The 288358-nt window shown below is 43.7% G+C and overlaps 4 protein-coding genes across 5 annotated transcripts in view; 1 reads left to right on the top strand and 3 right to left on the bottom strand.

Moving 5' to 3' along the window:
- The window catches only part of ppp1r2 (protein phosphatase 1, regulatory (inhibitor) subunit 2), a 32853-nt gene extending 10328 nt beyond the window's left edge, over positions 1-22525 (bottom strand). The window contains exons 1-3 of one of the 2 annotated variants that reach the window (XM_039000764.1): positions 22146-22525; positions 13150-13257; positions 12389-12469 (exon numbers count right to left, since the gene is read on the bottom strand). In XM_039000764.1, the coding sequence (XP_038856692.1) occupies positions 12389-12469; positions 13150-13257; positions 22146-22282 (326 nt within the window). In that variant the 5' untranslated portion in view covers positions 22283-22525. The remainder of the gene's footprint in view (positions 1-12388; positions 12470-13149; positions 13258-22145) is intronic. The other variant, XM_039000765.1, reaches the window with a different exon arrangement.
- A 108191-nt stretch (positions 22526-130716) lies between these two features.
- Positions 130717-146995, bottom strand: LOC120053618 (protein ANKUB1-like). Its single transcript, XM_039000760.1, has 6 exons — positions 146734-146995; positions 143055-143198; positions 135779-135989; positions 135380-135494; positions 133898-134839; positions 130717-132564 (listed from the first exon to the last, which is right to left on the bottom strand). Exons 1-6 carry the CDS (start codon positions 146962-146964, stop codon positions 132483-132485), a joined length of 1725 nt encoding a protein of 574 aa, XP_038856688.1. The 5' UTR covers positions 146965-146995; the 3' UTR covers positions 130717-132482.
- A 9009-nt stretch (positions 146996-156004) lies between these two features.
- LOC120053616 (E3 ubiquitin-protein ligase RNF13-like) lies at positions 156005-245285 on the top strand. Its single transcript, XM_039000758.1, has 10 exons — positions 156005-156186; positions 163240-163444; positions 163570-163650; positions 177296-177421; positions 212824-212911; positions 216908-216998; positions 217923-218028; positions 218558-218651; positions 224659-224739; positions 243280-245285. The coding sequence occupies exons 2-10, from the start codon at positions 163331-163333 to the stop codon at positions 243639-243641; spliced, it is 1143 nt and encodes a 380-aa protein (XP_038856686.1). The 5' UTR covers positions 156005-156186; positions 163240-163330; the 3' UTR covers positions 243642-245285.
- A 1548-nt stretch (positions 245286-246833) lies between these two features.
- Positions 246834-253644, bottom strand: LOC120053617 (profilin-2-like). The gene is made up of 3 exons (XM_039000759.1): positions 253335-253644; positions 250581-250773; positions 246834-248732 (listed from the first exon to the last, which is right to left on the bottom strand). Exons 1-3 carry the CDS (start codon positions 253461-253463, stop codon positions 248635-248637), a joined length of 420 nt encoding a protein of 139 aa, XP_038856687.1. The 5' UTR covers positions 253464-253644; the 3' UTR covers positions 246834-248634.
- Between the last annotated feature and the right edge of the window lie 34714 nt (positions 253645-288358).

The raw sequence follows: 288358 nt of genomic DNA, 5'->3' as shown, positions 1-288358 counted from the left end.
GTGAGTGTGTAGGCTTAGGGTATGTCATTCATTTCAATGTAGAAATAAATTACCACAAGATAAATGAGCTGATTGTGGACTACAGGAAACGGAGGGCCAAGCACATCGACAGGGCTGTAGTGGAGCGGGTCGACAGCGTGTTCACATTACTAAGGAATTAACATGGTCCACACACACCAACACCTCTCCCTCAGGAGGTTGAAAAGATTTTGCATGGGCCCCTCAGATCCTCAAAAAGTTTTACAGCTGCACCATTTGTCCGCATCTTGACTGCGTCAACGCTTGGTATGGCAACTGCTTGGCATCTGACCGCATGGCGCTACAGTGGGTAGCTTCCTGCAATCCCGGACCACTATACCAGACAGTGTCAGATGAAGGACCTAAAACAAAATTGTCCAGCCACCCAAGTCAGACTGTTCTCTCCGCTAGCGCACGGGAAGCAGTAACCACGCCTGGAACCAACAGAACCCCAAAACAGCTTCTACCCCTAAGCCATAACACTACTAAATAGTTACCCAAATAGCTACTATGACTATCTGCATTGATCTTCTTTGCACTTACACTTTCGACTCGTCACATACCCTAAATCAACTGTTAATCCTGTTGCCTAGTTACCCCTAGTCACTTTACTCCTACATAACTTGGCTATACACGCAGGGTACCAGTACCGAGTCGATGTGAAGGGGTAGTAGGTAATTGTAGTAGATATGCACATATACAGTGCCTTCAGAAAGTATTCACACCTGGACTTAACCCACATTTTGTTGTTAGACAATAAAAAATGTTTTCAATTGAGATTGCCGTCACTGGCCTACACACAATACCCGATGAGGTAAAAGTTTCAGTGCATTCAGACCCCTTGATTTTGTTACGTTACAGCCTTATCCCCCCCCCTCAATCTACACACACACTACCCAATAATGACAATGCAAAAAAACTAGTTTATATCACATTTACGTAAGTATTCAGACCCTTTACTCAGTACTTTGTTGAATCACCTTGGTATCGATGACAGCTTCGAGTCTTCTTGGGTATGACGCTACAAGCTTGGCACACCTGTATTAGGGGAGTTTCTCCCATTCTTCTCTGCAGATCCTCTCAAGCTCTGTCAGGTTAGATGGAGAGCGTCACTGCACAGCTATTTTCAAGTCTCTCCAGCGATGTTCAAGTCCGGGCTCTGTCTGGGCCACTCAAGGACATTCAGAGACTTGTTCCAAAGCCACTGCTGCGTTGTCTTGGCTGTGTGCTTAGTGTTGTTGTCCTGTTGGAAGGTGAACCTTCGCCCCCGTCTGAGGTCCTGAGAGCAGGTTTTCAGCAAGGATCTCTGTACTTTGCTCCATTCATTTTTCCCCTCGATCCTGACTAGTCTCCCAGTCCCTGTCACTGAAAAACATCCCCACAGCAAGATGTTGTCACCACTATGCTTCACCATAGGGATGGTGCCAGGTTTCCTCCAGACGTGACGCTTGGCATTGAGGCCAAAGAGTTCAATCTTTCATCAGACCAGAGAATCATGTTTCTCATGGTCTGAGCGTCCTTTAGGTACCTCTTCGCAAACTTCAAGTGGGTTGTCATGTGCAAGTTACTGGAGGAGTGGCTTCTGTCTGGCCACTCTACCACAAAGGCCTGATTGGTGGAGTGCTGCAGAGATGGGTGTCCTTCTGGAAGGTTCTCCCATCTCCACAGAGGAACTCTGGAGCTCTGTCAGAGTGACCATCGGGTTCTTGGTCATCTCCCTGACCAAGGCCCTTCTCCCCCGATTGCTCAGTTTGGCCGGGCGGCCAGCTCTAGGAAGAGTCTTGGTGGTTCCGAACTTCTTCCATTTAAGAATGGAAGCAACTGTGTTCTTGGGGACCTTCAATGCTGCAGAAATATCTTGGTACCCTTCCCCAGATCTGTTCTTCGACACAATCCTGTCTCGGAGCTCTGCGGACAATTCCTTCGACGTCATGGCTTTGTTTTTGCTCTGACATGCACTGTCAACTGTGGGACCTTATATAGACAGGTGTGTGCCATTCCAAATCATATCCAATCAATTGAATTTGTCACAGGTGGACTCCAATGAAGTTGTAGAAACATCTCAAGGATGATCAATGGAAACAGGATGCACCCGAGTCTCATAGCAAAAGGTCTGAATACTTATGTAAATGAGGTATCCTTTTTTTGTTTTTAATACAATGGCATACTTTATTATGGGGTATTGTGTAAATTGAAGAGGATGTTTTTTTATTTCATCCATTTTAGAATAAGGCTGTAACGTAACAAAATCTGGAAAAAAGTCAAGGGATCTGAATACTATCCAAATGCACTGTTTTACACATGTTTTACTAATTAATAAAAATTAAAAGCTGAAATGTCTTGAATCAAGTATCAACCCCTCAGTTATGGCAAGCCTAAAGATCAGGAGTAAAAATTTGCTCAACAAGTCATAAGTTGCATGGACTCAGTGTGCTATAACGTTTACCATGATTTTTGAATGACTACCTCATCTCTGTACCCCACACATACAATTATCTGTAAGGTCCCTCAGTCAAGTAGTCAATTTCAAACACAGATTCAATCACAAAGGTTTGCCAATGCCTCACAAAAAAGGGCACTTATTTGTAGTTAGCAGACTTTGAATATATATCCCTGAGCATGGTGAAGTTGTGTTACATTTTGGATGGTGTATCTATACACCCAGTCACTACAAAGACACATGCCTCCTTCCTAACTTAGTTGCCGGAGAGGAAGGAAACCGCTCGGGGATTTCACCATGAGGCAGTTAGAGTTTAATGGCTGTGATAGGAGAAAACTGCAGATGGATCAACAACATTGTAGTTACTACACAATACTAACCTAATAGACAGAGAAATACTGCAAAGCATGTGGCAAAGCAATTCATTTTTTGTAATGAATACTAAAATATTATGTATAGGGAAAATCCAAAACAACACATTACAGAGTACCACTCTCCATCTTTTCAAACAGTGGTGGCTGCATCATTTTATGGATATGCTTGTAATCGTTAAGGACCGGGGAGTTTTTAGGGATAAAAAAAATGAAACAGAACTAAGCACAGGCAAAATCCTAGAGGAAAACCTAGTTCAGTCAGCTTTCCACCAGACACAGGGAGATGAATTCACCTTTAAGCAGAAAAATTACCTAAAACACAAGGCCAAATCTACACTGGAGTTGCTTACCGTAACGACAGTGAACGTTCCGGAGTGACCAAGTTAGTTTTGACATAAATCTACAGCAAGAACCGAAATGGCTGACTAGCAATGATCAACAACCAATTTGACAGAGCTTGAATTCAGGCTGTAATACAACAAAATGTGGAATAACTCAAGGGGTATGCATGCTATCAGAAGGCACTGTATATGTACATATCTACTTCAATTACCTCCGACCCCTGCACATCGACTCAGTACTGGTACCCTGTGTATATAGCCAATTTATCGTTACTCATTGTGTATTTATTCCTTGAATTATATTTTCAATATTTTCCCTCTCTGCATAGTTGGAAAGGACCCGTAAGTAAGCATTTTACTGTTAGTCCACACCTTTTGTTTACGAAGCATGTGACAAATACAGTTTGATTTGAAAATGTCGAAGAGGCATAACACAAGATAAGGCTGCGTGTAAGTTTGTTATTAATTTCCATTTCACAGGTTTAAACCAAGTGTACAGATGGAGTCAACGCTGCAGGAAGTAAACTGATCTTAGGCCGTAATCACCTCCCGTTACATTGTCCTCATTCCCCTGGATTTATGGTTGATGGGATCTAGTGAGTGGCATTTATTGATCCAAGCTGTTTTCACTGCAATGAATTACTGGGCGCAGATCCATCGAAACACCATTACGTGATGTTTAGCCAATACGCTCCACTGGGGGGGAGATTAGGACGAGAGGTAATATCAGTGAGGTAATATCAGTGAGGTTAGAGATAGTTGTGTGCCTTGAGCATCAGTGACCTAGTAGTCAACACCGGGATGAAAATGTTGACAGAGAGAACAGATACCAGTGAAGAGACAAAAAGGGCTTACTCACTCTCTCTAACCCACATGCTTTAATCACGCTGTCTGAAACGCAAAGAAAACACTCAAGAGTATCAGTAGTGTGATCACATTGAGCGATAAAGGTAACACTGAGATTCATGCATTCGTCCAAGGCAGAGTCGATTTAGAGGGAATATAAACACTTATTGAGTGGACACAGCGCTTGCAATGCCAGGGTTGTGGGTTCAATTCCCGCATGGGACACATACTAAAAATGTATGCACGCACTAGATAAAAGAAAATGCTATAATGGCATGTTACTTACACACACACAAAGGGTTGACCTCCCTGCCTGTTAAGTGGGTATAAAAATGTGTGGTAACAGTACATGTGACAAACCTTTGCCTCAGTGGAGTTTGGCCTTGAGGCTGTGACGGAGCATCTGCTCCACTCTATGATGAGGGCTAATGCTAAAGCAGTAGACTAGCTCCTACTACGTCGCTAGTGAAAATCTACAGTGTTACCATAGCCATGCCCCTCTCTCGCCGTGTTAGGGGATATACAGTACCAGTTACAGATACACAATTGAGAGCATCCTGTCGGGATGCATCACCGCCTGGTACGGCAACTGCACCGCCTGGTACGGCAACTGCACCGCCTGGTACGGCAACTGCACCACCCGCAACCGCAGGGTTTCCCCAGAGGGTGGTGCTGTCTGCCCAACGCATCACCGGGGGGCATAATACCTGCCCTCCAGGAAACCTACAACACCCGATGTCACAGGAAGGCCAAACAGATCATCAAGGACATCAACCACCCGAGCCACGGCCTGTTCACCCCGTTATCATCCAGAAGCCGAGGTCAGTACAGGTGCATCAAAGCTGGGACCGAGAGACTGAAAGGCAGCATCTATCACTAGCCGGATTCCACCTGGTTACACAACCCTGCACCTTGGAGGCTGCTGCCCTACGTACATAGACCTGGAATCACTAGTCACTTTAAAAAATGTTTGCATACTGCTTTACTCATCTCATATGTATATACTGTATTCTATTCTACTGTATGTTAGTCAATGCCACTCCGACATTTCTCAATCTAATATTTATACAGTAGCAGTCAAAAGTTTGGACACACCTACTCATTCAAGGGTTTCTTTTGTTTAGATTTTCTACAGTGTAGAATAATAGTGAAGACATCAAAACCATAAAATAACACAAATGGAATCATGTAGTAACCAAAAAAGGGTTAAATCAATATAGATGTTATATTTGAGATTATTCAAAGTAGCCACTCTTTACCTTGATGACTGCTTTGCACATTCTTGGCATTCTCTTAACCAGCTTCATGAGGTAGTCACTTGGAATGCATTTCAATTAACAGGTGTGCCTTGTTAAAAGTTCACTTGTGGAATTTCTTTCCTTCTTAATGCATTTGAGCCAATCAGTTGTGTTGTGACAAGGTAGGGATGGTATACAGAAGATAGGGCTATTTGGTAAACTACCATATTATGGCAAGAACAGCTCAAACAAGCAAAGAGAAACGACAGTTCATCATTAGTTTAAGACATGAAGGTCAGTCAATCTGTAAAATTTCCAGAACTTTGAACGTTTCTTCAAGTGCAGTCGCAAAAAACATCAAGCGCTATGCTGAAACTTGCTCTCATGAGGACCGCCACAGGAAAGGAAATTACAGCCCAGATAAATGCTTCACAGAGTTCAAGTAAAAGACGCATCAACTGTTCAGAGGAGACTGCGTAAATGAGTCCTTCATGGGTCAAATTGCTGCAAAGAAACCACTACTAAAGGACACCAATAAGAAGAAGAGACTTGCTTGGGCAAAGAAAAACACAAGCAATGGACATTAGACCAGTGGAAATCTGTCCTTGGTCTGGTGAGTCCAAATCACAGATTTTTGGTTCCAACCGACGTATCTTTGTGAGACGCAGAGTAGGTGAACGGATGATCGCCGCATTTGTGGTTCCCACCGAGAAGCATGGAGGTGGTGTGATGGTACTTCGCTGGTGACACTGTCCGTGATTAATTTAGAATTCAAGGCACACTTGCAACCACAGCATTCTGCAGTGATACGCCATCCCATCTGGTTTGCGCTTAATGGGACTATCATTTGTTTTTCAACAGGACAATAACCCAAAACCCACCTCCAGGCTGGGTAAGGGATATTTGACCAAAGGTGATGGAGTGCAGCATCAGATGATCTGTCCTCCACAATCACCCGACCTCAACCCAATTGAGATGGTTTGGGATGAGTTGCATCGCAGAGTGAAGGAAAAGCAGCCAGCAAGTGCTCAGCATGTGGGGGAACTCCTTCAAGACTGTTGGAAAAGCATTCCAGGTGAAGCTGGTTGAGAGAAAGCCAAGAGTGTACAAAGCTGTCAAGGCAAAGGGTGGCTACTTGGAAGAATCTAAAATATATTTTGATTTGTTTAACACTTTTTTGCTTACTACATGATTCCATGTGTTATTTCTAGGGATGCACGATATAGTCGGTGAACATATCGTAATCGGACGATATTAGCTAAAAATGCCAACATCGGCCCGATGTCTAGTTTAACGCTGATATGCAAAATCGATAAAGCTTACGTGCATAACTATATAACACGGATAAGAGCATCTTCGTATATAATTTAGTTACATGACGTAAATACGCCATGTAAAATGTTGCGCTACGCTAGCATTCCTAACCTAGCCCACAATGTCTGCTGTGTGGATTGAGCAGTCAAAGTCGAGCAGTCATTTGAAAGAGTAAGAACATTTCAACGAGACAACCCAAAAGGCAAAATCCATTAACGCCAAGATAATGGATTTCATTTCCCTTGACAATCAACCGTTCTCTGTCGTGGGTGATGTTGGCTTTAGCCGACTGGTCGAGCACCCTATTTTGGGGAGGGGGGGTACTATTTTTCAGATGTTGCCCTACCGGAGTTACACAGTAATAGCGTGCGTCTCTGCCATTAGCTTCACGACTGACATTTGGACCAGCGATATCAGCCCCATGAGCATGCAGAGTCTGATAGCACAGTGGGTCGTCGAGGATTTCATACTGAGGAAAGTCGTATTGCATGCTCATGAATATGCTGGTTGTCATACCGCTGCTGCCATTTCAATGGCATTTGAGAACATGTTTTAAACATGAACACACTACCTAGCTCCATTCGAACTACTGACTGGAGAAATAAGCTCATCAACTGAGCCTGCAGCAGACGCAATTCCCTCTGTCATGGAATTGAAACGCCTGCTCAACAAAACTGACAGGGATGTAAACAAAATGTGCCCAACATTTGAGATAAGCTTTTTGTGCGTATGGAACATTTCTGGGATTTGTTTATTTCAGCTCATGAAACCAACACTTTACCTGTTGCGTTTATATTTTTTATTCAGTGTAGAATTCCTAATTCTAACGCCGCCGATTCTGTCACGTCAGTGGAGTGCACATGCCGATTCTGACTTCGTCAATACTAAGATAACCAGTTAGCTAGCAGCTAAAGTGTAACGTTAGATAGCCCCTTTTCCCGATGAGGCGGATGTTTTTACTGGCCCACATTGTCGAATTAAACAGTTGCCCTTGACAACGGTTTGCCCTGGCAACAAAACTGCCCACACAGGCTATGAAAAAGCAATTCGGTGGCATTCTCTCTTTACTGTGTCGCCACCATGCTATGTACAAGGACCGCTACTTCGATGCAGACAAGAAACAGGGTTTACCTGAAATGTTACATACACAGCTGGACAAGATGGAAACGGACACAGTGACAGTGTGCACCAAGGAAGAGGCCACGGACAGAGAGCTGAAACTTCACTGCTTGACATGTATGATGCAATCCTGGTTGAATGAAACGACTGAACAATGAAACAGCACAGTAAGTAAGTGAAAGAAATAGGTTTTGATGATGTTTTACTGGTAATGGGGACATACATAAATGCCAACAAAATACATTTTTGGTCAGTGTGTGTAACCTTTATTTAACTAGGCAAATCAGTTAAGAACAAATTCTTACTTACAATGGACGGCCAAACCCGGATGACGCTGGGCCAATTGTGTGCTGCCCTATGGGACTCCCAATCACAGCCAGATGTGATACAGCCTGCATTCTAACCAAGGGACTGTAGTGACGCCTCTTGCACTGAGACGCAGTGCCATAGACCGATGCATCCATGCGTGTGTTAACTATTTAACTGTACTAGAAGGCTTAAAAGGCCGCTAAAATTTTAGATAAATCGGCATCGTTTTTTTCGGCTTTGAAAATATCGGATATCGGTATCGGCGTTTCACTAGTTATTTCATAGTTTAATGTCTTCACTATTGTTCTACAATAGAAAAACCCTTGAAGTAGGTGTCCAAACTTTTTGACTGGTTCTGTAGGTCAATAAACACGGTATCAGTTACTGAAAAAGTGCACCACACACACGTTTGACTTTGGAGAGATGCTTATCTTATCACACATCCCGAGTGGCGCAGCGGTCTAAGGCACTGCATTGCAGTGCTAGAGGCGTCACTACAGACCCTGGTTCGTTCCCAGGCTGTGTCACAACCAGCCGTGATCTGGAGTCCCATAGGGCGGTGCACATTTGGCCCAGTGTCGTCTGGGTTAGGGGAGGCCGTCATTGTAAATAATAATTTATTATTAACTGACTGACTTGTCTAGTTAAATAAAGGTTACATTTAAAAAATCAATTTAAAAAAATTCTTTGACTGTAGGCTAATTGAGAGTATCACTGGATACTTGGGGAAAATGACTTCTCCTTTAGTCAAATGGAGATGATTGGGTAAGGGTGTTTGATGGCAGAGTTCAAAAGGATTACATTTCAGTCATTTAGATGACAATCTTTTCCAGTGTAGCTTACAGTTACTGCATTCTTCTTAAGATAGCTAGGTGGGACAACCACATCTCAGTCATAGTAAGTACATTTTTCCTCAATAAAATAGCTATCAGCAAAGTCAGTGCTAGTCGGGGAAAGAAATATGCTAGTTTATGTTCACGAAAGGCAAGGGTGTTAATTTTAGATTTTTTTTTATGGGGGGGGGGGGGGATTTCCCATGCGCAGTTTTACCTCTACTGTTAACTCAACTGGTGAGACGGTCTTCTGATGGCTCCAAAAGTATTTAGCTGATCATTCAATTTACCCAAGAGCGAAATTCACTCTATACTCAATGTTATTTGGGGGGGGGGGGGGGGGGCATCAAATGCCCTTGACGTCAAATACTGAGTAGTACCCAGCTGTGCGTAACCAGTAGGCTTTTGTTGGCCTGGTGTATCGCGTGAGTCAGTGGCTTTATTCCAGGGCGTCGCTGTGCTACGCCCATACCAGTCGGCACACTAACGCTGGTCCAGGGCGTTACGATAACCAATGATGCTTGAACAGCTAGCTAGCACAAACTCTCTCTAGCACAAACTCTCTAGCACACACTAGCTAGCACAAACTCTCTCTAGCACGCACTAGCTAGCACACACTAGCTAGTACCCATCTTCTAATTCTAAACGTAATTTCACCACCTGTGCTGTTGGTGGCGGTTACGCACCATCTTCTCTGGCACCATTCAACATCCTGTCTGAGTTCGTATGTCTCATAGCATCTGTGGAGTGAGAAGGCATCTGCTGCAGCCAGACCCTATTGCAAATAGTTGAAATCCAGATGAGTACATTCTGTTATTACAGCATGTTCAAGCCGTAACCAGACGGAGTTCCCCCCCACCTTCAGTCTCATAAGACCGAGACGTATCAAGATAATATGTTTGAGTTGCATCACTACCCTTCTCATACAGCCTTAATAAAGTGTTTTAACATTCCAAACCTTTGAGTCCAATAACTTAACTTTAGCCCTCCTTCCTCCTCCCAGACCTATCCAGTCAGTGATGACCCTCCTTCCCCCTCCCAGACCTATCCAGTCAGTGATGATGACCCTCCTTCTAGAGGTCGACCGATTAGGATTTTTCAAGCCGATACCGATTATTGGAGGACCAAAAAAAGCTGATACCGATTAAAATCGCCCGATTTTTAATTTTTATTTGTAATAATAACAATTACAACAATACTGAACAAACACTTATTTTAACTGAATATAATACATCAATAAAATACATTTAGCCTCAAATAAATAATGAAACATGTTCAATTTGGTTTAAATAATGCAAAAACGAAGTGTTGGAGAAGAAAGTAAAAGTGCAATATGTGCCATGTAAGAAAGCTAACGTTTAAGTTCCTTGCTCAGAACATGAGAACATATGAAAGCTGGTGGTTCCTTTTAACATGCGTCTTCAATATTCCCAGGTAAGAAGTTTTAGGTCGTAGTTATTATAGGAATTATAGGACTATTTCTCTCTATATGATTTGTATTTCATATACCTTTGACTATTGGATGTTCTTATAGGCACTTTAGTATTGCAAGTGTAACAGTATAGCTTCCATCCCTCTCCTCGCTCCTACCTGGGCTCGAACGAGGAACACATCGACAACAGCCACCCTCGAAGCAGCGTTACCCATGCAGAGCAAGGGGAACAACTACTCCAAGTCTCAGAGCGAGTGACGTTTGAAACGCTATTAGCGCGCACCCCGCTAACTAGCTTGCCATTTCACATCGGTTACACCAGCCTTATCTCGGGAGTTGATAGGCTTGAAGTCATAAACAGCGCAATGCTTGAAGCATTGCGAAGAGCTGCTGGCAAAACGCACGAAAGTGCTGTTTGAATGAATGCTTACGAGCCTGCTGGTGCCTACCATCGCTCAGTCAGACTGCTCTATCAAATCATAGACTTAATTATAACATAATAACACACAGAAATACGAGCCTTAGGTCATTAATATGGTCGAATCCAGAAACTATCATCTCGAAAACAAAACGTTTATTCTTTCAGTGAAATACGGAACCGTTCCATATTTTATCTAACGGGTGGCATCCATACGTCTAAATATTCCTGTTACATTGCACAACCTTCAATGTTATGTCATAATTACGTAAAATTCTGGCAAATTAGTTCGCAACGAGCCAGGCGGCCCAAACTGTTGCATATACTCTGACTCTGCGTGCAATGAACGCAAGAGAAGTGACACAATTTCACCTGGTTAATATTACCTGCTAACCTGGATTTCTTTTAGCTAAATATGCAGGTTTAAAAATATTTTTAAAAATACTTCTGTGTGTTGATTTTAAGAAAGGCATTGATGTTTATGGTTAGGTACACGTTGGAGCAACGAGTCCTTTTTCACGAATGGGCACCGCATCGATTATATGCAACGCAGGACACGCTAGATAAACTAGTAATATCATCAACCATGTGTAGTTATAACTAGTGATTATGATTGATTGATTGTTTTTTATAAGATAAGTTTAATGCTAGCTAGCAACTTACCTTGGCTTCTTACTGCATTCGCGTAACAGGCGGGCTCCTCGTGAGGCAGGTGGTTAGACGTTGGACTAGTTAAGTCGTTGGACTAGTTAAGCGTAAGGTTGCAAGATTGAATCCCTGAGCTGACAAGGTAAAAATCTGTCGTTCTGCCCCTGAACAAGGCAGTTAACCCACCGTTCCTAGACCATCATTGAAAATATGAATATGTTCTTAAGTGACTTGCCTAGTTAAATAAAGGTGTGAAAAAATAAATAAATAATAATATTCGGCAAAATCGGCATCCAAAATTACCGATTGTTATGAAAACTTGAAATCGGCCCTAATTAGTCAGCCATTCCGATTAATCGGTCGACCTCTACCTTCTTCCCCCTCCCAGGCCTCTCCAGTCAGTGATGACCCTCCTTCCCCCTCCCAGACCTATCCAGTCAGTGATGATGACCCTCCTTCCCCCTCCCAGACCTATCCAGTCAGTGATGATGACCCTTCTTCCCCCTCCCAGACCTATCCAGTCAGTGATGATGACCCTTCTTCCCCCTCCCAGACCTATCCAGTCAGTGATGACCCTCCTTCCCCCTCCCAGACCTATCCAGTCAGTGATGATGACCCTTCTTCCCCCTCCCAGACCTATCCAGTCAGTGATGATGACCCTTCTTCCCCCTCCCAGACCTATCCAGTCAGTGATGACCCTCCTTCCCCCTCCCAGGCCTCTCCAGTCAGTGATGATCCTTCTTCCCCCTCCCAGACCTATCCAGTCAGTGATGATGACCCTCCTTCCCCCTCCCAGACCTATCCAATCAGTGATGATGACCCTCCTTCCTCCTCCCAGACCTATCCAGTCAGTGATGACCCTCCTTCCCCCTCCCAGACCTGTCCAGTCAGTGATGACCCTCCTTCCCCCTCCCAGACCTGTCCAGTCAGTGATGACCCTCCTTCCTCCTCCCAGACCTATCCAGTCAGTGATGACCCTCCTTCCCCCTCCCAGACCTGTCCAGTCAGTGATGACCCTCCTTTCCCCTCCCAGACCTCTCCAGTCAGAAATAACTTACTTGGAGGCCAGGTCACCCACAGTGGGCACGTTGACCTCTGAGTCACTGTGCGCCCCTTCATCCTCCTCGTCCCCCACCATCCTGAGGAAGAGAGAAGGAGAGAACACCGTGTCACAACGGTGACCTTCTATGCAACGGCCTTGGAGATTGGGTTACGTGCCAGTTTAGATGGCCCACCCCACCCACACTGTATGCCGACTGGGCAGAAACTCATCCACACGCACGTACACACACAACCTGCACTGCAAGAATTGAGGTGCCCTGTGAGAGCAGGCCAATCTGCTATCGAAATTGTATCTAATCCGGGGTGAACATATTCTCTACAAAAATGATCAAATTATAGTCTCTTTTCTACGTCACATTAGTCTGGGATCTAGGGACTGTTCACACACATTAAAGCAGGATGACGCCAAACAGAGCAGAGCAGAGTTTCTTCTCAGGCCAAGTCAATCACAAATCTCTGCTGTCAACAAATGTGAATATTTGACTCCAGAAAAGTAGTTTTTTGGTTTGCCCAGAACTAAGATTATGTAGTGTGAAGAGTCCAACTGTCATTTTCAACATGTAATATGTAATAGGCCTAACTAATTGAATAAATTAATACGATTATGAGGTATTCGTAAACAAAAAAGTAAAAAACTGGAAATACTGGATAACATTGTATATGGGAAGCCATTTTGACATTCGTTGGGTAACTATGTCATTACCTGTTCATGAGAATGAATTGCATCGTGCTTTACACATTGAATGGGGCAACTCACCTGTTGTAGGGCGTGCTGGGCTCGTCGATCTTCATCAACCCATAGTCCTTGTCTGCCGGGTGGTACGTGGCCAGGATGTTCATCTCGTCCCATTTCTGTGACTTCTTCCTGAAAGAATGGGTCCAGAGATGAGCTCAGGGTGGTACTCAAAACCAACCAGATATTACACTAGAGACCTGGCAGATTTAATCTAGGACTACACAGTGACCCAGTTCACTCCCGTAGTATATTTCGGGAACACAAACAAGGCAGCAATTAAATTTAAAAAAGGGTATTATGTACAATTAAATGATTCATTGTTTGGAAAATGACAGTGTACAGAGGTTGGTCACTTCACCTTCAGCATGATGCTGATCGAGCGAGTGGGAAGAAATGCTTCACAAATGTACTTTCCCCAGGTACAAATTGTAGGCTCTCTCGGCTTCTGGCTGGAGTTGGCACCTTCAATAACACCGCTGTCTGGACTTGGAGACAGTGCCAAATACAGCCGTTAAACTGTCTCTACTGGCGCGCCCCTCTCTCCCTTTGTCAAAGTAGCCAGCCTCCCGGACGTGTTTATGGAGGCTGAGGCCTGCATCATGGTAGAGAGGGGCGGGGGGAATAAATCTGCTCCCTGCTGCAGTAATCCTGCAGAGCCATCGCTAGCTGCTCACACACACTCAATAAGTCAGGCACACAGCAGGCAGTTTGACTGTCGATGGCACTGGGCTAAATCAATGGGAGACATGCCCTGTACAGCTGTGTCTCACACTAAAATGGCACATCATGGGATGAGGCACATATCAATACTGCTCAGTCAGGCTTGCTGAGGTAGGCCGGCTCTTAACCACTGTTTCATAACATATATAACCCATGGGATACACGTAAGAAACCAATGTAAGCTAGTGAAGACAAAACATAAAACGATATCATTACATGAAACTGTCAGAGACATACAGTGAGCTCCAAAAGTATTGGGACAGTCACACATTTGTTGTTGTTTTGGCTCTGTACTTCAGAAATTATATAAATGACCGAGATTAAAGGGCACACGGTCAGCTTTAACTTGAAGGGATTAACAGTTTAGAACAGTTTGGAAATTACAGCACTTTTTGTACATTGGTACCCTATCATGGGGGGGGGACTAAGGTATTGGGACAAATGCACTTAAACTCAGCAAAAAAAGGACCCTGCCTTTCAAAGATAATTCGTAAAAACTCATACAATCCCAAATAACTTCACAGATCTTCATTGTAAAGGGTTTAAACACTGTTTCCCATGCTTGTTCAATGACCCATAAACAATTAATGAACATGCACCTGTGGAACGGTCGTTAAGACACTAACAGCTTACAGACAGTAGACAATTAAGGTCACAGTTATGAAAACTTAGGACACTAAAGAGGCCTTTCTACTGACTCTGAAAAACACCAAAAGAAAGATGCCCAGGGTCCCTGCTCATCTGCGTGAACGTGTCTTAGGCATGCTGCAAGGAGGCATGAGGACTGGAGATGTGGCCAGGGCAATAAATTACAATGTCCGTACTGTGAGACGCCTAACACTGCGCTACAGGGAGACAGGACGGACAGCTGATTGTTCTCGCAGTGGCAGACCACGTGTAACACCGGCACAGGATCGATAGATCCGAACATCACACCTGCGGGACAGGTACAGGATGGCAACAACAACTGCCCGAGTTACACCAGGAACGCACAATCCCCCATCAGTGCTCAGACTGTCCGCAATAGGCTGAGAGAGGCTGGACTAAGGGCTTGTAGGCCTGTTGTAAGGCAGGTCCTCACCAGACATCACCGTCAACAACGTCGCCTATGGGCACAAACCCACCGTCACTGGACCAGGCAGGACTGGCAAAAAGTGCTCTTCACTGACGAGTCGTGGTTTTGTCTGCAAGACAGGAATGTTAGTGTTCTGCCATGGCCATCGAAGAGCCCGGATCTCAATCCCATTGAGCACGTCTGGGACCTGTTGGATCGGAGGGTGAGGGCTAGGGCCATTCCCCCCAGACATTTCCGGGAACTTGCAGGTGCCTTGGTGGAAGAGTGGGGTAACATCTCACAGCAAGAACTGGCAAATCTGGTGCAGTCCATGAGGAGGAGATGCACTGCAGTACTTAGTATCTGGTGTGCCCACCAGCTGCATTGACTGTTACTTTTGATTTTGACCCCCCCTCCTTTGTTCAGGGACACATTCAATTTCTGTTAGTCACATGTCTGTTGAACTTGTTCAGTTTATGTCTCAGTTGTTGAATCTTATGCTCATACAAATATTTACACATGTTAAGTTTGCCGAAAATAAATGCAGTAAACAGTGAGGACAATTCGTTTTTTTGCTGAGTTTATATGCGTCTTAAAGTAGTCAAAAGTTTAGTATTTGGTCCTATATTTCTAGCATGCAACATTTACATCAAGCTTGTGACTCTACAAACTTTGGGGATGCATTTGCAGTTTGTTTTGGTTGTGTTTCAGATGATTTTGTGCCCAATAGAAAGAATGTATTGTAATTAAGAATAGAATGTTTCTAAACCCTTCAACATGAATGTTGATGCTACCATAATTATGGATTATCCTGAATGAATCATAATAATGATGAATGATAAAGTCAGAGGCATAATTATCATACCCAAAAAAACACTTCCCTGTTATTGTGATGGTGAGAGGTTAGCATGTCTTGGGGGGTATGATATTTGTGCGTGTGTATTTTTCTCATTCATCATTATTCATTCAGGATTATACGTAATCATGGTAGCATCCACATTAATGTAGAAGTGTTTAGAAACATTCTATTCTTATTTCCAATAAAAGTGACTCTAAAATGACAAAATACATTACTTACAATGAATTTCTATTGGGCACAAAATCATCTGATCACAAGCTTGATGTAATCATTGCGTGCTATGAATATGAGACCAAATACTAAACTTTTGACTACTTGAGTACACAAGTGAATGTCCCAATACTTTGTCCCCTAAAATGGGCTATGTACAAAAAGTGCTGTAATTTCTAACCGGTTTACCCAATATGGATAAAAATACCTTCAAATTAAAGCTGACAGTCTGCACTTTAACCTCATAATCATTGTATTATTTCAAATCCAAAGTGTTGGGAGTACAGAGTCAAAACAATAACAGAAATCTGTCACTGTCCAAATAGGGTTGGAGCTCACTGTATTCATGGAAATTACAAGTTAACAGTTACTTTTTAAACTTCCCCAACCCTAGTTTGATGCGTCTACATTCACCAGACTTTGAACCCTACCTTTATGGACAATTTCTAAATCATTTAAAACAGAAGCCAAACCAGTGTGACTGCATCTGGGCCAGGGAAGATAGGGAGTTTTGTCTGTATGTGAGGAGTGTTGAAAAGCCAGTAGAGGAGAGGAGCCAGTTTCACTGCTCTAAAATGTCTGTACGTCAGTCTGTGTATTTCTGCGTCTGTCTTTATCCTTCTGTATGTGTGAGGGGGTTGGTTATACAACACATCCCAGACACTGCCAGCCAGCCTGGCCTGATTTACAGTACACAGCACCCGTGCAAATCCACTCAAGACCTGACGCAGCCAGTCAGAAGAAAATGTTTATAAAAAAATACATAATGGAATGACAACAACCACCTCTTTTGGTAAAAAAAAAACCCAGCCCTATTACTACTTCTGTTATTCTTATTCGTATTTATTACTATTTTTCAACTGCATTGTTGGTTAGGGGCTCGTAAGTAAGCATTTCACTGTAAGGTCTACTACACCTGTTGTATTCGGCGCATGATGTGACCAATAACATTTGATTTGAGAAAGGACGCTATTTGACACTCCCATTCAGTGTGTGTGCAGTGAGCATCTCTTGGAGAGGCCAACAGCTGGGTACATCCCTCTAAAAAATAAAGTGGAGAGGTGAACTACACTATCAGAGAGCATACTCTAAGACAAGCAGTGTGTTAAAGAGCGCTCTGGTCTATGCTTTCCAGCCGTGGTCCCGTGTGGCTCAGTTGGTAGAGCATGGGGCTTACAAAAACGCCAAGATCGTGGGTTCGATTCCCACAGGGTACAAAAACATATGCACTCTACTGTAAGTCGCTCTGGATAAGAGCGTCTGTTAAATTACTCAAATGTAAAAATGTGTTTGTACAAATCTGAGCACACTAAAGTCAATATAGAGAGTATTAGGGACTTGGAGAGGTGGGGAAAGCCTAGAAATCCACTCATGTTGAGGTAAATATGTTGTAAAATAAAAAATAAAATGTTTTTGCTTGAACCCAGTGAAGCCCATTGTCAAGGGACTGCAGTGCCCATTTGATCTACTATACTGGAGCAGGAAGTAGGCTACTATACAGGTTGCTCCTATGGTATTTTCTCCCCACTGTATCAAAAGTCATGATAGTCGATGCATGTCCCTCAACCCACTCATGAAATGGTCAGATTGGGCATCTAAGACAGTGGAGGAGAGATAGAGTTTCATGGAACCATGGCTGTGACTCAGTTAAAAGTCATTGACTATAATGAATAATGAATGACTGAGCTTGGGGTCCATGCATCAATGTTGACTGATTAGTGACTGCAATGAAATGGCTTACATTGAAATTGAGAAGATGCTTGACTATTGTTTACGGGGCACCAATAGTCATTACCCATGACACTTTCTAGAACTCCATGGCAGGAAGTTGTGATTGTTTGGACTCTGGACAGGTGCAGAGTGGACAAATGCTTTGTGACAGCAATACGGATATTTGGAAAGCTGGGTCAGGATATCCCCTTGGGGCTGTATAATGAATTGAAAGCTCCAGTCTTTTCTGTCCCCTTTGGGAAACACAAGAGATGGCAACACAGCCTAGCGGTTAAGAGCGTTGGGCCAGTAATAGAAAGGCCGCTGGTTCGAATCCCCAAGCCGAAGAAAAATCTGCCCTTGACCAATGCAGTTAACCCCCAACAACAACTGCTCCCCGGGCGCCAATGACATGGATTAAGGCAGTCGTCATCGTCCCCCGCCTCACCTCTCTGATTCAGAGGGGTTGGGTTCAATGCAGAAGACATATTTCAGTTGAATGCATTCACTTGGACAACTGACTAGGTACCCCTTACCCTTTCCACTCTTACCAGTGTTCCATCCAACCGTTTCACACGAATAAAGTACATGTCGGATTTTAAACAAAATGTTACGACAGGCCTGATGGAAAAAGCTAATTTAAAATCGGTACATTTTCCATATATTCTAGGCAAGGTAGGATCCTTTTGTGTTGGTCAAATGAATCATGCGAGAAAAGGCAGTGGAAACCGCAAATATTGATATAACAAGCAGTAAACTTCCATGATATGTTGCGTGGTCCTCCCATTACAACTCAGTAAAGCATGCAGTTTATTAGGCACACTGTTTTAGTTGCAACAAGTCAATTTGATGGAAAAGTACCTCATGCGGAAAAATGTGCATATTGTTTTTATGCAGGTTTTATTATATCTGCATGAAAATCTGCCACCAACTGGAGGAAAACCTAGCAACAGATAGGAACACGTTTCCCCAAACAATACATGATTTAAAGAATGAGAAACTGTCAGTCTCTACGGGGGTGACACAGGGTTCAATTCTCGGGCCGACTCTTTTCTCTGTATAGATCAATGTCGCTCTTGCTGCTGGTGATTCTCTGATCCACCTCTACGCAGACGACACCATTCTGTATACTTCAGGCCCTTCTTTGGACACTGTTAACTAACCTCCAGACGAGCTTCAATGTCATACAACTCTCCTTCCGTGGCCTCCAACTGCTCTTAAACGCTAGTAAATCTAAATGCATGCTTTTCAACCGATCGCTGCCCGCACCCGCCCGCCCGACTACTATGGACAGCTCTGACTTAGAATATGTGGACAACTACAAATATCTAGGTGTCTGGTTAGACCGTAAACTCTCCTTCCAGACTCACATTAAGCATCTCCAATCCAAAATTAAATCTATAATCGGCTTCCTATTTCGCAACAAAGCATCCTTCACTCATGCTGCCAAACATACCCTCGTAAAAATGACTATCCTACCGATCCTTGACTTCGGCGATGTCTTTTATAAAATAGCCACCAAAACTCTATTCAGCAAATTGGATCCAGTCTATCACAGTGCCATCCGTTTTGTCACCAAAGCCCCATATACTACCCACCACTGCGACCTGTATGCTCTCGTTGGCTGGCCCTCACTTCATATTCGTCGCCAAACCCACTGGCTCCAGGTCATCTATAAGTCTTTGCTAGGTAAAGCCTCGCCTTATCTCAGCTAACTGGTCACCATAGCAGCACCCACCGTAGCACGCGCTCCAGCAGGTATATCTCACTGGTCACCCCCAAAGCCAATTCCTCCTTTGGCCGCCTTTCCTTCCAGTTCTCTGCTGCTAATGACTGGAACGAACCGCAAAAATCACTGAAGCTGGAGACTCATATCTCCATCACTAGCTTTAAGCACCAGCTGTCAGAGCAGCTCACAGATCACTGCACCTGTACACAGCCCATCTGTAAATAGCCCATCCAACAACCTCATCCCCCATACTGTTATTTATTTTGCTCCTTTGCACCCCAGTATCTTTACTTGCACACTCATCTTCTGCACATTTATCACTCCAGTGTTTAATTGCTATATTGTTATTATTTTGCCACTATGGCCTATTTATTGCCTTACCTCCCTGATCTTACTACATTTGCACACATTGTATACAGACTTTTTCTATTGTATTATTGACTGCATGTTCGTTTACTCCATGTGTAACTCTGTGTTGTTGTTTGTGTTGCACTGCTTTGCTTTATCTTGGCCAGGTCGCAGGTGTAAATGAGAACTTGTTCTCAACTAGCCTACCTAGTTAAAAAAAGGTGAAATAAAATAAAAATATATATCTAGAAAAGCATGGGAAAATTCCACTGCTGTGGCAATGAGACTAACATAGATACAATTCCGATAGCTTTAGTTGATTCATTGTTCCTTCAGCACAGCAAACTGAATGTAGTAATCTAACCTTGAGACGGTATAGCCAAATAGTGTTGGTGTTTAAGGACAAAGTACTTAATATGTGGCTAGTTTCACCATAACAATAGCATGGAATCATGTGGTAAGCAAAAAAAAGTGCTAAATAAATATATTTTATATTTGAGATTCTTCAAAGTGAAAAGCTGTCTTGGTATTCTCTCAACCAGTTGTCATCCAGGGTGACATTTATTTTCCAAGCTATGGCACACAATATTTTACATACAGCAGGTTTTTAAAGGACCAAAGAGTTGTAATCTGCTTTGTGGTTTTATTTTTGCCATGGGAAAAAACGTTGCGACAATGGTATCTTCCCGGCTCTACTGCTCATCCATCAAATTTAAATCTGATTTTGACTGAAAGTAGTATCCTAATACGGACAGATGGCTTAAGCAAAAATTTGGGAAAGAGCTTAAAAAGAGTCATGATGAGAAAATAAGCCATGTGTGTGGTTTTGGTTTGTGAGGACTGTTAGAGAGACGGGATACAAACAACACCCTATGAGTTCTGGTGCTGAAGGGGTGTGTGCATGCAGCTGTCTGCGCGTGTTCTTGTTTGTTTGCTACAGACATAGCTTGAACTGAAGGAGTAGGCTACAGTGCAGCCAGTCGTGCTGGTCTCATCCCACTACATTTGAAGAAAGAGAATTGTTCAGGAAATCTTTTTACCCATTTCCTACAGAGAGACTATTTTGGTATCAACACAGAACTGGCTGGGAATGGAATTCACTGATAAATAGGCCATACAAGGACGGCAGTTTCACATGGACGGGAAGTTATGAGTCTCATAGTAGGTTATATGAAGGCTAGCCACCTAACACCATAAATGGACTATATAAATCACAAGCAATGAATTATTTAAACTCAAACAACCTCCATCTCTATCCACCTGTGCATCTTCACATGGACCACCAGATCTTCATTAAAAAGACAAGCTGGAATTGAGAAAACAACACTCATGTTGCAATTAGCCACGGTGTATTTCCTAGTGGTATCATTTGAGCAACTGAACAGCTCAAAAGGACTAGCTCACTGACAGTTTAATGTGCAAAGTGAATTAGATCAATGCCTGACTTCAGGCATAAACTCACCACAGTTCTGACAAACCCAGAGGGCCAATGTGTAAATATAACATTACAGCTTGGGATGTGGAAGTCAGTGCCTTGACAGCAGATACTCTCACTGATGGCACTCTAGGCACTAAGGGTGGAGTGTACAGTAAGCTACCATCCAGCTTCCACATTTACCCACAGTCTTAGAAACTAAACTGTATAGGACAGTCTGTGCCCACCACACAATGGTAAATGAGTCTATAATTTACAGGTCTGAATCCTTCAGCTACTGCTGTACATCATGTGTGTGATGGATGGTAGGAATGGGTAACTTGCTGGCTAACATACCTGATGCCAACATAATATTTCTTAAATCTTAACTAATTACTAAAATCGTCTCTGGGTTTAAACATATCTGTAGGAAAAAAAACACTTCCAAATTGTTTGTTTGCGCTGGTAAAAATGTCTGTGGCTAGACTATTATTTGGCTAGCTAGCCAGTCAACCCATTCATCACCCACCTTTAAAAACAGCTAACATCAGTGAGTTGGCTGATGAAATGTACGCGTGATTACAGGTGTGAAACCGGATAAAATATCAACTGACATCGACAAGTAGATATTTGGGACGTTGCTAACGTTAGCTAGGTAACATAGCTAGCCAATGTTACCTTCTCGGGCAAACTAGCTAGCAAATTGGCTAGCCAACATTAACTGGTAAGTTTACAGTCCTAGTGAGAACAATATGAGTGAATTGGAAAGCAAGCATGACAACTGACTTGCTAACGTTAGCTAGGTAGTTAGCATTATGTACTACCTGGCACATTGCTGACGAGTTCACGTTAGCTAGCAAGTCCATAAAGTTTTCAGCCAGGGCAGCACCCAACGCAGAGCAAGCTAAGCTAACGTTACCTAGACTGTCGGTGTCAACAAGAAACTAAGCTAGCTAACTGACTGTCTACTCACTGTTGGTCATCTTCCAGAAGTCCAGGATCCACTTGTTCTGGAGTCTCTACTGGCACTTCTTCGGCTGGGCCCACTTTGATGCCCGTCCCGCTGTTCTTGTTCTTCAGAATACCTTTTATCGGCCGGGGAGCTGCCATTTCCACAAGCGCTAGGTCACTCACTGGAGAGTGGTTGTCAATTATCAAAACTAGCTAGTACGCGATGCACCTTAATTTTGTGCCCTTTGCTTTTATAATTCAAAAGACAAACCCCGATTAGGCTACAACTGTTCCTGCACTCCAAACTCCCGGTTGTCTCATAAACACGATCAACTTCACCGCTGAAAGTATTTGGCATGCCCCCGACGCCGCACGCTGTTTTGTCTGTGGCGACCACTGAAGTATAGGTAGCGACTAGCGGCAAAAAGCAGCAGTCGCCGACAGTCGTCACTAGTTACCACAAGCACAAAGTCATAAACCCCGCCCGTTTCTACAATTCCTCTTCTTAAAATCTGATTTTAATCTAACCCTAATCCCTTAACCCTAACTATAGCCACACTGCCAACCTTATGCCTAACCTTACATTAGGATCAAAAAGCTTTCATTTTCATGAATTTTTACGATATAAACCATTTTGATTTTATGGCTGTGGTAACTAGTGACAACCGTCGCCGACACCCCCTTATTTTTTATCATCGCGAGAATATAGAGTTGCTATAACAACGCTTTCTTCACAGTGACCTGCAAAGGTAGCCATACTTATTGTGGCACTCAGGGTTATAATTCAGGGGTGGGCAACTTTTTCTCCATCCCTAGCAAACACAGCGGATTAATCCAATTGCATTTTAAAATGAAGATCATGATTAGGTGATTATTGGACTCAGGTGTGTTAGCTGGGGCTGGGCAAAACTGTGACAACAATCAGGTCCTTGAGGACTGGAAATGCCCACCCCTGGGTTATACGCATACTCCAGTTTAATAAACTATATATGCCTAACGGCTCAAAATAATGGCTGGAATGACGCAAATGCAATGGCATCAAACACATAGAAACCATGTGTTTGATACCATTCCACCTTTTCCGCTCCAGCCATTACTACGAGCCCGTCCTCTCCAATTAAGATGCCACCAACCTCTGTGATTTGTATACACAGACATACAGCGCATTCGGAAAGTATTCTTCGGTAATACTTTTTCCATATTTTGTTACGTTACAGCCTTTTTATAAAATTGATTAAATAAACATTTTCCCTCATCAATCTACATACAATATCCCATAACGACAAAGCGAAAACAGGTTTATAGACATTTTTGCAAAAGTATTAAAAATGAACAACAGAAATACCTTATTTACATAAGTATACAGACCCTTTGCTATGAGACTCGAAATTGAGTTCAGGTGCATCCTGTTTCCATTGATCATCCTTGAGATGTTTCTACAACTTGATTGGAGTCCACCTGTGGTAAATTCAATTGATTGGACATGATTTGGAAAGGCACACACCTGTCTATATAAGGTCCCACAGTTGACAATGAATGTCAGAGCAAAAACCAAGCCATGAGGTCGAAGGAATTGTCCGTAGAGCTCTGAGACAGGATTGTGTCGAAGTACAGATCTGGGGATGGGTACCAAAAAATGTCTACAGCATTGAAGGTCCCCAAGAACACAGTGGCCTCCATCATTCTTAATGACAGAGCTCCAGAGTTCCTCTGTGGAGATGGGAGAACATTCCAGAAGGACAACATCTCTGCCCCACTCCACCAATCAGGCCTTTATGTTTGAGTGGCCAGACAGAAGCCACTCCCCAGTAAAAGGCACAACAGGCCGCTTGGAGTTTGCCAAGAGGTCCCTAAAGGACTCTGACCATGAGGAACAAGATTCTCTGGTCGATGAAAACAAGCTTGAACTCTTTGGCCTGAATGCCAAGCGTCACGTCTGGAGGAAACCTGGCACCATTCATATGGTGACGCGTGGTTGTGGCAGCATCATGCTGTGGGGATTTTTTTCAGGGACTGGGAGACGAGTCAGCATCGAGGGAATGATTAACGGAGCAAAGTACAGAGAGATCTATGATGACAACCTGCTCCAGAACGCTCAGGAGGTTCATGTGACCAATACGATTTGATTTGATTGCTGTCCTGCCTGAGCATTCAAAATACACTTTTGGTGGTCTATCAGGGGAAATGTATGGGATTCAAAAGTATCCCATACATTGAAGTAAATTTGAAGTTGTCAAATATAAATAGTAAAGTACAGATAGCCAAAAAATGTACATAAATACCACTGCCAGATCACAACAAACTGAACAGAAACTGGAGATAAATTATGGTTAGGGACAAATCAACCTTACGACCACTAGGTGTCATTGTATACCCATAGATCAAATTGATTTCATATTTTTGTAAGATATATATATATATATTTGCAAAACATACAAACGACAGCATACAGACACCCACAAACATCAACGACATCACACCTGCCCAGACCCACCTGATCACACCCCCATCTCCATCATACTCCTCTGTAAACTGGTCATCTCTGTATACCCGTCGCAAGACCCACTTAGTTCTCACTCCCCCCTATTTGAGATATCTACTGCAGCCCTCATCCTCCACATACAACACCCGTTCTGTCAGTCACATTCTGTTTAAGGCCCCCAAAGCACACACATCTCTGGGTCGCTCGTCTTTTCAGTTCGATGCAGCTAGCAACTGGAACGATCTGCAACAAACACTCAAACTGGACAGTTTAATCTCCATCTCTTCATTCAAAGACTCAATCATGGACACGCCTCTACTGATAGTTGTGCTTGCTTTGCATGAAGTATTGTTGTCTCTACCTTCTTGTCCTTTGGGCTGTTGTCAGTGCCCAATAATGTTTATACCATGTTTTGTGCTGCTACCATGTTGTTATGTTGTGTTGCTACCGTGCTGTGTTGTCATGTGTTGCTTCCTTGCTATGTTGTTGTCTTAGATCTCTCTTGTCGTGATGTGTGTGTTGTCCTATATTTATATTTGATTCATTTCTTAATTTTTTATCCCAGCCTCCGTCCCCGCAGGAGGCCGTTTGCCTTTTGGTACGCCGTCATTATAAATAAGAATTTGTTCTTAACTGACTTGCCTAGTTAAATAAATAAATAAACATCAACGACATCTCACCTGCCCAGACCTACCTGCTCACAACCCCATCTCCAGCGCCAGCATTACTCTCCGCCACATGGCCTCAAACTGCACAATTATGTATGTCTCTGTTGCCCAACGCACTTTCAACATTTAGATAACAAAGCATTTTACCTTTCCATTGTGTTTAACTATGGCGGATTTGTTGATTTCCAGTTTTTGTATACTTTCTTTTCAAGACGATTGACGAGAAAAGTATCGTCCAACCATTCAGGTATATCACTGCACCCTCATATGCCATGTCTTGAATTATGCAGACAGATGGATTAAAAGTTAATTTACATTGTAATACCACTGACAGACAACTTTTTAACTTAATTTTACACTAAAGACATGACTGCCATTGTGCAGTAGAATTAGGGAATTTTGGCTCTAGTATAATAAATGATATACACTAGTTTATACTGGATTAAGTGTACATTTTTGTTAACTGAAATTTAGTTTAAAAAATATGTTCCAACATTCCCTCCATCTTGTGTCAATATCAGTTATTTTTAAGTCTTGGTTTCAATCGTTTATATTTTCTTCTAAGAGATTGTCAGTTGGATAGGCTCTCTGCAAGGTTTTGTATATCTTACTTATTATATGACTATCCTTTTCTGACACAAATAGAATTCTCCTCAAGATTCCTCTGGTGTCCAATAGGATCAAATCAAGTTTATTTTATATAGCCCTTCGTACATCAGCTAATATCTCGAAGTGCTGTACAGAAACCCAGCCTAAAACCCCAAACAGCAAGCAATGCAGGTGTAGAAGCAGGTGTAGAAGCACCAGGATTCCCCTCAAGATTGCTCTGGTGTCCAATAGGATTCCCCTCAAGATTGCTCTGGTGTCCAATAGGATTCCCCTCAAGATTCCTCTGGTGTCCAATAGAATTCCCCTCAAGATTCCTCTGGTGTCCAACAGGATTCCCCTCAAGATTGCTCTGGTGTCCAATAGGATTCCCCTCAAGATTCATCTGGTGTCCAATAGGATTCCCCTCAAGATTGCTCTGGTGTCCAAAAGATTTCAAATAGAAATCTCATGATCTAAAACTTTTAAATTGCATGTATTTGAAAATATCTATATTGGTCAGTCTAAAATTGTCATGAAAATGCATGTATTTCCTGTTACCAAGTAATTTAGGGTTAATGTTCTTAGCTTTATCCTTTGAAAATAAACACTTAAAAAGATGATGTGGATGAGCATGCTCATCTTCAATATGTACCCATTGTTCCTCTTTAGTGCATTTAACTATATGTCGCAAGTGTGACGACCCTCCCACTCTGTCTGCCGTATTCTCTCTTTGTTCTTGTTTCCTTATTAGGATGCCGGTGGGCGGAGTTGGAAGGGTCGTCAGCTACATGGTGTCTCCCAGGATAAATACACCACTTCCCCATTCATGGAGGAGACTCTCTCCATGCAGACACGTCATAGATTTTGTTGTGGCTTTTTGTGGCTTTTTGGTTGTTTGCTTTAGCACCTTTCAACACACCGCATTATCACATTTATGGAAGCAAAACACTCACTTACATTACTGATTACTTCCTTATCTCCACGTTGTCTCCCTTTTGTTACGGGCTTTGAGCCAGTTCGTGACACAAGTACAGTAAAAGCCTTGGGTGGTGAGTTAGAAAGTTAAAATCTCCCTCAAACCTACGAAGATGTAAAACTTTACTTTTTATTCTATGATTTATTTGCCCATATAAAGTCTGTAATGACCTAGTATACTTTTTTAAAGGAATGTCTTCGGATGGGGTGATTGGTATTACAGAGAATAAATATAAAAACTTTGGGAGCCATGCCATTCTGAAGAGGTTTATTCTACCTGTAAGATTTAATGGAAGATTGTTCCATTTAATTAGATCTATTTATATAATATCTTGTTGAGTAATGGGATAAAGTTATCTTTATATATTTGTTCAGGGGTGAAACTTTCACTGGGGAAGGGGATGGGAGACGGGGACATGTCCCCCTCACTTTCTGAAATTGCATTTTTGTCCCCCCCAGTTGTATCATTGGAATGTGATACAAAACAGGGCAACATTGTGCTTTAGGACCATGTGGACGCCTCCGAGCGGTTGGGTAGGCTGTTTGGAGAGTTTATCCGACTGAAAAATTGAATAATTATGTCCCCCCCACTTCTAAAACCCCCTGTATTTGTTGTTTGTTGTCACGTATTTTAAGCATCCTATTTGATATTTTTTGTGGTCCACTTAAAGGATTGCTGTAGATCATGAGTTATTATTTTATTTTTCCTATTGCCATTATTTATTTATTTTCACTTTAATTTTATATCCTGAGATTTTAGAGTATTCTGAAAATATTTTTTGGCAAATGGGGCATTGAGTTTTCAATATTGGTCAGGTATATCAGGAGATCATCTGCAAATAAGATTAGTTTATATTCCTGTTTACCAATATTTTTTATGTTTAGGTCCTGTCTAATTCATTCTGCAAGTGGTTCAATTGCCAGTGCAAACAGGAGGGGGGAGAGAGTACATCCCTGTTTTGTGCCCCTTTCTAGTAGTTTCAACCAGATAATTTATTATTTGTGTATATTTTTGCTTTAGAACATTTCTATACAATTTTTATTAAATGTATTATTTCAGCTGGAAAGTTGAAAGATTCAAAAGTTTTGAATAGAAAATGCCATTCAAGACGGTGGAAAGTATTTTCAGCATCAACAGCCATTATTGATGAATCTCTATCTTGTTTTTTTTGTATATTTTATTAAACTGAAACATGTTCTTGTATTTGTTTGTATTTGTCTCCAGATTGTCTCCAGATTTTCCTGCTTTTAATATAACTGAAATAACTGTTTGATACATGGAACGAGGAAGCACTACATTTAAATTTAGTGTGTTGTTATTTGTGTAAATAGGGGCGCTACTTTAATCCAAAATGTTGAATAGAATTATTTGGGAAAGCTGTCCATTCCTGGTGCTTTTCTCCAGAGGAATGTTTTAACTGTGTCTAATATTTATTTTTGGGTGATCTGTTTTTAGTGATTATTTTTTGTCTGTTGATAATTGCTTCAGGGTTATTGAGTCTAAGAAGGCTATAGGATCCGTACAACTGTTGTTTAATTCTGCTTTATATAGATTTTCATAGAAGCTTTTAAAATTGTCATGGATCATGTTGTTGTTTCTAATTAACGCATTTGTATACTTATCTTTTAAAATTATAACTGGTTTGGTGTGTATTCGTTTTGTGAGGGTGGCGAGATGTTTACCAGGTTTATTTGCCATTAAGTAGTATGCTTTATTTTAGTTTAACCTGTAATTGATGGCTCTCATCAAAAGTAAAAGGTCGTATTCCTGCTTAAATTCAAAAATGTTGTTTTCTTCTTTAACTTGTAAAGATTTTTATGGGCTTTTTCTAAGATAGAGATTGAAAATAAATAAATCACTAACTCAGATTACATTTTTGCCGAGTATGAGTATATTATTCCCCTAATGTGCACTTTAAAAGCATCCCAGATTATATCGGGTCTGCTTTTCTCTGTACTCTGTCTACATTGCATATGATTTGTATATTAACATATCTGGGACATTTTGGAGAACACTTACGGATCTGTTAGACATATACATTATTATTATTATTCATTCATTCATACATCTATGCATTTTCTCTGTAAACTGATTTGACAACTGATTTGCATTTCTAGGGTGAGGCGGGGCAAACTAAATGAGAAATGGCAATCCAGGAGAACTGGAAATACAGCATACCGTGTGATATCAAATACCTTCTTACACTTTAATAAGATGGGGGATGCAACCAGGCTCACATGAAACCCTTCATGAAGACAAGTGATTTGAAGCGGTAATTTGTAAATCGGGAGGTGCCAGAACAAAAAGTGAGCGCTAGAGAGGGGTGACCTGGGGGGTTCTGCAGTACCTGAACTCATGGGGAACATTTTTAGTAGCCTAGGTTCCGGGAAAATGTTGGCCTTTTAAAAACGCATTATATGCAATTCTACATCATTGTACATGACTGGAGACTTTGGCATTATAATTTTTAATACCGCACAAATAATCGAAATGGCAGGCTACTTTGGCTACTTTGACGCTGACAAACTTAGTATCTGAGATCAATAAAAACGACCTTGTCTTGAATCGATCAATAGCCTATAGGCCTAGGTTTGTGGAGAAACATATTGTAGGCTACAATATGAGGAGGAAATTATAGACCTAAAAATGCTTTCCAGTTTCACTGACTCGCCCAATGATGCGCAGCTCACTCGCTGGAGATTGTCGATGCACTCGTGTCAAAAGACTCTCTCTCTCTCTTTTGTAAAACAATATTTGGAAGTTGATCAAATATTTTGGTAGTCTACAGCATAGTCTTGTCTTTTCAGCGGGAGTCATTGCTTTCCAACCTGTGTTTTCCCTCGATTGTATTTGAAATATTGCAAAAGGCCTGTTTTGTCTGCCTGCAATTTTTTCACTGACAGATTTGCCACGCCGTTCCCGACTGTAGGCTATTCTTCGTTATTGGGCTACAATCCGCACCTAGGCTATTTTTAAAAAGAAGCTATTGGTCCTCTGTGGCTAAATTATAGGGCTTCTCATGACGTATTAGGCTATTCTGAATGATTTAATTTATTTCTGAACAGACAGCAGTAATTCCATAACTTTAGGAATAAAATTCCTCCAGAACCCTTCACGCAGCTATGATTCTAAAAGGAAACGAATGATGAAGTGCAACTCTGGAGAGATGAGGGGGCAGGAGAATTGACGAAAAGGCAACTCGAATGAACTTTGATCGCTTTCATTATAATTGTTACATAGCAAAAAGTGAAAATTATTTTTCATAGCACGAGAGGTACCGGATCCGGTCAAATAGGTTCCGGAACAAAACAGTCCAGAACGGAAAGGTGCCGGATCCTGTTCTGGCATGATCCGGCTCAAATTAAGCACTGATTTGAAGTACCTAGGCCTCTACCTGCTGAGTATAAAGATTATTCAACTAGATTCAGTGGGCTTGTCATTCACACAGTACTGATGAAAAATCAAGTACATTTGATCTAAATGTGGGTATACGAGGACATCTAGTGGTCACCGTTTTTTTTTTGTTTAATCCATGCCAGCTATGCATTAGCATGCGATGCCATATATTTGACGCAGGTATTTATTTTTCAACGTGTATAGTCATTGACTGGAACAAAATATAAGTGTATGAGCTATGCATCTGTGTACCGGCGTTGTTGTACCCCTCTACTGTCTAGCTTGGTGGGGCGATCTTATTCTGCATGCCTTCTTCACTTAGATACAATGTGTCGTCATGCATTTGTGCGTGCACGCTGTTAACGGTCATATCTGTCTTGTTAGCTAATTTAGCTAGCTCAAGAACCAGTATTTTATACGCTATTTCTGCACGATAGCACTTATTAAAGCCTTGAAACGCATAGGGACCTCACTGTCACCACTGGTCATCTAGCTAGCTCTTATTTAGCAGCAGGGTTGCATCGGTTTCCATTGGACTTGACAGTTTGTTAGGCTGGCTAATGGGTAGCTAATTCCCTAACGCGAACTTCTTATCATGTAACAGCCTATGCTGACTAGCGTCGCTAGCAACTAGCTAACATCGATAAACTTTAGTCGTGGGTCCACAAATTCAAACACATGGTACTGAACTGATGGCAAAATCACGTTTCTAAATTGTAGTAGCTATTTATGTTTTGTTTGTTTGTATTTTGCTTAATGACATTGCGAATATAATAATTTTTGTCATTTAACTACCGGTATGTATCTAATCCGGTTTCGGCATGAGAAAAATATTAATCCCAAATTCCCGCGAGAATTTGCGCACTAACGGATACTGGGCAATAGAAATCAGAGATCCGGTCACGAATGCGGAGCCACTCCCGAAAATAACAAGGTGTTTGTGACACATTCATGCGTTCCAGTTTGTCATAATTGTCTGTAGGTTCTAAATTGTCTATCAGCTTGGCTGTCCTTCAGAAAGTAGCTGATTCTTGTACTCTACAGCTGTTCCTACAGTTAATAATATTACTAGCAACAAAACAGATTTAATTCCTTAAAATGATATTGCCAGATGGAAGAAAATAATAAGGTAGGCCTAAACTGTAATATGATATACCTTAAAGACTGCTTGTGTATGATCCTGAATCCAGTTGCCCCTCTTGTACTGGGATAAAACAATAGGGAACCCATGAACCTTATGGAGGCGTGCATGTGTTTTGCAGACACACCTGAGTTCTAGACTGGCTGAGGTAAACATTTTAGGAAAGCCTGGGTTTTTACATCCCGGTGAAAGCAGATATGACAAGGTTTGTCAATGTCATGTTGCCCTCCTATTTAGAGGAAACTAGCGAAAAGCATAATTTTGCTTCTCTTAATCCACATTTTCTAGGAAAAAAACATGTTCATGCTTTAGGGCTGGTGGGCTGCATACATATTGGTCAAATGTAAAGTGTGTGTGTGTGGGGGAGGGGGGGTAGTGGATAAAATGGGGTATAGGCCTACACTGTTTTTAACCTCTAAACTCTGGATGTTTACTAACTTTGGGAAGTTGGAAACACAAGCAACTTCATATACAATAGGTTGAATTTGTACCTTTGAAACAATGTCAGATTTTCAACATTATATACACTTTCAGAAAAAAAACAATAGGCTGGGCAGCACCTCAGCCCAGGATCGAACCTCATCCAGGGTTTTAACTACACCCAGCCCTGCTTAGCTTTGATATGTCACTGACTACTACCAATATGCTATTGTGAGAATTATTATTGAGAGATCTCTTAATAACAAAATATATTCAGTGTTAATATCGAAGTCATTCCAAGGGGCAGGTTTGACAAAGCAAATGAGATGTAACCCTACTTTGTAAAAGCCTATGTTGTCACGAATCCCGCTTCCTGAGTCTGTTTTTGCCTGTGTTCTGTCCTGGAGTGTTTTTTCCGGTGTCCTGGAACGCACCCTGTCTGGTTGCCGGGCGACGTAGCTAGTTGGAAGATCTCTGAGTACCCGCACCTGTATCCCATCAGCTATCTGCACACCTGGTCCTGATCATCACCCCTCCACTTCATAAGCGCTGACCTGACATCCATTCACTGCCGGATCGTTAGCCATGAACAGTATGTTGTGCCAGCGTATCAGCATCCAGTTTGATAGAGTTTGTTTTGTTGTTTTGTACGTCTTGCTTGCCTTGAACTTACCTCCGTTTGTTCTGTCTACAGTCATTCACCCGGAACACTCACCCCATTCCTGCCTGGTCGTCGGTGGCTTCTGTTACTTCCTTGGATCTGCCTATTCACTCCCATCAACTCACCTCCACTGCCCGCTCCGCCACCTGGATCTTTCTACCGCTACGTTTAAACTTGTAAATAAATACTCACCTTCGTCCTACTCTCCTTGTCCTAGTCTGCTTCTGGGTTCAATTGTAGAAGAAGCGTGACATATGTAGCATTTGCAAAGTCATCAACAGTTATTGTTTCAATTCAACCCAGAGTTCAACTAATAGACAATGCATACAATGTCTCAAGCTTTGGTTGATTTCAAATTGAATCTTCAAGTTAATCATTAACACTTTGGATTCACGTCTCCATCTCAACCAAAAATCTAAGTTAAAGAATAGGACTAAATCAAATCAAACTTGATTTAAAGTGCATTTAAAGTTTGATTTGATTTAATTTAGTCCTGTTCTTTAACTTAGATTTTTGGTTGAGATGGAGACGTGAATCTAACATATGTGATTCATTTTTAGACAAACTGGAATTAAAGCCATACTAAGTCAGTGGCACAGAAGGAACTATCCAGGCAGAAGATACTTCTCCTTCAAATGTTGATATTTGGTTTCATTGTCAACCAAACACAATTCAATATTACTTTAGTAATACAGTAGATAGGCTGAACTTTAGGCTAACTTACAAACTAATGGAACAGTATTTATTCAACCTTAAAATGAGTAACACATTTTGACAAAGCGTGCATGTTCAAGGTAGTGACATGTGTAACTCTGTGTTGTTTTTGGTCGCACTGCTTTGCTTCATCTTGGCCAGGTCGCAGTTGTAAATGACAACTTGTTCTCAACTGGCCTACCTGGTTAAATAAAGGTGAAAAAAAGAACAAAAAAAATAGCATTCTAAGGTCGCAGATCGGTGGAGATCTTCCCAATTGCTATAATCTGCGCAGAATCTCAAACAGCATTGATCACTTGCTCTTTTAATGTAATCTCAACTACAATCCAGGTCATTTGGTTGTGCTATTAGATAAAGCACATTGATAACACATTTAGTTGTTGTATAAATACAAAATATCTGACATTTTATTCCCATTTGAACTTTGTTGTGCTTTTAAATGGTTCAAAGTGCTGTGATAACACATTTAGATGATAACTAAACCAGAAATCAGACATTGTTTTTCCATTGGAATTTGGTTGTGCTTTTAGATGGTTGAACGCATAGTGATAACACATTGTTTAATTCCCAAACTTCTCATTATCTTTTTGAGTGGATGAATAAAGGTTCAAATCTCATTGATCAACATCTCAACCAAATATTACCCAAATTTCCACGTTGAAATGACATGGTGTGCCCAGTGGGATGTGTCTACATTGCTGAGGCTTGTTTACTCATTGACTTCAAGTAGAGCATTGTTGGTGAATCTGAATAAAAGCCTAATAAAATTGTCCCACCCCCCCAGCTTGGGCAGCACTGCTACACTGCTTTTTTATAGTGACAAAGTGTTTGTGACACGTGCATGTGTTCCAATGATGTCATAATTATCTGGAGGTTCCATGTTGTCTATCAGCTTGGCTATCCTTCAGAAAGCAGCTAATATTTGTACTCCACAGATGTATTTTCATGCAGCTAATAATACCAGCAGAACTAAGGTAATTGATCAGATCCATCAACATAACCCACTGGGCACAGACGTCAGTTTAACGTCTGGTTTTGATTTAAAGTTTGGTTGTTAACTAACGTGATTTCAATGTAAAATCAACAAAACGTTTCACCATGTCACTGGATTTAGGTTAAAAGTTGGGTGAAGAAAAGACTAAATGCCTTTCAAGTTGATTACTTTTTGCAAATGCAATTAGTTTTCTACGTTGATTAAATATCATCACATAGCTTTTTGGGGGTTGAAATGATGTGGAAACAACGTTGATTCAACCAGTTTTTGCCCAGTGGGAAATGGTTCAGTTCACATAGTCACTTTGTTTCAGCTTGAGAGAGCCATGTATTAACTACTAAGTGAGTCTTTGACATGAAGACAGTGGTTAGATTCTGCCATTGGGATTGCTCTGATGTTGTTTCCATTCTCTCCTGGTTATGACCATAGAGCCTTGTCCCAGTCTCTAGACCTGCCTGTCTGTGTGGTGGATGACCTCCTGCCCTCTGAAGCTGTCAATGAGATGGTAAGTTGACCTTTTGAGTTGACCGTCATTTCATATTTCAACATTAATCCAATAAAATGTTATAGTGATGCTGTCATTGGAAATGTTGAAGTACCACAACCATCTCTGTTGTGTTGCAGTTGTTTAATTGGTCCAACGTTGCCAATGCTCCTCCACTCTTTAACAGTTAATCATTATTTCAGTATGATATTTGTTGTATATTAAGTTTGATTATTTGCAATATAATTACATTTCTACCAGGAGCAGAGCAATTCTGCCAGGAGCAGAGCAACCTCAGTGATGGAAACCACAGAAGAGGGGAAGCTCAACAGTGTGGAAGATCTGACACTTATGGACTTCCTTCAAAACCTAACTGAGAAGTATGTTCTGTTTTCTTTGGTACTATCACTCCTTCAAGGAAATAGGATCAAATTAGAAACTGATTAATTGGAAAAAAATGTTCAGTGCTAGAAAAGTTGTCACATTGCAATTTTGCCAAAACAACTGACACAAAGCAAGTATAACTTCACCGTCAGGCAAATATTTAAATAAAAACAATTCTGCCATGCATCCTGATATGACAACATTTCTAAGGCATCCTGATATGACAACATTTCTAAGGCATCCTGATATGACAACATTTCTAAGGCATCCTGATATGACAACATTTCTAAGGCATCCTGATATGACAACATTTCTAAGGCATCCTGATATGACAACATTTCTAAGGCATCTTGATATGACAACATTTCTAAGGCATCCTGATATGACAACATTTCTAAGGCATCCTGATATGACAACATTTCTAAGGCATCCTGATATGACAACATTTCTAAGGCATCCTGATATGACAACATTTCTAAGGCATCCTGATATGACAACATTTCTAAGGCATCCTGATATGACAACATTTCTAAGGCATCCTGATATGACAACATTTCTAACAATATTGTTTTCAGGCAATGGAGGGGGATTCGTGAGGGCATGTTTGACCCGGTAAGATCATGTTACTGACAATTTAATCAGATTACCATGAAAACTCTGCCTAATGTTTAACCTTGTTCATAAGCTTTTGAAAGATGCACTATGCAACATTTTAAAACACTTGTTCTGTTTCTGGAATACAGCTGACAAAACAACAGCTTGCCGGCTTGTGTCTGAGGATTGACCAGTTTTTATCGGACAAGCTGATGCAGATCATCATCCCAGGTCTTTACGAACTACTGGGCATCCAAGATGCTGCCTCCTCTCAATTGTCACAGAGATCTCTCACCGCGTCACTCACCAGCCTGTTAGACGATAAGGCTAACACCAAGTCCCGAGTGAGATTTACTGAGGCTGGTGTACCTAAGAGGCCAGGCAGTCGAAAGTCTTACAATAGCTTTCGCATCCCGACTCCCTACCCTTCCTCCAACTGTATGGAGCAAAAAGAGGAAGAAGAGCAGGAATCACAACAACTTAAGTTCAAGGAGTTTTACCTGACTAAGGAGATGGGCAGTCTGGGCAGTGGAAGCTACCTGCCCAAGGGGGCCATGAGGTATGTTCTTAAAGGGAAATTTAACAACTTCATATTCATCTCCAGCATCACCATATGTGAAAATTACACATTTCCATGCTTTGTAGTAAAAAAAGATAGAGGAACGTAAATGTTTCCAATAGTGCTGAGAGATTAGTGCTTTTTGAGGTTGATTTGGTTTCGATTCAAATATTTAAAAAATATTCACGGTTTTCGATTTCAATAATTCTTTTAGATATTGAATGCACTATGGATTATGTGGGTTGAATGCTGTAACAACACAGAATAAAAATATTAATAAAAGTCCCATTTGGGTAGTGACTGCCCATTACTGCTTATCACTTATTAACCATCATTTACTTTCTCATATAAAATATTTATTTGATGACTTTATTATTTCATTCCAAGTCATCAACTCATCTCTATAGAGCTGCTGCCTATGCTGTCTGACAAAATCACTATTTTAGTAGTTCTTCTAAGTAAATAAGGCATACTTTTATGACTGCTGAATACCAACTATCAATCACTTAGATCATGTATTTCCAGGTAGAGAAACCTCGCAAAGCAACTGCTTTTTATCACTCTCATGCATTCTCTCGTCTCTCCGTCTCAGTCAATGAGGTCTCCGTATCTGCTCCACACAGAGTGGACAAATAAGCGGGCGTGCAATGGATTATGGGAATGAATGACCATATTTTCTGTTCTAAACTATGTAGAATATTGGCCTGTTGGAAACTACAACTCCCTACTACATTGCATAGTTCGTGCTTGATCTGATTTATCTCTACAGAAACTGAGCATCGAGCTCACAGAAGAAGAAAAAAATTAAATATATGGAATTCAAATAATTGAGCCGACGTCGGTCAATTATTTGTTTAAAAAACGAAAAATAACAAAAATGTTGGTTAAATGCTCAGCTCTAGATTCTAATGACATCATCAGTGTGCATCGTGTGATTTTAACCAATTATGAGTAGGCATAGCCTACTAATTGGTTGATGATGTCATAGAAAACACTTATCTTCCTCTTTCTTTTGTACTACAAAACATAGAAATGCCAATTTTTCACATATGCTGATGTTGGGGTGGTGCTGGAGATGATGAATATGAAGTTGAAACATTTAGACATTTCCCTTTAACATTTCTTCAAACTGCCTTGTATTTACGATTGTCCTTGAAGTTATTAGAAGTTACAGTATTTGAAGTTTATAGCAATTTGGATTTTGCAGAGGATAGATATTGCCAGGATAGATAGATATCTACAGGCCAGTTTCAATACAAATTACTTTTACATAAATTACTACCTAAAACCACTGAGCTCTCAGGATCCATGCTGGAGGATAATGGCATGATCCGTTGTAGGAGTGCTCCCAGCCAAAAGACAAGAAAGTCCTCTTCTTCACGCTCCTCCATCTCTCCAACACCTACTTCAAAATCAAGGCAGTCGCAATGGCACTTTGCTTTACCCGGGACTCCCATACCCACTGAGTTTCCTGCTCAGATTGACTTTCCCATTGTAAGAAACACAATCATTGAGGACTTCATTCACACAGAGGACTTACTTCCTCTAACCTTTGTTGACAAAGTTAGGCAAGCTGCTGGGGTGGTAGTGAACATTATGGTGGAAAGTGTTGAGAACACACAGGAAAATGGACAGGGTGCTTCTCATCTTGACGACCTCCGTTCTGCTGTTAGGAAATTGAGAAAAATAATTTCCACTTGGACCATCCACATTTTCAGTCATGAATTGGTGGATAAAGTGATAGCCATTCAGGACAGCCACAGCACTCCACATGTCTTAACATTGGAAGCAGCCAAAAGTGTTTCAGACTCCATTCTTTCAAGGCTGAAATGGGGAAAGGAACAATGTGCCATATCCAAGAAGCTCTCCTCCCATCTTCTCCAGATATTTGCTGAAGAGACAGTGAAGGGCTTCCTAAAACAGTGGTCAGATGAGTATGAAAATATAAACTTTGATGTTTCAGTCCAGAACGATCCAAAGACTTCTACTTGTATGGTCATTCTTCAAATGATCACCAAAGCCACTGCTAAATGTTATTTTGAGTCTGCTACCAGCGTGGCCACCAGTGACATTGTAGATGGCGTGTTTGATTTGGCAAGGGATACCATCAGCAGTACTGGAGAGCAGGTCCTCACCTTTAACACAAAGGTATAGTACACATACATCTTTCATGAATAACACTACTGTTGACCTTTATGAGATATATGATTCTTTGGGTCATGGCATTGCACTGCTTCTTTGCAATTGATATGCTGTACTTTAAGATATCGAACATTTCCCAGTTTGTTTTACTGTGCCTTTTCCCACCAACCAGGGTTCCAAGAAAGTTAGTAAGAACCTCTGTCCTCAAGAGTCTCTGGAGTACCAGCCTCAGAACACTTCCCCTACTGTGTACTTTACAGGTAAGCCCTGCTGTTGTTTAGGCTGCTGCTCAGTCAAGACTAAGATATTATTACTTTACCGTTCAACTAATTCATTTGGAAAGACATTGTACTCTCCTCTGAGTTGTTACCTATGACATACTGTACTGCGGGCTGGGTGGTAGCCTAGTGGGTTAAGAGGTTGGGCCAGTAACCGATAGGTTGCTGGTTCAGAATCCCTGAGCTCACTATGCAAAATCTGTCAATGTGCTCTTGAGCAAGGCACGTAATCCTAATTGCTTCTGTAAGTCGCTCTGGATAAGAGTGTCTGCTAAATGACTAAAAATGTAAATTGATGACATACTGGATGGTCTTTCTTTGCAGAGTCGATGACAAATTCTCATGGCTCCTTTGCTCCAGAGGGAAATTATGATATTGTATCGTCCTTCCCACTTGAAGAGAAGAGTCGCAAACCCTCCCTTTTCACCAGATTGTGTAGAGCCATCACGAAAGGCTTTTCCAGCCCATTCAAATCTTCAAGGAAAAGCTAATTATTTCATTAAATTCCTCATTAAAACAACAACAAACAACATTTGTTCAAATCAAAATTGAATCGTATTGGTCACATACGCCGAAAACAACAGGTGTAGACTTTACTGTGAGATGCTTTATTACGAGCCCATTCCCAACAATGAAGAGTTAAAAAGTAAGAAAATATTTTCTAAATAGTAACACAATAACAAGGCTATATACAAGGAGTACCAGTACCGAGTCAATGTGCATGGGTGCAAGCTAGTTGAGGTAATACAGTATGTACATGTAGGTAAGGGTAAAAGTGACTAGGCAATCAGGATAGATAATAAACACAGTAGCAGCAGCTAGTGTGAAAGTCGGTCAGTGTCACAGTGAATGTGTGGGTAGAGTGTAGTGAGTGTGCATCGAGCCAATTCAAGAGAGTCAGTGGAAAACAATTAGAAAAATACATCAATAACAAAGGGGGTCAATGCAAATAGTGCAGGTAGCCATTTAATTAACGTTAAACAGTCTTATGGCTTGGGGGTAGAAGCTGTTAAGGAGCCTTTTGTCCCAGACTTGGTGCTCCCGTATCGCTTGCCGTGTGGTAGCAGAGTGAACAGTCTATGACTTGGGTGGTTGGAGCCTTTTGCCAATCATTTACATATCACTTACTTGATTTTTATTTTATTTGATGTCATATTGTAAAAGTATGTATCTGTTCTGCTGAAAATATGATTTTGAAAACAATGAATGTCTACAAGTGCTTCATAAAACAGTTATATTTATTTTGGGATTTTCAAAAGACAGCAAATAGCCAATCAAATATCAACATAAGTGAAATGAAAGACAGATTTAATTTTCAGTGAATAATTGTCTTGTCCAGTGAGCAACTCAATGACAGCAATTCAATGACATCATTAGATCACCTCCAAGAAGCATCTTCAACGTTCACCTGACAACCCATTGGTTAAGGCACATACACTAACCAAGTGTTTCTTACCTATCAAGAAGTTTGAGATCAGAAGCTTCTTTATTACCCCAGAAATGGAAAGGCTTTGAGACAAAGACAATCAACTGACAAGATAATGCACATACACTAACCCGGATGTTCTACTTGCCCCACTGAGTTACAGCAAAGTTATCATTTATGCATGGGTCCAGGATCCACTCATAGCTCTCACAGATATCTGACAGTTCTCAGAATACCAAGGAAGAAGTGTGTGATATTGGATTTTGTATCCTTCCCACTCCAAGTGATTGGGAGTCCCATAGGGTGCCGCATAATTGGCCCAGCGTCGTCCGTGTTTGGCCATCATTGTAAATAAGAATTTGTTCTTAACTGACTTGTCTAGTGAAATAAAGGTGAAATAAAAATAAACTATTTAAGTTGTCTGCTATGTTGCTGTGTAAATCCACACACTGCAGGGGTATGATGACACATGCTGTGCCAACACATCGTTACAGTAGTTGTCAGCTTTGTAACGTTAATAAAGAATTTGTCAAATACTCTATGTGAAATACAGTATGTATTATTTTCCCATAATGCCATTATTTCATGTCTTTTGTGGTATTTTTTTTCTCCCAAAATAGCATTTTTTCCACCCTTATGTAACAGATGTATTATTTTGACACTGCACAGACTCATTTATCCACATCTTAATCCGCATCACCGGGGGCAAACTACCTGCCCTCCAGGACACCTACACCACCCGATGTCACATGAAGGCCATAAAGATCATCAAGGACAACAACCACCCGATCACTGCCTGTTCACCCCGCTATCATCCAGAAGGCGAGGTAAGTACAGGTGCATCAAAGCAGGGACCGAGAGACTGAAAAACAGCTTCTATCTCAGGGCCATCAGACTGTTAAACAGCCACCACTAACATTGAGTGGCTGCTGCCAACATACTGACTCAACTCCAGCTCACTTTAATAATGGAAATTGATGTAAAAATGTATCACTAGCCACTTTAAACATTGCCACTTAATATAATGTTTACATACCCTACATTACTCATCTCATATGTATATGTATATACTGTACTCTATATCATCTACTGCATCTTGCCATCTTTATGTAATACATGTATCACTAGCCACTTTAAACTATGCCACTTTTATGTTTACATACCCTACATTACTCATCTCATATGTATATACTGTACTCGATACCATCTACTGCATCTTGCCTATGCCGTTCTGTACCATCACTCATTCATATATCTTTATGTACATATTCTTTATCCCTTTACACTTGTGTGTATAAGGTAGTAGTTGTGGAATTCTTAGTTTAGATTACTCGTTGGTTATTACTGCATTGTCGGAACTAGAAGCACAAGCATTTCGCTACACTCGCATTAACATCTGCTAACCATGTGTATGTGACAAATAAAATTGGATTTGAATAAAATAGTTTTAAGGCAGCAGTGTTCATACTGTGTATTTTACATTGATTTCAACCACTATAGATCTTCATCAGCAAGTGAGGATTTCTATGGACAAAAACTAGTGTTAAGTGGGGGGGTTTGGAGCCTCAATTTGACCCATGTCAAACACTTACAATCACATACAGTACAACCACATACATTCATTCAACTGAATGATTCTAGAATAAAGACTAGAATAATAATAATTCCATTCACATTTGGCTACTACAAATAGCCAGTGAAATATGATACGTTTTTGTTACTTGAGAATACGAATGACAGAATCCACTGCCTGCCGTTATAAACTGTCTACACACAAATCAAACACAGTATTGACTATATCTATAAGCCTCATCAAAAGGAACTAAATTCTTCGTCGTCTGCATTGTTTCAGGCATCATCTGTTCCAAAGATACTTCTCCTTCAAATGTTGGTATTTGGTTTCATTGTCAACCAAACACAATTCAATATTACTTTAGTAATAGAGTAGATAGGCTGAACTTTAGGCTAACTTACAAACTAATGGAACAGTATTTATTCAACCTTAAAATGAGTAACACATTTTGACAAAGCGTGCATGTTCAAGGTAGTGACATGTGTAACTGTGTTGTTGTTTTTGGTCGCACTGCTTTGCTTCGTCTTGGCCAGGTCGCAGTTGTAAATGACAACTTGTTCTCAACTGGCCTACCTGGTTAAATAAAGGTGAAAAAAAGAACAAAAAAATAGCATTCTAAGGTCGCAGATCGGTGGAGATCTTCCCAATTGCTATTATAATCTGCGCAGAATCTCAAACAGCATTGAACACTTGCACCATGCTCTTTTAATGTAATCTCAACTACAATCCAGGTCATTTGGTTGTGCTATTAGATAAAGCACATTGATAACACATTTAAGTTGTTGTATAAATATGCGTAGTGGGGTAGAGCGGTAGAGTAGAGCCACTTATAGAACATTTTTAGTAGCCTAGGGTCCGGGGAAATGTTGGCCTTTTAAAAACGCATTTCATGCAATTCTACATAATTTTACATGACTGGAGAGTTTGGCTGAATATTTTTTAATTCCGCACAAATTATTGAAATGGCAGGCTACTTTGACGCTGACAAACGTATCTGAGATCAATAAAAACGACCTTGTCTTGAATCCATCAATAGCTTCTCATGACGTAGTAGGCTATTCTGAATGATTTAATTTATTTTTGAACAGACAGTGTTAGGATTTGTGTTTATTGCACTATAACCCAATGCTATATCGCATGTGATATAATATTAGCAACTGTTAGCCTGGGTGCCTGGGTGTCTGTGTGTGTGTGCTGGAAGTAACAGTTAGCCCCAGATAAGTGTGCTGGGAAGCTGTGGTTAGCCTTGAGCGAGAACAGTGTGCTTTGTATGCAGGTGCAAATAGCTCAGACAATGTTGCAAAGCTGTCTGACCTCAGTCTCTGGGGTGAGGGAGCGTAATCTACACAGCAACAGCGCCGGGACACCAAAGAGCGCCAAGAGGCTGGGACTAGCCTGAGCGCCGGCGATAGGCTGAGCTGAGTTTAAACCACACTCAGCCTCTACTGTGATAGGCCAACAGACGGGTTGGAACTAGTCTGTCACAGTATAAGAACAGCTGTTTACTTACATCCTGCCAGTTCTCTGCTCTGCCCTGCGAGGTGATACAGAGAACTCGTATATACGAAAATTGCATTTACCATTTATCGCTTGAGTTTAATAAAAATACTTAAAGTATATTCGGTGACTCTGAATCACATTTTGTCCTGTGTAATAAATACCATTTAAAATAACACAAGCATATTGCTATTACGTTGTTATAACTAACTTCTTTCAAAACAGGGTTTTTCACAAACTCATAAGCACATATTTCATGACACAATATGTTCTGCATTTCATGAGATACTGAGACCCACACACACCCAAGGACAGAGGGCTGGCACAAACCTTTCATAAACACTGATAAAACAGGAAAGGCCTTGATCAAAAGGGTGCTTGGGTCTGCATTTCACGAGATACTGAGACACACACACCCAAGGACAGAGGGCTGGCACAAACCTTTCATAAACACTGATAAGATAGGAACATCTACGCACACACCTAATCTCCTGTTTTAGCTGAACATTTCTGAAGACAAAGAACTCTACTCAGAGCCAATGGGACAGTGATACTAGCCTGAAGGGGACCTCGCCCAACTCATCAGGACCAACCAGAAGACCAGATCTACCAGACTCAACCTACTTTATTTATCAAATATAATGTCTGCACAAAATGTTTCGGGGCTTCTTTCTGATAGTTCCATTCGAGCTTGATGAACGAGTCCGTGCACGCTATTTCAGATATCTTTACCTCTGAATAAAACTGCCTTTATTATACCATATCCACCCTGTCCAGAGTCTCTACTTCGTCTCAGTTCTCCAGTAAACTTGTGATATCAACAAATTGGTAGCAGAGGATGGTTTTCTTCTCTGAATTCGGTCCATAAAAGTTGATAGAGAAGGGAGACAAGTGAGAGACGGATCAGAAAGGACGGGTGACCAGTACGCAGGAGCAGCCGGGAATCCAGCTCGCCTCAGGAAACTGATCTAGACGGCCGTCAATACAAAGGTAGGCAGAACCTGTTAAATCAAATATCTGCATATTGTATACTAGTAAAATCTAAATTTAAGGTCAGAAGTACTGAGAGCGAGTATGGGTTACTGTTAAATTTATAATAACGCCTATTGTGACTTAAAAGGCAAAACATGTAAAGATACCTGAAAACCTGAAATTTTACTGTTGAAATGTGACTCTCTAGAGAGGAGTCTAGTTACAGTGGTCCACAAGAGAAGGACCCTTTTATTTTCTGTTGAATTGTGACTCTCTAGTGAGGAGTCTAGTTACAGAGGTTTTGGTTCACAAGAGAAGGACCCTTTTATTTTCTGTTGAATTGTGACTCTCTAGTGAGGAGTCTAGTTACATAGGTTTTGGTTCACAAGAGAAGGACCCTTTTATTTTCTGTTGAATTGTGACTCTCTAGTGAGGAGTCTAGTTACAGAGGATTTGGTTCACAAGAGAAGGACCCTTTTATTTGATCCACAAGAGAAGGATCTAGTGACTTGATAAAAAGATTCAGATAGTCGGGTTAAGTGAGAATTCCGTGAGAATCCAAGTCTAGAAAAGGTTCCCCAGACTTAACAACATTTGATTGGTTAAAACACTTGGAAGTTACCTAGGGGGAATCAACAAAATAAAAATAAAAATACAAGTTCAGATAGTCGGGCAATGGTTGACTTGGCACTTAACTAGATGCACTGTGAAGAACTTAACCTGCGATCAATGTGTTAATGTTGTTACGTAATAAAAATACAAATGTGGAAATGTTAATTTGAATGTTGTGTAAGATTGGCCTTTTCACGAGACTCACTAGTTGATAACTTTTGGGAGGACCGCTGAGTCTTCTTTTGGCCCGTGGTACAGCCGCCGAGCTGAAAACTGACTTGTATTTTTCCTCTATTGTGATGTTGGTATTTCCATAATTCCTAAAATTGAATTGATAATTATTTTAGAAGCGCTTGAGTTTGTTAATATATTGTTCCAGAAGGGCGATTCTGATACCTTCTGGGAAAATATATAACAACTCGAAAAACTGAAAAACGATAATAACTTTTGCAAAATAATTCCTAAAATTGAATTGATAATTATTTTAGAAGCGCTTGAGTTTGTTGATATATTGTTCCAGAAGGGCGATTCTGATACCTTCTGGGAAAATATATAACAACTCGAAAAACTGAAAAACGATAATAACTTTTGCAAAATAATTCCTAAAATTGAATTGATAATTATTTTAGAAGCGCTTGAGTTTGTTAATATATTGTTCCAGAAGGGCGATTCTGATACCTTTTGGGAAAATATATAACAACTCGAAAAACTGAAAAACGATAATAACTTTTGCAAAATAATTCCTAAAATTGAATTGATAATTATTTTAGAAGCGCTTGAGTTTGTTAATATATTGTTCCAGAAGGGCGATTCTGATACCTTTTGGGAAAATATATAACAACTCGAAAAACTGAAAAACGAGAATAACTTTTGCAAAATAATTCCTAAAATTGAATTGATAATTATTTTAGGAGCGCTTGAGTTTGTTAATATATTGTTCCAGAAGGGCGATTCTGATACCTTTTGGGAAGATATATAATAACTCGAAAAACTGATTAACAGTAATAACTGCTGTAAATAATTCTTTGTGTACGAGTGTGGGGCACCAGAGATAAGTCGGTGTCAGCGCCGAGGATACATTGCTGGCCTCGGCCAGTGACGGGCTAAGTGCACTAAGATAGTCAAACCTGATCCTGAAATTTACCATGGCTGCCGCTAATGCCCCAAAACTAAAGTTCAATGAATACCTAGACAAAAAAATACAAGACAGGGCAGGGGGTAAAGAACAGTATAAAACAATAAAAAAGGTGTGGGAGGGAGTCAAGCTGAAATGGACACAGGCAGGTTACCTTAGTGGAGGTGCCCCGTCAAAAGGGCAACTCACCACTATGGAGAAAGAGCTAGAGGAGGCAGTAAAGGAAGGAATAGAAAGTGAGGTGGAAAAGAATAAGTCTCACTTATTTAAGAAGGAAGGAACTAAACACAGAGAGAGAGCAGAGGCTGAGCTAAAGATAGGAATGTGGGCAATTGAGGAAACACGACGAGCACACCCATATAAAAAACCAGACATGATGTAGAACTATAAACCATAGATACCCGACATTGAATAACACAATGACTACATCCACTGTGCCCAAGCTTAAGTGTAATGAATTTTTAGACAAAAAATCATGGGTTGAGGCAGTACCAACGGCAGGGGAAGATGCTAAGTCGGTCATTAAGTGGCTACAAACAGAACTCATACCTAGGTATGGTGTCCCACGACAAATCCGATCTCAAGGTCTCGTGTAACGCGCCAATCAAACTTTGAAGGCTAAGATAGCCAAGGTATGTGCAGGTTCGAAGTTGACATGGGTTGAAGCCCTGCCTCTGGCGTTGATGGCCATGAGAGCCTCTCCAGGGGCAGGCACCCATCTCTCTCCTCATGAGATAATGACTGGAAGAGTCATACCTGGTCCACCAAGAGAGGGAGGTCATATGCCCGCTCTTGATGTAAATATGTGAAAAAACTGACGGAAACTTTCTGCAGCTCTCTCCAAACAGATTCACAAGGTCCGAGAGGGGGAGCTGACAGGAGATCCGGCACCGCTGAAGGTAAAGGTTGGTGACTGGGTGAGGGTGAAAGTCCACAAGAGAAAGTGGCTAGAACTGTAAGAAATTGTAATAGATACTGGAAACTTGTAATAACAACTTCTCAACATAAGCTATCTTTTATACAAAATACACACACCCCCGTTTTCCCTTGGACATATGCTAGTCTCATTAGACAACAACCACAGACACACACAACTCCCCTCCCCCATGACAACCACAGACACACACAACTCAAGGTTGGAGCACAAGACAAAGAACTATTTCAAGAACCAATGGAACGTTGACACCAGGCCTGATCAGGACTACCCACGACCCAGATCGACCAATCAGAAGGCCAGACTACAAGAATCAACCTACTTTGCTAGTTGCCTATATAATCTGTATGTACTGTTTAGAGCGTTCTCTTTTTCCGACGATTCCATACGAATCAGACAGAAGGGGGCCGTGCTGCACGCTTTGCCTGATATCTTTACACTTGAATAAAACGGCCTTATTATACAAATATCCACCTCGTCCTATGTCTCCACTTGATCTCCTGTCTCCAGTAACTGTTTCACTAACAGATCCCAGGTGGACTGGACCGTACGAAGTGAAGGAAGTTACTTCACACTCAGTCCAGGTCAAAGGTAAATCGGGCGCACCTTGGCACCACCTCACACATTGCACTCCAGCTCCAATTCCTTCCAGAACACTGACAGAAGTCAGAGCTGATTTGAGCGGCCTAAATTCGATTCCAAATGAAGACACTCCTGACTCAGGTGATGCGGCATCAAACTCCGCCTCCCCTGAAAAAGGAACCTCGCCCAGTTAGAGGGACATTTCTCCCTCCCTGGGCGAGGCTAGGGATATCTGGCCCCTTATTTGTGATATTCCTCCACACACTCATAACTCTTGGAATAGTCTGGGGGTGGAGAGCTATACAGAGAATGGACAGAAGATGGCAGTATTGCAGCACTCAACGGTCTCCCAGCAAACGGGGAGCCTGTTTGAATGATGGTGACAGAGAAAAAACTTAAAACCAATTCGGAGTAGAGAGAATACATTTAATAACTTATTTAGGTTAAATTTACAGACTAATGATATTATTGTTATGGATTGGCTGACATGCGATATAAATTTAGCGAAGTATATGGTAAGTTTACACTTTGGAATGGAGAAAGTTGAGAAGTTGATTTTACTTATACGATAGTTTTGCTGCTAAACTCAGTTGGAGTAACTAGATGTTTTGCCTAGAGGCATGAATAAGACAGTCATTTTTGGTATTATATTGGCTAGTTGCTGCGTTCTGAACACAGGTTGAGCGCTAGTAAACGCATATCTTTATTTGAACTATACTAATCTATTTGATAAAAGTACTAAACCTGTATATTTAACATTTGATAATTATTGGCGAATCCATATATTTAACCACAACTTTGAATTTAGCATTGGGTATCATAGGAGGAACGGGATACAATTTGTACTTTCCCCACCGGGTGTGGCCGTATTAAATTATGCTAGAGAAAATTGGTTGTGTCATTTAGAGGGAAAATGTGTACATTATAGCTTTGAGATACTTTTCAAAAGTTGCTGAAAGTTATTGGTTTTTGTTTAGGTAACACCAGAGAATTCGAACAATAAGTAAACGTATTCTAAACGTGATCTGTTTTCATTATGGGGAACAATGAACGACTCGCAACCTGGTATGGCTGGCAGGGAGTTTTTAAAGGGACAGTACACGTTTATCACAGTTGTGTTACATGAAACATCGGGGAAATTTAAAACAAATGATTTAAGGGTATTATCATAATTATTAGGTTTTGTTTTTGTGGTAAACGTTTGGGTTAAGGGGTTTTCCGTGTTCCCAGAGACAAGATATCTTAAAAGAATACACTCATATTGGAATAGGAGTTTTACTTTCTGAGTTTTATTTAGGCAAGGGACTTTGTTAAGATAAAGGGTTCTTTTGGTATGTCTAGATATGGTATGGAACACGAATGTAGGTGTAACCTTTTGACCTATTTTCATTGCATTTTCCTGTGACTTGATCACTCACGGGGGAATGTAGTGGGGATAATGAATTTGTGGTCATTTGGGATAGATAAAGTCAAAACAGTGAGACACTTAGTTAATATTGCAAAGGAACACATAGTTGTTATTGACTATTATTAGAAAAAGGCAGACAGATGGGTCTACCCCGCACTGTTGAGACTTTGAAGGTTTTTTACACTTGAATAAGTGTACACTTGAATAAAACGGCCTTATTATACAAATATCCACCTCGTCCTATGTCTCCACTTGATCTCCTGTCTCTAGTAACTGTTTCACTAACAAACTTGGTAAGCAGAGGATGGTATAGACACCTTTGAATTCGGTCCATAGAAAATTGATCAGACAGGAGACGTGTGGGAGAAAGATTCCAGAAGGAGAGGTGACCTGTCCGAAGGAGATATCGCGATTCAACTCACCCAGGAAACTGATCAAAGAGCTCGAAACTATAAGGTAAGCAGATGCCTGTTTAATCAAAATCTGTATATTGTATTATAGCCAATATCTAAATTGTGATCAGGAGTACTGGGGTGAGTGTGAATTGTTGTTAAATTTATGTGGAATTGTTTAGAATCTAAGGCATTGTGTAAAGATATCTGCGAAGTATAAAATCAAGTCGTATTAGTAATCTGGAACTAGTTGAATTGTTCTTCAACTAGGAGTATCGGGGATAAATCTAAGCTTGATGCTGTTCAAGTCGTATTAGTAATCTGGAACTAGTTGAATTGTTCTTCAACTAGGAGTATCGGGGATAAATCTAAGCTTGATGCTGTTCAAGTCGTATTAGTAATCTGGAACTAGTTGAATTGTTCTTCAACTAGGAGTATCGGGGATAAATCTAAGCTTGATGCTGTTCAAGTCGTATTAGTAATCTGGAACTAGTTGAATTGTTCTTCAACTAGGAGTATCGGGGATAAATCTAAGCTTGATGAAGTGTTGAAATGTAATGTAATCTGTTCAAGTCGTATTAGTAATCTGGGGCTAGTGGAAATGGCACCCCACTAGGAGCATCGGTGATAAATCTAAGCTTGGCGTTTCGGGATTCAAGTCGCATTAGTAATCTGGGACTAGTCGAAATATTCTTCCACTAGGAGCATCGGTGGTAAATCTAAGCTTGAACTAGGAGTAATGGTATTAAACCTGAAACTCTCCAAATTAATGTGAGTGATTGAACGTTCCACGAGACCGATTGCTACTAATTAGCCATATGCTAAGTTGAGGCTGTGTTTAAAGTGACCGCCGAGTCAGAATGTGTGAGCTGCTGTGAAGCAGCTATTTTGTGCTGATAAGTTGACTTGATTTTTTCCCTCTCGTGCTGCTGGGTTTGCCTTAAGGACTAGAAATCATTTGATAATTATTCTAGAAGCGCTAGGATACACTAATATATTGTCCCTAAAGGACACGTTTGAAATACTTTGGGAAAGTATTTAATTAATTAGTTGAATATTGTAATAATAATATTTTTTGAGAAAAATGAGTCCTAGAATTAATTAAATAATTATTTTAGAAGCGCTAGAATATACTAGTATATTGTCACAAAAGGATATTTCTGAAATGTTTTGGCAAAGTATTTAATTAATCAAAAAAGTGAAAATCAAAAATAACTTTTTGGAAATAGTTCCTAAAATCTTTATTCCAATTATTTTAGGAGTGCTTGAATATACTAATATATGGTTCCAAAAGGATATAGCTGAAATATTGTTGGAAAACGGAAAAAAATTAGAATAGATCCAGATATAGCTTAATTACAAAATGGCCACGACCACCGTCCCCAAACACAAATTCAATGAATACTTAGATCAGAGAATGAAGGACAGAGCAGGGGGGAGAATACAATATAAAGCCATTAAAAAGGTGTGGGAAGAAGTGAGGCTAAAATGGACGCAGGCAGGTTACCTTAGTGGGGCGGCCCCATCAAAAGGGCAACTCCTCACTATGGAGAAAGAATTAGAGGAAGTAGTGAAGGAAGGGATAGAAAGTGAAAGGAATAAGAACCACTTATTCACAAAGGAAGGTACAAAACATAGGGAGAAAGCAGAGGCAGAACTAAAAATAGGCATGTGGGCGATTGAAGAAATCAGGAGAGCACTCCCTTACAGGAAACCTGACATGATGGGGGTGGTCACTGGAGCCCCATCTGACACCAGAGAGGGCAGGCCCAACAATAATGACGCCCCACCTACCACCACAGCAGCCCCATCGGCCCCAACCCATCTATACCCAGAACTGCCACAGGGAGAGAAAATAACACCACCTCCCTATTTTCAAAATCCATTCACCCACCTCCCTCAAAACCCTTTTTTGACCCCTGCTGTGGTACAGGCACCGGTGTTTGTGGTGCATGAAGGACACCTAAAAGGAAGCATGACTTTGGGGATCCAAGAAGGGCAACTCGTGTGTGAAGAGAGGCCTGATCATCGAGAAAGGGAGGAAAGGGATAGAGCATACACACAGGGACGTGGGGGGGGGGTTCGAACTCCGCCTCACTACAGGGACACGGTGGGTCTCTACCAACCTACCCACAAGGACGGGGTAGTGGGTCTCAACCAGGCCCTTTGAAGAGAGAAGACAGAGAGCTGATTCAGTTTTCTTCCACTCCAAACCCAGACTGGTTCAGAAACAGAACACGGGGGGATAGTCAAATAGTCTCTGAAGGGTCATGGTCGCCACCAGGACAATGTTCCTCTGGGGCCTCATTAAGAGGGAACCACAGCAAGGACGATGAAGGTGAGAACAGAACAGGACAAGATGAAGAGGAGGTGGAGCGAGACCTCAGGGAGTCAGTGGCACTGGCCAAATCTATGATAGAAGAGGCTGAACGTGGAGAGGGCTCGTACCATATAAAAGGGGTAATGATGGGGAAGGTGACGGATTTGGTCGAACCTATTAGACAGTCCGTACGTCTCAGGGAACAGAACAGCAGGGGTGTCTCGTCCAGGGCAGACTGGGATCCCCAACATGGAGGACGAGGAGGGTCGGAGATGCAGATGCCGTTGAGGCCCACTCCGGACGGAGGGCATGAAGAATACCAACCCTGGAAAATAACAGACCTTACCACTTTGATGGAACAATTACCCAGCCTGCATGGGGGTGCCTCTGCATGGCTCCTTCAACTCCAAACACTGACGTCAGGTCTACGGCTCTGTCTAGGTGACATGAGGGCCCTTCTGGCTAGAGCAACAGACCATACCACCATGAGTGCTTTGATAAGAGATGCAGATCTTGCCACAGCCCCAGCTGCACTGGCCCAGGGAGACTTCCGAGCACAATTGTGGGCAGTGTTGAGAAGGGCATATCCCACAGAACGAAACCATGCAACCCTTTCATCATTCACCATCAATCCAGGGGAACAACCGGCAGCCTACCTCGACAGAGCAAAAACCACATGGAGAACTGTCCACGAAGAACCATATGACCACACTGCCACTACGGTCAGCATGTGGAAGGAGATGGTGGTGAGCGGAGCTCCAAACGAGGTCCGTACCAAACTCAGAGGCACTGTGGGGTTAATGGCACTTCCCCAGGCTCAGTTCAACTCCCATGTGCATCACCACATCACCCAATACAACAAGGATAAGGGAGGGGCTGAAACACAAGTCCAGTCCCTACAGGTACAACTTTTGAAACTACAACTGAAAGAGGCCCAGAAAGGGGAAAAACCCAAGAAACAGATGGTGGCTGAAGATCAACCAGACATCTCACAAATCATTGAAAAAACGGTTTCACAAATGATACAGCAACAACAACCCCCCATGTCAACCCCACAGGGACCTCCCCTACCATCACAACTCCTGGATCAGCCATTACCCATGGTCACCCCACCATACTATCAACCAACACAACAAGGTTATCCTTCAACATGGGGACAACAACCACGTTACCCATCACCCTGGGGGACAGGACAAGCACGACCAATGAACTGCTACAATTGTAAACAAACTGGACATATGGCACGTCAGTGCCCATACCCATTGACACCGACCCAACATTACTGGATGGCCAATCGGGCACTACAAACCACCCCAAGAGGACGTGGAGGAGTCAGGCCAATGATGTACCAACCACGTGCAGCCCAGCAACCTGCATACAATCACCCAAACCCAGACCCAAATCAGCAACCACCTCCTCCTTTCCAGGGCATGTCTGACGAATATGCCCCATGGCCCTGAAGCTGCCCACCACCACAGAACGAGAATGGGGGTCAACATTTTCCACTCCACACCGAACCAACTATCATGTGTGAGGTGGAGGGAGTGACCCACCAATTTTTGGTAGATACAGGATGTACGTATTCTGCCATAAGATCTCGTCAACCACTCTCTTCGGAAACAATACAGGTGGTGGGGGTATCAGGAACACCCGAAGCACAAAACAAGACCATTCCATTGCTTTTCTCATGGGGCCCTTCCAATTTGAAGCATCAGTTCCTATACTGTCCCAATTGTCCAATCAACCTCCTAGGAAGGGATCTACTGTGCAAACTAAAATGTTCAATTTACCTCACTGAGAAGGGCGTGGAGGTCTCCACTGATCCTATTCCCTCAACACCAAATCATCCCGTCAAAATACTAATGCTACCCATCATTCCAACCCCTGTGTTGTCAGCAACGCAAGAAATCTATTGGCTGAAATGCATTGAAACAGGTCCAGGGACCCCGGAGGTCCAGTTTAAGTTCAATCAACTGAAATCACAGATCTATGCATTACACCCATACAAGACCCCACAAGCTGAAATTCACTGTACACTGAATGTAACAGACAATGACGTGAACACATACACCGATGACTGGGATGAGAACATGATGCACCTAACGCCATCCATCAGGTGTTGCACCATTGTGTGTGGACAAGAGGGGGTGGCAGCACCAGTCATCCTACCACCTCATCTGAAATCCTGGTACCTACTAGGGGAGGAGTCAGCTCCCCATGTTACACTGGCAGTGGGAAACGGTTTTGAAGCAAGGAGCCTGGGCCCTATGATCAGACGAGCATCCAAACTTCAGTGGGAACCCACCCAAACACCGGGAATACACAAGGCCACCACTGAAAACATGTGGAGGTTCATGACTGTTGACACTGAAGAACACTGTCTTCCAGAACGACTTACCCTGCCAAGACACCATGGTAAGCCATACACCGACCACCCATCTACCAAAGCATTGATCTCCACCATAGATGAAAGGATATGGACTCACACCCCTTTTGATGTGGGCCAACTACAGGTGGCACCAGTCACCATCACCCTGCTAAATCCAGGTCAAATACCTATCTACCGAACTCAATACCGTTTGAAACCCGAACAGAGCATGGGGATAAAACCGACCATTGATGGGTTACTGAGAGTACAGGTTATCTATCGAACTGTATCTCCATGGAACACGCCGATCCTACCAGTGCTGAAAGCTGGAGGAGAAACATACCGGATGGTTCAAGACTTCCGAGCAGTAAATGACGTTACTGCACCTATAGACCTACCTGTCCCTGACCCTCACATCACTCTGAGCAATCTGTCTCCAAAACACCAATACTTCACGGTGGTGGATCTGGCTAATGCTTTCTTCAGCATCCCACTTGATGAAGCCTCACAGCCACTCTTTGCTTTCACGTACGAACATCAACAGTACACTTATTCGGTTCTCCCCCAGGGTTACAGGTGTTCTCCTGGAATTTTCAATCACATCCTTAAAACACACCTGGCAGAGTTGAAAATCCCAGAAGGTGTGATACTGATCCAATATGTAGACGACCTTTTGCTGGGGGCTCCCACTTCTGATCTCTGCCTACAGATGACAAAAACATTACTGGACTTCCTGGCCGTCAAAGGATACAAAGTCAAAATGAGCAAAGTCCAGTCCTGTCGCAGAACTGTCCTTTTCCTTGGCAGAGAAATCTCGGGAGAAGGAGCAGGACTCTCCAAAACCCACAGAGACTCTATACTTCATCATCCACGCCCCATCACGGTGTCGGGAATGTTGTCTTTCCTTGGTTTGACAGGGTACAGCCGAACACACATCCCAGACTACACTGCCAGAACTGAGCCACTGAGAGAAATAGTGCGAGAGGCGGGACCAAGGAACCTACACTCGTCATTGACATGGACCACTGAAGCATCAAAGGCTTTTGCACTCTTGAAAACAGATCTCTCAGTGGCAGCAGCATTGACATCACCTGACTACAAAAACAAATTCCATCTGGATGTTTCTGAAAAGGAAGGATTCACATCATCCATCCTTTTTCAGAAACAAGAGGGGGAGAGAAGAGTGTTGATGTATCACTCCTCCAAATTGGACCACATCGAAGTAGGACAAACCACATGTTCCAGGTATGTAGCTGCAGTGGCAAAAGCTATTGAAAAAAAACAGCCCATTTGGTAATGTGCCATCCATTGGAAATACACACCCACCATGGGGTTGCAGCATATCTGATGAGCAAAGAATTCACGTTCAGCGTTGAAAGAAAAACGAAAATCCAGAATAAATGCACACAATCACACATCACATTTGTCAACACTGACAAAAACATGGCAGACACACTCAATGCTGAAGAAGGACTACCCCACTCCTGTGTAGAAAGAGCTGCACAAGAACTGAAACTGAGACCTGACCTGGGGAACGAACCACTCACCAACCCGGACCTATGGTTATACACAGATGGATGCTGCTATAGAGGAGAGGAAGGGAACATAGCAGCATACGCAGTGGTGCAGCAGCTCCCGGATAGATCACATGTGACTTTGGAATCTGCCATCATCACACAACCTGCATCAGCCCAATTAGCTGAAATCATAGGTTTGACACAAGCTCTGGAAAGAGCTGAAGGAAAGACTGTAAACATCTACACCGACTCAGCGTATGCTCATGGAGCAGTCCATACTGATGGACCACAATGGGTTAGACGCAACTTCACCACCACAGGAAACCTGCCAATCAAACACAAGACACAGATGGAAAAACTGATTAAATCAGTCTCACTACCTAAGAAGGTGGCCATCATGAAGTGTAAAGGACATCAACAACTGAAAAACAGAGTCAGCGAGGGAAATGGTGCAGCTGACAAAGTAGCCAAGAAAGCTGGTGGATACACCCCGAGACAAATGATACTTCAGATCCAACCAGCTCGGACTGAGCTCACAGGGCAACACATAAAAGAACTCCAGTTTTCAGCAGGACACTATGAATACTCAGTATGGGGACAGAAAGGGGCCACCAAAGGACTTGATGAACTGTGGAGATGCCATGATGGCAGACTAGTGGCCCCTGCAAACCTCTGTCCAGAACTAATACGAGAAGCACATGGGCCCACACACGAAGGCAAACTGAAGACTTTACAAAAGGTGTCCCACATCTGGTGGCACCCCCACATGAAAGACATGACAGATTTGTTTTGTGACGAGTGTAGCATTTGTGGTAGCCACAATCCAAAGAAACCATATCAAACGCCCATGGGTTCATACCCAGTCCCAAATGCTTGTTTTCAGGACATCAGCATAGATTACACAGATATGGGGCAAGACAATGTGAAAAATTGAAAAAGGTACCTGTTAGTTATGGTAGACAGGTTCTCTAAATGGGTTGAGGCAATACCAACAGCAAGGGAGGATGCAAAATCGGTCATTAAGTGGCTCCAAACCGAACTCATACCAAGGTATGGAGTTCCAAGGCAAATCCGATCCGACAAACGGGTCCCATTTCAGTAACTAACACCTGAGACAGGTGAAGGAAAGATTGGGTATTGTGCACAAGTTTGGGTTAGTGTACAGGCCACAATCTCATAAGTCTCGTGGAACGCGCCAATCAAATGTATGTGCAGGTTTGAAGTTGATTTGGGTTGAAGTCCTGCCCTGGCGTTGCTGGCCATGAGAGCCTCTCCAGGTGCAGGCACCCACCTCTCTCCTCATGAGACAATGGCTGGAGGAGTCATGCTTGGTCCACCAAGAGAGGGAGGTCATATGCCCGCCCTTGATGTACAACAAATTGTAATGTCTGATAATTGACGGAACTTTCTGCAGCTCTCTCCACACAGATTCACAAGGTCCAACGGGGAAGCTGACGGGAGAGCCGGCACCACTGAAGGTAAAAATTGGTGACTGGGTGGGGTTAAAGTCCACAAGAGAAAGTGGCTAGAACCCAGGTGGACTGGACTGTACGAAGTGAGGGAGGTTACTTCACACTCAGTCCAGGTCAAAGGTAAATCAGGCGCACCTTGGCACCACCTCACACATTGCACTCCAGCCCCAATCCCTTCTAGAACACTAACAGAAGTCAGAGCTGAATTAAACAGCTAAATTCGATTTTAAATTAAGACATTCCTGACTCAGGGGATGCGGCATCAAACTCCGCCTCCCCTGCAAAAAGAAACCTCGCCCAGTTAGAGGGACATTTCTCCCTCCCTGGGCAAGGCTAGGGATATCTGGCCCCTTATTTGTGATATTCCTATTGATATTTGGGGTGTCCCTGGGCACTTTCACATGGTTAATAGAATAACTATAACCGGATCCCCATGGATGTATGTCACGGACACTCTAGTCTAACTAGGTAATAACAGATCAAGAAAAATCAAAAATTTGTAAAACAACAGTTAAAATAAGAAACTAATATGGCTCAAATTGAGAAGGTTGAATAAGAGTGGGTGGAGAGCTGTGCAGAGAATGGACAGAAGATGGCAGTATTGCAGCACTCAACGGTCTCCCAGCCGACGGGGAGCCTGGTTGAATGCTGGTGACATAATTTTGTTTTTGTAGTAAATGTTTAGGATAAGGGTTTCCGTGTTCCCAGAGACAAGATATCTTAAGAGAATACACTCATATTGGAATAGGAGTTTTACTTTCTGAGTTTTATTTAGGTAAGGGACTTTGAGAAGATAAAGGGTTCTTTTGGTATGTCTGGATATGGTATGGAACACGAATGTAGGTGTAACCTTTTGACCTATTTTTCTGTTTTCGTTGCATTTTCCGGTGACTTGATCACTCACGGGGAAATGTAGTGAGAATAATGAATTTGTGTCATTTGGGATACTAGTTTTGAGGTAAATTGATTATAATAGAGTTTATAACTCTTGACCATAAGGTAAGCATTTGTATTGGCCATTAGAAGATAGAGATAGGTTTATTAAGGTTATGTAAGGACTTTAGAGATTGACACTATAAGACATGTTGTTATTTTTAAATCCATGATTTCAGATAAAGTCAAAACAGTGAGACACTTAGTTAATATTGCAAAGGAACACATAGTTGTTATTGACTATTATTAGAAAAAGGCAGACAGAGGGGTCTACCCCGCACTGTTGAGACCTTGAAGGTTTGAAAGCAGAGTGAAGAGGGTGGACCAGGAAATGAGCAAGGTAGGCTGTGAAATAAGATAGGAGAGAAAGGGGTTAACATATATAAGCAGCATAGATACATTTCAAAGTAGATAAGTCACTTGACAGAGAATTGGAAAAGAATAGATATGAATGTACGCCCAAGGGAGAATTGGATATGCGGCGAATAAAAGGGACGTTCCTATAATATGATGTACTCAGTCATTATTTAGAGTAGGTAAGGTTGATACCTGGCCAGAGCCAGGTATCAAACGGGGGAGGGTACATTGTGGTCTAGGAAAGGATGGGGCCTATTGGATAATAAACTTATTTAAAATTAAAAATTTCTAGCTAAAAAAAATAGGCATAGAAGTTAAATATATAATCAGAAAAAACAAATGAGAAACTGTTTGCTAACCAAACCTGTATGTCCAAGAGTTTATGCATTGCAGGTGAATTAAGGGAGAAGGTGAATCACTCGACCTGGGGGCATATCGCACTTGGAGGGTGAGACACACTGACACTGCCGAATGATCACAGAGTTAAGGAGAAGAACCGTTGCTAATAGAGCTCGGGGATCAACTCCTTAATGAAGAATCCCTGACCCCGACCTCTCAACACTGTGTACGTTCATAGAAGTGAAAGTGTTGTTTGATCTCTGGCTGATGTGTTCTCTGGGAGAGGGTGGGGTTTTACAGGACTGCTTGTAGTCCTGAGCTGGCTGATTAGGATACGATGGGGATGTTACCATGGCGGTGCTGCCAGAACCACCACCAGTTCCAACGGACCAGGGTTCAGCCGGCCTCCTCCACCACTTCAAGACCAAGTCCCACACCACCACCTAAGCTCTCCAATCCGGTACAGATAATAAATATAAAAGACATCTCAGATAGTGAACATTTGGGGACGGAAACTGGTTATGAGGAAAGGGAGAATATGTGGTTGGCCTACAAAACACTTAATAGAAAGGACTGTGTCATATGGGGACATGCCTGACCTATTCTGGCTGCACACCCATTTGTCCTAAGTAATGGGGAAGGTTGGATGTGCATATTGGAAAGTTCAAGTCAAATTCAACTCTGTGTAAAACTCTGAGTCTTGTGTTCCCAGAAGTCCCTCCCCAGAAGGTACCGTGGGGAGTTAAGGCACATGGGGGATATAACAGCTGTATCACTGGTACAGGTAGAGGTATAGATTATGGGAGGCTCCCTACTACTACCTGCATCACCAATGCCACTATTAACTAGAGGTGTTGCTGATGTATGGTGGATGTGTGGACCTGCCAGGCGGTTGACCCCATTTTTGAAAGGAAATTGTCGTTGCACATGTGTTTTGGCCAGTCTGATACCACCATTGCCTATTATTGAGGTTATAGCTAATTAACTTCTGGGAGCTGCACATGACACAGAGGCTTGGGACCAACCCAGGAGACGGCAGAAACGTGACGCTCCTTGGTCCGAGGGTACAGATAACATTCACACCAACCTGTTGGGGTCCCAATAGGGGTCCCCCACGAATTCCAGACATTAAACAGGAACGATGGCCTGTGGCATCTGATGCCCATCATTGGCCCAGCTATTGTTGATGCTAAAACAAAAGGTCTGGATCATTTATATCTACTATAATTAATGATGATTTGTTAAACACACCCACACAGCACTTACAGGGATGGCTGAACAATTGGATGCTACCTCTAAAACCAGTAGACACAATAGACTAACACTGGACATAAGTTTGGCCAACCAGGGAGGTGTATGTAAAAAGATTGTAGAACAGTGTTGCACGTTTGTTCCTAACAATACTAGTCCGGATGGGAGCATTTCAAAAGCTCTGAGTGGGTTGGCAAGGTTATCAGTGGAGATGGAGGGTCTTGCAGGTGTGGAGGAGAGTGGACTGTTCCCCTGGCTGGGTGGTTGTTTTGGTAAGTACACTGCAATGATGATTACTGGATTTCTGACACTAGTTGTTTTTCATTTCTGTGTTGCCTGTATCATACCTTGTTTGAAGAAGTTTGTTACAGATGTGTAAGGGGCCTCTGGTATGATGCCGTTGCTTGATGCTCCAGTTGGAGAGGCTGATACGAAAACAAGCTTCCGCAGGAGAGTGGGCTGACAGAGGAGGACCCTTGGTTTGCTGTAGATGATGATGTTGAATGAATAAAAAGTGATGTTTGTCCTCCCTATTGTGAAGGTTTGAAGTTCCCGGGTGGCGACGAGCCCACCTGGTACAGGTTGTATAGAGGGATGGACCTGAGGGTTTAACATATTCTCGTTTTTTGGGTTACTGATGTGTGGTTGGCCACTCCAGATGTAGTTATTGGAGTGGTCTCCTTTTTGGTCCTTGCTCATTTACGACTCAACTTACATTGATGCTATTGGTGTCCCTAGGGGGTGCCAGATGAATATAAACTGGTGGACCAAGTGACAGCTGGGTTTGAATCTTCTGTCTGTTGGTGGTGTACAGTTAATAAAAATGTGGACAGAATTAACTATATTCATTTTAATGTCCAGAAACTGGGCAATTGGACTCAACAAGGCTTCGAGGCGGTCCATGGACAATTGGCAGCTACGTCCCTGATGGCATTTCAAAATAGAATCGCGGTTGATATGTTATTGGCTGAACGCGGGGGGGTCTGAGCAATGTTTGGTGAGCAGTGTTGTACTTTCATTCCCAATAACAGCTACGGATGGGAGTCTGACTGTAGCATTAGAGGGACTTCGTGCCCTTAATGGTAAGATGAAACAGCATTCTGGAGTGGACACTTCTATGTGGGACTCATGGATGGATGCCTTTGGTAAATATAAGACGCTGGTTTCCTCTATCCTAGTATCTATTTCCGTTTTTGCGGGCATTCTTGTACTTTGTGGATGCTGTTGCATTCCATGTGCGCGCACGCTTGCTAGTCGTGTTATAACTGCCGCCATAGACCCTAATCAGGAAAGGGCCCAAATGTTTCCATTGCTTGATGATGGGGAAGCTGGACCTGTCTATCTATTTGAGGACTAAGAAACTTTTATGTCACGTCTTCTGACAAATTTTAACTAGTTTATTCACGTCTATAAGACGTGAAGAGGGGGATTTGTAAGAAATTGTATTAGATATTGGTAACTTGTTTTAACAACTTCTCAACATTAGCTATATTTGACACAACATGCACACAACTCCTCTTTCTCTTGGACATATGCTGGTCTCATTAGACGACAACCATCGACACACACACAACTCCCCTCCCCCATGATAACCACAGACACACACAACTCAGGGTTGGAGCTCAAGACAAAGAACTATCTCAGGAACCAATGGAACGTGGACACCAGGCCTGTTCAGGACTACCCAAGACCCAGATCGACCAATCGGAAGGCCAGACGACAAGATCAACCTACTTTGCTAGTTGCCTATATAATCTGAATGTACTGTTTAGAGCGGCCTTTTCTCCGACGATTCCATAAGAATCAGACAGAAAGGGGCCGTGCACGCTTTTGCCTGATATCTTTACACTTGAATAAAACGGCCTTATTATACAAATTATACACCTTGTCATATGTCTCCTCTTGTTCTCCTGTCTCAAGTAAAACGAATTATCAACACCGGCGATAGGCTGAGCTGAGTTTAAACCACGCTCAGCCTCTACTGTGATAGGCCAACAGACGGGTTGGAACTAGTCTGTCACAGTATAAGAACAGCTGTTTACTTACATCCTGCCAGTTCTCTGCTCTGCCCTGCGAGGTGATACAGAGAACTCGTATATACGAAAATTGCATTTACCATTTATCGCTTGAGTTTAATAAAAATACTTAAAGTATATTCGGTGACTCTGAATCACATTTTGTCCTGATACCAGATTTGAATTGACGCAATCCCTTATAGACAGCAGTAATTCTATAACTTCAGAAAATTCCTCCAGAACCCTTCGCGCAGCTATGATTTTTCGTGAAAATGTTTTAATATCTTTTTTAGGCCTATCCAGAATGTCGCTAGTTCGGCATGACTGGAGTCACCGTTTTTTTGTCACAAATTTGAAGAAGAAAAAAAACAGTACTTTTTCGTGAAAATGGTTTCGAAGTCTTTTTTGGGGGCCTATCCAGAATGTCGCTAGTTCGGCATGACCGAAGTCACCGTTTTTTTGTCACGAATTTGAAAAAAAAAATATCTGCACTTTTTTGTGAAAATGTTTTTGAAATAATTTTTTAGGCCTATCCAGATTGTCACTAGTTCGGCATGACTGGAGTCACCGTTTTTTGGTAACACATTTAAAGAAAATATCTGTACTTTTTAGTGAAAATGGTTTTAAAATAATTTTTGGGGCCTATCCAGAATGTCGCTAGTTCGGCATGTCTGGAGTCACCGTTTTTGGGTCAGGAATATGAAGGGGAAAAAATCAGCACTTTTTCGTGAAAATGTTTTTAATATCTTTTTTTAGGCCTATCCAGAATGTCACTAGTTCAGCATGAACTATATATATCACCATACCATATATATATATATCACCATACTATATATATATATATCACCATACTATATATATCACCATATTATATGGTCCCGTGTAGCTCAGTTGGTAGAGCATGGCGCTTGCAACGCCAGGGTTGTGGGTTCGATTCCCACGGGGGGCCAGTACAAAAAAGTATGAATGTATGTACTTGTAAGTCGCTCTGGATAAGAGCGTCTGCTAAATGACTTAAATGTAAATGTATATGCCACCACACTATATATCACCACACTATATATCACCATACTATATATATATATCACAGTCCATAACGGAAAGGCTGCCGGATCCTGTTCTGGCATGATCCGGCTCAAATTAAGCACTGATTTGAAGTACCTAGGCCTCTACCTGCTGAGTATAAAGATTATTCAACTAGATTCAGTGGGCTTGTGTAACAGTACTCTTCTTGCGTTGTGTACAATCAATCCTCGACACGAACTCCAACGTGTAGCACCAGTCATGGAGATTTATTCTCTGGTTTGGTGCTTGTTCACTGGGCGTAGTTACCAAAATAATACAATTACAATATACAATATAATATCATTAACAATGTACCTGATAGGAACAGCACAAAATTGCACGTCATGCAATGCACGGCTCACCATCCAAACTCTGCACTCACGCACTGTACAAAATATATGACCCCCCCCACCAGACACAGTAAGTTGCTAGCTAGTACTGGCGGGAATTCTTTACAACAAAATGCACAACCAATATTCTCCAAAAAACACTGCATCTTATGTGTGATGTTCGAATAACATTTACAAACCGATTGATATAAATTGTACATTTAAATCATCACTTGGGAGTATAAAAATCACTTTTGACGTACAGTGCTTTGCAACCAACAACTTACCGCTGGTTTGGTGCTTGTTCACTGGGACGATTCTAACTGAAACATCCCCCCTCGTAAGCAAGCTACGCAAACCAGCCAATAAGATGCCATGTTGAGTAGGTGAAGGCAAGACAAAACTAAAACCAAAAACCCATTGGCTTAACAATAAAGTGGCAAGGGGAATCACCAATATAACCCTGTTACACTCCCCCCTACTGAATTCCACTTGCAAAGAAAAATAATAAAAATACAAAACGGCACTGTGCAAACATACCAGATACAGAAACACTCAACATATGTACAGAATAATCCAGATTTTTTTTTTTGATATATTTGTGTACTACCTAATAGAGAAACTAAAAGGTAAAACTGTGTATACCAAGGATGCAGACCCTGCTTTAAATCAGTCACTAAATATTCCAGTCATTTGACTATTCTCCTTGAGAATTAGAGTGAAAAGCGGTTGATCAATCCCCTTAGCCCTCATAGGTAAACATGCCTGTTACATGTTAAGTACACTCAGTGACTTTTGTTAGGGTTGCGAAGGTTCAACTGAGATAGGAACAGTAGCACACCTGAACTTGGTTAAAATAATTGTTTAATTCAAAAGTTAATAAATGGCAAATACAATTTCCGTATATACGGGTTCAATGTTTCATCACGCAGGATAAGACAGAGAACTGATTTGTTTCTGACAAAGATAGTATATTATACTCGTGACAGAGATTAGTTCCCACTTCCGAGCCGGCCTGTCAGAGTAGAGACTGGGCGTGGTTTAGACTCACCCAGCCTATCGTTGGTGTTGGCACATAAGCTGGTCCCAGCCCCTTTGCGCTTTCTGGTGTCCTGTCGCTGTTGCTGTGTAGATTACGCTCCCTCACCCCAGAGACTGGGGTCAGACAGTTTTATAACATTGTCTGAGATATCTGCACCTGTATACAATGTCCACTGTTCTCGCTCAAGGCTAACTACAGCTTCCCAGCACTCTTATCTGAGCTAACTGTTACTTCCAGCACACACACACAGACATCCAGGCGCCCAGACCAACAGTTTGTCAATATCCAATCACATTTAATACAGTTGCTAATCACGTTTGTTATAGTATTCAATCACATGTAATACAGTTGCTAATATTCAATCACGTGTGTTATAGTATTGGGTTATAGTGCATAACTCAGAACCTCACATATGTTCTTCATGTGTATAGTTTATCTGTTATTGTCTGGTCAGCAGTCTCCTGATTCACCCCCCTCCTGTGTCTCTCTAAGATTAGCACAGTCTCGGTCACACAGTACAGCGCCCACAGCGCCCTTTTTAACACACACACATTTCAGACTGCTGTTCATATCTTAGCTCAGATACATTTATTTGTTGCATACACACATATTTCACACAGTACAGCTCTCTTTTTAACACACACACATTTCAGGCTGCTATTCATGGTTAGGCCCTGAGCACTGGTAAGAGTAGAGACTAATGGAAAATGCAGGTTCACATGAGTCAGTAATTCAAACTTTAATGCATAAGAAGCCCTACTAGCTTATAGTTAGTTAAGCATGTCAAAAAACCTTATAAAACCCCACACTTTAAAACATCCAAGTAATAAAATAAACTACCATAAGAGAGTTGATCATATCCGTCACATTACCATCTTGCAACCTCTAATCATGGTCACAATGATGTAAAAGCAAAACAAATAAAAGATGGCAATACCATTGACCCTCTATTCACATATTTAACCTTCAAGAGCTAACTGTCTGCTGATTCATAATCTCAATCAGTCTTGACACTGGTTTAAATAGTCTTCCTGCCCTTGACCTAATACGACCCCGACTACCTTCAACTGCATAAGGGGTAACAGTGTTGTGTACTGTTGCAATAGTGGGTCTGTCAACACAGTCCGTCTGTAACTGATCAGGTAAGGAATGGTCCGAGTTTGGTAGGTCAGTACGGATATCGTAAGTAGACTGGTCAATTAGCTCACTCACTACACTGTTACGGTCTCGGTCAGATTCTTGAAGACTCTCTGACCGAGGCAGACCTTCCAGCTGCAGTATATCTTCCACAGAATCCAAAGGTGGAATATCCTGAGCATCCAAGGATCGCACATCACCCTCCAGGCTTGTGTCACCTGTTCCTTCAGAAGGCAATTCTGACACCCACACTCTTGTTCTGTACTCAGCATCATCATCCACTGCAGTGTCCATGTAAGCTGAGACCACAAGGCTGTCATTCATGCCCTCAGACTCTGTTAATCCAGACATGTCTGTTCCCTCATCAACGGCAGCATGGGGAAGAGGAAGAAAGTTGACTGGCATTATCAGGTTGCGATGTACCGTCTTCTCCCGTCCAGTGGAGCTGTTCTGAATCTTAAAAGTGTGACTGTCAGCATTCAATCCAGTGACAAGGTAGACAGTATCCTCCCAACGGTCAGCAAGCTTCCGCTTTCCCCGCTCCCCCTTGTTAGCCAGCAACACTCGATCCCCAATCTCCACTGGTGCTCCTCTGACTCTTCTGTCAAAGGTCAGCATGCCTCTTCAACTGCTTCGCTGCAGATGCCTGTGCTGCATTCATGGCTTCTTTCAGATCTCTCCTCAAAGATTTAACAAACTGGTCATAGTCAACAACTTCTGGGTTCTCTATGACAGAGCCAAAGACTATGTCAACAGGCAGTCTTGGCGTTGTAAGAAATTGTATTAGATATTGGTAACTTGTTTTAACAACTTCTCAACATTAGCTATAGTTGACACAACATACACACCCCCTCTTTCTCTTGGACATATGCTGGACTCATTAGAAATATACACGACACCCACAACTCCCCTCCCCCATGACAATCACACAGACACACACAACTCAGGGTTGGAGCTCAAGACAAAGAACTATCTCAGGAACCAATGGAACGTGGACACCAGGCCTGTTCAGGACTACCCAAGACCCAGATCGACCAATCGGAAGGCCAGACTCGCAGATCTACCTACTTTGCTTGTTGTCTATATAATACTGTACAACTGTTGAAACTAGCCTCTCTTCCGGACGATTTCATACAAATCAGACAGAAAGAGCCGTGCTGCACGCTTTGCCTAATATTTTTACACTTGAATAAATCTGCGTTATTATACAATTATACACCTTGTCATATGTCTCCTCTTGTTCTCCTGTCTCAAGTAAAACGAATTATCAACAGCGTCCTCCCAAACATTAGCAGGAAAGGGGCAAAGCCTGTGGTCTCGTGGATTGTACAATTGTACGCAAACGTGAGGGACTTCAGCGCCTGAGGCCATCTGTGCTTTGCTCTCGTTGGCAGGGCCCATGGCAGGGCCCTTGCTCTCGTTGGCAGGGCCCATGTTTCCCAACGTCCTATTCATCCTTTCGCAGGACCTGTTCCCCATCGGATGGTACGGCGTGGTGTGAGACTTCTGAACACCTGCAACACTCAACAGTTCAGCTATTAAAGCGCTCTCAAAGTTGGCTCCCTGGTCTGAGTGTATACGGCGAGGCATCCCGTAGACACAGAAATAGTTGTTCCACAACTGATGAGCTACTGACTTAGCAGACTGGTTCGGACACAAGAAGGCATGAGCCAATTTGGTAAAGTGGTCAGTAACAACGAGCACATCCAAGGACTTGTTTGAAGAATCTTCTGCAGACCAGAAGTCTATGCACACTAGTTCAAGAGGCTCAGTTGTTATTATGCTCTCAAGAGGAGCTCTTGCTTCCGGTTCAGGAGTCTTGCTCACGACGCATCTCCTACAGCACTTCACATATGCTTTTACCTCCCTCTCCAGGCCATGCCAGAAGAACCTCTGTCTTGTCAGGTAGACTGTTCTCTGTTGGCCCTGGTGACCAGCTTCATCATGGACACCCTTCAACACCATTGCTTTCATGGAGGCTGGAACCACATACAAATACGTTTTCCTCTTTGTAACCACATTCTTTGAAACACGATACAGTACACCCATCTTCATGGTCAACTTGTCCCAACTTCTGAGAAGACACAAAACCTCAACACTCTCATGGGCACGCTCTCTCCGGGATGGTCTTCTCCCCCTCTCCACAAAGAAGATCACTCTGCTGATCACGTTGTCATCACGCTGCTTACTCATCAGTAGGTCGTGTGGCAGAACATCGACATCGGTCTGCTCTGATGGCATAACAGCTTGTGGAAGCTGTGGCAACAGCAGTGCATGTGAGCCCACTTCACCCCCCCCAGCACCTGTGTGAATGAAGAACAGCTGCAACTTCATGTCTTGATAAAGCACCAGATGGGGGGTCAACAGTAGCCTGACAGCTAATGACCACTTCGTTGGAGTCAGAGGCTTTGTCAAAGGGGTGGCTGGACCAGCGAAACACATCTTGCACTCTGTCTGTGCGCACAGCGTCGGCTTCAGCTAGTAAGGTCTCGTACGGGACCCTTGTCAGGCGATGGAGTGCACTGGGTCGTACGAAGGGCTCTCTGCTCAAAGCATCTGCAACAACATTTCTTTTTCCAGGGATGTACTTGATGTCAAACTCGTACGGTGCCAGCTTGGCGACCCATCTCTGTTCACAAGCATCAAGCTTTGCTTTGGTCAGAATGTATGTCAAGGGATTATTATCCGTCCATACCGTGAACTGCTGTCCCCGTAGCCAGTGGTGGAACTTGTCACAGATAGCCCATTTCATGCCAAAGAACTCGAGCCTGTGCGCAGGATACCTCGACTGCGCATAACTGAGGGACTTGCTCGCGAAGGCTATAGGTCTCGCTGTAGCTCCCTGTTCCTGCACCTGGGACAGCACAGCACCTAAGCCATTGCTGGACGCATCCACCGAGAGTAGAAAGGGTTTTTCGAAGTTGGGGTGGGCCAACAAAACCTGGTCCAGTAAGGCTTGCTTTAGCTGGAATAAGGCCTGTCTGCATTCTGTTGTCCAGTCGGCAGCCGTCAACTTCCTGACAGGTGAGCGTCGCTTCTTTTTCCAGCGTGGAGCCTTGTGTCCAGTAGTCAATCCAAAGAGAGGCTTTGCAATGGTCGAGCAACCTTCAATGAACTGTTGATAATACACCACCATCCCAAGGAATGACCTCAATTTCTTCTGAGATGGAATGTCAGTGCCATCTTCCATCAGATCAGCTTCTGTTACTCCTGTAATGGCCTTCACCTTCTCAGGGTCTGTAGCTACACCATCCGCACTAATGATATGCCCCAGAAACTTCACAGACCTCTGCAGAAAGTTACACTTTTTTTGCGCCAACTTCAGGTTGTGAGCCTTGAGACGCTCAAAAACCATTTCCAGGCGCTGTATAGCCAGATCTTCAGTGGGCGCATAGACCAAGACATCGTCAAGGTAACACAGCAGGCTAAGAAAGTTCTGATCGCCAAAGATGTTTAGCATCATCCTCATAAAGGTTGCAGGACTATTACATAACCCCTGCGGCATACGATTGTATTCGTACAATCCAAATGGCGACGTAAATGCTGTGAATCTCCGGTCATCCTCATGCACTTCCACATTGTAGTAGCCAGAGGTAAGGTCCATTGTCGAGAAAAAGGCATTTCCACCTAAAGCAGCCAGCGCGTCAGCCTGGTGAGGGAGTGGGTGGGCGTCTTTGATGGTGCGAGCATTGAGCAAACGAAAATCAGTACAGAGTCTCACGTCTCCAGACTTCTTCCATACAAGGACAAGGGGAGAGGCGAACTCACTACTAGACTTCCTTATGATTTCACGTTCTTCCATCTCATTCAATGCTTGTTTGAGCTTCTCATAATGATTTGGTGAAAGGCGTCGGTAGGGCATCCGAAAGGGTTTCTCATCACTCAGTTGAATGCGGTGAAGACATCCGGAAGCTTTTCCACAATCCAACTTGTGCCTGGAAAAAATAGACTGGTACTCAGCTATGAGCTGAATGAGTTTCTTCTTACCAGCAGGAGACGCTTGACAGGAGTCGACATCAATATCAGTCAAACCTAAGTCACGTAAGACCTCAGGATCGCTTGAACTGTCAGGTCCGTCAGTATCGTGAAGTTGGCTGGAACCATCATCAGTCAGTGTCAAGTCATCTTGGCAGTCAGTGAGTATATCAGCCGTTCTCTGCACTTGCTGCTGCAAAGCTGCTGATGAATCATCATTCACACACGAACAGTCAAAGTCCTCTAGAGCCATGCAAGGAAAGACATCGGCTAGAGTGGCGTTTCGTCTCAATGTCACTGTCTTCTGAGAAGGGTTTATCACTCTAACAGGGAGCCACCCATCCCCCCGCAATAGAGCTACTGTCCTCCCTACCAGTATTGACCTTGGTGTTGACCTTGAACTGCTGGGCTCAATGAGAACAGCACTGCCCGCTGATAGATTCTGAGTGTTTCGTAGTCTGCCCCAGACTAAGTGCTCCTGCATAGGCTCTAGAGTCACAGCCCCTTTTAGTCTCACAGTTCCAACTTTGTCAGGTACTTCACTGTCTCTCCATCTCTCCACATTAGCCATCATATTGATTAGCTTGCTCTCCTCACCCCCGTCACACACAGGAGTATAAACCCTCTTCCAGAGATCTCCATCCGTCTTCAGGTGGCGAATCAAGTGCTTTAGGAGATTGCTGCCCAAGATGAGGTCATCACTCTGGCCTTCAACCACCAGTGTAGGCACGGCAACTCTACATCCGTACACCTCCATCTCCAGCTCACATACTCCCAAAGGCCTCGTCTTCAACCCACCACAACCAACCAAGACTACCTCTGTAGGACTCAATGATGGACTTTTCAACACTCCTGCACACAACAGTTCGGGTAAGACCCTAGAGCTCAAGGTACAAGCCATGGATCCACTGTCAAGCATAGCTCTCACTTCCACTTCTCCTCCTATTAACACCTTGGCATAAAATAAATCATCATGTGCGGAAAGCCTCTGTGTGTTCTGCATTATGATACTCTTCTCAGTCTCCATTTCGTCACAAACACTTTTATATACAGACTCCAAATCAACAGCTCTCACAGATGGGGACTCTACAAAAGGCCCAACACTCTCCCCTTCTACATGTAGGCCTACTAGTTTTCCGGGAGCTGAGCAGTGGTTACTGTAGGGACTCCACCAGCTGTGCTCAGAGCTGCGGCCTTGGGGCACTGAGAGCGTGCGTGGCCAGCTACATGACAAAGAAAGCAGAGGTGATTGGCCCTGCAGTGAAAGTAAGTATCATGTCCAGCATCCCCGCACACGTTACATGGCCCATTAGACTTCACTTTGCTCCTATTCCCTTTCTGGAACTTATGGTCAGACTGTTGTGGTCTCTGCTCCAGCACACGCTCCAGCATTGCAAGGATACGTTCCATCGGCTCAGCTGAGCCCTGAATTGTCTGGGCTGGGTAAGGCAACGTATTGGGTACTTCCATGTGGGGCCTCACAGCAGGCATGGTGATCGGCATGACAGCACCAACTTCCTGCTTCATTGTTGTGATGGCTGGGGTCACCTTAGATAAGTGAGAGTACCTCTGCTCCCTCCTGTATTCATCCAGCCTCTCATGAACATCTGCAGCAGTCCACTGCTGTAATGGCTTGCACTTAAAGATAAGGGACAGTTCAGGGTTAGGGCAATGTCTGATGAACATGACTGTGAGCTCACGAGATGGGTCTTCAACACTTTTTTACTGTCTCTTTAGACAATCTTCAGCAACCTCCATAGCCCTGTTCAGTCTGAGCCAATATTCAAATGGTTGTTCAGTCAGAGGTAATGTGGCATAAAAGTCAGCGAGGGGCATGCTTGAAAAAGCAGTGTCACTAAAATGTTGTTTCAGTATGTCAAAGATGGGACTCGGGCCTTTAGATAAATCAACGGAGGGATTGCTGCGTATGCCCACTTTAACAACATCGCGGGCCCTTCCCATAAGCCTACCCATAACCTCAACAGCTTGGTCCATCACAGATACATCCCTCTTACGCATGTAAACCATGACCATATCCTCCCACTCATGCACTGTGCACTTTTCAGAGCCATCCCCCCGAAAGTACACCGGTTCCCTGATATCAGACTTCAATACCAGGTTCAGGCCTGACACATCCAAACCCCTAGAGCTGCATGCATTCCCCATAACATTGTCCCCAACATGTCCAACAATTGCCTTTGACTCCAAACAGGAGGCAATGTTCTCCCCAATGGAATGACCAATCTGCTGTACTATGTCTGCTATGAAATCCGTGGAGACCTCCCCACTCCCTGTATTTGGCAAAACTCTGTCATACACATCCTTGGGCGTTTCCATGGGTACACTATCATCAAAACTCCCAAAACCCTCCAGTTTAGGCATAGGTGTAGAAGCAACTGGAATTTTGCCTGAACCCCTACCAACAGATGGTGACAGATTAAATGACAGGAAACCCCTACCTCTCCCAACACCTTCCATTTTAACAATGGGAAATCAACACACTAATAAAAATGTAACTAGCAAAAAAAATGCATATATATATATATTTCTTTCTTTAACCTCACGTCAAAATCTAACCTATATCTAGTACACTGGTAAAAAACTCACCCTACTTATATCAGATATACATTAGAATTGCAAATAAACATGTAACACAAAAGTTATATCGTTTATCTGTGAAGTGTCTCAGCCAGAGAAATCATCAATTTCGATAATAAAACGTTGGTGGCGCCCTCTTGTGGCGAATTGCGATATCGCCATAAACTGCACCAGCAACGTCTTATCTGATTCTTCAACAGCAACCACGGCGAAGTTCTGAGATGGAAATCCAGCGAAGGATGATCCGATCCAGAAGAACGGTCACGGCACCACTGTAACAGTACTCTTCTTGCGTTGTGTACAATCAATCGTCGACACGAACTCCAACGTGTAGCACCAGTCATGGAGATTTATTCTCTGGTTTGGTGCTTGTTCACTGGGCGTAGTTACCAAAATAATACAATTACAATATACAATATAATATCATTAACAATGTACCTGATAGGAACAGCACAAAATTGCACGTCATGCAATGCACGGCTCACCATCCAAACTCTGCACTCACGCACTGTACAAAATATATGAACCCCCCCCACCAGACACAGTAAGTTGCTAGCTAGTACTGGCGGGAATTCTTTACAACCAAAATGCACAACCAATATTCTCCAAAAAACACTGCATCTTATGTGTGATGTTCGAATAACATTTACAAACCGATTGATATAAATTGTACATTTTAATCATCACTTGGGAGTATAAAAATCACTTTTGACGTACAGTGCTTTGCAACCAACAACTTACCGCTGGTTTGGTGCTTGTTCACTGGGACGATTCTAACTGAAACATCCCCCCTCGTAAGCAAGCTACGCAAACCAGCCAATAAGATGCCATGTTGAGTAGGTGAAGGCAAGACAAAACTAAAACCAAAAACCCATTGGCTTAACAATAAAGTGGCAAGGGGAATCACCAATATAACCCTGTTACACTTGTCATTCACCAGTACTGATGAAAAATCAAGTACATTTGATCTAAATGTGGGTATACGAGGACATCTAGTGGTCACCGTTTTTTTTGTTTAATCCATGCCAGCTATGCACTAGCATGCGATGCCATATATTTGACGCAGGTATTTATTTTTCAACATGTATAGTCATTGACTGGAACAAAATATAATTGTATGAGCTATGCATCTGTGTACCGGCGTTGTTGTACCCCTCTACTATCTAGCTTGGTGGGGCGATCTCATCCTGCATGCCTTCTTCACTTAGATACAATGTGTCGTCATGCATTTGTGCGTGCACGCTGTTAACGGTCATATCTGTCTTGCTAACTAATTTAGCTAGCTCATCAACCAGTATTTTATACGCTATTTCTGCACGATAGCACTTATTAAAGCCTTGAAACTCATAGGGACCTCACTGTCACCACTGGTCATCTAGCTAGCCCTTATTTGCCAGCAGGGTTGCATCGGTTTCCATTGGACTTGACAGTTTGTTAGGCTGGCTAATGGGTAGCTAATTCCCTAACGCGAACTGCTTATCATGTAGCAGCCTATGCTGACTAGCGTCGCTAGCAACTAGCTAACATCGATAACCTTTAGTCGTGGGTCCACAAATTCAAACAAATGGTACTGAACTGATGGCAAAATCATGTTTCTAAATTGTAGTGGCTATTTATGTTTTGTTTATTTGTTTTTTGCTTAATGACATTGCGAATATAATCATTTTTGTAATTTAACTACCGGTATGTATCTTTCGCCATGAGAAAAATGTAATCCCCAATTCCAGCGAGAATTTACGCACAAACGGATACTGGGCAATAGAAATAAGAGATCCGGTCGCGAATGCGGAGCCACTCCCGAAAATAACATGTGACCACAAGGCGTTTGTGACACTTTCATGCGTTCCAATTTTGTCAGAATTGTCTGTAGGTTCTAAATTGTCTATCAGCTTGGCTGTCCTTCAGAAAGTAGATAATACTTGTACTCTACAGCTGTATGTTCCTACAGTTAATAATAATACTAGCAAAAAAACTTAAAATGATATTGCCAGATGGAAGAAAATAATAAGGTAGGCCTAAACTGTAATATGATATACCTTAAAGACTGCTTGTGTTTGATCCTGAATCCAGTTGCCCCTCTTGTACTGGGATAAAACAATAGGGAACCCATGAACCTTATGGAGGCCTGCATGTGTTTTGCAGACACACCTGGGTTCTAGACTGGCTGAGGTAAACATTTTAGGAAAGCCTGGGTTTTTAAATCCCGGTGAAAGCAGATATGACAATGTTTGTCAATGTCATGTTGCCCTCCTATTTAGAGGAAACTAGCGAAAAGCATAATTTTGCTTCTCTTAATCCACATTTTCTAGGAGAAAAACATGTTCATGCTTTAGGGCTGGTGGGCTGCATACATATTGGTCAAATGTAAAGTGTGTGTGGGGGAGGGGAGGGGGGGGGGGGGGTAGTGGATAAAATGGGGTATAGGCCTACACTGTTTTCAACCTCTAAACTCTGGATGTTTACTAACTTTGGGAAGTTGGAAACACAAGCATCTTAATATAAAATAGGTTGAATTTGTACCTTTGAAACAATGTCAGATTTTCAGCATTATATACACTTTCAGAAAAAAAACAATAGGCTGGGCAGCACCTCAGCCCGGGATCGAACCCCATCCAGGGTTTTAACTACACCCAGCCCTGCTTAGCTTTAATATGTCACTGACTACTACCAATATGCTATTGTGAGAATTATTATTGAGAGATCTCTTCATAACAAAATATATTCAGTGTTAATATCGAAGTCATTCCAAGGGGTAGGTTTGACAAAGCAAATGAGATGTAACCATACTTTGTAAAAGCCTATATAGCATTTGCAAAGTCATCAACAGCTATTGTTTCAATTCAACCCAGAGTTCAACTAATAGACAAGGCATACAGTATAGGCCTAGTGTCTCAAGCTTTGGTTGATTTCAAATTGAATCTTCAAGTTAATCATTAACATTTTGGATTCACGTCTCCATCTCAACCAAAAATCTAAGTTAAAGAATAGGACTAAATCAAATCAAACTTGATTTAAAGTGCATTTAAAGTTTGATTTGATTTAATTTAGTCCTGTTCTTTAACTTAGATTTTTGGTTGAGATGGAGATGTGAATCTAACATGTAAATGATTCATTTTTAGACAAACTGGAATTAAAGCCATACTAAGTCAGTGGCACAGAAGGAACTATCCAAGCAGAAGATACTTCTCCTTCAAATGTTGATATTTGGTTTCGTTGTCAACCAAACACAATTCAATATTACTTTAGTAATAGAGTAGATAGGCTGAACTTTAGGCTAACTTACAAACTAATGGAACAGTATTTATTCAACCTTAAAATGAGTAACACATTTTGACAAAGCGTGCATGTTCAAGGTAGTGACATATGTAACTCTGTGTTGTTGTTTTTGTCGCACTGCTTTGCTTCATCTTGGCCAGGTCGCAGTTGTAAATGAGAACTTGTTCTCAACTGGCCTACCTGGTTAAATAAAGGTGAAAAAAAGAACAAAAAAAATAGCATTCTAAGGTCGCAGATTGGTGGAAATCTTCCCAATTGCTATAATAATCTGCGCAGAATCTCAAACAGCATTGATCACTTGCACCATGCTCTTTTAATGTAATCTCAACTACAATCCAGGTCATTTGGTTGTGCTATTAGATAAAGCACATTGATAACACATTTAGTTGTTGTATAAATACAAAATATCTGACATTGTATTCCCATTTGAACTTTGTTGTGCTTTTAAATGGTTCAAAGCGCTGTGATAACACATTTAGATGATAACTAAACCAGAAATCAGACATTGTTTTTCCATTGGAATTTGGTTGTGCTTTTAGATGGTTGAACGCATAGTGATAACACATTGTTTAATTCCCAAACTTCTCATTATCTTTTTGAGTGGATGAATAAAGGTTCAAATCTCATTGATCAACATCTCAACCAAATATTACCCACATTTCCACGTTGAAATGACATGGTGTGCCCAGTGGGATGTGTCTACATTGCTGAGGCTTGTTTACTCATTGACTTCAAGTAGAGCATTGTTGGTGAATCTGAATAAAAGCCTAATAAAATTGTCCCACCCCCCCAGCTTGGGCAGCACTGCTACACTGCTTTTTTATAGTGACAAAGTGTTTGTGACACGTGCATGTGTTCCAATGATGTCATAATTATCTGGAGGTTCCATGTTGTCTATCAGCTTGGCTATCCTTCAGAAAGCAGCTAATATTTGTACTCCACAGATGTATTTTCATGCAGCTAATAATACCAGCAGAACTAAGGTAATTGATCGGATCCATCAACATAACCCACTGGGCACAGACGTCAGTTTAACGTCTGGTTTTGATTTAAAGTTTGGTTGTTGTTAACTAACGTGAATTCAATGTAAAATCAACAAAACGTTTCACCATGTCACTGGATTTAGGTTAAAAGTTGGGTGAAGAAAAGACTAAATGCCTTTCAAGTTGATTACTTTTTGCAAATCCAATTAGTTTTCTACGTTGATTAAATATCATCACATAGCTTTTTGGGGGTTGAAATGATGTGGAATCAACGTTGATTCAACCAGTTTTTGCCCAGTGGGAAATGGTTCAGTTCACATACAGTCACTTTGTTTCAGCTTGAGAGATCATCCCGGACTTTGCCCCCTCTGCTGTAGATAAGACGTCCCTGGAAGACATAGTCTTATTGTTCTATGATGTTTCTGACACTGAGACAGTCAGGTAAGGCCAATCACACTCTGTCCAGTTAGATTGTTGTGTGGAGATTAAGAGAGAGAGACTAATAAGAGAGAACTTGTTATGGGGCAGGTCAGGCATCATTCTTGGAGTCATTTGTAGGGTCAAGTCCCCAGCAGATCTATTTGAACCCCTCATTATTTGTGGCCATGTATTAACTACTAAGTGAGTCTTTGACATGAAGACAGTGGTTAGATTCTGCCATTGGGATTGCTCTGATGTTGTTTCCATTCTCTCCTGGTTATGACCATAGAGCCTTGTCCCAGTCTCTAGACCTGCCTGTCTGTGTGGTGGATGACCTCCTGCCCTCTGAAGCTGTCAATGAGATGGTAAGTTGACCTTTTGAGTTGACCGTCATTTCATATTTCAACATTAATTCAATAAAATGTTATAGTGATGCTATCATTGGAAATGTTGAAGTACCACAACCATCTCTGTTGTGTTGCAGTTGTTTAATTGGTCCAACATTGCCAATCCTCCTCCACTCTTTAACAGTTAATAATTATTTCAGTATGATATTTGTTGTATATTAAGTTTGATATTAAGTTTGATTATTTGCAATATAATTACATTTCTACCAGGAGCAGAGCAATTCTGCCAGGAGCAGAGCAACCTCAGTGATGGAAACCACAGAAGAGGGGAAGCTCAACAGTGTGGAAGATCTGACACTTATGGACTTCCTTCAAAACCTAACTGAGAAGTATGTTCTGTTTTCTTTGGTACTATCACTCCTTCAAGGAAATAGGATCAAATTAGAAACTGATTAATTGGAAAAAAATGTTCAGTGCTAGAAAAGTTGTCACATTGCAATTTTGCCAAAACAACTGACACAAAGCAAGTATAACTTCACCGTCAGGCAAATATTTAAATAAAAACAATTCTGCCATGCATCCTGATATGACAACATTTCTAAGGCATCCTGATATGACAACATTTCTAAGGCATCCTGATATGACAACATTTCTAAGGCATCCTGATATGACAACATTTCTAAGGCATCCTGATATGACAACATTTCTAAGGCATCCTGATATGACAACATTTCTAAGGCATCCTGATATGACAACATTTCTAAAGCATCCTGATATGACAACATTTCTAAGGCATCCTGATATGACAACATTTATAAGGCATCCTGATATGACAACATTTCTAAGGCATCCTGATATGACAACATTTCTAAGGCATCCTGATATGACAACATTTCTAAGGCATCCTGATATGACAACATTTATAAAGCATCCTGATATGACAACATTTCTAAGGCATCCTGATATGACAACATTTCTAAGGCATCCTGATATGACAACATTTCTAACAATATTGTTTTCAGGCAATGGAGGGGGATTCGTGAGGGCATGTTTGACCCGGTAAGATCATGTTACTGACAATTTAATCAGATTACCAAGAAAACTCTGCCTAATGTTTAACCTTGTTCATAAGCTTTTGAAAGATGCACTATGCAACATTTTAAAACACTTGTTCTGTTTCTGGAATAAAGCTGACAAAACAACAGCTTGCCGGCTTGTGTCTGAGGATTGACCAGTTTTTATCGGACAAGCTGATGCAGATCATCATCCCAGGTCTTTACGAACTACTGGGCACCCAAGATGCTGCCTCCTCTCAATTGTCACAGAGATCTCTCACAGCGTCACTCACCAGCCTGTTAGACGATAAGGCTAACACCAAGTCCCGTGTGAGATTTACTGAGGCTGGTGTACCTAAGAGGCCAGGCAGACGAAAGTCTTACAATAGCTTTCGCATCCCGACTCCCTACCCTTCCTCCAACTGTATGGAGCAAAAAGAGGAAGAAGAGCAGGAATCACAACAACTTAAGTTCAATGAGTTTTACCTGACTAAGGAGATGGGCAGTCTGGGCAGTGGAAGCTACCTGCCCAAGGGGGCCATGAGGTATGTTCTTAAAGGGAAATTTAACAACTTCATATTCATCTCCAGCATCACCATATGTGAAAATTACACATTTCCCTGCTTTGTAGTAAAAAAAGATAGAGGAACGTAACTGTTTCCAATAGTGCTGAGAGATTAGTGCTTTTTGAGGTTGATTTGGGTTCGATTCAAATATTTAAAAAATAATCACGGTTTTCGATTTCAATAATTTTTTTAGATATTGAATGCACTATGGATTATCTGGGTTGAATGCTGTAACAACACAGAATAAAACTATTAATAAAAGTCCCATTTGGGAAGTGACTGCCCATTACTGCTTATCACTTATTAACCATCATTTACTTTCTCATATAAAATATTTATTTGATGACTTTATTATTTCATTCCAAGTCATCAACTCATCTCTATAGAGCTGCTGCCTATGCTGTCTGACAAAATCACTATTTTAGTAGTTCTTCTAAGTAAATAAGGCATACTTTTATGACTGCTGAATACCAACTATCAATCACTTAGATCATGTATTTCCAGGTAGAGAAACCTCGCAAAGCAACTGCTTTTTATCGCTCTCATGCATTCTCTCGTCTCTCCGTCTCAGTCAATGAGGTCTCCGTATCTGCTCCACACAGAGTGGACAAATAAGCGGGCGTGCAATGGATTATGGGAATGAATGACCATATTTTCTGTTCTAAACTATGTAGAATATTGGCCTGTTGGAAACTACAACTCCCTACTACATTGCATAGTTCGTGCTTGATCTGATTTATCTCTACAGAAACTGAGCATCAAGCTCACAGAAGAAGAAAAAAATTAAATATATGGAATTCAAATAATTGAGCCGAAGTCGGTCAATTATTTGTTTAAAAAACGAAAAATAACAAAAATGTTGGTTAAATGCTCAGCTCTAGATTCTAATGACATCATCAGTGTGCATCGTGTGATTTTAACCAATTATGAGTAGGCATAGCCTACTAATTGGTTGATGATGTCATAGAAAACACTTATCTTCCTCTTTCTTTTTTACTACAAAACATAGAAATGCCAATTTTTCACATATGCTGATGTTGGGGTGGTGCTGGAGATGATGAATATGAAGTTGAAACATTTAGACATTTCCCTTTAACATTTCTTCAAACTGCCTTGTATTTACGATTGTCCTTGAAGTTATTAGAAGTTACAGTATTTGAAGTTTATAGCAATTTGGATTTTGCAGAGGATAGATATTGCCAGGATAGATAGATATCTACAGGCCAGTTTCAATACAAATTACTTTTACAAAAAAACATTTTATTGGGCTTTAGAAATTAAGCAGTTAGGCTGACATCACACTAAGGTTTTTTCTCAGAGAAACAGCAGTGTTTTCCTCATTGTTTTCAATGGTGCAGATGTATTTGACACACTGAACGTGCATCACAGCCTTACATATTATTTGTTTGACTTTGATGATGTCTGTTTTTTGTTCAAGGCCTCAAACCTCTCTGTCTGAGGTGCAGAAGAAAACAACCAACTCTGAGTCGCTACATGTCCTTTTAGGTCTCTCAGAGGACACCCTCGTCACCTGTGTGCAGGACAGCCTGCAAGGTTCTCTCTCCAAACTTGCATGCATGTCCTATTCTCCATCTGGAAGTGCAGGCTCTATGATGCTAATCCCTGCTGTAATGGCAGAGTTGGCTAAAGATGTCAAGTCGGCCGTATCACTGGTCGTTAAGAGTGCCTCCGCAAGTCAAACCTCTCTAGTGACATCTGGAAGAAGGGGAGACTCGGAGACCAAGGTGACTGAAAGCATGGTGAGAGAGCTGGCTGCTAAACTTGAAAAAGTTGACCAAGAGAGCAAGAGTCTAACAGGGCAAGTCATGACCACCATCTCTGACACAAAGGTGGCTTTTGTTGACGAGAACGAACACAGTTTGCTGGAAGTTCTGAAGGACAAGATCACGTTTTTGGCATCGCATGTTGGCTTCATTGACGATCTTGATGCCCTGATAAGGAAATACGAGAGCAGCTACAATATTGGTGAATCTGGTTCCTCCTGCACGCTCACATCTAAGAGCATCCAAAAACTCTCCAGCCGGCTGTTTCTAACATCAGCAATGCAAGCAGTGAGTGGAGTTCTTGCCAAAAAAGTCAGTAGTTTGAGCTTTCCTAGTTCAGTCGTTCAGTCTGAGTTAACAGGTGCTGTATCAGGTCAAACATTGTCTGGCATTGTAAAGACAGAGTCAATTCACCCAGTGGGCTCAGCAGCGTCAGTAGTTGTTAAGACTTTCGTGTCAGATATGAAGTCCTTGGCTGAATCTGAAGAGAGTCCGCAACAGAAGAGTGCCTGGTCTGCTGCTGCTCATATCTACCACAGCATCCAAAACAACTTGAAAGATTATTTCGGCAAGCTTCAGCAATGTGCCTTAAAGAGCATTGTCACATCTGATGACAACATCACAAATGCTGAGTTTAAGGAGACAGTTCCACTTCCTTGCTTAGACATGAAATATAGGCCCAGTAAGAGTGAGCCTCAGTTGCCAGAGTCCACTGGTGAAGTTACTTTACAAAGAGGCCTAAGTGAGAGCTCAAAACTTCTTTGGGCACAAACTGACTCAGAAGAAAGCAAGCTCCTTCTGACAACTTGCACCAAAGAAGTCATCTCAGAGCTTCTGGTCTTGTACAACACTGAGATGTCAAAGGAGGACCCCCTGTACACTGTTGGAGAAAAAGGATCAGACTTCTCTATTGAGAGAGAGAAATTTGTAGAAGGTGTTCTGGCTCAGCTTGGGGATATCTCCCATTCCAGGGCCTCATCACCAAAAGTATTTGAGTTCCTCTCTCAAATTGAGGACAGCAGAAGTAATGCCACAGCTTCTTTGACCAGTCTGTTAAATTGCATGAAAAAACTCTCAAGTGAGGAATTCAAGAGAAACGCCACTCAAGCAGTGAGTGAGTTCCTAGTTAAAAAGTCCACCAGTAGCTTAACTAGTGCAAAGCCTGCTTATTCTGTAGCATCCAGGTCTGGTTCCATTCAAAACCAGTACACATGGTCAAAGGATATTTGTGCAGATTCTGCTGCCTTTGGCATCATTGACACATTTGTGGAAGACCTGCAGAGCTTGGCGCAACCTGCAGAAGTAGAGGAGAGAGAACCTGACCTCCAGGAAAAAGCACAAAAGCTACAGAGCAGGATCTGGTCAGCTACCACTAGTTTATATAACAATATTAAGAAGACATTAAAGGACTTCACCATTCACCAGCGGAGGTCAGACATGCTGAGCAGAATGTCCAGTCATATACCCACAGAGGACTCTGAACATCTTGGGACTAAGGAGCACATTTGTTTGGCAAGCCAGGACTTGAGGCAAGCTAGTAAGAGTGTGCCTCACTTGCCCAGTTTGAACCTTGAAGTGGCTCTACACAGGGGTGTCAGCGAGAGTTCAAAACTTCTCTGGACTGAAACAGACGAGGCTCTACTGACCAATAGTACCAAAGAGGTCATTTCAACAATCTTGACCTCATGCGAGGATCAGACATCAAATGCACCTTGCTTCTCCACAGTAGGAAAGAAAATATCTGATATGTCCCTTGCGGTCAACGTGTTGGTAGGTGGTGTTCTGTCTCAGCTGAATAACATCTCCTGGTCAAGGTCCCCAACACCATGTGAAGACATGTTTGAACGTCTCCAAGATTCTCCTGAGCGAACCTCTCCAGTAAGTCTAGATTGCAGCACGGCTTCCTCCAAAGGCATTGCATCTTCCCATAGTCTTTCAACAAAGAGCCTCCAGAAACTCTCTAGTCATGAGTTCCAAACCAAAGCTGAGAAAGGAGTGAGTGAGGTCCTCTCTAGATCATTTAACATTGTGGAGGAAGGTACAACAGATAAGTACCTCCAGTCTGTATCTACATCCACCACATCTACTGATATTATACAAACCATGGTGAAAGACCACCAGGAGCTCACCCAGACCACCCATTCATCTGACATGGTATCTGGAACCTCCCTGCTCACCACTGGACATGTTTCTGAGAAAAGGATCTGGTCTGTTGCTCGTAACATCTACCACAGTCTGCAAAGTAAGATTAAGGAGATTATCAGAAAAGATCTTCAAAGATCAGACACAACTCTTGATTCAATCAAAATGTTTACATATCAAAGCAGTTCTGCATCACTGAGAGCTAATCTCGGCCATCTTGAGGTCAACCAGAGCAGTGTTACATCTGGTGGAAAAGATGCCTGTGTGGACATTCCGCATAAATTACTACCTAAAACCACTGAGCTCTCAGGATCCATGCTGGAGGATATTGGCATGATCCGTTGTAGGAGTGCTGCCAGCCAAAAGACAAGAAAGCCCTCTTCTTCACGCTCCTCCATCTCTCCAACACCTACTTCAAAATCAAGGCAGTTGCAATGGCACTTTGCTTTACCCGGGACTCCCATACCCACTGAGTTTCCTGCTCAGATTGACTTTCCCATTGTAAGAAACACAATCATTGAGGACTTCATTCACACAGAGGACTTACTTCCTCTAACCTTTGTTGACAAAGTTAGGCAAGCTGCTGGGGTGGTAGTGAACATTATGGTGGAAAGTGTTGAGAACACGCAGGAAAATGGACAGGGTGCTTCTCATCTTGACGACCTCCGTTCTGCTGTTAGGAAATTGAGAAAAATGATTTCCACTTGGACCATCCACATTTTCAGTCATGAATTGGTGGATAAAGTGATAGCCATTCAGGACAGCCACAGCACTCCACATGTCTTAACATTGGAAGCAGCCAAAAGTGTTTCAGACTCCATTCTTTCAAGGCTGAAATGGGGAAAGGAACAATGTGCCATATCCAAGAAGCTCTCCTCCCATCTTCTCCAGATATTTGCTGAAGAGACAGTGAAGGGCTTCCTAAAACAGTGGTCAGATGAGTATGAAAATATAAACTTTGATGTTTCAGTCCAGAACGATCCAAAGACTTCTACTTGTATGGTCATTCTTCAAATGATCACCAAAGCCACTGCTAAATGTTATTTTGAGTCCACTACCAGCGTGGCCACCAGTGACATTGTAGATGGCGTGTTTGATTTGGCAAGGGATACCACCAGCAGTACTGGAGAGCAGGTCCTCACCTTTAACACAAAGGTATAGTACATATACATCTTTCATGAATAACACTGCTGTTGACCTTTATGAGATATATGATTCTTTGGGTCATGGCATTGCACTGCTTCTTTGCAATTGATATGCTGTACTTTAAGATATCGAACATTTTCCAGTTTGTTTTACTGTGCCTTTTCCCACCAACCAGGGTTCCAAGAAAGTTAGTAAGAACCTCTGTCCTCAAGAGTCTCTGGAGAACCAGCCTCAGAACACTTCCCCTACTGTGTACTTTACAGGTAAGCCCTGCTGTTGTTTAGGCTGCTGCTCAGTCAAGACTAAGATATTATTACTTTAACGTTCAACTAATTCATTTGGAAAGACATTGTACTCTCCTCTGAGTTGTTACCTATGACATACTGTACTGCGGGCTGGGTGGTAGCCTAGTGGGTTAAGAGGTTGGGCCAGTAACCGATAGGTTGCTGGTTCAGAATCCCTGAGCTCACTATGCAAAATCTGTCAATGTGCTCTTGAGCAAGGCACGTAATCCTAATTGCTCCTGTAAGTCGCTCTGGATAAGAGTGTCTGCTAAATGACTAAAAATGTAAATTGATGACATACTGGATGGTCTTTCTTTGCAGAGTCGATGACAAATTCTCATGGCTTCTTTGCTCCAGAGGGAAATTATGATATTGCATCGTCCTTCCCACTTGAAGAGAAGAGTCGCAAACCCTCCCTTTTCACCAGATTGTGTAGAGCCATCACGAAAGGCTTTTCCAGCCCATTCAAATCTTCAAGGAAAAGCAAATTATTTAATTAAATTCCTCATTAAAACAACAAGAGCATTCATTTGTCCAAATCAAAATCGAATCGTATTGGTCACATACGCCGAAAACAACAGGTGTAGACTTTACTGTGAGATGCTTTATTACGAGCCCATTCCCAACAATGAAGAGTTAAAAAGTAAGAAAATATTTTCTAAATAGTAACACAATAACAAGGCTATATACAAGGAGTACCAGTACCGAGTCAATGTGCATGGGTGCAAGCTAGTTGAGGTAATACAGTATGTACATGTAGGTAAGGGTAAAAGTGACTAGGCAATCAGGATAGATAATAAACACAGTAGCAGCAGCTAGTGTGAAAGTCGGTCAGTGTCACAGTGAATGTGTGGGTAGAGTGTAGTGAGTGTGCATCGAGCCAATTCAAGAGAGTCAGTGGAAAACAATTAGAAAAATACATCAATAACAAAGGGGTTCAATGCAAATAGTGCAGGTAGCCATTTAATTAACGTTAAACAGTCTTATGGCTTGGGGGTAGAAGCTGTTAAGGAGCCTTTTGTCCCAGACTTGGGGTTCCCGTATCGCTTGCCGTGTGGTAGCAGAGTGAACAGTCTATGACTTGGGTGGTTGGAGCCTTTTGCCAATCATTTACATATCACTTACTTGATTTTTATTTTATTTGATGTCATATTGTAAAAGTATGTATCTGTTCTGCTGAAAATATGATTTTGAAAACAATGAATGTCTACAAGTGCTTCATAAAACGGTTATATTTATTTTTGTATTTTCAAAAGACAGCAAATAGCCAATCAAATATCAACATAAGTGAAATGAAAGACAGATTTAATTTTCAGTGAATAATTGTCTTGTCCAGTGAGCAACTCAATGACAGCAATTCAATGACATCATTAGATCACCTCCAAGAAGCATCTTCAACGTTCACCTGACAACCCATTGGTTAAGGCACATACACTAACCAAGTGTTTCTTACCTATCAAGAAGTTTGAGATCAGAAGCTTCTTCATTACCCCAGAAATGGAAAGGCTTTGAGACAAAGACAATCAACTGACAAGATAATGCACATACACTAACCCGGATGTTCTACTTGCCCCACTGAGTTACAGCAAAGTTATCATTTATGCATGGGTCCACGATCCACTCATAGCTCTCACAGCTATCTGACAGTTCTCAGAATACCAAGGAAGAAGTGTGTGATATTGGATTTTGTATCCTTCCCACTCCAAGTGATTGGGAGTCCCATAGGGTGCCGCATAATTGGCCCAGCGTCGTCCGTGTTTGGCCATCATTGTAAATAAGAATTTGTTCTTAACTGACTTGTCTAGTGAAATAAAGGTGAAATAAAAATAAACTATTTAAGTTGTCTGCTATGTTGCTGTGTAAATCCACACACTGCAGGGGTATGATGACACATGCTGTGCCAACACATCGTTACAGTAGTTGTCAGCTTTGTAACGTTAATAAAGAATTTGTCAAATACTCTATGTGAAATACAGTATGTATTATTTTCCCATAATGCCATTATTTCATGTCTTTTGTGGTATTTTTTTTCTCCCAAAATAGCATTTTTTCCCCCTTATGTAACAGATGTATTATTTTGACACTGCACAGACTCATTTATATAAGCAATTATAATCCACATCTTAATCTGCATCACCGGGGGCAAACTACCTGCCCTCCAGGACACCTACACCACCCGATGTCACATGAAGGCCATAAAGATCATCAAGGACAACAACCACCCGAGCCACTGCCTGTTCACCCCGCTATCATCCAGAAGGCGAGGTCAGTACAGGTGCATCAAAGCAGGGACCGAGAGACTGAAAAACAGCTTCTATCTCAAGGCCATCAGACTGTTAAACAGCCCCTAACATTGAGTGGCTGCTGCCTACATACTGACTCAACTCCAGCTCACTTTAATAATGGAAATTGATGTAAAAATGTATCACTAGCCACTTTAAACATTGCCACTTAATATAATGTTTACATACCCTACATTACTCATCTCATATGTATATGTATATACTGTACTCTATATCATCTACTGCATCTTGCCATCTTTATGTAATACATGTATCACTAGCCACTTTAAACTATGCCACTTTTATGTTTACATACCCTACATTACTCATCTCATATGTATATACTGTACTCGATACCATCTACTGCATCTTGCCTATGCCGTTCTGTACCATCACTCATTCATATATCTTTATGTACATATTCTTTATCCCTTTACACTTGTGTGTATAAGGTAGTAGTTGTGGAATTGTTAGGTTAGATTACTCGTTGGTTATTACTGCATTGTCGGAACTAGAAGCACAAGCATTTCGCTACACTCGCATTAACATCTGCTAACCATGTGTATGTGACAAATAACATTTGATTTGAATAAAAGAGTTTTAAGGCAGCAGTGTTCATACTGTGTATTTTACATTGATTTCAACCACTATAGGTCTTCATCAGCAAGTGAGGATTTCTATGGACAAAAACTAGTGTTAAGTGGGGGGGTTTGGAGCCTCAATTTGACCCATGTCAAACACTTACAATCACATACAGTACAACCACATACATTCATTCAACTGAATGATTCTAGAATAAAGACTAGAATAATAATAATTCCATTCACATTTGGCTACTACAAATAGCCAGTGAAATATGATATGCTTTTGTTACTTGAGAATAGAATGACTGAGAATCCACTGCCTGCCGTTATAAACTGTCTACACACAAATCAAACACAGTATTGACTATATCTATAAGCCTCATCAAAAGGAACTAAATTCTTCGTCGTCCGCATTGTTTCAGGCATCATCTGTTCCAAAGATACTTCTCCTTCAAATGTTGATATTTGGTTTCGTTGTAAACCAAACACAATTCAATATTACTTTAGTAATAGAGTAGATAGGCTGAACTTTAGGCTAACTTACAAACTAATGGAACAGTATTTATTCAACCTTAAAATGAGTAACACATTTTGACAAAGCGTGCATGTTCAAGGTAGTGACATGTGTAACTCTGTGTTGTTGTTTTTGGTCGCACTGCTTTGCTTCATCTTGGCCAGGTCGCAGTTGTAAATGAGAACTTGTTCTCAACTGGCCTACCTGGTTAAATAAAGGTGAAAAAAAGAACAAAAAAAAATAGCATTCTAAGGTCGCAGATCGGTGGAGATCTTCCCAATTGCTATTATAATCTGCGCAGAATCTCAAACAGCATTGATCACTTGCACCATGCTCTTTTAATGTAATCTCAACTACAATCCAGGTCATTTGGTTGTGCTATTAGATAAAGCACATTGATAACACATTTAAGTTGTTGTATAAATATGCTTAGTGGGGTAGAGCGGTAGAGTAGAGCCACTTATAGAACATTTTTAGTAGCCTAGGGTCCGGGAAAATGTTGGCCTTTTAAAAACGCATTTCATGCAATTCTACATAATTTTACATGACCGGAGAGTTTGGCTGAATATTTTTTAATACCGCACAAATTATTGAAATGGCAGGCTACTTTGACGCTGACAAACGTATCTGAGATCAATAAAAACGACCTTGTCTTGAATCCATCAATAGCTTCTCATGACGTAGTAGGCTATTCTGAATGATTTAATTTATTTCTGAACACAGTGTTAGGATTTGTGTTTATTGCACTATAACTCAATGCTATATCACATGTGATATAATATTAGCAACTGTTAGCCTGGGCGCCTGGGTGTCTGTGTGTGTGTGCTGGAAGTAACAGTTAGCCCCAGATAAGTGTGCTGGGAAGCTGTGGTTAGCCTTGAGCGAGAACAGTGTGCTTTGTATGCAGGTGCAAATAGCTCAGACAATGTTGCAAAGCTGTCTGACCTCAGTCTCTGGGGTGAGGGAGCGTAATCTACACAGCAACAGCGCCGGGACACCAAAGAGCGCCAAGAGGCTGGGACTAGCCTGAGCGCCGGTGTAAGAAATTGTATTAGATATTGGTAACTTGTTTTAACAACTTCTCAACATTAGCTATATTTGACACAACATGCACACAACTCCTCTTTCTCTTGGACATATGCTGGTCTCATTAGACGACAACCATCGACACACACACAACTCCCCTCCCCCATGATAACCACAGACACACACAACTCAGGGTTGGAGCTCAAGACAAAGAACTATCTCAGGAACCAATGGAACGTGGACACCAGGCCTGTTCAGGACTACCCAAGACCCAGATCGACCAATCGGAAGGCCAGACGACAAGATCAACCTACTTTGCTAGTTGCCTATATAATCTGAATGTACTGTTTAGAGCGGCCTTTTCTCCGACGATTCCATAAGAATCAGACAGAAAGGGGCCGTGCACGCTTTTGCCTGATATCTTTACACTTGAATAAAACGGCCTTATTATACAAATTATACACCTTGTCATATGTCTCCTCTTGTTCTCCTGTCTCAAGTAAAACGAATTATCAACAGAAACTTGGTAAGCAGAGGATGGTCAAGACATCTTTGAATTCGGCCCAATAGAAAATTGATCGGACAGGAGACGAGAGGGAGAAAGATTCCAGAGGAGAGGTGACCTTTTCGAGGAAAATTGCGATTCAACGCACCCAGGAAACTGATCAGAGAGCTCGAGACTAAAAGGTGAGCAGATGCCTGTTTAATCAAAATCTGTATATTGTATTATAGCCAATATCTAAATTATGATCAGGAGTACTTGGGTGAGTGTGAATTGTGTTAAATTTATGTGTAGAATCTAAGGCATTGTGTAAAGATATTTGCGAAGTATAAAATCAAGTCGTATTAGTAATCTGGAACTAGTTGAATTGTTCTTCAACTAGGAGTAACGGGGATAAATCTAAGCTTGATGAAGTGTTGAAATGTAATGTAGTCTGTTCAAGTCGAATTAGTAATCTGGGGTTAGTGGACATGGCACCCCACTAGGAGCATCGGTGATAAATCTAAACTTGGCGTATTGGGATTCAAGTTGCATTAGTAATCTGGGACTAGTCGAAATATTCTTCAACTAGGAGCATCGGTGATAAATCTAAGCTTGAAATAGGAGTAATGGTATTTAAACCTGAAACTCTCCAAATTAATGTGAGTGATTGAACGTTCCACGAGGCCGATTGCTACTAATTAGCCATATGCTGAGTTGAGGCTGTGTTGAAATGACCGCCGAGTTTACTGTGAAGCAGTTATTTTCTGTTGGGAAGTTGACCTGATTTTTCCCTCTCGTGCTGTTGGTAAATCCTTTAGGGTTAGAATTAATTTGACAATTATTTTAGAAGCGCTAGAATATACTAGTATATTGTCCCCAAAGGAAATTTCTGAAATGTTTTGGCAAAGTATTTAATTGATCGAAAAAGTTCAAATTAATCGAAAAAGTTAAAAGCAATAATAGCTTTCGAATAAAAGATCCTATAATTGTCATTCCAATTATATCAGGAGCGCTTGAATTCATTAGTATATTGTACCGAAAGGACAGTTCTGAAATATTTTGCCAAAGTATTTAATTAATTGAATAAGCGAAAAGCAATAATAATTTTTGAATAGTAGTACCTAAAATTGTCATTCCAATTATATCAGGAGCGCGTGAATATATTAGTATACTGTTCCAAAGGATATAGCTGAAATATTGTTGGAAAACGGAAAAATAATTTACTGAAGATACGGAAATTACATCGCTGGTTTCGATCAAGTGACGGGCTAAGCGCACCAAAATAGAATAGACCCAGACATAGCTTAACGACAAAATGACCACGACTATCGTCCCCAAACACAAATTCAATGAATACTTAGATCAGAGAATGGAAGACAGAGCAGGGGGGAGAATAGAATATAAAGCCATTAAAAAGATCTGGGAAAAAGTGAGGCTAAAATGGACGCAAGAAGGTTACCTTACTGGTACGGCCCCATCAAAAGGGCAACTCCTCACTATGGAGAAAGAATTAGGGGAAGCAGTAAAAGAAGGGATAGAAAGTGAAATTGAAAAGAATAAGAGTCACTTATTTAAGAAGGAAGGAACAAAGCATAGGGAAAAAGCGGAGGCAGAACTAAAAATAGGCATGTGGGCGATTGAAGAAATGAGGAGAGCACTCCCTTACAGGAAACCTGATACGATGGGGGTGGTCACTGGAGCACCAACTGACACCAAAGAGGGCAGGCCCAACAATAATGACGCCCCACCTACCACCACAGCAGCCCCATCGGCCCCAACCCATCTCAGGGGCACTGTGGGGTTAATGGCACTTCCCCAGGCTCAGTTCAACTCCCATGTGCATCACCACATCACCCAATACAATAAGGATAAGGGAGGGGCTGAAACACAAATCCAGTCCCTACAGGTACAACTTTTGAAACTACAATTGAAAGAGGCCCAGAAAGGAGAGAAACCCAAGAAACAGATGGTGGCTGAAGACCAACAAGAAATCTCACAAATTATTGAAAAAACTGTTTCCCGAATGATACAGCAACAACAACTACCCATCTTCACCCAGCAGGGACCATCTATACACCCACCCCAGGAGCAGCCATTCCAACTGCCGTATGCCTACCCGCTTCAGCCATACCCTTCGTCGGAACCACCTCTACAACCCTACTACCCACTACCACAATCAAACTATTCACCCACATGGGGACAGCCCCAGAGGTACTCTGGATCTTATGGAAGCTGTCATAATTGTAAACAAGCTGGGCACATGGTGCGACAGTGTCCGCACCCAATAACCCCGGCCCAAAGCCAGTTTCTGGCCAATAGGGGACGAGGATACGCCCCTAGACTAAGAGGGGGAGAGTAGAGTGTTGATGTATCACTCCTCCAAATTGGACCACATCGAAGTAGGACAAACCACATGTTCCAGGTATGTAGCTGCAGTGGCAAAAGCTATTGAAAAAACAGCCCATTTGGTAATGTGCCATCCATTGGAAATACACACCCACCATGGGGTTGCAGCATATCTGATGAGCAAAGAATTCACGTTCAGCGCTGAAAGGAAAACGAAAATCCAGAATAAATGCACACAATCACACATCACATTTGTCAACACTGACAAAAACATGGCAGACGCACTCAATGCTGAAGAAGGTCTGCCCCACTCCTGTGCAGAAAGAGCTGCACAAGAACTGAAACTGAGACCTGACCTGGGGAACGAACCACTCACCAACCCGGACCTATGGTTATACACAGATGGATGCTGCTATAGAGGAGAGGAAGGGAACATAGCAGCATACGCAGTGGTGCAGCAGCTCCCGGATAGATCACATGTGACTTTGGAATCTGCCATCATCACACACCTGCATCAGCCCAGTTAGCTGAAATCATAGGGTTGACACAAGCTCTGGAAAGAGCTGAAGGAAAGACTTTAAACATCTACACCGACTCAGAGTATGCTCATGGAGCAGTTCATACTGATGGAACACAATGGGTTAGACGCAACTTCACCATAAAGGACATCAACAACTGAAAAACAGAGTCAGCGAGGGAAATGGTGCAGCTGACAAAGTAGCCAAGAAAGCTGGTGGATACACCCCGAGACAAATGATACTTCAGATCCAACCAGCTCGGACTGAGCTCACAGGGCAACACATAAAAGAACTCCAGTTTTCAGCAGGACACTATGAATACTCAGTATGGGGACAGAAAGGGGCCACCAAAGGACTTGATGAACTGTGGAGATGCCATGATGGCAGACTAGTGGCCCCTGCAAACCTCTGTCCAGAACTAATACGAGAAGCACATGGGCCCACACACGAAGGCAAACTGAAGACTTTACAAAAGGTGTCCCACATCTGGTGGCACCCCCACATGAAAGACATGACAGATTTGTTTTGTGACGAGTGTAGCATTTGTGGTAGCCACAATCCAAAGAAACCATATCAAACGCCCATGGGTTCATACCCAGTCCCAAATGCTTGTTTTCAGGACATCAGCATAGATTACACAGATATGGGGCAAGACAATGTGAAAAATTGAAAAAGGTACCTGTTAGTTATGGTAGACAGGTTCTCTAAATGGGTTGAGGCAATACCAACAGCAAGGGAGGATGCAAAATCGGTCATTAAGTGGCTCCAAACCGAACTCATACCAAGGTATGGAGTTCCAAGGCAAATCCGATCCGACAAACGGGTCCCATTTCAGTAACTAACACCTGAGACAGGTGAAGGAAAGATTGGGTATTGTGCACAAGTTTGGGTTAGTGTACAGGCCACAATCTCATAAGTCTCGTGGAACGCGCCAATCAAATGTATGTGCAGGTTTGAAGTTGATTTGGGTTGAAGTCCTGCCCTGGCGTTGCTGGCCATGAGAGCCTCTCCAGGTGCAGGCACCCACCTCTCTCCTCATGAGACAATGGCTGGAGGAGTCATGCTTGGTCCACCAAGAGAGGGAGGTCATATGCCCGCCCTTGATGTACAACAAATTGTAATGTCTGATAATTGACGGAACTTTCTGCAGCTCTCTCCACACAGATTCACAAGGTCCAACGGGGAAGCTGACGGGAGAGCCGGCACCACTGAAGGTAAAAATTGGTGACTGGGTGGGGTTAAAGTCCACAAGAGAAAGTGGCTAGAACCCAGGTGGACTGGACTGTACGAAGTGAGGGAGGTTACTTCACACTCAGTCCAGGTCAAAGGTAAATCAGGCGCACCTTGGCACCACCTCACACATTGCACTCCAGCCCCAATCCCTTCTAGAACACTAACAGAAGTCAGAGCTGAATTAAACAGCTAAATTCGATTTTAAATTAAGACATTCCTGACTCAGGGGATGCGGCATCAAACTCCGCCTCCCCTGCAAAAAGAAACCTCGCCCAGTTAGAGGGACATTTCTCCCTCCCTGGGCAAGGCTAGGGATATCTGGCCCCTTATTTGTGATATTCCTATTGATATTTGGGGTGTCCCTGGGCACTTTCACATGGTTAATAGAATAACTATAACCGGATCCCCATGGATGTATGTCACGGACACTCTAGTCTAACTAGGTAATAACAGATCAAGAAAAATCAAAAATTTGTAAAACAACAGTTAAAATAAGAAACTAATATGGCTCAAATTGAGAAGGTTGAATAAGAGTGGGTGGAGAGCTGTGCAGAGAATGGACAGAAGATGGCAGTATTGCAGCACTCAACGGTCTCCCAGCCGACGGGGAGCCTGGTTGAATGCTGGTGACATAATTTTGTTTTTGTAGTAAATGTTTAGGATAAGGGTTTCCGTGTTCCCAGAGACAAGATATCTTAAGAGAATACACTCATATTGGAATAGGAGTTTTACTTTCTGAGTTTTATTTAGGTAAGGGACTTTGAGAAGATAAAGGGTTCTTTTGGTATGTCTGGATATGGTATGGAACACGAATGTAGGTGTAACCTTTTGACCTATTTTTCTGTTTTCGTTGCATTTTCCGGTGACTTGATCACTCACGGGGAAATGTAGTGAGAATAATGAATTTGTGTCATTTGGGATACTAGTTTTGAGGTAAATTGATTATAATAGAGTTTATAACTCTTGACCATAAGGTAAGCATTTGTATTGGCCATTAGAAGATAGAGATAGGTTTATTAAGGTTATGTAAGGACTTTAGAGATTGACACTATAAGACATGTTGTTATTTTTAAATCCATGATTTCAGATAAAGTCAAAACAGTGAGACACTTAGTTAATATTGCAAAGGAACACATAGTTGTTATTGACTATTATTAGAAAAAGGCAGACAGAGGGGTCTACCCCGCACTGTTGAGACCTTGAAGGTTTGAAAGCAGAGTGAAGAGGGTGGACCAGGAAATGAGCAAGGTAGGCTGTGAAATAAGATAGGAGAGAAAGGGGTTAACATATATAAGCAGCATAGATACATTTCAAAGTAGATAAGTCACTTGACAGAGAATTGGAAAAGAATAGATATGAATGTACGCCCAAGGGAGAATTGGATATGCGGCGAATAAAAGGGACGTTCCTATAATATGATGTACTCAGTCATTATTTAGAGTAGGTAAGGTTGATACCTGGCCAGAGCCAGGTATCAAACGGGGGAGGGTACATTGTGGTCTAGGAAAGGATGGGGCCTATTGGATAATAAACTTATTTAAAATTAAAAATTTCTAGCTAAAAAAAATAGGCATAGAAGTTAAATATATAATCAGAAAAAACAAATGAGAAACTGTTTGCTAACCAAACCTGTATGTCCAAGAGTTTATGCATTGCAGGTGAATTAAGGGAGAAGGTGAATCACTCGACCTGGGGGCATATCGCACTTGGAGGGTGAGACACACTGACACTGCCGAATGATCACAGAGTTAAGGAGAAGAACCGTTGCTAATAGAGCTCGGGGATCAACTCCTTAATGAAGAATCCCTGACCCCGACCTCTCAACACTGTGTACGTTCATAGAAGTGAAAGTGTTGTTTGATCTCTGGCTGATGTGTTCTCTGGGAGAGGGTGGGGTTTTACAGGACTGCTTGTAGTCCTGAGCTGGCTGATTAGGATACGATGGGGATGTTACCATGGCGGTGCTGCCAGAACCACCACCAGTTCCAACGGACCAGGGTTCAGCCGGCCTCCTCCACCACTTCAAGACCAAGTCCCACACCACCACCTAAGCTCTCCAATCCGGTACAGATAATAAATATAAAAGACATCTCAGATAGTGAACATTTGGGGACGGAAACTGGTTATGAGGAAAGGGAGAATATGTGGTTGGCCTACAAAACACTTAATAGAAAGGACTGTGTCATATGGGGACATGCCTGACCTATTCTGGCTGCACACCCATTTGTCCTAAGTAATGGGGAAGGTTGGATGTGCATATTGGAAAGTTCAAGTCAAATTCAACTCTGTGTAAAACTCTGAGTCTTGTGTTCCCAGAAGTCCCTCCCCAGAAGGTACCGTGGGGAGTTAAGGCACATGGGGGATATAACAGCTGTATCACTGGTACAGGTAGAGGTATAGATTATGGGAGGCTCCCTACTACTACCTGCATCACCAATGCCACTATTAACTAGAGGTGTTGCTGATGTATGGTGGATGTGTGGACCTGCCAGGCGGTTGACCCCATTTTTGAAAGGAAATTGTCGTTGCACATGTGTTTTGGCCAGTCTGATACCACCATTGCCTATTATTGAGGTTATAGCTAATTAACTTCTGGGAGCTGCACATGACACAGAGGCTTGGGACCAACCCAGGAGACGGCAGAAACGTGACGCTCCTTGGTCCGAGGGTACAGATAACATTCACACCAACCTGTTGGGGTCCCAATAGGGGTCCCCCACGAATTCCAGACATTAAACAGGAACGATGGCCTGTGGCATCTGATGCCCATCATTGGCCCAGCTATTGTTGATGCTAAAACAAAAGGTCTGGATCATTTATATCTACTATAATTAATGATGATTTGTTAAACACACCCACACAGCACTTACAGGGATGGCTGAACAATTGGATGCTACCTCTAAAACCAGTAGACACAATAGACTAACACTGGACATAAGTTTGGCCAACCAGGGAGGTGTATGTAAAAAGATTGTAGAACAGTGTTGCACGTTTGTTCCTAACAATACTAGTCCGGATGGGAGCATTTCAAAAGCTCTGAGTGGGTTGGCAAGGTTATCAGTGGAGATGGAGGGTCTTGCAGGTGTGGAGGAGAGTGGACTGTTCCCCTGGCTGGGTGGTTGTTTTGGTAAGTACACTGCAATGATGATTACTGGATTTCTGACACTAGTTGTTTTTCATTTCTGTGTTGCCTGTATCATACCTTGTTTGAAGAAGTTTGTTACAGATGTGTAAGGGGCCTCTGGTATGATGCCGTTGCTTGATGCTCCAGTTGGAGAGGCTGATACGAAAACAAGCTTCCGCAGGAGAGTGGGCTGACAGAGGAGGACCCTTGGTTTGCTGTAGATGATGATGTTGAATGAATAAAAAGTGATGTTTGTCCTCCCTATTGTGAAGGTTTGAAGTTCCCGGGTGGCGACGAGCCCACCTGGTACAGGTTGTATAGAGGGATGGACCTGAGGGTTTAACATATTCTCGTTTTTTGGGTTACTGATGTGTGGTTGGCCACTCCAGATGTAGTTATTGGAGTGGTCTCCTTTTTGGTCCTTGCTCATTTACGACTCAACTTACATTGATGCTATTGGTGTCCCTAGGGGGTGCCAGATGAATATAAACTGGTGGACCAAGTGACAGCTGGGTTTGAATCTTCTGTCTGTTGGTGGTGTACAGTTAATAAAAATGTGGACAGAATTAACTATATTCATTTTAATGTCCAGAAACTGGGCAATTGGACTCAACAAGGCTTCGAGGCGGTCCATGGACAATTGGCAGCTACGTCCCTGATGGCATTTCAAAATAGAATCGCGGTTGATATGTTATTGGCTGAACGCGGGGGGGTCTGAGCAATGTTTGGTGAGCAGTGTTGTACTTTCATTCCCAATAACAGCTACGGATGGGAGTCTGACTGTAGCATTAGAGGGACTTCGTGCCCTTAATGGTAAGATGAAACAGCATTCTGGAGTGGACACTTCTATGTGGGACTCATGGATGGATGCCTTTGGTAAATATAAGACGCTGGTTTCCTCTATCCTAGTATCTATTTCCGTTTTTGCGGGCATTCTTGTACTTTGTGGATGCTGTTGCATTCCATGTGCGCGCACGCTTGCTAGTCGTGTTATAACTGCCGCCATAGACCCTAATCAGGAAAGGGCCCAAATGTTTCCATTGCTTGATGATGGGGAAGCTGGACCTGTCTATCTATTTGAGGACTAAGAAACTTTTATGTCACGTCTTCTGACAAATTTTAACTAGTTTATTCACGTCTATAAGACGTGAAGAGGGGGATTTGTAAGAAATTGTATTAGATATTGGTAACTTGTTTTAACAACTTCTCAACATTAGCTATATTTGACACAACATGCACACAACTCCTCTTTCTCTTGGACATATGCTGGTCTCATTAGACGACAACCATCGACACACACACAACTCCCCTCCCCCATGATAACCACAGACACACACAACTCAGGGTTGGAGCTCAAGACAAAGAACTATCTCAGGAACCAATGGAACGTGGACACCAGGCCTGTTCAGGACTACCCAAGACCCAGATCGACCAATCGGAAGGCCAGACGACAAGATCAACCTACTTTGCTAGTTGCCTATATAATCTGAATGTACTGTTTAGAGCGGCCTTTTCTCCGACGATTCCATAAGAATCAGACAGAAAGGGGCCGTGCACGCTTTTGCCTGATATCTTTACACTTGAATAAAACGGCCTTATTATACAAATTATACACCTTGTCATATGTCTCCTCTTGTTCTCCTGTCTCAAGTAAAACGAATTATCAACACCGGCGATAGGCTGAGCTGAGTTTAAACCACGCTCAGCCTCTACTGTGATAGGCCAACAGACGGGTTGGAACTAGTCTGTCACAGTATAAGAACAGCTGTTTACTTACATCCTGCCAGTTCTCTGCTCTGCCCTGCGAGGTGATACAGAGAACTCGTATATACGAAAATTGCATTTACCATTTATCGCTTGAGTTTAATAAAAATACTTAAAGTATATTCGGTGACTCTGAATCACATTTTGTCCTGATACCAGATTTGAATTGACGCAATCCCTTATAGACAGCAGTAATTCTATAACTTCAGAAAATTCCTCCAGAACCCTTCGCGCAGCTATGATTTTTCGTGAAAATGTTTTAATATCTTTTTTAGGCCTATCCAGAATGTCGCTAGTTCGGCATGACTGGAGTCACCGTTTTTTTGTCACAAATTTGAAGAAGAAAAAAAACAGTACTTTTTCGTGAAAATGGTTTCGAAGTCTTTTTTGGGGGCCTATCCAGAATGTCGCTAGTTCGGCATGACCGAAGTCACCGTTTTTTTGTCACGAATTTGAAAAAAAAAATATCTGCACTTTTTTGTGAAAATGTTTTTGAAATAATTTTTTAGGCCTATCCAGATTGTCACTAGTTCGGCATGACTGGAGTCACCGTTTTTTGGTAACACATTTAAAGAAAATATCTACTTTTTAGTGAAAATGGTTTTAAAATAATTTTTGGGGCCTATCCAGAATGTCGCTAGTTCGGCATGTCTGGAGTCACCGTTTTTGGGTCACGAATATGAAGGGGAAAAAATCAGCACTTTTTCGTGAAAATGTTTTTAATATCTTTTTTTAGGCCTATCCAGAATGTCACTAGTTCAGCATGAACTATATATATCACCATACCATATATATATATATCACCATACTATATATATATATCACCATACTATATATATCACCATATTATATGGTCCCGTGTGTTGATAATTCGTTTTACTTGAGACAGGAGACCAAGTGGAGACATAGGACGAGGTGGATAATTTTATAATAAGGCAGGTTTATTCAAGTGTAAAAATATTATGCAAAGCGTGCAGCACGGCTCTTTCTATCTGATCCGTATGGGGTCGTCAGGAAAAGAGGGAGTTTCCACAGTAGTACAGTTTTATATATAGACAACAAGCAAAGTAGGTTGATCTGCGAGTCTGGCCTTCCGATTGGACGATCTGGGTCTTGGGTATTCCTGTACAGGCCTGGTGTCCACGTTCCATTGGTTCCTGAGGTAGTTCTTTGTCTGGAGCTCCAACCCTGAGTTGTGTGTGTCTGAGTGATTGTCATGGGGGAGGGGAGTTGTGGGTGTCGTGCATTTGTCCAATGAGTCCAGCTTATGTCCAATATAAAAGGGAGTGTGTATATTGTGTCAACCATAGCTAATGTTGAGAAGTTGTTAAAACAAGTTACCAATATCTAATACAATTCCTTACAAATCCCCCTCTTCACGTCTCACCAGAGACGTGACATAAAGTATATAAAAAGACAAAACTAAAGGATAAAATTTGTCAGAAGACAAATTTTTGATTCCCTCTCTTCACGTCTCACAAGAGACGTGACATAAAAGTATATAAAAAGACAAAGCTAAAGGATAAAATTTGTCAGAAGACAAATTTTTGATTCCCTCTCTTCACGTCTCACAAGAGACGTGACATAAAAGTATATAAAAAGACAAAGCTAAAGGATAAAATTTGTCAGAAGACAAATTTTTGATTCCCTCTCTTCACGTCTCACAAGAGACGTGACATAAAAGTATATAAAAAGACAAAGCTAAGGGATAAAATTTGTCAGAAGACAAATTTTTTAATTCCCTCTCTTCACGTCTCACAAGAGACGTGACATAAAAGTATCTTAGTCCTCAAATAGATAGACAGGTCCAGCTTCCCCATCCTCAAGCAATGGGAACATTTGGGCCCTTTCCTGATTAGGGTCTATGGCTGCAGTTATAACACGGCTAGCAAGCGTGCGCGCACATGGAATGCAACAGCATCCACAAAGTACAAGAATGGCCGCAAAAACAGAAATTGATACTAGGATGGAGGAAACCAGCGTCTTATATTTACCAAAAGCATCCATCCATGAGTCCCACATAGTAGTGTCCACTCCAGAATGCTGTTTCATCTTACCATTAAGGGTACGAAGTCCCTCCAATGCTACAGTCAGACTCCCATCCGTAGCTGTGTTATTGGGAATGAAAGTACAACACTGTTCACCAAACATTTGCACAGACCCCCCCCCCGTTCAGCCAATAACATATCAACCGCGATTCTATTTTGAAATGCCATCAGGGACGTAGCTGCCAATTGTCCATGGACCGCCTCGAAGCCTTGTTGAGTCCAATTGCCCAGTTTCTGGACATTAAAATGAATGTAGTTAATTCTGTCCACATTTTTATTAACTGTTCACCACCAACAGACAGAAGATTCAAACCCAGCTTTCACTTGGTCCACCAGTTTATATTCATCTGGCACCCCCTAGGGACACCAATAGCATCAATGTAAGTTGAGTCGTAAATGAGCAAGGACCAAAAAGGAGACCACTCCAATAACTACCCCTGGAGTGGCCAACCACACATTAGTAAACCAAAAAACGAGAATATGTTAAACCCTCCGGTCCATCCCTCTATACAACCTGTACCAGGTGGGCTCGTCGCCACCCGGGAACTTCAAACCTTCACAACAGGGAGGACAAACATCACTTTTTATTCATTCAACAACATCATCTACAGCAAACCAAGGGTCCTCCTCTGTCAGCCCACTCTCCTGCGGAAGCTCGTTTTCGTATCAGCCTCTCCAACTGGAGCATCAACCAGAGGCCCCTTACACATCTGTAACAAACTTCTTCAAACAAGGTATGATACAGGCAACACAGAAATGAAAAACCACAACTAGTGTCAGAAATCCAGTAATCGTCCTTGCAGTGTACTTACCAAAACAACCACCCAGCCAGGGGAACAGTCCACTCTCCTCCACACCTGCAAGACCCTTCATCTCCACTGATAACCTTGCCAACCCACTCAGAGCTTTTGAAATGCTCCCATCCGGACTAGTATTGTTAGGAACAAACGTGCAACACTGTTACACCTCCCTTGTTGGCCAGACTTATGTCCAGTGTTAGTCTATTGTGTCTACTGGTTTGTGAGGCAGCATCCAATTGTTCAGCCATCCCTGTAAGTCCTGTGTGGGTGTGTTTGACAAATCATCATTAATTATAGTAGATATAATTGATCCAGACCTTTTGTTTTAGCATCAACAATAGCTGGGCCAATGATGGGCATCAGATGCCACAGGCCATCATTCCTGGTTAATGTCTGGAATTCGTGGGGGACCCCTATTGGGACCCCCAACAGGTTGGTGTGCATGTTATCTGTACCCTCGGACCAAGGAGCGTCACGTTTCTGCCGTCTCCTGGGTTGGTCCCAAGCCTCTGTGTCCTGTGTAGCTCCCAGAAGTTGATTAGCTATAATAATAGGCAATGGTGGTATCAGACTGGCCAAAACACATGAGCAACGACAATTTCCTTTCAAAAATAGGGTCAACCGCCTGGCAGGTCCACACATCCACCATACATCAGCAACACCTCTAGTTAATAGTGGTATTAGTGATGCAGGTAGTAGCAGGGAGCCTTCCATAGTCTATACCTCTACCTGTACCAGTGATACAGCTGTTATGTCCCCCATATGCCTTAACTCCCCACGGTACCTTCTGGGGAGGGACCACTGGGAACACAAGACTCAGAGTCTTACACAGGGTTGAATTTGGCTTGAACTTTTCCAATATGCACATCCAACCTTCCCCATTACTTAGGACAAATGGGTGAACAGCCAGAATAGGTCTGGCATGTCCACATACGACACAGTCCTTTCTATTAAGTGTTTTGTAGGCCAACCACATATTCTCCCTTTCCTCATAACCAGTTTCAGTCCCCAAATGTTCACTATCTGAGATGTCTTTTATATTTATTATCTGTACCAGATTGGAGAGCTTAGGTGATGGCGTGGGACTTGGTCTTGAAGTGGTGGAGGAGACCGGCTGAACCCTGGTCCGTTGGAACTGGTGGTGGTTCTGGCAGCACCGCGATGGTAACATCCCCATCGTATCCTGATCAAACAGCTCAGGACTACAAGCAGTCCTGTAAAACCCCACCCTCTCCCATAGAACACATCATCAGCCAGAGATCAAGCAACACTTTCACTTCTATGAACGTACACAGGGTTGAGAGGTCAGGGTCAGGGATTCTTCATTAAGGAGTTGATCCCCGAGCTCTATTAGCAACGGTTCTTCTCCTTAACTCTGTGTTCATTCGGCAGTGTCAGTGTGTCTCACCCTCCAAGTGCGATATGCCCCCAGGTCGAGTGATTCACCTTCTCCCTTGATTCACCTGCAATGTATAAACTCTTGGACATACAGGTTTGGTTAACAAACAGTTCCTCATTTGTTCTTTCTGATTATATATTTAACTTCTATACCTAATTTTTTAGCTATAAATGTTTAATTTTAAATAAGTTTATTATCCAATGGGCCCCATCCTTTCCCAGTCCACAATGTACCCTCCTTCGTTTGATACCTGGCTCTGGCCAGGTATCAACCTTACCTACTCTAAATAATAACCTTGTACATCATATTATAGGAACGTCCCTTCTATTCCCCGCATATCCAATTCTCCCCTGGGCGCACATCCATATCTATTCTTTTCCAATTCTCTATCAAGTGACCTTTCTACTTTGAAATGTATCTGTGCTGCTTATATATGTTAACCCATTTCCCTCCTATCTTATTTCACAGCCCACCTTGTTCATTTCCTGGTCCACCCTCCCCACTCTGCTCTCAAACCTTCAAGGTCTCAACAGTGCGGGGTAGACCCATCTGTCTGCCTTTTTCTATGTGTTCCTTTACAATATTAACTAAGTGTCTCACTGTTTTGACTTTATCTGCATGGATTTAAAAATAACAACAGGTCTTATAGTGTCATCCTTTAAAGTCCTAACATAACCTTAATTAACCTATCTCTATCTTCTAATGGCCAATACAAATGCTTACCTTATGGTCAAGAGTTATAAACTCTATTATAATCAATTTACCTCAAAACTAGTATCCCAAATGACACAATCTCATTATTCTCACCACATTTCCCCGCGAGTGATCAAGTCGCCGGAAAATGCAATGGAAACAGAAAACAGGTCAAAATGTTACACCTACATTCGTGTTCCATATCTAAACATACCAAAAGAACCCTTTATCTTCTCAAAGTCCCTTGCCTAAATAAAACTCAGAAAGTAAAACTCCTATTCCCATATGAGTGTATTCTTTTAAGATATCTTATCTCTGGGTACACGGAAACCCTTAACCTTAATGTTTACTCCAAAAAACAAAATTATGTCACCAGCATTCAACCAGTCGGCTGGGAGACCATTGGGTGCTGCAATACTGCCATCTTCTGTCCATTCTCTGCACAGCTCTCCACCCACTCTTATTCAACCTTCTCAATTTGAGCCATTTTAGTTTCTTATTTTAACTATTGTTTTCTAATTTTTTTTAATTTTTTTAAATTTTTTAATCTATTATTACCTAGTTAGACTAGAGTGTCCGTGACATACATCCATGGGGATCCGGTTATAGTTATTCTATTAACCATGTGAAAGTGCCCAGGGACACCCCAAATATCAGTAGGAATATCACAAATAAGGGGCCAGATATCCCTAGCCTTGCCCAGGGAGGGAGAAATATCCCTCTAACTGGGCGAGGTTCCTTTATCAGGGGAGACGGAGTTTGATTCCGCATCACCTGAGTCAGGAATGTCTTCCTTTGGAATCGAATTTAAGCTGTTTAAATCAGCTCTGACTTCTGTCAGTGTTCTAGAAGGGATTGGGGCTGGAGTGCAATGTGTGAGGTGGTGCCAAGGTGCGCCTGATTTACCTTTGACCTGGACTGAGTGTGAAGTAACCTCCCCCACTTCGTACAGTCCAGTCCACCTGGGTTCTAGCCACTTTCTCTTGTGGACATTAACCCCACCCAGTCACCAATTTTTACCTTCCGTGTGCCAGATCTCCCTTCTGCTTCCCCGTTGGACCTTGTGAATCTGTGTGGAGAGAGCTGCAGAAAGTTCCGTCAATTATCAAACATTACAATTTGTTGTACATCAAGGGCGGGCATATGACCTCCCTTCCTTGGTGAACCCAGCATGACTCCTCCAGCCATTGTCTCATGAGGAGAGAGATGGGTGCCTGCACCTGGAGAGGCTATCATGGCCAGCAACGCCAGGGGCAGGACTTTAACCCAAATCAACTTCAAACCTGCACATACATTTGATTGGCGCGTTCCACGAGACTTATGAGATTGTGGCCTGTACACTAACCCCATCATTAAACAACATCCATTAATCAGTTGACATTTACACATCCGACCCTATTGGTACATGGAGCGTTTGTCATTAAACAATACACATGAGTTCGGTTTGCAGCCACCTAATGACCTATTTTGCATCCTCCCCTGCTGTTGGTATTGCCTCAACCCATTTAGAGAACCTGTCTACCATAACTAACAGGTACCTTTTTTCCATTTGTCACATTGTCTTTCCCCATATCTGTGTGTGTTGGTGAGTGGTTCGTTCCCCAGGTCAGGTCTCCGTTTCAGTTCCTGTGCAGCTCTTTCTGCACAGGAGTGGGGTAGACCTTCAGCATTGAGTGCGTCTGCCATGTTTTTGTCAGTGTTGACAAATGTGATGTGTGATTGTGTGCATTTATTCTGGATTTTCGTTTTCCTTTCAGCGCTGAACGTGAATTCTTTGCTCATCAGATATGCTGCAACCCCATGGTGGGTGTGGATTTCCAATGGATGGCACATTATCATGTGGGCTGTTTTTCCAATAGCTTTTGCCACTGCAGCCACATACCTGGAGCATGTGGTTTGTCCTTCTTCAATGTAGTCCAGTTTGGAGGAGTGATACCTCAACACTCTTCTCTCCCCCTCTAGGTTCTGGAAAAGGATGGATGATGTAAATCCTTCTTTTTCAGAAACATCCAGATGGAACTTGTTTTTTTTTTCAGGTGCTGTTAGGGCTACTGCCACTTAGAGATCTGTTTTCAAGAGTGCAAAAGCCTTTGATGCTTCAGTAGTCCAGGTCAATGATGAGTGTAGGTTAGTGGTGAGCAGCTTCAGGGCCATGGGGCATATTCGTCAGCCATGCCCTGAAAATGGGGAGGTGATTGCTGATTCGGGTCTGGATTGGGGTGATTGTATGCGGGTTGAAGGGCCGCACGTGGTTGATACATCATTGGCCTGACTCCCCCTTGGTCTAGGGGCGTATCCTCGTCCCCTTTTGGCCAGAAACTGGCTTTGGGCCGGGGTTATTGGGTGCGGACACTGTCGCACCATATGCCCAGCTTGTTTACAATTATGACAGCTTCCATAAGATCCAGAGTACCTCTGGGGCTGTCCCCATGTGGGTGAATAGTTTGATTGTGGTAGTGGGTAGTAGGGTTGTAGTGGTGGTTCCGACGAAGGGTATGGCTGAAGCGGGTAGGCATACGGCAGTTGGAATGGCTGCTCCTGGGGTGGGTGTATAGGTGGTCCCTGCTGGGTGAAGATGGGTAGTTGTTGTTGCTATATCATTCGGGAAACAGTTTTTTAATGATTTGTGAGATTTCTTGTTGGTCTTCAGCCACCATCTGTTTCTTGGGTTTCTCTCCTTTCTGGGCCTCTTTCAATTGTAGTTTCAAAAGTTGTACCTGTAGGGACTGGATTTGTGTTTCAGCCCCTCCCTTACCCTTATTGTATTGGGTAATGTGGTGATGCACATGGGAGTTGAACTGAGCCTGGGGAATTGCCATTAACCCCACAGTGCCCCTGAGATGGGTTGGGGCCGATGGGGCTGCTGTGGTGGTAGGTGGGGCGTCATTATTGTTGGGCCTGCCCTCTTTGGTGTCAGTTGGTGCTCCAGTGACCACTCCCATCGTATCAGGTTTCCGGTAAGGGAGAGCTTTTCTAATTTCCTCAATTGCCCATAATCCTATTTTCATCTCAGCCTCTGCCTTCTCCCTCTGCTTTGTCCCTTCTTTTTTAAATAAGTGAATTTGTGTTTGGGGACGATAGTCGTGGTCATTTTGTCGTTGAGCTATGTCTGGGTCTATTATTATCTTGGTGCACTTAGCCCATCACTGGCCAAAACTAACAATGTATCTCTGGTGCTGCCACAGTCTTATCTCTGGTGTCTGTCTCCCCCTTGTGTACAAAGAATGTTATTGCTTTATGTTTGGCGAATTAATTAAATACTTTCCCAAAGTATTTCGGCAATATCCTTTGGAACACTCTACTAGTATTATCTAGCGCTTCTATTTTAAATATAATAATAATTTTAGGAACTATTTTCAAACAGTTATTATTCGTTTTCACTTTTTCAATTATTTAAATACTTTGCCAAAACATTTCAGAAATGTCCTTTCGTGACATTATATTAGTATATTCAAGCGTTTCTAGAATAAATATTTAATTAATTCTAGGACTCATTTTTCTCAAAAACTAATTAAAAAACTGAAAACTCAAAAACTAACTTAATTAATTAAATACTTTCCCAAAGTATTTCAAACGTGTCCTTTTAGGACAATATATGGTGTATCCTAGCGCTTCTAGAATAATTATCAAATTAATTCTAACCCTTAAGGATTTACCAACAGCACCAGAGGGAAAAACCAGGTCAATTTATCAGCAGAAAAATAGCTGCTTCACAGCAGCTCCCACAATCTGACTCGGCGGTCACTTAAACACAGCCTCAACCTAGCATATGGCTAATTAGTAGCAATCGGTCTCGTGGAACGTTCAATCACTCTCATTAATTTGGAGAGTTTCAGGTTTAATACCATTACTCCTATTTCAAGCTTAGATTTATCACCGATGCTCCTAGTTGAAGAATATTTCGACTAGTCCCAGATTACTAATGCGACTTGAATCCCAATACGCCAAGCTTAGATTTATCACCGATGCTTCTAGTGGAGTGCCATATCCACTAGCCTCAGATTACTAATACGACTTGAACAGGCTACATTACATTTCAACACTTTGAGTTTCAAGTTTAATACCATTACTCCTATATCAAGCTTAGATTTATCCCCGATGCTCCTAGTGGTGTGCCATGTCCACTAGTCCCAGATTACTAATTCGACTTGAACGGCGTCATTACATTTCAACACTTTGAGTTTCAAGTTTAATACCATTACTCCTATATCAAGCTTAGATTTATCCCCGATGCTCCTAGTGGTGTGCCATGTCCACTAGTCCCAGATTACTAATTCGACTTGATCAGCCTCAAGCTTAGATTTATCCCCGATACTCCTAGTTGAAGAATAATTCAACTAGTTCCAGATTACTAATTCGACTTGATCAGCCTCAAGCTTAGATTTATCCCCGATACTCCTAGTTGAAGAATAATTCAACTAGTTCCAGATTACTAATTCGACTTGATTTTATACTTCGCAAATATCTTTACACAATGCCTTAGATTCTAAACAATTCCACATAAATTTAGCAACAATTCACTCACCTCAGTACTTCTGATCATTAAATTTAGATATTGGCTATAATACAATATGCAGATTTTGATTAAACCGGCTCTGCTTACCTTAATATTTTCGAGCTCTTTGATCAGTTTCCTGGGTGAGTTGAATCGCCGACGTCTCCCTCGAGCGGGTCACCTCTCCTTCTTGAATCTTTCTCCCTCTCGTCTCCTGTCCGATGAATTTTCTATTGGGCCGAATTCAAATATGTTTTGACCATCCTCTGCTTACCAAGTTTGTTGATAATTCGTTTTACTTGAGACAGGAGACCAAGTGGAGACATAGGACGAGGTGGATAATTTTATAATAAGGCAGGTTTATTCAAGTGTAAAAATATTATGCAAAGCGTGCAGCACGGCTCTTTCTATCTGATCCGTATGGGGTCGTCAGGAAAAGAGGGAGTTTCCACAGTAGTACAGTTTTATATATAGACAACAAGCAAAGTAGGTTGATCTGCGAGTCTGGCCTTCCGATTGGACGATCTGGGTCTTGGGTATTCCTGTACAGGCCTGGTGTCCACGTTCCATTGGTTCCTGAGGTAGTTCTTTGTCTGGAGCTCCAACCCTGAGTTGTGTGTGTCTGAGTGATTGTCATGGGGGAGGGGAGTTGTGGGTGTCGTGCATTTGTCCAATGAGTCCAGCTTATGTCCAATATAAAAGGGAGTGTGTATATTGTGTCAACCATAGCTAATGTTGAGAAGTTGTTAAAACAAGTTACCAATATCTAATACAATTCCTTACACGTGTAGCTCAGTTGGTAGAGCATGGCGCTTGCAACGCCAGGGTTGTGGGTTCGATTCCCACGGGGGGCCAGTACAAAAAAGTATGAATGTATGTACTTGTAAGTCGCTCTGGATAAGAGCGTCTGCTAAATGACTTAAATGTAAATGTATATGCCACCACACTATATATCACCACACTATATATCACCATACTATATATATATATCACAGTCCATAACGGAAAGGCTGCCGGATCCTGTTCTGGCATGATCCGGCTCAAATTAAGCACTGATTTGAAGTACCTAGGCCTCTACCTGCTGAGTATAAAGATTATTCAACTAGATTCAGTGGGCTTGTGTAACAGTACTCTTCTTGCGTTGTGTACAATCAATCCTCGACACGAACTCCAACGTGTAGCACCAGTCATGGAGATTTATTCTCTGGTTTGGTGCTTGTTCACTGGGCTGTAGTTACCAAAATAATACAATTACAATATACAATATAATATCATTAACAATGTACCTGATAGGAACAGCACAAAATTGCACGTCATGCAATGCACGGCTCACCATCCAAACTCTGCACTCACGCACTGTACAAAATATATGACCCCCCCCACCAGACACAGTAAGTTGCTAGCTAGTACTGGCGGGAATTCTTTACAACAAAATGCACAACCAATATTCTCCAAAAAACACTGCATCTTATGTGTGATGTTCGAATAACATTTACAAACCGATTGATATAAATTGTACATTTAAATCATCACTTGGGAGTATAAAAATCACTTTTGACATACAGTGCTTTGCAACCAACAACTTACCGCTGGTTTGGTGCTTGTTCACTGGGACGATTCTAACTGAAACATCCCCCCTCGTAAGCAAGCTACGCAAACCAGCCAATAAGATGCCATGTTGAGTAGGTGAAGGCAAGACAAAACTAAAACCAAAAACCCATTGGCTTAACAATAAAGTGGCAAGGGGAATCACCAATATAACCCTGTTACACTCCCCCCTACTGAATTCCACTTGCAAAGAAAAATAATAAAAATACAAAACGGCACTGTGCAAACATACCAGATACAGAGACACTCAACATATGTACAGAATAATCCAGAGAAAAAAAATTAGATATATTTTTATACTACCTAATAGAGAAACTAAAAGGTAAAGCTGTGTATACCAAGGATGCAGACCCTGCTTTAAATCAGTCACTAAATATTCCAGTCATTTGACTATTCTCCTTGAGAATTAGAGTGAAAAGCGGTTGATCAATCCCCTTAGCCCTCATAGGTAAACATGCCTGTTACATGTTAAGTACACTCAGTGACTTTTGTTAGGGTTGCGAAGGTTCAACTGATAGGAACAGTAGCACACCTGAACTTGGTTAAAATAATTGTTTAATTCAAAAGTTAATAAATGGCAAATACAATTTCCGTATATACGGGTTCAATGTTTCATCACGCAGGATAAGACAGAGAACTGATTTGTTTCTGACAAAGATAGTATATTATACTCGTGACAGAGATTAGTTCCCACTTCCGAGCCGGCCTGTCAGAGTAGAGACTGGGCGTGGTTTAGACTCACCCAGCCTATCGTTGGTGTTGGCACATAAGCTGGTCCCAGCCCCTTTGCGCTTTCTGGTGTCCTGTCGCTGTTGCTGTGTAGATTACGCTCCCTCACCCCAGAGACTGGGGTCAGACAGTTTTATAACATTGTCTGAGATATCTGCACCTGTATACAATGTCCACTGTTCTCGCTCAAGGCTAACTACAGCTTCCCAGCACTCTTATCTGAGCTAACTGTTACTTCCAGCACACACACACAGACATCCAGGCGCCCAGACCAACAGTTTGTCAATATCCAATCACATTTAATACAGTTGCTAATCACGTTTGTTATAGTATTCAATCACATGTAATACAGTTGCTAATATTCAATCACGTGTGTTATAGTATTGGGTTATAGTGCATAACTCAGAACCTCACATATGTTCTTCATGTGTATAGTTTATCTGTTATTGTCTGGTCAGCAGTCTCCTGATTCACCCCCCTCCTGTGTCTCTCTAAGATTAGCACAGTCTCGGTCACACAGTACAGCGCCCACAGCGCCCTTTTTAACACACACACATTTCAGACTGCTGTTCATATCTTAGCTCAGATACATTTATTTGTTGCATACACACATATTTCACACAGTACAGCTCTCTTTTTAACACACACACATTTCAGGCTGCTATTCATGGTTAGGCCCTGAGCACTGGTAAGAGTAGAGACTAATGGAAAATGCAGGTTCACATGAGTCAGTAATTCAAACTTTAATGCATAAGAAGCCCTACTAGCTTATAGTTAGTTAAGCATGTCAAAAAACCTTATAAAACCCCACACTTTAAAACATCCAAGTAATAAAATAAACTACCATAAGAGAGTTGATCATATCCGTCACATTACCATCTTGCAACCTCTAATCATGGTCACAATGATGTAAAAGCAAAACAAATAAAAGATGTCAATACCATTGACCCTCTATTCACATATTTAACCTTCAAGAGCTAACTGTCTGCTGATTCATAATCTCAATCAGTCTTGACACTGGTTTAAATAGTCTTCCTGCCCTTGACCTAATACGACCCCGACTACCTTCAACTGCATAAGGGGTAACAGTGTTGTGTACTGTTGCAATAGTGGGTCTGTCAACACAGTCCGTCTGTAACTGATCAGGTAAGGAATGGTCCGAGTTTGGTAGGTCAGTACGGATATCGTAAGTAGACTGGTCAATTAGCTCACTCACTACACTGTTACGGTCTCGGTCAGATTCTTGAAGACTCTCTGACCGAGGCAGACCTTCCAGCTGCAGTATATCTTCCACAGAATCCAAAGGTGGAATATCCTGAGCATCCAAGGATCGCACATCACCCTCCAGGCTTGTGTCACCTGTTCCTTCAGAAGGCAATTCTAAAACCCACACTCTTGTTCTGTACTCAGCATCATCATCCACTGCAGTGTCCATGTAAGCTGAGACCACAAGGCTGTCATTCATGCCCTCAGACTCTGTTAATCCAGACATGTCTGTTCCCTCATCAACGGCAGCATGGGGAAGAGGAAGAAAGTTGACTGGCATTATCAGGTTCCGATGTACCGTCTTCTCCCGTCCAGTGGAGCTGTTCTGAATCTTAAAAGTGTGACTGTCAGCATTCAATCCAGTGACAAGGTAGACAGTATCCTCCCAACGGTCAGCAAGCTTCCGCTTTCCCCGCTCCCCCTTGTTAGCCAGCAACACTCGATCCCCAATCTCCACTGGTGCTCCTCTGACTCTTCTGTCATAAAGGTCAGCATGCCTCTTCAACTGCTTCGCTGCAGATGCCTGTGCTGCATTCATGGCTTCTTTCAGATCTCCTCAAAGATTTAACAAACTGGTCATAGTCAACAACTTCTGGGTTCTCTATGACAGAGCCAAAGACTATGTCAACAGGCAGTCTTGGCGTTGTAAGAAATTGTATTAGATATTGGTAACTTGTTTTAACAACTTCTCAACATTAGCTATAGTTGACACAACATACACACCCCCTCTTTCTCTTGGACATATGCTGGACTCATTAGAAATATACACGACACCCACAACTCCCCTCCCCCATGACAATCACACAGACACACACAACTCAGGGTTGGAGCTCAAGACAAAGAACTATCTCAGGAACCAATGGAACGTGGACACCAGGCCTGTTCAGGACTACCCAAGACCCAGATCGACCAATCGGAAGGCCAGACTCGCAGATCTACCTACTTTGCTTGTTGTCTATATAATACTGTACAACTGTTGAAACTAGCCTCTCTTCCGGACGATTTCATACAAATCAGACAGAAAGAGCCGTGCTGCACGCTTTGCCTAATATTTTTACACTTGAATAAATCTGCCTTATTATACAATTATACACCTTGTCATATGTCTCCTCTTGTTCTCCTGTCTCAAGTAAAACGAATTATCAACAGCGTCCTCCCAAACATTAGCAGGAAAGGGGCAAAGCCTGTGGTCTCGTGGATTGTACAATTGTACGCAAACGTGAGGGACTTCAGCGCCTGAGGCCATCTGTGCTTTGCTCTCGTTGGCAGGGCCCATGGCAGGGCCCTTGCTCTCGTTGGCAGGGCCCATGTTTCCCAACGTCCTATTCATCCTTTCGCAGGACCTGTTCCCCATCGGATGGTACGGCGTGGTGTGAGACTTCTGAACACCTGCAACACTCAACAGTTCAGCTATTAAAGCGCTCTCAAAGTTGGCTCCCTGGTCTGAGTGTATACAGCGAGGCATCCCGTAGACACAGAAATAGTTGTTCCACAACTGATGAGCTACTGACTTAGCAGACTGGTTCGGACACAAGAAGGCATGAGCCAATTTGGTAAAGTGGTCAGTAACAACGAGCACATCCAAGGACTTGTTTGAAGAATCTTCTGCAGACCAGAAGTCTATGCACACTAGTTCAAGAGGCTCAGTTGTTATTATGCTCTCAAGAGGAGCTCTTGCTTCCGGTTCAGGAGTCTTGCTCACGACGCATCTCCTACAGCACTTCACATATGCTTTTACCTCCCTCTCCAGGCCATGCCAGAAGAACCTCTGTCTTGTCAGGTAGACTGTTCTCTGTTGGCCCTGGTGACCAGCTTCATCATGGACACCCTTCAACACCATTGCTTTCATGGAGGCTGGAACCACATACAAATACGTTTTCCTCTTTGTAACCACATTCTTTGAAACACGATACAGTACACCCATCTTCATGGTCAACTTGTCCCAACTTCTGAGAAGACACAAAACCTCAACACTCTCATGGGCACGCTCTCTCCGGGATGGTCTTCTCCCCCTCTCCACAAAGAAGATCACTCTGCTGATCACGTTGTCATCACGCTGCTTACTCATCAGTAGGTCGTGTGGCAGAACATCGACATCGGTCTGCTCTGATGGCATAACAGCTTGTGGAAGCTGTGGCAACAGCAGTGCATGTGAGCCCACTTCACCCCCCCAGCACCTGTGTGAATGAAGAACAGCTGCAACTTCATGTCTTGATAAAGGACCAGATGGGGGGTCAACAGTAGCCTGACAGCTAATGACCACTTCGTTGGAGTCAGAGGCTTTGTCAAAGGGGTGGCTGGACCAGCGAAACACATCTTGCACTCTGTCTGTGCGCACAGCGTCGGCTTCAGCTAGTAAGGTCTCGTACGGGACCCTTGTCAGGCGATGGAGTGCACTGGGTCATACGAAGGGCTCTCTGCTCAAAGCATCTGCAACAACATTTCTTTTTCCAGGGATGTACTTGATGTCAAACTCGTACGGTGCCAGCTTGGCGACCCATCTCTGTTCACAAGCATCAAGCTTTGCTTTGGTCAGAATGTATGTCAAGGGATTATTATCCGTCCATACCGTGAACTGCTGTCCCCGTAGCCAGTGGTGGAACTTGTCACAGATAGCCCATTTCATGCCAAAGAACTCGAGCCTGTGCGCAGGATACCTCGACTGCGCATAACTGAGGGACTTGCTCGCAAAGGCTATAGGTCTCGCTGTAGCTCCCTGTTCCTGCACCTGGGACAGCACAGCACCTAAGCCATTGCTGGACGCATCCACCGAGAGTAGAAAGGGTTTTTCGAAGTTGGGGTGGGCCAACAAAACCTGGTCCAGTAAGGCTTGCTTTAGCTGGAATAAGGCCTGTCTGCATTCTGTTGTCCAGTCGGCAGCCGTCAACTTCCTGACAGGTGAGCGTCGCTTCTTTTTCCAGCGTGGAGCCTTGTGTCCAGTAGTCAATCCAAAGAGAGGCTTTGCAATGGTCGAGCAACCTTCAATGAACTGTTGATAATACACCACCATCCCAAGGAATGACCTCAATTTCTTCTGAGATGGAATGTCAGTGCCATCTTCCATCAGATCAGCTTCTGTTACTCCTGTAATGGCCTTCACCTTCTCAGGGTCTGTAGCTACACCATCCGCACTAATGATATGCCCCAGAAACTTCACAGACCTCTGCAGAAAGTTACACTTTTTTTGCGCCAACTTCAGGTTGTGAGCCTTGAGACGCTCAAAAACCATTTCCAGGCGCTGTATAGCCAGATCTTCAGTGGGCGCATAGACCAAGACATCGTCAAGGTAACACAGCAGGCTAAGAAAGTTCTGATCGCCAAAGATGTTTAGCATCATCCTCATAAAGGTTGCAGGACTATTACATAACCCCTGCGGCATACGATTGTATTCGTACAATCCAAATGGCGACGTAAATGCTGTGAATCTCCGGTCATCCTCATGCACTTCCACATTGTAGTAGCCAGAGGTAAGGTCCATTGTCGAGAAAAAGGCATTTCCACCTAAAGCAGCCAGCGCGTCAGCCTGGTGAGGGAGTGGGTGGGCGTCTTTGATGGTGCGAGCATTGAGCAAACGAAAATCAGTACAGAGTCTCACGTCTCCAGACTTCTTCCATACAAGGACAAGGGGAGAGGCGAACTCACTACTAGACTTCCTTATGATTTCACGTTCTTCCATCTCATTCAATGCTTGTTTGAGCTTCTCATAATGATTTGGTGAAAGGCGTCGGTAGGGCATCCGAAAGGGTTTCTCATCACTCAGTTGAATGCGGTGAAGACATCCGGAAGCTTTTCCACAATCCAACTTGTGCCTGGAAAAAATAGACTGGTACTCAGCTATGAGCTGAATGAGTTTCTTCTTACCAGCAGGAGACGCTTGACAGGAGTCGACATCAATATCAGTCAAACCTAAGTCACGTAAGACCTCAGGATCGCTTGAACTGTCAGGTCCGTCAGTATCGTGAAGTTGGCTGGAACCATCATCAGTCAGTGTCAAGTCATCTTGGCAGTCAGTGAGTATATCAGCCGTTCTCTGCACTTGCTGCTGCAAAGCTGCTGATGAATCATCATTCACACACGAACAGTCAAAGTCCTCTAGAGCCATGCAAGGAAAGACATCGGCTAGAGTGGCGTTTCGTCTCAATGTCACTGTCTTCTGAGAAGGGTTTATCACTCTAACAGGGAGCCACCCATCCCCCCGCAATAGAGCTACTGTCCTCCCTACCAGTATTGACCTTGGTGTTGACCTTGAACTGCTGGGCTCAATGAGAACAGCACTGCCCGCTGATAGATTCTGAGTGTTTCGTAGTCTGCCCCAGACTAAGTGCTCCTGCATAGGCTCTAGAGTCACAGCCCCTTTTAGTCTCACAGTTCCAACTTTGTCAGGTACTTCACTGTCTCTCCATCTCTCCACATTAGCCATCATATTGATTAGCTTGCTCTCCTCACCCCCGTCACACACAGGAGTATAAACCCTCTTCCAGAGATCTCCATCCGTCTTCAGGTGGCGAATCAAGTGCTTTAGGAGATTGCTGCCCAAGATGAGGTCATCACTCTGGCCTTCAACCACCAGTGTAGGCACGGCAACTCTACATCCGTACACCTCCATCTCCAGCTCACATACTCCCAAAGGCCTCGTCTTCAACCCACCACAACCAACCAAGACTACCTCTGTAGGACTCAATGATGGACTTTTCAACACTCCTGCACACAACAGTTCGGGTAAGACCCTAGAGCTCAAGGTACAAGCCATGGATCCACTGTCAAGCATAGCTCTCACTTCCACTTCTCCTCCTATTAACACCTTGGCATAAAATAAATCATCATGTGCGGAAAGCCTCTGTGTGTTCTGCATTATGATACTCTTCTCAGTCTCCATTTCGTCACAAACACTTTTATATACAGACTCCAAATCAACAGCTCTCACAGATGGGGACTCTACAAAAGGCCCAACACTCTCCCCTTCTACATGTAGGCCTACTAGTTTTCCGGGAGCTGAGCAGTGGTTACTGTAGGGACTCCACCAGCTGTGCTCAGAGCTGCGGCCTTGGGGCACTGAGAGCGTGCGTGGCCAGCTACATGACAAAGAAAGCAGAGGTGGCCCTGCAGTGAAAGTAAGTATCATGTCCAGTATCCCCGCACACGTTACATGGCCCATTAGACTTCACTTTGCTCCTATTCCCTTTCTGGAACTTATGGTCAGACTGTTGTGGTCTCTGCTCCAGCACACGCTCCAGCATTGCAAGGATACGTTCCATCGGCTCAGCTGAGCCCTGAATTGTCTGGGCTGGGTAAGGCAACGTATTGGGTACTTCCATGTGGGGCCTCACAGCAGGCATGGTGATCGGCATGACAGCACCAACTTCCTGCTTCATTGTTGTGATGGCTGGGGTCACCTTAGATAAGTGAGAGTACCTCTGCTCCCTCCTGTATTCATCCAGCCTCTCATGAACATCTGCAGCAGTCCACTGCTGTAATGGCTTGCACTTAAAGATAAGGGACAGTTCAGGGTTAGGGCAATGTCTGATGAACATGACTGTGAGCTCACGAGATGGGTCTTCAACACTTTTTTTCTGTCTCTTTAGACAATCTTCAGCAACCTCCATAGCCCTGTTCAGTCTGAGCCAATATTCAAATGGTTGTTCATCAGTCAGAGGTAATGTGGCATAAAAGTCAGCGAGGGGCATGCTTGAAAAAGCAGTGTCACTAAAATGTTGTTTCAGTATGTCAAAGATGGGACTCGGGCCTTTAGATAAATCAACGGAGGGATTGCTGCGTATGCCCACTTTAACAACATCGCGGGCCCTTCCCATAAGCCTACCCATAACCTCAACAGCTTGGTCCATCACAGATACATCCCTCTTACGCATGTAAACCATGACCATATCCTCCCACTCATGCACTGTGCACTTTTCAGAGCCATCCCCCCGAAAGTACACCGGTTCCCTGATATCAGACTTCAATACCAGGTTCAGGCCTGACACATCCAAACCCCTAGAGCTGCATGCATTCCCCATAACATTGTCCCCAACATGTCCAACAATTGCCTTTGACTCCAAACAGGAGGCAATGTTCTCCCCAATGGAATGACCAATCTGCTGTACTATGTCTGCTATGAAATCCATGGAGACCTCCCCACTCCCTGTATTTGGCAAAACTCTGTCATACACATCCTTGGGCGTTTCCATGGGTACACTATCATCAAAACTCCCAAAACCCTCCAGTTTAGGCATAGGTGTAGAAGCAACTGGAATTTTGCCTGAATCCCTACCAACAGATGGTGACAGATTAAATGACAGGAAACCCCTACCTCTCCCAACACCTTCCATTTTAACAATGGGAAATCAACACACTAATAAAAATGTAACTAGCAAAAAAAATGCATATATATATTTCTTTCTTTAACCTCACGTCAAAATCTAACCTATATCTAGTACACTGGTAAAAAACTCACCCTACTTATATCAGATATACATTAGAATTGCAAATAAACATGTAACACAAAAGTTATATCGTTTATCTGTGAAGTGTCTCAGCCAGAGAAATCATCAATTTCGATAATAAAACGTTGGTGGCGCCCTCTTGTGGCGAAATGCGATATCGCCATAAACTGCACCAGCAACGTCTTATCTGATTCTTCAACGGCAACCACGGCGAAGTTCTGAGATGGAAATCCAGCGAAGGATGATCCGATCCAGAAGAACGGTCACGGCACCACTGTAACAGTACTCTTCTTGCGTTGTGTACAATCAATCCTCGACACGAACTCCAACGTGTAGCACCAGTCATGGAGATTTATTCTCTGGTTTGGTGCTTGTTCACTGGGCTGTAGTTACCAAAATAATACAATTACAATATACAATATAATATCTTCAACAATGTACCTGATAGGAACAGCACAAAATTGCACGTCATGCAATGCACGGCTCACCATCCAAACTCTGCACTCACGCACTGTACAAAATATATGACCCCCCCCCACCAGACACAGTAAGTTGCTAGCTAGTACTGGCGGGAATTCTTTACAACAAAATGCACAACCAATATTCTCCAAAAAACACTGCATCTTATGTGTGATGTTCGAATAACATTTACAAACCGATTGATATAAATTGTACATTTTAATCATCACTTGGGAGTATAAAAATCACTTTTGACGTACAGTGCTTTGCAACCAACAACTTACCGCTGGTTTGGTGCTTGTTCACTGGGACGATTCTAACTGAAACATCCCCCCTCGTAAGCAAGCTACGCAAACCAGCCAATATGTTGAGTAGGTGAAGGCAAGACAAAACTAAAACCAAAAACCCATTGGCTTAACAATAAAGTGGCAAGGGGAATCACCAATATAACCCTGTTACACTTGTCATTCACACAGTACTGATGAAAAATCAAGTACATTTGATCTAAATGTGGGTATACGAGGACATCTAGTGGTCACCGTTTTTTTTGTTTAATCCATGCCAGCTATGCGCTAGCATGCGATGCCATATATTTGACGCAGGTATTTATTTTTCAACATGTATAGTCATTGACTGGAACAAAATATAATTGTATGAGCTATGCATCTGTGTACCGGCGTTGTTGTACCCCTCTACTATCTAGCTTGGTGGGGCGATCTCATCCTGCATGCCTTCTTCACTTAAATACAATGTGTCGTCATGCATTTGTGTGTGCACGCTGTTAACGGTCATATCTGTCTTGCTAGCTAATTTAGCTAGCTCATCAACCAGTATTTTATACGCTATTTCTGCACGATAGCACTTATTAAAGCCTTGAAACTCATAGGGACCTCACTCTCACCACTGGTCATCTAGCTAGCCCTTATTTGCCAGCAGGGTTGCATCGGTTTCCATTGGACTTGACAGTTTGTTAGGCTGGCTAATGGGTAGCTAATTCCCTAACGCGAACTCCTTATCATGTAGCACCCCAATGGTGGAACAAACTCCCCCACGACGCCAGGTCAGCGGAGTCAATCACCACCTTCCGGAAACACCTGAAACACCACCTCTTTAAGGAATACCTAGGATAGGATAAAGTAATCCTTCTAACCCCCCCCCCCCTTAAAAGAGTTAGATGCACTATTGTAAAGTGGTTGTTCCACTGGATATCATAAGGTGAATGCACCAACTTGTAAGTCGCTCTGGATAAGAGCGTCTGCTAAATGACTTAAATGTAAATGTAAATGTAGCAGCCTATGCTGACTAGCGTCGCTAGCAACTAGCTAACATCGATAACTTTTAGTCGTGGGTCCACAAATTCAAACAAATGGTACTGAACTGATGACAAAATCATGTTTCTAAATTGTAGTGGCTATTTATGTTTTGTTTATTTGTTTTTTGCTGAATGACATTGCGAATATAATCATTTTTGTCATTTAACTACCGGTATGTATCTAATCCGGTTTCGGCATGAGAAAAGTATTAATCCCAAATTCCCACGAGAATTTGCGCACTAACGGATACTGGGCAATAGAAATCAGAGATCCGGTCACGAATGCGGAGCCACTCCCGAAAATAACAAGGCGTTTGTGACACATTCATAAGTTCCAATTTTGTCATAATTGTCTGTAGGTTCTAAATTGTCTATCAGCTTGGCTGTCCTTCAGAAAGTAGCTAATACTTGTACTCTACAGCTGTACTTTCCTACAGTTAATAATAACACTAGCAACAAAACAGATTTAATTCCTTAAAATGATATTGCCAGATGGCAGAAAATAATAAGGTAGGCCTAAACTGTAATAAGATATACCTTAAAGACTGCTTGTGTTTGATCCTGAATCCAGTTGCCCCTCTTGTACTGGGATAAAACAATAGGGAACCCATGAACCTTATGGAGGCGTGCATGTGTTTTGCAGACACACCTGGGTTCTAGACTGGCTGAGGTAAACATTTTAGGAAAGCCTGGGTTTTTAAATCCCGGTGAAAGCAGATATGACAATGTTTGTCAATGTCATGTTGCCCTCCTATTTAGAGGAAACTAGCGAAAAGCATAATTTTGCTTCTCTTAATCCACATTTTCTAGGAGAAAAACATGTTCATGCTTTAGGGCTGGTGGGCTGCATACATATTGGTCAAATGTAAAGTGTGTGTGGGGGAGGGGAGGGGGGGTAGTGGATAAAATGGGGTATAGGCCTACACTGTTTTCAACCTCTAAACTCTGGATGTTTACTAACTTTGGGAAGTTGGGAAACACAAGCATCTTAATATAAAATAGGTTGAATTTGTACCTTTGAAACAATGTCAGATTTTCAGCATTATATACACTTTCAGAAAAAAAACAATAGGCTGGGCAGCACCTCAGCCCGGGATCGAACCCCATCCAGGGTTTTAACTACACCCAGCCCTGCTTAGCTTTGATATGTCACTGACTACTACCAATATGCTATTGTGAGAATTATTATTGAGAGATCTCTTCATAACAAAATATATTCAGTGTTAATATCGAAGTCATTCCAAGGGGCAGGTTTGACAAAGCAAATGAGATGTAACCATACTTTGTAAAAGCCTATATAGCATTTGCAAAGTCATCAACAGCTATTGTTTCAATTCAACCCAGAGTTCAACTAATAGACAATGCATACAGTATAGGCCTAGTGTCTCAAGCTCTGGTTGATTTCAAATTGAATCTTCAAGTTAATCATTAATCATTAACATGTAAATGATTCATTTTTAGACAAACTGGAATTAAAGCCATACTAAGTCAGTGGCACAGAAGGAACTATCCAAGCAGAAGATACTTCTCCTTCAAATGTTGATATTTGGTTTCGTTGTCAACCAAACACAATTCAATATTACTTTAGTAATAGAGTAGATAGGCTGAACTTTAGGCTAACTTACAAACTAATGGAACAGTATTTATTCAACCTTAAAATGAGTAACACATTTTGACAAAGCGTGCATGTTCAAGGTAGTGACATGTGTAACTCTGTGTTGTTGTTTTTGTCGCACTGCTTTGCTTCATCTTGGCCAGGTCGCAGTTGTAAATGAGAACTTGTTCTCAACTGGCCTACCTGGTTAAATAAAGGTGAAAAAAAGAACAAAAAAAATAGCATTCTAAGGTCGCAGATCGGTGGAAATCTTCCCAATTGCTATAATAATCTGCGCAGAATCTCAAACAGCATTGATCACTTGCACCATGCTCTTTTAATGTAATCTCAACTACAATCCAGGTCATTTGGTTGTGCTATTAGATAAAGCACATTGATAACACATTTAGTTGTTGTATAAATACAAAATATCTGACATTGTATTCCCATTTGAACTTTGTTGTGCTTTTAAATGGTTCAAAGCGCTGTGATAACACATTTAGATGATAACTAAACCAGAAATCAGACATTGTTTTTCCATTGGAATTTGGTTGTGCTTTTAGATGGTTGAACGCATAGTGATAACACATTGTTTAATTCCCAAACTTCTCATTATCTTTTTGAGTGGATGAATAAAGGTTTAAATCTCATTGATCAACATCTCAACCAAATATTACCCACATTTCCACGTTGAAATGACATGGTGTGCCCAGTGGGATGTGTCTACATTGCTGAGGCTTGTTTACTCATTGACTTCAAGTAGAGCATTGTTGGTGAATCTGAATAAAAGCCTAATAAAATTGTCCCACCCCCCCAGCTTGGGCAGCACTGCTACACTGCTTTTTTATAGTGACAAAGTGTTTGTGACACGTGCATGTGTTCCAATGATGTCATAATTATCTGGAGGTTCCATGTTGTCTATCAGCTTGGCTGTCCTTCAGAAAGCAGCTAATATTTGTACTCCACAGATGTATTTTCATGCAGCTAATAATACCAGCAGAACTAAGGTAATTGATCGGATCCATCAACATAACCCACTGGGCACAGACGTCAGTTTAACGTCTGGTTTTGATTTAAAGTTTGGTTGTTGTTAACTAACGTGAATTCAATGTAAAATCAACAAAACGTTTCACCATGTCACTGGATTTAGGTTAAAAGTTGGGTGAAGAAAAGACTAAATGCCTTTCAAGTTGATTACTTTTTGCAAATCCAATTAGTTTTCTACGTTGATTAAATATCATCACATAGCTTTTTGGGGGTTGAAATGATGTGGAATCAACGTTAATTCAACCAGTTTTTGCCCAGTGGGAAATGGTTCAGTTCACATACAGTCACTTTGTTTCAGTTTGAGAGATCATCCCGGACTTTGCCCCCTCTGCTGTAGCTGAGACGTCCCTGGAAGACATAGTCTTATTGTTCTATGATGTTTCTGACACTGAGACAGTCAGGTAAGGCCACTCACACTCTGTCCAGTTAGATTGTTGTGTGGAGATTAAGAGAGAGAGACTAATAAGAGAGAACTTGTTATGGGGCAGGTCAGGCATCATTCTTGGAGTCATTTGTAGGGTCAAGTCCCCAGCAGATCTATTTGAACCCCTCATTATTTGTGGCCATGTATTAACTACTAAGTGAGTCTTTGACATGAAGACAGTGGTTAGATTCTGCCATTGGGATTGCTCTGATGTTGTTTCCATTCTCTCCTGGTTATGACCATAGAGCCTTGTCCCAGTCTCTAGACCTGCCTGTCTGTGTGGTGGATGACCTCCTGCCCTCTGAAGCTGTCAATGAGATGGTAAGTTGACCTTTTGAGTTGACCGTCATTTCATATTTCAACATTAATTCAATAAAATGTTATAGTGATGCTATCATTGGAAATGTTGAAGTACCACAACCATCTCTGTTGTGTTGCAGTTGTTTAATTGGTCCAACATTGCCAATCCTCCTCCACTCTTTAACAGTTAATAATTATTTCAGTATGATATTTGTTGTATATTAAGTTTGATATTAAGTTTGATTATTTGCAATATAATTACATTTCTACCAGGAGCAGAGCAATTCTGCCAGGAGCAGAGCAACCTCAGTGATGGAAACCACAGAAGAGGGGAAGCTCAACAGTGTGGAAGATCTGACACTTATGGACTTCCTTCAAAACCTAACTGAGAAGTATGTTCTGTTTTCTTTGGTACTATCACTCCTTCAAGGAAATAGGATCAAATTAGAAACTGATTAATTGGAAAAAAATGTTCAGTGCTAGAAAAGTTGTCACATTGCAATTTTGCCAAAACAACTGACACAAAGCAAGTATAACTTCACCGTCAGGCAAATATTTAAATAAAAACAATTCTGCCATGCATCCTGATATGACAACATTTCTAAGGCATCCTGATATGACAACATTTCTAAGGCATCCTGATATGACAACATTTCTAAGGCATCCTGATATGACAACATTTCTAAGGCATCCTGATATGACAACATTTCTAAAGCATCCTGATATGACAACATTTCTAAAGCATCCTGATATGACAACATTTCTAACAATATTGTTTTCAGGCAATGGAGGGGGATTCGTGAGGGCATGTTTGACCCGGTAAGATCATGTTACTGACAATTTAATCAGATTACCATGAAAACTCTAACTACCTTGTTCATAAGCTTTTGAAAGATGCACTATGCAACATTTTAAAACACTTGTTCTGTTTCTGGAATACAGCTGACAAAACAACAGCTTGCCGGCTTGTGTCTGAGGATTGACCAGTTTTTATCGGACAAGCTGATGCAGATCATCATCCCAGGTCTTTACGAACTACTGGGCATCCAAGATGCTGCCTCCTCTCAATTGTCACAGAGATCTCTCACAGCGTCACTCACCAGCCTGTTAGACGATAAGGCCAAGTCCCGCGTGAGATTTACTGAGGCTGGTGTACCTAAGAGGCCAGGCAGTCGAAAGTCTTACAATAGCTTTCGCATCCCGACTCCCTACCCTTCCTCCAACTGTATGGAGCAAAAAGAGGAAGAAGAGCAGGAATCACAACAACTTAAGTTCAAGGAGTTTAACCTGACTAAGGAGATGGGCAGTCTGGGCAGTGGAAGCTACCTGCCCAAGGGGGCCATGAGGTATGTTCTTAAAGGGAAATTTAACAACTTCATATTCATCTCCAGCATCACCATATGTGAAAATTACACATTTCCCTGCTTTGTAGTAAAAAAAGATAGAGGAACGTAACTGTTTCCAATAGTGCTGAGAGATTAGTGCTTTTTGAGGTTGATTTGGTTTCGATTCAAATATTTAAAAAATAATCACGGTTTTCGATTTCAATAAGTTTTTTAGATATTGAATGCACTATGGATTATGTGGGTTGAATGCTGTAACAACACAGAATAAAACTATTAATAAAAGTCCCATTTGGGTAGTGACTGCCCATTACTGCTTATCACTTATTAACCATCATTTACTTTCTCATATAAAATATTTATTTGATGACTTTATTATTTCATTCCAAGTCATCAACTCATCTCTATAGAGCTGCTGCCTATGCTGTCTGACAAAATCACTATTTTAGTAGTTCTTCTAAGTAAATAAGGCATACTTTTATGACTGCTGAATACCAACTATCAATCACTTAGATCATGTATTTCCAGGTAGAGAAACCTCGCAAAGCAACTGCTTTTTATCGCTCTCATGCATTCTCTCGTCTCTCCGTCTCAGTCAATGAGGTCTCCGTATCTGCTCCACACAGAGTGGACAAATAAGCGGGCGTGCAATGGATTATGGGAATGAATGACCATATTTTCTGTTCTAAACTATGTAGAATATTGGCCTGTTGGAAACTACAACTCCCTACTACATTGCATAGTTCGTGCTTGATCTGATTTATCTCTACAGAAACTGAGCATCGAGCTCACAGAAGAAGAAAAAAATTAAATATATGGAATTCAAATAATTGAGCCGACGTCGGTCAATTATTTGTTTAAAAAACGAAAAATAACAAAAATGTTGGTTAAATGCTCAGCTCTAGATTCTAATGACATCATCAGTGTGCATCGTGTGATTTTAACCAATTATGAGTAGGCATAGCCTACTAATTGGTTGATGATGTCATAGAAAACACTTATCTTCCTCTTTCTTTTGTACTACAAAACATAGAAATGCCAATTTTTCACATATGCTGATGTTGGGGTGGTGCTGGAGATGATGAATATGAAGTTGAAACATTTAGACATTTCCCTTTAACATTTCTTCAAACTGCCTTGTATTTACGATTATCCTTGAAGTTATTAGAAGTTACAGTATTTGAAGTTTATAGCAATTTGGATTTTGCAGAGGATAGATATTGCCAGGATAGATAGATATCTACAGGCCAGTTTCAATACAAATTACTTTTACACATTTTTTTTTTATTGGGTTTTAGAAATTAAGCAGTTAGGCTGACATCACACTAAGGTTTTTTCTCAGAGTAACAGCAGTGTTTTCCTCATTGTTTTCAATGGTGCAGATGTATTTGACACACTGAACGTGCATCACAGCCTTACATATTATTTGTTTGACTTTGATGATATCTGTTTTTTGTTCAAGGTCTCAAACCTCTCTGTCTGAGGTGCAGAAGAAAACAACCAACTCTGAGTCGCTACATGTCCTTTTAGGTCTCTCAGAGGACACCCTCGTCACCTGTGTGCAGGACAGCCTGCAAGGTTCTCTCTCCAGACTTGCATGCATGTCCGATTCTCCATCTGGAAGTGCAGGCTCTATGATGCTAATCCCTGCTGTAATGGCAGAGTTGGCTAAAGATGTCAAGTCAGCCGTATCACTGGTCGTTAAGAGTGCCTCCGCAAGTCAAACCTCTCTAGTGACATCTGGAAGAAGGGGAGACTCGGAGACCAAGGTGACTGAAAGCATGGTGAGAGAGCTGGCTGCTAAACTTGAAAAAGTTGACCAAGAGAGCAAGAGTCTAACAGGGCAAGTCATGACCACCATCTCTGACACAAAGGTGGCTTTTGTTGACGAGAACGAACAGAGTTTGCTGGAAGATCTGAAGGACAAGATCACGTTTTTGGCATCGCATGTTGGCTTCATTGACGATCTTGATGCCCTGATAAGGAAATACGAGAGCAGCTACAATATTAGTGAATCTGGTTCCTCCTGCACGCTCACATCTAAGAGCATCCAAAAACTCTCCAGCCGGCTGTTTCTAACATCAGCAATGCAAGCAGTGAGTGGAGTTCTTGCCAAAAAAGTCAGTAGTTTGAGCTTTCCTAGTTCAGTCGTTCAGTCTGAGTTAACAGGTGCTGTATCAGGTCAAACATTGTCTGGCATTGTAAAGACAGAGTCAATTCACCCAGTGGGCTCAGCAGCGTCAGTAGTTGTTAAGACTTTCGTGTCAGATATGAAGTCTTTGGCTGAATCTGAAGAGAGTCCCCAACAGAAGTGTGCCTGGTCTGCTGCTGTTCACATTTACCACAGAATCCAAAACAACTTGAATGATTATTTCGGCAAGCTTCAGCGATGTGCCTTAAAGAGCATTGTCACATCTGATGACAACATCACAAATGCTGAGTTTAAGGAGACAGTTCCACTTCCTTGCTTAGACATGAAATATAGGCCCAGTAAGAGTGAGCCTCAGTTGCCAGAGTCCACTGGTGAAGTTACTTTACAAAGAGGCCTAAGTGAGAGCTCAAAACTTCTTTGGGCACAAACTGACTCAGAAGAAAGCAAGCTCCTTCTGACAACTTGCACCAAAGAAGTCATCTCAGAGCTTCTGGTCTTGTACAACACTGAGATGTCAAAGGAGGACCCCCTGTACACTGTTGGAGAAAAAGGATCAGACTTCTCTATTGAGAGACAACAATTTGTAGAAGGTGTTCTGGCTCAGCTTGGGGATATCTCCCATTCCAGGGCCTCATCATCAAAAGTATTTGAGTTCCCCTCTCAAATTGAGGACAGCAGAAGTAATGCCACAGCTTCTTTGACCAGTCTGTTAAATTGCATGAAAAAACTCTCAAGTGAGGAATTCAAGAGAAACGCCACTCAAGCAGTGAGTGAGTTCCTAGTTGAAAAGTCCACCAGTAGCTTAACTAGTGCAAAGCCTGCTTATTCTGTAGCGTCCAGGTCTGGTTCCATTCAAAACCGGTACACATGGTCAAAGGATATTTGTGCAGATTCTGCTGCCTTTGGCATCATTGACACATTTGTGGAAGACCTGCAGAGCTTGGCGCAACCTGCAGAAGTAGAGGAGAGAGAACCTGACATCCTGGAAAAAGCACAAAAGTTACAGAGCAGGATCTGGTCAGCTACCACTAGTTTATATAACAATATTAAGAAGACATTAAAGGACTTCACCATTCACCAGCGGAGGTCAGACATGCTGAGCAGAATGTCCAGTCATATACCCACAGAGGACTCTGAACATCTTGGGACTAAGGAGCACATTTGTTTGGCAAGCCAGGATTTGAGGCAAGCTAGTAAGAGTGTGCCTCACTTGCCCAGTTTGAACCTTGAAGTGGCTCTACACAGGGGTGTCAGCGAGAGTTCAAAACTTCTCTGGACTGAAACGGACGAGGCTCTACTGACCAATAGTACCAAAGAGGTCATTTCAACAATCTTGACCTCATGCGAGGATCAGACATCAAATGCACCTTGCTTCTCCACAGTAGGAAAGAAAATATCTGATATGTCCCTTGCGGTCAACGTGTTGGTAGGTGGTGTTCTGTCTCAGCTGAATAACATCTCCTGGTCAAGGTCCCCAACACCATGTGAAGACATGTTTGAATGTCTCCAAGATTCTCCTGAGCGAACCTCTCCAGTAAGTCTAGATTGCAGCACGGCTGCCTCCAAAGGCATTGCATCTTCCCATAGTCTTTCAACAAAGAGCCTCCAGAAACTCTCTAGTCATGAGTTCCAAACCAAAGCTGAGAAAGGAGTGAGTGAGGTCCTCTCTAGATCATTTAACATTGTGGAGGAAGGTACAACAGATCAGTCTGTATCTACATCCACCACATCTACTGATATTATACAAACCATGGTGAGAGACCAGCAGGAGCTCACCCAGACCACCCATTCATCTGACATGGTATCTGGAACCTCCCTGCTCACCACTGGACAGGTTTCTGAGAAAAGGATCTGGTCTGTTGCTCGTAACATCTACCACAGTCTGCAAAGTAAGATTAAGGAGATTATCAGAAAAGATCTTCAAAGATCAGACACAACTCTTGATTCAATCAAAATGTTTACATATCAAAGCAGTTCTGCATCACTGAGAGCTAATCTCGGCCATCTTGAGGTCAACCAGAGCAGTGTTACATCTGGTGGAAAAGATGCCTGTGTGGACATTCCGCATAAATTACTACCTAAAACCACTGAGCTCTCAGGATCCATGCTGGAGGATAATGGCATGATCCGTTGTAGGAGTGCTCCCAGCCAAAAGACAAGAAAGTCCTCTTCTTCACGCTCCTCCATCTCTCCAACACCTACTTCAAAATCAAGGCAGTCGCAATGGCACTTTGCTTTACCCGGGACTCCCATACCCACTGAGTTTCCTGCTCAGATTGACTTTCCCATTGTAAGAAACACAATCATTGAGGACTTCATTCACACAGAGGACTTACTTCCTCTAACCTTTGTTGATAAAGTTAGGCAAGCTGCTGGGGTGGTAGTGAACATTATGGTGGAAAGTGTTGAGAACACACAGGAAAATGGACAGGGTGCTTCTCATCTTGACGACCTCCGTTCTGCTGTTAGGAAATTGAGAAAAATAATTTCCACTTGGACCATCCACATTTTCAGTCATGAATTGGTGGATAAAGTGATAGCCATTCAGGACAGCCACAGCACTCCACATGTATTAACATTGGAAGCAGCCAAAAGTGTTTCAGACTCCATTCTTTCAAGGCTGAAATGGGGAAAGGAACAATGTGCCATATCCAAGAAGCTCTCCTCCCATCTTCTCCAGATATTTGCTGAAGAGACAGTGAAGGGCTTCCTAAAACAGTGGTCAGATGAGTATGAAAATATAAACTTTGATGTTTCAGTCCAGAACGATCCAAAGACTTCTACTTGTATGGTCATTCTTCAAATGCTCACCAAAGCCACTGCTAAATGTTATTTTGAGTCCGCTACCAGCGTGGCCACCAGTGACATTGTAGATGGCGTGTTTGATTTGGCAAGGGATACCACCAGCAGTACTGGAGAGCAGGTCCTCACCTTTAACACAAAGGTATAGTACACATACATCTTTCATGAATAACACTGCTGTTGACCTTTATGAGATATATGATTCTTTGGGTCATGGCATTGCACTGCTTCTTTGCAATTGATATGCTGTACTTTAAGATATCGAACATTTTCCAGTTTGTTTTACTGTGCCTTTTCCCACCAACCAGGGTTCCAAGAAAGTTAGTAAGAACCTCTGTCCTCAAGAGTCTCTGGAGTACCAGCCTCAGAACACTTCCCCTACTGTGTACTTTACAGGTAAGCCCTGCTGTTGTTTAGGCTGCTGCTCAGTCAAGACTAAGATATTATTACTTTACCGTGCAACTAATTCATTTGGAAAGACATTGTACTCTCCTCTGAGTTGTTACCTATGACATACTGTACTGCGGGCTGGGTGGTAGCCTAGTGGGTTAAGAGGTTGGGCCAGTAACCGATAGGTTGCTGGTTCAGAATCCCTGAGCTCACTATGCAAAATCTGTCAATGTGCTCTTGAGCAAGGCACGTAATCCTAATTGCTTCTGTAAGTTGCTCTGGATAAGAGCGTCTGCTAAATGACTAAAAATGTAAATTGATGACATACTGGATGGTCTTTCTTTGCAGAGTCGATGACGACTTCTCATGGCTTCTTTGCTCCAGAGGGAAATTATGATATTGCATCGTCCTTCCCACTTGAAGAGAAGAGTCGCAAACCCTCCCTTTTCACCAGATTGTGTAGAGCCATCACGAAAGGCTTTTCCAGCCCATTCAAATCTTCAAGGAAAAGCAAATTATTTAATTAAATTCCTCATTAAAACAACAAGAGCATTCATTTGTTCAAATCAAAATCGAATCGTATTGGTCACATACGCCGAAAACAACAGGTGTAGACTTTACTGTGAGATGCTTTATTACGAGCCCATTCCCAACAATGAAGAGTTAAAAAGTAAGAAAATATTTTCTAAATAGTAACACAATAACAAGGCTATATACAAGGAGTACCAGTACCGAGTCAATGTGCATGGGTGGAAGGTAGTTGAGGTAATACAGTATGTACATGTAGGTAAGGGTAAAAGTGACTAGGTGAGGGCCTCCCGGGTGGCGCAGTGGTTTAGGGCACTGCATCGCAGCTGAGTCTCTGGGTTCGTGCCCAGGCTCTGTCGCAGCCGGCCGCGACCGGGAGGTCCGTGGGGCGACGCACAATTGGCCTAGCGTCGTCCGGGTTAGGGAGGGTTTGGCCGGTAGGGATATCCTTGTCTCATTGCGCTCCAGTGACTCCTGTGGCGGGCCGGGCGCAGTGTGCGCTAACCGAGGGGGCCAGGTGCACGGTGTTTCCTCCGACACATTGTTGCGGCTGGCTTCCGGGTTGGAGGCGCGCTGTGTTAAGAAGCAGTGCGGCTTGGTTGGGTTGTGCGATGAGACAAGATAGTAATTACTAGCGATTGGATACCACGAAACTTGGGGAGAAAAGGGGGTAAAATTTAAAAATATATATATATAAATAAATAAATAAAAGTGACTAGGCAATCAGGATAGATAATAAACACAGTAGCAGCAGCTAGTGTGAAAGTCGGTCAGTGTCACAGTGAATGTGTGGGTAGAGTGTAGTGAGTGTGCATCGAGCCAATTCAAGAGAGTCAGTGGAAAACAATTAGAAAAATACATCAATAACAAAGGGGTTCAATGCAAATAGTGCAGGTAGCCATTTAATTAACGTTAAACAGTCTTATGGCTTGGGGTTAGAAGCTGTTAAGGAGCCTTTTGTCCCAGACTTGGTGTTCCTGTATCGCTTGCCGTGTGGTAGCAGAGTGAACAGTCTATGACTTGGGTGGTTGGAGCCTTTTGCCAATCATTTACATATCACTTACTTGATTTTTATTTTATTTGATGTCATATTGTAAAAGTATGTATCTGTTCTGCTGAAAATATGATTTTGAAAACAATGAATGTCTACAAGTGCTTCATAAAACAGTTATATTTATTTTTGTATTTTCAAAAGACAGCAAATAGCCAATCAAATATCAACATAAGTGAAATGAAAGACAGATTTAATTTTCAGTGAATAATTGTCTTGTCCAGTGAGCAACTCAATGACAGCGATTCAATGACATCATTAGATCACCTCCAAGAAGCATCTTCAACGTTCACCTGACAACCCATTGGTTAAGGCACATACACTAACCAAGTGTTTCTTACCTATCAAGAAGTTTGAGATCAGAAGCTTCTTCATTACCCCAGAAATGGAAAGGCTTTGAGACAAAGACAATCAACTGACAAGATAATGCACATACACTAACCCGGATGTTCTACTTGCCCCACTGAGTTACAGCAAAGTTATCATTTATGCATGGGTCCAGGATCCACTCATAGCTCTCACAGCTATCTGACAGTTCTCAGAATACCAAGGAAGAAGTGTGTGATATTGGATTTTGTATCCTTCCCACTCCAAGTGATTGTGAGTCCCATAGGGTGCTGCATATTTGGCCCAGTGTCGTCCGGGTTTGGCCATCATTGTAAATAAGAATTTGTTCTTAACTGACTTGTCTAGTGAAATAAAAATAAACTATTTAAGTTGTCTGCTATGTTGCTGTGTAAATCCACACACTGCAGGGGTATGATCACACATGCTGTGCCAACACATCGTTACAGTAGTTGTCAGCTTTGTAATGTAAATAAAGAGTTTGTCAAATACTCTATGTGAGTAGAGTATTTGTGGTATTTTTTTCTCCCAAAATAGCATTTTATTTTCCTTATGTAACAGATGTATTATTTTGACACTGCACAGACTCATTTATATAAGCAATTATAATCCACATCTTAATCCGCATCACCGGGGGCAAACTACCTGCCCTCCAGGACACCTACACCACCCGATGTCACAGGAAGGCCATAAAGATCATCAAGTGTATTATTTTCCCATAATGCCATTATTTCATGTCTTTTGTGGTATTTTCTTCTCCCAAAATAGCATTTTATTTTCCTTATGTAACAGATGGATTATTTTGACACTGCACAGACTCATTTATATGAGCAATTATGATCCACATCTTAATAAAAGAGTTTTAAGGCAGCAGTGTTCATACTGTGTATTTTACATTGATTTCAACCACTATAGGTCTTCATCAGCAAGTGAGGATTTCTATGGACAAAAACTAGTGTTAAGTGGGGGGGTTTGGAGCCTCAATTTGACCCATGTCAAACACTTACAATCACATACAGTACAACCACATACATTCATTCAACTGAATGATTCTAGAATAAAGACTAGAATAATAATAATTCCATTCACATTTGGCTACTACAAATAGCCAGTGAAATATGATACGTTTTTGTTACTTGAGAATACGAATGACTGAGAATCCACTGCCTGCCGTTATAAACTGTCTACACACAAATCAAACACAGTATTGACTATATCTATAAGCCTCATCAAAAGGAACTAAATTCTTCGTCGTCCGCATTGTTTCAGGCATCATCTGTTCCAAAGTCTCATCTTGTTCACTGTATTTTCCTCCCTTGTTAGTGACAATACAGGTACTTTGTGAGGTACCAGTTAGTGCAGTTGATCTCTGGGTCGTGTTCATGAGGGTACACAATGGAAAACGTAAAAAAATATATGTTTTTCCCGAACAGAAAACTTAAATAAGAGTTCCTTTTTGGACAAGTCCAGGTTGTCCCTCCTTGTTTCAGTATGTTTAATCTGCCTAATGACCAGGATCCTGGTGTCTACCCAATGTGCTGAGCACTCCTCCTGGCCAGAGTCCGTGCTACATTCAGCTGCTGCAGCCATGGTCTCTGTGTGAAGGCACTGTTAGAGAGTCAATCAACCAGAACAAGGTTAGGAGACCAAATGTGTGGTCTATCATTGTGAAATACTGTATATGTGATGGCCTCAATACATTAATGAAGCTCCTTACATCATATCCTCTCCCCATACTGACACTATATACCTTCTAAGCATGATAGTGTCACGATCGTCTATAGGAGAGAGAGAGGACCAAGGCGCAGCGCGTGAAAAATACATCTTCTCTTTATTATAAGAAGGAAAAAACTAAACAAAACAACAAACAGACGACCGTGAAGCTATAAATACAAATAGTGCTGACACAAACACTACACATAGACAATTACCCACAAAACAGCTAAAGCCTATGGTTGCCTTAAATATGGCTCCCAATCAGAGACAACCATAACCAGCTGTCTCTAATTGAGACCCAATTCAGGCAACCATAGACTTTCCTAGACACCTACACCTACACTGAACACTAAACCATCTACTCTACTAAACCCCCTAAACCATACAACACCCTAGACCAGGGGTGTCAAACTCATTCCACGGAGGGCCTAGTGTCTGCAGGTTTTTGGTTTTTCCTTTCAATAAAGCCCTAGACAACCAGGTGTGGGGAGTTCCTAACTAATTAGTGATGTTAATTCATCAATCAAGTACAAGGGAGGAGCGAAAACCCGCAGACACTCGGCCCCCCGTGGAATGAGTTTGACACCTGTGCCCTAGACAATACAAAAACACACAAACTTCCCCATGTCACACCCTGACCTAACTAAAATAATAATGAAAACAAAGATAACTAAGGCCAGGGTGTGACAGATAGTTGGCTCATGATTTGTTTCAGGACTTGTTAGGGTAAACCAATAACAGCTTCTAACCCCAAGCCATAAGTAAGCATTTCACGGAAAGGTCTACACTTGTTGTATTCAGCGCATGTGACAAATAAAGTTTGAGTTGATTTGACTATATACCTACTTAGCAAGATGGTTGGCTCAGGGTTTGTTTTCACTGGAATCTATTCAGGGAGGATAAGGGTATATCATAGGCAGTGATGAAGTGGTAAAAACATTGACTGGTAAATGCTGATTGCCGTTCAGGATTAAAGAAGTAACGCTCCCTATACTTTCAATGCATCTTCCACAAAAGGTGGGTAAATGCTTGCGCAAAATAAAAAGTGTGTAAACAGCTTTTACATGTGTCCCCCCCCCCCCCACCACTGATTATAGGGGGCTTCTTCTGACAGTATTCACACCTTTCATAAGAAACATACAGAGAAATATTCATATTAAAACCGTAGCGGTGAAATAACACTGTAATTTCACCTTTAAATCACTGTCATTTAAAGTTGTCTAACCTGGCCAAGGCCAAACAGTATATGGCGTTTTCTCTGGGTGTGCGGTCGCAGTGGAGAGAAAAGGACTCCAGTGAGGTGGTGAGGATCTGGGCGGAGTTTGGCGAGGCAGAAGCAAACACAGGTCTGAGATTGGTGTCTCTGGAAATGGGCGGGAGCGGGACTCTGCTCCTCCATTGGTTGCTGTTCTGATCCCCACTCTCATCCTCCTCACATCCCTTCCCTCCACATCCCCTCTTCTTCCCTCTATTCTTCTCTCTTTCATCCCTCGTGGCCACAGGGTGTAGCTTTGGTAGTTGAAGAGGTGCATGCTGGGATGACAAGGCGCGGAGCATGCAGGATACATGAGACGGGCAGTTGATGGGGGTCAAAGGTTGAGAGGCTTTGGACGTCACCCTGATACCCGCCTTGGCCTCACTCCTCCTGGGCTTGGAGGACATCTTGGGGAGGGTGAAGCCGTCCACCAGGACCGTGTCGCCCACCCTGGTCCTGAACGGAGCCCTGTTGAGGCCGATGCAGTGCCTGGATGCTGCCCTCCTCTGCCCCAGCCTCACCCAGCGCTTTATCTGGACGTATGTCCGCATGGGCAGAGCCATACCTGGGAGGACCACCACAGAGCACAGCTTGGTGGCCAGGTGACGCACACACTCCCTGTGGCCGTGCTGGAGGGCGATCCTCAGGGGGTCACGACCCTGGGGATCCCGACAGGCAAGGGTCAGAACGCTGCTGGCGATAAAGAGTTTGAGGATGGTGAGCTGGCCGCGCTCGATGGAGGCGACAGCGGGACACTTGGCGGCGTCGGGGTGGGCCATCTGGTGGCACCACTCACGGTAAGGGTGGACCCCCACCGGCTCAATGGCACGCACCCCCCTCTCCAGCAGCCAGCCGGCCAGGTCCAGGTGGCCCAGAGAAGCAGCGATGTATAGTGCCACCCGGAGCTGGAACCTGGAATAATACAGAATCAATGTATTTATAACACGTTTCATTTTTTTTTGTCAAGTTCACAAGATACAGCAGGTTATAAAACAGTACAGTAAAATGCTTACTTGCAAGCTCTTTCCCACAATGCAGTATTAAATATCAGGGTAAGAGAAAAAACGTATAAAGGAAAAAAAACATGAGAATATAAGCTATATACAGAGTCAGTACCATCATTGTAAGCTATATACAGAGTCAGTACCATCATTGTAAGCTATATACAGAGTCAGTACCATTATTGTAAGCTATATACAGAGTCAGTACCATCATTGTAAGCTATATACAGAGTCAGTACCATCATTGTAAGCTATATACAGAGTCAGTACCATTATTGTAAGCTATATACAGAGTCAGTACCATCATTGTAAGCTATATACAGAGTCAGTACCATTATTGTAAGCTATGTACAGAGTCAGTACCATCATTGTAAGCTATATACAGGGTCAGTACCATCACTGTTGATAATAAGTCTATCATACAGTTCAGTGTGTAGATGTGTATTCTGACCTCATCACAGGTCTCTTCCTAGACAGGTGTCGTTGGACGGTCAGTCTGTGTCCCAGGAAGCAGCCTCTGAGGAACTCCGCCCACCCATCCCAGGTGTCCAACCGTAGAGTAGCCCCTGGGAGACAGAGACATATGCAGGTTGTCCTCCTGGTTGCCATGAACCAAGAATGTGTTCCATACAGTCCATTTGCCTCTATGTTACATCCATAAATTGTTGAGACTTTTTTTTTGCATTGCTGGAACTTCACTGGACCCCCCCCCCCCCCCCCACACACACACACACACACACACACACACACACACACACACACACACACACACACACACACACACACACACACACACACACACACACACACAGCAGAGGACCATTGACCTACTGCACAAGGAAGGCCATACCCAGGTCAATGGCGTAGTCGTGGAGCCGGTTGCAGTCGTAGAGTTGCAGGCCGGTGGGAGAGCTCAGTCTGAAGGAGCTGACGGGAAGCCCACACTGCTGGGACACCAGGGTCATGAGCCTGGCCACAGACGTACTCAGGAGAAACACAGTGCCCAAGACTGAGAGGGTCTCCCCCGTCACGGCACTGAACACACGCACCACCGGCTCCTGCTGAAGTATAAGACCATGGACATACAGTAAATTCACTTGTTTTACATAAATACCTACGTTGTGTTTATACACCGAGTAAACAAAACATTATGAACACCTGCTCTTTCCATGACATAGACTGACCAGGTGAATCCAGGTGAAATCTATGATCCCTTAATGATGTCACTTGTTAAATCCACTTCAATCAGTGTAGATGAAGGGGAGCGGACAGGTTAAAGAAGTATTTTTAAGCCAATGACAATTGAGACATGGATTGTGTGTGTGTGCCATTCAGAGGGTGAATGGGCAAGACAAAATATTTAATTGCCTTTGAACAGAGTATGGTAGTAGGTGCCAGGCGCACCGGTTTGTGTCAAGAACTGCAATGCTGCTGGGTTTTTCACACTCATTAGTTTCCTGTGTGTATCAAGAATGGTCCACCACCCAAAGAACATCCAGCCAACTTGGCACAACTGTTGTAAGCATTGGAGTCAACATGGGCCAGCATCCCTGTGGAACGCTTTCGACACCTTGTAGAGCATGCCCCAACAAATTGAGGCTGTTCTGATGGCAAAAGGCGGGGTGCAACTCAATATTAGTAAGGTGTTTCTAATGTTTGGTACACTCAGTATATATAAGTTAGGAGTCATATAATTACAGGGATAAGATGAAGTGGCTCCTTTGCACTGATCTAAGGTCTGGTTTGTGTTTTTACTGCTAATAGTAAAGGTTAGGATTTGGTGAGGGTAAACTGATCCTAGATCTGTGCCCAAGGGCAATTTCTATCCAGAGACAAATCAAAGGTCCATGCTATTTAAACTTGTGATCTACCACCATCTCGTGGCTCAAACTTGTAAAAACTTGTAACAACATTTTCTAATTCATGTATTGTACTGAGTTTTGTCCTATCATATTGAACACTAATCTGGGTGCAGATTAAATTGAACACTAATCTGGGTGCAGATTAAATTGAACACTAATCTGGGTGCAGATTAAATTGAACACTAATCTGGGTGCAGATTAAATTGAACACTAATCTGGGTGCAGATTAAATTGAACACTAATCTGGGTGCAGATTAAATTGTTAACAGAAATATTATGAATATGTATTTCAATGAACACAAAGGGTATATGGCCTCTACTACTATACGGCCTGCTGTACTCCGCTGTACTCTACTGTACTGTACACCACTGGGTATACAGACTCTTCAGCTACTGTTAGCGAACACCAGACTGAGGTCGAGGCGATTACATGGGGAAAAGTTATATGACTGTAAGGGTGTTTGGTACAAAGGCAACACTACATTGGGCCACATTTCAGCTTTATCCCAGGTCAACCATACAATACTATAGATTTCCACTCTAGTCAACCAGCAAGAGGGAGAGACAGACAGAAGGTCTGGCTTTGACAATGTCAATGATGGGATGTGTAAGTAAGGAACACAAATAAACATTATTCTGATGGTTAAATGTGTACTTTGACACACCACTCTCCTCTGTTAGCAAATTTTCCACAGATCTTTGGGTAACAGAGTGAGTTCTGTCCCTGTCCGGCTCTGGACATGTACTCAGGGACCTCTGTACAACAACACTTCACACTCACGAAGCAGTGTTCTTACTAACCAATCACTCTACCATAACCATGGTCTCGGTATAAAGCAGTGTCCTTACTAACCAATCACTCTACCATAACCATGGTCTCGGTATAAAGCAGTGTCTTTACTAACCAATCACTCTACCATAACCATGGTCTCGGTATAAAGCAGTTTCCTTACTAACCAATCACTCTACCATAACCATGGTCTCGGTATAAAGCAGTGTCCTTACTAACCAATCACTCTACCATAACCATGGTCTCGGTATAAAGCAGTGTCCTTACTAACCAATCACTCTACCATAACCATGGTCTCGGTATAAAGCAGTGTCCTTACTAACCAATCACTCTACCATAACCATGGTCTCGGTATAAAGCAGTGTCCTTACTAACCAATCACTCTACCATAACCATGGTCTCGGTATAAAGCAGTGTCTTTACTAACCAATCACTCTACCATAACCATGGTCTCGGTATAAAGCAGTTTCCTTACTAACCAATCACTCTACCATAACCATGGTCTTGGTTGAGAAAGGGCAACATTACTTTAAGTCTCAAGCAGGGTGACCTCAACATACCATATATCACCACACTATATATCACCATACTAGTGGCTTGCAAAAGTATTCATCCCCACTACAACTTCCCCCCCATTTGATCTATTTTCTTGCCTTACAACCTGGAATTAAAATGGATTTTTGGGGCGTTTGTATCATTTGATTTACACAACATGCCTACCACTTTAAAGATACTAAATATTTTTTCTTGTGAAACAAACAAGAAATAAGACAAAAAAACTATTCACCCGCTTTGCCTGGTCTGTGAGTTTTGGCAGGTTTGTGCCATATTCTTTCCATTTTTTAATAATGGGTTTAATGGTGCTCCATGGGATGTTCAAAGTTTCGGATATTTTTTTATAACCCAACCCTGATCTGTACTTCTCCACAAAGTTGTCCCTGACCTGTTTGGAGAGCTCCTTGGTCTTCATTGTGCCACTTGCTTAGTGGTGTTGCAGACTCTGGGCCCTTTCAGAACACGTGTATTTTTACTGAGATCATGTGACACATATTGTGACACTTAAATAAAGTCCACCTGTGTGCAATCTAACTAATTATGTGACTTCTGAAGGTAATTGGTTGCACCAGATCTTATTTAGGGGCATCTTATTTAGGGGTGAATACATATGCACGCACCACTTTTCTGTTTTTTATTTAGTCACATTTTTTGAAACAAGTTATTTTGTTCATTTCACTTCACCAATTTGGACAATTTTGTTTATGTCCATTACATGAAATCCAAATAAAAATCCTTTAAAATTACAGATTGTAATGCAACAAAATAGGAAAAACGCCAAGGGGGTGAATACTTTTGCAAGGCACTGTATATACCACCATACTATACATCACCATACTATATATCACCATACTAAACTCAGAAAAAAAAGAAACATCCTCTCACTGTCAACTGCGTTTATTTTCAGCAAACTTAACATGTGTAAATATTTGTATGAACATAACAAGATTCAACAACTGAGACATAAACTGAACAAGTTCCACAGACATGTGACTAACAGAAATTGAATAATGTGTCCCTGAACAAAGGGGGGGTCAAAATCAAAAGTAACAGTCAGTATCTGGTGTGCCCACCAGCTGCATTAAGTACTGCAGTGCATCTCCTCCTCAAGGACTGCACCAGATTTGCCAGTTCTTGCTGTGAGATGTTACCCCGCTCTTCCACCAAGGCACAGGTTCCCGGACATTTCTGTGGGTAATGGCCCTAGCCCTCACCCTCCGATCCAACAGGTCCCAGACGTGCTCAATGGGATTGAGATCCGGGCTCTTCGCTGGCCATGGCAGAACACTGACATTCCTGTCTTGCAGGAAATCACGCACAGAACGAGCAGTATGGCTGGTGGCATTGTCATGCTGGAGGGTCATGTCAGGATGAGCCTGCAGAAAGGGTACCACATGAGGGAGGAGGATGTCTTCCCTGTAACGCACAGCGTTGAGATTGCCTGCAATGACAACAAGCTCAGTCAGATGATGCTGTGACACACCACCCCAGACCATGACGAACCCTCCCCCTCCAAATCGATCCCACTCCAGAGTACAGGCCTCGGTGTAATGCTCATTCCTTCGACGATGAATGCGAATCCGACCATCACCCCTGGTGAGACAAAACCGCGACTCGTCAGTGAAGAGCATTTTTGTTGCCAGTCCTGCCTGGTCCAGCGACGGTGTGTTTGTGCCCATAGGTGACGTTGTTGACGGTGATGTCTGGTGAGGACCTACCTTACAACAGGCCTACAAGCCCTTAGTCCAGCCTCTCTCAGCCTATTGCGGACAGTCTGAGCACTGATGTGGGGATTGTGTGTTCCTGGTGTAACTCGGGCAGTTGTTGTTGCCATCCTGTACCTGTCCCGCAGGTGTGATGTTCGGATGTACCGATCCTGTGCCGGTGTTACACGTGGTCTGCCACTGCGAGAACAATCAGCTGTCCGTCCTGTCTCCCTGTAGCTCTGTCTTAGGCGTCTCACAGTACGGACATTGCAATTTATTGCCCTGGCCACATCTGCAGTCCTCATGCCTCCTTGCAGCATGCCTAAGGCTCGTTATCCCAGATGAGCAGGGACCCTGGGCATCTTTCTTTTGTTGTTTTTCAGAGTCAGTAGAAAGGCCTCTTTAGTGTCCTAAGTTTTCATAACTGTGACCTTAATTGCCTACCGTCTGTAAGCTGTTAGTGTCTTAACGACCATTCCACAGGTGCATGTTCATTAATTGTTTATGGTTCATTAAAGAAGCATGGGAATCAGTGTTTAAACCCTTTACAATGAAGATCTGTGAAGTTATTTAGATTTTCATTAATTATCTTTGAAAGACAGGGTCCTAAAAAAGGGACGCTCTTTTTTTCTGAGTTAATATATCACCACACTAGATATCACCATACTATATATATATATCACCACACTATATATCACCATAATATATACCACCACACTATATATCACCACACTATATATCACCACACTATATATCACCATACTATATATCACCACACTATATATATCACCACACTATATATATCACCACACTATATATATATATATATATATATATATATATATATACATATATATCACCATACTGTATATATCAACATACTATATATCGCCATACTATATATCACCATACTATATATATATATATCACCATACTATATATCACCATACTATACATCATCATACTATATATATCACCACACTATATATCACCATACTATATATATATATATATATATATATATATATATATATATATATATCACCATAATATTTGTATCACCATACTATATACCACCATACTATATATCACAACACTATATATCACCACACTATATATATATATCACCATACTATATATATCTCCATATTATATACCACCACACTATATATCACCACACTATATACCACCACACTATATATCACCACACTATATATCACCATACTATATACCACCATACATTTTACATTACATTTAAGTCATTTAGCAGACGCTCTTATCCAGAGCGACTTACAAGTACATACATTCATACTTTTTTTGTACTATATATCACCACACTATATATCACCATACTATATATATATATATATCACCATACTATATATATCACCACACTATATACCACCACACTATATATCACCACACTATATATCACCATACTATATATATATATATATATCACCATACTATATATAGCACCATACTATATATATCACCATACTATATACCACCATACTATATATCACCACACTATATATCACCATACTATATATATATATATATCACCATACTATATATATCACCACACTATATACCACCATACTAATATATATATATATATATATATCACCATACAATATATCACCACACTATATATCCCCATACTATATACCACCATACTATATATATATATCACCATACTATATATAGCACCATACTATATATATCACCATACTATATACCACCATACTATATATCACCACACTATATATCACCATACTATATATATATATATATATATATCACCATACTATATATATCACCACACTATATACCACCATACTATATATATATATATATATATATATATATATATATATATATATCACCATACAATATATCACCACACTATATATCACCATACTATATATATATATATATATCACCATACTATATATATATCACCACACTATATACCACCATACTATATATATATATATATATATCACCATACAATATATCACCACACTATATATCACCATACTATATACCACCATACAATATATCACCACACTATATATCACCATACTATATATATATATATATCACCATACTATATATATCACCATATTATATATCACCACACTATATACCACCACACTATATATCACCACACTATATATCACCACACTATATATCACCATACTATATACCACCATACTATATATCACCACACTATATATCACCATACTATATATATATATATATATCACCATACTATATATATCACCACACTATATACCACCACACTATATATCACCACACTATATATCACCACACTATATATCACCATACTATATATATATATATCACCATACTATATATATCACCACACTATATACCACCACACTATATATCACCACACTATATATCACCATTCTATATATATATATATATATATATATATATCACCATACTATATACCACCATACTATATATCACCACACTATATATCACCATTCTATATATATATATATATCACCATACTATATATATCACCACACTATATACCACCATACTATATATATATATATATATATATATATATATATATCACCATACAATATCCCTCCATACTATATTTAATCATACTATATATATCACCACACTATATATCACCATACTATATATATATATATATATATCACCACACTATATATCACCACACTATATATATCACCATACTATATATCACCACACTATATATCACCATACTATATATATCACCATACTATATATCACCACACTATATATATATATATATATATATATATATATATATATATATCACCATACTATATATATATATATATATATATATATATATCACCACACTATATATCACCATACTATATATATATATCACCATACTATATATCACCATACTATATATATATATCACCACACACTATATATATATATCACCATACTATATATCACCACACTATATATCACCATACTATATATATATATATATATATATATATATATATATATATCACCACATTATATATCACCATACTATATATCACCACACTATATCTGAAACACTTTACGTAAATGATAGTATGAAGCTGTTTCAAGCAATAGTCAGCACACTCTGAAATGCATTTTCAAGCACGGGTAGAAAAAAGCTAGGTGTCCGGCTGGTACCTTCAGCAGGCAGCAGATGACACTGCTAGGGGTTATGCCAACGTCTGTCAGGACCCAGCTGTCCAGAAGGATGGCACCAGCATAGCTCAGCTCCAGGAAGTGCCTCACCTGCGTGTCGTCTGACAGTTGCACATGGAAGTAATCCTGCCAGAGGAAGAAGATTGGAAACACAGGGAGCCGTAATTGAGTGTCCCATACAATCAGAGTGAGAGGGCTCAACACTGATGGAGCCGTAATGGAGGGTGTCCCACACAAACAGAACCACTGGGTGTTCCACCCAGACAGATGTCAATAGATGATTTACCATACAAAGACAGACATAATTGTGTACAATTAAGAAATAAGGCACAACGCAACGCGGAGGTACAGTGGGGCAAAAAAGTATTTAGTCAGCCACCAATTGTGCAAGTTCTCCCACTTAAAAAGATGAGAGAGGCCTGTAATTTTCATCATAGGTACACTTCAACTATGACAGACAAAATGAGAAAAAAAATCCAGAAAATCACATTGTAGGATTTTTTATGAATTTATTTGCAAATTATGGTGGAAAATAAGTATTTGGTCAATAACAAAAGTTTATCTCAATACTTTGTTATATACCCTTTGTTGGCAATGACAGAGGTCAAACGTTTTCTGTAAGTCTTCACAAGGTTTTCACACACTGTTGCTGGTATTTTGGCCCATTCCTCCATGCAGATCTCCTCTAGAGCAGTGATGTTTTGGGGCTGTTGCTGGGCAACACGGACTTTCAACTCCCTCCAAAGATTTTCTATGGGGTTGAGATCTGGAGACTGGCTAGGCCACTCCAAGACCTTGAAATGCTTCTTACGAAGCCACTCCTTCGTTGCCCGGGCGGTGTGTTTGGGATCATTGTCATGCTGAAAGACCCAGCCACGTTTCATCTTCAATGCCCTTGCTGATGGAAGGAGGTTTTCACTCAAAATCTCACGATACATGGCCCCATTCATACTTTCCTTTACACGGATCAGTCGTCCTGGTCCCTTTGCAGAAAAACAGCCCCAAAGCATGATGTTTCCACCCCTATGCTTCACAGTAGGTATGGTGTTCTTTGGATGCAACTCAGCATTCTTTGTCCTCCAAACACGACGAGTTGAGTTTTTACCAAAAAGTTATATTTTGGTTTCATCTGACCATATGACATTCTCCCAATCTTCTTCTGGGTCATCCAAATGCTCTCTAGCAAACTTCAGACGGGCCTGCACATGTACTGGCTTAAGCAGGGGGACACGTCTGGCACTGCAGGATTTGAGTCCCTGGCGGCGTAGTGTGTTACTGATGGTAGGCTTTGTTACTTTGGTCCCAGCTCTCTGCAGGTCATTCACTAGGTCCCCCCGTGTGGTTCTGGGATTTTTGCTCACCGTTCTTGTGATCATTTTGCGTGGAGCCCCAGATCGAGGGAGATTATCAGTGGTCTTGTATGTCTTCCATTTCCTAATAATTGCTCCCACAGTTGATTTCTTCAAACCAAGCTGCTTACCTATTGCAGATTCAGTCTTCCCAGCCTGGTGCAGGTCTACAATTTTGTTTCTGGTGTCCTTTGACAGCTCTTTGGTCTTGGCCATAGTGGAGTTTGGAGTGTGACTGTTTGAGGTTGTGGACAGGTGTCTTTTATACTGATAACTAGTTCAAACAGGTGCCATTAATACAGGTAACGAGTGGAGAACAGAGGAGCCTCTTAAAGAAGAAGCTACAGGTCTGTGAGAGCCAGAAATCTTGCTTGTTTGTAGGTGACCAAATACTTATTTTCCACCATAATTTGCAAATAAATTCATAAAAAATCCTACAATGTGATTTTCTGGATTTTTTTTTCTCATTTTGTCTGTCATGGTTGAAGTGTACCTATGATGAAAATTACAGGCCTCTCTCATCTTTTTAAGTGGGAGAACTTGCACAATTGGTGGCTGACTAAATACTTTTTTGCCCCACTGTATATTGGCCATATACCACAAACCCCCAAGGTGACTTATTTTTTTTAGAAGAAAAAGAAACGCACACCTATTTAGGCGAGGTGCTGGCTAGCGGAGTAGAAAACTTAAAAATAAAGGAGAGCCGCACACTCTAAGAGCTCAGATGCAAAAATTTAATTACCAACGTTTCGACAGCCAAGCTGTCTTCATCAGGGTATAATCACAAACACTGCGGGATGACTCGTTTATATAGTGTCAAAAGACACACAGGTGTCTGTAATCATGGCCAAGAGTGGCCTAATATCATTGGTTAATTCTCAAATATTAAAATGGCATACAAAGAGCAGCATACAAAAACCAAATGGATAGCATACGATCATAGATTCATTTTAGACGACACAAGCTTACAAACAATTACAATGGCAAAGTCACAATAATCACAAGAATGGCTTCAGATCAAAGTCTACGTTGAGACCGAAGGGAGCAAGGGTCTAAGTTAAAGATCCAGGCAGCCTCTCGTTTTAACAATAAATTATCAAGGTCACCCCCGCAGAGACGAAATCGAGTGGCCTGCCTCCAAAAAGTGAGCCGCAACTGGATAAGTCAAGTTTTTGCACCTAAAGGTGCTACGATGCTCTGAGATACGTACTTTTAATTTGCACTTTTTTTTACCCAATTTAGTGGTATCCAATTGGTAGTTACAGTCTTGTCCCATCGCTACAACTCCCATATGGACTTGGGAGAGGCGAGGGCCAAGAGCCAAGCCACACTGCTTCATGACACAATGCCCACTTAACCTGGAAGCCAGCCGTACCAATGTGTCGGAGGAAACACTGTACACCTGGCGACCGTGTCAGCGTGCACTGCGCCCAGCCCGCCACAGGAGTCGCTAGTGCACGATGGGACAAGAACATCCCTGCCGGCCAAACTCTCCCCTAACCCGGATGACGCCGGGCCAATTGTGCGCCGGCTCATGGGTCTCCCGGTCACGGCCGGCTGCGACAGAGCCTGGACTTGAACCAGGATCTCTAGTGACACAGCTACAATGCAGTGCCTTAGACCACTGCGCCACTCGGGAAGCCCGAGGTGCCTTATTGCTATTATAAACTGGTTACCAATGTAATTAGAGCAGTAAAAATGTATGTTTTGTCATACCAGTGAAATACCACGGCTGTTAGCCAATCAGCATTCGGGGCTCGAACCACCCAGTTTATAATAGTAAAATAGACAACAAAATCTACATAAACATTGTTGATTATCATCATTTCAATCCCATCACATAACCATGTCTCCTACTGTAAGTACCATCACCTCATCACATAACCATGTCTCCTACTGTAAGTACTATCACCTCATCACATAACCATGTCTCCTACTGTAAGTACTATCACCTCATCACATAACCATGTCTCCTACTGTAAGTACCATCACCTCATCACATAACCATGTCTCCTACTGTAAGTACCATCACCTCATCACATAACCATGTCTCCTACTGTAAGTACTATCACCCCATCACATAACCATGTCTCCTATTGTAAGTACCATCACCTCATCACATAACCATGTCTCCTATTGTAAGTACTACTCACATACTTTACTAGACACCAGCCAAATGAACAAATTGTTTCTTAGAATCATCTTCATTTCCCATAGCTGTTCAGTCTACAAACAGAGAGAGGGGAGTAACACTGCTATATTACCAGGTGACTACAGTACTTAACAAGGGCCTCTTTTAGAGGTTTAATTACCTTGACCATCAGTTTTACGCTCCCCACGGTCTGGTCAGGAGAGACGTCAAAAGGCTCACAGGAACCATCGAAGTCGATGAAGACCCTCATGGCAGGATGCCCCTCTGCCCCTCTCCACCGCTCTAACCACAGAGTGCAGTGTGTGTGTGTAGTGTTGAAGTTTGTATCTAGGGTTTGTCTGAGGAGACCATTCTGGGGAGGGCCAGGGAGAGAAAGGAGACAGGGTGGCATTTGGTGGGTCTAAGGAAGTGCCAGGGTGGGAAGGGAGGGAAGGGAGACTGGGGGGGGGGGGGGGGACTGAGAGACTGAGAGGCGGGGGGGGGGGGGGCATAGAGAAGGGTATGACAGATGGAGTTGTGTTCACGAGAGAAAGTGACAACACACACACACACACACACACACACACACACACACACACACACACACACACACACACACACACACACACACACACACACACACACACACACACACACACACACACACAGAGAGAGAGAGAAGGAACAAAAGACAAGTTATACCTTTGCAGGGCACACAGAAACATGTGTCTACTTGCCCACTGATAAGCACAAAGATAGTAGACATAAAACTATGGGTCATGTGGCAATGTGATGATCCAGAAATAGTAAGTCCTGAATGATCCCTGGTCAAAAGTAGTGCATTACACAGGGAATAGGGTGTAAAGTACTTCAGAAAAAATACTATAAAGTACTACTTAAGTAGTTTTTTGGGGTATCTGCAACTTTTACTACACTACATTCCTAAAGAAAATAATGGACTTTTTACTCCTTACATTTCCCCTGACACCCAAAAGTACTCGTTGCATTTTGAATGCTTAGCAGAACAGGAAAATTGTCAAATTCACGTACTTAGCAAGAAAATAATCCCTGGTCATCCCTACTGCCTCTGATCTGGCGGACTCACTAAACACAAACGCTTCGATTGTGAATTAGTGTTGGTGTGCCCCTGGCTATCCGTAAATTTTAAAAACATGAAAAATGTGCCGTCTGGTTTGATTTATATTAGAAATTTTAAATGATTTATACCTTTACTTTTGATACTTAAGTATATTTTAGGAATTACATTTAGTTTTGATACTTAAGTATATTTAAAACCAAATACTTTTAGACTTTTACTCAAGTAGTATTTTACTGAGTTACTTTTACTTGAGTAATTTTCTATAAAGGTATCTTTACTTTTACTCAAGTATGACAATTGGGTACTTTTCCCACCACTGCATACAGATACATTGTCTGGTGTTAAAACACATCGTTTAGATTATTCACAGCAGAGCAGGTGACTACAGTCAGCCTATAAAACATATCATTCAGATTATTCACATGAACACATTAGTCACATGATTCACTCACACACACCCCAAGGAACGTCCATAACAAAATCGCACCTACTAGATATCTCCATTCGTACAACCAGATCACACCACAGTGCAACATTGATACACCAGCCTTGTGTGATGACTTCAATTCCAGTTTCGTGCTATAAATGGATTAATTGATAACGTCACGGAAACAATGCGCACGCGACAGAAGTCAGTGAGTTGTTATGATTCTGCATGGCCAGATATCTACCAACACTGACAAGAAACTGCCATGTGGGGAATAGTACGTGACTCGTTTCAGCTCGTTTCATCCTGTTTCAAAGACAAACGATGCTATTTTCAGCTCGTTTCATCTTGTTTCAAAGACAAACTATGCCATCTTAAAAATATAATTTATTCAGCATACAAATTAACGTGATTTTCAACCTACCTTGCCTATAGTTGACTTAATTAAGAAGGCATTTTTTTATTTTATTTTTTATTTTGTTCCTTTAGGCCCTTAATAGTCATATTTTGTTACTGTTAGCATTCTCAGTAACTTAAAAATCAACTGTAATTGTGCCTGTGTAATGGAACAGTGTTTTATTAGCATGTTGTTAAATAATACTTTGGTCATTGATTTTTTATTTGCATAGCAATGAGCTGAGAGCTTTTGTAACTACTGTACACGATTGTTCCTTATTCCACTTGTATAATAATTATAAATCCATTTCTGAAGTCCTATGTAACAACAATGTTGCTATTGTCGTAATCACATGTAATAAATAAGATATTGTCACGTACACCGGATAGGTACAGTGAAATGTGTTGTTTTAGACGGCGCCCCTGGAGCAAATTTAGGGTTAAGTGCCTTGCACAAGGACAAATCGACAGATTTTTCACCTTGTCGGCTCGCGTATTCGAACCAGCGTCCTTTCAGTTACTGGCCCAACACTCTAACTGCTAGGCTACCTGTGGCCCATATGTATAAGAAACTTGATGTCAAGTGTTACTGTATTACGTTACGTCTCACTCATTATGAAAATGTTTTTCTTAGTCATTTTGAAACTACACAAGTGTCTAATTTAATGTTGAGATTGAGTCCATGTCCCTGACAAACTGCCGCTTATATCTAACTAAATGCCTGAAAGTGACAGTTTACTCAACATTGTCAGATGTTTCAGGCCTAAAAATATGTCCTATCATTTGGCGGTAATCGTCATCTAAAAATGATTAACCACCATTTAAAGTGATTATCCACCGTTAAACATGATTAACCACAATTTAAAGTGATTATCCACCGTAAAAAATGATGAATCACCATTTAGAGTCATTGGTTTACATTTGTATTTTTAAATCTTCAATTATTAAGTATTTAATTCTACACTACATATTAAGATTCGTATCTGAAAGCCCTCAAAACCATATGCTAGCTGTTGTAGTTTTTGGATCTTCATAAAATATTTGGCAGTCATCAAATAAATATTTCTCTGTTTTTAAATAACGTGCATATTCAAATAGCCTACTTTCAAATATTATCTGTTTTTCTGAAACCTTTATTTGAATATCAAAAGGAAATAATTGCCTTTAGTTGATTCTCTACATTCGACTACCTCTAATATTTGAAAAGTTGGTATTTTCAAATAAACTATAAATACAACAATTTTCTGCACAGGTCTGCTGTACTTCCATTATGTAGGTTTAGCTTCTATGCACATTGTTTTTCTCAAATGAGCTTCTTTTAAGCATTTAGTTAGACGCAGCATCCTCTTATTCAGGTAAACTCTCTTTCTTGAGGTAACAATGAGTTAAAGAAGGCAATTGAGGATTTCATGGTTGTGGGAGGGACTGCTTTGCTCTATATAGAGGTCATCTGGATGAGTTGTGTTTGGTTCCTATGGTAACATAGGCAGCAAATGGAACAATGATTAGAGATTGTTTTTTTTTCAGTTCACAAGATTCAATGGTGAACATGGGGAGAAAAGTGGGGCGAAGACACACAAAATAATGAATGGTCTGTCTACAGCTGGGCTCCAGTCTGGGTTTGCTTTCATGTTAGAACAGTGTGTCTGGTTCAATAGATCTCAGTAAAACCACTAGACAAATACCTGTAAAAAAAAAAAAAAAAAAAAAAAAGAGAAGACGCTTTCAGAAAAAATTTACATCATTCAATGGTAGAACAATCCAAAGCCACTTTTCATGTAGTAAAAGTAATAACGATTTTGGGGGACTCCAATAAGTCATTTTGTTAGGACCAAATGCAGATAATAAGTATACCCACATTGATCATCTCCATGCCATTCAGAAAATCTGCAATGCAGTATGTTGTCTAACTGAAAGATGTGTTGCTGTCAAACTGAAAGATGTGTTGCTGCCAAACTGAAAGATGTGTTGCTGTCTAACTGAAAGATGTGTTGCTGTCTAACTGAAAGATGTGTTGCTGTCTAACTGAAAGATGTGTTGCTGCCAAACTGAAAGATGTGTTGCTGTCAAACTGAAAGATGTGTTGCTGCCAAACTGAAAGATGTGTTGCTGTCTAACTGAAAGATGTGTTGCTGTCTAACTGAAAGATGTGTTGTTGCCTAACTGAAATATGTGTTGTTGTCTAACTGAAAGATGTGTTGCTGTCTAACTGAAAGATGTGTTGCTGCCTAACTGAAAGATGTGTTGTTGTCTAACTGAAAGATGTGTTGCTGCCAAACTGAAAGATGTGTTGCTGTCTAACTGAAAGATGTGTTGCTGCCAAACTGAAAGATGTGTTGCTGCCTAACTGAAAGATGTGTTGCTGCCAAACTGAAAGATGTGTTGCTGTCTAACTGAAAGATGTGTTGCTGCCTAACTGAAAGATGTGTTGCTGTCTAACTGAAAGATGTGTTGCTGTCTAACTGAAAGATGTGTTGCTGTCTAACTGAAAGATGTGTTGCTGCCAAACTGAAAGATGTGTTGCTGTCTAACTGAAAGATGTGTTGCTGCCAAACTGAAAGATGTGTTGCTGCCTAATTGAAAGATGTGTTGCTGTCTAACTGAAAGATGTGTTGCTGCCAAACTGAAAGATGTGTTGCTGCCTAACTGAAAGATGTGTTGCTGTCTAACTGAAAGATGTGTTGCTGTCTAACTGAAAGATGTGTTGCTGTCTAACTGAAAGAAGTGTTGTTGTCTAACTGAAAGATGTGTTGCTGCCTAACTGAAAGATGTGTTGCTGTCTAACTGAAAGATGTGTTGTTGCCTAACTGAAAGATGTGTTGCTGCCTAACTGAAAGATGTGTTGCTGTCTAACTGAAAGAAGTGTTGCTGTCTAACTGAAAGATGTGTTGCTGCCAAACTGAAAGAAGTGTTACTGCCAAACTGAAAGATGTGTTGCTGTCTAACTGAAAGATGTGTTGCTGCCTAACTGAAAGATGTGTTGTTGTCTAACTGAAAGATGTGTTGCTGCCAAACTGAAAGATGTGTTGCTGTCTAACTGAAAGATGTGTTGCTGCCAAACTGAAAGATGTGTTGCTGCCTAACTGAAAGATGTGTTGCTGCCAAACTGAAAGATGTGTTGCTGTCTAACTGAAAGATGTGTTGCTGCCTAACTGAAAGATGTGTTGCTGTCTAACTGAAAGATGTGTTGCTGTCTAACTGAAAGATGTGTTGCTGTCTAACTGAAAGATGTGTTGCTGCCAAACTGAAAGATGTGTTGCTGTCTAACTGAAAGATGTGTTGCTGCCAAACTGAAAGATGTGTTGCTGCCTAATTGAAAGATGTGTTGCTGTCTAACTGAAAGATGTGTTGCTGCCAAACTGAAAGATGTGTTGCTGCCTAACTGAAAGATGTGTTGCTGTCTAACTGAAAGATGTGTTGCTGTCTAACTGAAAGATGTGTTGCTGTCTAACTGAAAGAAGTGTTGTTGTCTAACTGAAAGATGTGTTGCTGCCAAACTGAAAGATGTGTTGTTGTCTAACTGAAAGATGTGTTGCTGCCTAACTGAAAGATGTGTTGCTGCCTAACTGAAAGATGTGTTGCTGCCTAACTGAAAGATGTGTTGTTGCCTAACTGAAAGATGTGTTGTTGTCTAACTGAAAGATGTGTTGTTGCCTAACTGAAAGATGTGTTGCTGCCTAACTGAAAGATGTGTTGTTGTCTAACTGAAAGATGTGTTGTTGTCTAACTGAAAGATGTGTTGTTGTCTAACTGAAAGATGTGTTGTTGTCTAACTGAAAGAAGTGTTGTTGTCTAACTGAAAGAAGTGTTGCTGTCTAACTGAAAGATGTGTTGCTGTCTAACTGAAAGATGTGTTGCTGTCTAACTGAAAGATGTGTTGCTGTCTAACTGAAAGATGTGTTGCTGCCAAACTGAAAGATGTGTTGTTGCCTAACTGAAAGATGTGTTGCTGCCTAACTGAAAGATGTGTTGCTGTCTAACTGAAAGAAGTGTTGCTGCCTAACTGAAAGATGTACTGCTTGCCAAAGGAATTTCCGTTACCATCACATGATTGTTTGGTAGACTTTTACAATTGCGTTGTAAAGTTTTACAGAGGACTCAACTAATTTGCATGTGACCTTTTAAAATAACTATCTGTCTCTGAGTGCTGGGAGCTGTGAAGGATTCTATCACACAAAAGCAAAACAGTTGTCGCTCCTAGCTCTTGAATCAATAATGGTGGTTTTCACCCAAGACCTTTGAATGTAGGTGGGGGAATTGATCGATGGGAGGGTAGTCATATCCTCAAAAGAATGTAGGTCAGCAATCAGCTACTTATGCCATCAATAATAGTCCCACACCAGTGGCGGTCGGTGACATTTAAGATGAGGGAGGACGATTATTTTTACTATGAGCATGACCTTATTTCTATTACAGTATATCTATTACAGTATATCTATTACAGTTTGTCTATTACAGTACACCGTATATCATTCACATTCCATTCACCCAGCTCAATGTAACAACGCTAAGTTTAGGCTAATACACAATGCTCTTATTTTCCTTATATCTCATCATGAGGTTGCTACAACCTAGCCTATGAATAAAAGTTTACAACGTAGGTGCATAGGTCGAGAGAATTTTGTGGAATCTAGGTGACAGACAGTGACAGATTCAATGCCGCCTTGCACACTCTTGCCTGCATCTAGTTGATATAGGTGCAAACGAGAGTTTCTACTGGGCAAATTCAGGTATGTTTATCCCCGTTTCGTTTCGTTTGCTTCCGTTTAAGAAACGTTTTTGCAGCAATGAGACAAGGACATCCGGCCAGCTAAACCCTCCCCTGAACCCGGACGACACTGAGCCAATTGTGCGGCGCCACATGGGTCTCCCGGTCGCGACCGGCTGCGACAGAGTCTGGACTCGCACCCAGAATCTCTAGTGGCACAGCTAGTACTGCGATGCAGTGCCTTAGACCAACGAGCCTGGACTCACACCCAGAATCTCTAGTGGCACAGCTAGCACTGCGATGCAGTGTCTTAGACCACTGAGACAGAGCCTGGACTAGCACCCAGAGTCTCTAGTGGCACAGCTAGCACTGTGATGCAGTGTCTTAGACCACTGGGCCACTTGGGAGGCATTCACTGTTGATTGTGGCCTGTGGAATGTTGTCCCACTCCTCTTCAATGGCTGTGCGAAGTTGCTGGACATTGGCGGGAACTGGATCAAGCTGTCATACATGTCGATCCAGAGCATCCCAAACATGCTCAATGGGTGACATGTCTGGTTAGTATGCAGGCCATTGAATAACTGGAAACATATGTGTACTGTCTTAATAAAGCACAATTTTCCACCATTTTAGTTTTTTATGACAATTTAGGATGATGCACACCGCCTTAACCCAAGTATGTGCAGCATCCTAAATTGTTGATTAAAGCTACTTAAGGAGGATAATAATTTATGTACTAGCCGGTCCACAGGGGATACGAGTGTATCAATCCAAGATGATAGCGCAGCTCTCGCGCTCACTATCGGCTGCCTAGGCTACCTTTCATTGCAGCTTTTTTTGTAATAAAAAACCTTCATCAAAGGCACTGGGTAAAGGTAAAAATTAATCCACGAATACAAATATAATTGTAGATATATGAATGACCCCATTTTCATGAATTGTATGATATAACCTTGACACCCATTCAGAAACTGTACGTGACTTGCACCAGAAAGTAGGTGGGACTTTCATAAGGGATAGAGCCTCACAGTGGAGGTGTCATAATACCCAGCAGTCAAACAGGGAAATGGTTCCAATAACTTTTCCACTATTCATTTGTCCCATAGGGGATTTTAGAATAATAATTTTTATTTATTTATTTAACTAGGCAAGTCAGTTAAGAACAAATTCTTATTTTCAATGACGGCCTAGGAACAGTGGTTTAACTGCCTCGGAACAGTGGGTTAATTGTCTCTTTCAGGAGCAGAACGAGAGATATTTACCTTTTCAGCTCGGGGATTTGATCTTGCAACCTTCCGGTTACTAGGCCAACGCTCTAACCACTAGCCTACCTGACTCACTTACAATAAGGGCTGTGTGTTGTGTAGGCTTACCCTGGTGCAACGTTCTGCTAACCATGTAAATCTCTCTCGGACACAAGGTGACTTTTATCAATGTATTTCGGCTCTATTTACTCTTCAGGTTCGAAAATGCTAATTAGCATCAAAGTAGACATCATGCAAAACTACAAATCCCTGCAAGCTCCTGCACATCATCTCCAGCTGATACCTTTGCTAACAGGTCCTGTGTCAATTTAAAACTTGAACAAGACAGTTCACAATTGTCCATTTAAAGAAATGTAGCCAATTTATTCATTCCTACATTTAGCTGACATTAGATAGTTAATCCATTGATTCTTACCTTTGCCTCGATTCGGTAGTCTCGCCCAGATCATCATGGCATTTGTAGTTCTTTATGATAGCCACATTAGCAGCTAATTAGCATTTCATTTTGAGGGGGTAAATACAGACGAATATATTGATAAAAGTCCCCTTGTCCTAGAAAGATTTAGACGGTATTCAAAATGTCACGCCAGGGTAAGCCTACACGAAACAAAGCAATTCTTTTAAGTGTTTCTAAAATATCCTATGAGAAAAAGGTTTTATGGGTATGACTCTGTGGTACTCTTATTGTTACACAAAACACCAGTGTACATACAGGAATTATACAACCAAACAAACAACCAATTACAGATTATTCAAAAGGCCTTTAAAAGACAGGTATTGATTGCTTTTACAGCTTTCTTATTCGAAGGATGTAGAATAATCTAGAACGCCTTATAGAAAACAAGGAAGACTGGGTCTTTATTAGTGAATTTACATGTATTAATGACTTTTTCCCCCATTATTACAATTACATTAAAGAGTTTTTTGTTTTTTGTATATTATAGTTAATGAAACCAAGCAGCACATTACCCCATAATAAACAAAAGTATTCAAGACTATTATCAATTATAAATCTATAAATAGCTTGCAATAATTTCTTTACATGTAGACAATGCCAAAATGAATGCAAAACTTTTTCTGGATGCTTTTCCCAAAAAGTACAGTTAATGGTACTTTTTTGTTTGTTTCTTCAGGTAATGATTCGCAGGGTTATACTTATGGATAATTCTGAAAGAGACCTCTTTGACCTTGTTAACAAGCAGATATTTGTGTGGTACAATAACCAAACCTTCCTAAATATATGATTAACAATGTATTCCAGGCCAGCAATGCGGGTTCCAGGCCAGCACTGCTTCGCTATTATTCTCCCACATCTTGCGCTCGAATTCATAGTCAAACTGTCAGCCACCCAATTTAAACCTTTGCATACATGGTCACACACCCCACACATACAAAGACTATATATTTGAGATCATTTTTCTACTGTAAATGCATGATGCATCACCGTGGTTATGTTTACCTCAGGAAACAGTTTCGGAAAGGAAAGAGTGATTGTCATTCCGTCCAATCAGCAGCAACAATCTGCTCGGCGGGGCGGGGGGTGCAGATAGAGGAAGCTCTCACAACACTCACATGAAGGAGCTGGCTAACTAGGGATTATTGTTGACGTTCTGTTGTACTGACATGTTAAAGTAAAATAATAAAGTTGTTGCGACCATACGTATAGATAGCAATTTATTGTAATGTCCATATCATTCGCATATTTTTTAAACCAGAGGAAACTTCGGTCTGATTCAAAGGTAACTTTCCATGATCTAACGTTAGTTATCTAGCTAGCTAACTTGCATTTGTAGCTAGCGCTGATATAGCTAGCTGTTAGCAACGTCAAATACGCTGGTGTTTAGACTCGAGTCATGTCATGATGTTGCTATCAAGCATGGGAGTTGCAAAGCTGGCCTAATAATGGTATTTAGCTTGCTAATAATGGTAGCTTGCTCCATCGGGTATATTTAGAAGACGTGTAATAGCTTGCTAAACAGGTTTGGCACCTCTACAGCTGCCATATATTGTTAGTATCATAAAACCCGATTTACCACTTTTGCAGCTGTGTTTACGTTAGTCGGTGGTCATGACTCTCAGTTCCACTACATTACACATAATAGTCATTGGACGAAGGCGTATTCTGTATGGGGGAGGTTATCCGCGACGCATCGCTTGCGGTACGGTTTTGGAAAACAAAAGGTTATATTGATGCACGCCTTTTTATAGGATTATGGTTCCCATATGGCCATATTTCCATGTTACAGTGCTTGTTTACAGGAAAACAGACGGGAGACCGAGTGGACTACTTGTGCTAATTGGCTATCTGCGTTTCCAAACACCTAAGTTACTGAATGTGTAAACGGAAGACATATGCCGCAAACGTGTTGTCTTGTCACTGAAAAATACTGTCGGCTGCTGTGTTAAAAGCGGTTAAAACAGTGTACAGTAAGTGTGTATTTTGCATTTGTGAAATGTTTGATGTGATATGAAAGTACAGGGATTTATTTTTTCTATAACTGTACCGCAATGGAGAATCGATTTACATTTAGATGGGAGTATTTGGCTGTTTTGGCTTCCAGAGCCAATTCGCCCTTTAAACAGAACATGTAACGTTAGGCTCTTTAGTCCAATATTGGGCTAAGATTAAGTTAGCTAGCTAGATAGATGGGAGATTTGTGACAAGAATAATATTAGCTAGGAAGTTAGCTTGGCTAACTGAATAGGTTGTTATCCAAGTAGGCTATGTGGTTAAAGTCGCTATCTGTCATACTGCTGGGTAGTCACATTACATGGGACTACATTGCCACATGACTTTGACATCATCCTTCTTTTGCAACTAATACCATGACTTCTACTTTTAGGCTTTACTTTACGAAGATCATTACATCTGTAGCAGGTATCTCACAGCAAATGTCCCCTTACTTTTGAAAGGACCTACCTACTTGAAACTTGGAATTGTTTATTTGTGGCTTTACACACCTGTGCCACCTTGAAACATACAACATGTCATGTTTAAATGAATATTCAATATTTGGGGAGATATTTTGTGTTATTAGTAGCGCTTGGTGATGCTGTATGGCTATCTGATGTAGTCTAATGCATGTTAATTCCTCTCTGTCTGCATCTGTCATCACTGAGAAGCACAGGGCCCTAGTAGTAGGTTTACTCTTGATAAGCCTTTTATATATTTTCTTGACGACTCACACTGAATTTTAATTCTGCTGCTCTATTGATCGTAACACATTGTTTGAATCTGGCATCGTAGAAGTCGTTTGTGTGACTTCAAAAGGAGGGGTGTTGTCCAAAACAAATTCATCAGCGATTGGATCATCTCTAACAAATCTAACCAATCAGAATTTCAAAGTTGATTACTTCATCATGTAGGCTGACTCTGGCCCAACTGTTGTTTTCTGGGACCATTCAGAACAGTCAGAATGTGTTTGGCCAGAGCAATGTGGATGGGTAGCCAGGGGTGCAACTTTCACTGCAGACAGGGGGGGGGGGGGGTCATGGCCCCCCACATTCTGAAATTGCATTTTTGCTCCCCCCCAGTTTTATCATTGGAATGTGATCTGCAACAATGGGCTTTAGGACCACGAGGGCACCTCCGAGCAGTCGGGTATGCTGTTTGGAGTGTTCAGCCGGCTGGATTTAGGACCACGCAAACACCACAGAGCGGGTTGACAGGCTGTGTGAAGGCAAAGCTTTTGGAAGGCTGGCTGGACCAGCACGGGAGAGTTGAGCATAGTTCAGTGTCTGTGTTGCGCTCTTTCACCGAGTTGTAAAAGCAAGCAGAACAGAAACTGGCTACTCTTTAGCTGACTGATGTAGCTGGCGAGGTAACAGCAGTTTAACTTAACAGAAAAAAACGGATCTAGTGTTTGTTCACAGTGCTGAGCTAGTATTGTAACTGACATGTAACGTTAGCTAATGTTTCTTTCCCTCTCGACTGAGGTGAATGTATTAGCTACACTAGCTAGTAGCTACCATAGCCAGGCCAGCTCTTCGCAAGTTGATGTACCATTAGAGAGAGGGAGAGAGCTGACCAAAAGTTGGCTAAAGTTAGCTATTGTTTTTGCCTCAATCACATTAGTCCTGAATCAAACGATGAAACCATCAGCCAAATGATTGAAGATTGATATTTAGTTTTTTCAGTACAATGTGAGTTAAAAAAAAATATATATTAGTCAGTATGGCAATGAAATGTTATTGATCTGTCAGTTTCCCTAGCTAGTTCCCTACTTTTCTCACTGACACAGTAATAACACGACTCCCACCCGCTACCACAAGAACTGGTCCCAAACCCACCCGCAGTCCCACAATGTTATTTTAGGCTTATTCGACGCAGCTCATTTGCCAGCCATGGTCCCAGCAATTTTGCGCCCTATATGCGCAAAAGTACATTTCAATTACCAGAGATTCTGACATGGCCCTTACATTGTATTACTAGGCTATATCAGCCACTATGCTAAATGTAGATTGAAGGGAGCAGAGCTGGAGAGACTTACTTTCGCTCAAACTATTTTTTATAGCTTACCTTTTTTTAGGAGTGGGAAGATTTTCAGACTGAGAAATATGGGTGATCAATATTTAGGCTTATTTCTAAGCAATGTAGTAAACTACTTAGGAAGTACATTTCCTTGGAAAGATAACTGCCCAGTGCTTCTCCACATAGGTTATATCCTACTCTATTTAAATGAGACCACACGTGCACCGGATTTCTCAGGTATGGCTACTGAACTTGAAACAGCAAGAATGAGGACAGCGACACTTGCTATGTTTTGCATAGACCTATAGGATATAGCCTACCTTTTAGGAGGACGATTTGCAGGCAGAGACAAATAAATGGGTGACCAATACTTATTGAAATTGAAAAGGCGCACCATTGTAGCCTTTTCAATGATTACATTTTTGGATTGCACTTCGACTCACGTTGTTTGAGCGTCCTCTACTTCTTTGCATTATCAATAGCCTATTTATTTACAGACATTGTAGTAAACTACAGGCTAATAATATTTAAGTTAATTTAATATTTAAGTTAACTGCCACGTGATTCTCCGACCATGTTTGCAGCCTAGTCTATTTCAATGAGACTACACATACTAGGGACACTTGAACACTCACAGACTCACAGGGGTCTCAGCAGGGTCAGGTAACCAGGGAAGACCAGTCTGTGACGGTGACAGGGGTCTCAGCAGGGTCAGGTAACCAGGGAAGACCAGTCTGTGACAGGGATCTCAGCAGGGTCAGGTAACCAGGGAAGATCAGTCTGTGACGGTGACAGGGGTCTCAGCAGGGTCAGGTAACCAGGGAAGATCAGTCTGTGACGGTGACAGGGGTCTCAGCAGGGTCAGGTAACCATGACGGAGCTGAGGTAAATTTGTGCAGATACAACACTTTTTATTCTCTCTGTGCAGCAAACACTGGACAAGCAAGAAGCTTCAAAGATGTAAACTATTTTAAGGCGGTCTGACAAACCTCTAAAGTTGATTTCCAAACTGTATCAAGGGTTGATAGAGGCTTTTCCCGATGACACAAAACAAAAATGTGAGGAAGACCTGGTAAAAGTTATTGATGATTGATGAATGGATACAGTTATGTTTGAATGTCCAGTCATGTTCATATAATCTCAGACATAAATGACTGCAGGTTAAGACCATCCATAGAATGTTCTATATGCCAGTGAAACTGAATATCATGCACTGAGAAATGTTATTCTTCTGCTGGAGGTGTTAAACACAAAAGGTGTATATTTCCATATGTTATGGTCTTGTGAAGGCTGGCTGAATTCTGGCAAAGAGTATGTTCTTTTATCTCAGCAGGTCTACAGGTTCTCCGTTCTCCCTGTTTTTGTTTGGTTGGAAATGTTGATACTGGAGACTGTTATCTGAAGAAACTGTGTAACCTAGCATTTATAGTGGCTAAGAAATGCACTGCCATTAATTGGAAGATTGGTTATCCACCCACAATGTCAAGTTATGTATTGCTAGCTTGGATATATTACAAGATTATGGGTATACTGGGGAACTTTCATAAGGCCTGGATGCCTTAAATGGAATACAGTACGGTTAAAGGAGTCTGTATTGAAAACATGCCCTCGCCAGGGGAGATACCTATTTAGGCAAACCCTCGCTGTTGGGCTGCTCAGTCCTGTGGGTTGTCACTCTGGCCTTGGCCTAACACCACCAAAACCAATAAATTAATGTTTCACTAAGATCCTAAAGCTGAGTGGGGTGTGTTGGGTAGAGGTCGACCGATTATGATTTTTCAACGCCGGTACCGATTTATTGGAGGACCAAAAAAAGCTGATACCGATTAATAGGCCGATTTTTATATATATATATATATATATATATATATATATATATATATATATATATATATATATTTATTTATTTGTTATAATGACAATTACAACAATACTGAATGAACACTTATTTTAACTTAATATAATACATCAATAAAATCAATTTAGTCTCAAATAAATAATGAAACATGTTCATTTTGGTTTAAATAATGCAAAAACAAAGTGTTGGAGAAGAAAGTAAAAGTGCAATATGTGCCATGTAAAAAAGCTAACGTTTAAGTTCCTTGCTCAGAACATATGAAAGCTGGTGGTTCCTTTTAACATGAGTCTTCAATATTCCCAGGTAAGAAGTTTTAGGTCGTAGTTATTATGGGACTATTTCTCTCTATACCATTTGTATTTCATATACCTTTGACTATTGGATGTTCCAGTAGGCACTTTAGTATTGCCAGCCTAATCTCGGGAGTTGATAGGCTTGAAGTCATAAACAGCGCAATGCTTGAAGCACAGCGAAGAGCTGCTGGCAAATGCAGGAAAGTGCTGTTTGAATGAATGCTTTCGAGCCTGCTGCTACCTACCACCGCTCAGTCAGACTGCTCTATCAAATCATAGAGTTAATTATAATATAATAACACACAGAAATACGAGCCTTAGGTCATTAATATGGTCAAATCCGGAAACTATAATTTCAGCGAAATACGGAACCGTTCTGTATTTTATCTAACGGGTGGCATCCATAAGTCTAAATATTGCTCTTACATTGCACAACCTTCAATGTTATGTCATAATTATGTACAATTCTGGCAAATTAATTACGGTCTTTGTTAGGAAGAAATGGTCTTCACACAGTTCGCAACGAGCCAGGCGGCCCAAACTGCTGCATATACCCTGACTCTGCTTGCACAGAACGCAAGAGAAGTGGCACAATTTCCCTAGTTAAAAGAAATTCATGTTAGCAGGCAATATTAACTAAATATGCAGGTTTAAAAATATGTTTGTGTATTGATTTTAAGAAAGGCATTGATGTTTATGGTAAGGTACACATTGGTGCAACGACAGTGCTTTTTTTCGTGAATGCGCTTGTTAAATCACCCATTTGGCGAAGTAGGCTGTGATTCAATGATAAATTAACAGGCACCGCATCGATTATATGCAACGCAGGACAAGCTAGATAAACTAGTAATATCATCAACCATGTGTAGTTAACTAGTGATTATGTTAAGATTGATTGTTTTTTATAAGATAAGTTTAATGCTAGCTAGCGCCTTACCTTGGCTCCTTGCTGCACTCACATAACAGGTAGTCAGCCTGCCATGCAGTCTCCTCGTGGAGTGCAATGTAATTGGCTATATAACGGTGTCCAAAAAAGCAGATTACCGATTGTTATGAAAACTTGAAATCGGACCTAATTAATCGGCCGACCTCTAGTGTTGTGTTGGGGCGCTGCAGGTTGGTGGACACCTAGGGGCAGGACGGGGTGACCCAGCTATATTGTGTGCAAGTAAAAAGAGCTCTACAGTACTATTAGTCCTATGAGATTCATTATATGGAGGATTTGCTGTTTCTGTGTGCTAATGTATATTTGAGGTGTATGTGTTTTTAATGTTTTTGTTTCCAAACCTTTCCCTTGGGAATTAAAAAAATGTAAGGTAGGAGGGAACTGGGAAGGAAATTGTGTTGGGAGAGAGTTGATATATATATTGACTAGACTGGTGGGGGTCGGGCGTGCAGGTTGCTCGGGCTGGCTGGGCGGTTTGGCTGAAATTTGATATAGAGGATGTCTTAATAATATTAATATTTTTTCAAGTGTTGTTAATTTGTTAGTCTTGGTTAAAGGTGCAACACAATATTTATTATTGAACTAGATCAAAGATAATTCAGTCTTATTAATCACTTAAACATATTTAATAATGATCTCTTACCAAGTTTAATTACTTTTTTTGTTCTAAGTAGAGACGGCTTGTTGGATTGTGTAAAAATGTAGGAAGTTGGCTTTAGATGACCCCCAAAAACTCTAGGAGAGAACCTGAACCTTGGGGTCATGTCCCCCTCACTTCTAAAACCAAAGTGGCACCCCTGTGGGGAGCCAGGTAATTTATATATGGGGTGTGGCTCCAGTACTGTTCAATTAAAGTAAATTCAGAAATAAACCCAATTCTAAATGTTCCTCATTGAAACAATTGCATGTTATTGGAATTTCAGTGTACTTCCAGAATTGAAATGGAATTAAGCCCAACCCTGCTTTCAAGCTAGTAGGTTTAACTACTTCAATCTTGTGTGTGTGCGCAAGTGTGTTAGGCATGAATCAATGACAAATTCACTACTGTCTTATTTCAGAACCGAGCAGGGTCACACCAGATTTCATCTAGTGACATATATAATTACAGTTTTCCAGTGGAACTTTGGGGTGTTTGTTCTGTGGGAGGCTGGGAGCAGACGTAGGCCTACAGACATTAACAATCGTGTGTGTGTGTGTGTGTGTGTGTGTGTACGTACACTGCAGGTGTGAGAGCTGCCAGTGCTGGGACAGTCCGTCCGTGTGTGTGTGACTGCGCAGGTGTGTGTCAGTTGACTGGCACAGCGCGGAATGCAAGATGCTGCTCTCCCTTGGGATGCTGATGCTGTCTGCCACACAGATCTACACCATCTTCACCGTGCAGCTCTTCGCCTTCCTCAACCTGCTGCCCGTTGAGGCCGACATCTCTGCCGTGAGTCCCCAGAGACAGAGACGGGCGGGTGGACAGACACGCAGACAGACTGAATGACTGACTGACGAAGAACTATTAGTTATTAACACCACATGATGTGATTTGTATTCTTCTTTCTCTTTCAGTACACATTTGACAACAAAACAGGTAATTTTGATGACCTGCCTGCACGCTTTGGGTACCGGCTGCCCAGCGATGGACTCAAGGTGGGTACAACAAGGGTCATTTTCTCTCTGTCAAATGCAAATGTTTAATGACAGGCTTACAAATCCCTGCAGTTCATTACAAGGACTGTTACATATATCCTGTAATTTTTACTGCTATTGACACTAGTTAAAGTATAACCAATGATATACAGTATATACAGTATCTCTCTCTCTCTGGTCAAAATGTATACACTGAATATGGTGCGTTTTTGGATGCAGATTAGTAGTGGGCCCAGTTGTGGTCCAGTGGCCAAACTGGAACTACAGGAAAGTGCACTGTGTTGTGAATGTGCAGCAGCAAGATCACCACGGCTTTCTAGTGAGAATGAGGTCATGGGTTGTGAGGTGCCCACTCATTGTTGACCCACACACAGCTGGCAACAGGGCTGACTCATGTCTGTGCTTCTAAGCCAGGCCATAATCGCCATTGCACTGCACACTGCCCTATCCCATCTGGACAAGAGGGATAACGATGTAAGAATGCTGTTCATTGACTATAGTTCAGCCTTCAACACTATAGTACCCTCCAAGCTCTTCATTAAGCTCGGGGCCCTGGGTCGGAACCCCGCCCTGTGCAACAGGGTCCTGGACTTCCTGACAGGCCGCCCCCAGGTGGTAAAGGTAGACAACACCTCCACTACGCTGATCCTTAACACAGGGGCCCCACAAGGTTGCGTGCTCAGCCCCCTCATGTACTCCCTGTTTACTCAATCATCAAGTTTGCAGACAACAAACTGGGGGTGGGCTGGGACTGGGGGTGGGCTGGCGAAGAGCAGGGGTCACGTCTGTGTGCGCAGCCTGCCAGGCTTACTTTCGTAAGGCATCGGGTTATGAAAGCTGAGTGATTTAAAGGCCTACTCTCGTTCTCTTTTTCATAGTTTTTTCCTGTTTCGCTCTCTCTCCAAGCAATCCATTTCCTTTTTTCTCTCTTTCTTATTTACTGTCTCACTCCACCTCTGTACTTCTCCTCCCTAGTGATGGAGAATACCGCATGATAAGCTGAGACCGTACTATTTACCAAGAATTTTCATCTATATTTTTTGTAGCTGTCTATTTACCACCACAAACCAATGCTGGCACTAAGACTGCACTCAACGAGCAGTATAGGGCCATAAGCAAAAAATAAAATGTACATCCAGAGGCGTCGCTCCTATTGGCCGGTGATTTTAATGCAGGGAAACTGAAATCCGTCTTACCTCATTTTAACCAGCATGTCACTTGTGCAACTAGAGGCGAAAAAACTAAACTCAATCACCTACACTCCACACACAGAAACGCATACGAAGCTCTCCCTCGCCCTCCATTTGGCAAATATGACCATAACTCAACACTCCTGATTTCTGCTTACAAGCAAAAACTTAAACGGGAAGTACCAGTGATGCGCTCAATACGGAAGTGGTCCGATGAAGCGGATGCTAAGTTACAGGACAGTTTCACTAGTACAGACTGGAATATGTTCTGTGACTCATCCGATAACATTAAGGAGTTTACCACATCAGTCACCGGCTTTATTAATAAGTGCATTGATGACATTGTCCCCACAGTGACCATACGTTTATATCCTAATCGGAAGCACTGAGCTAAAGGCTAGAGCTGCTGCTTTCAAGGAGTGGGACACTAATCCGGACGGTTGTAAGAAATCCCACTACGACCTCCGACGTGCCATCAAACAGTCAAAACATCAATACAGGACTAAGATCGAATCATACTATGCCGGCTCTGATGTTCATCGGATGTGGCAGGGGTTGCAAACTATCACAGATTACAAAGGGAAACCCAGCCGCGAGCCTACCAGATGAGCTAAATTCCTTCTATGCTCGCTTTGAGGCAAGCAACACTGAACCATGCATGAGCGCACCAGCTGTTCCAGACGACTGTGTGATCTCGCTCTCTGTAGCAGATGTTAGAAATACCTTTTAAACAGGTTAACATTCACAAGGCCACGTGGCCAGACAGATTACCAGGACTCTTACTCGGGTAACCAGGATCAGCTTGCAAGTTCAACCTCTCTCTGACCGTCTGTAATACCTACATGTATCAAGCACCATATTCCCTGTGCCCAAGAACGCCAAGGTAACCTGTCTAAATTACTATTGCCCTGTAGCACTCATATCTGTAGCCATGAAGTGCTTTTGAAAGGCTGGTCATGGCTCACATCAACACCATCATCCCAGACACCCTGGACCCACTCCAATTAGCATACCGCCCCAACAGATCTACAGATGATGCAATCTCTATTGCACTCCACACTGACCTCTCCCACTTGGACAAGAGGAACACCTACGTGAGAATGCGGTTCATTGACGATAGTTCAACACCATAGTCCCCTCCAAGCTCATCACTAAGCTCAAAACCCTGGGACTGAACACCTCCCTCTGCAACTGGATCCTGCACTTCCTGACGGGCCGCAACTACATCTGCCACGCTTACCCTCAACACAGGGGCCCCTCGGGTTCGTGCTTAGTCCCCTCCTGTACTCCCTATTCAATCATGACTGCGTGGCCACTCCAACACCATCATTAAGTTTGCTGACAACACAACGATGGGGGGGGTATGCAGACCCGTGATCAACTGCAGCCCCTCATGATTTCATATTTTTTTGTGGGCCCCACCCCTGTCAAAGTTGCCCATCTCTGGCCTAGAGGGAAGGGGTCAGTGACCTGGCAGTGTGGTGCCAGGACAACTTCTCCCTCAACATCATCAAGACAAAGGAGCTGATCGTGGACTACAGGAAACGGCGGGGCGAGTACGCCCCTATCCTCATCGACAGAGCTGTAGTGGAGCGGGTCGAAACTTCAAGTTCCTCGGTGTCCACATCACTAAGGACCTATCATGGTCCACACACACCAGCACAGTCGTGAAGACGGCACGACTGTCAAGCACAAATAAAACATCACAAATCACCCAGAAAAACAGTTACATTTGTCCACAAATAAGTCACCAATCAATACTTTCAATAGCTTTCAACGGCACCAGAACATCATACATTTTGTTCCAGCAATACGGTGCATTAAAACTAAAAGCAGATTTACCTAGCTCGGTGGAGACCCTTGAAACCTCAAGTTAACCAATCCTGTGAACGGGTTAGACAAGCTCTGTTGTTGATTTAAAAGAAAATGTAAAATTCCCTCTGCGTTGTTGGGAAGGGCCCATAAGTATTTCACTCTTAGTCTTCACCTGTTGTTTACGAAGCATGTGACAAATAAAATTTGTTTTGAAAAATTGATACAGTTATAAAACTCCAGTATTGTTCAATATTCAGCTTGTTCTCCATCTTCTTTTTAAATAGTGAGCACTTTTATTTCCATGACTGATTTTAACACTGTCTCGTCCCTCTGCAGCAGACAGAAGTATTGTGATATCATATTGTGAGGTCCCTGGTAATTCCCAGCTCTACTTCTACCCTCCCCCCCACCCCCACCCCCTCTGACTGGAGCTAAGCCCAGCCACTTCACCCACTCGTTTGAACTCTCTGCCAGCGTGTCTGTGTGGATGCACTGCGGCGCTTTGAGCAAGGCAGGCGTGGCAACCCACACCCTAGGGCTCATCGTCTCACTTTGACATCTTGTTCCATCTTGTAAAAACAATATGGTCTCCTACATGTTAGTTCGGCTGCCATTTGGCTTCAGCAGGTCGCCCTGCGACGGTTGCAGTTGTACCGGTGGCATGCTGTCAGTGTTTGGACAGTAACTTGTCCTGCTGTGTTAACAAACTGTTTGGTAAATGTGGCGTGTCGACCATGTTTCTGTCTACTGTCCAGTGATTATCTGTGCAGTCGGGTGCACTGACCCAGAACCCATTTCTTCTGTTTGGTGCTTAAATGGGCAATCTGTAGTTTATACATCCATTTGGTATTTTTTAAAGTAAAAGTCATTCTTGAAGAATATAACTTATAAATGCCTCGTGAGCTTAGTTCAACTGTTGTCTCCCATTAGAACTTAAAGTATAGCTTGTTTTACTCCAATGTTTGTTTACATTGACTTTGTTTACAAACACTTCATATAGCTTCAAAACATGGTTAAAACTATAATTTTGATATAATGGATGGCCAGTCCTTACATCCATAGCTTGGTTATGAGTTTGAGTGGTTACATTTCTCCAGCACCAACCCTCAGCTTTTTAAAAAACTAAAACAGGGGCGGTGAGTTTGTTTTGTTATTGTTCCAACTGCTGATTGTAGCTTTATGGAACACCACTACTATTCCCTTATGGCTTCCACCTCTCCAGTCCCTGTGAAGGCTAGTGAACCATGGAAGAACTGAGAGAAGAAGGTTTAGGAATGAACTGCAGCAGCTTCCATGTCCCAAGGGATTGCAGTCCTGATGGAACAAACCTTCCATCCTACAATGGAGCCTGCAGTTTGTCCCAGAATCACAAGACACTTACCAGCTTGCTTGTCTCCCATGATTTCCCAGTGGGCCTCAGTCTGGGCTTTCTTTCAGTGGAACCACACCCCTCCCATGCCCCGAAATGGCACAGTGTACGACTAGCCGTGCGTCCCAAATGGGACAACTGGGAACATTAATCTCTTACACACAAGGAAAGTGTGCGAAGCGCACGTGCGGCCAGCCATTCCCTCAAGGGTGAAATAGTACTAAAGGCAATGATAGTACTGACAGAAAATGTAGCCAAGGCCTGATGTTCTCTTATAGAACACAGTGTGTCATGGAGGTTTTCCCGCTAAATCTCGTGTCTGTTCAAGAGGATGTAACAGAACTTTCTAATTGAAATGTATCATGTTGAAAAATGACTTGCTGTCTGTCAGCTTCATTCTATTTCTATCTACATCGGTAAGACTTCCCCTGAATACACCCCTTCCTCTTTTAATTTGGTCAACGGGTAGGCAATGGTTTTCATGTTGTGTTCCTCATGCGAAGCACAGGACTCTCACTTCCACTCTTCTTACAAAATACAGACTGAACATCGATACCAGCGTGACCTGGGGATGGTTTATGCTGCCAAGCAAAAGTTTCAAAAACTGGTATTAGATTAGGCCCTGGTTTACTTTGAAATATGTTATTCCTCCCTACTTTGGGGTCGTCTAATCGCTTATCTAACATGACTAGAATGCTGTAGGCTATTTGCTGAAACTGCTGATTTACCCATATCAAGTCATGTCCAATTAGTTAATCTGTGATTAGTTAAGGAAGGATAATAAAAAATTGTCTGAGTCTCTTCCCATTTTATTTGGGGTAAATATATGCAGAGAGATTCCTATGGCTTTGTTCAATTAGTGATAGGGCAGCAGATAATTGCCCTGGGGGAACTTAACGGAACAGTGACTAGCATTTAGCAGGGACAGGAAGCACTGTGTCATATCCTGTCACATGTCTGGCTCGGGATGCAGGAGGGGGAGTGGCCTGGGAAGCTGAAGGGCAGCTGGATTCGGCCTGTGGCTTTGGAGATGGGAAGCGGCTATGTACACATCTTTAAAAGGGGAAAGATCATGCTGACCCATTTCCAGTCCATACAGCTACAGGGCCTCCAGAAAGTATTCACATCCCTTAACTGTGTCCACATTTAGTTGTTACAAAGTGGGATTCAAATGGATTTAATTGTTGTTTTTTTGTCAACAATCTACACAAAATACTCTGTCAAAGTGGAAGGAAAATTTATGAAAAATTAAACACGGACATACTTTTGTGTGTGTGTGTGTGTGGACACGGCTTCAAATTTGTGGATTTGGCTATTTCAGCCACACCCGTTGGTGACAGGTGTATAAAATCGAGCACACAGCCACGCAATCGCCATAGACAAACACTGGCAGTAGAATGGCCTTACTGAAGAGCTCAGTGACTTTCAACGTGACACAGTCATAGGATGCCACCTTTTCAACAAGTTAGTTCGTCACATTTCTGCCCTGCTAGATCTGCTGGAGCATTTTAATCCCTGGTTGTTGTTTTTTTAACTGCTGCTTGCGTTTGCAAAGGGAAATGTTTTGTTAGCCTTAACCTACTTAGAGATTGAAACCCATGCAGTCAGATCCTGGAGCCTGACTTTCATCTGAGTGTGTCCCAGTCTGCTATCTATACCACTGTGTTACAGTGGCCTGGCCTGGCACTCCTAGGATGCGCCACAAATGGCACGGACCCTGGTCAAAAGTAGGGCACTACATAGGGAATAGGGTGCCATAGGCCCTGGTCAAAAGTAGGGCACTGCATAGGGAATAGGGTGCCATAGGCCCTGGTCAAAAGTAGGGCACTATATAGGGAATAGGGTGCCATAGGCCCTGGTCAAAAGTAGGGCACTATATAGGGAATAGGGTGCCATAGGCCCTGGTCAAAAGTAGGGCACTATATAGGGAATAGGGTGCCATTTGGGACACAGACCCAATTCAGAAAATACCACTTTATTGTTCTGTACTCTGTATCAAATATTACAACCCAGTTTTGGGCTGTAAAAATGTTCCACTTGATTCCTTATTTCATCCGACAGATCAACATTAAAATGGAGAAGTTGATGTGTTTCTGGGTGCCGATATTACTTGATTTGCTAGATAAAATGTTTGGCTCTGCTGGTTTAGTTCCCATTTTTTGTGCTGTCTACAATGACCCTTACATGTTAGATCCTTGTCATGTCAGCTGCTTAGTGTGTATGTGCTTAGTAGTTTCATTGTAACATATGAGATTGAGGGGTTTAGCCATTTTACAATACAGTTGAATCCGTTGAGCTGCTCCTCTTTGTGTGCAGTGGTATCTATGAAACCTTCTCTACTAATCTGATTTTTTAGATTCATTCATTTTAATCTGCTTAAAACTGCGCCAACTGGAGGCTATTTAATAATTCCTCTGTTTTTCCTCTGTTATTACCGAGGCAAATCCGTAAACGGGGTCTGCGTTTAGTGACATTTACGGATTGGGATTAGGTATAGACCTGGGTTCAAATACTGTCTTAATCTGTGTTTGATTGAGTTTGTTCCATGAAACCACATAATCAAATAGTCTCAACATTGTAATATTCATAATCTGTCAGGCCAAAGAAAACACTCAAGTATTTTTCAAATAGTATTTGAATCAAAGTCTGATTTAGGTTTCACGACCGCTAGGCAATCCCTCAGTGCAGGATGAGGAAGTGTTGTCTGTGAATGCCCTACAGATAGAAATGTGTAGTGAATACCCCATCCAATTGGGTTAGGGTAAGCATGATCCAGTCACGCTGTCCTCCAGAGTGGAAAGTCTCTCAGCACTGTGTCAAGTCAATGCTGAAAAGTCAGAGGAAACCCACCTCCGGGAACCAAAATGGTTCCTCTTTTATATGGTAAGGAAATTATTTACCAACATCGGCCCCCGAATTCAAAACCTGAAACGAACAATCGGTTGTTAAACTTTTAAAAAAATAACGTAAAAAAATGGCAGGTGTTTTATTGTATTTTTCCCTCAAGTATACTGTATTCTGTACAGAGGAGTGTTTAGGCATTTCCTTGTGGGTCCATTGCCAACAGGGGGAGCTATTGTAGCTTGTTCTGAGCCAGGTGAAAATGTGAGGCAGTGGCGCAGTGATGTCATAGCAGGCTTTGCAGAAGGTATCCAGTGAGAATTCCAGTCTGTGTTCCTTTTTGAAACAGGATTCAATATAAAGTAGACCATCTATCAGCTTCCATTGCCAGTTCTTCACTACCTCCTTTGTATCAAATCAAGAATGGAACAAGCTTTTGTAATTGACTTGACAACATAAAAGGAAACACTTGAGTAAATGAGGGATACAAAGCATGTTGAAAGGCAGTTGCTTCCACACTGGTATGGTTCCCGAGTTAATTAAGAAATTAACAATCCCCATCATACTTACATGTATACAAATGCCCAGTTGCCCTTTATTTTGGCTAGAAGAAGAGATCTTTGACTTTGAAAGAGGCGTCTCGGAGAACCGAAGGAGGTTTAAAGGGTGTGTATCAGTCACCTGATCTCAACCCAATTGAACACTAGCGGGATATTTTGGAGCTGGACCTGAGACGGGTTTTTCCACCAACATCAATAAAACACCAAATGATGGAATTTCTTGTGGAAGAATGATGTCGCATCCCTCCAACAGAGTTCCACACACTTGTAGAATATAAAGGCGCATTGAAGCTGTTCCGGTCGGTTTGTGGTGGCCCAACGCCCTATTAAGACAATATGTTGGTGTTACCTTTTATTTTGACAGTTACCTGTACATATGAGATGCTGTCCTCTGGGGGAAGTTGATGGTTTGTTTCTATACGTTTTACTCTTTCATTGATCATCCTTTTTTATTTGGAGAGATTGACCTCAATGTGGCAGCTTGCAAGAGCTGTGTCGCTGCCATTCAGAAAACACACACACACAGTCGTAGCAGTGTAAGGTGTACACACACACACACACACACACACACACACACACACACACACACACACAGTCTTAGCAGTGTAAGGTGTACATACACAGAGAAAAGTACTGGCAATGCAGGAAGTCTGGGTCTGTTTTGAAGTTCTAGGCACTGGCATGTCTCCTGAGACTGAATTCAAGCTCCTCCACTAAAACTTTCACCGCTGGCTGTAGCTGGTGCTGAGTCAAGGCCCCACCCCCACCCAATCCCACAGCAATTTACAGCTCAGCTGCGTCCCAGATCGCACCCTATTGCCGACATGGTGCACTACTTCTGACCGGGCCTTATAGGCATCTGTGTATATGGGGAATAGGGTGGGTGCCATTTTATCTCCCGAGTGGCGCAGCGGTCTAAGACCCTGCATCTCAGTACTACAGACCCTGGTTCCTTTCCAGGCTGTATCACAGCGGTCTAAGACCCTGCATCTCAGTACTACAGACCCTGGTTCCTTTCCAGGCTGTATCACAGCGGTCTAAGACCCTGCATCTCAGTACTACAGACCCTGGTTCCATTCCAGGCTGTATCACAGCGGTCTAAGACCCTGCATCTCAGTACTACAGACCCTGGTTCCATTCCAGACTGTATCACAGCGGTCTAAGACCCTGCATCTCAGTACTACAGACCCTGGTTCCATTCCAGGCTGTATCACAGCGGTCTAAGACCCTGCATCTCAGTACTACAGACCCTGGTTCCATTCCAGGCTGTATCACAGCGGTCTAAGACCCTGCATCTCAGTACTACAGACCCTGGTTCCATTCCAGACTGTATCACAGCGGTCTAAGACCCTGCATCTCAGTACTACAGACCCCGGTTCCATTCCAGGCTGTATCACAGCGGTCTAAGAACCTGCATCTCAGTACTACAGACCCCGGTTCCATTCCAGGCTGTATCACAACCGGCCGCGATTGGGAGTCCCAAAGAGCGGCTCACAATTGGCCCAGCGTCGTCAGGGTTTGGCCGGTGTAGGCCATCATTGTAAATAAGAATTTGTTCTTAACTGACTTGCCTAGTTAAAAAAGGTAAAATAAATAACAATTTGGGACACAACCCTCTCTCTCAGCCTGTCACCCCGGGCAACCATCTGATAGGATGTGCAATTACACTGGTTTTAAGATGCGCTGTGCAGAAATCGCTCTGCCGTTTCCTGGTTGCTAAAATTCAAATGGTTCATCTAATTTCAGTTTGATAAAACAAGCAAGTAGAGAGTCATTGTACCATATAAACCGCTGAGAAATATCATTTACATAACCAAATAATACTGTATTTTCAACTTTTTTTTTTTTTAGCTGGTGTACAAAAACAAAGTAAACGACTCAACTAAACTTAAGAACGTGTCTTCAATGAGAATTACAGATCTATAACACATTTCTATGTGAATTTGGTCTGGTCGCCCATAAAGTTACATATTGCAGCCTTTTAATAGGGCAAGGAAATGGGACAGATATTACCAAATCAATAAATCTGGTTAAATGTGAAACCAGCTGGCGTGTGGTTACTGTGAAGCCAGTTGGCGTGTGGTTACTGTGAAGCCAGCTGGCGTGAGGTTACTGTGAAGCCAGTTGGCGTGTGGTTACTGTGAAGCCAGTTGGCGTGAGGTTACTGTGAAGCCAGTTGGCGTGTGGTTACTGTGAAGCCAGTTGGCGTGTGGTTACTGTGAAGCCAGTTGGCGTGTGGTTACTGTGAAGCCAGCTGGCGTGTGGTTACTGTGAAGCCAGCTGGCGTGTGGTTACTGTGAAGCCAGCTGGCGTGTGGTTACTGTGAAGCCAGTTGGCGTGTGGTTACTGTGAAGCCAGCTGGCGTGAGGTTACTGTGAAACCAGTTGGCGTGTGGTTACTGTGAAGCCAGTTGGCGTGTGGTTACTGTGAAGCCAGTTGGCGTGTGGTTACTGTGAAGCCAGTTGGCGTGTGGTTACTGTGAAGCCAGCTGGCGTGTGGTTACTGTGAAGCCAGTTGGCGTGTGGTTACTGTGAAGCCAGCTGGCGTGAGGTTACTGTGAAGCCAGTTGGCGTGAGGTTACTGTGAAGCCAGCTGGCGTGAGGTTACTGTGAAGCCAGCTGGCGTGTGGTTACTGTGAAGCCAGTTGGCGTGTGGTTACTGTGAAGCCAGTTGGCGTGAGGTTACTGTGAAGCCAGCTGGCGTGTGGTTACTGTGAAGCCAGCTGGCGTGTGGTTACTGTGAAGCCAGCTGGCGTGAGGTTACTGTGAAGCCAGCTGGCGTGTGGTTACTGTGAAGCCAGCTGGCGTGAGGTTACTGTGAAGCCAGCTGGCGTGTGGTTACTGTGAAGCCAGCTGGCGTGAGGTTACTGTGAAGCCAGCTGGCGTGTGGTTACTGTGAAGCCAGCTGGCGTGTGGTTACTGTGAAGCCATATGGCGTGTGGTTACTGTGAAGCCATATGGCGTGTGGTTACTGTGAAGCCAGTTGGCGTGTGGTTACTGTGAAGCCAGTTGGCGTGAGGTTACTGTGAAGCCAGTTGGCGTGTGGTTACTGTGAAGCCAGTTGGCGTGTGGTTACTGTGAAGCCAGTTGGCGTGAGGTTACTGTGAAGCCAGTTGGCGTGTGGTTACTGTGAAGCCAGTTGGCGTGTGGTTACTGTGAAGCCAGTTGGCGTGTGGTTACTGTGAAGCCAGTTGGCGTGTGGTTACTGTGAAGCCAGTTGGCGTGTGGTTACTGTGAAGCCAGTTGGCGTGTGGTTACTGTGAAGCCAGTTGGCGTGTGGTTACTGTGAAGCCAGCTGGCGTGTGGTTACTGTGAAGCCAGCTGGCGTGTGGTTACTGTGAAGCCAGTTGGCGTGTGGTTACTGTGAAACCAGTTGGCGTGAGGTTACTGTGAAACCAGTTGGCGTGTGGTTACTGTGAAGCCAGTTGGCGTGAGGTTACTGTGAAGCCAGTTGGCGTGAGGTTACTGTGAAGCCAGTTGGCGTGTGGTTACTGTGAAGCCAGTTGGCGTGTGGTTACTGTGAAGCCAGTTGGCGTGAGGTTACTGTGAAGCCAGTTGGCGTGTGGTTACTGTGAAGCCAGTTGGCGTGTGGTTACTGTGAAGCCAGTTGGCGTGTGGTTACTGTGAAGCCAGTTGGCGTGTGGTTACTGTGAAGCCAGTTGGCGTGTGGTTACTGTGAAGCCAGTTGGCGTGTGGTTACTGTGAAGCCAGTTGGCGTGTGGTTACTGTGAAGCCAGTTGGCGTGTGGTTACTGTGAAGCCAGCTGGCGTGTGGTTACTGTGAAGCCAGCTGGCGTGTGGTTACTGTGAAGCCAGCTGGCGTGAGGTTACTGTGAAGCCAGTGGGACAAAACACTGGAGAGCAGCAATTTGTTCAGGAGGGCACAACATTACAGAATATTCAGATAGAAATAGAATGTGCAGAACAGATACGATTATCTGTCTTGTAGAAGAGAATTGTGTCATTCGGCTCTATTCATTACATTTCTGTCTGCAATGTAATGAACGTTTCACTCACTGAAGAAACCCCAGAACACCTCTCCCTGAATGGAAACACTTGAACAGTACCTCAGTGTAATTGGACAGCATCAGGCCCTGAAATTAGGCCTGCCTCTCTCTGGCTGTGTTCTGACAGGCTGAGTCATGCCCGAGGCGGGTCCGAGACTCCAGAGCTGCAGGACCTGCTGGGTTTCATTAGCACAGTGCTCTGTGCATCACACCCTGTGGAGTCTGACTCACTGGGGGTATAGATGTTACCATTTTGGCCAATGTTGGCACCGATATTCCCTTGAAAATAGCATTATAACTCAAGGACTGCCAATATGGCTACCCTTTTCAAACCAAGTTTACCAGCCAAACTCACTTTCACTCTTTTCCCCCTCTCTCTCTCTCCCCCCCCCCTCTCTCTCTCCCTCCTCCCTCTCTCATTCTCTCCCTTTCTCGTTCTCTCCCTCTCTCGTTCTCTCCCTTTCTCGTTCTCTCCCTCTCTCGTTCTCTCCCCCCTCTCTCTCGTTCTCTCCCTCCCCCCTCTCTCTCGTTCTCTCCCTCCCCCCTCTCTCTCGTTCTCTCCCTCCCTCCCCCCTCTCTCTCGTTCTCTCTCTCTCCCTCTCTGGTGCTCCCTCTCTCCCTCCCCCTCCCCTCTCTCTCGTTATCTCTCTCCCTCCCCCCTCTCGTTCTCTCTCTCCCTCCTCTCTGGTGCTCCCTCCCTCCCTCCTGCTCTCTCTCCCTTCCTCTCTCCTCTCTGGTGCTCTCTCGCTCCCTCTCTCCCCCCTCTCTCGTTCTCTCTCCCTCCCCCCTCTCTCTCGTTCTCTCTCTCTCCCTCCTCTCTGGTGCTCTCTCCCCTCTCTCGTTCTCTCCCCTCTCTCTCGTTCTCTCCCCTCTCTCTCGTTCTCTCCCCTCTCTCTCGTTCTCTCTCTCTCTCGCCCCCCTCTCTCGTTCTCTCTCTCCCCCTCCCTCCCTCATCTCTCGTTTTTTCTCTCTCTCTCTCCCGCCCCCCCTCTGGTGCTCTCTCTCTCCCGCCCCCCTCTCTGGTGCTCCCTCTCCCTCCCCCATCTCTCGTTTTCTCTCTCTCTCTCTCTCTCTCTCTCTCTCTCTCTCTCTCTCTCTCTCGCCCCCCCTCTGGTGCTCTCTCTCTCGCCCCCCCTCTGGTGCTCTCTCTCTCGCCCCCCCTCTGGTGCTCTCTCTCTCTCTCTCTCTCTCTCGCCCCCCCTCTGGTGCTCTCTCTCTCCCACCCCCCCTCTGGTGCTCTCTCTCTCTCTCTCTCTCTCTCTCTCTCTCTCTCTCTCTCTCTCTCTCTCTCCCGCCCCCCCCCCTCTGGTGCTCTCTCTCTCTCCCTTCCTCCCTCCTCTCTCGTGCTCTCTCTCCCTTCCTCCCTCCTCTCTCGTGCTCTCTCCCTCCCTCCACCCTCTCTGGTGCTCTCTCTCTCCCTCCCTCCCCCCTCTCTGGTGCTCTCTCCCTCCCCCCTCTCTCTTTCAAAAAGTTAAATATTGCAGCTTTAATTAAAACAAAATTCAGGACCCATATTGACTGTTACTTTAGCCATTTACATTCTTTTATTTTATTGAATTGTTATGTCATTTCTATTATCTTAGTTTAGTACGTGTCTCACCATTTCTCTCTAGTCTAATTGATCTAATTTTAGATGTTTGATCTTCCAGTGAATATTTATTATAGAATCCAGTGAATATTTATTTCCAGTAAATGTTTCTGTTGAGGAGAGCAAAGATAAAAATGGACAATTTTCTGTTTTTGGTATTTGAACGTAAAGTTACTTAGTCGACAGAATCCATCACACGCTGTTTGGTTGTGTTGACCATGTTCCTTAAACAGCTAATAACTGATGCTCTAACTGTACTGTGATGTCACATCAACAGGGCTTTCTGATTGGTGCACGGCCCGCAAATGCCTGCGAGCCCATCGACCCACCCCCTATCCGGGACAACCTCACTGGCGCCTTCATCGTGCTCATCAAGCGCTTCGACTGTAACTTTGACATCAAGGTAAGGTGCATTGCACTCACAAAAACCTCCCTATATGATGTATTATTGGTTTCTCCGAAGTGTCCCCTAGCCACTTATACAACATAAGATATTTTAGCATCCCCCTAATGGTTAATGTTACGATTGGGGTTAGGATATTCTGATCCTAGATATGTGTTTTAATTCTACCTCAAGGCCCCTTTATGGTCTACGATGAAGTTACCACTTAGCACTGATCCAGAGTCAGTTTCCTCTTTTACCTCCTGATGGGATTGGGAAAGCTGATCCTAAGGCACAACTTCTGCCTCGAGCCCCTCTTACATGCAGCACAGTACACAGGAAATGGCTGTTGCCCAGTCAGGACTTCCTGTTCTGGCACTGTACCCATCCCTCCCTCCGCTCATCCCCTGCTTCTCTCGTGTTCCATTAACTTGGTGCCCTCAACGACCCTTTGCAGAAATACAAAGCTGTAAACAAAGGAATTGTCGTCATTTTAACATGGTATTTTTATTTTTTAATTTTTTTATTTCACCTTTATTTAACCAGGTTTGCCAGTTGAGAACAAGTTCTCAATTATAACTGCGACCTGGCCAAGATAAAGCAAAGCAGTGCGACAAAAACAACAACACAGTTACACATAAACAAACGTACAGTCAATAACACAATAGAAAAATCTATGTACAGTGTTTAAATGTAGAAGAGTAGGGAGGTAGGCAATAAATAGGTCATAGTGGCGAAATAAGTACAATTTAGTATTAATACTGGAGTGATATATATGTGCAGATGATGATGTGCAATTAGAGATACTGGGGTGCAAAAGAGCAAGAGGGTAAATAATAATATGGGGATGAGGTAGTCGGGTGTGCTATTTACAGATTGGCTGTGTACAGGTATAGTGATCGGTAAGCTGCTCAGACAGCTGATGCTTAAAGTTAGAGAGGGAGATATAAGACTCCAGCTTCAGTGATTTTTGCAATTCGTTCCAGTCATTGGCAGCAGAGAACTGGAAGGAAAGGCGGCCAAAGGAGGAATTGGCTTTGGGGATGACCAGTGAAATATACCTGCTGGAGCGCGTGCTACGGGTGGGTGCTGCTATGGTGACCAGTGAGCTGAGATAAGGCGGGGCTTTACCTAGCAAAGACTTACAGATGACCTGGAGCCAGTGGGTTTGGCGACAAATATGTAGTGAGGGCCAGCCAACGAGAGCATACAGGTTGCAGTGGTGGGTAGTATATGGGGCTTTGGTGACAAAACGGATGGCACTGTGATAGACTGGATCCAATTTGCTGATTAGAGTGTTGGTGGCTATTTTATAAATGACATCGCCAAAGTCAAGGATCGGTAGGATAGTCATTTTTACGAGGGTATGTTTGGCAGCATGAGTGAAGGATGCTTTGTTGCGAAATAGGAAGCCAATTCTAGATTTAATTTTGGATTGGAGATGCTTAATGTGAGTGTGGAAGGAGAGTTTAGTCTAACCAGACACCTAGGTAGTTGTCCACATATTCTAATTCAGAACCGTCCAGAGTAGTGATGCTAATCGGGCGGGAGTGTGTGGGCAGCAATCGGTTGAAGAGCATGCACTTAGTTTTACTAGCATTTAAAAGCAGTTGTAGGCCATGGAAGGAGTGTTGTATGGCGTTGAAGCTCGTTTGGAGGTTTGTTAACACAGTGTCCAAAGAAGGGCCAGATGTATACAGAATGGTGTCGTCTGCGTAGAGGTGGATCAGAGAATCACCAGCAGCAAGAGCGACATCAATGATGTATACAGAGAAAAGAGTCGGCCCGAGGATTGAACTCTGTGGCACTCCCATAGAGACTGCCAGAGGTCCGGACAACAGGCCCTCCGATTTGACACACTGAACTCTATCTGAGAAGTAGTTGGTGAACCAGGCGAGGCAGTCATTTGAGAAGCCAAGGCTATTGAGTCTGCCGATAAGAATGTGGTGATTGACAGAGTCAAAAGCCTTGGCCAGGTTGATGAAGACAGCTGCACAGTTACTGTCTTTTATCGATGGCGTTTATGATATCGTTTAGGACCTTGAGCGTGGCTGAGGTGCAACCATGACCAGCTCGGAAACCAGATTGCATAGTGGAGAAGGTACAGTGGGATTCGAAATGGTCGGTGATCTGTTTGTTAACATGGCTTTCGAAGATTTTAGAAAGGCAGGATGGATATAGGTCTATAACAGTTTGGGTCTAGAGTGTCTCCCCCTTTGTAGAGGGGGATGACCGCGGCAATCTTTGGGGATCTCAGACGATACAAAAGAGAGGATAGGCTAGTAATAGGGGTTGCAACAATTTTGGCGGAAAGTTTTAGAAAGAGAGGGTCCAGATTGTCTATCTAAGCTGATATGTAGGGGTCCCGATTTTGCAGCTCTTTCAGAACATCAGCTGTCTGGATTTGGGTGAAGGAGAAGCGCGGGGCTTGGGCAAATTGCTGCAGGGGGTGCTGAGATGTTGGCCGGGGTAGGGGTAGCCAGGTGGAAAGCATGGCCAGCCGTAGAAAAATGCTTATTGAAACTATCGATTATTGTGTATTTATTGGTGGTGACAGTGTTTCCTATCCTCAGTGCAGTGGGCAGCTGGGAGGAGGTGCTCTTATTCTCCATGGACTTTACAGTGTCCCAAAACCTTTTGGAATTAGTGCTACAGGATGCAAATTTCTGTTTGAAAAGCTAGCCTTAGCTTTCCTAACTGACTTTGTATATTGGTTCCTGACTTCCCTGAAAAGTTGCATATAGCGGGGGCTATTCGATGCTAATGCAGAACGCCACAGGATGTTTTTGTGCTGGTCAAGGGCAGTTAAGTCTGTGGTGAACCAAGGGCTATATCTGTTTTAGGGAGCGTTTGACAGTGATGAGGGTTGGTTGTTTGACCGCAGACCCATTACGCACGCAGGCAATGAGGCAGTGATCGCTGAGATCTGGTTGAAGACAGCAGAGGTGTATTTAGAGGGAAAGTTGGTCAGGATGATATTTAAGAGGGTGCCCACGGTTACGGATTTAGGGTTGTACCTGGTAGGTTTCTTGATAATTTGTGTGAGATTGAGGGCATCTAGCTTAGATTGTAGGACGGCCGGGGTGTTAAGCATGTCCCAGTTTAGGTCACCTAACAGCACGAGCTCTGAAGATGGATGGGGGTGATCAAGTCATATATGGTGTCCAGGGCAGAGCTGGGGGCTGAGGGGGGTCTATAACAAACGGCAATGGTGAGAGTCTTGTTTCTAAAAAGGTGGATTTTTAAAAGTAGAAGCTTGCATTTTTGGGGCACAGACCTGGATAGTATGACAGAACTCTGCAGACTATCTCTGCAGTAGATTGCAACTCCGCCCCCTTTGTCAGTTCTATCTTGTCGGAAAATGTTATAGTTAGGGATGGAAATTTCAGGATTTTTGGTGGCCTTCCTAAGCCAGGATTCAGACACGGCTAGGACATCTGGGTTGGCGGAGTGTGCTAAAGCAGTGAATAAAACAAACTTAGGGAGGAGGCTTCTAATGTTAACCTGTTATGGCTGCAAGGGGTAGTATTGAGTAGCCTGATAAAATGTGTCCATTTCAAACGGCGTCGTACTCAATTCTTGCTCGTACAATATGCATATTATTATTACTATTGGATAGAAAACACTCTCTAGTTTCTAAAACCGTTTGAATTATTTCTCTGAGTGAAACAGAACTCATTTGGCAGCACTTTCCCTGACCAGGAAGTGGAATGTCAGAAATATATGCTCTGTTCAACTTCCTGCCTATACATGGTCATGACACGTAGGAGCCTACGTACACTTCATACGCCTTCCTCTGGGTGTCAAGAGGATGTGAGAGAAGAAATTTTGTGTTTATCTTGGTCTGAGGTGGAATAAAAGCTATTTCTTTGACGTGACCGTCCACTTCCGGTACTCTGAAGCGCGCGACTTGGACATGGATATGCGTTCTGTTTTGCTCCCGTTATGGACGACTAACATCTCCGTCTTAGATTTTATTTGATACATGTCACCATATCATCGTAACGTATGTTTTTTCAATATAGTTTCATCAGATTATTGAAATTTTTTCGGGAGTTTTGCCGTGTTCCGTTCTCTTCCGTTTGTTTACATGGAGAGATCCGTGCAACCCGGCTAGCACACTTGCTAAATGGAGAGGGAAAGTTGCCATTCTGAATCCAAACAACAACTCATCTGGACAAAGGACACCTTGTTCAACATTCTGATGAAAGATCAGCAAAAGTAAGACCCAATTTATGATGTTATTTCATATATCTGTCGTGCATGTGAACTGGTCGTGGGCGCCCAAGTGTTTCTGGCTATTGTGGCTACGCTAATATAGCGCTACATTTTGTTTTCGCTGTAAAACACTTAATAAATCGGAAATATTGTCTGGCATCACAAGATGCCTGTCTTTCATTTACTGTACACTATGTATTTTTCAGAAATGTTTTATGATGAGTAATTAGGTATTTGACGTTGGTGTCTGTAAATATTATGGCTGCTTTCGGTGCAATTTCTGACTGTAGCTGCAATGTAAACTATGATTTATACCTGAAATATGCACATTTTTCGAAAAAAACATATGCTATACAATAAATATGTTATCAGACTGTCATCTGATGAAGTTGTTTCTTGGTTAGTGGCTATTTATTTCTTTATTTGGCCGAATTTGTGATAGCTACTGATGGAGTAAAAAACTGATGGAGTAAGAAAAGTGGTGTCTTTTGCTAACGTGGTTAGCTAATAGATTTACATATTTTGTCTTCCCTGTAAAACATTTAAAAAATCGGACATGTTGGCTTGATTCACAAGATGTGTACCTTTCATATGCTGTATTGGACTTGTTAATGTGTGAAAGTTAAATATTTAAAAAAAGTATCTTTTGAATTTCGCGCCCTGCACTTTGAGCTGGCTGTTGTCATAATTGTACCGACGTCGGGCTTGCAGCCCAAACAGGTTAACATGCATGAAACCAAGGCTTTTACGGTTACAGAAGTCAACAAATGAGAGCGTCTGGGGAATGGGAGTGATGCTGGGGACTGCAAGGCCTGGATTAACCTCCACATCACCAGAGGAACAGAGGAGGAGTAGGATAAGGGTACGGCTAAAGGCTATAAGAACTGGTTGTCTAGTGCATTCGGAACAGAGAGTAAAAGGAGCAGACATCTGGGCGCGGAAGAATAGATTCAAGGCATAATGTACAGACAAAGGTATGGTAGGATGTGAATACAGTGGAGGTAAACCTAGGGAGTGAGTGATGATGAGAGAGGTTTTGTCTCTAGAGGCACCATTTAAGCCAGGTTAGGTCACCGCATGTGTGGGGGGTGGAACAAAAGGGCTAGCTAAGGCATATTGAGCAGGGCTGGAGGCTCTACAGTGAAATAAGACAATAATCACTAACCAAAACAGCAGTAGACAAGGCATATTGACATTTAGGGAGAGGCATGTGTAGCTGAGTGATCATAGGGTCCAGTGAGTAGCTAGGCGAGCTGGAGACACGGCGATTCAGACAGCTAGCAGGCCGGAGCTAGCAGATGGAAAAGACACCTTTTACTTTACGCCAACGTCTCAACGCAATCGAGCTCCAACCAAAGAGAGACAGAGGCTTGGTTTTTTAAGGACAGTCGAAAGCATCGTTTCTTATACCGAGTTAAAACCCTTTTTTAATAAATGGAAAATCCACAAGACTTTAGTGTAGCAGCATAGTAGGCCTAATTTTCTTCTCCGCAACAAAGGAGCCGTTTTTAATGTTTGCGCGGCACGGCACTCCGAACCGTCTCACTTCGAGTCTGCGGAAAAAAGTTTGTGTGTTTGTGTGGGGCGCGCAGAATGTATAGAAGTTGTGTTTTCCTAATAAGTCCCAGGAACTGTGGAGAACACCACTCCATCCGCCCCATTACTCACCAGAGAGAGAGACCGAGAGAGACCGGGAGAGTTGAGGAGTGGGGGAGGCGATATGAGAGAGAGTGTTTGTGAAGAAAAGCAGGTGAGAGAGAGGAGGGTGGGGGAGGCGATATGTGAGGAGAGGTCAAGGAGTGAAAAGGTCGGGAGAGAGAGACCTGGAGAGAGGAGGAGTGGGGGAGGCGATATGTGAGGAGAGAGAGAGAGACGGAATGAAAAGCTCTGATTTTGATCATTTGAGCCGTAGCATCATAGATTGTCTGCCTCTCAGATGACAACGTATGATACATGCTTCAAATGAACAATACTGAGGATGAAGGTGAAAACACACAGTCGTGCACAAGGAAGCACAGTTCCTCACAAGAGGAAAGAAGAGGGAGAGAACACAGTTTTATTGTGTCTGTGAAATCAGAGCAGGAGTAAAGAGAGGATGAGAGGAGACAGAATCACACAGAGATGGTAGGAAGTGAGAGGAGACAGAATCACACAGAGATGGTAGGAAGTGAGAGGAGACAGAATGATAAACAGATGAAGGGAAGAGAAAGAAGAGAACGAGAGAGAGAGTAGAACTTTGGAGCTGGCTGTGGTCCCTGGTCTCTCTCCTGCTCCATGCCTTATAAGGCCTTTCTACATCTCACACACACAGACACAAACAGAGTGAGGTGTTCCCTGGGTCTGAAACCGGATGACCCCCTCTACCCTCTCCAGTTGTGTGTCAACCAGAGACCGACACAATAGGCCTGGCCTCAGATCTGCCTTTATCAGTAAGCACCACCAACAAACGGACCCAGGAAACTGATCCAAGAACAGTCAATAACACACTCGGACCAGTTAAAAGGACAGTTCAGTCCAAATTCAAGTACTTTACTCTCCCAGTCTTCCCCCAGACCACGAAACAGTCAGTCGGATGTTGAAGCTCCCCTCCCCCGTCCACCCCACCAAGCTACACAGCTCCCCTCCCGCCTCCGTCCCACCAAGCTACACAGCTCTCCTTCCCCCTCCGCCCCACCAAGCAACACAGCTCTCCTTCCCCCTCCGCCCCACCAAGCAACACAGCTCCCCTTCCCCCGTCCGCCCTACCAAGCTACACAGCTCCCCTCCCCCCTCCGCCCCACCAAGCAACACAGCTCCCCTCCCCCCTACGTCCCACCAAGCTACACAGCTCTCCTTCCCCCTCCGCCCCACCAAGCTACACAGCTCCCCTCCCCCCTCCGCCCCACCAAGCTACACAGCTCCCCCTCCGCCCCACCAAGCTACACAGCTCCCCCACCGCCCCACCAAGCTACACAGCTCCCCCTCCGCCCCACCAAGCTACACAGCTCCCCTCCCCCCTCCGCCCCACCAAGCTACACAGCTCCCCTCCCCCCTCCGCCCCACCAAGCTACACAGCTCCCCTCCCCCCTCCGCCCCACCAAGCTACACAGCTCCCCTCCCCCCTCCGCCCCACCAAGCTACACAGCTCCCCTCCCCCTCCGCCCCACCAAGCTACACAGCTCCCCTCCCCCCTCCGCCCCACCAAGCTACACAGCTCCCCTCCCCCCTCCGCCCCACCAAGCTACACAGCTCCCCTCCCCCCTCCGCCCCACCAAGCTACACAGCTCCCCTCCCCCCTCCGCCCCACCAAGCTACACAGCTCTCATCCCCCCGCTGCCCCACCAGGCGACACAGCTCTCATCCCCAGTCCACCACACCAAGCTACACAGCTCTCATCCCCAGTCCACCACACCAAGCTACACAGCTCCCAGACTTTTTACTGTACCAGAAGTGTAAATGTCAGTGAAACAAAGGCGGAATCCAGGAATCCATTTTGGCCCCCTTACGGGGAGCATTGTGCTAGACAGTACCATGTGACCGTTTGAAAGAGAGATGGATTGTTTCAGCCATAAAAGGAGATAATACACACCGTTGTTGAGTGTCGTGTCTGAGGGAGACATGCCACTCTGTGGTAGTGGATGGAGAGAGGTGTCTGAGGGAGACATGCCACTCTGTGGTAGTGGATGGAGAGAGGTGTCTGAGGGAGACATGCCACTCTGTGGTAGTGGATGGAGAGAGGTGTCTGAGGGAGACATGCCACTCTGTGGTAGTGGATGGAGAGAGGTGTCTGAGGGAGACATGCCACTCTGTGGTAGTGGAGGGAGAGAGGTGTCTGAGGGAGACATGCCACTCTGTGGTAGTGGATGGAGAGAGGTGTCTGAGGGAGACATGCCACTCTGTGGTAGTGGATGGAGAGAGGTGTCTGAGGGAGACATGCCACTCTGTGGTAGTGGATGGAGAGAGGTGTCTGAGGGAGACATGCCACTCTGTGGTAGTGGATGGAGAGAGGTGTCTGAGGGAGACATGCCACTCTGGTAGTGGATGGAGAGAGGTGTCTGAGGGAGACATGCCACTCTGTGGTAGTGGATGGAGAGAGGTGTCTGAGGGAGACATGCCACTCTGTGGTAGTGGATGGAGAGAGGTGTCTGAGGGAGACATGCCACTCTGTGGTAGTGGATGGAGAGAGGTGTCTGAGGGAGACATGCCACTCTGTGGTAGTGGATGGAGAGAGGTGTCTGAGGGAGACATGCCACTCTGTGGTAGTGGATGGAGAGAGGTGTCTGAGGGAGACATGCCACTCTGTGGTAGTGGAGGGAGAGAGGTGTCTGAGGGAGACATGCCACTCTGTGGTAGTGGATGGAGAGAGGTGTCTGAGGGAGACATGCCACTCTGTGGTAGTGGATGGAGAGAGGTGTCTGAGGGAGACATGCCACTCTGTGGTAGTGGATGGAGAGAGGTGTCTGAGGGAGACATGCCACTCTGTGGTAGTGGATGGAGAGAGGTGTCTGAGGGAGACATGCCACTCTGTGGTAGTGGATGGAAAGAGGTGTCTGAGGGAGACATGCCACTCTGTGGTAGTGGATGGAGAGAGGTGTCTGAGGGAGACATGCCACTCTGTGGTAGTGGATGGAGAGAGGTGTCTGAGGGAGACATGCCACTCTGTGGTAGTGGATGGAGAGAGGTGTCTGAGGGAGACATGCCACTCTGTGGTAGTGGATGGAGAGAGGTGTCTGAGGGAGACATGCCACTCTGTGGTAGTGGATGGAGAGAGGTGTCTGAGGGAGACATGCCACTCTGTGGTAGTGGATGGAGAGAGGTGTCTGAGGGAGACATGCCACTCTGTGGTAGTGGATGGAGAGAGGTGTCTGAGGGAGACATGCCACTCTGTGGTAGTGGATGGAGAGAGGTGTCTGAGGGAGACATGCCACTCTGTGGTAGTGGATGGAGAGAGGTGTCTGAGGGAGACATGCCACTCTGTGGTAGTGGATGGAGAGAGGTGTCTGAGGGAGACATGCCACTCTGTGGTAGTGGATGGAGAGAGGTGTCTGAGGGAGACATGCCACTCTGTGGTAGTGGATGGAGAGAGGTGTCTGAGGGAGACATGCCACTCTGTGGTAGTGGATGGAGAGAGGTGTCTGGGCAGAGGGAGACATGCCACTCTGTGGTAGTGGATGGAGAGAGGAGATCAAGTGAGGGGCTTTGGGCGTTTTAATGGTTGGAATAGTGTGTGTGTGTGTGTGTGTGTGTGTGTGTGTGTGTGTGTGTGTGTGTGGGGAGGTTTTTGGAAACCCACTGGGCCATTGCACCCATCCACATCAGTGGCCTGCTATTTTCAATCGCGGCTATATAATTAATGTTAGTTCACTATGTAGATTATTTAGCACCCGCGTTCCGCACACACAGCCTAGTTGGAGAGGAATCAGCTGTCGAGCAGCTCTCAACTGGTTGTTGCACGGACCAGCTCACAGAAGAACGACATCGGTAGGTTGTCAGATCTACCAGTAAATGTTAACTAAGGCAACAGTGAGTATGCGACCCAGTTATTGAAAATGTTTAGTTGAAAGTCTTGGTTGAAAATACTGTCTTTAATACTGTCTTGAAGTCTTGAATGAAAATACCCCCCCCCCAAAAAAAACCTTCCCAATTTAAATGATGACTGCAAATTAGGCCTACCAGACAGAATGATATGATGATGAGTTGTATCAATCGGAAGCGGATTTATGTTTCAAACTCTGCCTTCACATGTGGGCTACACTGTAGACCTACGTTGACAGTACAGAAACACTGCAGTCAAAAACAACAGTTTCTTGCTAGGTGCACAATTGTATTTAAAGGGCAACCCCAACGTGTGATTTTTAGAGTAGAAACTAATGGGGGAAAACCCAGAAAAACTCAACCGAAAAACAGAATTTAAGCAAAAGATAATACTGATTTTATAGGGCCCTACAACTGTAGCCTGCTGATTGGTCAAAATCACCTAACAATAACACCCTTTTTGAGATTGCATAAAGTTTCATTTTTCCCCCAATAAATATAAATAATTAAAAAATGTAAAAAACGTAATTATTTGTGTATGAAGGGTAGGTTATTATAGGCTAGTTTGGTCAATCTGATTTAATTAAAGATAAAATCACCTGATATTGAAATGATACACACATCATCCACTACCCTGTGAGATATTGGCCCAGGCCAATAGGGTTGGGCCAAATGCCACTGACAAATTGACCTGAATGTCAAGCCTTGTTTTAGAACAGCAGCCTCCTGGGGTAGAGCTCACAGCTAAAGGAGAAGTGGGGGTGAAGAGGGAGGGGTGTGTGTGCAAGGTTAGCACTTCCTGCATGCTGGGCCTCTGAAATGAGGGGAGATGAAGGGGGGGGGGGGGGGCTGGTTGGTGACCCATTTGACCCCAGCTGTGGGGGAAGGAAACCCGACACTACACTACACCGCCCCACTTTCTCTCCCCCCCCTTCCGTGTCTGCCTTTCTCTCCCCTCCTTACCAAGCTTCGCCTGGGACAGAAATCGGAAAGCCGGTGAATCGACCCTTTTCCTGCCCCTCTCACCACGAAACGCACTCTTAATATAGAGGCACAAAATGGCCGTGTTGTGTGACGCACATGCTCTGTGTAAAGGCGTCAAAATGCTTCGGTTCGGCTGGCGCCTATCTGAACTCGGCTAGCCGAACCAAATGAGTGTGCTCGCATACTCCCTTACAAGACCATTGCTTGAAAAAACGAGAAAAAAGCGGCAATAGTACTGTTTGTCCATTTTGAAAGTGGAGTGGTCCCTCTTTGAATTAATCCCTACTGTTGACCAATCACAGACGAAGGGGGCGTAGACTTCGGCTTAAAACTGACTTGCCTCCAGAAAAAAAATGCCGAACAACAAACAAAAAAAACTTGCCAATGAACAAAAACGTATTTTTACATTGCCAAAGCAAATGGAATAGACAAACTTATATTTAGTTTTTTTGCCATAAACATATAAAAGTGACAAGTTCTGTTTTATAATACCTGACTGACAGTACAGTTTAGTAGTCATTGACCTTAGCTTTCAGCACCTGGTGTTCCCAGGTCACCTCCCATCCAAACCAGCCCGACCCTGCTTAGGTTCAGTCACTGATTTTATGACTATTACTGCTTTCACTTAGGATTTATGGTATTTTGTCTGTAAAACAAATTGGGTAATGTTTATTTGACACCCTTTACAAACAGGCCCATTTTTACCACATTCTTGTGATGTGGGTGGGCATTATTGTAATAAGTCCATTGAAAGGAAAGGGGATACCTAGTCAGTTGTACAACTGAACGCATTCAACTGAAAAGTGTCTTCTGCATTTAACCCAACCCCTCGGAATCAGAGAGGTGCGGGGGGCTGCCTTAATCGACATCCACGTCTTCGGCGACCGGGAAACAGTGGGTTAACTGCCTTGCTCAATGGCAGAACAGTAGATGTTTACCTTGTCAATATACACCATCAAAAATAGTCCAGAATTGATTCGTTTAGGCAGGTCCTAAGAAACATAAGACTAATGATTTATTTATTTTTTAAACAATGGAATGTTTGTTACATCCAAATAAATTAAATCAATAGTTCATTTATTTTGTTAATTAAACAGACAAGACACACCTACTCCGATCACAGTCAACACACATATTTTGTAGTAAGAATATAATTAAATATAACAGAATAAAATACAAATATTTTTCTCACACAACTTGCATCATGGCATACATGTGGAACCGCTGTCATATAGTAAAAAGCTGTATTTTGAAACCGAAGCAGAGACAAGCCCATGCTTTTTTGATCCACGTTTCATCTCTTTCCTACCCTCACTCCCCTTTTTATTAGGGGAGCAGGCGTAAGGGGCTTATATTGTGAAGGTTTCTTCATCATGATACTTATTAGAAAATAACAGCAATCTATATTTATAGTCTCGTGTTCTTATTTCACAACATCCGCAGGATTTTGGAGTTGCCTTTACACGATCGAGCAAAATAATAGACCTATTATTGCATGCTAAATGTTTCTGATTAGTGATAGATGAGCAAACAAATATATCAGTGACACCCCCTCCACTTATTACCCAAATGTACCGACGGAGATTCAGTGAAACCAACTTCACTTATTACCAAAATGTACCGACAGAGATTCAGTGAAACCAACTTCACTTATTACCAAAATGTACCGACGGAGATTCAGTGAAACCAACTTCACTTATTACCAAAATGTACCGACGGAGATTCAGTGAAACCAACTTCACTTATTACCAAGTGAAACCAACTTCACTTATTACCCAAATGTACCGATGGAGATTCAGTGAAACCAACTTCACTTATTACCAAGTGAAACCAACTTCACTTATTACCCAAATGTACCGATGGAGATTCAGTGAAACCAACTTCACTTATTACCAAGTGAAACCAACTTCACTTATTACCAAAATGTACCGATGGAGATTCAGTGAAACCAACTTCACTTATTACCAAAATGTACCGACGGAGATTCAGTGAAACCAACTTCACTTATTACCAAAATGTACCGACGGAGATTCAGTGAAACCAACTTCACTTATTACCAAAATGTACCGACAGAGATTCAGTGAAACCAACTTCACTTATTACCAAAATGTACCGACGGAGATTCAGTGAAAAGAAATCCCATGGATTTATCAAGTCACAGGCGTTTGGTTGGGAGTAGTAAGCAGAGGCTATTAAGAAACTACGAGTGAAAATAATCCACTTGTTAAACTACATTTTAAAATTGTATTTATTGAACCTATATTTAACATTTGGGGCACCCCCCCTTCTTCTCAATTTCCACCTAAAGACATACCCTAATCTAACTGCCTGTAGCTCAGGCACAGAAGCAAGGATATGCATATTCTTGGTATCATTTGAAAGGAAACACTCTGAATTTTGTGGAAATGTGAATTGAATGTAGGAGAATATAACACAATAGATCTGGTAGAAGAAAATACAAGGAAATAAATATACGTTTTCTGTTTTTATTGTTGCTGCATCATCTTTCAAATGACCAAGAACAGCCAAACATACAGATAGGATGCTGTGGATGATTTGAATGAAGAACATAAGAGGGCAACAATAGCTGAGCAAAGTTTTAGACAGATAACTTCAAAAATGAGCGAGCTACATGACATTGAGCATGAAGTCACCCAGGTGTCCCACACAAATGTACCCAAGTGGCCGAATTGGTACAGTGATACATTTTGAAGGAAATAACTATATACAAAATACATAAATGCTATTCTAACACACCCCCCAAAAATAAATATATATATATATATATATATATATATGGGGGGAAAAAAATAAAAAATAATAAACAAACAAATAACAAGGGTAACTATTTACACATTTTCTATTTACAATATTGTATATTTTATAAATAAATAAATAGATAAATATTGTGAAGACCCTCAGCCCTCAGTCCTGGTGCCATGGCCTATAGCAGTCTCTTTCTGCTGTAAAGCAGAGGCTTACTAAACAGGTGGTGCAGGTGATGGGGCATTTCCTGTGACAAGGGGCACAACGTCACCTCCCCACTGTGCTCTTTTTGCCCTGAGGCACATTCATGCCTGCAGAGATGAATCTGGGCAGGTGAACACCACTGGTTGACGGAGCAGAAGGTGCTGCAGTGGACTTTCCTGGATGAGCAGCTCCCTGAAGGCTAGCTGTGAGATGGGGGGCTGTCTCTATCAATTTCCTCTATAATTTGGGTTAAATCTGTATACCTAGACTTTGTTTTAGCTTTTCCTGATTTATTCGCCACAATTTAAATATATAAACTTGTTAAATGCTATTGAATATGTACTGCTATGCATAACACTCGTGGCTCCGTCAAGTAGGATTTGCAATGGCAAATGAACCTCTTTTACGCCAGAGTTTACGACAAAGGCTGGTCTTCAAACGTATAACCATTACATATTGCCGTTTACCTCAGCTCATTGGCTATCTTCCAAGCTAGATTTCAAGATGATCAGTGGTTATTGGGCCAAAATACAGTCAATCAACGATAGACCGGTCCTACCATTGGTGCGCAATGAGGTCATTGATTGGTGTCTTCAAATCGGTTTGTTTCGGTCAATACCTCCCGGGAAAAGAGCCATCATGTATGGTTGTGTTAGTAACAACCAGAGGATTGCAATGAAACCAACCATGACTGGATAATTACCACGAACGCTTCGTCCAAAGTTGAATGAGAGGGAAATCACGACGCAACCAGTTTACAAATGTTTCGTGTTAGGCTATAAAAATAGATTTTATCAAACAAAACGAACATTCACTGTGTAGTTAGGACACTTGGCATTGCCACCAGAGGAAGATCTTCAATGGTAAGCAATTTATTTTATTGTTATTTCTGACTTTCGTGACGCTAATGCTTGGTTGGAAAATGCTAGTAATACTTGTGTGTGTGGGGCGCCGTCCTCAGAAAATCGCATGTTTTCTTTTGCAGTAAACCTTTTTGAAATCTGACACAGCGGCTGGATTAATAACAAGACGTTCATCTTTTAAATGATGTAATATACATGTATTTACAAGAATGTTTAATACAACGAATGGTGTGTATTTAAAATGTTAGCTCTCTGCAGTTTCACCGGATGTTGGCCTGGTGGGACGTTAGCGTCTCACCTACCCTAGAGAAGTTAACTAGGCACGTCAGTTAAGAACAAATTCTTATTTACAATGACGGCCTACCCCGGCCAAACCCGGACGACACTGGGCCAATTGTGCGCCACCCTATGGGACTTCGCATAGCGCAACATTTTACGTGGCGTCATTACGTCATCGTCATTACGGTTTCTGTACAGCACTTTGAGATATCAGCTGATGTACGAAGGGCTATATAAATACATTTGATTTGATTTACCTATTATATAGGTATGCACGTCAGCTTTGACATCGGTTTTGCACATCGGGCATTAAACTAGACACCGGCCGATACCGATGTTGGCATTTTTAGCTAATGTCGTCCGATTCAAATATGTTCACCAATATATCCCTAATCCTATGTGTATGACTCGTCTGGGTCAGGATGTGTATGACTCGTCTGGGTCAGGATGTGTATGACTCGTCTGGGTCAGGATGTGTATGACTCGTCTGGGTCAGGATGTATCCTATGTGTATGACTCGTCTGGGTCAGGATGTATCCTATGTGTATGACTCGTCTGGGTCAGGATGTGTCCTATGTGTATGACTCGTCTGGGTCACGATGTGTCCTATGTATATGACTCGTCTGGGTCACGATGTGTCCTATCTCCTGTTGTTATGTCTCTGTGCTGTTGTGGTATCAACACAGTCCGTGCTGCTCTGCTCCCCTGACCTTAATGCCATGTGGCCTGGTGATCTCATCTCCAGGGAGTGGCACACACACACACACACACACACACATACATACACACACACACACACACACATACATACACACACATATACACACACATTGTTTCAGTGCTATAGTGCAGCTGTGCAGTATTATCAGTTGCAAAGCCCCTCCCTGCAGTTTCAATAGCTCTTATCTAATCAGAAGTCTGAACCTTGAAACAGCCCCACTTTGCAGCAGATTCTTTCCAAAAGCAAGAGAGGGAGAGAGAGAAGGGGAGGGAGAGAGGTTGATGCAGGGAAAGGGGGGGAGAACAAGAGAAGGAAAGAGAGACAGTGAGAGACAGCAGACTTAGTAAATGCGAGAGATGGAGGGAGAGAGATCAAGGTGTGTGAATCAAGCCTAGGGAAGAGAGGAGAGGAGGGGGGAACTGATGTGCAGCTACTGTATAAACAGTAGAGGGAGGGAGGGAGAACGGCGAGAGCCTCAGTTGGCCAGGAGAGGAAAGGCTGACAACTCCAGGTCAGGAGACGTTGGTTGTTGGCTGCACCAACCGTTTTGAGGAGCCCTGATTCTGCAGTGCTGACTGACAACGCAGCAACACACACATTGACGCTGCAGTAATTACTGATGCTATCAGCTGTCTCTGTCATCACCGACAAGGCTATGGATCCCACTGTTGTGAAATGGTTTCATCAGTAGAGGAATACAGTACTTAAACATTTCATAATCTTTATTTACTTCACTCTGAGAGTATTTAGATTTCATTATACAGCTTTCTCCACTCCCTGTCCTGCCCATACACTTTCAAATCAAATCAAATTTCATTAGTCACATGTGCCGAATACAACAGGTGTAGTAGACCTTACAGTGAAATGCTTACTTACGAGCCCTTAACCAACAATGCAGTTAAAAAATTAAAAAAACGGATAAGAAATAAAAGTAACAAGTAATTACTCCCAAGTGTTAACAGTTGCAGTACAGTTTGTCCACCTCTCTGCTCATAGACTATCTATCAGGCAGTCCACAGGTTTACAGTACTGTACTAGTTAATCATACATCTCCAGATGGTTCCATTTAAACAGCTTTATCCATGACCAATGAGTTTCCTCTTAACTCCTGCCTTCCACATTACCCAGCTGTCCCGTACTGGACATGTTTTCAGCACACACTACCACCACTGCAAGTTCTTCCCGGTTACTCTTCGGCCATTCAAAAGGGATACGAGATCACCTCCTCTAAGTTCACCTTTCACATTGTTTGGTTCCTGGTTAGTGTTATATAACCAGGTTCATATACGATACTGTTTTGTAGCCACATGCTAATTAAGTCATACGAGTCTACATTTGGAAATTGAATTGCTAGTGTTCCCTCTTTTTTAAAATTTTTATATTCCCTTTCTGACATTGACTTGTGTATTTTCATATGAGGGAGAACATAGAGCACTGAGACACAGGTAATGAAATTAGCTTAATTAACAGAACTGTTGTATTTAGCACTATCTAGTAAACCATATCTCAATCAAATTGGCATTAAAGGTAGACTCAGCGATATGACGTAGGTGCACAAAGTCAACAGCATAGTGGGGTCAATTTCCACAACTAAGAGCGTTACAGCGTGAGGCTCAACTTCTCAGCTGTTTTTGTCCCATACCTACCCCACGCTCTAACAGCGTGAAGTGAACCCATGCACATGTGCAGATACTGTGTGTGACTGGTAGAGCGAAGTCTTTCATATCTCGCTCATCTCAATATCTGCGGTGCTGCTCGTAGCCATGTAATTTCTCTTGAGTCTACCTTTTAAGTTCAAAAGTGTGATGGGATGAAAAGCACTGAAGAAAATAACAATTCTTGTGTGAATTTGTCATTTATCGTCAACAATCCTCACTATACCTGAATGTTTGCACATAAGAGGTAGCTAACATCTTTCCTTGGTGACTGACACTGACCAGTGACCACCAATAAACATTCCTTGGTTGACCCAGTTGCTTTGAGAGACATAAATTCAAACACATCCATGCTGATACTGAGCAGAACTGCAGAAGCCTGAAAGCTCACATTGCACCCCACTCTGTCACCAACACATCAGGACGCTAGAGAGTCTAGCTCTGCTACACAGATGGTCCAGTCTAGGTCTGTTACGGTGACCGTATTACCGGCAGTCATGAGTCATGACCACAGTAAAATTCCATGTGACTGCTGAGAGTCACGGTAATCTCCTCTTATGCACTCTGGACATGTGTTGGTAGTGCCCAAGTCGCTATGGTCTGGTACACTCAGGGCTCTACTGTCCCTCCATCAGGTCCTAATGGTCTGGTACTCAGGGCTCTACTGTCCCTCCATCAGGTCCTAATGGTCTGGTACTCAGGGCTCTACTGTCCCTCCATCAGGTCCTAATGGTCTGGTACTCAGGGCTCTACTGTCCCTCCATTAGGTCCTAATGGTCTGGTACTCAGGGCTCTACTGTCCCTCCATCAGGTCCTAATGGTCTGGTACTCAGGGCTCTACTGTCCCTCCATCAGGTCCTAATGGCCTGGTACTCAGGGCTCTACTGTCCCTCCATCAGGTCCTAATGGTCTGGTACTCAGGGCTCTACTGTCCCTCCATCAGGTCCTAATGGTCTGGTACTCAGGGCTCTATTGTCCCTCCATCAGGTCCTAATGGCCTGGTACTCAGGGCTCTATTGTCCCTCCATCAGGCCCTAAGGGCCTGGTACTCAGGGCTCTATTGTCCCTCCATCAGGTCCTAATGGTCTGGTACTCAGGGCTCAAGTAGGATCAGGAGGAGCACTGCCAGAGCCCTGCAAAATGACCTCCAGCAGGTCACAAATGTGCATGTGTCTGCTCAAATGGTCAGAAACAGACTCCATGAGGGTGGTATGAGGGCCCGACGTCCACAGGTGGGGGTTGTGCTTACAGCCCAACACCGTGCAGGACGTTTGGCATTTGCCAGAGAACACCAAGATTGGCAAATTCGCCACTGGCGCCCTGTGCTCTTCACAGATGAAAGCAGGTTCACACTGAGCACGTGACAGACGTGACAGAGTCTGGAGACGCCGTGGAGAACGTTCTGCTGCCTGCAACATCCTCCAGCATGACCGGTTTGGCGGTGGGTCAGTCATGGTGTGGGGTGGCATTTCTTTGGGGGGCCGCACAGCCCTCCATGTGCTCGCCAGAGGTAGCCTGACTGCCATTAGGTACCGAGATGAGATCCTCAGACCCCTTGTGAGACCATATGCTGGTGCGGTTGGCCCTGGGTTTCTCCTAATGCAAGACAATGCTAGACCTCATGTGGCTGGAGTGTGTCAGCAGTTCCTGCAAGAGGAAGGCATTGATGCTATGGACTGGCCCGCCCGTTCCCCAGACCTGAATCCAATTGAGCACATCTGGGACATCATGTCTCGCTCCATCCACCAAAGCCACGTTGCACCACAGACTGTCCAGGAGTTGGCGGATGCTTTAGTCAAGGTCTGGGAGGAGATCCCTCAGGAGACCATCCGCCACCTCATCAGGAGCATGCCCAGGCGTTGTAGGGAGGTCATACAGGCACGTGGAGGCCACACACACTACTGAGCCTCATTTTGACTTGTTTTAAGGACATTACATCAAAGTTGGATCAGCCTGTAGTGTGGTTTTCCACTTTAATTTTGAGTGTGACTCCAAATCCAGACCTCCATGGGTTGATAAATTTGATTTCCATTGATAATTTTTGTGTGATTTTGTTGTCAGCACATTCAACTATGTAAGGAAAAAGGTATTTAATAAGAATATTTAATTCATTCATCTAGGATGTGTTATTTTAGTGTTCCCTTTATTTTTTGAGCAGTGTGTATATATATATGTATTTAAAATTAGTTTGGTACATAAGTGGTCTAGTCTAGACTCCAAAATTAAACAAGTAATCATAATCACCTTTGAGTGTGGACTGTATTACCATGCATACTGGATGGACTGGCTACCTTATGTTACGCTCCAAACTTTCTATCCATGAGTCTGGGAGAGAACGTATAGGCCTAGGTGATGCTGTTGGTTCTTTGATTGTGCAGGACGACTTACAGAGTTAGCCTACAATTATAGTGAATCTGTATTTGATTTTGAATAGCCTAGTAATAGGGCATTTAAAAAAATAAAAAAACGTTCATAATTAATAGGCTGACACGTTACCTTTTTCGCTATAGAATATCTCACCATCGTGAGTTTCCATCTCCTCGTTCTCCTTAATTCCTTTCTCAAGCGCGCAGAGATAGGGGCTGTCAACAGTTTTAATGAAATATGTTTTGTTGTGAAAACAATATTTCACTTGGTTTCCCAAATTAACCACTGGGTAGCTGCAGGAACATGGTTGGAGAGCCCGTGGTATACAGAGATTGGGCGGAATATCACCTGTCGCGTAGCAAGAGGCTGCATGCTCCTCAAACAGCGGTTGATGCATGAAGTGACTGCGGGAAAACGGCCTCTATTCGCTATTTTGGTAGTGGGTAGATGACATGTCTTTTCCCCTCTGCCACTACCCATTTGATAATGGGCTGTTCTAAATTAGTGCAAATTGTACACGTTAGTAAAGACGAGATTAAATTGAGAAAAGTCTGATGGGTGAACATATGATCACATGATTAGAGAACGGGGTGTGCCGCCTAAGGTAAGAAACAGAGCTCAAGTTTTTTTGTGACTTTTTCCAAATCATCAATAGCCTGTAGTCCCATCAAGCAGCCCAAACTTCTAAGGTTCTTTTAATCATTCGCAACTAAATTAGCCAAATATCTCTAAATCTAGCATATAGGACCTGTTTCAAGTGATCATTGAAATGCTCAACATAGCTACTTCATATGCACACTCACTCCAGAATGGGGGGAAAATATCCTATCCATTTTAGTCAGCTAAATTCATTTGTATTAGTCTTATAAAAGAATGGCACAGGACTTGTGCATATCTTGTCAGCTACACTGAACAAAAATATAAACGCAATAATTTCAAAGATTTGACTGAGTTACAGTTCAAATAGGAAATGAGTCAATATAAATAAATTCATTCAACCGTAATCTATGGATTTCACATGACTGGGAAATAAACGTATTCAACCCTAATCTATGGATTTCACATGACTGGGAAATAAATGTATTCAACCCTAATCTATGGATTTCACATGACTTGGAAATAAATGTATTCAACCCTAATCTATGGATTTCACATGACTGGGAATACAGATATGCATCTGTTGGTCACAAATACCTTAAAAAAAAGATATGGATCAGAAAACCAGTCAGTATCTGGTGTGACCACCAGTTGCCTCATGCAGCGTGACACCTCTCCTTTGCATTCGAGTTGATCAGGCTGTTGATTGTGGCCTGTGGAATGTTGTCCCACTCCTTTTCAATGGCTGTACGATGTTGCTGGATATTGGCAGGAACTGGAACATGCTGTCGTACACGTCGATCCAGAGCATCCCACACATGCTCAATGGGTGACATGTCTGAGTATGCAGGCCATGGAAGAACTGGGACATTTTCAGCTTCCAGGAATTGTGTACAGATCCTTGCTACATTGCCATCAATAAAATGCAATTGTGTTAGTTGTCCGTAGCGTATGCCTGCCCATACCGTAACCCCACCGCCACCATGGGGCACTCGGTTCCCAACGTTGACATCAGCAAACCACTCGTCCAAATGATGCCATACATGCTACGCTGTCTGCCATCTACCCAGTACAGTTGAAACCGTAATTCATCCATGAAGAGAACACTTCTCTCGTGTGCTGGTGGCCATCGAAGGTGAGCATTTGCCCACTGAAGTCAGATCAAGACCCTGGTGAGGACAACGAACATGCAAATGAGCTTCTCCGAGACGATTTCTGACAGTTTTTGCAGAAATTCTTCGGTTGTGCAAACCCACAGTTTCATCAGCTGTCCGGGTGGCTGGTCTCAGATGATCCCGCAGGAGAAGAAGCCGGATGTGGAGGTCCTGGGCTGCGCATGTGAGGCCAGTTGGACATTCTGCCAAATTCTCACAAACAACGTTGGAGACGGTTTATGGTAGAGAAATTAACATTAAATTCTCTGGCAACAGCTCTGGTGGAGATTCCTGCAGTCAGTATGACAATTGCACGCTCCCTCAAACTTGAGAGATCTGTGGCATTGTGTTGTGTGTCAAAACTGTACATTTTAGTGGCCTTTTATTGTCCCCAGCACAAGGTGCACCTGTGTAATGATCGTGCTGTTTTAACCAGCTTCTTGATATGCCACACCTGTCAGGTGGATGTATTATCTTGGCAAAGGAGAAATGTTCACTAACAGGGATGTAAACAGATTTGTGCACCACAGAAATAAGCTTTTTTGTGCATATGGAACATTTCTGTGATCTTTTATTTCAGCTCATGAAGCATAGGACCAACACTTTACATGTGGCGTTTTTATACTTTTTTGTTCAGTATAAATGAACTGGCCTACAGCCTATGGCCTGGTGCATAGCGTAGGCTGACTCCGATTCTGTTCTTCTGAAATAATACATTTTCTTCATTTTTTTTTGTTGTTGACCTAACTAAAATAATATATTTATTAGGATGATTTATATTAAATGGACTTATTCGATAAAAAATAAATAATCTATATATAGATGTTCCCGAAGGGATCAGAAGATTGTATGTTTGAAGGCCTGGAGATGCGAAGTGTTTATGTTAATTAATGGTCAATAGCCGTGAGACCGGCAGTCATTTGCATGATAATAACCGGCTGAAAAAACTGCAATGACTGCCAAAGCCCTAGTCGAGTCTCTCTATAATTCGTCGTACACAGGTTATTAACCCTTCACAAAGGCTTCACGAAGATGCTATGTTCATTCGGTGGTTGTAGTTATCCTTTAGCTAACCTTGGGCTTCCAGCGTGCTAAAATGGGATAGTGAAACATTTTTGTTTCTTACCGTGGACCTCAGTTTAGAGGTTTAGACTTCAATAAAGACTCTGTCAAGCTAACGGTAAAGGAAATGCATCATTAAAGTGCTTTTGTTTTATTGTCACACAGGAATTACAGTAATTAACAATAATGGCTGTTCAATTCTGATCGAAGATGTTGTTACTCTGGTGCTTGTTTGCAGACATTTGGTGCCTTCAGGCTGGGATTAAGAAAAGAGCTTTGTGTGTGTGTGTGTGTGTGTGTGTGTGTGTCCATCCAAGCATGCGTGTGTATGTGTGCTATCGATTTCTCATTGTGAGGTTTCATGTCTCGGTAGGCTCTGATTTGCACCTTTTTTCTTTGCATTCTCTCTCTCTCTCGCTCTCGCTCTCATTCCGCAGTGAGGAATGCACTAAATGTCCTTATCTCTGCCCATGCAAACATTCTGTGAGCCAGTAGAGGTTGAATTCCTCTCAAATTCCAGGCAGACTACACACTGGCATTAGAGGAGAAGCAGCTTGAGTGTCCTCTCACCAGTACACGAGGACCCTTCAAAACCGCTTAAATAACATGAAAAAAGCCAAACGCTTATAGAATACTTTACAAAATCCCCAAAGGATGCTTATTTGCAGTGCGGCTGGTGGCAACGTCATTTAGCTGAGTCTACCTTTTAAGAACACTGAACAACATTTGAACAACATAAATGCTCAGTCGAGCTCCTCACTTCAACCACCATCATAGCGTTGTCAAGGCTTTTCCCCCAAAAACATCCCAATTAAGGGGCTCCCGAGTGGTGCAGCGGTCTAAGGCTCTGCAACTCAGTGCTAGAGGCTTTACTACAGACACCCTGGTTCAGCGGTCTAAGGCACTGCAACTCAGTGCTAGAGGCTTTACTACAGACACCCTGGTTCAGCGGTCTAAGGCACTGCATCTCAGTGCTAGAGGCTTTACTACAGACACCCTGGTTCAGCGGTCTAAGGCTCTGCAACTCAGTGCTAGAGGCTTTACTACAGACACCCTGGTTCAGCGGTCTAAGGCACTGCAACTCAGTGCTAGAGGCTTTACTACAGACACCCTGGTTCAGCGGTCTAAGGCACTGCATCTCAGTGCTAGAGGCTTTACTACAGACACCCTGGTTTAGCGGTCTAAGGCACTGCAACTCAGTGCTAAAGGCGTCACTACAGACCCTGGTTCCATTCCAGGTTGTATCACAGCGGTCTAAAGCACTGCATCTCAGTGCTAAAGGCGTCACTACAGACCCTGGTTCCATTCCAGGTTGTATCACAGCGGTCTAAAGCACTGCATCTCAGTGCTAAAGGCGTCACTACAGACCCTGGTTCCATTCCAGGTTGTATCACAGCGGTCTAAAGCACTGCATCTCAGTGCTAGAGGCGTCACTACAGACCCTGGTTCCATTCCAGGTTGTATCACAGCAGTCTAAAGCACTGCATCTCAGTGCTAAAGGCGTCACTACAGACCCTGGTTCCATTCCAGGTTGTATCACAGCGGTCTAAAGCACTGCATCTCAGTGCTAGAGGCGTCACTACAGACACCCTTGTTCGATTCCAGGCTGTATCACAACCGGCCGTGATTGGGCACACAATTGGCCCAGTGTCGTCCGGGTTCGGCCGGTGTAGGCCGTCATTGTAAATAAGAATTTGTTCTTAACTGACTTGCCTAGTTAAATAAAGGTTAAATAAAACATGTAAAAAATGTAATGAGCGGTAACAGGATGATTTGTATCAATTGCGAGGCGTTTGTTTTGCCAACTCTGCCATCACATGTAGCCTACACTGTACATTGTACTGTACAAAACCACCACATCGGTCTCTTGTACTGTACAAAACCACCACAACGGTCTCTTGTACTGTACAAAACCACCACAACGGTCTCTTGTACTGTACAAAACCACCACATCGGTCTCTTGTACTGTACAAAACCACCACAACGGTCTCTTGTACTGTATAAAACCACCACAACGGTCTCTTGTACTGTACAAAACCACCACATCGGTCTCTTGTACTGTACAAAACCACCACAACGGTCTCTTGTACTGTACAAAACCACCACAACGGTCTCTTGTACTGTACAAAACCACCACAACGGTCTCTTGTACTGTACAAAACCACCACAACGGTCTCTTGTACTGTACAAAACCACCACAACGGTCTCTTGTACTGTACAAAACCACCACAACGGTCTCTTGTACTGTACAAAACCACCACAACGGTCTCTTGTACTGTACAAAACCACCACAACGGTCTCTTGTACTGTACAAAACCACCACAACGGTCTCTTGTACTGTACAAAACCACCACAACGGTCTCTTGTACTGTATAAAACCACCACAACGGTCTCTTGTACTGTACAAAACCACCACAACGGTCTCTTGTACTGTACAAAACCACCACATCGGTCTCTTGTACTGTACAAAACCACCACAACGGTCTCTTGTACTGTACAAAACCACCACAACGGTCTCTTGTACTGTACAAAACCACCACAACGGTCTCTTGTACTGTACAAAACCACCACAACGGTCTCTTGTACTGTACAAAACCACCACAACGGTCTCTTGTACTGTACAAAACCACCACAACGGTCTCTTGTACTGTACAAAACCACCACATCGGTCTCTTGTACTGTACAAAACCACCACAACGGTCTCTTGTACTGTACAAAACCACCACAACGGTCTCTTGTACTGTACAAAACCACCACATCGGTCTCTTGTACTGTACAAAACCACCACAACGGTCTCTTGTACTGTACAAAACCACCACAACGGTCTCTTGTACTGTACAAAACCACCACAACGGTCTCTTGTACTGTACAAAACCACCACATCGGTCTCTTGTACTGTACAAAACCACCACAACGGTCTCTTGTACTGTACAAAACCACCACAACGGTCTCTTGTACTGTACAAAACCACCACAGCGGTCTCTTGCAGTTGAATCAAAGGGCAACTACACCCTCCATTTCTTTTGTAGGGAGGGATTGTTCCCAGACATATCCTGATATGTTTTAAGTGTTGTTGTGGACTTAGAACTTCCAATTCTTTTAGTTTTTCTATAAAAAGTGAGTGAAAACCTGAAAATGAACAGGAAAACTCGGAAACCGGGAAAAATAAATGTTAAATGTTGCGCATCATCCACTTTTCCGGGGCCAATATTATTTTAATTCGGGGCCAGTAGGTTTCGGCTGGTAATGGCCTGGTGTGCCGCTGGGAAATGTACCTGAATGTCAAGCTCTGCAAGGGCCATGCTAATTTTAAAATATGGCTAGTTATTATTAGCCTGGTTCTCGATGGAATGCAGGTACATTGTGGGGAATGGTTTCCCAAAAGCATCTTAATAAGGCTAAGTTCATCTTCAGAACCGTAGTAGGAGCATCGCTAAATATCTGAGCTATTTCACAAAACCATCGTTGTTAACGTTGCACTTGAAAATGCTTGGAATCTTACCGCCTGCCTCAGACTAGTCGTAGAACAGCCTAGTGCATCGTTAGATGCTCCCCACCCCCCCTCTCTCCCGTGTCACTTTATACAAAGAAGATCTCTGTTAAACATAATCACATGGTTTTCTTCTCTCTGTGACCTCCGATAACTTTAAAATTATTATTTTCATTTTATTTAACCTTTTATTATAGAGGCAAGTCAGTTAAGAACAAATTCTTACTTACAATGACGGCCTACGCCGGCCAAACCCGGACGACGCCGGCCAAACCCGGACGACGCCGGGCCAATTGTGCGCCGCCGCCTATGTCTTTGCAATTGATACAGGGCGTGTATAAAACGCTTCAAATGAAAACCGAGATGACTGCATTCAAATATAAACAGTAGGCAAAAGGCTTATTTCAATCATATTGAAATATATTTAATGTGCAATCAATTGTTCCATTATGTTTCTTGTAGGATACTGTCTGTAATTTGTCTCCAATATATTTCATGATGTGTAGTCTAATGATGTACCAAATCTGTGATTTTAGTCCATTTTTATTGGAAAAGCATTAGAATAATCCACCTCAAAAATTTGCAGCCGTAGGTGCTCATATCTCTCTAGGTGCTGATCCGTCATCGGTATTGTGAAATAATTCTTATGTTAAGGTAAGATTTGAATGTAGAAAGCTGATCTGGGAGCAGCGCTCCCTTTCTTTTGATACTGTCAGTATCGACAAATGCTCCAACGACGCACATTCCGTCGCTGTCGGAAAACCAAGCACAGGTCATTCTCGCCGTGCAGCTGCAACAAAAAACAAAATTGGTGTGACCAAATCATGTGCTGGTGCCATCAACTGAAAAAGTCGGTAGCACCAGTGGGAAAAGTTAGTCTAGAACTCTTGCCTCTCATTGGGTTGGAATTATCTCCTCTGTTTCTGTGTGTAAGCTTTTTATGCAGTGGGAATGAAGGGGGTGGGTTGAGACAGCATCAGGGCTGTTAGACTTCACAATAATTATCTGCTGGCTTTCTCTGTCTCTCTTCAAAGGCAGCCTCCTTAAGGAGACACACAAAGAAGCACGCACACACACACACACGCATAGACGCGCACACACGTTCACACACAAATACACCCACACGAATCAGAGCGCAGAAAATGACAGTGACTAACAAAAGGCTGCGCTAATGTCTGCTATCATCTTGATTCAGTCAAACAACTCTTTGCTCATCCGCTTTGTCTGAATGAACAATTACATTTTGTTATCTTAGCATAGCAACAGAAAATGATACCAGACTATTATATTGGGTACAATGTGGGGAGTGAAAGCCTAGAATAACCTATAGGCTCAGGGCTTAAACAAGCTATCGCTAGGCTACTTTGGTGCAGTCAGTGGATGGGGGGGGGGGGGGGGGGGGGGGGGGGGGGGGGGGGGGGGGGGGGGGGGGGTTCTGTATACAACACAGCATCTCTGAAAGCCACTGAGAGAGCCACACATCCATTATTTATCTCAACAGATGAGGTTCGCCGCTCCGGCTATCTGGGCTCACAGCGAGTTCCGTGTGACTGAGAGAACCTGATTTCTCAGCTCTCTTCATGGTTTATTTTGTTACAGTATTTCCCTGTGCCTCACTCTCACTTGCAATTTACACCAAGGATAACACATCTTTACCCCCAAATCATTTATGAGGGGACTTCTTAGAAGGATTTTATTCCTTTTTATGTTTTGTTTTTGTAAGTGAAGTTGAAGGCATATGGTTATAACATCTATAGTGATTCGAGCGTCTAATATGACATTTTTCCCCGTTTTGCAATTGTAGCATCCTTGCACACCACACTTACATCCTTTCACTTACACACTACACTTACACACTACACTTACACACTACACTTACATCCTTTCATTTACACACTACACTTACACACTATACTTACACACTTCACTTACATCCTTTCACTTACACACTTACAACTTACATCCTTTCACTTACACACTACACTTACACACTACACTCACATCCTTTCACTTACACACTTCACTTACACACTACACTTACATCATTTCACTTAGTGTAATTGTACATTTAAGTATTTGATTTGGTCTTGATTGGATTTAAAGCCTTGGATCTATGTAGTTAGGGGAGGGTGTGGGGTCTTGGCTTCTCCATTAACTGGACGTTTAAAAACCGTAAGACCTCGGTGTGTTTATGCAATAATTTGGCTGTAGCTAAAAGGTGCGTGCGCACGTGCGTGTTCGGGCGAGAGAGAGAAACTAGTACAGACCACAGCAGGGTGGAAGGGGGAAAAAAACCCTCTGTAGTTTACCACACTTACTGTGACAGTCTGTTTGGCTGTCTACTCTGTGAGTAAAGGAAACAGGCTATTGCCTTTTTACACAAGCACAAGCACACACACACACACACCACAATATCACAGGCTTCCTCAACAATTTCAACCATGACTTAAGCTGGAATTCTGCATCAACCATAACAGGTTGCCTTGCCAACCCAGCCTGCGTGCGTATAGGCCACGATGATCCACACAGAGAAAGACCATGCAGGTCTGAACAAAATGGCTGCCAAACAGGAAATACCTCAACTAAGCATGAAAGTATGCATATACAGTGCATTCGGAAAGTATTCAGACCCCTTAACTTTTTCCACATTTTGTTACGTTACAGCCTTATTCTAAAATGTATTTTAATCTACACACAATACCCCATAATGACATCACAATACCCATGATGCCACTCAAGGACATTCAGAGACTTGTCCCGAAGCCACTCTTGCATTTGTCTTGGCTGTGTGCTTAGTAGGGTTGCACATTTTGGGGAATATTCAGAGGTGTAAACTTTCCTTTGAAATTAACGGGAATAAATGGGAATTAACGGAAATATATGCAAATTAATACCATAATACTATAGATGTTTTTTTGCATTGGATATCATATGGAGACAGAAACAAACATTTCAACGTATAATATGTAGACATAATTGCAAATGATTAAATCCTTCCAATAGAAAAATATATTTTTTTTAGTTATGAATTGAACTTTAATTAAATTAGTTGACTCTTCACATGGGATGATTTCACTGAACAACAAAATAAATGGAATATTGAATGATCCCCAATGATCCATCGCATCTCCCAAAAACGTTTTCAACATACATGTAAAATTAAAACTTTGGTTGTCTTCTTCTCAGGCTTCCATGTCTTCACCATGGACCTCCAATGTCCACCTCTTAAACATCAGACTCTGAGGCCTCATCTTCACTGTCACTTTCCAACCTTGTTGAGGATGGCTCATTGTCAGGCTCAAAAAGCCTCAAATTTGCCCGGATGGACACCAATTTTTCAACCCCTGTATTGGTCAGCCTGTTGCGTGCTTTGGTGTGTGTGTTCCCAAACAAGGACCAGTTGCGCTCTGAGGTGGCTGATGTCGGTGGGATTTGGAGTATGATGAAGGCAACAGGAGAAAGAGCCTCAGATCCACAGTCCCTTCCACCAGGTGGCTGATGAGTTGTGTTGACACGACTGCCATATTGCATCTCCATCCCAAAGCTCTTGCTTGGAAGTGTACTTCACCAGACTGCCAAGAACCTTGCCCTCATCCAGGCCAAGGTGGCGAGACACGGCAGTGATGACACCAAAAGCCTTGTTGATCTCTGCACCAGAGAGGATGCTCTTGCCAGCATACTTGGGGTCCAACATGTACGCTGCGGTGTGTATGGGCTTCAGGCAGAAGTCTTCACGCTTTTTGATGTATTTCAGAACTGCAGTTTCCTCTGCTTGGAGCAACAGTGAAGTGGGCAGGGCAGTACAGATTTGGGCAGGGCAGTCTGCAAGCAGAGACTGAACATCAGACAGGATGGCATTATCTCCCTCAATCCATGCAATGGCTACAGCTATAGGTTTCTGGAGTTTCAGGCTGCTTTCCACTCTCTTCCAAATTACATCATCCAGGAGCATCCTCTTGATGGGGCTGTCCATATCGGCAGACTGTGACATGGCCATTTCTTGGAGAGACTCTTTCCCCTCCAGGAGACCGTCAAACATGATGACAACACCACCCCAACAGGTGTTGCTGGGCAGATTCAATGTGGTGCTCTTATTCTTCTCATTTTGCTTGGTGAGGTAGATTGCTGCTATAACTTGATGACATACCTTACCATTTCCTTGGCTCTCTTGTAGAGCGTATCCATTGTTTTCAATGCCATGATGTCCTTGAGGAGCAGATTCAATGCATGAGCAGCACAGCCAATGGTTGTGATGTGAGGGTAGGACTCCTCCACTTTAGACCAAGCAGCCTTCATGTTCGCAGCATTGTCTGTCACCAGTGCAAACTCCTGTGGTCCAAGGTCATTGATGACTGCCTTCAGATCATCTGCAATGTAAAGACCGGTGTGTCTTTGCTCTCGTAGAATACTGGTTGAGGGGTGGTGATGTAGTTAATTATTACTTTCCCACGAACATTCGACCATCCATCAGAGATGATTGCAATACAGTCTGCTTTCTCTATGATTTGCTTGACCTTCACTTGAACTCTGTTGAACTCTGCATCCAGCAAATGAGTAGATAAAGCATGTCTGGTTGGAGGGGTGTATTCTGGGCGAAGAACATTCAGAAATCCCTTCCAATACACATTGCCTGTGAGCATCAGAGGTGAACCAATTGCATACACAGCTCGAGCAAGACATTCATCAGCATTTCTCTAAATACATTCCTCCATTGAGTCAAAAAAAACTTCTGATTCCAGGAGGACCATGAGCTGTTGCTATCGATAAGGTGTCTGATTCATCGTTTTCACCTTGAATAGAAGTAGAGGGACTTTTGTCAGAGGTTGCTTGTTGTGAGCGCTGAGGGAACTTTATGCACTTGGCCAGATGATTCTGCATCTTTGTTGCATTCTTCACATATGATTTGCCACAGTATTTTCAAATGTACACAGCTTTTCCTTCTACATTAGCTGCAGTGAAATGTCTCCACACATCAGATAGTGCCCGTGGCATTTTCCTGTAAAGATTAGGGGGGGAAAATAAAAAAACAAAAAACAAATACAATCCCATGTACAGATAAATAGTTAAGCAGTTAGATTAAACAACTCCTTTGTAAGATAAATATTTTAAAAGGAAACATATGGAAACAGGTGAATTAATACTCCTCAGTTAGCAGGCTCAAGCAAGCTAAAACCCACATGGTAGCAAAAACTAACTAGCAGAAATTGTTAGAAATGTTTTACACACACTTTGCTGTAGGCTACTATTTACTAAATATATTCACCCCACCCAGTATTGTAATCAAAACTTACCAGAAAGCATGTAGTCATTGGCTCAGACAGTGAAGCAGTGTGGGCTCAATAGCATCTCATTAGTGTGCAAGATCTTGAGAATCAGCTGTACATGTGATGGGAGAAGTTGCAATTCCATTGAATTGGGGATAGTTTAACCAAAATATGGCACAACACCTAGTATTGCCTTGTGTATCCTACAAAAAGGTTCACTGTTATAAGCTAACTTTTTTGATGAATTTAAGCAGAGTTCCCCAAAATCCAGAGCTTAGTTTCCATGGAAAATTTCTGGGAAAATTCTGGAAATTTACTGGAAAGTTTCTGACCCTTTGCAACCCTAGTGCTTAGGGTCGTTGTCCTGTTGGAAGGTGAACCTTTGCCCCAGTCTGAGGTCCTGAGCGCTCTAGAGCAGGTTTTCATCAAGAAGGTCTCTGTACTTTGCTCCGTTCATCTTTCCCTCACATTCTGACTAGTCTCCCAGTCCCTGCCACTGGAAAAACCTCCCCACAGCATGATGCTGCCACCATGCTTCACCGTAGGGATGGTGCCAGGTTTCCTCCAGAAGTGATGCTTGGCATTCAGGCCAATCTTGGTTTCATCAGACCATAGAATCTTGTTTCTCATGGTCTGAGAGTCGTTTAGGTGCCTTTTTGGCAAACTCCAAGCAAGCGGTCATGTGTCTTTTACCGAGGAGTGGCTCCCGTCTGGTCACTCTACCATAAAGGACTGATTGGTGGAGTGCTGCAGAGATGGTTGTCCTTCTGGAGGGTTCTCCCATTTCCACAGAGGAACTCTGGAGCTCTGGCAGAGTGACCATCGGGTTCTTGGTCACCTCCCTGACCAAGGACCTTCAGAAATGTTTTGGTACCCTTCCCCAGATCTGTGCCTCAACACAATCCTGTTTCAGAGCTCTACGGACAATTCCTTCGACCTGACATGCACTGTCAACTGTGGGACCTTATATAGACAGGTGTGTGCCTTTCCAAATCATGTCCAATTAATTGAATTTACCACAGGTGGACTCCAATCAAGTTGTAGAATCACCTCAATGATGATCAATGGAAACAGGATGCACCTGAGCTCAATTTCAGGGCCCATTCTGTTTTTTATGTTTAATACATTTGCAAAAAATTCTAAAAACCTTTTTTGAGAAAAAAAATAAGATTTAATCAAGTTTAGGATAAGGTTGTAAAGTAACAAAATGTGGAAAAATTCAAGGGGTCTGAATACGTCCCCTTTTTTCATCCATAGCCTAGTGGCAGTTTGTGAATATAAATGAAGGCTGTAAAGCTTAATTCATAGGGTTTCCCCCCCTCATCAAGTTTTTCCTGTTTTGGAGCCTCTGTTGTAGCAGGGACACAGTTACATGAGGGAAAGGAGCCAATGTTTACCACTGCAGGGGAAGCTGTTGTATTTTAAACTCAAGCCTGTTGTCTTTTTCTTTTCTTCTCCTGAGAGTACTTTCTGGGAAGAAGGTCCTAAACAGATGAGTTGTTAGTAGTGAAATGTCAAAACAGTTTTCGACATGGAGCCGAAGCACACTCCCAGGTTCCATGACTACATGTCAACAGTGTTAACCTGTAGGGCACATTGTTATTACTGGAGTCTGCCAGTACATGTCATAACTTTACATACCCTCTATAAGTTAATGCATACCATCGACTCTATGAAGTAAGTTATTTTAGCCTTTAGATTTCTTTCGGAATGCTATGTGTTTAGCCACATTACATGCTATGCTAATTATGTCGATTAAGGCAGCCCCCCCCGCACCTCTCTGATTCAGAGGGGTTGGGTTAATTCAGAAGACACATTTCAGTTGAAGGCATTCAGTTGTACAACTGACTAGGTATCCTCCCTATTTTCATTCTAGCCTCGTTGTCCTTCGTGTTTTGGTGTGGCCATATAGCATGTCATTGTCATTATACACACAGTGCACCTATGGACAAGACGTCTGAGCGGCCATTGACACGTATTTAACCACACACTCACTCCCTGCCCAGAAGGGATGTCAGTTACAGTAGAGTTCAATCCCTCCCCTTAAGCCAGTAGACCTATCACAGGGCCCACAGAGTATGGGTGATGGAGTTGGAATGAGGGCTTGGCAGAGGCGTTGGGGACCGTACGGAGATGGTTACTACAGTATGGATACAGTATAGAGATAGTTACTACAGTATAGAGATGGTTACTACAGTATGGATACAGTATAGAGATAGTTACTGCAGTATGGATACAGTACAGAGATAGTTACTACAGTATAGAGATAGTTACTACGGTATGGAGATAGTTACTGCAGTATGGATACGGTACAGAGATAACTATCTCCATACCGTAGTAACTATCTCCATACCGTAGTAACTACTACAGCATAGAGATAGTTACTACAGTATGGATACAGTATATAGTTACTACAGTATGGATACAGTATAGAGATAGTTACTACAGTATGGATACAGCATAGAGATAGTTACAACAGTATGGATACAGTATATAGTTACTACAGTATGGATACAGTATAGAGATAGTTACTACAGTATGGATACAGTATAGAGATAGTTACTACAGTATAGAGATAGTTACTACGGTATGGAGATAGTTACTACGGTATGGAGATAGTTACTGCAGTATGGATACGGTACAGAGATAGTTACTACAGTATGGATACAGTATAGAGATAGTTACTACAGTATGGATACAGTATAGAGATAGTTACTACAGTATGGATACAGCATAGAGATAGTTACTACAGTATGGATACAGCATAGAGATAGTTACTACAGTATGGATACAGCATAGAGATAGTTACTACAGCATGGATACAGTATATAGATAGTTACTACAGTATGGATACAGTGTGGGGATAGTTACTACAGTATGGGCACAGTATAGAGATAGTTACTACAGTATGGGGATAGTTACTGCAGTATGGATACAGCATAGAGATAGTTACTACAGTATGGATACAGTTACTACAGTATGGATACAGTTACTACAGTATGGATACAGTATGGATACAGTAGAGAGAGTTACTACAGTATGGATACAGTAGAGAGAGAGTTACTACAGTATGGATACAGTATAGAGATAGTTACTACAGTATGGATACAGTATGGGGATAGTTACAACAGTATGGATACAGTATAGATATAGTTACTGCAGTATGGATACAGTATAGAGTTAGTTACTGCAGCATAGATATAGTTACTACAGTATAGATACAGTATGGGGATAGTTACAACAGTATGGATACAGTATAGAGATAGTTACTACAGTATGGATACAGTATGGGGATAGTTACTACAGTATGGATACAGTATGGGGATAGTTACTACAGCATGGATACAGTATGGGGATAGTTACTGCAGTATGGATACAGTATAGAGATAGTTACTGCAGCATAGAGATAGTTACTACAGTATAGATACAGTATGGGGATAGTTACTACAGTATGGATACAGTATAGAGATAGTTACTACAGTATGGATACAGTATAGAGATAGTTACTACAGTATGTATACAGTATAGAGATAGTTACTACAGTATAGATACAGCATAGAGATAGTTACTGCAGTGTGGATACAGTATAGATAGTTACTACAGTATGGATACAGTATAGAGATAGTTACTACAGTATGGATACAGTATGGGGATAGTTACTACAGTATGGATACAGTATATAGATAGTTACTACAGTATGGAGATAGTTACTACAGTATGGCTACAGTATATAGATAGTTACTACAGTATGGAGATAGTTACTACAGTATGGATACAGTATGGGGATAGTTACTACAGTATGGATACAGTATGGGGATAGTTACTACAGTATGGATACAGTATATAGATAGTTACTACAGTATGGAGATAGTTACTACAGTATGGATACAGTATGGGGATAGTTACTACAGTATGGATACAGTATGGGGATAGTTACTACAGTATGGATACAGTATATAGATAGTTACTACAGTATGGAGATAGTTACTACAGTATGGATACAGTATGGGGATAGTTACTACAGTATGGATACAGTATGGGGATAGTTACTACAGTATGGATACAGTATATAGATAGTTACTACAGTATGGAGATAGTTACTACAGTATGGATACAGTATGGGGATAGTTACTACAGTATGGGGATAGCTACTGTCTGATCCTGAGCCTGTGAATATAAGAGTCGCTGTTCTGTGGTGGTCCGAGTGTTTAGGTGGGCTGGCTGAACACACACTGATCCATAGGAACCACACACACACTGAACACAAATATTTTGTCTCCCGCAGGTGCTTAATGCCCAGAAGGCCGGGTACAAGTCGGCCATTGTTCACAACGTGGACTCTGATGACTTAATCAGCATGGGATCCAATGACAGTAAGTCCCCCTCTTGACAACCCTCCTCCTCTGCACAAACACACAAACAAACATGCAGCAGCACTACACACAGTCGTCTGTTCATTTGGGGAGTAGAGGGGTAGTGGAGTACAGGGGTAGGGTAGTATAGTAGTGGAGGGGTAGTATAGTAGTGGAGTAGAGGGATAGTATAGTGGTGGAGTGGAGGGGTAGTATAGTAGTGGAGTGTAGGGGTAGTATAGTAGTGGAGGTGTAGTATAGTAGTGGAGGTGTAGTATAGTATTGGAGGGGTAGTATAGTAGTGGAGGTGTAGTATAGTATTGGAGGGGTAGTATAGTAGCGGAGGGGTAGTATAGTAGCGGAGGGGTAGTATAGTAGCGGAGGGGTAGTATAGTAGCGGAGGGGTAGTATAGTAGCGGAGGGGTAGTATAGTAGCGGAGGGGTAGTATAGTAGTGGAGTGGAGGGGTAGTATAGTAGTGGAGTGGAGGGGTAGTATAGTAGAGGGGTAGTATTGTAGTGGAGTAGAGTAGAGGGGTAGTATAGTAGTGGAGTGTAGGGGTGGTATAGTAGTGGATGGGTAGTATAGTAGTGGAGGGTAGTGGGGTAGTGTTGTAGTGGAGTAGATGGGTAGTATTGGAGTGGAGTGGAGGGGTAGTATTATAGTGGAGTAGATGGGTAGTATTGGAGTGGAGTGGAGGGGTAGTATAGTAGTGGAGTGGAGGGGTAGTATAGTAGTGGAGGGGTAGTATAGTAGTGGAGGGGTAGTATAGTAGTGGAGTGGAGGGGTAGTATCGTAGTATCGTAGTGGAGGGGTAGTATCGTAGTAGTGTAGTGGAGGGGTAGTAGTAGTAGTAGTGGAGGGGTAGTAGTAGTAGTGGAGGGGTAGTATAGTATAGTAGTGGAGTGGAGGGGTAGTATAGTATAGTAGTGGAGTGGAGGGGTAGTATAGTAGTGGAGTGGAGGGGTAGTATAGTAGTGGAGTGGAGGGGTAGTATAGTAGTGGAGTGGAGGGGTAGTATAGTAGTGGAGTGGAGGGGTAGTATAGTAGTGGAGTGGAGGGGTAGTATAGTAGTGGAGTGGAGGGGTAGTATAGTAGTGGAGTAGAGGGGTAGTATAGTAGTGGAGTAGAGGGGTAGTATAGTAGTGGAGTAGAGGGGTAGTATAGTAGTGGAGTGGAGGGGTAGTATAGTAGTGGAGTAGAGGGGTAGTATAGTAGTGGAGTGGAGGGGTAGTATAGTATAGTAGTGGAGTGGAGGGGTAGTATAGTATAGTAGTGGAGTGGAGGGGTAGTATAGTAGTGGAGTGGAGGGGTAGTATAGTATAGTAGTGGAGTGGAGGGGTAGTATAGTATAGTAGTGGAGTGGAGGGGTAGTATAGTATAGTAGTGGAGTGGAGGGGTAGTATAGTATAGTAGTGGAGTGGAGGGGTAGTATAGTATAGTAGTGGAGTGGAGGGGTAGTATAGTAGTGGAGTGGAGGGGTAGTATAGTAGTGGAGTGGAGGGGTAGTATAGTATAGTAGTGGAGTGGAGGGGTAGTATAGTAGAGTAGTGGAGTGGAGGGGTAGTATAGTAGTGGAGTGGAGGGGTAGTATAGTATAGTAGTGGAGTGGAGGGGTAGTATAGTAGTGGAGGGGTAGTATAGTAGTGGAGTAGAGGGGTAGTATCGTAGTGGAGTGGAGGGGTAGTATTGTAGTGGAGTAGAGGGGTAGTATTGTAGAGGGGTAGTATAGTAGTGGAGTAGAGGGGTAGTATAGTAGTGGAGTAGAGGGGTAGTATAGTAGTGGAGTGGAGGGGTAGTATAGTATAGTAGTGGAGTGGAGGGGTAGTATAGTGTAGTAGTGGAGGGGTAGTATAGTATAGTAGTGGAGGGGTAGTATAGTATAGTAGTGGAGGGGTAGTATAGTGTAGTGGAGTGGAGGGGTAGTATTGTAGAGGGGTAGTATAGTAGTGGAGTGGAGGGGTAGTATTGTAGTGGAGTAGAGGGGTAGTATTGTAGAGGGGTAGTATTGGAGTGGAGTAGAGGGGTAGTATTGGAGTGGAGTAGAGGGGTTGTATTGGAGTGGAGTAGAGGGGTTGTATTGGAGTGGAGTAGAGGGGTTGTATTGGAGTGGAGTAGAGGGGTAGTATTGGAGTGGAGTAGAGGGGTAGTATAGTATTGTAGTGGAGGGGTAGTATAGTAGCGGAGGGGTAGTATAGTAGTGGAGTGGAGGGGTAGTATAGTAGTGGAGTGGAGGGGTAGTATAGTAGTGGAGTGGAGGGGTAGTATAGTAGTGGAGGGGTAGTATAGTAGTGGGGTAGTATTGTAGTGGAGTAGAGGGGTAGTATTGTAGTGGAGTAGAGGGGTAGTATTGTAGTGGAGTAGAGGGGTAGTATCGTAGTGGAGGGATAGTATAGTAGTGGAGGGGTAGTATAGTAGTGGGGTAGTATAGTAGTGGAGTGGAGGGGTAGTATTGTAGTGGAGTAGAGGGGTAGTATCGTAGTGGAGTGGAGGGGTAGTATAGTAGTGGAGTGAGTAGATGTACCTTTGATTCCCAAACCTCGGGGTCTAGAGGAGCATTAGGACTCGCTGGGAGCTAGAGCTGCTGCATCCATAGCACCAAGTCCGACTCGTAATGTCGTCGTGGAGGTATGTAGTGCCGTAGTTTGCAGTACGTCTCCAAACGGTTCAACCCCGTCCAAGTTGATCGCTCGGCCTCGTCCAAGTTGATCGCTCGGCCTTAGCCACCATCACATGAAGGCGTTTGGGAGGAGGGATGATATCTGTTTCTCTTTTCTCAACTGCTTTTTCTTCACATCATTTGCTGCTTGTCTCCTCCGTCTCTCACTTTTCCCCCGTCTCCTCCGTCTCTCACTTCTCCCCCGTCTCCTCCGTCTCTCACTTCTCTCACGTCTCCTCCGTCTCTCATGTCTCCCCCGTCTCTCACTCCTCCCCCGTCTCTCACTCCTCCCCCGTCTCTCACTCCTCCCCCGTCTCTCACTCCTCCCCCGTCTCTCACTCCTCCCCCGTCTCTCACTCCTCCCCCGTCTCTCACTCCTCCCCCGTCTCTCACGTCTCCCCCGTCTATCACTCCTCCCCCGTCTATCACTCCTCCCCCGTCTCTCACTCCTCCCCCGTCTCTCACTCCTCCCCCGTCTATCACTCCTCCCCCGTCTCTCACTCCTCCCCCGTCTCTCACTCCTCCCCCGTCTCTCACTCATCCCCCGTCTATCACTCATCCCCCGTCTATCACTCCTCCCCCGTCTATCACTCCTCCCCCGTCTATCACTCCTCCCCCGTCTCTCACTCCTCCCCCGTCTATCACTCCTCCCCCGTCTATCACTCCTCCTTCGTCTCTCACTCCAGGGCGTATGACAACATATCATGAGTAACGGTGACAGCTCCTCATGCTGGTAACTGTCTAGAACGGATCATCCGGTCGGATGGCTTCTTTTCAAACGTTGGGCAGTGAGCCATTTCTTAACTTATCAGCCGGGGTTTGGTGGGCCTTAACAACTGTCGCGCATGAGCAGAATACTAAATGACAGTGGCACAAGTGGGCATCAGCCTGGATCCCATAGACACTGAAAACTACCTCATCTGAAAACTACCTCATCTGAAAACTACCTCATTTGAAAACTACCTCATCTGACAGCTTTAAAGATCTGGGGTTCGCCATGGTTATGGTCTATCTAAGTAAATTTTTTCAGAAAAGGCCAGACATTGAACTGTAGTGACTTGATGTAAATGTTTTCAGATTAGGCCAGACGTTGAACTGTAGTGACTTGATGTAAATGTTTTCAGATAAGGCCAGACGTTGAACTGTAGTGACTTGATGTAAATGTTTTCAGTTAAGGCCAGACGTTGAACTGCGTTGATATACAGCAAACAGGCCCTTCTTTCTGTTCCAGTATTTTTCCCCAATAGCTGACTCGTGTCTTGGCGTTTCCTTCAAAATGTAATGTTATTTCATGATGGACTTCAATATGTAGCCACTCCACATGTGTATAAATAACTTTCCTCCTCCTTTCCCATTTAGTGGATATTTTGAAGCAAATCGACATTCCATCAGTGTTTGTTAGTGAAGAGACTGCCAACTCCCTGAAAGAAGACTACACATACGACAAGGGGTGAGTCTGGGAGCTAAATCTAATTTCCATGTCTATCAACATCAAGGCTAATTCAAGCCTCGGACATTACAGGCACCTTAACTGGCATGGGCTCTCTAACAACGATGTCCACATAAATCTGTCAGTGTCATGTTGTTAAATAATATATTCCTTTATTCAATGAATTCAGTGGAAAGACAACAAAACGGATTGTCCATCTTTATGACGTAATAATGTAACACGATGTGTTGACTTGCCGGCGTCATAAAGCAGGTAATCTGCCTCACGACGTGTCATCACTCTCCCAGCGCTCTGCACGAGATCGGTGGATAATCTGGGAATTTTAAAATGTCTCGAGTTCCTCAAAAATAGCCGACTATATAGGCAGACTGCCATGTTGTCACTAATGGACCTCTTTCTCCTCCTTGATATCAATCCTACATTCAGGTTAGTATCTCTGTTAACCAGGTATACTATAAATGTACATGAGTGGGCCAATCCTCAGTCTGTTTGCCTGGAAATATTGCGTTGTTCTCGAGCAACGTTAACTGAATTAGCCTACTATGTATGTGGGCAACAACGACGACAGTGAGAAAAGTAAATGTGTCTTATAGCCTCATAACCCATTATTTCAGTGTGAAATCACATTAGACAGATGGACGGAGTTGTCAGGGTTTTTTTTTTTCCAGTGTAAAATGTAAATGAGTCGCCTCAAGATGACGGGCTGTGTCGAAACGCTCCAATCACAACGACTCCTTTTTTAGGTCACTATGGATGCTTTCCAGATAGCGTCCTATTCTTTTATATAGTGCACTATATAAGGAAGTGTACTTTATAGGTTAAAGGGGAGGCCTTTGGGATGCAGATTATTATTTGGAGTGTGTTATTGTCAATTCTTACCACTCTTGAATATCTCTCCATAATGGTGCTGTTGTTGATCCCCAGGGGTCATGTGGTCCTCATGCCAGACTTCAGCCTGCCTCTGGAATACTACCTGATTCCCTTCCTCATCACCGTGGGAATCTGCCTCATCCTCATCGTTGTTTTCATGGTAGGCAAAATACACTGGAGAGTTCATTCATTTAATGTGATTGAGTCAATGGTGTCATGGCAGATCTGTCCCAGTAGTAGGGAGTTTTCTAGGATGTTCTGGTCTGAGGGCACTAGGAATAGGCCTGGTGACGATATTATCAAGCTAGGACAAATAACAGAGCGCGTGCTCATTCCATTCTTTTTTCTAGATAACTCAAACATTATTACTAGAAGAAGAACCAGTTACCCAAGTCATCCCATTTCCTACAGAATTGACACAATAACGTTGATTAATGTAATTCTGTTAAATGTCCATACAAATATTTCTTTAGTATTGGTTGTGGAATTTTTCAACTGCAGAGAATTCTTATAATTTGAAAAATAACTGTCAATCAAATGGTGCCGTTAGACTTTTGGCAAGAGGGTGCGTGGTTCGATGTACACGGGCGTTGTGAGGTTCAGAAAAACTCTTGTGGAGTATCCATCAGGATATTCGGTGAGGTTAAGGGGCTTAAAACTCCCTAACTGACTTTTCCCTCCTCGCTCAGATCACCAAGTTTGTCCAGGACAGACACAGGGCTCGGAGAAGCCGTTTGCGCAAGGACCAACTGAAGAAACTACCCATTCACAAGTACAAGAAAGGTATGGAGGGATATAGCTATCAACATGGTAATCTGGACAGTTTTGTGTTAAGCATTGATGGCACTCCCCTCGTGTTGTGTAATGCCCTGATCTTTTTACATCTGTGAATTGTAGTAATGTCTGTTAGGGATGTGTGTTACCCCTTATGTTTTTCTCACTTTGCGTTAAAGAAAAACTGCTTCAACACAGGTTCAGGTCGCCACTGCTGAGGGAGCACCTGTGTACATGGGGATTTGACATGGGAGAACAAAGAGTCTTAAAATAGTTTTGTGTTTGTTTGCCTGCCTTTTGTATGCGTCAACAACACAAAGATTGAAATCTGGCTTTATGATCGGAAAGCACACTTACCCTTGTATGAGGGCATTAATCTATCGACCTTTGTCCTCAACGAACAGTTGACCGTAAACGCAGATCTAGCAGGTCATCCTAGATGAGAACCACAAACTGATCTTAGCTCTCAACCGGCTCGGGCCACGCTACGCCTTGTGTCATGTGACTGGGCCACGATGACGGTGACGTTAAGAACGACTTATGAAATAATGAGATTAGCCAGGCCGTCATTGGAAATAAGAATTGGTTCTTAAGTGACCTTTCTGGTCAAATAAAGGTTAAAAAAAAATACAGCTTGATTTTCCAAAAAGCCAACCCCACAGATTAAGGCTCCTTACTCTTGAGACTAAATACAGGGCTGAAGGTGAGTAATGCCACTATCTCAATATATAAATACATCTTCTGTTTACCTTGACGGAGGTATTTTAAACTCCTGAATTGAAACTCCTGGACTTGAGAGGTTTTCCTCCATTTTGCGCTTGTCTCTTCTCAGTGCAGGAGGAATTTATAGTCCATGCTTTTGCATTGCTAATAGGGTTTGTCCAAGATATTCTGCGAATGTCAGTCCTGAGTAGCATGTTGTCTGCATTCAGTCCTCTTTTCACACTGGGAAGGAGTTTAGATGCCCCTGCCGGATTTGTGGTGGGAAGCCATTAGAAATCTGCTGTGCAGGGAACACTGAGGAGATTTTGTCTGAGTCTGGCTGGCGCATACTAAGTAGCCCCCTCGCAGAGCTTATAATGGGGGTATGGCAAGACTCCTCCCTCTGGCTGGCAGTAGCATGTGCTCTGAGGAGAGGCAAACGGGCAACACACAGAAACTGTGTGTGTGTGTGTGTGTGTGGCTGTGCGACAGTCCTTGTCTGACTGACAGTTTTCGCGGGCGTTCCAGAGAGTTCAGACGTCCCAGGGAATGGATCCATCAGTTAGCTGGGTTTCTGCTCGCTCTGCCAGTGTTGTGGCGATACAAAGCGGGGACACCAAATCTCTACCTAATCACCCTTTTAAGCCCTGAACTCCGGATCCCTGCAATCATCGCACAGAATGGGTCTCTGGGGACTCCGGAAGGCCTATACCTCGCCGTTTTTATAGAGCGTTTAAGTAGTGGCAGGTAAGGGGATAGAATTGAGTGTTATCAACGACAGATTGGACTGTTTTGTATTTAAAACTATGATCTGAGGGTTTTCTCGCTGCTGATTGGCCTGTTAGAACTGAAGGGGAGTATTCCAATATTGTTAGTTGTTCCTAATAGGCCGGAGTGGGTTTGCCAGCTTGGCGCCATTTCAACATGGAAGGTGAGTAGCTGGATAACTAGTCTAGCAGAGCGATGTTCCGGGATGGAATGGCATCCCAGATTCACACACGTCCGTGGCCAAACCTTGCAGCTTCCCTATACTTCTCTCTACATGGGGAGGCTGATGAATCACGGAGCCTTTTAAAATCGCTCGTCTGACTCGTTCTGTGCTCATTGTTTACACGAACGGGCTGCTCTTTATACCTTTTTATACGCAACTCAGCGCTCACGTTCTCCAGCCTGGGGTATTTTTAGCCATCCCTTCTTCTGTCTTGGCTGGCTTTCTGGCTTCTGCTGCGATGTGGTAATGATGCCTAATGGTGCCCTCAGCCACCCGCCTCCTCTCCCTCAGCTAAACCTTGATGCCTGCTGAGTCTGGTCTCTAGGGATTTGTTATAGCAGGCTGTATGATACTGTGATGCCGTCTGTCTGTTTTGAATGGTTTTGTGGGCCTGGTCCTCATTGGCTGTGTGTGGGGTGTGGACAACTGAAAGAGAAGGCCTGTCACTAAGGGCTGTGGATTGGAACCAGTCTGTGCACACTGCAAAATGAAAATGTTAATTGAAGATGGGAACCACGCGCCACAATGATTTAATCGCATCATCTCCCACAAGTGCCTACAAGTCAGACAATTAAAATCAACTTCTCTCTGCACTAGCCTCTATGTCCTGTGCTGATAACACATCTAACCTACAGCCAGTGTTAACAATGCTAATCTAATCACCACAGATAAAAGGGGAAACCCAGATAGTTCATAGGGGGTATAAATCCGAAGCATCCGTTTTTAGAACTTCCAGTCACCACCAAATATGGTGATGAGAGGAAGTCCAGTGGCGGGAAGATGGAGCTAGATGAAACTGGGCCGACCTTTTTAACACATTTTCTCATCGAAGAAATATTCTGTTTCCAAAACTAATATCTGTCACGAACAGAGTGTATATACGTTTTGTAGACGACCCTTTGCCAAAGCTTCTAAAAACTGCATTGTTTAGGGCGAATAGAGTTATTGCACACACGCACTTCAGAGTAGGCGTTCCTTAACGGAAATATGCAGATACATGCTAAAAACACACCAATAAGGATCTCGCTCGTTCGTGCTTGGCCTCTACCCACCTCCTTACTTGTTCTACCCACTGTGTTCATATGCTCCCTTTGGAAACGACGCAGATGGAACTATCTTCCGTTAGTTACCAGTATCTTTGATATCACACTGGAGTGTTAGCACGCTAGGTCTTTTTTAGTTGTTTTCCCTGTCAATCCAGGGGCTGTTTGGGGCTGCGAGACTCAGATCCCAGAGAAGCACAGTGTGCACTGATGCAATTATACCTCCAGTGGTGTGAATAAAGCGAGTATTAATTCCCTTAAGTGAGCGATGCAGGCTTCTACGGGCAGCGGGATGACATGTGGGCGAGATGCTAGCTGATTAACCGGCCTAGCGTATTGTCTGTGCCGTTGCAGAGCGTCTAGTCTAGCCTGCAGCGGTAATGGGGAATTTGGTGTGTGTGTGTGTGTGTGTGTGTGAGAGAGAAGGGCGTGGGATGATGTCAGACTTGCATGTCTGGAGATGAGACTCACAGGCAGAACACACTGTACATAGAGCACAATGGGAGGGGCTTTGAATAGACCGGTACCTGTGTCAATGCCATGTACAATAGCAGCGTAATTACCACACAATACTAGTCTGAGGAGTATTATATTCAATAATACTAGGCTAGTAAACATGATGTAATACTAACATTAGCTAATTCTGGAGCATAGGGCCTAGTACCACTGTGCTGTGCCGATGTTGTACCTTGTGTTGATGCTAACTGTTTGCTAGCCTTGTTGTTAGCTGTTGATTAGCTTTTGAATTAGCTTTGATGCTATCCCTAGTTTTAGTTCCTGTGGTCTTCCTAGGAGGCTAATGCAGTTTTATAGCTCCTCGAGTATTGACTTTGGTGTAGCCTTATTGCTAGCCCGTGCATCATCCATATAAGCTTACCGTGTTGACTGTGTGCTTTTTGACTGTCTTTCCGGCTCTGGTTAAGGCGGAGGGTGTGTGTCTGGTGTCGCCACCAGATGAGGAGCAGACACAACAACCTCCATACCAGAGGAAGCCAGGGAGATTCATTTCCCCTCGCTCTAGTTCACTCTTCTAAAACCACTCAACCCAAGATGGTACCTCATTGCTCCATGTCTGAGAGGGACCGGGCTCTCCCTCTGACCCCTGCCCTCTGCTTCTCTCCCCGGGGCTCTCTGACTGATGAGTCACCGTGTGTGCTCCTCCCCTCCCCTGTTCCAGCCCTGGGCTGAATATATACACTGAGGCTTTGTGAACAGTGAGGCAGGAAGATGGTGATACAGCCCTTCTATCTGTAGGTAGTTGTGCAGATCTGTGCCCGTCACACAAAAGTCACAAGTGTACACACACAAACACATTGTTGTCTCCTCGCTCTGATTAGTTCAGTAGGGCAGTATGATTCTTCCTAAGACCGAGGAATGCTGGCTGGTTGACTGGCTGGAGCAAAATGGAGGACTTGCATTGACATTCTGGCTCTTTTTAAACTACTGGCCCCCAAAACCCCTTAGGGGCCTCTTCAACGCGATGTCAGTTGAGGGTAGTGTGGAAAAGAGCCTGTCGCAATCAGCGATAATGCGATAATAACGTGTTAATCAAACCGTATACAGAGTCTGATTAACATTATTGGCTAAACAGAGACTCTTCCAAATGGTTGAAGGTTTAATGCTTCTATAATTCTTTTCTTTTTTTTTACGCTGCTGTGTTTAAAAAACGTTATTGAATCTTTCGTTCCCACATATGTTGTTGACGTGTGATGTATCTAATGTAAATAGTGATATCATCACTACTAACAGTACTCAGTACATTGAGTGTAAAGTTCCAGGAAATGTGAGTAATATGCTCACATCAGCTCCTCTGATCAGCCGGAGGAGTTTAATCCCTTTTGTGAGAAGGGATGACCAGAAAGTGAATTTTGCTCAACAATCAATAATTCTGCCGCCATGCTTCTCTCTGACCGACACAAACTTGAACTGCTTGATAGGGACAGTGGCCTTGAAAAATATACTGATATCGGACCAATCAGATAAGGACCTCGTAGAAATCATCAAATGAAGACTAAAATGAACTTGAATTGAGGCGAGTTTGGACTCCCGAGTGGCGCAAGGCACTGCATCTCTGTGCTAGAGGCGTCACTACCAGACCCTTGTTTTGAGTCCAGGCTGTATCACAACCGGCCGTGATTGGGAGTCCCATAGGGGACTTGGCCCACAATTGGCCCACCGTCATTCCGGGTTTGGCCCGGGGTAGGCAGTCATTGTAAATAAGAATTTTGTTCTTAACTGATTTTCCCAGTTAAATAAAGGTTAAATATATATATTTTTTATACAAGCTGAATGGAGTACTTGACCATAAGGCACACGTGTTGTTTACTTTGCTATATCAGGTTGTTAAACTGGGCTGTTACGCTGCGGAGCAGGTCTTAGATGTCACTGTGTTTGTGCCTTTGTGTTATTCACTATGTCTTACTGAATACAACTAATAATACTAAGCAGTGCACCCCTGAGTTTGTGGTGTTGAAAGTATTTTTCTGCTTAGTGCTAAACTTCACTCAGAATAGCCCAGTGACACAGTTCAGCATTTCCTGAGTGTGCTAGACCCATGGCTTTTATAAAACGCTCCCTTTCTCTCACCCCTCTGTCCAGCACTGGGTTACAGAGAGCGAGGGAGAGAGAAGGAAGAGAGACTGGGGGAATTATAAAAAGAGAGGAAGTGTGACAAACAGAGAGTTGGAGAAAGGCAACAGAGACAGTCTGAGAAAAAGTGAACGAGACAGAGGAAAGGCACAAAAAAAAGAGGGAGAGTGACGTTATTGAAGGGGGGAGTGGCTGTGACTCCTCATCCTTATACGGTCACATGCAGTCCTGGCACGGATACTGGGGAACAGCCAAAACATGCTCATTTAAAGCTCGCATAAACACCGGCCCCTCCACAGCACTGCACATCCTCCTCCCCACAAGCGAAGTGGCAGGGAAGAATGCTGTGGAATTTCGAACGGGAATTTCTGGGCTTTTAGAGGGGGCCCAGCGTTTTTTCTGACTTGACCCGAGCCAAGAAGTCCTCCGGAACGTCAGGACTGAAAAAGGAAATACGCCTAGGCCCTATTCAGCAGCTGCCTACCTGGCAGCCATTTTGGAAAGAGTGAGAACTTAGTACGAAACGAATGTAGAGGAATGACCAGTGTGGTGTCAGAATGTAGAGGAATGATTCAGTTGTCAGTAGTCTGACTCAGCTCGTCATTTAAATAAATGCAGGCAACACAATGTCTTTATAAGGAGGATGTTTCTGTATATTGTCCTGCCATTGATCTTTGTCTTTTTGACCCAGGCGACGTCTACGATGTGTGCGCCATCTGCCTCGACGAGTATGAGGATGGAGACAAGCTCCGGGTCCTTCCCTGCTCCCACGGTGAGCCTGACCTACCCCCCTCCAAACAACCTACTGTCCTCTACCCCCCCCCCCCCCCCCAACAACCTACTGTCCTCTACCCCCAACAACCTACTGTCCTCTACCCCCAACAACCTACTGTCCTCTACCTCCAACAACCTACTGTCCTCTACCCCCAACAACCTACTGTCCTCTACCCCCAACAACCTACTGTCCTCTACCCCCAACAACCTACTGTCCTCTACACCCAACAACCTACTGTCCTCTACCCCCAACAACCTACTGTCCTCTACCCCCAACAACCTACTGTCCTCTACCCCCAACAACCTACTGTCCTCTACCCCCAACAACCTACTGTCCTCTACCCCCAACAACCTACTGTCCTCTACCCACAACAACCTACTGTCCTCTACACCCAACAACCTACTGTCCTCTACCCCCAACAACCTACTGTCCTCTACCCCCAACAACCTACTGTCCTCTACCCCCAACAACCTACTGTCCTCTACCCCCAACAACCTACTGTCCTCTACCCCCCCCCCCCCAACCTACTGTCCTCCACCCCCCCCCCAACCTACTGTCCTCTACTCCCAACAACCTACTGTCCTCTACCCCCAACAACCTACTGTCCTCTACCCCCAACAACCTACTGTCCTCTACCCCCAACAACCTACTGTCCTCTACCCCCAACAACCTACTGTCCTCTACCCCCCCCCCCCAACCTACTGTCCTCTACCCCCCCCCCCCCCAACCTACTGTCCTCTACCCCCAACAACCTACTGTCCTCTACCCCCCCCCCCCCCCAACCTACTGTCCTCTACCCCCAACAACCTACTGTCCTCTATCCCCAACAACCTACTGTCCTCTACCCCCAACAACCTACTGTCCTCTACCCCCAACAACCTACTGTCCTCTACCCCCAACAACCTACTGTCCTCTACCCCCAACAACCTACTGTCCTCTACCCCCAACAACCTACTGTCCTCTACCCCCCCCCCCCAACCTACTGTCCTCTACCCCCCCCCCCCAACCTACTGTCCTCTACCCCCAACAACCTACTGTCCTCTACCCCCCCCCCCCCAACCTACTGTCCTCTACCCCCAACAACCTACTGTCCTCTACCCCCAACAACCTACTGTCCTCTACCCCCAACAACCTACTGTCCTCTACCCCCAACAACCTACTGTCCTCTACACCCAACAACCTACTGTCCTCTACCCCCAACAACCTACTGTCCTCTACCCCCAACAACCTACTGTCCTCTACACCCAACAACCTACTGTCCTCTACACCCAACAACCTACTGTCCTCTACCCCCAACAACCTACTGTCCTCTACCTCCAACAACCTACTGTCCTCTACCTCCAACAACCTACTGTCCTCTATACACAACAACCTACTGTCCTCTACCCCCAACAACCTACTGTCCTCTACCCCCAACAACCTACTGTCCTCTACCCCCAACAACCTACTGTCCTCTACCCCCAACAACCTACTGTCCTCTACCCCCAACAACCTACTGTCCTCTACCCCCAACAACCTACTGTCCTCTACCCCCAACAACCTACTGTCCTCTACCCCCAACAACCTACTGTCCTCTACCCCCAACAACCTACTGTCCTCTACCCCCAACAACCTACTGTCCTCTACCCCCAACAACCTACTGTCCTCTACCCCCAACAACCTACTGTCCTCTACCCACAACAACCTACTGTCCTCTACACCCAACAACCTACTGTCCTCTACCCCCAACAACCTACTGTCCTCTACCCCAACAACCTACTGTCCTCTACCCCCAACAACCTACTGTCCTCTACCCCCAACAACCTACTGTCCTCTACCCCCCAACAACCTACTGTCCTCTACCCCCCCCCAACCTACTGTCCTCTACCCCCAACAACCTACTGTCCTCTACCCCAACAACCTACTGTCCTCTACCCCCAACAACCTACTGTCCTCTACCCCCAACAACCTACTGTCCTCTACCCCCAACAACCTACTGTCCTCTACCCCCAACAACCTACTGTCCTCTACCCCCAACAACCTACTGTCCTCTACCCCCAACAACCTACTGTCCTCTACCCCCAACAACCTACTGTCCTCTACCCCAACAACCTACTGTCCTCTACCCCAACAACCTACTGTCCTCTACCCCCAACAACCTACTGTCCTCTACCCCCAACAACCTACTGTCCTCTACCCCCAACAACCTACTGTCCTCTACCCCCAACAACCTACTGTCCTCTACCCCCAACAACCTACTGTCCTCTACCCCCAACAACCTACTGTCCTCTACCCCCAACAACCTACTGTCCTCTACCCCCAACAACCTACTGTCCTCTATACACAACAACCTACTGTCCTCTACCCCCAACAACCTACTGTCCTCTACCCCCAACAACCTACTGTCCTCTATACACAACAACCTACTGTCCTCTATACACAACAACCTACTGTCCTCTACCCCCAACAACCTACTGTCCTCTACCCCCAACAACCTACTGTCCTCTACCCCCCCCAACCTACTGTCCTCTACCCCCAACAACCTACTGTCCTCTACCCCCCCCCAACCTACTGTCCTCTACCCCCAACAACCTACTGTCCTCTACCCCCCCCCAACCTACTGTCCTCTACCCCCAACAACCTACTGTCCTCTACCCTCAACAACCTACTGTCCTCTACCCCCAACAACCTACTGTCCTCTACCCCCAACAACCTACTGTCCTCTACCCCCAACAACCTACTGTCCTCTACCCCCAACAACCTACTGTCCTCTACCCTCAACAACCTACTGTCCTCTACCCTCAACAATCTACTGTCCTCTACACCCAACAACCTACTGTCCTCTACCCCCCCCCAACCTACTGTCCTCTACCCACAACAACCTACTGTCCTCTATACACAACAACCTACTGTCCTCTACCCCCCCCAACAACCTACTGTCCTCTACCCCCAACAACCTACTGTCCTCTATACACAACAACCTACTGTCCTCTACCCCCAACAACCTACTGTCCTCTACCCCCAACAACCTACTGTCCTCTACCCCCAACAACCTACTGTCCTCTACCCCCAACAACCTACGGTCCTCTACCCTCAACAACCTACTGTCCTCTATACACAACAACCTACTGTCCTCTACACCCCCCAACAACCTACTGTCCTCTACCCACAACAACCTACTGTCCTCTACCCCCAACAACCTACTGTCCTCTACCCCCAACAACCTACTGTCCTCTACCCCCAACAACCTACTGTCCTCTACCCCCAACAACCTACTGTCCTCTACCCCCAACAACCTACTGTCCTCTACCCCCCCCCCCCCCCCCCCCACTGTCCTCTACCCCCCCCCCCCCCCCCAACCTACTGCCCTCTACCCCCAACAACCTACTGTCCTCTACACCCCCCCCCCAACCTACTGTCCTCTACCCCCAACAACCTACGGTCCTCTACCCTCAACAACCTACTGTCCTCTATACACAACAACCTACTGTCCTCTACACCCCCCAACAACCTACTGTCCTCTACCCACAACAACCTACTGTCCTCTACCCCCAACAACCTACTGTCCTCTACCCCCAACAACCTACTGTCCTCTACCCCCAACAACCTACTGTCCTCTACCCCCAACAACCTACTGTCCTCTACCCCCAACAACCTACTGTCCTCTACCCCCCCCCCCCCCCCCCCACTGTCCTCTACCCCCCCCCCCCCCCCAACCTACTGCCCTCTACCCCAACAACCTACTGTCCTCTACACCCCCCCCCCAACCTACTGTCCTCTACCCCCACAACCTACTGTCCTCTACACCCAACAACCTACTGTCTTCTACACCCAACAACCTACTGTCCTCTACCCCCAACAACCTACTGTCCTCTACCCCCAACAACCTACTGTCCTCTACCCACAACAACCTACTGTCCTCTACCCCCAACAACCTACTGTCCTCTACCCCCAACAACCTACTGTCCTCTACACCCAACAACCTACTGTCCTCTACCCACAACAACCTACTGTCCTTTACACCCAACAACCTACTGTCCTCTACCCCCAACAACCTACTGTCCTCTACCCCCAACAACCTACTGTCCTCTACCCCCAACAACCTACTGGCCTCTACCCCCAACAACCTACTGTCCTCTACCCCCAACAACCTACCCTACTGTCCTCTACCCCCAACAACCTACTGTCCTCTACCCCAACACCTACTGTCCTCTACCCCAACAACCTACTGTCCTCTACCCCCAACAACCTACTGTCCTCTACCCCCAACAACCTACTGTCCTCTACCCCCAACAACCTACTGTCCTCTACCTCCAACAACCTACTGTCCTCTACCCCCAACAACCTACTGTCCTCTACCCCCAACAACCTACTGTCCTCTACCCCCAACAACCTACTGTCCTCTACCCCCAACAACCTACTGTCCTCTACCCCCAACAACCTACTGTCCTCTACCTCCAACAACCTACTGTCCTCTACCCCCAACAACCTACTGTCCTCTACCCCCAACAACCTACTGTCCTCTACCCACAACAACCTACTGTCCTCTACCCACAACAACCTACTGTCCTCTACCCCCAACAACCTACTGTCCTCTACCCCCAACAACCTACTGTCCTCTACCCCCAACAACCTACTGTCCTCTACCCCCAACAACCTACTGTCCTCTACCCCCCCCAACCTACTGTCCTCTACACCCCCCAACAACCTACTGTCCTCTACCCTCAACAACCTACTGTCCTCTACACCCCCCAACAACCTACTGTCCTCTACACCCCCCAACAACCTACTGTCCTCTACCCCCAACAACCTACTGTCCTCTACCCCCAACAACCTACTGTCCTCTACCCCCAACAACCTACTGTCCTCTACCCTCAACAATCTACTGTCCTCTACCCCCAACAACCTACTGTCCTCTACCCTCAACAATCTACTGTCCTCTACACCCAACAACCTACTGTCCTCTACCCCCCCCCAACCTACTGTCCTCTACCCACAACAACCTACTGTCCTCTATACACAACAACCTACTGTCCTCTACCCCCCCAACAACCTACTGTCCTCTACCCCCCCCAACAACCTACTGTCCTCTACCCCCAACAACCTACTGTCCTCTATACACAACAACCTACTGTCCTCTACCCCCAACAACCTACTGTCCTCTACCCCCAACAACCTACTGTCCTCTACCCCCAACAACCTACTGTCCTCTACCCCCCAACAACCTACTGTCCTCTACCCCCAACAACCTACTGTCCTCTACCCCCAACAACCTACGGTCCTCTACCCTCAACAACCTACTGTCCTCTATACACAACAACCTACTGTCCTCTACACCCCCCAACAACCTACTGTCCTCTACACCCCCCAACAACCTACTGTCCTCTACCCCCAACAACCTACTGTCCTCTACACCCAACAACCTACTGTCCTCTACACCCAACAACCTACTGTCCTCTACCCCCAACAACCTACTGTCCTCTACACCCAACAACCTACTGTCCTCTACCCCCAACAACCTACTGTCCTCTACCCCCAACAACCTACTGTCCTCTACCCCCAACAACCTACTGTCCTCTTACCCCCAACAACCTACTGTCCTCTACCCCCCCCAACCTACTGTCCTCTACCCCCAACAACCTACTGTCCTCTACCCCCAACAACCTACTGTCCTCTACCCCCAACAACCTACTGTCCTCTACCCCCCCCCCCCCCAACCTACTGTCCTCTACCCCCAACAACCTACTGTCCTCTACCCCCCCCCCCCCCCACTGTCCTCTACCCCCCCCCCCCCAACCTACTGCCCTCTACCCCCAACAACCTACTGTCCTCTACACCCAACAACCTACTGTCCTCTACCCCCCCCCCCCCCCCCCCAACCTACTGTCCTCTACCCCCAACAACCTACTGTCCTCTACACCCAACAACCTACTGTCCTCTACCCCCCCCCCCCCCCAACCTACTGTCCTCTACACCCAACAACCTACTGTCCTCTACCCCCACAACCTACTGTCCTCTACACCCAACAACCTACTGTCCTCTACACCCAACAACCTACTGTCCTCTACCCCCAACAACCTACTGTCCTCTACCCCCAACAACCTACTGTCCTCTACCCACAACAACCTACTGTCCTCTACCCCCAACAACCTACTGTCCTCTACCCCCAACAACCTACTGTCCTCTACACCCAACAACCTACTGTCCTCTACCCACAACAACCTACTGTCCTCTACACCCAACAACCTACTGTCCTCTACCCACAACAACCTACTGTCCTCTACCCCCAACAACCTACTGTCCTCTACCCACAACAACCTACTGTCCTCTACCCCCAACAACCTACTGTCCTCTACCCCCAACAACCTACTGTCCTCTACCCCCAACAACCTACTGTCCTCTACCCCCAACAACCTACTGTCCTCTACCCCCAACAACCTACTGTCCTCTACCCCCAACAACCTACTGTCCTCTACCCCCAACAACCTACTGTCCTCTACCCCCAACAACCTACTGTCCTCTACCTCCAACAACCTACTGTCCTCTACCCCCAACAACCTACTGTCCTCTACCCCAACAACCTACTGTCCTCTACCCCCAACAACCTACTGTCCTCTACCCCCAACAACCTACTGTCCTCTACCCCCAACAACCTACTGTCCTCTACCCCCAACAACCTACTCTCCTCTACCTCCAACACCTACTCTCCTCTACCTCCAACAACCTACTGTCCTCTATCCCCAACAACCTACTGTCCTCTACCCCCAACAACCTACTGTCCTCTACCCCCAACAACCTACTGTCCTCTACCCCCAACAACCTACTGTCCTCTACCCCCAACAACCTACTGTCCTCTACCTCCAACAACCTACTGTCCTCTACCCCCAACAACCTACTGTCCTCTACCCCCAACAACCTACTGTCCTCTATACACAACAACCTACTGTCCTCTACCTCCAACAACCTACTGTCCTCTACCCCCAACAACCTACTGTCCTCTACACCCAACAACCTACTGTCCTCTACCCCCAACAACCTACTGTCCTCTACCCCAACAACCTACTGTCCTCTACCTCCAACAACCTACTGTCCTCTACCCCAACAACCTACTGTCCTCTACCCCCAACAACCTACTGTCCTCTACCCCCAACAACCTACTGTCCTCTACCCCCAACAACCTACTGTCCTCTACCCCCAACAACCTACTGTCCTCTACACCCAACAACCTACTGTCCTCTACCCCAACAACCTACTGTCCTCTACCCCCAACAACCTACTGTCCTCTACCTCCAACAACCTACTGTCCTCTTACCCCCAACAACCTACTGTCCTCTTACACCCAACAACCTACTGTCCTCTACCTCCAACAACCTACTGTCCTCTTACCCCCAACAACCTACTGTCCTCTACCCCCCCCCCCCAACAACCTACTGTCCTCTACCTCCAACAACCTACTGTCCTCTACACCCAACAACCTACTGTCCTCTACCCCCAACAACCTACTGTCCTCTACCCCCAACAACCTACTGTCCTCTACCCCCAACAACCTACTGTCCTCTACCCCCAACAACCTACTGTCCTCTACACCCAACAACCTACTGTCCTCTACCCCCAACAACCTACTGTCCTCTACACCCAACAACCTACTGTCCTCTACCCCCCCCCCCCCAACCTACTGTCCTCTACACCCAACAACCTACTGTCCTCTACCCCCAACAACCTACTGTCCTCTACCCCCAACAACCTACTGTCCTCTACCCCCAACAACCTACTGTCCTCTACCCCCAACAACCTACTGTCCTCTACCCCCCCCCCCCCCCCCCACTGTCCTCTACCCCCCCCCCCCCCCCAACCTACTGCCCTCTACCCCCAACAACCTACTGTCCTCTACACCCAACAACCTACTGTCCTCTACCCCCCCCCCCCAACCTACTGTCCTCTACACCCAACAACCTACTGTCCTCTACCCCCACAACCTACTGTCCTCTACACCCAACAACCTACTGTCTTCTACACCCAACAACCTACTGTCCTCTACCCCCAACAACCTACTGTCCTCTACCCCCAACAACCTACTGTCCTCTACCCACAACAACCTACTGTCCTCTACCCCCAACAACCTACTGTCCTCTACCCCCAACAACCTACTGTCCTCTACACCCAACAACCTACTGTCCTCTACCCACAACAACCTACTGTCCTTTACACCCAACAACCTACTGTCCTCTACCCCCAACAACCTACTGTCCTCTACCCCCAACAACCTACTGTCCTCTACCCCCAACAACCTACTGGCCTCTACCCCCAACAACCTACTGTCCTCTACCCCCAACAACCTACTGTCCTCTACCCCCAACAACCTACTGTCCTCTACCCCCAACAACCTACTGTCCTCTACCCCCAACAACCTACTGTCCTCTACCCCCAACAACCTACTGTCCTCTACCCCCAACAACCTACTGTCCTCTACCCCCAACAACCTACTGTCCTCTACCCCCAACAACCTACTGTCCTCTACCTCCAACAACCTACTGTCCTCTACCCCCAACAACCTACTGTCCTCTACCCCCAACAACCTACTGTCCTCTACCCCAACAACCTACTGTCCTCTACCCCCAACAACCTACTGTCCTCTACCCCCAACAACCTACTGTCCTCTACCTCCAACAACCTACTGTCCTCTACCCCCAACAACCTACTGTCCTCTACCCCCAACAACCTACTGTCCTCTACCCCCAACAACCTACTGTCCTCTACCCACAACAACCTACTGTCCTCTACCCCCAACAACCTACTGTCCTCTACCCCCAACAACCTACTGTCCTCTACCCCCAACAACCTACTGTCCTCTACCCCCAACAACCTACTGTCCTCTACCCCCCCCCAACCTACTGTCCTCTACACCCCCCAACAACCTACTGTCCTCTACCCTCAACAACCTACTGTCCTCTACACCCCCAACAACCTACTGTCCTCTACACCCCCAACAACCTACTGTCCTCTACCCCCAACAACCTACTGTCCTCTACCCCCAACAACCTACTGTCCTCTACCCCCAACAACCTACTGTCCTCTACCCTCAACAATCTACTGTCCTCTACCCCCAACAACCTACTGTCCTCTACCCTCAACAATCTACTGTCCTCTACACCCAACAACCTACTGTCCTCTACCCCCCCCCAACCTACTGTCCTCTACCCACAACAACCTACTGTCCTCTATACACAACAACCTACTGTCCTCTACCCCCCCAACAACCTACTGTCCTCTACCCCCCCCAACAACCTACTGTCCTCTACCCCCAACAATCTACTGTCCTCTATACACAACAACCTACTGTCCTCTACCCCCAACAACCTACTGTCCTCTACCCCCAACAACCTACTGTCCTCTACCCCCAACAACCTACTGTCCTCTACCCCCAACAACCTACTGTCCTCTACCCCCAACAACCTACTGTCCTCTACCCCCAACAACCTACGGTCCTCTACCCTCAACAACCTACTGTCCTCTATACACAACAACCTACTGTCCTCTACACCCCCCAACAACCTACTGTCCTCTACACCCCCCAACAACCTACTGTCCTCTACCCCCAACAACCTACTGTCCTCTACACCCAACAACCTACTGTCCTCTACACCCAACAACCTACTGTCCTCTACCCCCAACAACCTACTGTCCTCTACACCCAACAACCTACTGTCCTCTACCCCCAACAACCTACTGTCCTCTACCCCCAACAACCTACTGTCCTCTTACCCCAACAACCTACTGTCCTCTTACCCCCCCCAACCTACTGTCCTCTACCCCCAACAACCTACTGTCCTCTACCCCCAACAACCTACTGTCCTCTACCCCCCCCCCCCCAACCTACTGTCCTCTACCCCCAACAACCTACTGTCCTCTACCCCCCCCCCCCCACTGTCCTCTACCCCCCCCCCCCCAACCTACTGCCCTCTACCCCCAACAACCTACTGTCCTCTACACCCAACAACCTACTGTCCTCTACCCCCAACAACCTACTGTCCTCTACACCCAACAACCTACTGTCCTCTACCCCCCCCCCCCCAACCTACTGTCCTCTACACCCAACAACCTACTGTCCTCTACCCCCACAACCTACTGTCCTCTACACCCAACAACCTACTGTCCTCTACACCCAACAACCTACTGTCCTCTACCCCCAACAACCTACTGTCCTCTACCCCACACAACCTACTGTCCTCTACCCACAACAACCTACTGTCCTCTACCCCAACAACCTACTGTCCTCTACCCCCAACAACCTACTGTCCTCTACACCCAACAACCTACTGTCCTCTACCCACAACAACCTACTGTCCTCTACCCCCAACAACCTACTGTCCTCTACCCCCAACAACCTACTGTCCTCTACCCCCAACAACCTACTGTCCTCTACCCCCAACAACCTACTGTCCTCTACCCCCAACAACCTACTGTCCTCTACCCCCAACAACCTACTGTCCTCTACCCCCAACAACCTACTGTCCTCTACCCCCAACAACCTACTGTCCTCTACCCCCAACAACCTACTGTCCTCTACCCCCAACAACCTACTGTCCTCTACCCCCAACAACCTACTGTCCTCTACCCCCAACAACCTACTGTCCTCTACCCCCAACAACCTACTGTCCTCTACCCCAACAACCTACTGTCCTCTACCCCCAACAACCTACTGTCCTCTACCCCCAACAACCTGCTGTCCTCTACCCCCAACAACCTACTGTCCTCTACCCCCAACAACCTACTGTCCTCTACCCCCAACAACCTACTCTCCTCTACCCCCAACAACCTACTCTCCTCTATCCCCAACAACCTACTGTCCTCTACCCCCAACAACCTACTGTCCTCTACCCCCAACAACCTACTGTCCTCTACCCCCAACAACCTACTGTCCTCTACCTCCAACAACCTACTGTCCTCTACCCCCAACAACCTACTGTCCTCTACCCCCAACAACCTACTGTCCTCTACCCCCAACAACCTACTGTCCTCTATACACAACAACCTACTGTCCTCTACCTCCAACAACCTACTGTCCTCTACCCCCAACAACCTACTGTCCTCTACACCAACAACCTACTGTCCTCTACCCCCAACAACCTACTGTCCTCTACCCCCAACAACCTACTGTCCTCTACCTCCAACAACCTACTGTCCTCTACCCCCAACAACCTACTGTCCTCTACCCCCAACAACCTACTGTCCTCTACCCCCAACAACCTACTGTCCTCTACCCCCAACAACCTACTGTCCTCTACCCCCAACAACCTACTGTCCTCTACACCCAACAACCTACTGTCCTCTACCCCCAACAACCTACTGTCCTCTACCCCAACAACCTACTGTCCTCTACCTCCAACAACCTACTGTCCTCTTACCCCCAACAACCTACTGTCCTCTTACACCCAACAACCTACTGTCCTCTACCTCCAACAACCTACTGTCCTCTTACCCCCAACAACCTACTGTCCTCTACCCCCCCCCCCCAACAACCTACTGTCCTCTACCTCCAACAACCTACTGTCCTCTACACCCAACAACCTACTGTCCTCTACCCCCAACAACCTACTGTCCTCTACCCCCAACAACCTACTGTCCTCTACACCCAACAACCTACTGTCCTCTACCCGCCAACAACCTACAGTCCTCTACACCCAACAACCAACTGTCCTCTAGCCCCCCCCCAACCTACTGTCCTCTACACCCAACAACCTACTGTCCTCTACCCCCAACAAACCTACTGTCCTCTACACCCCCCAACAACCTACTGTCCTCTACACCCCCCAACAACCTACTGTCCTCTACCCCAACAACCTACTGTCCTCTACCCCCAACAACCTACTGTCCTCTACCCCCAACAACCTACTGTCCTCTACCCTCAACAATCTACTGTCCTCTACCCCCAACAACCTACTGTCCTCTACCCTCAACAATCTACTGTCCTCTACACCCAACAACCTACTGTCCTCTACCCCCCCCCAACCTACTGTCCTCTACCCACAACAACCTACTGTCCTCTATACACAACAACCTACTGTCCTCTACCCCCCCAACAACCTACTGTCCTCTACCCCCCCCCAACAACCTACTGTCCTCTACCCCCAACAATCTACTGTCCTCTATACACAACAACCTACTGTCCTCTACCCCCAACAACCTACTGTCCTCTACCCCCAACAACCTACTGTCCTCTACCCCCAACAACCTACTGTCCTCTACCCCCAACAACCTACTGTCCTCTACCCCCAACAACCTACTGTCCTCTACCCCCAACACCCACGGTCCTCTACCCTCAACAACCTACTGTCCTCTATACACAACAACCTACTGTCCTCTACACCCCCCAACAACCTACTGTCCTCTACACCCCCCAACAACCTACTGTCCTCTACCCCCAACAACCTACTGTCCTCTACACCCAACAACCTACTGTCCTCTACACCCAACAACCTACTGTCCTCTACCCCCAACAACCTACTGTCCTCTACACCCAACAACCTACTGTCCTCTAACCCCCAACAACCTACTGTCCTCTACCCCCAACAACCTACTGTCCTCTACCCCCAACAACCTACTGTCCTCTTACCCCCAACAACCTACTGTCCTCTACCCCCCCCAACCTACTGTCCTCTACCCCCAACAACCTACTGTCCTCTACCCCCAACAACCTACTGTCCTCTACCCCCCCCCCCCCAACCTACTGTCCTCTACCCCCAACAACCTACTGTCCTCTACCCCCCCCCCCCCACTGTCCTCTACCCCCCCCCCCCCAACCTACTGCCCTCTACCCCCAACAACCTACTGTCCTCTACACCCAACAACCTACTGTCCTCTACCCCCAACAACCTACTGTCCTCTACACCCAACAACCTACTGTCCTCTACCCCCCCCCCCCCCAACCTACTGTCCTCTACACCCAACAACCTACTGTCCTCTACCCACACCTACTGTCCTCTACACCCAACAACCTACTGTCCTCTACACCCAACAACCTACTGTCCTCTACACCCAACAACCTACTGTCCTCTACCCCCAACAACCTACTGTCCTCTACCCACAACAACCTACTGTCCTCTACCCCAACAACCTACTGTCCTCTACCCCAACAACCTACTGTCCTCTACACCCAACAACCTACTGTCCTCTACCCCAACAACCTACTGTCCTCTACCCCAACAACCTACTGTCCTCTACCCCCAACAACCTACTGTCCTCTACCCCCAACAACCTACTGTCCTCTACCACACCCCCAACAACCTACTGTCCTCTACCCCAACAACCTACTGTCCTCTACCCCCAACAACCTACTGTCCTCTACCCCCAACAACCTACTGTCCTCTACCCCAACAACCTACTGTCCTCTACCCCCAACAACCTACTGTCCTCTACCCCCAACAACCTACTGTCCTCTACCCCCAACAACCTACTGTCCTCTACCCCCAACAACCTACTGTCCTCTACCCCCAACAACCTACTGTCCTCTACCCCAACAACCTACTGTCCTCTACCCCCAACAACCTACTGTCCTCTACCCCCAACAACCTACTCTCCTCTACCCCAACAACCTACTCTCCTCTACCTCCAACAACCTACTGTCCTCTATCCCCCACCACCTACTGTCCTCTACCCCCAACAACCTACTGTCCTCTACCCCCAACAACCTACTGTCCTCTACCCCCAACAACCTACTGTCCTCTACCTCCAACAACCTACTGTCCTCTACCCCCAACAACCTACTGTCCTCTACCCCCAACAACCTACTGTCCTCTACCCCCCACCAACCTACTGTCCTCTATACACAACAACCTACTGTCCTCTACCTCCAACAACCTACTGTCCTCTACCCCAACAACCTACTGTCCTCTACACCCAACAACCTACTGTCCTCTACCCCCAACAACCTACTGTCCTCTACCCCCAACAACCTACTGTCCTCTACCTCCAACAACCTACTGTCCTCTACCCCCAACAACCTACTGTCCTCTACCCCCAACAACCTACTGTCCTCTACCCCCAACAACCTACTGTCCTCTACCCCCAACAACCTACTGTCCTCTACCCCCAACAACCTACTGTCCTCTACACCCAACAACCTACTGTCCTCTACCCCCAACAACCTACTGTCCTCTACCCCCAACAACCTACTGTCCTCTACCTCCAACAACCTACTGTCCTCTTACCCCCAACAACCTACTGTCCTCTTACACCCAACAACCTACTGTCCTCTACCTCCAACAACCTACTGTCCTCTTACCCCCAACAACCTACTGTCCTCTACCCCCCCCCCAACAACCTACTGTCCTCTACCTCCAACAACCTACTGTCCTCTACACCCAACAACCTACTGTCCTCTACCCCCAACAACCTACTGTCCTCTACCCCCAACAACCTACTGTCCTCTACCCCCAACAACCTACTGTCCTCTACCCCCAACAACCTACTGTCCTCTACACCCAACAACCTACTGTCCTCTACCCCCAACAACCTACTGTCCTCTACACCCAACAACCTACTGTCCTCTACCCCCCCCCCCAACCTACTGTCCTCTACACCCAACAACCTACTGTCCTCTACCCCAACAACCTACTGTCCTCTACCCCCAACAACCTACTGTCCTCTACCCCCCCCCAACCTACTGTCCTCTACCTCCAACAACCTACTGTCCTCTACCCCCCCCCAACCTACTGTCCTCTACCCCCAACAACCTACTGTCCTCTACCCCCAACAAACCTACTGTCCTCTACCCCCAACAACCTACTGTCCTCTACCCCCAACAACCTACTGTCCTCTACCCCCAACAACCTACTGTCCTCTACCCTCAACAACCTACTGTCCTCTATACACAACAACCTACTGTCCTCTACACCCCCCAACAACCTACTGTCCTCTACCCACAACAACCTACTGTCCTCTACACCCAACAACCTACTGTCCTCTACACCCAACAACCTACTGTCCTCTACCCCAACAACCTACTGTCCTCTATACCCAACAACCTACTGTCCTCTACCCCCAACAACCTACTGTCCTCTACCCCCAACAACCTACTGTCCTCTTACCCCCAACAACCTACTGTCCTCTACCCCCCCCCCCCCAACCTACTGTCCTCTACCCCCAACAACCTACTGTCCTCTACCCCCAACAACCTACTGTCCTCTACCCCCCCCCCCCCAACCTACTGTCCTCTACCCCCAACAACCTACTGTCCTCTACCCCCCCCCCCCCCCCCCCACTGTCCTCTACCCCCCCCCCCCCCAACCTACTGCCCTCTACCCCAACAACCTACTGCCCTCTACCCCCAACAACCTACTGTCCTCTACACCCAACAACCTACTGTCCTCTACCCCCCCCCCCCCCAACCTACTGTCCTCTACCCCCAACAACCTACTGTCCTCTACACCCAACAACCTACTGTCCTCTACCCCCCCCCCCCCCCCCAACCTACTGTCCTCTACACCCAACAACCTACTGTCCTCTACCCCCACAACCTACTGTCCTCTACACCCAACAACCTACTGTCCTCTACACCCAACAACCTACTGTCCTCTACCCCCACAACCTACTGTCCTCTACACCCAACAACCTACTGTCCTCTACACCCAACAACCTACTGTCCTCTACACCCAACAACCTACTGTCCTCTACCCCCAACAACCTACTGTCCTCTACCCCCAACAACCTACTGTCCTCTACCCCCAACAACCTACTGTCCTCTACCCACAACAACCTACTGTCCTCTACCCCCAACAACCTACTGTCCTCTACCCCCAACAACCTACTGTCCTCTACACCCAACAACCTACTGTCCTCTACCCACAACAACCTACTGTCCTCTACCCCCAACAACCTACTGTCCTCTACCCCCAACAACCTACTGTCCTCTACCCCCAACAACCTACTGTCCTCTACCTCCAACAACCTACTGTCCTCTACCCCCAACAACCTACTGTCCTCTACCCCCAACAACCTACTGTCCTCTATACACAACAACCTACTGTCCTCTACCTCCAACAACCTACTGTCCTCTACCCCCAACAACCTACTGTCCTCTACACCCAACAACCTACTGTCCTCTACCCCCAACAACCTACTGTCCTCTACCCCCAACAACCTACTGTCCTCTACCTCCAACAACCTACTGTCCTCTACCCCCAACAACCTACTGTCCTCTACCCCCAACAACCTACTGTCCTCTACCCCCAACAACCTACTGTCCTCTACACCCAACAACCTACTGTCCTCTACCCCCAACAACCTACTGTCCTCTACACCCAACAACCTACTGTCCTCTACCCCCAACAACCTACTGTCCTCTACCCCCAACAACCTACTGTCCTCTACCTCCAACAACCTACTGTCCTCTACCCCCAACAACCTACTGTCCTCTACCCCCAACAACCTACTGTCCTCTACCCCCAACAACCTACTGTCCTCTACCTCCAACAACCTACTGTCCTCTACCCCCAACAACCTACTGTCCTCTACCCCCAACAACCTACTGTCCTCTATACACAACAACCTACTGTCCTCTACCTCCAACAACCTACTGTCCTCTACCCCCAACAACCTACTGTCCTCTACACCCAACAACCTACTGTCCTCTACCCCCAACAACCTACTGTCCTCTACCCCCAACAACCTACTGTCCTCTACCCCCAACAACCTACTGTCCTCTACCCCCAACAACCTACTGTCCTCTACCTCCAACAACCTACTGTCCTCTACCCCCAACAACCTACTGTCCTCTACCCCCAACAACCTACTGTCCTCTACCCCCAACAACCTACTGTCCTCTACACCCAACAACCTACTGTCCTCTACACCCAACAACCTACTGTCCTCTACCCCCAACAACCTACTGTCCTCTACCTCCAACAACCTACTGTCCTCTTACCCCCAACAACCTACTGTCCTCTACCCCCCCCCCCCCCCCAACAACCTACTGTCCTCTACCTCCAACAACCTACTGTCCTCTACCCCCAACAACCTACTGTCCTCTACCCCCAACAACCTACTGTCCTCTACACCCAACAACCTACTGTCCTCTACACCCAACAACCTACTGTCCTCTACCCCCAACAACCTACTGTCCTCTACACCCAACAACCTACTGTCCTCTACCCCCCCCCCAACCTACTGTCCTCTACACCCAACAACCTACTGTCCTCTACCCCCAACAACCTACTGTCCTCTACCCCCCCCCAACCTACTGTCCTCTACCTCCAACAACCTACTGTCCTCTACACCCAACAACCTACTGTCCTCTACCCCCCCCCAACCTACTGTCCTCTACCCCCCCCCAACCTACTGTCCTCTACCCCCAACAACCTACTGTCCTCTACCCCCAACAACCTACTGTCCTCTACCCCCAACAACCTACTGTCCTCTACCCCCAACAACCTACTGTCCCCCCCCCCCCCCAACCTACTGTCCTCTACCTCCAACAACCTACTGTCCTCTACCCCCAACAACCTACTGTCCTCTACACCCAACAACCTACTGTCCTCTACCCCCAACAACCTACTGTCCTCTACCCCCAACAACCTACTGTCCTCTACCCCCAACAACCTACTGTCCTCTACCCACAACAACCTACTGTCCTCTACCCCCAACAACCTACTGTCCTCTACCCCCCCCCCCAACCTACTGTCCTCTACCCCCAACAACCTACTGTCCTCTACCCCCAACAACCTACTGTCCTCTACCCACAACAACCTACTGTCCTCTACCCCCAACAACCTACTGTCCTCTACCCCCAACAACCTACTGTCCTCTACCCACAACAACCTACTGTCCTCTACCCCCAACAACCTACTGTCCTCTACCCACAACAACCTACTGTCCTCTACCCCCAACAACCTACTGTCCTCTACCCCCAACAACCTACTGTCCTCTACACCCAACAACCTACTGTCCTCTACCCCCAACAACCTACTGTCCTCTACCCCCAACAACCTACTGTCCTCTACCCCCAACAACCTACTGTCCTCTACCCCCAACAACCTACTGTCCTCTACCCCCAACAACCTACTGTCCTCTACCCCCAACAACCTACTGTCCTCTACCCCCAACAACCTACTGTCCTCTACCCCCAACAACCTACTGTCCTCTACACCCAACAGACACACCCACTAGGTCATGTGAACGTGATATCTCAGTGGGAACGTGCTGGTCCTGGGACCATGCCGGCTTCTGCATCATCCCAGAAAATCATCCATTTGGTTCCGGCTCACTTTTCTGCTTCTAATAGGAGGCTGGTCTAAGCTCTAAACCACACTAGGCTCCTGGACATCGGGTGCTGCTAAGCTTTAGGGAACGTCTTGAATAGAATTCAATGTCATGTCCGTATTTTGAGTTTTGTGAACTTGAATTAATTCATGACTTATTGGGAGGAAATTAACAGATTTACATTTGAACTCAGGACTACCTTGTGATTTCCAACCCTAGTGATCTGTATCCAGGACAAAACACCTACATGATGCTGCCTATGATTGTAATGACCTGGGTCGTTTCTCCTCTCCCTCCCTGTAGCTTACCACAGCAAATGTGTGGACCCCTGGCTAACCAAGACCAAGAAGACATGTCCCGTGTGCAAGCAGAAGGTGGTCCCCTCTGCAGGCGACTCCGACTCCGACTCGGAGGGCGACAGCGGGGCCGAGGAGAACGAGGTGTCTGAGAGCACCCCACTGCTGCGTTCCCTGGCCTCCACCAGCGGCCACTCCTTCGGCACCATGTCAGGGGCCTCGCGCTCCGAGCCTGATCAGGAGTCCTCAGAGTACGAAGACACCAGCGACGACAGCGAGGAGGACGTCACCGTGGAGACTGAGACGGTGGTGGTCCAGCTGCAGGAGCCTCGTCCCGATGACCATGACACGCCTGATTGGTTGGCCTGAGTTGACGGACAGGTCACCGGTTCCCCCGCCTCTCCCTCCCCACTCACCCTACAGGCTTGCAGCAGCAGAGACTCATGCTGGATGTGCAACCGAGACTGTGTGTTTAATTTTGAAGTCCCCGTTTAATAAAAATTAATTTTATCTCTGGAAGTTTAGAATGCAAATCACCATAATAATCAGTTTGTTGTATGTTTAACCTGATTTACTGAGCAGTGTCATCGCGTGTTTTGGGCTAACCGACAACATTGATGTCACAGGAACATTGCAGTAGACTGCACTGTATTGGTACTGTGGTTAAGTCTGTATGGGGTGGTAGAACACCGCAGACATCCTCTGACTGCGGTTATACTCGTCACTGTGAGAAAGGGCTCGACACCAACTACAAAGGAATGCGTTGTGTATAATGTATAGATCACCATCCGTAACATCTTAAAACATTATTTTGGTAGCCTGCATATCTGTATGCCTCTGTATCAGAAGGTGAGGAGTTCTAATATTGTATATATTCTTACTGTTTGTATAGAAATATATATACATTTATAAATTGATTGAACTGACCTTTTCCATAAGACTATATAGAAACGAGGCCATGGGAACAGGGTTTTGTCAATCGGTCTCGAGCCAGAGATAATGGAGTCAAGAGGAGTACGATTTGGATGCGACTGATCTGGTGCGTTGATAATACAAAACAAACTGTTTGTGGTGCTGCATTCAGCCAAAGGATGTTATGCGTTTCCTCTCAGAAGTCATATGTAATACAAGCAGAATGGGGCGGGGAGACCGTTCTGTTCAGATAATACCCACGTCTAGACTGCTACAAGCAGCCTGTTTGGCTTAATCTAGACATACCAGAGATCATTTCCCTGAAATACAAGACACCATTGGTGGATAGGTCTTGCAACATGTATTTGGTGTCATATCATTTTAATACTGTAAGTAGGTAGATCTACAAGCATACAGAACTAAAATATAAAACGCAACGTGTTGGTCCCATGTTTCGTAAGCTGAAATAAACAAATCCCAGAAATGTTTCATGCACATTTGTTTACATACCTGTGAGTGAGCATTTCTCCTCTGCCAAAATCATCCATCAACCCACCTGACAGGTGTGGCATATCAAGAAGCATGATCATTACACATTATCTGAGGACAATAAAAGGCCACTCTAAAATGTGCAGTTTTGTCACAACACTGCCACATGTCTCAAGTTTAAGGGAGCGTGCAACTGGCATGCTGACTGCAGGAATGTCCTCCAGAGCTGTTGCAAGATAATTTCTCTACAATAAGATGCCTCCAACTTCATTTTAGAGAATTTTGCAGTACGTCCTCCACATGACTTCTTCACCTGAAGGATCGGCAGGTCTGTCATAAAGCCCTTTTGTTGGGGAAAAACTCATTCCGATTGGCTGAGCCCGGCCATGTGAAATGAATATATTTCAATTTACCGACATATTTAAATATGAACCAAGTCAGTAAAATCTTTGAAATTGTTGCATGTTGGGTTTATATTTTTTCCCCCCTAACATGAAGTGTTTTATGTTAAGTCCTGTTGCCTTTCCTTTTTATTTGATGTCTTGTAAAATGTCTCACCAGTGTCTACATTCAATCTAATTTCACTTCAATAAACAAAAACATGTTAAGTATGCTGATGCCCTCCATCCATTTCAAGAGTTCTAATTATGACACACAGCCTTCAGTGATTGTGTTCATTGTGACGAGTCCTGTTCTCACCTGATTCTAACTTGGATCCTTTGTCCTGATCTTGTCCATATTCTGTTTGACAAATACATTATGAGCAGATCATTCTGAACACCTCGAGAGGGTAGTCAAAACACACATTGTGTCTGGATATCTTACCAGTGTAGACAGATCTGGACAGAGAAATCATTTAATTTATTAATCCACCCTCTAATCATTGACAGGTGGCACCAGTGACAGATTACAATGGGTCTTAAAATAAATATTTTGAAAGAATAGCTGTTTAAAAAGTGCATTAAAGAGCCCAGGAAATCTAGTCACAGTGCAGACAAAACATTTGAATACCATGTGTATACAATCAGAATGTAGACAAGACCAGGACAAAGGACTCGTGTTACCACTAGGTATAAACAGGGCTAAGGTTGTATAGACTTTTAATGATTGATCAGGACAGGTATTGACAGAGGATCATTAAAAATCGTCAATGTTACAGCGCACACTGCAGCCAGGACAATGGTTTCTGAAACCCCGTCTCTTTGATCAGACTCGTAGGTAACAGGCTACATGGTGGCCTAGATCTCTCCCCATGACGAGACAAATTACTTCGACGTCAGCTTGGAGGGAAAAAATCTGTTGTATTGTGCCCAATTGATGCAGGTTACATGAGGGAAAAGCCTGTTCCAATTGTCTGATACTTGCCAAGTCGTGGACTACACCCTTTATGAGAAAGCTGTATTTTTAAAATGGGAGACGCTGAAGTCGAATCACATGTAATGTTACTGCAACAACTTGACTCTATATTCCTAGTTTGGTTACTTCGATCAAAAACACATTAGATAATCAAGTCTTCAAAAATAAAAAGGTTGTAATATATAGGGAACTAGCTGTACAGTGAAGAGGAACATGTGCCCTACCATGAATTAGAGATTCACTCCCAACCTGTGGTTGAGAGTGAGTCTTTGAAAAGGCAATGTGTACCCCCCTTTCAGAGATCACATTGCCTTTAAAACCCGCAGTCGGATTGCGTCACACCCCTGTTCAATGGGTCTACATTGCTACACTAATTCTATGCTGATACACAAGGGTCAGACCAAAGCTTCAGTTTAGTCTAGTCTATATAAAAATACATTAAACACCCAAAGTCAAAGAAACTAACAGTTATTCTGTACTGTGCAGCTGATGGCCACGTATATTTGGGGGGGGGGGGGGGGGGGGGTTCCCAGGCGTAACTGTGCCACACATCCTCATGCCTCTACTAAGGAACACTTCCTCCATGTTTCCCAACAACTTTTTGGGGGGAGGTTAACAAAGAGCATCTCAGTTGAACTATTGAGCTCCAGGCTAGGATGGTAAAAACCGCCTGACCAATTACATACACCCTTCTGAAAACTGCTGCTCTGGCTCAAAAATCCTTCCCCCAGAGCAAAAGGTCCCCCGCCGAAGACAGGGTACAGTTCAACTGGAAAAACAAAACAAAAAAACACTTAAAAGCAATCTGGTTGGAATTTATTTATTTGATCTGTCTGTAAACAAGGTGATAAATTAATTTATGGCATTTCTTGGTTTATGCATATGAAGTGTTAAAGAGACTGTATCCCAAGTGTAAAGAAAAGGAGTGTCGGGAAAGAAAGTCAGTAAATGAAGGTTTTAATTAGTACACACATGCCACAAGGCCTGAACATTGGCACTGATGCAACAAAACAAAAAAACACAAAAAAAAGTGCCAATGAAATGACTCCTTCCTGGGCAGCTGTTAAAAATCCTTCATCGTACAATAGAAACCGATGTTTCAACATGATGGTACAGGATACACAGCTTTGGTATGCAAGTTTCCACAAGACAATCAAAGAGTTCTTAATCCAACCAATCCCGTCTCCCATTTCAATTGTGTAATTTCTACTTTATATATTTTTTTTCTTCTTTAAAGTTCTTTTCAAATTGGACATTACATTAAGTACAGAGCTTGAAAAGAAAGTTTGACACCATATCTTAGTTGAACACGAGTACAATGCCATTTATTCCACAGTCGTTTCTTCACACAGCATGGGTTTAGAAATGCCGTAATTCATTTCTTTAATAAAAAATAATCTGAAGTTGTCAAATTATGACGGCTCGATTTCATCCACCGCAAACCCTCCCTCCCCTTTTGCCTTCAACAGAAAGATGTGGTTTTACATTAGTGTTGTTTTGCCTTCAGCGGGAAAGATGAGGCTAGAAGGCATCCTTCACAATGATTTAGAGCAACTGTATATATATACCCAAAGCTGTCACTAACATTGGTCCTATGTCAAACTGGATGTATCTACTGTCCAAAATGGCAGCCTTAAAAAGAAAAAGAAAATGTATTACAGGAGCTGGCAAACAGTTTTAAGTGTCTGAGCCATTGTAACGATGGAATGTCCATGATGGGGTTCATGTAGTCATGAAGAGGACGTGGAAGAGATTCTGCCTGCATCAACCATGTCGATTTTGCCTTCTGACTCAATCAATACCAGAACTGATAGCCTGCCATGACTGCATTGAAGCGCAACCCCCCCCCCCCCCCCCCCCAAACACAAAAAAAAAAAACCCATCCGGTACAGAGTAGTGTGGCTCAGAGAGGGAGATACAGGGGACTTTAGGGTGTAGTGATTGGTTAATGGAGTGTTCCTCCCGTGTACTGATGTAGTGTCACCTATGGACAAACAGGAAGAGGGGGAAGGAGCTACAGACATTTGGCAGGAGTTACAGGGAGGGGGGCAGAGGGAACAACAGTATTTCAGTAGGCTCAAAGATATGCATGCGGTTTCCCCCCCTCCCCCCAAAACATGCTCTAGAAAAGGAAGACAATGAGCTTGGTTACAGCTCAAGTGCTCCAAAGGCATCGGCTGCTCAAGAGTGAACTTCCGGGGCACCATCATACGAAATCTCAGTTCATCAATTTAGGTTTCCTTCACTTTATTAGTTTTTTTTTTTCATTGAGCATTGGCCAGAATGGTGCAAGATTTTTCTTCTTTTTTTTTAAACAAGTATAGATTTGTCACAATGTCCTGTTAACAACATGCTCATTTTTATTTATTTTTTTATTTTTTTTAACTATGGTGCAACAGTGCTAGAATGGGATTGAGTACACAGTGTGAATGCATCAAGATGACTGGGAAAGAAGAGAAAAGGGGAATCAAAAAAAAAAAAAGAAAAAAAAAAAAAAAAAGAGGGGGGACAATAGGAGGGTCTGGGGAGAAAAGTAAGCAACTACCAACTAGAACTGGAAGAGCGTGTTATGGGTGAGCTGCTAGGTGGCTGGGCCGATGCTGCTTTAGTATCCAGACTTCCTCAGGTAGTCAGCCATTGTATACGCTTTCTTGTTGAGCTGTCCTCCATGGACACCTTCCTTTCCCATGACTAAAACCAACGCTGAAGTACACAAGATAGGGGAAAAAACAAGAGCAGAAATGAACAGATGTGTTGGCGGGGGTGGGGTTACATTGTTGACGTCAGGGTCTTAACCATGTGACCCTGTACTGCTACCAACCCTTCCAGGACATATTTTAAATAGGACTGCTTGAAAATAACGTTCCCTCAACTACAACACTAAGGCTAAGTAAAGACTAGAACCCTGAATCACTCAAATATTTAGCCATTACACATGCCTTCTTATCCAATCCACCTCCATGGACCGCTTTGCCTATTATAAGAACCAAGACAAAAAAAAAAACGACAAGGGAAATTTAGAGAATGTGAAGTTGGGAGATCTTTAAAAAAATAAAAGTTTAAAGGTTCAAGAGAAGTCCAATGAAAACAAGCAGGTGTTTATAGTATGAAGGAAGACAGGAAGAGGCTCCCACCCATAGCCAATATGCAAGCATTCACTTTATTAAAGCTTCTGGCCTTGGACGGGGAGAAGAAAAACATGCAACGCGGTCACTAAATGATGCAATAGCGCTGACGATAAAAAAATTTTTTTTAAAGTCCATTAGCCTATTTTACTGTACGCTAACATTAACCTTCCTACTCTTCTGAGCTAATAAATGGAATGTCTGAATCATTCCTTTATGTTAACAAAGTCCATAAATGGTGTCTTTACCCATTTGGAAGCCTTGACATTAACTGCAGTAAGCAACAGCTGACCACAAATGGCTCAGTTCCTAAACCGAGAAGAGGCACTTTTTTTTTCAAGTGTAAAAAAGGGGGGAGGCAGCAATGACAATTTTTGTAAATTAGAAAGAAAACGCCCTGGTCGTAAGCCTTTCCTTTATCCTCTACTTAGCGAACCGAGTCTACATGGCATGCCAGCAGTAAGGAGGAATGAGAAAGGGAATGCTTTAACTCACTAACACCTACATTAACGCAATACAGCATGCTTGCAGTACCTCAATACATATGAACAGAAGCAAAATCCTTCAGTACCACTATCTGAAGGGGACTAGGCTTACCATGTGATGGGGGGGGAATAACTTGAACTGGACACTGAAGAGTTGATGTGAGGAGAAAGGTGCGTTAAGAGGGATAGGGAATACACATGTAATTCAAAAAAGGGGAGTCTATCAGGAGGAAGACCGAAACCAGAAGAGAAAGGTTGCCCAGAAAACCTCCCACCTGTGTATTTCAAGTCGGGGGAGTTAGACTTAATCCTGCTAGGGGGCGTGGGAGAATAGAGACCGGAAAAGGCCCAACTCACAGGCATATTGTTTTTCAAATGACCACCTCGCCTTCAAAATTAGGCAGACCAACATGGAACTGGTGGATAATTTGACTGGCTAGCAGTTAATCAGTGTGCTCCAATCAGATCTGATACAAAACGAACACTTATTTCTAACATTTGTACTTGATTGGCTTTTCTGACCAAAAAAAAAAAAAAAAAAGTATTGAAATTGAACTTTCCGCTCTAAACCCTCCCTGTACAAGTTAAAAACCAGTATACTGCATGAACCTTAATACCCCCCCCACACAATAGTTGGAGATAACCTACCTTTTAATGTATTATGTGCTTCACATAATGACATCAATATATCAAGACTAAGTAAGCTTTCCACATTTCAGTTAGTTCATCATTTATACAATTTTAAGCCCATCTAGGGAATGATGCAGCAAATTGGCACAAGCATCCAACTGTTGATGATTTAATGTGTCAAGTTTTAATTGCACAAGTCTCTTAAAATACACATATCCATCATCCATGTGAATACCAGTATATTGTACATGCACAGCAAACTACAGCGTTTAATGTTTGAGTGAGCAGTGAAGAAATGGGATGGACACTACCTTTGCCGGCTTTGCCTATGGAAACGTTGTATGTGGGCTCGCCTCCTTGACTCTTTGTCCTGATGTCCATTGTCCAGTCCCCGTCGGCGTGGAGGCTGTCTCTGATGACAGAGCATTTCTTTTGGCCGAGGGTCAGCCCGCCGCAGAAGAACCCTTCTCGGTCCTTTCCTACAATGATGTCGATTTCGTCAACCTACGGATGACCATGTGAAGTTTGAAAGCCATTCATTTTCATTAGCATAAAAAATAATATTCATTATTCCACTACCGATAAGATGAGGGCCAATGTTAGCCTGATTTTCTCCAATACATTGTCTAAAATAGCAGGACTCAGCTAAATAAAAATAGGCAAAGTTCCTGAGAGCATTATTTGGCAGTCTAATGCAGGCTGACTTTGGAAATAAATTAGGAAATGTTTTGGAGTCGCTGTTGTCCAGTTAATTTCATAAGTATTGCAGGTCACATTTGTCCTACCAGGCACAAAGAAACATGCCAAATGATTTGTTCAGGGTACCTTGTGCTAGAGATTGATACAGCGTAACCATCTCACTCAGCTCTGATAGGACAGTGTCCAGATTCCTCATGTGGGTTGTTGAATATTTATGCACTCAGTAGACCATACCTTGGCACAGCTAGTAAGTAGCTCTAGCTGGTCAGAAGACTAGATTTCAACGCTAATACAGTACTAAGGAAAAGCGGGATACCTAGTCAGTTGTAGAACAATGCAGTCAACTGAAATGTTTCTTCCACATTTAACCCAACCCCTCTGAATCGGAGAGGTGTGGGGGGCTGCCATAATCGTCATCCACATCTTCGGGGGCTGGGGAACAGTCGGTTAACTACAATACTTAGGGGCAGAATGGCAGATTTTTACTGTCAGCTCAGGGATTCGACCCAGCAACCTTTCGTTACTGGCCCAAAGCTCCTACCTGCCAACTGTTAAGACTATGCAACCCCTTCGTTTTGTATGTTTGATAAATCGAATTTTAGGAGATTAGATTAGCCCTAGCTGGCCGCCTCCTGTAAATCAGTCTAAAACACTAGAGGTTATTTTTTGTATTACCTTTATTTAACTAGGCAAGTAAGTTAAGAACAAATTCTTATTTACAATGGCGGCCTTGTGGTTAGCTGAAACCAGAGCAACGCTGTCCACCGAGGCAATATACAGTAGGACAACTTGACCGTTGACAGCTTGCCTACAACCTGTAACATTGGACCATAAGACTAACAGAGCAAGTGCCAACGCGTTCATTTCACATCCATGAGAATGTTCCCAGGGTACCAAACAGCTAATGATTAACTGTCTAGCCATAGCTTAGCAAAGCAGCTAACTAGAATACTGACAAGGAAGCAGCTCACTGAAAAATAACCCCCATTACACACGGATATCGATACAGGACACGCAATTTCAATTGAGTGTGGTATTTACATTTACATTTAAGTCATTTAGCAGACGCTCTTATCCAGAGCGACTTACATTTAACCTTTATTTAACTAGGCAAGTCAGTTAAGAACAAACTCTTATTTTTCAATGACGGCCTAGGAACAGTGGGTTAACTGCCTTGTTCAGGGGCAGAACGACAGATTTGTACCTTGTCAGCTCGGGGATTTGAACTTGCAACCTTTCGGTTACTAGCCCAACGCTCTAACCACTAGGCTACCCTGCTGCTGGTATCATACATCCTGCCGCAGTCCCATCCTAACTAGAAAGATAGTCAAACGTTTGGAAGCTAAAAACATGTTTTTATAGAGCTAGCATGTATCCAACTATGAGCCTGACGGAAACTACGGAAGAAATGTCCTACACGCGCGTTTATTTAAATGCTGCAATCTGGAAATTGACAACACAAGCAATCCTTGCTAAATAGTTCATTTCCATGCTTGCTAACTAACAAAATGGAGGGTTCATGAATGACCAGGATTGATGCAATATGTTAGCTTAATACACTTCCAAGCTAATTGTATGGTATATTATTGTACAACGACCAATGTGCTTCGAGCTGGTGCATATAATTTAAGTTCCCATCCGATTACTTGCGTAGACTGGAAGGGTACAAATGAATAAAAGCAGGCAGAGGCGGCGCCATCTTGGGAAATTAAAAGGGGCGGCAGCATTGCAGCGAAGGCCTGATTCACAAATGCATTTACGAACTTCGCGGAGTCTACAATTGTACATTTAACGTATACATGCAGCGTAATGATCCGCCAACTTTGCCTAATTATATTCGAATCTGGATGACCTGAGATCGTGCCATTTTTCGCCGCCGCTCCTCCCAAAGCCCGCATTGCCGGCTAGACATAAATTGAAACCAGTTTCCTGTTAACATTTGTGGTAACAAGTTTCTGAACGCACGCTTTAACGATTAATGTGAGGAGTTACCTTACTAATAGAAGCCAAATAGCCTGGCTAATGTGTTGATAACTAGTTTAAATGTGTCAGTCAGCTGGTTAAAGTTAACAGTAGCTAGCTAGACCACAACTAATTTAATGTAGTCCTAAACCTATTCACTAATATTTCAAATAACCATTTGAAAAGTCTTAATAGCTGTACCGAAGAATACCGGATACCATGTGTTAGTTAACTCGCTAGCGTAACTAGCTAACACATGCTGCCTGTCTAGAGCCTGCCTTATCGTTCCGTCTGGGGCTTTCCCCTTTAGGCAGGGCCCAACTCCCATATTTAAATTACAGACTAAAATGCCAGCATTTACCGGGTTCATAGATTAGTCTTAATTATTATTAAAATGTCCTTACCGTTATGTTAACAAATGTACCACCGGGAAACGATGCCCAGACATATTTGGCGTCCGTGTACCCAACAATGGCGGAGTCCTGGCAGCTGCCATCGGCCATCAGGTTATCCACGTAGCCTTGCCAGGACATACTTGCGTATTAGTTCAAATGTGGAAATATATATAAAAAAAAAAAATATGTGACAGGTACTCTAGAGCAACAGTGAGGGTTCTATAAGCTGTATTTTCGGTGATTTTGAAGTCTCCAACAATTCCCCAGCTCCGTCACGTCCCCGCTTTCTTCTGGGTATGGGCAGAAGAAGAGAAGCCACACAGCAAACGGGTTGCGCTTGGGTGTAGTCCTTAAATAAATCACTCCGCCCAGTCGTTGTTAGGCTGAACTTTATTGCAAATCGTCGGTTGTCGCGGATGAATAAAACGAGTGTTCCAAAGAATGATTTGTACGGTGTGGTATCTATTTTACTAACTTGTCAATAGGCTGCTAATTATTATCGTTTGCAAGTCAATCTTATGTGGTATTTTACACAAGCAGTATGCTCCTTCTGACCAGTGACAGACTTAATTGTTCATATGACATACATACATACATAGTCCTTTTCCCGCCACGATGTCCTTTATGAATCAAAGTATGTCATTGGAATTTCTATTCAATTGATGGCATATATCATCAATGACCATCGTCAGATTCTTGTGAGATAATTTGTCAGATATGTATGATTTAAAGCATGCAATAGTGACATTTAATTTTTGTGTTAGACAGTTAGTCAGTCTACAATTAGTCAGTTAGTCCGTTTGCAATGTTACTTATTTTACAACAAACAAGTCAGAGATCCCAAACTAGCCTATTTAGCTCCACTTTATTAGAAAATAGAGGTCGCGATATTTGGAGACATTTAATGCATGTGATTGAACGAGCATAAGTTCTTGTGGCAGGTCGGACCAGTGTGATGCCTATTACAATAAATGTGGTGTACAGAACAAAGACACCTGTTGGTCACATATTAACTCACTCAGGGTGTAACACATTGGAGTAGATGTTTATTCAGTTTGTTAATCGCCATCTGCATGGGTACAGCATGATACAATAGATCTTCGGGCATTTTCTCAGAAGCTGTATGTAGCATATATCCCAAAAAAAAGTGGGAAAGTGGGAAACAGAGCAACCTCTTTTTAGCCAGGTCCCAGATCTTTGTTCTATCATGTCAACTCCTTGTCTCTCATTGTCATGGCAAGTTGATGATAGCACAAACACATCTGGGACCAGGCTAACCTCTTTCCACATGTTCTCATCAACTTGCTCTTACAAAAAGAACATCATCTGACTGTAGGCATCATTTCATTTCCCCAGAGAGGCAGAATGTGACCATTGTCTCTGATCTTTTTTATTTATTTTTACCTAGGATGATTAATTCATCCCTTGGCCCTCTCTCTCCTTTGGCTGAGTTATTACCCATGACTCTACCCCTTACCCCTTGTGCAATTCATCCAATCCAAGCACTTTGCACCCTGAGAATTTGCATGATATTGCCCTGTTGGGACTATTTTCTTCAGAGGTGTGGTTTGTTTTGCTGAGTTCAAAGTTCATGCACTTGTCACAGATTGATACAAAGGTTCTAAGTAATATGTTCAGGCAGGGAAGGCCAAAAAACAAGTGGAGACGCTCCACTGAGTAAAGCGGGGATCTCCTGGCTAGAGGCAAAAGCCTTCTCACAGAAGAGACTGAGGTGGAGAGCCATGGTGGAAGCCCTATGCTCCCAAAGGGCCAACAGGTTTAAGTAAGCATTCCTCATCAAACCAGAATCTGTTATATAAATACACACAACTTACCTCCCTATTGAAATAACCATAGTTACTGTATGTGAAAGTCTCTGCTAATCCAGAAAGGTGCAGAGAAACATAACAATATAGCATTAGTTTCTTTCCACCTAGGTAGATTAACTTAGTCCAGAATACGTGGAGTTTCACCTTGCCTTATCTGTGTGTTGTCAAATAGCCAACCCTCATCCTAACCTTCTCCTAACCTGCCAAGTTAATCATCCTAACCTTCTGTGTAAATTCTCCTAACCTGCTAAGAAAAAGCAACTTCTGGTCGTAGCTATGCTCCCTCTAGTCAGAACCTCCAATCAGCTGACCACGCCCATATCCATCCTATGTAGTTGGTTTCCAGGCCAACCCTTGTTGGGTGGAGGTAGTTTGACCAACCAACTGAGTGAGTCACTCAGCCAATGAGTCATGGACAGAAAGCTGACTTGTGTTTTTTTTTTTTTTTAACTGAGGAAATAACTCAGCAATAGTAAACTGCTGGCAAGGCAACCCTGATATGGTCACTCACTAATATGTCATAGCACCCTTACAATAGTCCTGTTATATAGTCCAGGGATGGGTAACTAGCCCGCCACCCCTTAAAAAAAAGAAGGAAGAGAAGGCCAGCGGATTATTGACACATAAAATAAAAATGAAAGTCAGTCGGAGTCTCAACTGTTGAGAGTTAGAATAGTAGAATACACAAGGTGCAATTTTGAAATTTGGTTGTGGATTAGTAGTTTTCCTCTTGTTATGACAGTCACTGGCAGTCACTCAATTAGCGCATCTCAGATAACATTTTTAAGATTGGTAAGTTAGTCTAGCCAGCTACAGTATCTAAACTTGTAATAATCATGGTAAAATTACCGACCGGGGGTGGCTCCCATGTATTTTATAGTCACTCTAACTCAGATATCATATTCAAAACTGCAAACATTTCTCTCCACCCTATGGCAAAATTAGTACAATTGCAGGAAATTAGCTCTAAAACTGCCAATTTTTCTCTCCACCCCATGGAAAAATGTGTGTAATTGCATGGAATTAGTTATAGAACTGCAAAATCTTCTCTACGCTCCATGGCAAAATGTGTAGAATTGCAGCTAGCTTGCTTTAAAACTGCAATATTTTCTCTACACACCATTGCAAATTGTGTAGAATTGCAGGAAATTAACTCTAAACTTAAATGTTTTCTCTGCACTGTCAAGAAAAGGGGCACTAAAATGCTTTGTTCGCAAGGTGAGCGAGTCCCCCCGGGCGGGCCCCCCCAACAAAATGTCACTTAGGGCGGGCCCCCCCAACAAAATGTCACTTAGGGCTCCAAAAGGCTAAGGCCAGCTCTGACTGCATGTGTGTGTACGGATGTGGGTACGCAGATCTGCGAGCAACTGCGGCCCCTCATGATGAGTTCATGATTTTTCATCCCTGGTAATATAGTCAGAGGCAGAAATATTATTCTGCTACTGTTACAGCTTCTCGGATCTGGAAGCTCATTGTCATTCACTGGTGTTCACTAATAACCTGAGTATCAACCCACTACTAATAACCTGAGCATCAACCCACTACTAATAACCTGAGTATCAATTCACTACTAATAACCTGAGCATCAACCCACTACTAATAACCTGAGCATCAACCCACTACTAATAACCTGAGCATCAACCCACTACTAATAACCTGAGTATCAATTCACTACTAATAACCTGAGCATCAACCCACAACTAATAACCTGAGCATCAACCCACTACTAATAACCTGAGTATCAACCCACTACTAATAACCTGAGTATCAATTCACTACTAATAACCTGAGCATCAACCCACAACTAATAACCTGAGTATCAACCCACTACTAATAACCTGAGTATCAACCCACTACTAATAACCTGAGTATCAACCCACTACTAATAACCTGAGCATCAACCCACTACTAATAACCTGAGTATCAACCCACTACTAATAACCTGAGCATCAACCCACTACTAATAACCTGAGTATCAACCCACTACTCTGTCATGTATGGATGGACCTACCCTGACTCTATACCACACCAAGACAGGACCAAATATACAGACTGATATATGGGACTGGAGGAACAACAGTGATTTATGGAACTGGAGGAACAACAATGGTTTGTTCCCTAACGATGAACCAGAGAGAGATACAGATTACTAGAAATCTGAACCCTTCCAAGACCCCCTGCTGTCATTCAACAATGTGGGGTCCGTAAAATCTTTGTCTGATTTGGGTAATCCCTATAATCTGGGAGGTTTTGTATTTCCCATCTGTGTGAATAGTTGGGGAGAGTATCTCCATCGCAATCAAATTAGGTTGCCCCATAATTAGTTTGTCCCCCTCCCCCGAAACAAATCAGGAGATTGCAATCATGTTATTGGGTGGTGGTAACATGTCATTTAATGAAACCAAATGAAACTGGTGAAATTAAATAATTAAGGTGGGATTTATTTTGCTGTCTTCGTACACGGTGTGTACAAAACATTGTGGACACCTGCTCTTTCCATGACATAGACTGACCAGGTGAATCCAGGTGAATGCTATGATCCCTTATTGATGTGATTTGTTTAAATCCACTTCAAAATCAGTGTAGATGAAGGGGAGGAGACAGGTTAAAGAATGATTTTTAAGCCTGGAGATGATAGAGACATGGATTGTGTATGTGTGCCATTCAGAGGGTGTTGTGAAACCCAGTGAGCACGAAATTTTGAAAAAAAGGTGTATTCAACATTTTTAACGTCTTGTGCTCATAGGGCACACAGAGCACGAATGGATTATGGGGAAGTGTGTACACTCTGAATATAGAGAGATGTGATTTTAATATATCACTAACACAGGAGTTTGGTGGCACCTTAATTGGGGAGGACGGGCTTGTGGTAATGACTGGAGCGGAATCAGTGGAATGGTATCAAATACATCAAACACATTGGTTTCCAGGTGTTTGATGCCATTCCATGGACACCATTCCATACATTATTATGAGCCGCCGTCCCCTCAGTGGCCTCCACCGATCAGTAAACAGTTTCACATTCTATTCTATTCTACAAGCCCCAAGAGATTAAAAGCTCAGAATTACTAATTTTCCATGTTTTCTCCTTTCTGCCGGCATAAACACGTCTTTCCTTATCGACACTTCAAGGCGACATTAATAAATGAAGGAATGTGTCTGTCCAACCCTTTCACACAGTAATCTCAGGGCACTTTAACTGGGGAGAACAGGCTCATAGTAATGGCTGGATCAGAATAAATGGAATGGTCTCAAACACGTCAAACACGAATGGTCTCAAACACATAGTTTCCATGTGTTTGAGGCTATTCCGTTAACTCAGGGTTTCCCAAACTCGGTCCTCGGGACAATGAGGAGTGCACATTTTTTTTTTTTTTGCCCCTAGCCTACACAGCTGATTCAAATAATCAACTCATCATCAAGCTTTGATTATTTTAATCAGCTGTGTAGTGTTAGGGCAAAAATCCAAAACGTGCACCCCTTGGGGTTCCAGAGGACTGAGTTTGGGAAACGCTGCGATTAACTCCATTCCATGCCACACTACTCCATTCCATGCCACACTATTCCATTCCATGCCACACTATTCCATTCCATGCCACACTATTCCATTCCATGCCACACTATTCCATTCCATGCCACAGTATTCCATTCCATGCCACAGTATTCCATTCCATGCCACACTATTCCATTCCATGCCACACTATTCCATTCCATGCCACACTACTCCATTCCATGCCACACTATTCCATTCCATGCCACACTATTCCATTCCATGCCACACTATTCCATTCCATGCCACACTATTCCATTCACACTATTCCATTCCACACTATTCCATTCCATGCCACACTATTCCATTCCACACTATTCCATTCCATACTATTCCATTCCATGCCACAGTATTCCATTCCATGCCACACTATTCCATTCCATGCCACACTATTCCATTCCATGCCACACTATTCCATTCCACACTATTCCATTCCATGCCACACTATTCCATTCCATTCCACACTATTCCATTCCATGCCACACTATTCCATTCCACACTATTCCATTCCATGCCACACTATTCCATTCCATGCCACACTATTCCATTCCATGCCACACTATTCCATTCCATGCCACAGTATTCCATTCCATGCTACAGTATTCCATTCCATGCCACACTATTCCATTCCATGCCGTCCTCCCCTCACTTGCTTCCTCTGCATCCATTGTTTCATACCCATGAAATGGTGTTTGTATTAAATGTATTTAGCTGACTTAATAGACGGCACCTCGCCTATCGCAGAACAATGTGATGACTTGGCCTTGAGATAAGGAGGTTGTGGAGTGAATGACTGGAATAGACTGGAAGTTAGAAGGAATTTAAAAGGTATTTCTCTTCCCTGTGAGAGGTCTGAGTGGTGTGAGGCAGGATTTCCAGAGGGGCCATCATTCAAAAGGAATGGTGACGTTAGTCACAGTTGTTTTTTTTCCTTGAGCTGTTCCAGCGCAGTGCATTAAAAATGGAGGAGGAGCAGGTAGAGAAGACGGGAGGATTGGTGCTTGTTTTCATCCCCTACACTCCTGACCCTCTGTCACGCCCAGTGGAAAATCAATACAACAGCCCACAGCTAATTGTTGATCAATGCGCCAAAGTAAAAGGAAAAATCCTTAGAGATCTTGTTTTTCAGGAAACCATATTCTCATAACAGGCAGGTCATGTAGACTGTCTCTCCCTAGCTGGCCTGCTGAAAAATACAGCATAGACCAGTCTACATTTCAAGGTGGTCCATGCTGGTCTATGTTGGTCTAGCTGGTTAGACTGGCTGACCAGCTGGTGATGCTGTGGACCAGTTTATGCTGGTGATGCTGGTCCAGAATGGTCTAGCTCAGAGGTTTTCAAACTGGGGTCTGCGCTGTTGGGGGTCCACAAAAAAATTATAATATCTAATTTTGAAAATATTTTAGGGGGATTTTTATGAATACCATTAGCTACAAGAGATACCATCATGGATATAATTTTTAGTATGAAGGAAGTTAAAGGTAGTTTCACGAGCCAATGCTAACTAGCGCATGACTGGAAGCATAATGTGACTTGCAGGCCTGATGTGGCCACTCTATTAGGGAAAAACTAGGCCCTCGAAGTAAGGCCTTGTGATATACAGGTAACTGCCAAAAATAAAGGAAACACGAGTAAATGAGGAATATAAAGTATTTTGAAAGCAGGTGTTCCCATACAGGTGTGGTTCCTGAGATAATTAAGCAATTAACATCCTATTATACTAAGAGTCATCTATATAGTATGTTTCCCGCGTGTGTGTGTGTGTGTGTGTGTGTGTGTGTGTGTGTGTGTGTGTGTGTGTGTGTGTGTGTGTGTGTGTGTGTGTGTGTGTGTGTGTGTGTGTGTGTGTGTGTGTGTGTGTGTGTATCAGTCAGTCAGTGAGTCAGTCACCAAATCTCAACACTTATAGGAGATTCTGGGGCAGAGTCTGAGACAGTGTTTTCCAACTACCATCAGCAAAACACCAAATTATGGTATTTCTCTTGGCAGAGTGGTGTTGCAAGCTGTTCTGACGGCTGGTCGTGGCCCAACGCCCTATTAAGACATTATGCTGGTGGTTCCTTTATTCTGTCAGTTACCTGTATGTAATGTAATGTCTTAAATAATGAAGCACCTTGATGCTGGTACACTGGTGACCAACATATACTGGTACACTGGTGACCAGCTTATGCTGGTATGTTGGTCAACACTGTCCAAAACACAGCGAAAGACTGGTGACCAGCAAAAACACAGCCAAGACTGGTGACCAGCAAAAACACAGAAAAGACAGGTGACCAGCAAAAACACAGCCAAGACAGGTGACCAGCAAAAACACAGAAAAGACTGGTGACCAGCAAAAACACAGCCAAGACTGGTGACCAACAAAAACACAGCCAAGACTGGTGACCAGCAAAAACACAGCCAAGACTGGTGACCAGCAAAAACACAGCCAAGACTGGTGACCAACAAAAACACAGCGAAAGACTGGTGACCAGCAAAAACACAGCCAAGACAGGTGACCAGCAAAAACACAGCCAAGACAGGTGACCAGCAAAAACACAGAAAAGACTGGTGACCAGCAAAAACACAGAAAAGACTGGTGACCAGCAAAAACACAGAAAAGACTGGTGACCAGCAAAAACACAGAAAAGACTGGTGACCAGCAAAAACACAGAAAAGACTGGTGACCAGCAAAAACACAGAAAAGACTGGTGACCAGCAAAAACACAGCCAAGACTGGTGACCAGCAAAAACACAGCCAAGACAGGTGACCAGCAAAAACACAGAAAAGACTGGTGACCAGCAAAAACACAGAAAAGACTGGTGACCAGCAAAAACACAGAAAAGACTGGTGACCAGCAAAAACACAGAAAAGACTGGTGACCAGCAAAAACACAGAAAAGACTGGTGACCAGCAAAAACACAGCCAAGACAGGTGACCAACAAAAACACAGAAAAGACTGGTGACCAGCAAAAGCACAGCCAAGACTGGTGACCAGCAAAAACACAGCCAAGACTGGTGACCAACAAAAACACAGCCAAGACAGGTGACCAGCAAAAACACAGCCAAGACAGGTGACCGGCAAAAACACAGAAAAAACAGGTGACCAGCAAAAACACAGAAAAGACTGGTGACCAGCAAAAACACAGAAAAGGATGGTGACCAGCATGACTTGCCTATGCTGGACTATGCAGTTTTTTTTCAGCAGGGTGAAAGAAGTCTGTAATTTGCAGTAAAACATGAATAAAATACCACAATATGTAAACATTGATCTCCCTCTCTCTCTCTCTCCCTCTTCTTTCCACACTATATGACAGAAAAGTGCACTCCCACCTTCTGCATCACCACTCCCACTAATTCCACCAATCCTGACCCTCACACTAATCAAACAGGTCATGATGAATCAAAAGGAAGTCCAGCCTCACTTGCCAATCAAATGAGTGAAATCCATATTGCGTTACAAATCCCAGCATGTCCAGTAGCGACCCATACAATAAGACAGTGTGTTCATTGGTCACCCATTCGCCCCCACAACCCCCCCACACCCTCCGTGGAGAGTGGATCAACACAGCCATTGAGCCAACCTCATGACTGCAACGCGTGAGTGTCTCACACACACACACACACACACACACACACACACACACACACACACACACACACACACACACACACACACACACACACACACACACACACACACACACACACACTGGACATGGCTGCCCCGTTACCAGGGCAAACCGGGGGGGCGAGGGGGGGGGGGATATGACAGAGCCATGCTGTGCTCCACCACTCACTTCTGCCCATCTGCAGCCATAAACCAGCTCAGAGGACAGCTGCAGCCGACTGTGCCCCTGAGAGTCAACCTCCCGCCCCTGGACGGAGCTCACAGAATCTCCCCTTCACACCCCCTCTCCAGGGGCACCCTCCTCCTCCCGCCAAGTCCCAGGCGCCACGTAACTGATGCTCACTGTCCCTTAACCAGCGGCAAGCCACCAAAAGACCATTAAGTCATGCAGAACAACCACTCAGTTACATATCAGTCAGTCTCCACATAACTTAGATGGAGATGGATTATAGATAGATACACTCATTGGCTTTGTGGAAGAATGGAATTAATTTATTATGCACAGTGCAGATGCACATAGTCTTTCTACATGGAAGGATGGTATTATAATGTACAGTCTGGTATAATAGTCAACTGTTCTGGGGACTGAATGGAAGTGATTCATCTGAAGGAGAACTGGAGTCCTGTCCTTGGAAAGCCACATTTGCATGAGGAGTAATACATTCAGAAGAGTCTTGGGTCTTGGGATTGGACCTTGGGGATTGGACCTTGGGGATTGGGCCTTGAAGATTGGGCCTTGAGGATTGGGCCTTGGGGATTGGGCCTTGAGGATTGGACCTTGGGGATTGGATCTTGGGGATTGGACCTTGAGGATTGGACCTTGGGGATTGGACCTTGGGGATTGGACCTTGAGGATTGGACCTTGGGTATTGGGCCTTGAGAATTGGGCCTTGAGGATTGGGCCTTGGGGATTGGGGATTGGGCCTTGGGGATTGGGGATTGGGCCTTGGGGATTGGGCTTTAGGTGATTGGGAACTAAGGTTCTTGTAGATCCTCCTTAGGTTGGGCCCTGTAGAGCTCTTTGTAGCGCAAGGCCATGGGAAACCCACTTATGGATCTTCAGAGTGAATCTTTGAAAGGATATATCACCCTCCGATCCAACAGGTCCCAGACGTGCTCAATGGGATTGAGATGGCCATGGCAGAACACTGACATTCCTGTCTTGCAGGAAATCACACACAGAACGAGCAGTATGGCTGGTGGCATTGTCATGCTGGAGGGTCATGTCAGGATGAGCCTGCAGGAAGGGTACCACATGAGGGAGGAGAATGTCTTCCCTGTAACGCACAGCGTTGAAATTGACTGCAATGACAACAAGCTCAGTCAGATGATGCTGTGACACACCGCCCCAGACCATGACGAACCCTCCCCCTCCAAATCGATCCCGCTCCAGAGTACAGGCCTCGGTGTAATGCTCATTCCTTCGACGATGAACGCGAATCCGACCGCCACCCCTAGTGAGACAAAATAGCGACTCGTCAGTGAAGAGCCCTTTTTGCCAGTCCTGTCTGGTCCAGCGACGATGTGTTTGTGCCCATAGGTGACGTTGTTGACGGTGAGGTCTGGTGAGGACCTGCCTTACAACAGGCCTACAAGCCCCCAGTCCAGCCTCTCTCAGGCTATTGCGGACAGTCTGAGCACTGATGGAGGGATTGTGCGTTCCTGGTGTAACTCGGTCAGTTGTTGTTGCCATCCTGTACCTTTCCCGCAGGTGTGATGTTCGGATGTACCAATCCTGTGCAGGTGTTGTTACACGTGGTCTGCCACTGCGAGGACGATCAGCTATCTGTCCAGTCTCCCTGTAGCTCTGTCTTAGGCGTCTCACAGTACGGACATTGCAATTTATTGCCCTGGCCACATCTCCAGTCCTCATGCCCCCTTGCAGCATGTCTAAGGCACGTTCACGCAGATGAGCAGGGACCCTGGGCATCTTTCTTTTGGTGTTTTTCAGAGCCAGTAGAAAGGCCTTTTTAGTGTCCTAAGTTTTCATAACTGTGACTATAATTGCCTACATTCTGTAAGCTGTTAGTATCTTAACGACCGTTCCACAGGTGCATGTTCATTAATTGTTTATGGTTCATTGAACAAGCATGGGAAATAGTGTTTAAACCCTTTACAATGAAGATCTGTTATTTGGATACACCAGGTCTATTTGCATATATTAATAAATTAACATAGCAGTGAGGAACAGGGCTGCAACCATGACACACCTGCTCTGTCTACCCTACCTGCACTCACCTGCTCTGTCTACCCTACCTGCACTCTCCTGTCTGTTACCCTACCTGCACTCACCTGCTCTGTCTACCTTACCTGCACTCTCCTGTCTGTCTACCCTACCTGCACTCACCTGTCTGTTACCCTACCTGCACTTACCCGCTCTTTCTACCCTACCTGCACTCACCTGCTCTGTTTACCCTTCCTGCACTCACCTGCTCTGTCTACCTTACCTGCACTCTCCTGTCTGTCTACCCTACCTGCACTCACCTGCTCTGTCTACCCTACCTGCACTCACCTGCTCTGTCTACCCTACCTGCACTCACCTGCTCTGTCTACCCTACCTGCACTCACCTGCTCTGTCTACCCTTCCTGCACTCACCTGCTCTGTCTACCCTACCTGCACTCACCTGCTCTGTCTACCCTACCTGCACTCACCTGTCTGTCTAATCTACCTGCACTCACCTGCTCTATCTACCCTTCCTGCACTCACCTGCTCTGTCTACCCTACCTGCACTCACCTGCTCTGTCTACCCTACCTGCACTCACCTGCTCTGTCAATCCTACCTGCACTCACCCGCTCTGTCTACCCTACCTGCACTCACCTGCTCTGTCTACCCTACCTGCACTCACCTGCTCTGTCTACCCTTCCTGCACTCACCTGCTCTGTCAACCCTACCTGCACTCACCTGCTCTGTCAACCCTACCTGCACTCACCTGCTCTGTCTACCTTACCTGCACTCACCTGCTCTGTCTACCCTACCTGCACTCACCTGCTCTGTCTACCCTTCCTGCACTCACCTGCTCTGTCAACCCTGCCTGCACTCACCTGCTCTGTCTACCCTACCTGCACTCACCTGCTCTGTCTACCCTGCCTGCACTCACCTGCTCTGTCAACCCTGCCTGCACTCACCTGCTCTGTCAACCCTACCTGCACTCACCTGCTCTGTCAACCCTACCTGCACTCACCTGCGCTGTCTAGACTGCCTCATTGTCCCTCACAATGAAATCGGGGAGGGATTGTGGATCTGTCTCTGTCAGTCTGTACGTTCGTTCGCATGTTAGTCAGTCACACAGGATATATCAGACAACTTTGGCCTGATTTTGACGAAACTCGTGGATGATGCGTCTTGCCATAGAGATCCAGCATTTAAAAAATGACACTGATTGGGCAGATTGTGTCGCTATAACAAGAGATTGAAAATGCAAACTGTGAAAGGTCACACCCCTCACCAAGTTGGACCTATAGTCTTGAAATTCGGTACATAGGTTCCTCTCCTCACAAGTAACCCATAAGGTCTGCCATTATGAATTTTCCTCCATTTTGAATTTTGTGAAAAACACTTTAAATGCTAGTCTTCTGGCACTGAATTACCGATCTGCAATAATCTTGATATGTGGCATCTATTGACAAAGGTCTCTCAACGCAATATTTTCTAGACTAGAACCTAAAACAACATATGTCTTGCCATAGAGATCCGTCATTTACAAAATTACACTAATTGGCCCAAGGCTGGAGCTATAGTAATTAACTGAAATGTGTTGGTCACACATGATATCTCAATTGGCCTAGGGGGGGGGGGGGGGGGTGTTGCTTTATCATTTGTGGGGGATGACATGTTTACCGTAGCAGGATACCCCCAGTTTTAAAAATCCACATGCTTGGCTCTAGATTACACTTATCTAAACATACTATACATTATTCGTGAGATCAGATATAATACCACTATAATCTGAGTGGTCATTTTCGGGAAGTTTCTTTAATTTCAGCGCATCTGATTTGTAAACATTTCAACTGTATTAAATGATCACTTTTATCTATTCCAATGAAATATCTACTCCCATCAAAATAAAGTTATCTTTCCTCTCTTTTTGTGATGTAAGTGTCGAGACAGTGTGTTACATCCCAGACGAAGCTTTTATATTCTTATAGATTCAGTGGAAAACCAATGTATCTCCTTGAGCCCATTTCAGCCATTAATGGGGTTTGTTTGAAACATTTCCGTGGTCGTAACGTTAATGGGGGGAAAAAATGAGAGGCACAAGCCAGATTATGAAAGAGATTTAAGTGACAAGTGGATTTTGCAACCCTCAAACACAGGAAATAGATTGCTGAAAAAGACAAATCCTCAGGTGGGCGGGGCATTCGCCTTGCTCGTTTGGTCCTTGTGTCACTATACCAGTTACACTGACTACCTCAGAGCTACCTAATGATGCGCTCCATAAAGCCACCAGTCGTTTGCAAGTAAAATGTATAATAAATAGTAGCCTGTGAGCACTACTGCACCACTCCCCTCCGGTCACCTGCAGCAAATAACCACAGACAGCGTAGCTGCATGGCATATCTTCATTTGATCATCCTGATGCTGCAGGAATTTTCCTGCATGGCAGGAAATGCAAACTTGTAATGTATTCAAGGTTTACAAAGGCTTCTAAGGTTTGTAATTTCCACTTAAAAATTGCAGACTTGATTTTCCCTACCAAAAAATGTATCAACTCCTACAAAAAAAATGTCCATTCATTATAATCCACATAATAATTCACATTTCCTGTTGCTGCAGGATTATTTTATTTCTGTAACAAACAGGCTCAAATTAAGACCCTACATCTGTACTAGAGGTCTTGTCTAGCACAGAGAAACAGAGAGAGGCATTCTGAGGTCAGAACGACACAGAAATCCCATTCACTGGACTAGGAAGTAGTAGGGTGCCTCTTTTCAATGGCAGCTTCTCTTCAGAGTGGTGTGGAGTGGACCGCTGTTTTTGAAAAGCTGCATTGTCACACCCTGACCTGTTTCACGTGTCTTGTGCTTGTCTCCACCCCACCAGGTGTCTCCCATTATTCCCTGTGTACTTATACCTGCGTTTTCTCTTGGTCTGTTGCCAGTTTGTCTTGTCTTGTCAAGTCTTACCAGCGTGTTTAGCTGGTTTCCAGTCCTCCCGGTTCTGACCATTCTGCCTGCCCTGAGCCTGCCTGCGGTTCTTTCCCTGATTTACACTGCCTTGGATTACTGACCTCTGCCTGCCCTGGACCTGCAGTCTGCCTGCCCTGGACCTACAGTCTGCCTGCCCTGGACCTGCAGTCTGCCTGCCCTGGACCTGCAGTCTGCCTGCCCTGGACCTACAGTCTGCCTGCCCTGGACCTACAGTCTGCCTGCCCTGGACCTACAGTCTGCCTGCCCTGGACCTACAGTCTGCCTGCCCTGGACCTGCAGTTTGCCTGCCCCCTGTTTTGTAATAAACATCTGAGATTCTAACTGTCTGCCTCCTGCTTCTGCATCTGGGTCTTGTCCTGAGTCTTGTTAGGGATGAGCAATTGAAGGGATAGATTCAATATCTGCATCAGCATAGTACTGCATCAGACTGTTGTAAATGAAAGGGAATTGGGAAAATTTGCTTGTATATGCCAAGGCTGCTAACAAAGGACAAAGTTGGTGTTTCTTCTCACACGGTCTGCCAATGATGAGAGAGGGAGGATCTATCTAAATTCTTCTGCTGCACTCTCAAACAAAGAGATTGATGTGAAACCACAAGATCAAATAGACCACCGTGGGAATCACATGACTATGAGCAAAGTGCCCATATTTAGACAATATTGATTACACACAACTCGTCTTTAACAGGGAAAGATCAGATTCACCACCACAGCTGGGAAGCAAGGCAGGTACTTTCCAATCCACACAATTACTATGAGGTAGAGAAGACAACATTCATATTGGGTTTTATACATTCACACTAAACAGGTGAAAGTACAGGATCATAATTAACTGATAAACTTGAATGAATGTGATCCATGGCTGCCACTTTCCCTTTAAAGGACCAATCAGCAGTTGAAACAACAACAAAGCGTTTTGGTAATAAACTGAGGGATGGGGCTGGAGAAATGGAACCACCCACGTACAGCGAGTGAGAGCTATGGATGCAAGGTCTGACCATCCATGGTATCACAACTATTTACATATTATAATTGTAACCATGTTTTGAGGCTACATTTACTTTGTTTACAACCATTGGAGTAAAACAAGCTTATATTTTGGGTTCTGATGGGGTACGACAATTAAACTAAGCTTATGAGGCATTTATAAGTTATATTCCTCAAGAATAAATGGGTACTTAATAAGTAATTTATCAAAAAAGTCAAAAAATGGATGTGGCAATTGCTGATTGCCCCTTTAACCAAACAATTCTAAACCCAACATTGTGAACGGCCCTTGCTATTTGGGATCCTTGGGACGTCAACTCTGACATCACTAGTCACTCCATTTGAAGTCGAAATTAAAATGGTTACGATAAGGATTAACGTTAGGGTTAGGTAAGGATTAAGGTTAGGGTTAGGGTAGGAACGTTCCAAGGATTCCTGATAGCACTAACCCATTGTGAACTGGGTATCTCCTCTCGTTGAATGTGTTACCGCTCAATGAAGACACACAGTGGCCTGAGCCTGTAACTGAAGTTTAATTCATTTTCAGGAAGAAAAAAAAGTTATTTGGTGTAATGAGCAGAATGCCACATAGATGGTGCACAAAGACTGCTTGAGACTGAGTTATAGTGACTTGTTGTATCAAATGATCCCTGTGAGCTAATTACAGGGCGGCAGGGTAGCCTAGTGGTTAGAGCGTTGGGCTAGTAACCGAAAGGTTGCAAGTTCAAATCCCCGAGCTGACAAGGTACAAATCTGTCGTTCTGCCCCTGAACAAGGCAGTTAACCCACTGTTCCTAGGCCGTCATTGAAAATAAGAGTTTGTTCTTAAACTGACTTGCCTAGTTAAATAAAGGTTAAAAATGTAAGTCGCTCTGGATAAGAGCGTCTGCTAAATGACTTAAATGTAAATGTAATTACAACGTGAGAAACTAAACACTGATTGGATCCAGTTCAGTCAGTGTCGTTTTATTGTCCGGCAAATGTTATGATTCATGCACATGCAGGGCAATTAAAATATGAAAACATAATCGACCTAGTTTTGTTTGAGTATTGATTTTCCTTTGCATGCAAGTTATTTTATTATGCTGGCTATGACCACATGAGCTATGTGTGAATGGTCTGAAAATATAGGTCAATTGGAGAGGGGTGTGTTTTCTTCTTCCCATGGAAATGAATAAGACGTTTCCAACTTCCTTGTACCTGTCTGTCTGTATTAGCGGTTTGACCTACTGAAAGCTACAGACCTAAGACAGTGTGTTGATATGAACTGACAAATACTTCATTACTAACACATCAAACAACAGATTATGAAGAGAAACGATCAATTCACAGGTGCAGAAACAAGCTCAGGTAAACACAGTGAATGTAGGGGGTAATTAGAATTAATCAGACATGCTATATGTGACTAATAAGGGCCAGTAGACATACTGACACCAACCTTTAACCCCTTATCTAAGTGTTCTAGTGCACTTCAGACAGCAAATCACACCCTAATCCCTAAGGGACCCCCCCACACGATTAAGAAATTAAGAATAACCCTAACTCTCAGGATTTGCAATGCGATAAAAAGATTAGAAGATGGCGCAGACCTGCTTACAATAAACACCGTGGGGTATCATTGGCTAGTTGTGTCAGAGGTCGAGTCAGGAAGGAAGTTCATTTAGGGTAGTAGATTGAAAGGCTTCTTTTAAAAATTCTGATTTTTGTCTTATATGGCATTTTTTTCAAATATAATGTTAGTGTGACTTCTAATGCTCATAATGATCATATAATAACTTATTTCTTTACTTATAAAGAAATCCTTTTCCATAGTGTCACGGCCGTTGCTGGAAGAAGACCAAGGTGCAGCGTGGTAAGCGTACATTTTCCTTTTTATTTAAAATGTCGCCAACTGTAACGGCTGTCGACGTCGTTCTCCTCCTCAGACGAGGAGGAGCATGGATCGGACCAACACGCAGCGAGGTATGTAGACATGATGATTTTAATAATAATAACGAAGACGAAAATACACTTGAACAAACTACAAAACAACAAACGACGTTAAACAGACCTGAACATGAGAACTTACATAACACGAAGAACGCACGAACAGGAACAGACTAAACAAACGAAACAGTCCCGTGTGGTGAACGAACACAAACACGGAAGACAATCACCCACAAACAAACAGTGAGAACAGCCTACCTTAATATGGTTCTCAATCAGAGGAAACGTCAAACACCTGCCTCTAATTGAGAACCATATCAGGCAACACATTTAACCCAACATAGAAACACATAACATAGAATGCCCACCCCAACTCACGCCCTGACCAACTCAACATATACAAAAACAATGGACAACAGGTCAGGAACGTGACACCAACAAAACAACAAACGAAAAACAACCGTGAAGCTTGCAGGGCATTAGTGCCACAAACAAAGTTAACTACCCACAACGAAAGGAGGGAAAAAGGGCTACCTACGTATGGTTCCCAATCAGAGACAACGATTGTCACGTTCTGACCTTAGTTTCTTTTTTATGTCTTTGTGTTAGGTTGGTCAGGGCGTGAGTTGGGGTGGGTAGTCTATGTTCTTTTTTCTATGTTGGTATATTTCTATGTGTTTGAGAACCATACTAGGCCAATCAGAGGCAGGTGTCGTTCGTTGTCTCTGATTGAGAATCATACTTAGGTAGCCTGTTTTCCCCATTTTGGTTGTGGGTGTTTATTTTCTGTTTAGTGTCTGTTCACCTTGCAGAACTGTTTCGTTTTCTCATCGTTGTTATTTTGTGTAGCGTTCAGTTTTAAATTAAAATATGACGAACACTTACTACGCTGCATTTTGGTCCTCCTCTCCTTCCACCAACGAGAATCGTTACAACGATAGACAGCTGTCCCTGATTGAGAAACATACCCGGCCAAAACATAGAAACACAAAATCATAGAAAACAAAACATAGACTGCCCACCCCAAATCACACCCTGACCAAACCAAATAGAGACATAAAAAGGCTCTCTAAGGTCAGGGCGTGACACATAGTTTTTCTGAATGTGTTTCTATTGGACCCCATGCAGTGAAATACACTATGTGAGCTGTTCACACCATTCCACAGTGAATTTGCTTTAATTATTCAAATTGTATGGGAATTGGTCTTAAATAGTTCAGTGTTCGGTAACCAAACTATTGAAATTGTAATTTTATTTAATAGCAAATATCTACAAAATGGTGAATTGTGCCATTTGTTACAATAGACTTTTAGGGTGTCATAACTTGACATTTCCACAGTAAAAATAACCTAAAGTATAGTCAGATTACACTATTCCAGTGAGATTGAGAACTAACCTTTAAGCCATTTTGCTCAAGACGTTGACATGGAGCCCAGTAAAATGCAATTTTAGGGGGCTTTTTTGGGGCCAGGAATCAGAGGTAGAAACACAAAAGACAACACTACTGGGCCAAACACTGGAGCTCAGCCTGATAGTGGAAATGCACTATTAGTAGATTCAGTCAATGGGGGCATGCCCAAGCAAGATGACAAAGAGAACTGATGGGAAGGAAGATATATTCAAAACAACAGGAAATGTGGAGAGGAGGATGTGAGAGAACTAGTCTTACCAGGCACCTTGGTTGAGTGATTTAGTAGTATGGTGGCGACAGTGGGATCAACTCACCTTCATTAGCATGTGTCCTCGTTACCCTGTCAGACTTCTGTTGACCTACGTTTCTATTGTGTGTAGGTTCTGAAACACCATTTCTAATGTGTGTAGGTTCTGAAACACCATTTCTATTGTGTGTAGGTTCTGAAACACCATTTCTATTGTGTGTAGGTTCTGAAACACCATTTCTAATGTGTGTAGGTTCTGAAACACCATTTCTATTGTGTGTAGGTTCTGAAACATAAGTTCTATTGTGTGTAGGTTCTGAAACACCATTTATATTGTGTGTAGGTTCTGAAACATAAGTTCTATTGTGTGTAGGTTCTGAAACACCATTTCTATTGTGTGTAGGTTCTGAAACACCATTTTCTATTGTGTGTAGGTTCTGAAACATAAGTTCTATTGTGTGTAGGTTCTGAAACACCATTTTCTATTGTGTGTAGGTTCTGAAACATAAGTTCTATTGTGTGTAGGTTCTGAAACATAAGTTCTATTGTGTGTAGGTTCTGAAACACCATTTCTATTGTGTGTAGGTTCTGAAACATAATTTTCTATTGTGTGTAGGTTCTGAAACACCATTTCTATTGTGTGTAGGTTCTGAAACACCATTTCCATTGTGTGTAGGTTCTGAAACACCATTTCTATTGTGTGTAGGTTCTGAAACACCATTTCTATTGTGTGTAGGTTCTGAAACATAAGTTCTATTGTGTGTAGGTTCTGAAACACCATTTCTATTATGTGTAGGTTCTGAAACACCATTTTCTATTGTGTGTAGGTTCTGAAACACCATTTCTATTGTGTGTAGGTTCTGAAACACCATTTCTATTGTGTGTAGGTTCTGAAACACCATTTCTATTGTGTGTAGGTTCTGAAACACCATTTCTATTGTGTGTAGGTTCTGAAACACCATTTCTATTGTGTGTAGGTTCTGAAACACCATTTCTATTGTGTGTAGGTTCTGAAACACCATTTCCATTGTGTGTAGGTTCTGAAACACCATTTCCATTGTGTAGGTTCTACAAAAAAAATCTAGTATTTTGTAAGAAGGTGGGGCAATTTTGAGTCCTCCCCCAGAATTTCTTACTGCATTTTAAAGGCCCAATGCAGTCGTTTCATCTCAATATCAAATCATTTCTGGGTCACAATTAAGTCCCTTACAGTAGCTTTCCATGTAAATAGTCAAAAAGAAACTAAAATAGTTTTTAATCAATCAATGGTGGTGATAGGGGCATTTGAACATCATTTTTTTATGGCTAAATCACCTTTAAGTAACATCAATCCCAATATGGAGTTGATTTGAGTTGAATTCAGGTGATTTTGGTCACAGGGATCACATGCCTCTATCACTTCCATTGATTCTTTTTGCTAACGGTAGCTAAAGTTAAAATAACTTTTTTTGTATGTTCATGAGTGTTTGAGTTTAGGTCCATAGCTGGCCTCTATCAGCTTACACTGTATTCAATGAAAGGGAACAAGGGGCTTCTTACTGCATTTCTCAAACTTAAAAAAAATATGCATTTTATCTATAACTACTAGGCCTATGTTAACACATGGAATTGTTTGAAGTTAGTAATAACATTGACCGTCAAGCTATTCAATTATCAATTTTAGGACACCTGGGGGTATCGTTTAATAAGAAACTAATGTGTAGAAATTATTTAATTAAACTTTAGAACTTAGAACGGGGCGGCAGGTAACCTAGTGGTTAGAGTGACAGGTAACCTAGTGGTTAGAGTGGCAGGTAACCTAGTGGTTAGAGTGTCAGGTATCCTAGTGGTTAGAGTGCAGATAACCTAGTGGTAACCTAGTGGTTAGAGTGGCAGGTAACCTAGTGGTTAGAGTGTCAGGTATCCTAGTGGTTAGAGTGGCAGGTAACCTAGTGGTTAGAGTGGCAGGTAACCTAGTGGTTAGAGTGGCAGGTAACCTAGTGGTTAGAGTGCAGGTATCCTAGTGGTTAGAGTGCAGGTAACCTAGTGGTAACCTAGTGGTTAGAGTGGCAGGTAACCTAGTGGTTAGAGTGGCAGGTAACCTAGTGGTTAGAGTGCAGGTATCCTAGTGGTTAGAGTGCAGGTAACCTAGTGGTAACCTAGTGGTTAGAGTGCAGGTAACCTAGTGGTAACCTAGTGGTTAGAGTGGCAGGTAACCTAGTGGTTAGAGCGACAGGTAACCTAGTGGTCAGAGTGGCAGGTATCCTAGTGGTCAGAGTGGCAGGTAACCTAGTGGTTAGAGTGGCATGTAACCTAGTGGTTAGAGTGGCAGGTAACCTGGTGGTTAGAGTGGCAGGTAACCTAGTGGTAACCTAGTGGTTAGAGTGGCAGGTATCCTAGTGGTTAGAGTGGCAGGTAACCTAGTGGTCAGAGTGGCAGGTAACCTAGTGGTTAGAGTGGCAGGTAACCTGGTGGTTAGAGTGGCAGGTAACCTAGTGGTAACCTAGTGGTTAGAGTGGCAGGTATCCTAGTGGTTAGAGTGGCAGGTAACCTAGTGGTTAGAGTGGCAGGTAACCTAATGGTTAGAGTGGCAGGTAACCTAGTGGTTAGAGTGGCAGGTAACCTAGTGGTTAGAGCGGTAGGTAACCTAGTGGTCCGAGTGGCAGGTAACCTAGTGGTAACCTAGTGGTTAGAGTGGCAGGTAACCTAGTGGTTAGAGTGGCAGGTATCCTAGTGCTTAGAGCGGCAGGTAACCTAGTGGTCCGAGTGGCAGGTAACCTAGTGGTTAGAGCGGCAGGTAACCTAGTGGTTAGAGTGGCAGGTAACCTAGTGGTTAGAGCGGCAGGTAACCTAGTGGTTAGAGTGGCAGGTAACCTAGTGGTTAGAGTGGCAGGTAACCTAGTGGTTAGAGTGGCAGGTATCCTAGCGGTTAGAGTGGCAGGTAACCTAGTGGTTAGAGTGGCAGGTAACCTAGTGGTTAGAGCGGCAGGTGACCTAGTGGTTAGAGTGGCAGGTAACCTAGTGGTTAGAGCGGCAGGTAACCTAGTGGTTAGAGTGGCAGGTAACCTAGTGGTTAGAGTGGCAGGTATCCTAGTGGTTAGAGTGGCAGGTAACCTAGTGGTTAGAGTGGAAGGTAACCTAGTGGTCCGAGTGGCAGGTAACCTAGTGGTCAGAGTGGAAGGTAACCTAGTGGTCATAGTGACAGGTAGCCTAGTGGTTAGAGCGTTGGGCCAGTAACCAAAAGGTTGCTGGATTGAATCCCCGAGCTGACAAGGTAAAAGTATGTTGTTCTGCCCCTGAACAAGGCAGTTAATCCACTGTTCTCTGGTAGGCCGTCATTTTAAATAAGAATTTGTTCTTTACTTTCTTGCCTAGTTAAATAAAACAAATCTTGGCCTAACTGCCATTACCTCATTAAGTGCACTAAATAACACACAAAGGTATGTCATATCAGGTAGCCTAACATTTTTATCTGAAGTATTAATGGTTTGTAGCGACTGAAACGCATCAGAAAGGTATTGGGAGCATCCGTTCAAAAATTAGACCCACATTTGTAGGAAGGAGACAGAAACCGCTCTGTTTATCACATCTGCTAATTGCTGGTATCGGAGGTTACTGACGTAACCTTGGGTCTATGAATAAAGCAGCGCATTCAGTGGATTAAAAATGATTGAGGGGGGACAGAATAGCGCTCTAGAATATTGGAGGGGACGTGTCCCCCTTCACTTATATGCCGACTAAGCCTGTGACTTTTTGTCTAGGTTCTCAATGCTACCACAGGGGTTTTGTGGGGTCATATAGAATCTGTGATGATTTTTATCCAACAGCATATTTCAGCTATGAGATATTATACTATTGCATTGCTGCCACTCCATCTCTGTCACACTTCCACCAATGTTCTAACAAACACTGCATAGGGTCATAGGATGTTTCTATTAGCAGCAATCAATCAATCAATCAATCAATTAATTAAATTACTAGGGATGACGCCAATTACTAGGGATGATTATGAATTTGACTTTATAGAGAGTTTACCCTAGTTTGCCCTTCTGCGAAAGTGGCTCTCGTCAGTTGTTGGGTCCCTCGGGTAGTGAGTGTATTTGTGAGTGTTTAGAAAGATGCTAAATCGTAAGCCAATGATGAGGCTAAAGATGCTAAATGGTAAGCCAATGATGAGGCTAAAGATGCTAAATGGTAAGCCAATGATGAGGCTAAAGATGCTAAATGGTAAGCCAATGATGAGGCTAACGATGCTAAATGGTAAGCCAATGATGAGGCTAAAGATGCTAAATGGTAAGCCAATGATGAGGCTAACGATGCTAAATGGGTAAGCCAATGATGAGGCTAAAGATGCTAAATGGTAAGCCAATGATGAGGCTAAAGATGCTAAATGGTAAGCCAATGATGAGGCTAAAGATGCTAAATGGTAAGCCAATGATGAGGCTAACGATGCTAAATGGTAAGCCAATGATGAGGCTAAAGATGCTAAATGGTAAGCCAATGATGAGGCTAACAATGCTAAATGGTAAGCCAATGATGAGGCTAACGATGCTAAATGGTAAGCCAATGATGAGGCTAACGATGCTAAATGGTAAGCCAATGATGAGGCTAAAGATGCTAAATGGTAAGCCAATGATGAGGCTAACGATGCTAAATGGGTAAGCCATTGATGAGGCTAAAGATGCTAAATGGTAAGCCAATGATGAGGCTAAAGATGCTAAATGGTAAGCCAATGATGAGGCTAACGATGCTAAATGGTAAGCCAATGATGAGGCTAACGATGCTAAATGGTAAGCCAATGATGAGGCTAACGATGCTAAATGGTAAGCCAATGATGAGGCTAAAGATGCTAAATGGTAAGCCAATGATGAGGCTAACGATGCTAAATGGTAAGCCAATGATGAGGCTAAAAAGTGGCAGCGGTTTAGGTAGAGCAAACCGTAGAGCAGGGGTTTCAAATTCATTCCATGGAGGGCCTAGTGTCTGCTGTTTTTTTCTCTCCAATTAAGACCAAGAAAACCAGGTGAGGGGACTTCCTTACTAATTAGGGACCTTACTTCACCAAACAAGTACAAGGAAGCATCGAAAACTCGAAGACACTCGGCCCTCAGTGGAATGAGTTGGATCCTGTACCCTAGAGGTCTTCAGAGGTCTTCGGCATCAGGGCAATTCCGTTGGTAAAATAGCCTTGAAATGTTCCTCCGGTGTCTAGTAGTCACATGACACTAGTCTGAGTCAACCCAGAAATGTGCAACCTGTCCAAGGGTAGCACTCATCCCACTTACCATTTTCCCCAGTTACCTCCTTCCCCCTGTTGATGTCTGACATGGAAATCTGTCTGGAGGGGTTTGACAGAGACCAATGAGAGAATAACTGACTGGTTGACAGTGGTGGTTATTTGGTTTGAACTTTTTTAGTCTTGTGTCGTGTCTGAGTGGTGTAACCAAAAAAACATTCATAGCATGTGCTGTACATTTCCATGACCAAATCCAGATGCACACAAACACAAACACACACGCACACGCACACACACACACACACTTCCCGCTTTATGTCTTTGTGGTTGTAAAGTGACGATTGAGACACAGACATGGAATACCCACCTGCATTTTTGCAACATCTATGAATTCCGAAGCCAGGCCCTTCTGATTTGCATATAGTGATAAACTAGGCCGTCATTTCCATTTTGCAATAACTATGAATTTCAAAACCAGGGCCTTATGATTTGCATATAGTGATAAACACTGGCCAAACCCAAACGACACTGGACCAATTGTGCAACGCCCTATGGGACTCCCAATCGCAGCCAGTTGTGAAACAGCCTGGATTCAAACCAGAGTGTCTGTAGTGAAGCCTCTAGCCATGAGATACAGTACCTTAGACCACTGCGCCACCAAGGGCAACACTTTCCAATTGGCTCATTCACCCAGACTAATAGCTGTTGTATATGGAATCCTGGCTGAAAGGGAACTAAAGACAGTATTGGCCTATTTAAAGGGGTAATCCGAGATTGGTACAACCATTTTGGTTCTTTTAAATGTTGCCATTGATTATTTAAGAATATAGCTTTTAAATGCCTCACGAGCTTAGTTCAACTATCATACCTCATCAGAACCCAAATAAGTTTGTTTTACTCCATTGTTTGTTAACAATGTAATCGTAAACAAACACTTCATAGCTTCTAAACATGGTTAAAACTATGATATCATGGATGGACAGTCCTTGCATCCATAACGCTCTGTCTTTGAGAGTGGTGACATTTCTCGAGCCCCATCGCTCAGCTGTTTACCAAAACAAGTGGTGGGGTAACCATGTTTGCTGTTTTTCAAATCCCGGATTGCCCCTTTAAGTTTTCAAATTTCACGAGGGGTATTGGACTAGTCCTCATTAATTTTCCATCTGTATTAAAGGTGCAACACCTACAATTTCTCAGAATTTCTCCCCATATGTGGAAGCAAGATGAATTGCAACAGCAAATTCAATTTTTGCAAATTTGTTAAAAACTGAGCACTAGGCTGCATTCAAAATCCCATTTCTCTGTAACATGCTGGAGACTCGAGCCTTTTACTTTTGGTTTTGGTCCACTAGCTTCAAACAGCTGAAAAAAAATATATATTTCTCAGTGATTTAGACGGTACAATGATTCCTTACACTATTCAGTGGTTTCTCACATAAACTGAAATTGAGCGAACAGTGTAGAATTATAGAAACCAGGAAATGACAGACTGATTTCTACATTGTCCACTTGACCCGATTTGTACTAAATAACACAGCCACAAAGTCAAAACAGCTTTCCTATTTCGGCAGGAGAAATCAATAGGCGAATATCACAGCCAATTACAACACTGACGGGTAAGTAATACTGTGAAACACTATCATTCCACTATTACTGCAGCTATATTATGGACATTTTCTGAAATTACAATTCAAAAATTAATAAAAATCCTATGTGTAGCACCTTCAATGACGTGAGCAAGTGCAAACAAAAAAGCCAACTAAATCAATAAAGTCTCACACACACACATTGGCGCCACATACAAACACATTCACACAGAAACCAGAAAGACACACACACACACACCACTTTTGAATTGCAAGCAGGTTATGTGGTGCACTGTAAAACCATGAAACATGTGACACGTTTATAACCTAAACGTCAATGTTTAAAACATTAGGCATTTATATTGGCCAATAAGTGTTCCATTTCTAACACAGACATTTAGAATGCAAGGATTAAACATAATAGTTTCCAACCAGCAGAACACCTACAGTTGAAGTCGGAAGTTTACATATACCTTAGCCAAATACATTTAAAAAAATCAGTTTTTCACAATTCCTGACATTTAATCCTAGCAAAATAATTCCCTGTCTTAGGTCAGTTAGGATCACCACTTTATTTTAAGAATGTGAAATGTCAGAATAATAGTAGAGAGAATGATTTATTTCAGCTTTTATTCCTTTCATCACATTCCCAGTGGGTCAGAAGTGTACATACACTCAATTAGTATTTGTGTCACGTTCTTCGTCCTCCTCGTCTGAGGAGGAGTAGGAGATATCGGACCAATACGCAGCGTGGTGAGTATTCATATTTATTAGAATACTTTCAATAAAGAACAAAAACAATAAACTGACAAAATAAACGAAGACGCAACAGTCCCGAAATAGTGAACACTAAACACAGGAACAATCACCCACAACCCACAATACAAAACAGGGTACCTAAATATGGTTCCCAATCAGAGACAACGACTAACACCTGCCTCTGATTGAGAACCATATCAGGCCAAACACATAGAAACAGACAAACTAGACATACAACATAGAATGCCCACTCAGATCACACCCTGACCAAACAAAACATAGAAACATACAACGCAAACTATGGTCAGGGCGTGACAATTTGGTAGCATTGCCTTTAAATTGTTTACCTTGGGTCAAACGTTTCAGGTAGCCTTCCACAAGCTTCCCACAATAAGTTGGGTGAATTTTGGCCCATTCTTCCTGACAGAGCTGGTGTAACTGTGTCAGGTTTGTAGGCCTCCTTGCTCGCACACGCTTTTTCAGTTCCACAAATTTTCTATAGGATTGAGGTCAGGACTTTGTTGTCTTTAAGCCATTTTGCCACAACTTTGGAAGTATGCTTGGGGTCATTGTCCATTTGGAAGACCCATTTGCAACCAAGCTTTAACTTCCTGACTGATGTCTTGAGATGTTGCTTCAATATATCCACATCATTTCCCCCTCCTTATGATGCCATCTATTTTGTGAAGTGGACCAGTCCCTCCTGCAGCAAAGCACCTCACAACATGATGCTGCCATCCCCGTGCTTCACGGTTGGGATGGTGTTCTTCGGCTTGCAAGCCTCCCCCTTTTTCCTCCAAACATAACGATGATCATTATGGCCAAACAGTTCTATTTTTGTTTCATCAGACCAGAGGACATTTCTCCAAAAAGTACAATCTTTGTCCCCATGTGCAGTTGCAAACCGTAGTCTGGCTTTTTTATGGCGGTTTTGGAGCAGTGGCTTCTTCCTTGCTGAGTGGCCTTTCAGGTTATGTCGATTTAGGACTTTTTTACTGTGGATATAGATACCTTTTTACCTGTTTCCTTCAGCATCTTTACAAGGTCCTTTGCTGTCGTTCTGGGATTGATTTGCACTTTTCTCACCAAAGTACGTTCATCTCTAGGAGACAGAACATGTCTCCTTCCTAAGCGGTATGACAGCTGCGTGGTCCCATGGTGTTTATACTTGCTTACTATTGTTGGTACAGATGAACGTGGTACCGTCAGGCGTTTGGAAATTGCTCCCAAGGATGAACCAGACTTATGGAGGTCTACAATTTTTTTCTGAGGTCTTGGCTGATTTCTTTTGATTTTCCCATGATGTCAAGCAAAGAGGCACTGAGTTTGAAGGAAGGCCTTGAAATACATCCACAGGTACTTCTCCAATTGACTCAAATTATGTCAATTAGCCTATCAGAAGCTTCTAAAACCATCACATAATTTTCTGGAATTTTCCAAGCTGTTTAAAAGCACAGTCAACTTAGTGTATGTAAACTTCTGACCCACTGGAATTGTGATACAGTGAAATATAAGTGAAACAATCTGTCTCTAAACAATTATTGGAAAAATTACTTGTGTCATTCACAAAGTAGATGTCCTAACCGACTTGCCAAAACTATAGTTTGTTAACAAGAAATTTGTGGTGTGGTTGAAAAATGAGTTTTAATGACTCCAACCTAAGTGTATGTAAACTTCCGACTTCAACTGTATATCTCCTACGTATTCAGACTTTACTTTCCCATCGTCCTGTTTAGAGTACTTTTAGCAATTAGAAATTGATGTGACTTTCCGTGCCTTTTATTCAGATAAGTGTTAGGAATGTCTGTCACCTTACCTAGATTTCAGCAAAACTGAACAGGACATTAGATTTAAAAGATATTTTCAATGGCGTGCTGTTGTTCTTATTCAACTGTGTTGAATTAATTTCCGTTAACTCTCTCAGAGTGAAAAAGACACGGCAAGGGCATCATTATCAGATTTCCAAGCATTCTTTGTTGCAAGTAGATTTTTAGAATAGTTTGTTTTAATATCTATGTTTCTGCACATTGATTGATTAATGGATCTTATTGTAACGCTCGTCTTCCTCCTCTTCTGAGGAGGAGTAGTATGAAGGATCGGAGGACCAATGCGCAGCGTGGTAAGTGTCCATATTTTAATAAAGAAATAGGACACTGAAACATAAAACAACAACGTGAACAAACGAAAACGAAACAGTCCCGTATGGTAAAACACAGACACATGAACAATCACCCACAAACCACAATGACAAACAGGCTACCTAAATATGGCTCCCAATCAGAGACAACGACTGACACCTGCCTCTGATTGAGAACCATATTAGGCCAAACACATAGAAACAGAATAACATAGAAAAAGGAACATAGACTACCCACCCAACTCACGCCCTGACCATACTAAAACAAAGACATAACAACAAAACTAAGGTCAGAACGTGACACTTATACTATACAAAGATAAATAATTAAAACAATTTAATAATAACTTACATTTTTCTAAACTAATCCAATCTGTAATGGGTGCGACTTATTTCACTCGTTACTGACATGGTTGTTCCAGTTTAGATGGTTTAGGTCATCTTATTTGTTCAGTCCTTCACCATAGCAGTCATTCTGAGTACAGGTTGTGGGTGATAGAATATTCAATATTCTGTCTGGATTCTGATAGGAATCACTAATCCCTTAACAAACCGGCATATTGTGACTTGCAGGCCTGATTTTCAGACCACAATGTCGAGGATAACCAGGCCATAACTAAAGGCCTTAGGAAATGTGGTTATAAAGGGTGTGGTCAGAAAGGCTTCACCTTAAGTTGAAACACATTCACTTAAGCAGTCACTTGGTGAAGGCTTCAGGAATGTAAGTTATTGAATGCAACAACCATGTCTCTATCACTAACAAAACACGGTCATGATTGCGTATCTATCACATTCACTTGGAAGGCATGCTGGGAAATTGTAACGGCTGTCTAATTCCTCCTCCTCGGATGAGGAGAAGGAGTAAGGGTCGGACCAAAACGCAGAGTTGTTAGTGCTCATATTGATTTAATCAAAACGAAACTGAACACTTACAAATACAAAAAAACAACAAACGTGACAAAACCGAAAACAGTCCCGTGTGGAACGAACACTGACACGAGATACAAACACCCACAAACACACACGTGAACCCCGGCTGCCTTAGTATGATTCTCAATCAGGGACAACGATTGACAGCTGCCTCTGATTGAGAATCATACCAGGCCGAACACAAAATCCCAACATAGAAAATCACACATAGACAAACCCACCCAACTCACGCCCTGACCAACTAAATAAATACAAGACAAAAGAAAACAGGTCAGGAACGTGACATAACCCCCCCCTTAAGGTGCGAACTCCGGGCGCACCAGCATAAACTCTAGGGGAGGGTCTGGGTGGGCGTCTGTCCACGGTGGCGGCTCTGGCGCTGGTCGTGGTCCCCACCCCACCATAGTCAATCCCCTCTTCCGTAGCCTCCTCCAAATTAACCCCACTAGATTAAGAAGCAGCACCGGACTAAGGGGCAGCACCAGACTAAGGGGCAGCACCGGACTGAGGGGCAGCACCGGACTGAGGGGCAGCACCGGACTGAGGGGCAGCACCGGACTGAGGGGCAGCACCGGAATGAGGGGCAGCACCGGACTGAGGGACGGATCCTGGCTGGCTGGCTCTGGCGGATCCTGGCTGGCTGGCTCTGGCGGATCCTGGCTGGCTGGCTCTGGCGGATCCTGGCTGGCCGGCTCTGGCGGATCCTGGCTGGCCGGCTCTGGCGGATCCTGGCTGGACGGCTCTGGCTGGTCCTGGCTGGACGGCTCTGGCTGGTCCTGGCTGGACGGCTCTGGCTGCTCATGGCTGGCGGAAGGCTCTGGCTGCTCCTGTCTGGCGGAAGGCTCTGGCTGCTCCTGTCTGGCGGACGGCTCTGGCTGCTCCTGTCTGGCGGACGGCTCTGGCTGCTCCTGTCTGGCGGACGGCTCTGGCTGCTCCTGTCTGGCGGACGGCTCTGGCTGCTCCTGTCTGGCGGACGGCTCTGGCTGCTCCTGTCTGGCGGACGGCTCTGGCTGCTCCTGTCTGGCGGACGGCTCTGGCTGCTCCTGTCTGGCGGACGGCTCTGACGGCTCGGGACAGACGGCAGCTCTGACGGCTCGGGACAGACGGGCAGCTCTGACGGCTCGGGACAGACGGACAGCTCTGACGGCTCGGGACAGACGGACAGCTCTGACGGTGCTGTGCAGGCAGGCAGCTCAGACAGCGCTGGGCAGGCAGACAGTTCAGACAGCGCTGGGCAGGCAGACAGTTCAGACAGCGCTGGGCAGGCAGGCAGCTCAGACACTGGCTGCGCTGGAGAGGAGGAAGGCTCTGACAGCGCTGGACAGGTGGGAGCAACTGGAGAGAGAAGACGGAGAGACAGCCTGGTGCGGGGGGCTGCCACCGGAGGACTGGTACGTGGAGGTGGCACCGGGTATACCGGACCGTGAAGGAGGACACGCGCTCTTGAGCACCGAGCCTGCCCAACCTTACCAGGTTGAATGGTCCCCGTAGCCCTGCCAGTGCGGCGAGGTGGAAAAACCCGCACTGGGCTATGCTGGCGAACCGGGGACACCATTTGTAAGGTTGGTGCCATGTACGCTTCATGACACCCGGCTCGATGCCCAACCTAGCCCGGCCAGTGCGGCAAGGTGGAATAGCCCGCACTGGACTAAGCACGCGTACTGGGGACACCGTGCGCTTTACCGCATAACACGGTGTCTGACCAGTACGACGCCCTCTCACTCCACGGTAAGCACGGGGAGTTGGCTCAGGTATCCTACCCGGCTTTGCCACACTCCGCGTGTGCCCCCCCCAAGAAATTTTTGGGTCTGACTCTCGGGCTCCCAACCGCGTCGCCGCGCTGCCTCCTCATACCAGCGCCTCTCTGCCTTCGCTGCCTCCAACTCCGCCTTGGGACGGCGATATTCCCCTGGCTGAGCCCAGGGTCCTTTGCCGTCCAGGATCTCCTCCCAAGTCCACGAGTCCTGTGTCCTCGGTCTCTGCTGCTGTCTGTTCCCACTCTGCTTGATCCTTTTTTGGTGGGTGTTTCTGTAACGGCTGTCTAATTCCTCCTCCTCGGATGAGGAGAAGGAGTAAGGGTCGGACCAAAACGCAGAGTTGTTAGTGCTCATATTGATTTAATCAAAACGAAACTGAACACTTACAAATACAAAAAAACAACAAAGGTGACAAAACCGAAAACAGTCCCGTGTGGCACGAACACTGACACGAGATACAAACACCCACAAACAAATCAAATCAAATCAAATTTTATTTGTCACATACACATGGTTAGCAGATGTTAATGCGAGTGTAGCGAAATGCTTGTGCTTCTAGTTCCGACAATGCAGTAATAACCAACAAGTAATCTAACCTAACAATTCCACAACTACTACCTTATACACACAAGTGTAAAGGGATAAAGAATATGTACATAAAGATATATGAATGAGTGATGGTACAGAACGGCATAGGCAAGATGCAGTAGATGGTATAGAGTACAGTATATACATATGAGATGAGTAATGTAGGGTATGTAAACATAAAGTGGCATAGTTTAAAGTGGCTAGTGATACATGTATTACATAGAGATGGCAAGATGCAGTAGATGATATAGAGTACAGTATATACATATACATATGAGATGAGTAATGTAGGGTATGTAAACATTATATTAAGTGGCATTGTTTAAAGTGGCTAGTGGTACATTTTTACATAATTTCCATCAATTCCCATTATTAAAGTGGCTGGAGTTGAGTCAGTATGTTGGCAGCGGCCGCTAAATGTTAGTGGTGGCTGTTTAACAGTCTGATGGCCTTGAGATAGAAGCTGTTTTTCAGTCTCTCGGTCACTGCTTTGATGCACCTGTACTGACCTCGCCTTCTGGATGATAGCGGGGTGAACAGGCAGTGGCTTGGGTGGTTGTTGTCCTTGATGATCTTTATGGCCTTCCTGTGACATCGGGTGGTGTAGGTGTCCTGGAGGGCAGGTAGTTTGCCCCTGGTGATGCGTTGTGCAGACCTCACTACCCTCTGGAGAGCCTTACGGTTGTGGGCGGAGCAGTTGCCGTACCAGGCGGTGATACAGCCCGACAGGATGCTCTCGATTGTGCATCTGTAGAAGTTTGTGAGTGCTTTTGGTGACAAGCCGAATTTCTTCAGCCTCCTGAGGTTGAAGAGGCGCTGCTGCGCCTTCTTCACAACGCTGTCTGTGTGGGTGGACCAATTCAGTTTGTCCGTGATGTGTACACCGAGGAACTTAAAACTTTCCACCTTCTCCACTACTGACCCGTCGATGTGGATAGGGGGGTGCTCCCTCTGCTGTTTCCTGAAGTCCACAATCATCTCCTTTGTTTTGTTGACGTTGAGTGTGAGGTTATTTTCCTGACACCACACTCCGAGGGCCCTCACCTCCTCCCTGTAGGCCGTCTCGTCGTTGTTGGTAATCAAGCCTACCACTGTAGTGTCATCCGCAAACTTGATGATTGAGTTGGAGGCGTGCATGGCCACGCAGTCGTGGGTGAACAGGGAGTACAGGAGAGGGCTCAGAACGCACCCTTGTGGGGCCCCAGTGTTGAGGATCAGCGGGGTGGAGATGTTGTTACCTACCCTCACCACCTGGGGGCGGCCCGTCAGGAAGTCCAGGACCCAGTTGCACAGAGCGGGGTCGAGACCCAGGGTCTCGAGCTTGATGACGAGTTTGGAGGGTACTATGGTGTTAAATGCAGAGCTGTAGTCGATGAACAGCATTCTCACATAGGTATTCCTCTTGTCCAGATGGGTTAGGGCAGTGTGCAGTGTGGTTGCGATTGCGTCGTCTGTGGACCTATTGGGTCGGTAGGCAAATTGGAGTGGGTCTAGGGTGTCCGGTAGGGTGGAGGTGATATGGTCCTTGACTAGTCTCTCAAAGCACTTCATGCTGACGGAAGTGAGTGCTACGGGGCGGTAGTCGTTTAGCTCAGTTACCTTAGCTTTCTTGGGAACAGGAACAATGGTTGCCCTCTTGAAGCATGTGGGAACAGCAGACTGGGATAAGGATTGATTGAATATGTCCGTAAACACACCAGCCAGCTGGTCTGCGCATGCTCTGAGGACGCGGCTGGGAATGCCGTCTGGGCCTGCAGCCTTGCGAGGGTTAACACGTTTAAATGTTTTACTCACCTCGGCTGCAGTGAAGGAGAGCCCGCAGGTTTTGGTAGCGGGCCGTGTCAGTGGCACTGTATTGTCCTCAAAGCGAGCAAAAAAGTTATTAAGCCTGTCTGGGAGCAAGACATCCTGGTCCGCGACGGGGCTGGTTTTCTTTTTGTAATCCGTGATTGACTGTAGACCCTGCCACATACCTCTTGTGTCTGAGCTGTTGAATTGTGACTCAATTTTGTCTCTGTACTGGGACTTAGCTAGTTTGATTGCCTTGCGGAGAGAATAGCTACACTGTTTGTATTCGGTCATGTTTCCGGTCACCTTGCTCTGGTTAAAAGCAGTGGTTCGCGCTTTCAGTTTCACGCGAATGCTGCCGTCAATCCACGGTTTCTGGTTTGGGAATGTTTTAATCGTTGCTGTGGGTACGACATCGTCAATGCACTTTCTAATGAACTCGCTCACCGAATCAGCATATTCGTCAATATTCCAATCCGCGTGATCGAAGCAGTCTTGAAGCGTGGAATCAGATTGGTCGGACCAGCGTTGAACAGACCTGAGCGAGGGAGCTTGTTGTTTTAGTTTCTGTTTGTAGGCTGGAAGCAACAAAATGGAGTCGTGGTCAGCTTTTCCGAAAGGAGGGCGGGGGAGGGCCTTATATGCGTCGCGGAAGTTAGTGTAGCAGTGATCCAAAGTTTTACCAGCCCTGGTAGCACAATCGATATGCTGATAGAATTTAGGGAGTTTTGTTTTCAGATTGGCCTTGTTAAAATCCCCAGCTACGATGAATGCAGCCTCAGGGTGTGTGGTTTCCAGTTTACAAAGAGTCAGATAAAGTTCGTTCAGGGCCATCGTTGTGTCTGCTTGGGGGGGAATATATACGGCTGTGATTATAATCGAAGAGAATTCCCTTGGTAGATAATGCGGTCGACATTTGATTGTGAGGAGTTCTAGATCAGGTGAACAGAATGACTTGAGTTCCTGTATGTTGTTATGATCACACCACGTGAACCCCGGCTGCCTTAGTATGATTCTCAATCAGGGACAACGATTGACAGCTGCCTCTGATTGAGAATCATACCAGGCCGAACACAAAATCCCAACATAGAAAATCACACATAGACAAACCCACCCAACTCACGCCCTGACCAACTAAATAAATACAAGACAAAAGAAAACAGGTCAGGAACGTGACAGAAATATGTAAATACGGCTTTACACGCTACAGTGTTAAAACAACACCCCCAGTGTTTCGTGTTTAAAATCGAAATGCCTTATGTTGAATAAATGTGTTCATGTTTTAAAAATGATTACAGCGAATAAACATGTTCTGGTGTTTAAAATGTAAAGTGTTACAGAAAAGTGTTTAGTTATGTGTTCAGACCCTAAACATTTGATTTTACAGTGTGGTGTTGGGATTGGGATGTTTTTCTTTTTCCAAGCAAACCTGTTCCTCAGGAAACAGAGCCACTCGTTGCAACAGGTTGGCCATACTGCAGAGATGACAATCTAAAGATTTCAATTTAGATTATGTTGGTGAAGTCACAATAGGAAACCCGTAAAAACAGTTTTAATATGTCAA

The sequence above is a fragment of the Salvelinus namaycush genome, chromosome 9 (genome assembly GCF_016432855.1).
Source record: "Salvelinus namaycush isolate Seneca chromosome 9, SaNama_1.0, whole genome shotgun sequence".
In the NCBI taxonomy this organism is placed as follows: domain Eukaryota; kingdom Metazoa; phylum Chordata; class Actinopteri; order Salmoniformes; family Salmonidae; genus Salvelinus; species Salvelinus namaycush.
The sequence above is the reverse complement of the archived record's forward strand: the minus strand, read 5'-3'. Positions and strand labels throughout refer to the sequence as shown.

Bases quoted from the DNA above. Each gene is read 5' to 3' on its own strand.
- LOC120053618 (XM_039000760.1), bottom strand. From the start codon at position 146,964: ATGCCACCCTGTCTCCTTTCTCTCCCTGGCCCTCCCCAGAATGGTCTC. The intron at 135,990-143,054 runs GTACCAGCCGGA...CTTATACTTCAG, and splicing joins TCATCTGCTGCCTGCTGAAG to CAGGAGCCGGTGGTGCGTGT. The intron at 132,565-133,897 runs GTTAGACAACTT...ACTCTCTAACAG, and splicing joins TACTGTTTGGCCTTGGCCAG to TGCCTTCACACAGAGACCAT.
- LOC120053616 (XM_039000758.1), top strand. From the start codon at position 163,331: ATGCTGCTCTCCCTTGGGATGCTGATGCTGTCTGCCACACAGATCTAC. The intron at 212,912-216,907 runs GTAAGTCCCCCT...TTTCCCATTTAG, and splicing joins CAGCATGGGATCCAATGACA to TGGATATTTTGAAGCAAATC. The intron at 218,029-218,557 runs GTAGGCAAAATA...CTCCTCGCTCAG, and splicing joins TCCTCATCGTTGTTTTCATG to ATCACCAAGTTTGTCCAGGA.
- LOC120053617 (XM_039000759.1), bottom strand. From the start codon at position 253,463: ATGTCCTGGCAAGGCTACGTGGATAACCTGATGGCCGATGGCAGCTGC. The intron at 250,774-253,334 runs GTAAGGACATTT...GGTCATCCGTAG, and splicing joins GTACATTTGTTAACATAACG to GTTGACGAAATCGACATCAT. The intron at 248,733-250,580 runs GTAGTGTCCATC...TGTGTACTTCAG, and splicing joins CATAGGCAAAGCCGGCAAAG to CGTTGGTTTTAGTCATGGGA.